The sequence below is a fragment of the Molothrus aeneus genome, chromosome 28 (genome assembly GCF_037042795.1).
Source record: "Molothrus aeneus isolate 106 chromosome 28, BPBGC_Maene_1.0, whole genome shotgun sequence".
Lineage (NCBI taxonomy): Eukaryota > Metazoa > Chordata > Aves > Passeriformes > Icteridae > Molothrus > Molothrus aeneus.
Window position 1 is genome coordinate 5,530,603 of NC_089673.1, and position 271,471 is coordinate 5,802,073.

General features: G+C 58.2%; 13 protein-coding genes, 1 long non-coding RNA gene and 6 other non-coding genes across 31 annotated transcripts; 8 read left to right on the top strand and 12 right to left on the bottom strand.

Annotated features, from left to right (window-relative positions):
• Positions 1-2,664: 2,664 nt before the first annotated feature.
• NPEPPS (aminopeptidase puromycin sensitive) lies at positions 2,665-37,071 on the bottom strand. Its single transcript, XM_066567093.1, has 23 exons — positions 36,934-37,071; positions 28,807-28,891; positions 21,614-21,691; positions 21,164-21,285; positions 20,097-20,204; positions 18,464-18,664; positions 17,162-17,258; positions 17,012-17,045; positions 15,696-15,810; positions 14,980-15,144; positions 14,180-14,284; positions 13,863-13,923; positions 13,081-13,190; positions 12,327-12,390; positions 11,523-11,662; positions 10,393-10,527; positions 9,029-9,248; positions 7,555-7,697; positions 7,187-7,243; positions 6,801-6,908; positions 5,886-6,041; positions 5,720-5,767; positions 2,665-3,295 (listed from the first exon to the last, which is right to left on the bottom strand). Exons 1-23 carry the CDS (start codon positions 37,054-37,056, stop codon positions 3,143-3,145), a joined length of 2,628 nt encoding a protein of 875 aa, XP_066423190.1. The 5' UTR covers positions 37,057-37,071; the 3' UTR covers positions 2,665-3,142.
• A 4,723-nt stretch (positions 37,072-41,794) lies between these two features.
• On the top strand, positions 41,795-47,168 carry MRPL45 (mitochondrial ribosomal protein L45). Its single transcript, XM_066567094.1, has 8 exons — positions 41,795-41,891; positions 42,076-42,271; positions 42,806-42,923; positions 43,506-43,604; positions 44,020-44,068; positions 44,286-44,435; positions 46,225-46,398; positions 46,811-47,168. The coding sequence occupies exons 1-8, from the start codon at positions 41,835-41,837 to the stop codon at positions 46,862-46,864; spliced, it is 897 nt and encodes a 298-aa protein (XP_066423191.1). The 5' UTR covers positions 41,795-41,834; the 3' UTR covers positions 46,865-47,168.
• Positions 47,169-48,370: 1,202 nt separating this feature from the next.
• Positions 48,371-60,456, bottom strand: GPR179 (G protein-coupled receptor 179). Of its 2 annotated transcripts, XM_066566887.1 has the most exons (12): positions 59,627-60,456; positions 59,113-59,221; positions 58,174-58,276; positions 57,370-57,566; positions 57,192-57,260; positions 56,748-56,857; positions 55,898-56,136; positions 55,273-55,411; positions 54,949-55,054; positions 54,313-54,459; positions 50,151-54,035; positions 48,371-49,886 (listed from the first exon to the last, which is right to left on the bottom strand). In XM_066566887.1, the coding sequence occupies exons 1-12, from the start codon at positions 60,454-60,456 to the stop codon at positions 49,215-49,217; spliced, it is 6,606 nt and encodes a 2,201-aa protein (XP_066422984.1). In that variant the 3' UTR covers positions 48,371-49,214. The 2 variants fall into 2 exon arrangements, with proteins under 2 accessions (XP_066422984.1, XP_066422983.1); XM_066566886.1 differs by having other exon boundaries at positions 48,371-54,035.
• Positions 60,457-61,833: 1,377 nt separating this feature from the next.
• SOCS7 (suppressor of cytokine signaling 7) lies at positions 61,834-75,226 on the top strand. The gene is made up of 10 exons (XM_066566687.1): positions 61,834-62,654; positions 67,070-67,134; positions 67,717-67,821; positions 68,087-68,188; positions 68,752-68,882; positions 69,855-70,023; positions 71,205-71,333; positions 71,485-71,620; positions 72,173-72,321; positions 72,807-75,226. The coding sequence occupies exons 1-9, from the start codon at positions 61,834-61,836 to the stop codon at positions 72,291-72,293; spliced, it is 1,779 nt and encodes a 592-aa protein (XP_066422784.1). The 3' UTR covers positions 72,294-72,321; positions 72,807-75,226.
• A 9,274-nt stretch (positions 75,227-84,500) lies between these two features.
• ARHGAP23 (Rho GTPase activating protein 23) lies at positions 84,501-113,201 on the top strand. Its single transcript, XM_066566923.1, has 24 exons — positions 84,501-84,599; positions 97,246-97,425; positions 99,749-99,773; positions 100,403-100,495; positions 100,836-100,914; positions 101,148-101,202; positions 101,965-103,393; positions 104,040-104,195; positions 104,314-104,425; positions 104,505-104,562; positions 104,665-104,802; positions 104,888-105,187; positions 106,775-106,836; positions 107,147-107,274; positions 107,407-107,525; positions 107,606-107,761; positions 108,342-108,420; positions 108,691-108,764; positions 108,863-108,952; positions 109,048-109,173; positions 109,265-109,306; positions 109,419-109,512; positions 110,782-110,813; positions 110,928-113,201. The coding sequence occupies exons 1-24, from the start codon at positions 84,549-84,551 to the stop codon at positions 111,924-111,926; spliced, it is 4,677 nt and encodes a 1,558-aa protein (XP_066423020.1). The 5' UTR covers positions 84,501-84,548; the 3' UTR covers positions 111,927-113,201.
• Positions 113,202-113,486: 285 nt separating this feature from the next.
• LOC136567394 (uncharacterized) lies at positions 113,487-116,928 on the bottom strand. 2 transcript variants are annotated; one of them, XR_010785119.1, is made up of 3 exons: positions 115,301-116,918; positions 115,226-115,262; positions 113,487-115,188 (listed from the first exon to the last, which is right to left on the bottom strand). It is a non-coding gene; the product is annotated as an uncharacterized lncRNA (long non-coding RNA). The 2 variants fall into 2 exon arrangements; XR_010785118.1 differs by having other exon boundaries at positions 115,226-116,928.
• A 99-nt stretch (positions 116,929-117,027) lies between these two features.
• SRCIN1 (SRC kinase signaling inhibitor 1) lies at positions 117,028-175,460 on the bottom strand. Of its 5 annotated transcripts, XM_066566833.1 has the most exons (21): positions 175,249-175,460; positions 169,849-169,911; positions 151,723-152,006; positions 142,082-142,105; positions 133,218-133,410; positions 132,549-132,747; positions 132,111-132,204; positions 130,806-131,614; positions 130,136-130,228; positions 129,982-130,025; positions 129,134-129,312; positions 128,410-128,585; positions 127,810-127,940; positions 127,212-127,359; positions 125,989-126,283; positions 125,120-125,369; positions 124,832-124,986; positions 124,508-124,660; positions 123,630-123,743; positions 119,972-120,109; positions 117,028-117,402 (listed from the first exon to the last, which is right to left on the bottom strand). In XM_066566833.1, the coding sequence occupies exons 3-21, from the start codon at positions 151,981-151,983 to the stop codon at positions 117,028-117,030; spliced, it is 3,831 nt and encodes a 1,276-aa protein (XP_066422930.1). In that variant the 5' UTR covers positions 151,984-152,006; positions 169,849-169,911; positions 175,249-175,460. The 5 variants fall into 5 exon arrangements, with proteins under 5 accessions (XP_066422930.1, XP_066422929.1, XP_066422931.1 ...); XM_066566832.1 differs by lacking the exon at positions 169,849-169,911 and having other exon boundaries at positions 175,290-175,460; XM_066566834.1 differs by lacking the exons at positions 117,028-117,402; positions 169,849-169,911 and adding an exon at positions 117,713-117,955 and having other exon boundaries at positions 175,290-175,460.
• Positions 175,461-186,443: 10,983 nt separating this feature from the next.
• Positions 186,444-191,784, top strand: EPOP (elongin BC and polycomb repressive complex 2 associated protein). Its single transcript, XM_066566688.1, has 2 exons — positions 186,444-186,603; positions 186,952-191,784. The coding sequence occupies exon 2, from the start codon at positions 187,239-187,241 to the stop codon at positions 189,234-189,236; it is 1,998 nt and encodes a 665-aa protein (XP_066422785.1). The 5' UTR covers positions 186,444-186,603; positions 186,952-187,238; the 3' UTR covers positions 189,237-191,784.
• A 5,806-nt stretch (positions 191,785-197,590) lies between these two features.
• On the top strand, positions 197,591-217,440 carry MLLT6 (MLLT6, PHD finger containing). The gene is made up of 20 exons (XM_066566932.1): positions 197,591-197,717; positions 200,283-200,362; positions 201,190-201,244; positions 201,413-201,522; positions 202,201-202,304; positions 202,703-202,796; positions 203,344-203,448; positions 203,814-203,912; positions 205,328-205,502; positions 205,917-206,507; positions 206,916-207,097; positions 207,407-207,524; positions 209,865-209,931; positions 210,236-210,378; positions 210,641-210,829; positions 210,988-211,076; positions 211,422-211,759; positions 212,190-212,298; positions 213,644-213,961; positions 214,262-217,440. The coding sequence occupies exons 1-20, from the start codon at positions 197,609-197,611 to the stop codon at positions 214,304-214,306; spliced, it is 3,120 nt and encodes a 1,039-aa protein (XP_066423029.1). The 5' UTR covers positions 197,591-197,608; the 3' UTR covers positions 214,307-217,440.
• Positions 217,441-218,551: 1,111 nt separating this feature from the next.
• CISD3 (CDGSH iron sulfur domain 3) lies at positions 218,552-221,320 on the top strand. The gene is made up of 2 exons (XM_066566892.1): positions 218,552-218,829; positions 219,145-221,320. Exons 1-2 carry the CDS (start codon positions 218,617-218,619, stop codon positions 219,322-219,324), a joined length of 393 nt encoding a protein of 130 aa, XP_066422989.1. The 5' UTR covers positions 218,552-218,616; the 3' UTR covers positions 219,325-221,320.
• Positions 220,134-228,591, bottom strand: PCGF2 (polycomb group ring finger 2). Of its 3 annotated transcripts, none has more exons than XM_066566890.1 (10): positions 228,412-228,591; positions 225,706-225,880; positions 225,404-225,500; positions 224,328-224,383; positions 223,823-223,873; positions 223,539-223,647; positions 223,273-223,321; positions 223,050-223,166; positions 222,423-222,503; positions 220,134-222,118 (listed from the first exon to the last, which is right to left on the bottom strand). In XM_066566890.1, exons 2-10 carry the CDS (start codon positions 225,815-225,817, stop codon positions 221,792-221,794), a joined length of 999 nt encoding a protein of 332 aa, XP_066422987.1. In that variant the 5' UTR covers positions 225,818-225,880; positions 228,412-228,591; the 3' UTR covers positions 220,134-221,791. The 3 variants fall into 3 exon arrangements, with proteins under 3 accessions (XP_066422987.1, XP_066422986.1, XP_066422988.1); XM_066566889.1 differs by lacking the exon at positions 228,412-228,591 and adding an exon at positions 226,069-226,907; XM_066566891.1 differs by lacking the exon at positions 228,412-228,591 and adding an exon at positions 225,977-226,042.
• A 1,817-nt stretch (positions 228,592-230,408) lies between these two features.
• TRNAN-GUU (transfer RNA asparagine (anticodon GUU)) lies at positions 230,409-230,482 on the top strand. Its single transcript has one exon. It is a non-coding gene; the product is annotated as a tRNA-Asn (tRNA).
• Positions 230,483-231,741: 1,259 nt separating this feature from the next.
• On the top strand, positions 231,742-235,046 carry PSMB3 (proteasome 20S subunit beta 3). The gene is made up of 6 exons (XM_066567082.1): positions 231,742-231,901; positions 232,160-232,344; positions 232,899-233,006; positions 233,760-233,937; positions 234,251-234,345; positions 234,941-235,046. The coding sequence occupies exons 1-6, from the start codon at positions 231,899-231,901 to the stop codon at positions 234,987-234,989; spliced, it is 618 nt and encodes a 205-aa protein (XP_066423179.1). The 5' UTR covers positions 231,742-231,898; the 3' UTR covers positions 234,990-235,046.
• A 500-nt stretch (positions 235,047-235,546) lies between these two features.
• PIP4K2B (phosphatidylinositol-5-phosphate 4-kinase type 2 beta) lies at positions 235,547-257,046 on the bottom strand. The gene is made up of 10 exons (XM_066567081.1): positions 256,850-257,046; positions 249,116-249,213; positions 247,821-247,917; positions 245,281-245,433; positions 244,327-244,473; positions 243,922-243,960; positions 242,642-242,755; positions 241,619-241,877; positions 241,026-241,129; positions 235,547-240,225 (listed from the first exon to the last, which is right to left on the bottom strand). The coding sequence occupies exons 1-10, from the start codon at positions 257,027-257,029 to the stop codon at positions 240,145-240,147; spliced, it is 1,272 nt and encodes a 423-aa protein (XP_066423178.1). The 5' UTR covers positions 257,030-257,046; the 3' UTR covers positions 235,547-240,144.
• An 810-nt stretch (positions 257,047-257,856) lies between these two features.
• On the bottom strand, positions 257,857-265,123 carry CWC25 (CWC25 spliceosome associated protein homolog). 4 transcript variants are annotated; one of them, XM_066566859.1, is made up of 10 exons: positions 265,068-265,123; positions 264,230-264,402; positions 263,172-263,402; positions 262,513-262,582; positions 261,883-262,010; positions 261,607-261,676; positions 261,023-261,180; positions 260,185-260,271; positions 258,952-259,113; positions 257,857-258,593 (listed from the first exon to the last, which is right to left on the bottom strand). In XM_066566859.1, exons 1-10 carry the CDS (start codon positions 265,083-265,085, stop codon positions 258,287-258,289), a joined length of 1,404 nt encoding a protein of 467 aa, XP_066422956.1. In that variant the 5' UTR covers positions 265,086-265,123; the 3' UTR covers positions 257,857-258,286. The 4 variants fall into 4 exon arrangements, with proteins under 4 accessions (XP_066422956.1, XP_066422957.1, XP_066422959.1 ...); XM_066566861.1 differs by having other exon boundaries at positions 258,313-258,553; XM_066566860.1 differs by lacking the exon at positions 260,185-260,271.
• Positions 265,124-266,418: 1,295 nt separating this feature from the next.
• Positions 266,419-266,490, bottom strand: TRNAC-GCA (transfer RNA cysteine (anticodon GCA)). The gene has a single exon. It is a non-coding gene; the product is annotated as a tRNA-Cys (tRNA).
• Positions 266,491-266,886: 396 nt separating this feature from the next.
• On the bottom strand, positions 266,887-266,958 carry TRNAC-GCA (transfer RNA cysteine (anticodon GCA)). The gene has a single exon. It is a non-coding gene; the product is annotated as a tRNA-Cys (tRNA).
• Positions 266,959-267,401: 443 nt separating this feature from the next.
• Positions 267,402-267,473, bottom strand: TRNAC-GCA (transfer RNA cysteine (anticodon GCA)). Its single transcript has one exon. It is a non-coding gene; the product is annotated as a tRNA-Cys (tRNA).
• Positions 267,474-268,361: 888 nt separating this feature from the next.
• Positions 268,362-268,433, bottom strand: TRNAC-GCA (transfer RNA cysteine (anticodon GCA)). Its single transcript has one exon. It is a non-coding gene; the product is annotated as a tRNA-Cys (tRNA).
• A 386-nt stretch (positions 268,434-268,819) lies between these two features.
• Positions 268,820-268,891, bottom strand: TRNAC-GCA (transfer RNA cysteine (anticodon GCA)). Its single transcript has one exon. It is a non-coding gene; the product is annotated as a tRNA-Cys (tRNA).
• Positions 268,892-271,471: the final 2,580 nt, after the last annotated feature.

The following is a 271,471-nucleotide window of genomic DNA, read 5'->3' on the forward strand; positions in this document are numbered from 1 at the left end:
GCGCGCAGCGGGAAGCGGAGCCGGCGCGGGTGTCCCGGGGCCGGGGGTGTGTCCGGGTGTCCTGCCCGGCCCTGCAGAGTCGCTCCGGGACGGGGTCCCGCAGGAACCGGGATGTCCCTCGGGCCGTGATGGAAGCGCTCCCCGGGGAGACAGCCCCGCCAGAACCCGCCCCGCCCCGGCTCCGGTGTCCCCCGAGTGCCCCCGGGACGGGCACCGCGGTCCCTCCGCAGCCCGGTGTGTCCCCAAACCGGGTGACACCGGCACAGCCGAGGGATGCGGGAACGGGAAGGAAAAGGGAAAACGGGACAGGTGGAGAGCGGCGGGTGATAATTAACGGGCTGTAACGGCGAGTGGCAATTAGTGACACACAAACCGCAAACACCGCGGGGACAAGCGACAATTACCGGGACACAGCCCCGGCCCCTCCCGCGGCTGGGAGGCACCCGGAAGGGCCGGGAGAGGCGAGCGCCGCCCCGGGCGGGGGAGCGCCGGGCTCGGCCCTGGCATCGTCCCTCGCTCCCGGAGGATTCCGGGATCCCGGGAAAGGGACGCGCTCCAGAAACGGGATCCGAGGGAATTCGGGGAAAAGGAGGCGCCCGGCGGGGAGAGGGCAGGGTCGGACAGGGTTTGGGGAAGGAATTCCGGCTTGGGAGGGAGTGATCGGGCACTGGGACAGCTCTCCATGGAACGGTGGTGATCCGAAACCTCCCGGAGCTCCAGGAGTTCTGGGTTGGATCCGTGGGTCCCTCCTTGGATCCCTCAGGTGTCCCTGGTGGGGACGCTCCCAAATCCCGTGGGCAAAATCACGGCATGGTTCGGGGGGGAAGGAGGTTAAAGCTCATGCAGTGCCACCCTGCCACGGGCAGGGACAGGTCCCGCTGTCCCCGGCGCTCCAGGGCTGTGGCAGCCACGATTCCCTCCTTAATTACCACAATCCCCTCGTTAATCACGCCCTGAGCCCCATCTCAGCCCTTTCCTCACCGCAAAACTCCTCTGCCCTTGTCCTGCCCCTCTCCCCAGCATTACTTTGTCACCCACGATAAACATTAAGGTTTCCTATGGAAAGGAGTGATCCCGAAGTTCCTTTAACGGGGATTCAGCCCAGCCCGGCCCCGTTTGCTGCTGCGGTTGCTGTTTCTGTGCCGGTCCCACGCGGATGCCCCGGCCCCGCTCGCTCGGGGTTGTTTTCACTTTGTCCGTGTGCAGGCAGCAGAAGGGAAAGCGGCTTAGCCTGGGGCAGGGCTGGTGCTGACAGCAGCGAAATTCCCGAACCGGGCTCGTTCCCAGCCCGGCCTGGGCAGTGCAACCGGCCAAGAGCTCAGAGCCTCAACATTCACAATTCTGGGGCGTTTCCCCACCCTGGAAGCGCCTCCACGGCGTTATTCCGTCAACTTTGCGCTCTTCAATACATTATTTTTATTCACAGCTTTTTTCTTTCCTTTCTCTGCTAAGTCGTGGGCAGTTCTGGAGTGCCTGAGGGTGGTTTTTGTTCACATGGCACAAACTCTACCCCAGTGGCACAGGACGGGTCCTGTAAAGCGGCACCTTGGCCTCTGCTGTCCCCTCACAGCTTTGGGTCACTTCAGGCTCCAAATAAACCCAGCTTTGGGTCCATTTCAGCCTTCAAACAGAACACAAGGTGAGGACGTGAATTTCACATTGACATTTTTATTAACGCCAACTCTTTTAAATCTTTTTTTTTTCTTTATTTTGTACTCTTTTTTTGCTTGTTTTTTTTTTATTTTTTGTGGGTTTTTTTGTAATCTTTTTTTTTTAAACAATAGCACAAAAATGTCTCGAGGGGAAGCAGTCTGACAAGTTAAATCTGATGACCTTCTGAAAAAATTAACAGTTAAGCCACACCAAATACGAATTCCTGTTAAAGAAAATAAGGAAAAAGGGAGGAAAAACCAAAAATAAAAAGCTGGAACTCCAACCTTTGTGTATTAGAGGGTGGCTGGTTAGTAGGACCACGTTGCTTTGGGAGGGGATGATGGCACAGCTTCATCATCATCATCATCATCGTCATCACTGATTTAAGGCTTCAGAATCCAAATTTCCAGGGCAATGATGGAGAGGGAGGAGCAGGAGCAGCTGGATCCTCTGGAGGGGAGCAGGGCAGCCCTGCCCCAGCAGCAGCAGCAGCAGCCCCGTCCCCCTGCGCGGGGAGAAGGGGCCAGGAGAAACGGAAATGAAATCAAACTGCACGAACCTTTCTGCTTTAATGTGGCTCTGAGAGGAGTTTCCTTTACAATCCCGAGCTCTCCTCGAAGGACATCAGCGACAGGGGTGGGGGCACCCAGGAGAAACAGAACAGGGGGGTTGGGGGGTTTTGGGGGGGTTTTGGGGTTTTTTGGGTTTTTTTTGTTGCTGAGAGGTAACACAAAAGGGAAAGGGGAACCCTACTATCCTTGGGGTGGGGAGGGTTCAGGGACATCTCCCCAAAACCTTGCACAGGTTCTGTCCAACCACACCTGCCTGGCCCCGGGACCTGTTCCACACAAGGCTGAGGCCCCACTCCTGCCTCAGGCTCTGCACTGACCTAAAAACCCCTGGTTTCCTTTTTTTGGGGGGAGGGAGGGTGTAAAAAACAGAACATCTGTCAATAAGTGTCAGGAAAGGGGAGGGGGGTGTTAAATATTTTAACCACTGACAAGGCTTGAGGAAGTTTCACAGTTTTGTTATGCTCTATTTTATTACTATCATATTTACAGATTTTTCTCTCTCTTTTTTTTGTATTTTTGTATTTTTTTTCTCTCTCTCTCTTTCTGCAGAATCGCTGATAGATTTTTTTTGTTGTTGTTGTTGCTGTTGTTGTTTGTTTTTTTTTCCGAACAGAATTTTCCCAAATTCTTGGAGTGTGTGAGCAGGAACCGATTAAACTCTACATTCACGGTCCAATCCCCACGGGCTTGAGGAGGAGGAGGAGGAGAAGGAGGAAGAGGAAATAAACGAAAAAAAAGAAAAAAGGAAAAGAAACCAAAATAAAAAAAAGGGGGGAAAAAAAAGGAAAAAAAAAAACAACAAAAAGAAGGGGAAACAAACCAAAACCAAAACTCCCAAATTCTTGGCATGTGGGTCATCGGTGGGGGCTCCTCCCGGTGCCCGGGGCTGCGCTGGGGCCGCTGCGGGCGCGGGGGGCTCACACGGGGGCGGGCGGCGCCCGGCGCTGCTGCAGGAAGTGCTGGATGCTGTCGGCGTCGCGCCGCAGCCACGCCGCGTTCAGCAGGATGTTCTCGCAGCACTGCTGCACCGTGCGCTCCGCCGACGGCGCCGGGTGGCTCTCGAAGAACGCCTGCGGGGACAGCGACAGCTGCGGACACGGCCGGGGACCCCTCAGAGCGAGCGGGGCCTTGGGGCGGGGCCGATGGAAAATCAGCCAGGATGGGGAAACGCCTACAGGGGTGGGGAAACACCAGGAGGAATGGGGAAATGCTTCCAGGGACGGGGAAACACCAGGAGGAATGGGGGAGCTCTTCCAGGGATGGGGAAACACCAGGAGGAATGGGGGAGCTCTTCCAGAGGTGGGGAAACACCAGGAGGAATGGGGGAACACTTCCAGGGACGGGGAAACACCAGGAGGAATGGGGGAGCTCTTCCAGGGATGGGGAAACAGCTGCAGGGATGGGGAAACTCTTCCAGGGATAAGGAAACACCTGCAGGGATGGGGGCTCAGTCCAGCTCCTGCCCTGCACAGGATGATGATCCCCACAGTGCCAGCCTGTCCCTGAGGGAATTGCCCCTACAGCCCTGAGGGAACTGCCCCTACACCCCTGAGGGAACTGCCCCTACATCCCTGAGGGAATTGCCCCAACAGCCCAACAGCCCTGAGGAAATTGCCCCTACAGCCCTGAGGGAATTGCCCCTACAGCCCTGAGGGAATTGCCCCAACAGCCCTGAGGAAATTGCCCCTACACCCCTGAGGAAATTGCCCCTACAGCCCTGGAGCTCACAGGGAGCATCAATTCAACCCCTGGTCCTGCTCAGACACCCCAAACCCCACCCTGGCCCCATCTGGACAATGCTCCAACAGCTTCAGATCAGCCCTGGCACCCAAAACTGCCCCGAGGTGAAGCCACTCTGGAAGGTTTCAGGGTGATCCTGAGTTTCCAGTTTGGATGGACAGTGCCCCCAGGCCCAGGGCAGTGCCCCCAGGGGCTGGACAGTGCCCCCAGGCCCTTTCTGGCCAGTTCAGGCCCCCAGGCCCAGTTCAGGCCCCCAGGCCCCGTTCAGTGCCCCCAGGCCCCGTTCAGTGCCCCCAGGCCCCGTTCAGGCCCCCAGGCCCCGTTCAGTGCCCTCAGGCCCCATTCAGTGCCCCCAGGCCCCGTTCAGTGCCCCCAGGCCCCATTCAGGCCCCCAGGCCCCATTCAGTGCCCTCAGGCCCCGTTCAGGCCCCCAGGCCCAGTTCAGTGCCCCCAGGCCCCATTCAGGCCCCCAGGCCCAGTTCAGGCCCCCAGGCCCCGTTCAGGCCCCATTCAGTGCCCTCAGGCCCCGTTCAGGCCCCATTCAGTGCCCTCAGGCCCCGTTCAGTGCCCTCAGGCCCAGTTCAGTTCCCCCAGGCCCCATTCAGGCCCCCAGGCCCCGTTCAGTGCCCTCAGGCCCCATTCAGTGCCCTCAGGCCCCATTCAGTGCCCCCAGGCCCCGTTCAGTGCCCCCAGGCCCCGTTCAGGCCCCCAGGCCCCGTTCAGTGCCCTCAGGCCCCATTCAGTGCCCCCACGCCCCGTTCAGGCCCCCAGGCCCCATTCAGTGCCCTCAGGCCCCGTTCTGGCCCCGTTCAGTTCCCCCAGGCCCCGTTCAGTTCCCCCAGGCCCCGTTCAGGCCCCGTTCAGTTCCCCCAGGCCCCGTTCAGTTCCCCCAGGCCCCGTTCAGGCCCCCAGGCCCATCTGGCCAGGGCAGTCCCGGTTTCCCCCGGCAGGAGCAGCTCCCAGGGCTGCTGTGACTCTGCATTTTCCAGGGCCGGGGAGCCCGAGCTGTCCCTGCCTCCCTCCAAGCAGCTTTCCCCAGCACTTGGCAGAGCACCTCACACCCTGCAAGGTGACACTGGGGCTCACAAGTGGGAAATTCCCCCTCAAAGGTCAGGAATTCTCTTGGAAATGAGCTGGGAGTTAATTAGGGGTGGGTTTCCTGCTCAGTGTTTTGCAAACAAATAAAATAAAATAAATTCTAGTGCAAAACTTCTCTGTATTTTCTACTATTAAATCTTTACTAAGAAAAGTCACTAAATGATAAAAAGCACAGAGCCAGTTCAGGGCTCAGCTGATCTTTGGAATTACAATTCCTCCTCAGTGTTTTCCTAATAGGACAGTGCTAATTAACAGATTAACAGCTCTATTTTAAAGTTTCTTCTTCCAAGATGTTCTTGGAAAAATGGGGGGAAAGAATAAATCATGAAATCTACACCCACTCTCAGAGCTCTACCAATGATGGAGGTTGGGATAATTCTGAATATTTAAAAGTTTTCTTTTTTGGGGAGGCTCAAAGCTGCTGCCAAACTCTGCTGGATTTTGTCAAAGTTGAAGTCAATGAAGAATAAATCAGTGGAAATTCCAGATTACTTCCAAAATGCTGATTTAAGGCATTTCAATCATATTTTATCCAACCTAAAGAGGGGCAGTTTGGGCACAGAACAACAAAATCCACCAGGATTTGATTCTTCCAGCCAGAGCACCCCAAGTTTATCAGTGACTAATTAGTCAATTCTTTAATTAAAGTTTCTTACCTTCACTTCTGCAGCCATTTTATCATTTGCAAATCCATCCACTGTGAGCTGAAGGGGGGGAAAAAAACCAACAAGAAATTATTAATTAATTATTAGATTAAAGGTGAGATTCACCATTTCCAGTGAAAGATGGGAGGGAAGGGCTTTTCCTCAGGGCCCCACGTACCTTTATTAATCTGGATATTAAGAATCCACCTTGGTATCGATTATAAAGCTCCTCCCAGTTGTCCCTTACGAATTTCCAAGCAGCTTTCCTGCCCTGTTTGCTGCCTCCAGCCACTCCTCCAATCACTGACACCGTGTCCTGGGGACGTACCTCTTCCTGGGGAGGGAAATATTCTCAATATTCCACATTTTCCCAACAATTCCAGCACCTTGGCTTGAGGTTTTAGGTATTTCTACAGCCAATCTGTCAATTTAGGCAAATTTTTTACCCCAAAATTTAATGTGCAATTCAAAGAGTGAAGGAGAAGCAAATCCCTGAGTTATTCCCAGGTTACACCCGCCAAAAAAAAAAAAAAATCTTATTTTAACTGAAGAAAGGAAAGATGTAGAGAGATTATTCTGGCTCTTTGGTAAATTGAGAGGCCACACTGCATTCTGGCTTCCTGGGAATTGGTGCTGGAAGCAGAGCAGCACCAGGAAAATTGGGATTAATTCCCACAGCACCAGGGAATCAACTGCTCTGAACACACAGAATCCCCACAGCAGCTGCCTCCAAACAGAGCAATCAGAGTTTTCTTAATTTGAAATCAGCTCATTCAGAGGTTTTTTTAATTTGGAACCACCTTACTCAGATTTTTTGTTAATTTGGAACCAACTCTCTCAGATTTTTGCTAATCTGGATCCAGCTCTCTCAAAATTTTGTTAATTTGAACCAAGGCTCTCGGATTTGTGTTACTCTGAACCAACTCTCAGATTTTTCTTAATTTGGACCCAGCTTGCTGAGATTTTTCTTAATTTGGAATTTCCCCAAAACTCTGAAGGCCCAGCTGCAAGCCTGACCCGGGAGGAGACTCCTGCAGGTTCAGGCCATGCCCAGGGCGCTCCCCAGGGAACAGCCCAGGGGAAGGGAACTCACTGAAAGTGCAAAGGTGAGAACTTTTTGGATCAGCTCTGGCTGGGAGATGGCCCCGAGGACGCGCTCGATCCGGTTCTTCTCCTCCTGCATGTCAGCCTGCTTGTGCAGCTGCAGGGAAACACATCCAAATATTCATTCATCATTAATCCCACGCCTAATGAGCCCTCTGTGGGTGCCAGAGCTGCTAATTACTCAGCAAACCTAATCAGGGACAAATTGGCCTGGCTGGTGGCGCTGTTAATTCCAAGGAACAAAGTGATTTCCACCGGTTTGCATAAAGGTCAAGCAGCACAGGGAGAAATTCCCAAGGGAATTGGGTGTGGATAAACCCCAGCCCAGAGGGATTTTTAGGGGGAAATGTGGGGTTTTGGAGAGTGAGCACCCACCTTTAGCATGGTGTCCAGGGTGGAGCTGTCCCCGTGCTTCAGCACAGTCACATAGACCTGGGAGAAAATCGGAAATAAAACCATCACACTCTTGGAAAAGCAGCAATTTGTATGGAATTGGGCTGGAATTCCCACATCTGGAAGCACCAGGGCTTCAACTCTGCATTGGAGAGATGGAGTTCAACTCTTGGATGTTTTCCTCCGTTCCAGGAGAATTTTGGCAATTCCAAAAGCGGAAAGGCCAGGATGACACAAGGAGGGACGCTCCCATCTCCCAGCCTGCTCCCCTCTCGTTCCCCACCCTCTGGAATCCACCTGCCAGGGGGAGGGGACAGCCTGAGGGGACCCCCAAGCCCCCCAGGACCTACAGGACTCCTCAGGTCAGCAGACAGGACGTGCTTCCCCTCCACGTGCTCCTTGAAGCGGCGCCGCGCCTCCTCCAGCGTCGCCTTGTGCCCGGCTTTCCCCAGCTTGCCCAAAACCAGCCCCCTCAGCAGGGCATCCAGGTGCCCTAGGAGAGAGAGAACACGAAAATGGCATTGTTTGGGAGCTTTCCCCAGCTTGCCCAAAACCAGCCCCCTCAGCAGGGCATCCAGGTGCCCTAGGAGAGAGAGAGAACACAAAAATGGCATTGTTTGGGAGCTTTTCCCAGTCTTCCTAAGGCCAGACCCCTCAGGAGGGTCTAGGAGAGAGAAAGAACACAAAAATGGGATTATCTGGAGCTTTTCCTAATTTTCCCAAAACCAGACCCCTCGGGAGGGTCTAGGAGTGAGGAAGAAGAGAAAAATGGGAAAATTTGGGAGACAAAGCTCAGCATTGAAGCTTTATTGCAGCTGTGTGAGAATCCCTGAGGACATGCAGAGAATCCAGGGGTGGTCCAATGCCTCTTTCAGCCTCACTTTCCTCCCTTCTCTCCCCCAAATCCCTGATAATTTATTGACACAAGATTCCCAACTCCATAACTGAATTTCCCAGAAATTTTCCCCCAAATCCCTGATGATTCATTAATACACAAGATTCCCAAACACAAAACTGAATTTCCCATCATTTCCTCCCAAACCCCTGATGATTTTTTACTCAATCCCAAGCTGGATTTCCCATCATTTCCTCCCAAACCCCTGATGATTTTTACTCAATCCTAAGCCGAATTTCCCATCCTTTGCCCCAAATCCCTGATGATTTTTACTCAATCCCAAGCTGGATTTCCCATCCTTTGCCCCAAATCCCTGATGATTTTTACTCAATCCCAAGCTGGATTTCCCATCCTTTGCCCCAAACCCTGATGATTTTTACTCAATCCCAAGCTGGATTTCCCATAATTTCCCCCAAACCCTGATGATTTTTACTCAATCCCAACCTGGATTTCCCATAATTTCCCCCAAACCCTGATGATTTTTACTCAATCCCAAGCCGAATTTCCCATCCTTTGCCCCAAACCCTGATGATTTTTACTCAATCCCAAGCTGGATTTCCCATCCTTTGCCCCAAACCCTGATGATTTTTACTCAATCCCAAGCTGGATTTCCCATAATTTCCCCCAAACCCTGATGATTTTTACTCAATCCCAACCTGGATTTCCCATCATTTCCCCCAAACCCTGATGGTTTTTACTCAATCCCAAGCTGCATTTCCCATCATTTCCCCCAAACCCTGATGATTTTTATTCAATCCTAAGCCGAATTTCCCATCCTTTGCCCCAAACCCTGATGATTTTTACTCAATCCCAGCTGAGTTTCCCATCCTTTGCCCCAAACCCTGATGATTTTCCCCCAGCCCCAGCTGAGTTTCCCCTCTCTGATCCCCCCAGCCCCAGCAGGTTGCAGCCCCAGCAGACTCTCCTACCCTCTCCAGGTTTGGGGTCCCAGCCCAGCCTCTCCCCGATGGGGGAGAAGACGTCTCTGACGAACACCTGGATGTCCTCGTAGAAGTCTGTGTGGGACAGGAGCGTGCCCAGGATGCCCAGGTTGCAGCTCAGGTCGCTCCACACGGTGTAGTTGGGCTCGTTCACAAACGCTTCCATCACTTTCAGCACCTCCACGGTGCTGATGATTCCAGCTCGGGCCTGGGGAGGAGACAAAAAATGAGATTAATCCCATTTTTATTAGCTCAGCACATTATTTTATTGATTATTAAGGAAAAAAGGGATTAATCTGATTTTTTATTTGATCATCAATTTATTTTGCTCCATTCCCTGAGGATTTTCTCAATCCCAAAGCATTTTCTCTATACAAGAGGATTTTGCCCCAATCCCAGAGGATCTGGCCCCAGTCCCAATGGATTTTTTCCCCAGTCCCAAAAGATTTTCTCCATCCCAGAGGTTTTCCTCCAATCCCAGATGATTTTGCCCCATTCCCTGATGATTTTTTCTGCCGTTTCCAGATGATTCTTCCCCATTCCCAGGGGATTCTGCCCCAGTCTCAGGTGATTTCCCCCCTCATTCCCAGATGATTCCCCCCCCGTTCCCAGAGGATTCTGCCCCACTCTCAGGTGATTTCGCCCCGTTCCCAGAGGATTCTGCCCCACTCTCAGGTGATTCCCCCCCGTTCCCGGACTATTCTGCCCCAATCTCAGATGATTCCCCCCCCGTTCCCAGAGGATTCTGCCCCACTCTCAGGTGATTCCCCCCCGTTCCCAGAGGATTCTGCCCCACTCTCAGGTGATTCCCCCCCGTTCCCGGACTATTCTGCCCCAATCTCAGATGATTCCCCCCCGTTCCCAGAGGATTCTGCCCCACTCTCAGGTGATTCCCCCCCGTTCCCAGAGGATTCTGCCCCACTCTCAGGTGATTCCCCCCCGTTCCCAGAGGATTCTGCCCCACTCTCAGGTGATTCCCCCCCGTTCCCAGACTATTCTGCCCCAATCTCAGATGATTCCCCCCCGTTCCCAGAGGATTCTGCCCCACTCTCAGGTGATTTCGCCCCGTTCCCAGAGGATTCTGCCCCACTCTCAGGTGATTCCCCCCCGTTCCCAGAGGATTCTGCCCCACTCTCAGGTGATTCCCCCCCGTTCCCGGACTATTCTGCCCCAATCTCAGATGGTTCCCCCCATTCCCAGAGGATTCTGCCCCAATCTCAGATGATTCCCCCCCGTTCCCAGAGGATTCTGCCCCACTCTCAGGTGATTTCGCCCCGTTCCCAGAGGATTCTGCCCCACTCTCAGGTGATTCCCCCCCGTTCCCAGCTGTTTTTCCCCGTCCCAGGGCTCACCAGGGAGAAGAGGTCGTTCTGCAGCCCCAGCCTGTCCACGGGGGGCAGGGACAGGTCCTTGATGGCCGGGATGAGGCTCTCGAGCATGGCCGGGCTGTACTGGGTGCGGTAGAACCCCACCGTGCCCAGGTTCAGCTAAAGCACAAACACCCAGGGGCTCAGCAGCAAGCAATCACACAGTTCATAGCTGTTTGTGGCTAAAGTAGGGTCTGTGCTGGTGTAGATTTCAATAAAATTTGGTTTATGTCTGTATAATAAAATGTCATTTATTGTTACGTGTGATTTTATAAAGTGTGATTTATATTAATATATAGTTGTGTGTATGTGTCTAAAATGTCTTTGTATCAATTTATATCTATATAAAATATGTATTTGTATTTATACTTATCTATCTAAACTTTCTATTTATAGGCATTTATTTTAAAAAATCTTTGTATCCATATATATTTATCTAAAATATCTTTATATTGTTATATATTTAAAATATGCCTTTGTATTTATGCATATTTATCTAAAATACATCTTCATATTTATCTAAAATACCTATGTCCATATATGTGTTTTATATATGAAAAGCATATGTAGGAAAACTATATACAGAAAACCAATATATTAAATTATGCATTTATATATATATATCTATATATGCATATACAAATGATAATTTTTTAAAATAGAAATATATTGTAGATCTTTATATTCATTAAAATAATATAATGCATAGACTTACATATATAGTTAAGAATTTAAATATAAATTTATTATAGTAAGAGAATATATTTAATACATGGCATAAAGTATATAATGATTGTAATAATAATAATTATTATGGTAATGAGACAATAATACCATAACCATAATAACAATAATTACAACAATAATGATAACAATGACTAAAAAAGCCACAACACCTCAACTCAAATCCTGCCTTTAATTTCACTTTTTTTTCCAGGTTTGAATTCTCAAAAAACTGCAGTTATGTTGTCGGAAAATGGGAAAGAAAGGGGAGGAATGGGAACCAAAACTACACAGCAGCACAGGGAAGAAAAGGAGGTTTTCCAGAGGAAAACCAAAATTCCAAGGCGGAAGGGAAATAAAAGGAGGAGGAAAATGAAAATTTGAGGCCTCACCTTGACCCACTGCTCTGGCTTGGTGTCCTTCAGCACCACGGTGAGCTCGGGTTTGTCCATCAAAATCTGCATTTTGGCACAGCTGGGGTCCTCGCTCGTGCAAATACTGATGGGCACCATCCACATGGGGAAATCCTCCCCTGCAACGGAGGAAAACAAGGGGGAAATTGGGTGCAAAACACTGAGAAACAGCTCAAAACCAGCCCAGGCTCAGCACTGAACGTGAAATTGGAAAAATAAGGTCCAAATCTGAAACGTCCGTTTTTAAAAATCTGAGGGACAATGACAGTTTTAATCTGGAGTAAAATGTCAGTTTTAGAGTTGAAAATATGAGGTAAGTTACAGTTTTAGAGCTAAAAGCCCCAAAATCTTTAAATCGACTTTCAAGCCAAATATTTTAATTTGGATAAGCACGAAAGGGGAGTGGAATCAGCACTGAAATCAGTGGTTGTGCCCACCTGAGGTGTTTTTATTTCATTTATTTCAGCACCACCACAAACCAGCTGCTCCCCAGCCCCTCAGAGGGCCCCGGCCCTAAAATTGACATTTTTGAAGGAATTTTGAGACAAGGAATTCTGCTCTCCATGCCAGGATATATGGAAACCACAAGTGGGAAAGGCCCAAACTTGGATTTCCTCAGATTTCCCCACCTGGATCCAGGCAGAGCACAGGCCTGGGGCTGTTTCAGCTCCCAAAATTGCTGATTTTGGATGAAAAACAACGAAAAACCAACAATATCCCTTCAAAATTGGGATATTTTGTGGTTTTGTGCCCACCCATTCCTGCTCCCAGCCCTCCTCTTACCAGTATATGGTCCACTGGCACAGAATTTCTTCTGGACCAACTTCAACACTTTGTCATCTTCTTGCTGAGGGGAAAAAAAAAATCAAAAAAGAAAAAAAGGCAAGAAAATGAGAAAAGGGGGCGATTAGCACGTTTCATTTCAGTCCCTGTGTGTCACTGCCCTCTGCTTCATGGAATAATTTGGTTTTTCCCACCAGAAAAGGCTCGAGCAGGCGCGGCCTGGATCTGCGGCCTGAGGGCAGCGCCGGCCCCGATCCTCCCTCGCCCTGCCAGCCTGGGCAAGGAGCAGAACTGCAGGGGAATTATTCCCTCCCTGCACAAACGGTTCCCAAAGGCAGCAAACCCCAGGGAGCCAGGGAGTTTTGGGATGAATCCGCAGGGATTCGGCACCTCCCGCCCGTCAGAACCAGAGCTGAGCCCACGTGGAGCCGCCCCTGACCCGAGGGAGTGCCCAGAATCTGGGAATATGGTAAAATCTGATCTGAAATTAAGGCACAAATTCAATTTTTACCACCCCTAATCCAAGGAAGTGCTCTAAATCAGGGAATATTGCTAAATCTGATCCAAAATTAAGGCACAATTCCATTTTCACCACCCCTGATCCAAGGGAATACCCAAAATCAGGGAATATTGCTAAATCTGATCCAAAATTAAGGCACGATTCCATTTTCACCACCCCTGATCCAAGGGAATACCCAAAATCAGGGACTATTGTTAAATCTGATCCAAAATTAAAGCACGATTCCATTCTCACCTGTTCAGCCTCCACGTAAATGAGTGGAAATCCCATTTGTTTGGTCCATGTGTTCATCACAGCAGCAATGGGTTTGCCACTGGCTTTTTCCAGGCTTTCCCAGAGATCCTCTGCAGGAGAAAAGGATTTGAATTAGGTTTTATTAGGGTTAGCATAGGGAAAGTTGGGTTCTTACTTCACCTTTTCCACTTTTGTGTTTTGTTGAAATTTAACAGACGACAGGCAAAAAAAAAAATGGAAATAGTTTAAACCTCCTCAGGAAGGAGAGGGGGGAAAAGCAGCTTCTTTACTGCTAAAAAAACCCAATCAATACACGTTGTGATACAAAAATTAACATTAAATATTAAAAGAGAACAACATTTCCCTTTAGGTTTTTTATGTATTATGTCAAAAATCGCTGACCAAACACCACAGATTGGATTTGGCTGATGGAGCTTTGATGTCCCCACTTCCACATTTGTGCCTGATCCACAAAAATAGAAGGTTTAAAAGCAAAAATATCAGACTTTGACCTGTTTAATCACAAGATCAATACTGCAGAAGGCTCTCTCGGCAAACCAAAGAATATTTGTAAGATATTTTTCAGTCGTAACTGAAAAAGATCTTACAAATGTTGGAGATCACCTCAGCCACACACTCCAGGGACAGAAACTCCCCAGGCACGCAGGGCATGAAGCTGGGAGCAAGCCAGGAGTTTCCAGGAATTTCAATTATTTCAGGTGCAAAACCAGCAGTTTTGAGTCCAAAAATAACTTTTGTGCCCATCCCAGTGACCCAGTTACCTGTGGCAGCATTCCTCTGCTGGAACTTGGTCAGGTACAGGTTCATTCCTTTCCGGAAATCCTGGGAATGCACAAGTGCAGATGTCACAGGGATTTCCCATCCTCCCACTCTGCATTTATCCCCAAGAATCAGGCAAGGAATCTTTAATATCACCAATTCCTTCTGTATTTCCCATCGTTATTTTTTCCCAGATAAGTTCAAACAGAGCTTGAAGTGGAGAAATTTTCAAAACACAGAACAACTTCATTTTTTTTAAACCCCAGTAATTTTAGCTGTTAAAAATGCCCTGAAAAATCTCCAGTTCCCATCCCTGTACCTCATCCCCAATGTAGTCGTGCAGCATCCGGATCACCGAGGCTCCCTTGCTGTAGGAAATGGCATCAAATATTTCATCCACCTCGGAGGGATGGCCCACACTGACCTGTGGGAAGCACCACAACCCACAGTGAGAAGGATCTGGGCTGCCAAAAAATTGCATTTTGCTCGTGGCAAAGTTTTAGAGTTGAAAATCTGAGGGAAAATGTCGGTTTTAGAGGTGAAAAAGTGAGGGAAAATCAGTTTTAGGGGCGAAAATCTGAGGGATTCTTTCCTCTCCCACTGCTGGATTTGCCTGAGAGCAAACTCTGCCCCCAGACAATGAAAATGCCCCAGATATGGCTGGGTCAGGGCTGGTTTGCAAGTTAAACATGGTTTAAGTTATGTTTTGGTGCTGGATCAGATAAATTTGGGGATCTTCCTTCAGTCCTTGGCTTCCCAAAAGCAGCAAATCTTTTGTTAGATTAAGATTAGGATTATTAAATCCAGGAATAGCGGGCAAGGCACGCTCAGGGAGTAAATCGCTCTAAAACGCCCTGCTGGACAAGGTTAATGCCCAAAATTTATTTCACCAAATATTTTGTAAAACATTAGAATCCACAGGAATTAGGTCTCTAGGAATTAGATCTTTAAGATTTAGAATTCCTAGCAATTCCAAGGGAGCTTTTTGGGGCAGAGGGAGAGCAGAACCCACAGAGCGCAGCCCCAGCTGCGGATTCCGCTCGGCTCAGCGGCCACCACGAAATTCCCTTTTTAATCACAGGGAAAAAGGGGGGGAAAGGCCGGGAAATGAGGCCTGACCTCGATGGGGTGGCTGTTGTCTAAGGCATCGAGCTCCTGGGCCCGGGTGTAGTCAGCAGACACGAACTGGGTCCAGATGTCGTACTCGGGGAAGCAGTGATCCACGCACAGGTACTCGATCCACGAGGCAAAGCCCTCGTTCAGCCACAGGTGGGTCCACCACTCCTGCAGGGGCACAGAAACCACGCATAGAGGGCAAAATCCACTGGGAGCACTGAATTAGTTATTTTAACACGGCGTGCTGCTGTTTAGGGGCACACAAACACATGTTCTGGGCGGGATACGAAGGAAATTTAAATTAAATAAGGGGATTTTGGAGGTACCATAAACCACCATTTAAATATTAAATTTTGTTGTCACAGTGTGCTGCTATGGAGGGGCACCCAAACACAGATTTTGGGCAGGATACGAAGCAAATTTAAATTAAATAAGGGGATTTTGGAGGTACCATAAACCACCACTTAAATATTAAATTATGTTATCACAGCATGCTGCTGCTTAACAGCATCTAAACTCAGATTCTGGACAGGATAGGAAGCAGATTATTTAAATAAAAAATGAGATTTTGAAGGGTCAACTACCATATACCTCCATTCCAATATTAAATTAACTATTTTAACACGACGTGCTGCTGTTTAGGGGCATGCAAACCCTGATTTTGGGCAGGATAGGAGGCGGAGTGGAACAAAAAGTGGGATTCTGGGGGGCTGAGGTACCATGGTGACGAGGTTTCCAAACCACTGGTGAGCCAGCTCGTGCCCCACCACCAGAGCCACCCACTGGCGGGACGAGGAGCAGGAATTCTTGGGGTCGATGAGCAAAGCAGTCTCCCTGTGGTGGAGGAGAGAAATCAGAGCTCAGCACGGCGGGGACAGCCCCAGGAGGAGAAAATACCACAACCCAAAGGAGGTGAAATTACCTAAGAGAGGAGAAAACCCCCCCAAAAAACCGACCCGAAATTTCTCTCAGTGTAGCCACGGAATTGTCAGGGTGAGTTCCACAGCTGCTGCAATGCTTTGGAGCAGGAATTATTTTAGGGCGTGCAAGAAGTGGAAGGAAAAAAAAAAACCCCAGGCAGAAGGAGGGAAATGTAGTTTTTATTTCTCAAAATGCTCCCCTAGGTAATTATTGGAAGCTCAGCTCCCTCTGTGCTCAGATCCTGTTCCCCTCAGTGCTCCCAAAGGAATCCTGGCTCTTCCAGGAGGTGCCAACAGCGATTTCCCCTCTGTGGCACCTCCAGCCCTGCTCAGGGACCTCTGGAATGCTGAAATTCCAGGGAAGAACCTCCCCAAGGATGGGGCCTGCAGGTCCCCAAATGGGGCAGAGCAAACTCAGCACAAAGGGGCAAAAATTCACAGCTCCATCCCAAAAATTCTCCTCATCCAGGATAAATACATTTAAATTGTTTTCCCCACAAGGAATAAAATATCGGATTTCATCAGAACCGCAATAAGCAGGGAAAAGTTTAAAACTTGGGCTCAAATTTGTTTTGGTTTTTTTTTAAAGCCAAATTCAAAGCTGAGCAGAAGAAATCCCAAATTATTTCAGGGTTTAAAGTCCAAAGCTTACAAGTTGTTCAAAATTCAGGGAAATCCTCCTGACCACCAGCACAGAAAACGAATTAATATCAAGCAAAAGTGCAAAAGCTTGATCAGAAGAAGGAAAAAAAAAATCAAACTGCAAAGGAAGGAGAGTTAATATTTTTGATTTTCCCACTTCCACACCTTTACTCTGTGGCTGCCAAATTTACCTACGAGGTAAAATAAACTCTCCCAGCTGTGTCAGGAGATTTTATGGGAGAAAAAAGGGGCCAAGAAGGTTTTTTCAATTTCAAACCCTCAGCCAGTGGCTGATTTTTGCCTTCCTAAGCTGTAACACCACCGTAAATCATCCAAACCAAACTAAAAATTGAAAGGATTGATTCTGTCTGATTTGGGATGACACCCAGCAATTAGAGCTGCCTCAAAGGAATCCAATTAACTCCAAGAATTAATGAACAGAGAGGGGGAAAGACAGTATTTTAACATCATACCTATAAGTAACAAGGCCCCAGTTCTCCATGGCACCTTTATAAAATAAATACAAAGGTTTATTGATATTGATCCACACCTCTTCCTAAAGGTTTTTTAATAAAAAAAAAATCAAATAAATACAATTTCAGCAATAAAGTGAGTTACTTTACCAGCAGCAAAGTCTGCAATAGCTATGAGATCAATTTTAGGAAGAGGGTAAGGAACATTGAAGTAGTCCTTATAAAAAGGCAGAGTTTTAGCAGCAACCTGTAAGAAACGAGAGGAGAAATGTTCTGTTAACCTGAAACTGGGCAACACTTGGGAAATTGTGACTGGAACTAGGGAATTATGACTGAAACTAAGAATTTATGGTTGAAATTAGGAAATTACAAATGAAACTAAGGAATTATGACTGAAACTAGGAAAAGAAACCCCAAAACTTCCAGATTTCAGTGAATGACCAGACCCCAAACCCCCAAACCCGACTCGGATTTACCTCCAGGGCGAACTTGCCCTTCTGGGCAAAAAAGCCCCAAGAACCAGGAATACAACCAACAAAAAACCAAGAAAAAACCCAAAACTTGCTGATTTCAGTGAGTGACCAGACCCCAGAGCTGTCTCAGGTTTACCCTCAGGGGGAACTGGCCCCGCTCGGCCTTGCCCACGGGCATGCAGACCCGGGCCAGGACGCAATGTGCAACCCACAAAAAACCCCAAAAATGCATAAAAAACCCCAAAACTCTGAGATTTACATGAGTGACCAGACCCCAAACCTGTCTCAGATTCACCTCCAGGGCCAACTTTCCCTGCTCTCCCTTTCTCTCCCACGGGCGTGCAGGTGCGAACCAAGACTCCGCATGTGACCACAACCCACCAAAAACCATGAAAAAACCCATGAAAAAACCCCAAAACTCGCTGATTTCAGTGGGTGACCAAACCCCAAACCCCAAACCCGTCTGGGATTTACCTCCAGGGCGAACTTGCCCTGCTCGGCCTTGCCCACGGGCGTGTAGACGCGCACCAGCACGGTGTGTGCATCTACAACCCACCAAAAACCCATGAAAAGACCCCAAAATGGCTGATTTCAGTGGGTGACCAGATCCCAAACCCCCCAAACCCCAAACCTTTACCTCCAGGGCGAACTTGCCCTGCTCGGCCTTGCCCACGGGTGCACCAGCACGGTGTGTGCATCTACAACCCACCAAAAACCCGAAAAAAACCCCAAAATGGCTGATTTCAGTGGGTGACCAGATCCCAAACCCCAAAGATGTCTCAGATTTACCTCCAGGGCGAACTTGCCCTGCTCGGCGTTGCCCACGGGCGTGTAGACGCGCACCAGCACGGTGTGTGCATCTACAACCCACCAAAAACCCATGAAAAGACCCCAAAATGGCTGATTTCAGTGGGTGACCAAACCCCAAACCCCCCAAACCCCCCAAACCCCCCAAACCCCAAAGATGTCTCAGATTTACCTCCAGGGCGAACTTGCCCTGCTCGGCCTTGCCCACGGGCGTGTAGACGCGCACCAGCACGCCGTCCTGCGAGCGCGCCTCCACGAAGTCGTACTCGCCCACCACGAAGGCCACCAGGTACGTGGACATGACCGGGGAGCGCGCGAACTTCACCTCCACCAGGCTCTCGTCGTCGGGGTACGGCCGCCGCTCCACCACGTTCTGGGGCAGCACAGGGAGTTCGGGGGTTGGCGCGCACGGAAATGGGGCCTGCGGCTCCGAAACCGCACAACGCTTTACCCCAGCGGCGCTGGGGCTTTTTATGGCGCAAAGAGGTTCAGAAAGAGAGACTTGAAAATGAGAGGAAAAACCCCCGAAAATGGAAAATTTTTAAACGGGATTTCTTTGTGCTGCCTCCTCACACATTTCTTCAATTTCAAACTGAAACTTCAATTTCAAACTGAAATTTCAATTTCAAATCAAAAACCTTGAATTGAAACTCCAGGAGAACTTCAAATCTCAGTTTGAAAAATTGAGAAAAATCTCTCAACCCCAAATCCAGAGCAGCGCAGCTTTGGGGCTCCAAAAGGGGAATTTTTTTACCCAAATGCTGCTTCTTTACAATGCAAGGAACCTCACAAGCTGTGGGATATTTGGATTCCAGCAGCTCTTTGCATTAGGAAGAGGAAGGTCAGGTCTAATTAGCAGAGAAAGCCCAGATTTTAGCAAAAGATTCCAGGTCTTCAGCACTGAAATCCCAAAAGGGAAACCCACAAAAAGCAAGGAAACAAGAAAGAAAAAGCCAAGGGAAAAAAAAACTAAAAACAAAACAAAAAACCACAAAAAACACCAAATTCAAGGGATTTGGTGTTTTCAAGGAGTTCTCTCGTGGCTGAAGCGCCCCATCCCAGCTGGAGGTGTGATTTTATTACAATAAAACATTAATAAATAATATGAATTATAATGTAATTATAGTGTAATTATAAATATTACACTATTGCATATAATTATAATTATTATGTAGAATACATATAATATATAATATATATTATATATAATTTTAATATTATATTTATATTGATAATATTAGCATATTATTGATATGATAATAAATTTTTGTTCATATTTCAGTTATATCCCATTAGGAACTAAACAGCATCAATGCCATCCCAGCAAGGCACCCCCCTAAATCCAGACACAAACACCCTGTGGCAGGGCCAGGCTAGGCTTTATTTATTGATAAATAAATTTATTTATTATTTATTTATTATTTATTTATAATAATAAAAATAAAGCATATTAAAATAAAGCATATTTTAAAACCTATTCTCCAGCAACATCACCTATAAACACGTGCAGGCAGCAAATAAAAAATGCTCATTTTTCTTTGTTTGTGTTTCCTCTGTTTCCACATTTTGTTCCAGGTCTGGACAGAAACCCAGACAGGAAAACTCACAAAGGATTTTTTCCCAGTCCCTCTTAATCAAGCAGCATATAAAATTAATTTTAATTTATTTTTTAAAACTACCAGGTTTGTCCTGACATCAGATTTTGTGTTTCTCTCTCCATTTATTGCCGATTTTATTCCCAGCTGTTATCAAGGCAAAATTTTAATTATCAAGGGCATATTTAATTAAAATATTTAGAAACTTACCATATTTGACAAAGCTACTCTGTCTTTGGGAACCACCAAAGAAATATCAAAGGTTGCTTTGATTGCAGGCTCATCCCAGCAAGGAAAAGCCCTGCGAGCATCAGTGGCCTGGAATAAAGAGAATTAAAGAAATAAATCCCAGCAGATTGTGGTAAAAACCACAGAAATTCAATTGATTTCCAGCAAAAAAAGGAGAATCATGGTTTGCTCTCCCCACTGACCTCTGAATCAGGTTTTTATTCTTCTTTCACTCCTGATTTTAAGTAAAAAATGACCCAAATTGAGCAGAGGCACAGCAGGAGGGGAAGCACTGAGGGCACCCAGATGTGCACAAACCACCCCAAATTTGTCCAAAAGAGCCCCAAAAATGCTCTGTTTGTGCTGGGGGAGTGCCCTGGGCAGCACCAGCCCAGCCCTGAGCTCTTTGTAAGGAGGGACAAGGATGAAAAATAATGTGAATTTTTGATATTCATCCAGAAGGGATGGGTGAAGATAAGAAAATGCATCTTTGCCTGTTGTAAGTATAAATCCTGGTTAGAAATGAAAATGAAAATAAAAATGAAAATGAAAATAAAAATAAAATGGAAATAAAAATGAAAATAAAAATAAAATTAAACTTAAAAATAAATTAAAACTAAAATAAAAATAATTTTAAATTAATTTAAATTTAAAAATAAAAATTAAAATAAATTTTAATTAAAATTTTGAAATAAAATAAAAATGAAAATAAAAAAGAAAATGAAAATACAAACGAAAATAAAAATGAAAGTGAACATGAAAATAAAAATGAAAAGAAAATAAAAATGAAAATAAAAATGAAAATAAAAATGAAAGTGAACATGAAAATAAAAATTAAAATTAAAATTAAATAAAAAAATAAAATAAAAATAAAAATAAAATGAAAATAAAATAAAATAAAAATAAAATAAAAATAAAATAAAATAAAATAAAAATAAAATAAAAATAAAAATAAAATGGAAATAAAAATAAAATAAAAATAAAAATAAAATAAAAATAAAATAAAATAAAAATAAAATAAAAATAAATGAAAATGATCAGAGGCTTACCTCGAACTGGGTGACGGCGGCGTAGCGCGTGTCCCCGCTGGGTGTGCTGTACTTGCTCCGGTAGAACCCTTTCATTTTGTCATTCAGCTCCCCTACAAAGTCTATCTTGAGCGTCCCTGTCCCTGCAACACAAGCACACAGACCTGGGCAGGTGCCACAACACCGGCTTTGCTCTGGGGCTGCTCCCTGACTAAATAAACCCACAGTTCCCCACAGGATTCTTGGATCTTTTTGAACAGAGCAGCGACCAAGAGGGACCTCAAAAGTTCCATCTTCCAGTGAAACTGGGAGCAAAGTCTGCAGAGTCTGGGATTTAAGGAACTGTGGCAAATCAGTCGTGGATTTGGGCAGAAATCAGCCCAAATCCGCAGTTGCAGGGGCTCGGGGCAGGGTGGGGAACGCCCGGGAAGGAGCTGCTCCAAAGCCCCCGCGGGCAGCGAGGGCTCCTACCTTTCTGCAGGGTGCTGGGGAAGGACAGCGTGACCTTCTCATCCTCGTTTTGGTAGTTGAACCCCGTGGCGTGAACCTCTGCAAAGGGGAGAGCAGCACCAGGGTCAGAACCACCCTGGCAAGGGCTTTGGGCTCAGAACTCTGCAAGTTCACCCCAAGCAGCTGAGCTCGACAGCTCAGAATGAACTCTGAGCCATTCTGTGTGAGGAGCTACAGGAACAACCTCGTGACGGGGATTCCAGGAGTGGAAGTTGGGCTGAAAAACCCCAAACCTGCGGGAAAAATGGGATCTGTATCCCAGGAGTGGTGAAATACAGCCCCAAATCCCCCCCTTGCTGTTAAATGCTCCCATCAGGGCAGCAGGATTCCCATTAATTATCCCAAACAGGATGCTTAGGATTTATTGACCTAATTTGTGGCTCTCACTATGAAAATCCCATTAATCTCCACAGCAATGGGGAGGGGGGGTTTGCTTGGACTCAACCACAAAATAAATGTTGATTTTATTTCAGAAATGCCTTCAGAAGCAGGGCCCTGCTTTGGGGTTCCCGCCCTGCTCAGGCAGAGGGTCCCAAAGGCACCCAAAAAAGAGGAAATTTGGCATTTACACAGCACAGGAACTATTTGTGGATGCAAAAATCCCAACCGTGAGGCCAGGCTGGGGATCTGCAGGGAGATGAACCAGTCCTGGAGCACCTGGAGCTGCTCCTCCCTTCCTAATTCATCACACCCTCCAAGGGGATGTGGATGTGTCCTCCTTCAGCTAAAAAAACCTGGAACAGCCCCACAGAACCTCACTCTGCAGGTGCTGCTCCCTCCGTGCTCAGCCACTGCTGCAACCTGTAAGAAATTATCCTCATTTAGGAACTTTCAACCTGCTCCAAACCAGCGTCTCCAGCTGCCAAAGTCGGCAAGCCCGGACCCAGCCAGGCACTTCTCATCCCCAAACAAAACCCTCAAACAAAGCCCCACGATCGGATGACAAAAGCCGGCCTGAAATGACAATTTTAGCCACAAAAGGACTCGTTTTGCTGCTCAGGTGTCGCTCCCAGCGTTGGGTTTCAGCCCCGGCGCCCTGCAGGAGGCTGCAGCGCCAAAGGGACCTGGAACCGTGCTTGTTTGATCCTGGTGAAATTTCCGGGGCTGTTTATGCTGCAGCACTGTGATCTCAGCCTTAATTCCAACCTCTGCTCACTGCAGGAGCTGCAGGAATGGGTTAGGTTTAAGTACAGGTTTCACAGAGCTCTGCTCAGGGTTTAACCTGAGTTACCACCGTGCTGGGGCGCAGAGAACACTGAGAGGCTCCAAAAAACCAGCAAAAACACGAGGCTGGAATAAATTACAAAAATAAACCCCTTTACAGGATCACTTTTAGGCTCAATTTTAGGCTCTCCTGATCCATGCTGAGGAGTTCCAAGATTTTACAAATCACCTGAGTCGAGCATTGAAGAAGAATCCACCCAAGGACGCCCAACTGCCAGCAAATATCAGGAAACCAAAAATAAAGTTTGGGTTTTCTTCCTCAAACTGGGGATACTGAGGCAGAAAATGGTCCAGGGAGGAGGAAACGAGGCAGGAGAGGGAGATTGGAAGGAGAACAACCCTGCTGGATGGGGCTGGGCTCCAGCAGAGAGGAGCTGGGTGCTGGCTTTGATCCTGGTTATTTCCAGAGCCCATCAGGGCAGTGAGGGCGACCCTGGCCACAGAGGGGCTGCACATCTGCTGGGATTTGTCAATAAATAAATCACTGATTTGTCAATAAATAAATCATCACAAATTGATCAACTGAGGAATCCTGCTGCTGGAGCCCAGAGGGTCCCTGATCAGCCCAGGAACGCAGCAACGCTCCCCACCTGCATTTTGGGGCATTTTCTGTGGATTTTCAAACACCACCACAGCAAAGCCACAATATAAAAACATGTTTGGGTTTTTTTACAGCTTCTAAAGGCAAGGATCTGATCCGGCAGGCTCCTGGGACTCGGGAACACACAGGAATTCCTCACGTGGAGCTTCTGCCAAAGGCTGACAGTGGACATCGAGCTGCCCCCTCCTCTCCCAACTGGAGTTCTCAATTTGGGGTTGAATTTGGGGGATTTCTGCTGCTCTGGAAGTTTTAACTTGTCCCAAAAACCCAGAGGTGAGCACCACCAAGGCTGGAAGATGAAACACTGAAACCTTCAGGGTTTGCTAAATCTCCAGGCAGCTCCTTCCAAACCAAACCCCAAAGCAACAGGACATGAACCAACGATTCCAGATTACATTTTCTCTTTTTTTTTTTTTTTGCTTGTTTCCTTTTTGAGTTTTGTGGGGTTTTTTTGGTTGTTGTTGTTTTTTGTGGTATGTTTTGGGGTTTTTCTGGTTTTATTTTTTTCTGTTGTTTTTTTGTTTGGTTGGCTGGTTTTTGGGGTGTTTTATTTTGTTTGGTTATTTGTTTTGTTTTAGGGTTGTTTGGTTTGCCTTTTTTTTTTTTTCTGTTTAAACTGCTCATTCAACGCCAATAATTTAATCCAGAGCAGCAGGAGCGTGGCAAACACTGGACAATGCTCTTTGCTGGGGTGGAAGGGAGCTGCAGCTCCCAATCCGTGAGCGCAGCAGAGCCTGGCTCCGTTCCTGGGCTGGAGAACAAAAGCTCCTGGAGGGACCAGCCCAGCTCCTTGGCACCGCAAGGTTGCAAGTTAATCACTTGCACATTACAGCACAGCCCGGGCTGGGAAAGGAAAAAGCTGCTGCTGCAGCTGGAGGAAGAAAAAGGGATTTTTTTTTTTAATTTTTTTTTTTTTAATTTTTAAATTTTTTTGTCATGGAGAAAAGGAAAATAAGAAATGAGAAAATGAAAATAAAGGGAGGAAGCAGCCAGGAGTGAGACGTGTTACCACTTCAATCAGAACAAATACACAGAATAGAGAGGGGCTGCTGCAGGTCTGAGAGGCTGAAGTGGGAGCACCTCAAATGCTCCAGCAGCATTTGGAATAAATCACATTTCCTGCAAAGGGATCCAGCCATGGACAATCCCAAACCCTGCTGAGCCCGCAGAGCTGCTTCCCAACAGGGCCTGGACCCCAAGCAGGACAAAGCTCAGAGCAAACCATGGAAATTTTCCAAAATGCAATTTTTTCAAAATGCAGTTTTTCCAAAACGCAATTTTTTCAAAATGCAATTTTTTCAAGGATCCCTTCTGTGCTGTGGAGAAGTCACAGGTAATTAAGGCTTGGGTTTGATTTTTTTTGTTGGTTTGGGTTTTTTGGTCGATTTGGTTTGGGGTTTTTTTTTTGGTTGATTTGGTTTGGGGTTTTTTTTTTGGCTGATTTGGTTTTTTGGTCGGTTTGGTTTGGGGTTTTTTTTTTGGTTGGTTTGGGTTTTTTGGTCGGTTTGGGGTTTTTTTTTTGGTTGGTTTGGGTTTTTTGGTCGATTTGGTTTGGGGTTTTTTTTTTTGGTTGATTTGGTTTTTTGGTCGGTTTGGTTTGGGGTTTTTTTTTTTGGTTGATTTGGTTTTTTGGTCGGTTTGATTTGGGGTTTTTTTTTGGTTGGTTTGGTTTGGGGTTTTTTTTTTGGTTGATTTGGTTTTTTGGTCGGTTTGGGGTGGTTTTTTTTGGTTGATTTGGTTTTTTGGTCGGTTTGGTTTTAGGGGGTTTTTTTGGTTGATTTGGTTTTTTGGTCGGTTTGGTTTTAGGGGGTTTTTTTGGTTGATTTGGTTTTTTGGTCGGTTTGGTTTTGGGGGTTTCTTTTTGGCTGATTTGGTTTGGGTTTCAGGTTTTTCGATTGGTTTCTTTTGGTTTTTTGGGGTTTTGTTTGTTCGTTCTATTTTAACCACCACCCAAATCTCTGCTGTAACATCCAGGCCCATCCCCACCACACAGAGGAGGAAAAACCCAAAAGAACGAATTCTGCCCTCAAAAACCTCCTCGGTGTGAGCCCAGCCCAAATCTCCCTGCCGCACAAACAGCCCCAGAGCCGCTGGGCCTCCCAGGGACGCTGCCAGCCCTGCAGGAATCCCAGAAACTCCTTTGGATCTGAGGGGATTCCAGGCAAATCCCCCGGTTCCAGCACGGTTTCACAGCTGGGAGAGGATTCACAGGAAGCTCCAAACTCCTTCACACGCCCCGAGGATGAAACCCAACCCCTTCAAAAAACTGACATTTTTGTGAAACTCCAGCTGAGCCAAGGCGTCCATCTGGACACGCGCACACCTTGGTGCTAAAGTTCCACTGGAAATGTTTAAAAAAAAAATAAAAAAGAAAAAAATAACAGCTCTGGGGAGAAAATAAATATAAAAATATCCAACCAGTTTGAATTCAGCCGTGGAAAACTCTGGAGTTCTGAGCAGCTTTGTTCCATTACAGCATTGCTGGCACGGAGGGAACCCAGAGCCCTCCCTGGCAATCTCAGTTTTGGGCTGAAACTGAGGAATTTCTGCTCCCCAGTGCTCAATCTCTGCTGGTTTTGTTACTCAGTTCTTGCTGCTCCTTTGTGGATTACACAGCAAAAATTCCTCACTTTGACTGTAAAGCTGTGGGGATCCTCCCTCAGCTTCCTGTCAAATATTGGGCAATGATCTGCTCTCCCTGCAAATCCGCACTCAGATCCCAAAGTCCTGCCCTCAGCTGTGCCCACCAGCGCCAGGGGCACGAGGAGCTGCGGCCAGAATCTGCCGGGCACTGACAAGGATGGGGGAAAACCAAATTATTCTGCACTAAAGTCACCAGGTCAGCTCCTTAAACAGGGAACGAACGGGGATCTGCTAAATCAAATCTCATTCCCACAGCTGCTTTTCAGGCCTGGAAAGGAGACAAGTTCCCAATTATTTCTTGTTTCTGGTGAGGATGAGACAAATGCCTGCCCACAGAACAAAGGGTGACAACTCTTTATAACCACCATGAACTTCTCTCTTTGCACACCTCCAGGAGGGAGCGCCCAGGCCGCTCTTGGCAGGGCTCGTTCTGTTCCCATCCCCAGGCCGAGCACAGAGCGGCCGCAGGGTCTGCATCAACAGGTGCCAATCCCATGCCATCTTCCTTCCAAAGCCATTCTGCTCCTGGGCACCTTCCCAAATCCCACTGATCTGTTTTTAACCCTGGGGAGCCTGGGTGGGATGATGGCAATCCATTATTTTTTAAATATTTTTTAAAATTTATAAATATTTTTAATTTTAAGCTATTTTAATTGTAATTTCAACTATTTATTTTAATTATAATTTTGAATTATTATATTTTAATTTTAATTAGATTAATTTTAACTTTATTATTTTTATTATTTTCATTCTATTATTTTCTTTTTTCATTTTATTACTTTTAATATACTTGAGTATTTTCATTTTATTATTTCCATTTTATTAATTTCCATTTTATTCCTTTTAACATTTTAAATTCTATTATTTTCCTTTTATCATTTTCATTCTATTTTAAATACCTTAATTAGAATGAAGGTATTTATTTTTTCATTTTCATTCTATTATTTTCTTTTTTCATTTTATTAATTTTAATATACTTGAGTATTTTCATTTTATTATTTCCATTTTATTATTTCCATTTTATTAATTTCCATTTTATTCCTTTAACATTTTAAATTCTATTATTTTCCTTTTAGCGTTTTCATTCTACTTTAAATACCTTAATTTTAATTTGAAATTAATTCTATTTTTAACATGAATTGCAACCAAGTTGTACCTGGCGTGTTTATGATGCAGCAGTTTGTGAGGGCCAGAGTGTCATTCTCTCTTAATAAGAGAAATAACTCCCAATTAATAAATGCTGAGCAACCCCCCACAGTGGCAGGGCCAGCCCTGAGGTGCCAGGGGACAGCCCCGAGCACTTGGGGACACTTTGCCCAGCCCTGTGGCCCCGTTCCAGGATCCTGCCCGGCCCTTCCTGAGCTGAGCTCTGCTTTTCCACACACGCCCTCCTCCTCCCAGAGCAGCTTCCTCACGCCCAAAAACCCCTGAAAATCGAGAAAGAAACCAAAGCTGCTGGAAGGCAGAGCTGGGTGGGCATGCTCTGCTTGGGATCCTGAACTGCAGAACCTTTTGGGATGGGAGGGACCCCAAAGCCCCCAGTGCCGCCCCTGCCAGGGCAGGGACCCCTCCCCTGTCCCAGTGCTCCAGGGACACTGCCAGGGATGCTCTGGGCACCTGTGCCAGGCTCTGAGCAACCCACAGGGAGGAATTCCTTCCCAAAATCCCCTCCTGAGTGCATTTCTCCCCCTGTAAAAGTGGAGCAATGCTACGAGGACCTGGAAGGTGGCACCATGGAATGGTTTGGGTGGGAAGGGACCCCAGATCCCACCCAGTGCCACCCGTGCCATGGCAGGCACACCTCCACTGTCCCTGGGTGCTGCCAGCCCTGGCACAAACCCCTGGGATAGCAGAGCTGGAGTCAGCCCCACTGCAAAACCCACGGCACAAATTCACATCCCTCCTCTTCCTCAGGTCCCCAAACCCTCCACCCCTGCCCAGCCCCTGCACAAAGAACAAAGCTTCCATCTACCCAAAGAACAGGGATCCCTCACCAAGGTCACCCCATTAATCCCTAACCATGGCTCTAACCAACCCTTTTGTGGAATTTTCCATATGGAAAGGGGCATTTCCCTGGTGGGAAGGGGAGCCCTGCAGCATTTTTTGTTCCCTGAAGGGCTCCAGGAGCAGCTGGACTCCTCCTCACAATCACCCTTTTCCACGTTACCCAACACTCAGAAAATCCTGCTGAATGCCAATGAAGCGTTTTCTGTGCTCTCCAAACCATTTCCTACTGCAGGCTCTTACTGGTGCATTCCCTGTCAATATTTCATTTTGTCAATATTCCCAAATCCATAGGCACAGGTGATGTCCTTAGAGGTTCACACAACATCCAGATATAAAAATAATATCAAAGCATCCTCTGCCTTCACCCCTCAGGAGAGGTGGAGGAGACCGAAGGAATTTTTTACCCCAACAAAACTGAAGGAATTCCTTTCCCACAACACAAATGAAGGAATTCCTCTATCATAACACAACTGAAGGAATTCCTTCACCACAACTGAAGGAATTCCTGCACCATAACAGCAGCGGCAGCCACGAGAGCCGGCACGAATCAAGATAAGGAATTCCATGCTTCCAGGGGCAGGGCTGAGCTTATCAAAGCATGACATCATTTTGTTATCAGAGCTGCTGGGCTGCTGGCAGCAGCTGCAGGGGCAGAACCGAAAGCAGGCAGGGCTCCCACCTTCGTCTCCTTCCGGGGCGTAGGACGCGGTGATGATGTCGATGTCGGCACAGTTCATCACGATCTGGTTGGTTGCATTTTTCACCTGCAAGAGAAACTCCATCAGCACCAGGAAGAAATGGGAACTCTCAGCTCTCATCCATCTAAAAAGCAGCTCCAGCTGTTTGAAGGGGAGTTGGGTGTCTGGGATGGAGAAGGAGGTGCCGCAGAGCAGGAGCTGTGCTCAGCCACTCACCTCCACTGGGAATTATTTCATGCTGGGTAAAAAACAGGGCTGAAAACTTCACAATGGGGCCCTTGTGCAGGCCTGGGAATCCAAAGCCAATAGAAACAGATCCTGAGCCCGTCAGCCTCCTTTGGGGATGGCCTAAGGGACAGCAGAGTGAGAACCTCTCTTGGAGATATCTCCAGCACAACCTCTGTGCGTGCTCCAGGCTCTCAGAGCTCCTCAGCTCAAAAACATCTGCCAGGAGATTCTCCTTCTCCTCCTTCCCTGGGAGCTCCCCTTGTGCCAGCTCTTGGCTCCACGCTCTCTGCTTTATTTACCCAGTGCCAGCTCCCAGCGTAGGAATAAACCGTGGGGCTGTGCCAGTTCTCTGTTTGAATGCGACAGCCTGAATACAGAGGAATTCAAATTAAATAAAAATTAATTACAAAGGGGTAAAATATTTGGGAGTTAAACCAGGGAGTTATTCAGACATTTATGGCTGGAACCACCAGAATGATCAGGCTGGATCAAGCTGGGAATCCCGCTTGTCCAGGATAGGATTTCTAGCTGGAGGCACCAGCAGTTTCTTAAATAAAGGAGTAAAGATTTCTGTAATGACCAACCAGATTTAACACAGGCACAGAGAAACTGCTTCCTACCCCAGAATCAGCTCACCAAAGCCTAAGAGACTCCATCCCTGTTTTGTTTTCCCCACTATTATAACCTTAAAATGCCCTGTGAACACCTGGGGCCATCATTCCAGGTGCCCACATCTGAGCTGGCAGCCAGGAACCTGCTGGAGCTGCCTCCAGCTCTGGGCTCTGGGCAGGGAGAGCCCAGAGGAGCTGATCAGAGGGATGGAGCAGCTCTGCTGGGAGGAAAAGCTGGGAAAAGGGGGATTGTTCAGCCCAGAGCAGAGCAGGTTTAGGGCTGAGCTGGGTTGAGGCTCCCTGAAAGGAGGCAGGAAGGAAAACGAATGAGTTTCCAAGAGAAAAGGGGGAATGGGGTAAAGCGCCAGAGGACAGGGGTGGTGGGATGCTGAGATGGATCCTGCCCTGGAGGGGCTGGGGTGGGCTTCCCAGAGAAGCTCCGGCTGCCCTCACCCCGGCACTGTGCCCTCTGCCCATGCAGGGTGGCCCTGGCTGGGATTTAGGGTCCCTTCCAGCCCCAGTTCCACAGCCCCGAGGCCCTGGGCGTGCTCAGGCCAGCTCACCCACGGGCAGCACACAAACTGTGATTTCATTTGCTTTGCAAAGCCACAAGAAAAGGCTCAGGTGTCCCCCAGTGCTCCCTGGGCCAGAGGAGGAGCTGGGAATAAACCAGGAATGTTCCTCGGGATTGTCCCTCAGGAATGTCCCTCAGGATTGTCCCTCAGGATTGTTCCTCGTCCATCTGGGACAGAAACCCCGAATCTGAGCCATTCCATGGAGAAGGGAGGAGCGAGGAATTCAAATTTGGGATTTCAGAGGTGCAGGATGGTCCATCCCTGAGGCACCAGTGGTGCAGGGAGGACCAGCCCCACACACCCCAACCCAGCCAGGAGTCTCCCCTTGACCCCTCTGACCTGACCAATACCCCTGGCTTGTCCCCAATTAGGGAATTGTTTAATTAACAAATGTCACGCAAAGAAATGTGATGCATTTACACCTTTTGAGCAGGGGCTGTTGGTGCCAGCTCCCTGCAGCGGTGTCACACCGAGAGGTGCAGCACTCAGGCTGCCTTCACCTCTTGATGGAATTAAAATCAAATTCATTCCAATTAATAAACCCAACCTGCCCGTGGAAGCAATGTTTGTGTCAAGCACTGAGAGCGAGTCTAGCAGCCGAGGTGACGCAGGGTCAGCTTGGTTTTCCCAGGAAAGATTTACAACCTGAAATCCATTGGGTTTTTTTAAATTCTGAGTGCATGAAACTGAAAAATTACAAAGCTCGCCCCAAACCCAAAACTCAAATCTCAACAGTTTGTACCACAATACTGGAGCTTGGGGGGCTTTTACAAGGTTTTTCTAAAACACAGAAAAATCAGGATGAGAAAAGCTTTTTATAAGTGTCTGGAGACCTTTATTCAATCTATAAACCCAAATCTCTCTGGATTCAGAGCTGTCCAAATTGCAGACAATGTGAGTTTAACAATGGGCTTGATCTTTAAAAAACAACTTTTTCCAGGACACAACTTTCAGTGCAGCACTGAGCCTGCAGAATAAGAAACTTTAGGTTTAAGCAGAGAAAATCCAGAGGCTCCTTAAACAGGCAATTATCTATTTTTAGATATTTTTCCTCCCTTCCTACCAATATCAAGCCAGTTTTATGAGAGGGCAGCATAGAAGGAAATACCTAAAATGAGCCAGGAGGGTAATTAGTTCAGTTCTCCAACTATCCAAAGAAAGGGGTGAGATTCACCATACAGGCAGAAATTCTGCCTGCAGAGCTCAGCGTTTTCTGAGACTCCTGAGAATTTAATTCCGAGGGGAAAATGAATTTTTCCTGCAGCAGGGGCCTCCTCCCTGCTCCACGGAGGTGCAGCCACACCTGTGAGAACAAAAACAAAACGGGAGCAGAACCTGCCCCAGCACGGGGCACTCATGAGCAGGAACAGCTCAAAAAGGAACTCGTTTAAAAAAATGCATTTTTATCCCTCCGAAATGCCACGCTCTGGAAGGCAGATTTTCTGTAAATGCAGTGATTTTTATGTATTAAAGGCCAAAAAAAAGCAGATTACTGCATAAGGTAGAAGCAGTCAGCAATGTGTGGGGTTGTCACCCTGCTTCACCTTGCTCTGGAATATGAGAGATATGTCAGAAATATGTAAGAAATATATTTTACAGCAAGGAAAATGAATTAATTTAATTAAATTAATTGAGAGAAGAGCAGTTCTGCACTGCTCAGAAATCAGGTGGGCCAAGAGGAATCTCTGCAGGGAAGGGATGGTTCAGGATTGGAAACTCCTGGCTCTTGATGAATTCAATTGAATACTGAATTAACCAGAATTCAAACGCTGTTTTGAGGTCAGACTCAGGCACCATGAGCAGGGAAGGGGAAATTCATCCAGCAGGAGAAAACAGCTGAAATCCCCCCCAATAGTTTAAAATTTGATGGAAGAAAGTTAAAAATGTCAATTATTTAGCTCTGCCAAACGAGACCTAAAGGTGCTGTAAAGCCTTTGGTGGTCAAAGTGGGAAAGGATTTGATGGAAAATATTTTCCCAATTTTTTGGGATATCAGGAACAGGGATTTGAACTGCAGCCTACCTGAAGTACAGGCTGAGGTGCATCCAAAGGGATCTCCTGGAGCCAAAATTAATTCCAGATAATTCCAATCTTGTCACACGGCTCCAGAGCCCTTTTCCAAAAGCAGCACTACAACAACTGCGTGTGTTTTTAGCAATTTTCTCTCTAAAAATAGACACCTAAATTTACTCTGGATTTGAGTTCCAGGGCGTGTCTTTTGTAAGAATTCAAAGCCTCAATGAGGAGAGCAATAAAGAGATTTATTAACCTGCATCTCCAGCAAATTCCAGTGGCCGAGGAGTAAAATTAACAACGCCAGGACCAATTGGCCCACTGGAAAAATTCCCTTGGTTCCAAAGCACATCCAGCTCCAGGGCTGTGGGATTCACAGGGGTGAGTGAGTGAATCCCTTTTGTGATTGCTGCAAATCCACCCCAATCTTGGAAATTATGGGGCTCAAGGAGCCTTTGGGGGCAGGGGGCAAAAAAAGGTTAAAAACCCCAGTTTTGGAGCTGATGGCGTGAGGAGAGCCCTGAGGGGCTGCCAGCCCTTTAACCCTCCAGTGCAGGTTTAGTTTCATGTGCTGGAAATGCAAATTCCAAGGCTGGAGAGCAGAGGATTTATCCTGGACCAGCTCCCCAGGAGCACAAATACTACACCCAGCGAGCTGCATTTGGCCAGGACTCCACACCACAGTGTCAGCATTAATCTTTAACCAGCTCCATACGTTCCCCAGGCCAGCAGATATTGCATAATGAACCTATAAAAAGCAGCAGACAAGCAGTTAAATATTGCTAAATCTGCCAGAGGTGCATTAAACGCTGCAGCAGGGGTTTGAGAGAGCCCGGGCTGTAAATTCCTCCCAGATAAGTTGTTCCACGCTCAAGGAACACCTCGGTGGAGTTTCCAGGCAGGGGAGTGACCCAGCTCCCAGGAAGGGAATTTATGGGCAGGGAAACACCAGGAAGCGGGGAGGCAGCCCTGCCCCTCGCAGGTGATCCTCTCAGCATTCAACAATTCCATTTCAAAGCCCGAGAGCTGCAGGCAGCTTTGCTTCTGCTGCTGGACAACACCAGGGCCACACATCCCTTCTTTGTTCCAACCCTCCCAAGAGCCAAAAAAGCAGGGGAAAAAAAAAAAAAAAGAAAAAAATAAAGTTTGACCCAGACACTGAGTAATGCAAGTGCCCTGTGCTGATAACCAGGCCCTGAGAGCCAAGGCTGGCGTAATTAAAGCTCCAGCCAACAGAGGAATAATGAAAACGAACCATTTCCACCCCACAATCTTAATTGTGCTGGTGGAGAGGCATCCCCACGCCCTCAACAAATCAAGTTTCAATGCTGGGAGATGACATAAGTGGCAGAACAATCACAGGAGTGTGAGCAGGAGACTCCGTTCCAGCTCCAGCTCTCCCACAGCCACGCTCTGTCCCAGCTGGGAGCAGGGCTCCTTGGGAAACAGTTCATTTAAGGATTTTTTGGGGTTTTCAGCTGTGATAAATGGGAATTATGTACTGTCAGTTTATGTAATTGTTACACAACTGCACGGACTTCAAAAGTGTTCGTGTGGCCACAAATTATATTATTTAAAAATCTGGAAGAACCGGTCAAAACTGTAATAGCTGGGTTACCAGAGCCTCCAGAAGCACAGCTCCAAAACAAGGGCTGTGAAATTCAACTTGCCAAGGCTTCAGGATCATTCCCTTCTCCAGGGGGGACAATTCCCCGAGCTGGACACGGGAACAAACCACGAGCAGGTCCCCGCTCCTCCTTCCAGGCTTTGGAATCTGCTGCCCCCTCTTATCTTTTGCATCACCAGAGGTTTTATCCCCTGAAGATTATCTGGAGCTGCCATGCAAGGGGCAACGTTTATTATTGAGGCACAAAGTGCTTCAGGTTATTTATAGGTCCTAAAGCCAACACAAGTGTCCTGCCCCACAGCCAAGGCTGGGACGTTTTGGCTTTTTTTAGGGTTTGAAAGCCCCGAATTCTCCACAGAGGGCTGCAAATCCTATTAGTGGAGTGAGTAAGATTGATCAAGTGTTTACTTGTAATACCTTGACTAAACAGCCTGCACTAATTCCACTCTGCTCCTAAAGATGCCACATAGCAAAGCAAACAAAGCACTTTGCAGGCTCTGGGAACTTTTTTCCTGCTTTTGGGGGGTTTTTATTTTCTGGTGTCAGAGCCTCAGAAAGCATCACGGTGTGGATTATTGCCATTACCCAGCTGGGATGGAGCAGAGGAGCTGGCAATTATTACTGACTGGGATTAAAGAAACAACTTCAGGACCTTCAAGAGGAGGCAGCACGTGTATTTTCCCCACCCAAAAATAAAAAAAATTTGTGTTTTAACATAAAGCCACTTTTGCCTCGATGAGTTTACAGAGACTCCAAAGCTCTCAGGTGGTGCTGGAAACAGAACATCTCTGCTGGGCGCAGGTTCAGGTAGAAAAGGTCCTAAATTGAAGTAATTTGCCCCCAAAAGTCTTCTTTTCTAGACCATCCTGACAGAAATATGCCGACAGTTATTAATTTTTGTCTGTCAAGCCCTGCACAGAGAACACCCTGTGATGAGCTGGTTGTTCCTCTCCCCATCAAGGTGCAGAGCAGTTCCCCTCTAATTTCCTGGGATTTCCCTGTGCTTTGGGCTCTCGGCAGCCCCAGGAAGCCTGCCCAGATTCCCAGCCCTGCTCGGGCAGGTGAACTCACCCCTGATCCACTTCCCTGCCCTCACTCCCAGGCAGCTGGGAGGTGCCTCCTCCTGGCTTCACCGCGCTAAAAGTTATCCAAAATAAAGATACATTCTTTAGATCTGTTTCAAAACCCTCCTCCTCCTCTGGGGTTTTCTTGGTGGTTTTTTCCCCCTCCTCTCTGCTGTGGGATCCCCAGAGCAGCTCTCCAGGACGTGAGAAGGATTTGTTTTTGCAGCCTGGAACCTGTGGGGTCACAGCTTTTCCCTCAGCACAGGGCGCTGCCGGGGAAGTGCAGCATTCCCCATCTCCGAGGTGGAACCCTCTGCTCCAGGAACCCCCTGGACACAGCCGGGACGCTCCGAACGCTCCCCGGGAATCAAACACGGCAACCCAGCCCGCCCTGCCGGCAGGAACCCCCGGGCAATCCCTGCGGCGGCCCAGAGAAGCTCCCAGGGCTGCTCCCGCCGCTCCTCTCCTCAGCTCCGGCTTCAAAAGCCACTGCTCCCCTCCCCCCGAGTGTTATTTTTAACCGGGATGATTTCAGTGATCCCATTTACAGCCCCACAGCTGTAACAGGGCTGGGGTGTGAGGACAGGAATAGGTGCCTGGGATTAGAGTGGAAGAAAACGGGAATTTCTCAAACCGAAACAGCCCAAGAGGCAGCAGCGGCCCCGAGGCTGGAACCAAACCCCTGAGCCAGGATCAAATCCGCGAGGAGATTTAGGTTTTCAATATTTCTGTCACATGACACAAAGTTACTCATGTCTGCTTGGGTTCCTGCAGCTCCCAAAAGTCACAAGATCCCCCATCATCCCCAGCCTCGGGCCTTCCCCAGGGAAGAACTCTCGCCTTCTTCTCTACCTGTGCTTCACATCCTGCAGCTTTTATTGCCTCCTTGCATTTACTATCTATTTAAAACCAGGTTTAACCATCCCTTCAGCACAGCAAGGCTTTGATCTGCTCACATCTCAAGACTTAAAGCCTCCCTCAAATACTTTTTTAAGCTCTCTGTGCGACCATCTGATTTTCAGGAAAAAAAAAAAAACCAAAACCCCAAAAAATACAGTTGTGCTAATATAATTCTGTACTTCTCTCAAATGGCAAGGAAAAAAAAAAAAAAAAAAAAAAAAAAAAAGACGTGAAAGCAAATTCGGGAAATCTTGGCAGAGCAGCCAATGAGAATGACTGGGAGAGACTTGAAGGATTTCACAGAACTGGTTCCGGCTCTGAAGCACGAGCACGGCGAGGAGGATTTTTCTCGCCTTGCAGAAGAACGCGGCGTTTCGGCTCCGCAAACCTTCCCCGGCTCTCATCCCCAGGCTCTCCCCGCAGCTCTCTCTCCATGACACCGAGGCCTACCCTCCCCGGGAGCCGCACGGGGGGACTTCTCCTTTCACGGCTTATTTGGCTTTTCCAGCAAAATCCCCATCCATCCCCAGGCCCGCTCGGAGCGCGGCACGGGGGGGTCCCCGGGGGGCTGCGGGCACCGGGGATCCCGGCCGGGCTCACCCCGGAGCTGCCGCGGCTCTCCCGCATCCCGGCGCGGGCCGGCCCAGCCCGGGAGGAGCCGCCCGGGGGGACCCGCGGGGGCCGCAGCGGGGCTGGGCGGGGCTCCCCCCGAGCCGGGCCGGGCTCGGGGGGTCCCGGAGGGCTCTTGCGGGGTTTGGAGGGGGTTTGACCGCCCATCGTGAATGGAAACGCGAAGGAGAGGCGGGGGGAGCCCCGAGGGGCCTCCCTGCACCTGCCCGGCCGGGCCCGGGGGAGCGCAGGGGAACGGGGGGATCGGGGCCGGGGGTCCCTCAGGGCACGGCCGGGAGGGGGCGAGGGGCCCTGAGGGGGAGCGGGGTCCCTGAGGGCGGGGGGAAACAGCCCCGGGGGTGAGGAGGGGATCGAGGAGGGGATTGAGGGGTCCCCTCGGGGGGCGCGGGCCGGCGGGACCCCTCGGGGGCGGGGCGGGAGGAGGAGGACGAGGATGAGGAGGAAGAAGGGGGGGCCCTACCTGCACGGCGGCCTCCAGCTTGCCCTCGAAGGTGAAGTCGATGAGGTCCGGCTTGAGGCAGAGCCCATAGTTGAGGGGGGACACGTCGGCGGGCAGCCGCTCGAACGGCCGCTTCTCCGGCATGGCGGGAGCGCGGGGGGTGCGGGGCTGCGCCCCCCCCGGCGGGGCGGCGGCGGCGGCGGCGGGGGGGGGCGGGGGGGGCGGGGGGCGGCGGGGGGGGCGCGGGAAGGGCGACGAGGCGGCTCCGCACGGACGCACCGAGAGGGAGCAGCGGCGGGAGCGGAGGATGAGGAGGAGGATGAGGAGGAGGATGAGGAGGAGGAGGAGGATGAGGAAGATGAGGAGGAGGAGGAGGAGGAGGAGGAGGAGGGAGGGGCGGGGGCGCGCGCGCGCTCCCGGCTCGAGGCGGCCCCGGTGGGGGAGTGCGGGGAGCGGAGCGGGAGGGGGGGAGGGAGAGAGGGAGGGAGGCACGCGGGCGGCGCGTGCGCGTGCGCGCGGCGGCGCCACGCGGCCGCGCACGTAGCGCGCGCGGGGGGCGGGGAGGGGAGGGGGTGGGGGGGGAAGGCGGCGGGAGGAGTTGCGTAAGCGCTGGCGGGGAGTGCGCCTGCGCAAAGACAAGCCCCGCGCGGACACGCCCCTTCACGGCGCGCCTGGCCACGCCCCTTCCCAGTTCTGAGGGACGGGGCAGCCCCGGGAATGGGGATCCCGGGAATGGGGATCCCGGGAATGGGGATCCGGGTGAGCCCCGGTAATAGGGATCCCGGGAACGGGAATCCCGGTGTGTCTGTAATGGCTATCCCAGTAATGGGGATCTCGGTAACGGGGATCTCGGTGTGTCCGCTCCGAGTGGGCCTGGCACAGTGCACCCCATTAACTGAGGCTCCCGGTGCGCCCGGTTTGGGCAGATGCTGGCACCCCGTTAACTGTGGGCACTCAGGTCAGCTGGCCTGGGTGGGGATTGGCACAGTGCACCCAGGGGCTCCTGGTTTTGGGGTGACACTGGCACCCCGTTAGCGGGGCTCCCAGTACTCCCAGTTCAGGGGGATGACAGCTCCTGGGTCTCCCAGTGCACTCAGACGGGGGCAGAGCTGGAGTGGTGCCCCCATATTGGGACACCCCGGTTTCCCTCTTTGCTCTCTGTATTTCAGTTTATTTCTCACTATTCCTTCCCCAACGAGATTTATTTTTGTTAAAAGTGATACTTTGCTGTTTAAAAAATATAAGTTAGTGCTGAGCAGGGGAGAGATCGATCAGGGAGTGGAGAGAGCGAGCAGGGATCTGGGGAGGAGAGCTGGATTTGAGGAGGGATTGGGGATTTGGGAAAGAAAAGGGATTTGAGGAGGGAAAAGGGATTTGAAGAGGGAAAAGGGATTTGAGGAGGGGAGATTCCAGGCAGGAGGGAGCAGGGATTTGAGGGAAGGAGCAGGAATTCAGGAGAGGGAGATGGGATTTGGGGAGGGGAATAGGATTTGAGGTAGAGAGAAGGGGTTCGAGGGAGGGAACAGGGATTTCAGGGAGGGAGCGGGGATTCACTGAGACCTGGAGGAGCCGGCGGCACGAACTGGGGCAGGGAGAAAGTACAGACGGCTCTCAGCAGATGGTTACAAAAACCCAGCGCTGCCGAGCCCGGGTTCATCCGGGGCTGCCGAGGGGCCGCATTGTGCTGCAGAGCCCCGGGGAGGGAAAGGGAGACAAGGGAACAGCTGGAAACAGCTGGAAACAGCTGGAAACAGCTGGAAACAGCGCGGGGGCTGGGCAGCTGCCGCCCTGCTCCGTCCTGCCAGCTCGCAGCGCCGCGGCGGGGCGCGGAGCCCCGCGGGACACGGGGGGACATCGGCGCTGCGAGCGGGGCCAGGGAATGTTTTGGGGTTTTATGGAATCCTGGCGGGGTTCTGGGCGGAAAGCCCCGTCTGCCCTGCAGCGAGGGAAGGGCTGCACCCCACGGCTCGGCGAGGAGGCTCCGTGTGCAGCCCGGTTTGCAGCCGGCGTGGACGGAATTGGACTCAGCCCGGCCGTGCCACGCTGGGGACACCCCGAGGCCACGGCAGCAGGAGAAGCCCAGCTGTGCCCCGGCCGTGCTGGGCGACTTTGCCAGGGCAAAAGTCCCGTCCCCTCCCGCCTGGCCTCGGTGCTGGCAGCGCGTGTGGCCGCGGGTGACTGTCCCTGGCAGAGCCACGGGAAGGTCAGGGCCAGGATAAAACTATTCCTGGAGCGGAGCTGCTGCGCTCCGCGGGAGGGGAGCGGAGGGGATTGTCTCCTCTCAGCTTTAATTCCCATCCCGGATGGCCGCGGGGTCACCGGGTGCCCTCCCGGCCCGCCGGGGGGGAGATCGGTGGCCGCGGTGGCCGCGGGGCTTGTGCTTGGCAAAGGGCTCCGGGCGCTTCCCGCGGGTGCTGCCCCGCACGGGAGATGCTGGGAGGTGACAGATGCTGCTGTCAGCAAGAATCCGGGAGAGGGAAAAAAAAAAAAAAAAAAAAGAAGAAGGAAGAAAGAGAGAAAAAGAGCGAGGCTCCGCGGAGAAAGCCGGGGGGACGCCGCCTCCTCCGCCGTGTCCCGACCAAACCGGGTTCTCCTGTAGTGCGAGACTGCGGAGAGCCCGGGGACAAACGGACGGGGTGGAAGCCAGGAGCTGTAATTAGCCCAGAGCCACCAACCGCTGTCAGTGCTCCTTTCTAATTAGGAAAAACAAGGGGGAAAAAAATTTAAAAAGGGGGAAGAAAGAAAAAAAAATAAATTCCCAGGAGAGGCTTTTCTTTTCTTCTCTGTCTTTCGCCGGAGTTTTCGCCGTTGCTGCCGGGAGCGGGAGCAGCCGGAGGGCACCGGCTAATCCTGCCCCGCAGGTCTGGGCCGCCGGCTTAGGGCTGGAATCTCTGGTATTCGGGAGCGCGGGGACAGCAGCGCTCCGAGCTGCGGGGCCTCCTGCTCCGCGGGTCATTCCCGGGGGCTTGGGAGGCGTTTTTCCCTGGATTTCCCCCTCTCCGCGTGTGCGTGCGGCTCTGCCCGTCCCCTCCCGCCTCACCGCCGGGCACCTGGGACAGGTTGCACAAGGATGGAGGCAAACGTGGCCCAGCCCCTGCCTGGAGCTGGCGGGGACAGTTCGGGGCGGGTGCCGAGACCTGATCCCAGCCCTGATCCCGCTCTCACACGGGACAAATCCCCACGTGGTGGTTTTGCGAGGAGAAGAGCGCAGGTGGGCTGGGGACATCATCCGGTGCCATCTCCTCGGCCCCATCCCAAATTTCCTCAGGGATGCTCACAGGCTGAGCCCCCCACGGGCAAGGACGTGGCTCCAGAGGGGTTCCAGAGCGCCCCAGCGCTGCCCACGGAGGTGAAACCGGCCGGGATGGCATCCGGGCCATCCGGGAGAGCCAGCTGGGCTGGGAAAATCCAGCCCCACGAGTCGGGAGCCGTGGGAAAGCGCCGGGGCCGCGGGCTCTGGGGCCGGTGACTCAGCCCCGGCTGCTCCAGGATCGGCTCCGGAGCCCCGGGGCTTCATCCCAGTTTTCCAGAGGGCTCCACTTTTCCTACCGGGGGCGCTGCGGGAAGCGCTCTCTGCTGGTTTTGCCCCCCGCCCACCCCAGTGAGCATCACACCGAATTTTGGGGGGTGCTGGCGGGCAGCAGACGCGATCCCCCCAGGCAGGGGGGCCCGGCTGCCCCCGCGCCCCCGGCCCGGCCCCGCACGGCCGCTCCCGGCTCGTCCCGGCCCAGATAAGAGCGCGGGCCGGGATCAACGGTCTCGGGCACAGCGGAGCCGTCACTACACATTAACCAGCTGTCCGATGGAGCAACGCGTCCTCGGAGCCAAGATCAACAGTCCCCAAAGCAAACTGGGAGCGGGGCCAGGCGCAGTGAGCGCGGCCAGAGCCTCGCGGCGAGCCCCCCGCCCCCGAGGGCCCCCCCGGGCTTCGCACCCCCGGGCCGGGCTCGCCTTTGGCTCCGCGGGCCTCGCCCCGCGGGCGTGGGCGGGTGACGAGCATCCCCAGGGTGTCCCGGCGGCTCCCAGCGATGGGGTTTCGAGGGAAGAGGGTTTGGGATGAGCCGGTTTGTGTTCTAGGACGCGGGTGCCTCATCCTGGATTGTCCCCGGGATATTCGGAGGGACCCCCGAGCCCCCCCGCGCTGCGGGCAGCATCCCGGGGGTGCCGCATCCTGGGCTGTGCCAGGAACATCTGGAGGGACCCCTGCCCTCGATATCCCCCCCTCCCCGCCAGCGTCAGGAGCTGCTGCGAAGGCAAATCCCAAAAGCATCGCACAAACCCCAAAACCCCACGGAGCTGCTGGGGGTAAAGGAACCTGGGGGGGTTCTGTGGATCCGGGGGGCTCTGGAAATCCGGGGAGGGGGTCCTGCGTGCCCGAGGGAGGGGCTATGCAGATCTGGGGGGGCCCTGCGGGTCTGGGGGGGCAAATCTGGCGGTCCGGGGGTGGCTCTGCAGGTCCAGGGGGAGCTGTGCGTGTCCGGGAGTGCCCCGCGGGTTACGGGGGGGGTCTCCGCAGGTCCACGGGGGGTCACTACAGATCCGGGGGGGTCTCTGCAGGTCTGGGGGGCTCCGACACCCGCAGCATCCCCCGCATGGGGCAGGGTGGGGGTCCCGCGCGTCGCACGTGACCCGTGTGGGGGGTGGGGGATGGGGGCAGTGCCATCCCCCCCGCCCCCCGCACTGCACCACGCACGGGGGTCCCCCCTCCGCGCGCTCGGGGGGTGGGCGGAGCCTCCCGCGCTGGCCCCGCCCCCCCGGCCTCCGCAGCCGATGGAATTTTCCACTCGCGGGCGCGGCGCGGGCTCCCGCCGGCCACGCCCCTTCCCGCGCGCGCGCGACCCGCGCGGCCCCGCCCACACCTTCCCCCCCCTCCGCGCGGTCCCGCCCTCCCCGTTCCCGCCATCCCCCGCGGCAGGGCAAAGATGGCGGCCGCCATGGCGGCGGGGTTGGGCCGCAGGGCCCCGCGGCTCTGCTGGAAGGTGCGGCCGGGCAAGCGGCCTGAGGGGCGCCGGGGAGCGGCCGTGGGGCCGCGGGATGAGCGGGGCGGGCGCTGAGGGTGAGGGAGAGCGCGGGGGGCCGTGGCGCGTGCGAGGCGTAAGGGGAAATCAATTCAGGCTTGGTGGTGCTGGTCTCACTCCGGGCTCTGCCTTTGCCTCCCCGCAGGCCGCCGAGTCCTTGCTCCGTCCCGGGGCGCTGCCGCCCTGTGTGGTTGTGCCGGTGCGGAGCAGGAGGAAGGGGCCGCGGCTGCCCGAGTGGGCCCGGGAGCTGAGCCCTGAGGAGAGGGAGAGGCGGCTCCGGTCCGCGGCGCCGATATTCCCGGACGAGCGCATGGAGCGCACCTTCTTCTTGGCGTGCACGGGTACGGCAGCACGGCGCACTCAGCCTGGCCCGGGTGATGTGACAGAGAGAGGATCAGGCTGAATTCCTTCCCCACTGTTCCTTCTGGCCGGGGGAGAGGCCTCCCTGCCTGATCTCCAAAGCTGTTGGTGCCTTTTACTTGAATCCTGGAATCTCAGAGGGGTTTGGCTTGGGAAAGCCTCTCCAGTGCCACCCCTGCCATGGGCAGGGACACCTTCCCCAATGCCAGGGGGCTCCGAGCCCTGTCCAGCCTGGCCTGGGACAGTTCCAGGGACCCCGGGGCAGCCACAGCTGCCCTGGGAATTCCATCCCAACCCTTTCCCACCCTCTCAGGGAGGAATTCCTTCCCAAAATCCCCTCTAATCTTCATTTTGAAGTCATTTTCCCCTCTTCCGTGCATTGTGAGGGAACAGCAGAGCTCAGCACCTGTGTATGAGCTTATCCCAGGAGTTGTGTCTCTCAGAAATTCTCCCATTTCCCCTGTTCATCCCCTGGGCTCTGAGCCTCCCCCTGAGCTGCTTTTCCCCCACCCCAGCTGAGATCATGGATCCCTACGTCCCTCCCGAGGGCGATGCCCGCCTGACCTCGCTGTCCAAGGACGGCGTGACGCAGCAGATGCAGAAGCTGAGGCAAACAGCGGCCTCCCAGCTGGCGTACGTACCCCTCGTTAGCTAATTAGCGTAATTAACCTGCTGCTTGGCCTGTCCTGGGTCTGTCCATGGGAGACACTCCTCCCCCAGTTCCCCTCCAGGCCACCCCAAATCCCCTCAAAACTCCCACAAACGCCCCAGGACCCCAATGTGACCCCCCTTGTGTTCCCTCCAGTCACCTCCAGGCCACCCGGGACCCCCCAAATCCCCTCCAGGACCCCCCTGTGTTGACCCCCAAACCCCCCACACCCTCTCAACCTCCACCAAACCCCCTCTGTGAGGGGGCTGAGGGATCTCTGGGTGATTTTTAGGATTAAGGGGCTGTTTCCTCCCTGTTTTTCCCATTTTTGTTGTTGTTGCCCCTTCCCCTGGAGTTCCCACCTCTCCTGCTGGGAGCAGCCACGCTGTGCACTCCCAATTCTTTTAGGATTCTTTGGATTTGGCTCTTTTATGATCACCTGAAGGTTTTGTCTTAGTGGGGGATCTCAAATTCTCAGCTGATAAAAGCTGGGATTGAATCCTGTAGGATCCAAACGTCCAGGACAGCTCGAATTCTGTTCTTTCCTTAATTCCTTTCTTTCCCAGCCTTCGGAAGATCAAGGATCACGACCCGGATTTCAGCACCAAAACCTTCCCTGAGAAAGCCCAGGAGATATTTATTGAGGCCCACAACTCCCTGGCAAAGTAAGGCCCTTCCCTGACCCATGGGGAGCTGGGATTTGTGGGGGAAAAGTGGAATTTGTGTGGGGAGAAAAGCAGGAATTTGTGGGGGTGAAAAGCGGGAATTTATGTGGGGAGAAAAGCGGGAATTTGTGTGGGGAGAAAAGAGGGAATTTGTGTGGGGGAAAGTGGAATTTGTGTGGGGGAAAGCAGGAATTTGTGTGGGAGGAAAGGTGGAACTTGTGGGGGCGGAAAGGTGGAATTTGTGTGGGGAGAAAAGCGGGAATTTGTGGAGAATGCAGGAATTTTAGGGGAAAGCAGGAATTTGTGTGGGAGAAAAGGTGGGATTTGTGAGGAAAGCAGGAATTTGAGGGGAAAGCAGGAGTTTTTGAGGAACCTCTTTTCCTGTGCTGAGGTGACCGGGGCGTTTCCTCTGCAGCTTTAACAAGCAGAAGCTTCACTCCCTGGTGACCGAGCGCTGCTACCCCGTAAGTGCCTGGAATTCTGGGGAATTTTGGGGTGTCTCAGCTGGATGGAAAGGACCCCCAGGGATCAGCACAATCCCAACAATCCCTCCCAGGTCTGGGCTCGTGGCTGTTCCAGTGCCCAGAAAGCACCAGCAGAGTCTGAGCTGTTTTTCGCTGGGAGGAGCGAACAAATCATTAATGATAATTTAATTAATTCCGAGCTGATCTCTGCTGGCAGGAGATGGTGCGTGGGAACAGGTACAGAACCATCCGCTGGAGGTTCCTGGAGTCCCTGGAGCCCCCCAGGGTGGTGCACGTGCGCTGTGAGAGCATCCTGAACCGGGGCAACCTCTACGGGCAGGTGACAGTGAGGATGCACAGCCGCCAGGTGAGCCTGGGCTGGAGGGCAGCGACTGCAGCCCCGTGCAGGCCGTGGGCAGGGACACCTCCCGCTGCCCCCGGCACCCAGCAGCCTGCTCCAGGGTGAACAGTCCCCATTTCCCAGCCTTTCCTGGAATGTCACACTTGGATCACCCAGCAGTCTGCTCCAGGGTGAACAGTCCCCATTTCCCAGCCTTTCCTGGAATGTCACACTTGGATCACCCAGCAGCCTGCTCCAGGGTGAACAGTCCCCATTTCCCAGCCTTTCCTGGAATGTCACACTTGGATCACCCAGCAGTCTGCTCCAGGGTGATCAATCCCAATGTTCCCAGCCTTTCCTGGAATGTCACACTTGGATCACCCAGCAGCCTGCTCCAGGGTGAACAGTCCCCATTTCCCAGCCTTTCCTGGAATGTCACACTTGGATCACCCAGCAGTCTGCTCCAGGGTGATCAATCCCAATGTTCCCAGCCTTTCCTGGAAGGTCACAGTTGGATCTCCCAGGAACCTGCTCCAGGGTGAACAGTCCCCATTTCCCAGCCTTTCCTGGAATGTCACACTTGGATCACCCAGCAGCCTGCTCCAGGGTGATCAATCCCAATGTTCCCAGCCTTTTCTTGGAGGTCACAGTTGGATCATCCTGAAGAAGGCTCCTGGATGTTCAATCCCAATGTTCCCAGCCTTTCCTGGAAGGTCACACTTGGATCACCCAGCAGCCTGCTCCAGGGTGAACAGTCCCCATTTCCCAGCCTTTCCTGGAAGGTCACAGTTGGATCACCCAGCAGTCTGCTCCAGGGTGATCAATCCCAATTTTCCAGCCTTTCCTGGAATGTCACACTTGGATCACCCAGCAGCCTGCTCCAGGGTGAACAGTCCCCATTTTCCAGCCTTTCCTGGAAGGTCACAGTTGGATCACCCAGCAGCCTGCTCCAGGGTGAACAGTCCTAAATTTCCCAGCCTTTCCTGGGAGGTCACCTGGATCATTCAGGAACCTGCTCCAGGGTGAACAGTCCCCATTTTCCAGCCTTTCCTGGGAGGTCACACTTGGATCACCCAGCAGTCTGCTCCAGGGTGATCAATCCCAATTTTCCCAGCCTTTTCTTGGAGGTCACAGTTGGATCATCCTGAAGAAGGCTCCTGGATGTTCAATCCCAATGTTCCCAGCCTTTCCTGGGAGGTCACACTTGGATCACCCAGCAGCCTGCTCCAGGGTGAACAGTCCTAAGTTTCCCAGTTTTTCCTGAGAGGTCACTTGGATCATCCAGGAACCTTCTCCAGGATGAACAATCCCCATTTTCCCAGCCTTTTCTGGGAGGTCACAGTTGGATCACCCAGGAGAAGGCTCCTGGATGATCAATCCCAATTTTCCCAGCCTTTCCTCCTAGAAAAATCCATCCCTTCATCTTCCCTCACCTCGGTGATACCAATCCCAAAATTCTGCCTGCCCAGCGCAGAGATCCCAGCCTTTTTTGGGGTTGGAAAGCCCCCAGATCCCATCCCACTCCACCCCTGCCCTGGGCAGGGGCACCTCCCACTGTCCCAGGTCACAGTTGGATCACCCAGGAGCCTTCTCCAGGGTGACCAATCCCAATTTTCCCAGCCTTTCTTTCTAGGAAAATCCCTCTCTCCATCTTCCCTCACCAACCCCAACGTGCTGCCAGCCCAGCACAGAGAATCCCAGCTTTTTTGGGGTTGGAATCCCTTAAATCCCATCCCGTGGGCAGCGACACCTCTCACTATCCCAGGTCGCTCCAAACCCCATCCATCCTGGGGCCGTTTTTTGGATCTTTTGACAGATTTTGGCCATCTATGACCGCTTTGGGCGGCTCATGTACGGCGGGGAGGAGATTCCCAAGGATGTTCTGGAGTATGTTGTGTTTGAGAGGTACCTGGTGAACCCCTATGGAACCTGGAGGATGCACGGCAAGATCGTCCCAGAGTGGGCCCCGCCCAAGGATCCCATCATTAAGGTGGGAGAAGGCTGGAAGATGCAAATCCCTGGGGGAAGATGCAAATCCCTGGGGATCATCCTGGACAAAGCTGAGCTGCCTGGGAGGGGAAGGTGGGGGGTTCATCCATGGGCAGAGCTGTTTGGAATGTCCATGGAATTGTTCCCTGGCAGGCTGAGGGTCGGGAATGGCTGAGGGCAAGTCTGGGATAATTTTGGGAATTATTTCCCCCTCTGCCTGACCTCCATACTTGTCTCTGCCTCCCTGTGTTACTAAAAACAGATCGTGGAGAAGAAGGAGGGGAGAACTCCAGTGTAATTCGAGGCTTCCCATCCCATTCCCTTCTCCTGCCTCCCTCTGATCCCCCTTTTTTCCCTTTCCAGAACCTTCTGCTCCCCTTTTTCCTGCTGATTTTTGTCCCTTGCTTTTGCAGACCGTGATGATTCCAGCCCCGGATCCCTCACAGGAGCATGAAACAGTGAAGTAGAAGGTTCTGGAACGTGGACCAGGACAACAAACAGGGAATGGGCTCCAGCCACTCCGGATTTGCCCTTCCAGGAGCTGGGAGCGGGACGTGGATGAGCTGTGGGAAGAGCTCGGCTCTGTCCCACACTCCGTGTGCTGCAGCCTCCCCCTCGCTGGGTTTCCCTGAGGATGAGGAGCCCTGGGAGCATCCACAGCCGCCCTCTGTCCTGGAATTCCTTGGGAGAGCCCCTGGAACATTTGTCACCTCCCTGGGAGGGGTCACAGAGCTGCTGCCCAGCCATTAAAACTTCACCAGTGTTCTCCCATCTCTCTTTCTCTGCTGATTCACAAATTCCTATTTTTTTAACAGAAACCAGGAAAATTTAATTCAAGTTCTGTGGTGAGGGGAGTGCTCCCTTTGGGGCTGCCCAGAGGAGCTGCAGCACAGCTGATAATTGGATTTAATTTCAGTTTTGTTTCCTCACAAGGGCTGGTGTTGGTGGCAGAGCTGGTGCTGTCACTGAGGGAGTGGCACCATCCTGTGGACACGGGGACATTTGCAGCTGTCCCTGCTTTGCCTGGGCTGGGAAAACGCTTTTTCCTCCCCTGTGAGTCTCCTCCTCTACTCCTGCTCTGCTCAGCCAGTTCTCCTCACTCACAGAGAAGAATCCTCCCTGCTCACCCAAGAACAAACCCTTCTCTCCTTCTTGTCCTGCTTTTTAACTCGGCCACTTCCAGAGCGTGGGAGAGTTCAGGGAATTTTTATTTCTTCCTTGAGAGAGACTTTGCAGAGCTGTTGAAAGAGGAGCCGTGGCTCCTTTTTGCTCCTCAGTGTTCCTTTTGGGAGGGCAGGGCCTCCTCTTTGTGCTGTGCTGGGAGAGGAGCCAGCAGTGCAATCCCTGCCATGTCCTTTGGGATGTCACTGGGGTGTCACAATCCCTCTGTTCCTAAAAAAAATCTTGTCCATGGAGCCTCTGCCTCGCTCAGGAGCAGAGTGTGGGAGCTCAGACCCCTCCATGGATCTCGGGGCAGGAGGGGATGGAATTCCTGAACCCAGAGCGGGGAGAGGATTGGGATTGTTCAGGAAAAGGGGATTTTTTTGGGGTGGCTTCATTGAGGATTCCCTGAAGAAGCCCTGAGGATGGACAGAGGGATGAAGGGACACAGGGAATGGGCTCCAGAGGGCAGGAGAGATGGAACATTGGGAAGGAATTCCTCCCTGGGTGGGGAGGGATGGAATCCCCAGAGCAGCCGTGGCTGCCCTGGATCCCTGGCAGTGCCCAAGGCCAGTGGGAGGCGTCCCTGGGTGGGATTTAAGGTCCCTTCCCTCCAAACCTGGGGTTCTGTGGGTTCCCCAGCCCTGACTCTGAATTTAAAGGCGTTTTCTGGGAGAATGGCCTTTCCTTCCAGTCAGCCCCTTCCAGTCAGCCCCCTCTGCCACTCAACCCCTGCACTGCTGGATTTCCTCTCCAGCCCCTTCCCAGCTCTTCCCACCTCTCAGTGAGCCTCTCTCTGAGCACACGCCGTAGATAATTAATTCCGTTTATTTCCTGCATTTACACAAAATTGCACAACCAGGACCTTCAGCCCCACACCCCCCAGTCCAGCTCTGGGGCTGGGCAGGGGGGATCAGGATGGATCGAGGGGTGGATCCATGGATGGAGGGAAAGGACAGAGGGATGGATCCATGGATGATGGATGGATGGATGGATGGATGGATGGATGGATGGATGGATGGATGGATGGATGGATGGATGGATGGAGGGAAAGGACAGAGGGATGGATCCATGGATGATGGATGGATGGATCCATGGATGGATGGATGCATGGAGGGAAAGGACAGAGGGATGGATCCATGGATGATGGATGGATGGATCCATGGATGGATGGATGCATGGAGGGAAAGGACAGAGGGATGGATCCATGGATGATGGATGGATGGATCCATGGATGGATGGATGCATGGAGGGAAAGGACAGAGGGATGGATCCATGGATGATGGATGGATGGATGGATGGATGGATGGAGGGAAAGGACAGAGGGATGGATCCATGGATGATGGATGGATGGATCCATGGATGGATGGATGCATGGAGGGAAAGGACAGAGGGATGGATCCATGGATGATGGATGGATCCATGGATGGATGGATGGATCCATGGATGGATGGATGGAAAGGACAAAGGGATGGATCCATGGATGGATGGATGAGTGGAGGGATGGATCCATGGATGGATGGATGGATGGATGGAGGGAAAGGACAGAGGGATGGATCCATGGATGATGGATGGATCCATGGATGGATGGATGGATGGATCCATGGATGCATGGATGGATGCATGGATGGATGAGCCCCTGGTGCTGGGCTCCCCTCACTCCCCATCCCCATCCCGGGCTCTGCCCTGCCCGGGGCGGGTCTGCGAGGGCTCCGTGCTCTCCTCCTCCCACACCTCAGAGCTTTTCCTCATGCCCAGCCTGGGCCTGGCAGGTGCTGCTGGAGCCTCTCCAGCTTCCCAAGGACAAACCTCAGCCAGGCCGGCGCCGGGGCTGGAGCTGCTGCCCAGCCCTGGGTGCTGCATGCTGGGCAGGAGCCGGCACAGGGGCTTGTGCTCGGCTTCCCCCTGGGATCTGCCCCTGGATTTTTCCACAAGTGTTGGAGACACAGCGCTGGCTCCCGGCTGTCCCATCCCTGCAGGGGAACCTCTTTGGGCTCCCTGTGGCTGCACACCTGCCTGGGACATTTCCTCCTCCAACCCAATGGGCTCTGCTGCTTCCCAGGGGCAAATTGCAGATTTCCTGCTCTCCATGCTGCCGGATTTCTTGGATGGCTCCTTCCCCGCTGCAGATTTCAGGGACAGCTCCTCTGTGTCCAGGCTCTCCCATGGACAGACGGACTCTCGGGCTCTGCTCCCCTTCTCCAGAGCTTTGGAGGCTTCTTTCGGTGGCAGTTTCTCCTTACCTGGGGCTGTTCCCTTCTCCAGCTGAGGCTCAGCCACCTCCCAGGGACAGATTTCAGCTTTGTCACTGCATTGAGAGCCCTGAGACTCCCAGGGACAGATTTCAGCTTTGCTGCTGGATTCAGTCTCCCAAGGGCAGATCTCTGATTTTTCTGAGCTCTGGGATTTCCTTGGAGCTGCTTTGGGCAGTGCTGAGCTCCCACTTTGGGGTTTGGCCTGGGGCTGCTCCACATCTTGGCTTTCCCAAGGACAGATGGACTCTCTTCCCTTCTCCAGAGCTTTGGAGGCTTCTCTTGGTGGGAGTTTCTCCTTACCTGGGGCTGTTCCCTTCTCCAGCTGAGGCTCAGCCACCTCCCAGGGACAGATTTCAGCTTTGTCACTGCATTTAGAGCCCTGAGACTCCCAGGGACAGATTTCAGCTTTGTCACTGCATTGAGAGCCCTGAGACTCCCAGGGACAGATTTCAGCTTTGTCACTGCATTTAGAGCCCTGAGACTCCCAGGGACAGATCTCTGCCTTCTCTGAGCTCTGGGATTTCCCTGCAGGGGCCCTGGGCAGTGCTGAGCTCCCGGCGTGGGGTTTGGCCGGAGGCTGTGCTGTGTCCAGGCTCTCCCCAGGACAGACGGACGCTCTGTCTCTGCTGTCCCGGGGCCTCTCGGGGCTGGCCAGCGCCGCCTGGCGCCTGATGCGCTTGGGGCCCCCAGCAGGGACCTGCTGTGCCTTTGGCTGCTGGCAGGGAGGCTCGGCCGCTTCCCAGGGACAGATCCCGGCTTTGCCGCTGGATTCAACCTCCCAGGGACAGATCTCTGCCTTCTCTGAGCTCTGGGATTTCCCCGGAGCTGCTTTGGGCAGTGCTGAGCCCTCAGTCTGGGGTTTGGCCAGAGGCTGCTCCATGTCTGGGCTCTCCCAAGGACAGATCGATTCCCTCTCTCTGCTCCCCTTCTCCAGAGCTTTGCTTTCCTTTTTTCTTGGGAGTTTCTCCTTACCTGGGCCAGTTCCTTTTTCCATCTGAGGTGCAGCCACCTCCCAGGGACAGATTTCAGCTTTGTCACTGGATTCAACGTCCTGACTCTCCCAGGGACAGATTTCAGCTTTGTCACTGGATTCAACGTCCTGACTCTCCCAGGGACAGATTTCAGCTTTGCCAGTGGATTTGAGGTCCTGACTCTCCCAGGGACAGATTTCAGCTTTGCCAGTGGATTTGAGGTCCTGACTCTCCCAGGGACAGATCTCTGAGCTCGGGGATTTCCCTGGAGCTGCTCTGGGCAGTGCTGAGCTCCCGGTGTGGGGTTTGGCTGGGGGCTGCTCCGTGTCCAGGCTCTCCCAAGGACAGATGGACTCTCGGTCCTTCTTTCCCACTTCCTTCAGGAGTCCTTGACTTGTGGAAGCGCTTTTGCTCACCCTGGGTGGATCCTCTTTGTCCTGTCTGGGTTTCTCTTTACCCAAGGGTTGTTCAGCCACCTCCCAGGGACAGATTTCAGCTTTGCTGCTGGATTCAACGTCCTGAGACTCCCAGGGACAGATCTCTGCCTTCTCTGAGCTCTGGGATTTCCCTGGAGCTGCTCTGGGCAGTGCTGAGCTCCCTGTGTGGGGTTTGGCCGGGGGCTGCTCCGTGTCCAGGCTCTCCCAAGGACAGATGGACACTCGGTCTTGGCTCCCCTTCTCCATCTGAGGTTCAGCCACCTCCCAGGGACAGATTTCAGCTTTGTCACTGCATTTAGAGCCCTGAGACTCCCAGGGACAGATCTCTGCCTTCTCTGAGCTCTGGGATTTCCCTGGAGCTGCTTTGGGCAGGGGTTTGGCTGGGGGCTGCTTTCCTTTTTCTGGTGCTCCGGATCCCACTTTTTCTTCCCCTTTGGGGGTGCCACGCGTGTCCTGCCTCAATCTCTCCTTCCCCGACGGAGCCGCAGCCTCTTCCCAGGGGCAGATCTCTGGCTTTGGGCGCGGCTCATCCTCCACCTCCCAGGGACAGATGTTTGCCTTTTCTCTCTCCGTGGTTCCAGCCCGCTGGGATGAGGGTTTGGGCAGAGCTGGGGGTTTCCCCGCGAGCCCCATCCCAGGCTGCTCCGCACCTTCTCCAGATCGGGGGGATCCCTGCTCCGGCAGAGCCCCCTCTGTGTCCCAGGGGCAGATTTCTGCTCGGACACTCCTTCCCTGTTCCCGGCTCTCCCACGGGCAAACCTCAGCCCTCCTGCCCTCCGCTTGCTCCGAGGCCACTTTCAGCGGCCCTGCTGGTTTTTCCATGCCCGGAGAGCGCTGAGAATCCCCCTCACTGCCGCCCTTCCCGGGGCAGATTCCTGCTTTGGAGCTGGGATCTCCGCGCGTTCCCCCAGCACTGAGCTCGCCCTGCGCGCTCCCGGCCCCGCTCCCGCTCCTTCCGGGGCCCCGCTCGGGCTCGGCCTGGCTGCTCCCCTCTTCCAGCGCCTTCTCCGGGCTCTCTGGGGTCCCTCCATCCTCCCGGGGAGCGATCGCGGCCTGGCGCAGCAAGGCTCCCCTTCCTGCCGGCGTTCCGGGCCAGCCGGGCGGCCTCGCCCCCCGCACGCTGCTCGGGCTGGGCTTCGCAGGCGGCTGCTCCTCCCGGGGCTCCTCCCGGGGCTGGCAGGACCCGCTGGTCCCCTCGAGCTCCCCAAGTGCCCCTTCCTCCGCTGCGACCCCAGGAACGTCCTCCCGCAGATCCGCTGCCGGAGCCTGGTCCCCTTCCCGGGGCTGTACTCGTGCCACCTCCGGGGGACATTCAGCCCCTTGGTGGCCCGCGCTGGGTGGCTCCAGAGCGGTACCCGCGTTCGCTCGGGCAGCGCGGGGCTCCTCGGCCGCTTTGTCCCCACCGCCTGTCGCCGCGGCCGGGCTGCCCCGTTGTCCTCCTGTCCCGCTGTCGCCCCAGCCCGCGGCTTCCCCGGGGGTGGCGGCGTTGTTGTTGTGCTGGAGGGCGGGGACCTCGAGGCTCTGCCCGCTCCCCTCGGGGCTGCCCCCCCCGAGGGACACGGCCGAGGCCTCTCCCAGGCCGGACTTCTCCCTCCTGCTGCTCCCCCTCTTCCTGAGGCTCCCCTCGCTTTTCCCTTTCAGGACGCTCTTCCCCCTGGAGCGGTTGAGGGCTTTGATGGCGAGTCCCAGGCTCCGGAAACTCTTCGTGGGGGGCGGCTTGGGGCCGGGGGTGGCGGCCGCTGCGTCACCGGGGGTCCCCGACTCGGCCGCCTCGGCCGCTTTTTGTTTCCTGCCCAGGATCTCGTCCTGCACCAGCTCCCAGGGACAGACGTGTGCCGAGCTGGCGCTCGGGGCCAGCAGCCTGCCCGTCCCTGCCGGGGGGGACGCGCGCTCCGGGTCGGGCCCTGCTGTCCCCTGCGCCTCTCCCGCCCGTGCCGGGGGGCCCGGCGGTGGCTCCGGGCCGTCCCCGAGCGTCCCCGAGCGCTGCAGGCTCTGGTAGCGGACGGGGGGCGCAGGGGGCGTTTTCTTCACGGTCACCCGCACCTTCCTGGCCGGGTGGGCGCTGTCAACGCTGACGCTCTTGATGGGCGCGTAGGTGACATGCTTGTGTCCCTTGGCGTCGCCCGGCGGGGCCGCGTCCTCCTGCGGGCCCCTCTCGGCGGGGCTCGGCGGTGTTGCGGTGCCGCTGCCGACCCCGGGGGCCGGCGCGGAGAGGTGGCGGCCGCCGTGCCGCTGCTCGCGGTGGGCCCTGCGGGCGGCCAGCAGCGCCGCTTCCCGCGCCCCGGTGACCACGCTGTGCGACTTCTGCAGCGGCGGGGCGCGGCCCGGGGGTCGCTGCCAGTGCCCCGCCAGGTTTTGGGCGCTGGCCGATTTGCACAGGAGCGGGGCGGCGTCCAGCGAGTCGCTGTCGGACTGCTCCGGGTCCGCCGCGGCCGCCGGCGGAGGCTCCTCGGGCGGGCTGGGGCTGCGCGACCCTCGGCGGGGCTCCCGCGGGGGCCCCTCGGAGCTGCGGGACTTGCGCAGGGCCGAGGAGCGGCGCCGGGAGCTCTCGTCCCGCATCCTCGGGCCGGTCCCGGCGGCATCCACGAGCCGCTTGGCCGAGGAGCTGCGGCGGGACGGGGTCCCCGCCCGGTCCCGGTCCCCGGCGCTGCTGCGGCGGGACGCGCTCTCGGCCAGCTCGGCGCCGCTGCGGCGCAGGATGGAGCGGGCGAGGCTGCGGCGGGAGCTGCGCTTCTTGGCCAGGTGCGGGTTGTTGGTCGCCATCCGCCACGTCTTGTGCACCTCTAGCTGCCGGTAAAGCTTCTTCAGCTCCTCCTGCGCCGCGGGCGGGGGGACGCGGCAGAGAGAAGGGAGAGAGGAGAGCGCCTACAGCGGGGGCTGCGGCCGGGACCGCCCCGCCGAGCCCCGGGTTCTCCCGATGCCCCCGAAGCCCCCGCGCCGCCCCGAGGACGCAGCGGGTTTGCCCACCCGGCTGCGCTCACCCTGCACCCCCTCGTCCCCTCCCTCTGCTTTGCATCAGGAAAAGATTGCGAAAGGCACCTCTTACTCTGCACAGCTAGCGTCAAAAGAAGGTCCTGAGTGTGCCACCCACCCGAATGTCATCGGGGTCGAGACTGTGCTCGCTCCAGGCGGACGCGATGCTGCTGTTCATGCAGGAGCCCGAGCGCCGCATGTCCAGCTCGTCCTCGTACACCTCGGCCGTGATCTCCTCCCGCAGCGGCGAGCCCGTGTGCAGGAACTGCGCGGGGACACGGGGGAGTCACTCGGGGGGTCCTGTCCCCGCTCCCCGAGCCTCTGGGATGAGTGTTAGCGATGGGACCGTGGAATTGTGCGGGCTGGAAAAGCTCTCCGAGGACAGCGAGTCCAGCTGTTCCCCCGGCGCTGACAAAGCCACCGCTTACCCACGTCCCCAGTGCCACAGCCACACCTTCTCGAGCACTTCCAGGGGTGGGGACTCCGCTGGTTCCAGTGCCTGATCACCCTCTCCATGAGAAATTTCCCCAGTATCCAACCCAAACCTCCCCTGGCCCAGCCTGAGGCCGTTCCCTCTCCTCCTGTCCCCATTCCCTGGGAGCAGAGCCCAACCCTCCCCAGGTCCTGTCAGGGACTTGTGGAGAGCCAGAGGGTCCCTCTGAGCTTCCTCTTCTCCCAGCTGAGCCCCCCCAGCTTCCTGAGCCTCTTGTGGTGCTCCAGCCCCTTCCCCAGCTCCGTTCCTTCCCTGGAATACCTTGGGAATGAAGAGCAGGGCCAGGGTCATGGTGATGGTGCCGTGGGTGTGAGCAAAGAAGAGCAGCAGAGTCCAGTCCGGGTGCAGTGAGGGGACAATCAGGAACCTGGAAGGGACCAGGAGGGCAGTGCCAGCTGCCACCACAGCCCCTCCCCACCTCCAGACCTCACAGCCCCCCTGCCCGGCCACCCAAACCCTTCCACTGCGGGAGGACCGAGCACCCAGACCCCCTTTCCTTTGGAGATCCAGGGCACCCAAACCCTCCTCACCGTGGCACGGTTCCTGAGCATCCCCAGGGATGGGAACCTCGGTTCCTGGCCCTACCTGACCACGTGGAAGGTGGCAGAGACCATGAGCTCGTTGTGGAGGGCGATGCCCATGTAGCGGGGCTCGTGGAAGGCCGAGGGCACGGCACGTGTGGCGTAGCACAGGAAGCTGCCCCACAGCAGGAACAGCATCTCGGCTGTGGGGCAGAGCAGGACACACCCTGAGCGGCCACACCCAGCCCCAGCAGCTTTTGGGGTGCTCAGCTGCTGTCCACCACCCTCACCCTGGAATGTGCCAGGTCTGGAGCAAACCCCAGCACGGCCTTCCCAAAGTTTGGGACTCAACCCCAGGGGATGCTCGGGGGGAGGGGGGAAGGCAGCTGGGGGACCCCAACCCTCCTTGAAACCTCCAGGATTAAAGGGACAAGGAAATGAAAGCCCCAAATTATGGGATGGGGTCCCAGGGCTGTGGGAATCCCAGGTCCTTGCAGCCTCCAGGAGGATTAAATAGACAAAGGAATGAAAGGTCTACAGTCATGGGATGGGGTTGTGGGGCTGTGGGCACTCCCAGGTCCTTGCAGCTTTGAGGAAGATTAAACGGATAAGAGAATGAAAGCCCCGCAGTCCCGGGGTGGGGTCCGGGGGCCGTGGGGCCCCCCAGCCGTGCCGGGGGCCGGTCTCACCGATGACCATCATGTAATCCCAGCAGTCGTGGCCGCAGAGGGAGAAGTGCAGGCCGCGGCTGGTCTGGGCGCGGACGACCAGCGGGATGTTCTTGCGGGCGTTCTCCAGCATGCCGATGGTCCAGGCCGCCAGGAACCACAGCACCAGCAGCAGGATGGGCGCCAGCATGCGCAGCACGCGCCCGCTCGACACGTAGGGAGCGCGCTGCGCCGTGCGCGACAGGAACACCTTCAGCACCCTGCCGGGGCAGGAGGGTGAGACCCCTGCCTGTGCCAGTGGGACCCCTGCCCGTCCCAGTGAGACCCCTGCCCGTCCCAGTGAGACCCCTGCCTGTGCCAGTGAGACCCCTGCCTGTCCCAGTGAGACCCCAATCCATCCCAGCGAGACCCCTGCCTGTCCCAGTGAGACCCCAATCCATCCCAGCGAGACCCCAATCCATCCCAGTGAAACCCCTGCCTGTGCCAGTGAGACCCCTGCCTGTGCCAGTGAAACCCCTGCCTGTCCCAGTGAGACCCCAACCCATCCCAGTGAAACCCCTGCCTGTCCCAGTGAAACCCCTGCCTGTCCCAGTGAGACCCTAACCCATCCCACTGAGACCCCAACCCATCCTATTTTGGGGGTCCCAAGCCCTCCCCACTCTGGGGGTCCTGAGTACCCAAACCTTTCCCACTCTGGGGGCCCTGAGCCCCCGGTCCTCCCCATTGTGGGGGTCCCAAGCCTCCCAGCCTCCCCAAGCCCTCCCTGCCATGGGTGTCCTTAGCGCCCAAACCCTTCCTGCTGTGAGGGTCCTGAGCCCCAAACCCTTCGTGCTGTGGGGGTCCCGAGCCCCCAGCCCCCCATCCCAGCTACCTGTAGAGCTTGAGGGTGATGGTGCCGTAGACGATGGCGAAGCCGAGCATCCGCACCCAGCGCAGGACGATGCAGCGGAAGATGCTCGGCTTGAAGTACAGGATGAACACCTGGAGCGTGGGAGAGAGGGACCCGGGCTGGATCCCACCTGCCCCAGCCTCGGGAGCCACCTGCTTTTCAGGCCAGCCCCGTGCCACCCTCCCCCATGACCCCGCAGCTCCCGCTGCACTCGTGCGGGAGGGGAGAGGGGATTTGGGCAGGGATTAATTCCCGCAGGCAGCGGGAGAAAAGGGATTTGGTTTTCTGAGAAGGTTTATACGGCAGCCCCCAGGGACCGTGCCAGCAAAATTAACAATTAGATGGAGCCATGCCCTGCGTGGGGCAGCTCCATCCTGGAAACCCCATCCTGGAGCTTCCCAGCCCTGGGGGCAGCTGGGTACTCACGGGGAAGTAGAGGAGGAGGGACCCGAAGAGGATGGTCTCCAGCAGGATGATTCCTGATGTCCGGATCCTCTGCAGGGATACCAGCGTGAGGGTGCAGCCTTGGAGGGGACAGGGCCAGGGCAGGGGCCCTGCAGGGTTTGGAGGGACAGCGGAGCAGGGGCACACGGGGACAGCTTGCCTTGCTCCGTCGGAAGTGGTAGGACACGAGCATGCTGAGGAAGATGGCCAGCATGCAGCAGGCCTGGCACGACAGCACCGCTGCCCGCAGCACCTGGTCCTCCTGGATCAGGCAGGGCGTGTCGTCCTCACAGGTGGCACAGCCCGGGCGGCACGGGCGGCACCCCAGCCGGGACCCCCCGTCTGTCCCTGCCACACCTGGGGACAGAGCGATGGCCAGGGGGGAACACGGCACTGGGGCAGGATCAGCACACCCCAGGTGGGATCAGCACTTCCCAGGTGGGATCAGCACACCCCAGATGGGATCAGCACACCCCAGGTGGGATCAGCACACCCCAGGTGAGATCAGCACACCCCAGGTGGGATCAGCACACCCCAGATGGGATCAGCACACCCCAGGTGGGATCAGCACACCCCAGGTGGGATCAGCACACCCCAGGTGGGATCAGCACTTCCCAGGTGGGATCAGCACACCCCAGGTGGGAACACGGCACTGGGGCAGGATCAGCACACCCCAGGTGGGATCAGCACACCCCAGGTGGGATCAGCACATCCCAGGTGGGATCAGCACATCCCAGGTGGGATCAGCACTTCCCAGGTGGGATCAGCACACCCCAGGTGGGATCAGCACTTCCCAGGTGGGATCAGCACACCCCAGGTGGGATCAGCACACCCCAGGGCCTGGTGGCGCCCCCCACACCAGGGCACGTGTTCTGTGTCCCCAAAGCCCCCCAGCCCTGGTCCCCACTGCTCTGTCCGTGTGCCACTGGGGACAGCAGGGACCCCGGGGCCTGGTGGCACCCACCTGCCCAGGCACTGCTGGCCACTCCATCAGTCCCATAAAAACCCGGCTTGCACCTGCACAGGTACCTCCCGAGGACGAAACCGCGGCTCTCCTGGGGGACACACTGAAGGAGACACCCTGAGACACATCCCCCAGCCCCTGTGTCCCCTCTGTCCCCAAATCCCCCGCCCCAGGGGCTCCAGCAGCCCCCGGCTCACGGGTACCTGACCCCACGCCATCCTCCCCCGGAGCCATGAGGAATCAGTGGTTAAACATTTCAGAATTAAAACCCAGAGCTTGGCCCCAAATCCCTCCCTAAAACCTAAATGGACACCTAATGCAGCCGAGCGCCCTAATCCTGCCCAGCCGTGACGGCAGCCTCGGCCCGGGCCCTGCTCCCTAATCCCCCCCGGCCGCATCCCGCCCCGGGCGGCCGCGCTGGCGGCTCCCTGGGCATTGTTGTTTTCTGGAGGGATGCCCGGCCCCGGGCCCGGCCCTCTGGAAGGCATCGCTGGTAGGAAACAGGAGCTGGCGACGCCTTTCCCGCCTGGGCCCAGCTCCGGATGGACCCCGAGGCTGGGGGGCTGCGGGGTTCGCCCCGCCTGGTTGTGCCGAGCCCCGAAACGCTCGGGCACCGCTCGGGCTCTGCTGCAGGCGCCGCGGTGATGCTGCCAGCGGCTGCCAGGCCCCGTCCCCACCGTCCCCGCGGTGCCCGGACAGGGAGCAGCCGGATCACACGGCGCGGCTGGCGGTGGGGAGGGAAGATTTGCACAATAAACCTCTCCCCGCGGTGCGAGAGCAGCTGAGCGAAGCAGATGGATCGCCCGGGAGAGGATAAAGCTCAGCCCGGAGGGAGGGACGCGGAGCACGGGCAGCGCGGCCGGGGTGCGGGGCTGGGGGGTGCGGGGTACCCCGCTCCTGGCGGGGGAGGGGATGGGGTGCGGGTGCCGGGTGCGGTACCTGGGTGCTGTTGGGGTCACAGCGATGCGTGTCCGAGAACCAGCCCGGCCCGCTGGAGCACTGGTCGATGGCCACGTCCCGCAGCTCCACGTCCACCCGCACGACCCCCCTGTGGCCAGGGACGGGGTCAGCCCAGGGGGCGGGAATGGGGCCGTGGGCTCTGGGACTGATCCCAGCGGAGCCTTCCCTCCCCACCGCCTCCCTCTGCGGCTCCCGTGCCGTGGGGTGCAGCAGGGACCCCCCAGTCCCGGCTCACCCACCCCAGCGCAGCAGTGACAGGGGCTGGCAGCGCCAGGTGGGCAGCACGGGGGACACCGAGGGCGGACAGGGAGTCACCGCCGTGCCCGGGGATGTGAACAAACCCCTGCGCACCTGCAGGCACACCCAGAGGGACACGGGCAGAGCACTGGGGACGCCCCGGGGTGGGTGACACATCCAGCTGCACCCCCGGCACACACACGGGGCACCCCCCACCCCTTCCGACACCCCCCGAACCCCTCCGGGCTCCACTTACTTGAACTCGGGGCTGAGGTCGGGCTTGAGCCCGTAGAAGGCGGAGGAGAGCGTGACGGCCCAGGTGGGCAGGAAGCGGCCCTCGCGGCACTCCAGGAACGGCGGGGACCAGCGCACATGGCCCGGGTCCCCCACGTAGCTGTCCCCCCGCTGCCACTTGGGGGTCTCCAGGCTGCGCAGGTCATTGCTGAGCACCCGCTTGCGGAGCGCCGGCACCCGCTGCGACTTGAGGGCGTTGAACCACTCGTTGTCCCAGCTGAGGTTGCCCAGGCTGGGAGCGGCGCTGGACACGTCCTGCAGCAGGATCTGCCCGTCCCCCCTGGTGGCCTGCAGCATCAGCCGCGGCTTGGGGGCCAGCGGGTGGGCGTCGAGGGCCAGCACCGCCCTGCGCACCCACGGGTGCCCCTCGGCCAGGCTGCGGACCAGCGCCTGGTACCACTCCACGTCCTCGGCCACGCTGGCCTCGCGGATGTCGTTGGTCTGGAAGAGCATGTTGAGGAAGTTGGCGGCGTGGGCCAGCGCCTCGGGGGCGGCTCGCAGGGCTGCCCGCAGCGCCGGGGGGGGCCCGGGCCCGGGGGCCCCCGCCGCGACACCCCCGCTGCAGTTGGCCCGGGCCAGGCGCTCGGCATCGCCCGTGCGCAGGAACGCCAGCGCTGCCGCCGAGCCCTCGCCGTCCCCCGGCGCTCCCGGCTCCGCGGTGGGCGCCCACGACGATGAGGGGGCCGGGGACCATCCCGCCGGGCGCGGGGGTCTCTCCTGCGGGCGCTGCCCCGCCGTGAGCACCAGCACGGCGTGCAAGCCCCAGAGCAGCGGCCACCGGCACGGCCCCATGGCTGGGGCTCAGTGGAGCCCCCCGGCCCCCGGCGGCCCCCCCGGCCGGCGCGGGGGGCGCATGGCGGGCAGAGCCCCCGATCTGCCCGGAGCCGGCCCCGCGCTCTGCCGCCCGTTCTTCTCCCTCGGCGATGCCGGAGCAGACGTCACCGGGTCCAAACCGTGTTCAGCGGCTGGCGCTGCCCGGAGCCCCCCCGCCCGCCCCCGCGCTCCCGCTCGGGCGGCCGCGCTGCCCGGAGCCCCCCGGTCTGAGCCCCGTGGGCACCGCGCACCGAGGGGACCCCGCGTCCCGGCCCCTCAGGCTGGCCGTGATGCAAGCGCATCCTGATGGGAAGCCATGGCAACGGCAGCCGGAATTTTCCTGCCCGTATCCCCCTCCCTGCGGCCCCTCGGCAGTCGGGGGGAACGGGGCGCCCGCGGAGCCCCCATACGGTTCTGGGATCCAATCCCGCAGTGCCCGGCGCCCCCCGGGCCATGGGGTGGGAATGGGGGGGGTGTCCCCCACTCGGGGTGTCCCTGTGGGGCTGGGGGCGCTGGGCGCGGGCAAGAGCGGGATCTGAAGCCCCCTCCCAAGTGCGGGGGGATGTCCCGCGTAGCAGAGCCGGGGTGCAGGGGGGAAACTGAGGCACAGAAGGGCGCTCGGTTTCCTTGCTCCAGCCTCAAGCAACGATGACCTTCCCCAGCCCCAGCCCGCGGAGAGGTGTGGGGAGAGCTGGTCCCCGTCCCCTCTGCTCCGCTTGGGACGCGCTGCCCGCCAGAACCGGGCAAGAGCCCCGCAGGGCTCGCGGTACGGAGCCTCGCGTGCATGTGCCTCAGTTTCCCCCATCGCATGCCCCAGTCCCGGAGCGGGGGATGAGTCCGATGGGTCACGGCTGGAGCTGCGCGTCCGGGAGCCCTCGCTGCCCCCCGGCCCCACCATCCGTGACCCCCCCCGTGCCCGTGGATGCCGGGACCGAGCTGGGGCCGGGGTTCGGAACCGCTGCCGCCCGCGGGTCTGGGCGCTCGGAGCGGCTCCGGGGCTCGGAGCGGGTCCCTCCGTGGGTGCCGGAGCCACCCTCGGGTGCCGGTGCCGGCGGTGGGTGCGCGGCTCGAGCGGCTCCCTGCGCCCGGTGCGTGTCCCGAGGGCGTCCCCGCGGGTCCCCGCGGCCCCTCCACGCGCGCTCGGGGGGCTCGGGGGCGCGGCCTCCACACCGGGGAGGGACCGCAGCCACCGGGAGAGGCGGGACCGGCACCGGGGGGCGCGGCCAGCGGCGGAAGCGCGGGGGCGGGGCGGCGGCGGCGGCGAGGGGGGGGCGCCGCGGCCGTGCGAGGGCGGCGGCGGCGGCCGCCGGTGCCGGTGCGGTCCCGGTCCCCGCGGGCCATGCGGCGGCCGTAGCCATGCAGCGCGACGGGGATGCGGCGGCGGCCGCCGCGGCCTCGTACCGGGTGCTCAGCCGGCTGCTGGGCTATGGCACCGGGCCGGAGGCGGGCGCGGCGGGCGGCGCCGGTACCGGTGCCGGCGCGGCGGGCGCGGGGCCCGGCGGCGGGGGGCGGCTGCCGGGGGCCGGGCCGGCGCTGCGCAGCCCGCGGCCGCAGCTGATGGTTTTCCGCAACGCGGCGGCCGAGGGCCGGCCCGGCGAGGACTGCGGCCCGGCGGCGGCGGCGGCGGCGGCGGCGGGCAGGGGGGTCCCGGGGGGCGGCGGGGCCGAGCTGTGCCCGCGGCACCGCTGCGCGCTGGAGCCCAAAGCGGCGGCGGGCTGGGGAGCGGCGGCGCAGAGCGGGCTGGAGCTGCAGCTGGCGGCGCTGGGGCTGCGCCCGCCGGGGCTGGGGGCGAAGGGGGCGGCGGGCGCGGCGGGCACCCCCTGCCCGTGCCTCGGGCCGCCCGCCGGCGAGGAGACCAGCGATGCGCTGCTGGTGCTCGAGGCGCTGGAGCCCGACGAGGCCGGCAGCGGCTCCGAGGACGAGCCGGGGTCCCCCGGGCGCGGGGCCGCCCGTGCCGCCGGCAGAGCGGCAGCCCCGGGCCCTGCACAGCCGCCCGCGGGCACCGGCACCGGCCCCGGCGGCAGGAAGGGCTCGCTCCGCATCCGCCTCAGCCGCCTCTTCCGCACCAAGAGCTGCAGCGGCGGCTCGGCCACCGGGGACGCCGCCAGCGCCGCCGCCTCGGCCGGGAGCCTCACGGATGTGTGCGGGGCCCGCGGCCGGGAGCAGGAGCCGGGCAGGTACGGGGGCACCGGGCTGTGATGGGGGGGATGCCGCCCCCGGGGGGGCAGCGCGGGGTGTCCCGGGGTTGTCCCGGGGGTGTCCCGGGGCCGCGCTGTGATGCTCTCCCGGAGGGGGATGCGGGGCTCCGGGGCCATCCCGCCCCACAGGGCCGGGTTGGGATCGAGCTCTCGGAGCGGCTGCCGAGGCCTCGTCGCTCACTCGGGAGCGCTGGGGCCCGGGAGAGGCCGGCCGAGCAGGGTCGCGCTGATCCAGGCCTGCATCCCTGATGGGGATGGCGGAAAAACCTCAGGGAGCGGCACCGGGAGCGGGGCCCGGAGCATCAGTCCCGCGAGGAGCGGCTGCTGTGGGGGCTCAGCTGTTCCTCCCTCCCTGCAGGAGGAATCATTGCCAGCCCCAGCTTGGCTGGGATGGGGGCACAAATCCCGGGATTTCTTGGGGTGAGACCTCACAGATCCCTCCTGTCTCTCACCCCTGTTCCAGAAGGGCAGGAGCTGCTCGGTCCCGGCTGTGCCCAGTCCAGGGCTGCTCCTTCACTGCTTCCAGAGCTGCTCCATCCCTGCTCCCCAGGGCAGCTGAGGGGGTGCTGAGGGGTTACTGAGGTGGTGCTGAGGTGGTGCTGAGTGAGGGGGTGCTGAGCCGGTGCGGAGGTGGTGCTGAGCGGGTGCTGAGCGGGTGCTGAGGGGGTGCTGAGGTGGTGGTGAGTGAGGGGGTGCTGAGCCGGTGCTGAGCGGGTTGTGAGTGGTGCTGAGCCGGTGCTGAGGGGGTGCTGAGCGGGCGGCAGCGCCGGGCGAGGCGGTGTCCGAGGGGGGATCGGGGTGTACCGGGGATGTACCGGGTGTGTACCGGGGATGTACCGGGTGTGTACCGGGGCTCGGGGTGTACCGGGGCTCGGTGAGTACCGGGGATGTACCGGGGCCCGGTGTGTACCGGGGCTCGGCGTGAAATAAACAGGGCAGGAGACTTTCTCTCCTTCTAATGCCTCTATTAAAAGTGCTCAGCTCAAGATTGGGAAGCCCGACGGGTCTGCAGTCTCCACCCTCTTTCCCAGGGTGACTCGGAGGATGTGCGCAGCTTTGTCCACTAGGGGCTGATCTGGGGGTTCTGTTCTTGCGGGATCAGGAGAGCGTGACCCCGACCTCGACTCTTTGCTCCCTCCCGGCTCGTGGTCTTGGTTTCAGATGATGTCTTTGCTCAGGGTGAGGGGCAGCAAAAGTTCTCAGCATCTCTGCAGGCTCAGCGCTCTGTTCCTCACGTCCAGACATCACTCTAATTTCTTAATTCTGTATTGTCTCGTTGTTTTTGGGGTCTTTTCGGTAAGTTTGACACTTCCCATGGCATGGTGGTCCCGAAGTTATTTTGCACTTTCTGATGCCCCCGTCCCTTCCCCGCGCTGTGCGGGGAGAAGAGCCATTAACTTAGCCCTAGCCAGGGCCTGTACTCTTACAAAAGGAGCCATTAACTACAATGACTTGTGATGATAATAACAAACAGGTAGAACTTCACTTTGCCAGCAACTCGTCGGACTCGTTTCGCAACTCTTTTTTTCACAAAAAAACTGGCAGATTTTTGTTCATAACCGCTGTGCTCAGGGTGCGCACCGAGGCTCGCTGTGTACCGGGATTTCCCGGGGCTCGCTGTGTACCGGGTGCGCACCGCGGCCGCCGCAGGCCGGGGCGGGCCCGGAGGTCTCTCCGCAGCGCCTCCTGCCGGCCGGGGCGGCGGCGGCGGCTGAGGGGCCTGAGGGAACAGAGATGTGATCCTGAGTGGTGCTGAGCCGGGTTAGGAGTGGTACTGAGTCCGGCCCTGAGTGGTGCTGAGCCGGTGCATGGTGGTGCTGAGCCCGGTCCTGAGTGGTGCTGAGCCAGGTTACGAGTGGTGCTGAGCCGGTGCATGGTGGTGCTGAGCCCGGTCCTGAGTGGTGCTGAGCCGGGTTAGGAGTGGTGCTGAGTCCGGTCATGAGTGGTGCTGAGCCGATGCATGGTGGTGCTGAGCCGGCTCCTGGGTGGTGCTGAGCCGGTGCATGGTGGTGCTGAGCCGATGCATGGTGGTGCTGAGCCGGGTCCTTAGTGGTGCTGAGCCCGGTCCTGGGTGGTGCTGAGCCCGGTCCTGAGTGGTGCTGAGCCAGTGCATGGTGGTGCTGAGCCGGTGTATGGTGGTGCTGAGCCCGCTCCTGAGTGGTGCTGAGCCCGGTCCTGAGTGGTGCTGAGCCGATGCATGGTGGTGCTGAGCCGGGTCCTTAGTGGTGCTGAGCCCGGTCCTGGGTGGTGCTGAGCCCGGTCCTGAGTGGTGCTGAGCCGATGCATGGTGGTGCTGAGCCGGGTCCTTAGTGGTGCTGAGCCCGGTCCTGGGTGGTGCTGAGCCCGGTCCTGAGTGGTGCTGAGCCAGTGCATGGTGGTGCTGAGCCGGTGTATGGTGGTGCTGAGCCCGCTCCTGAGTGGTGCTGAGCCGATGCATGGTGGTGCTGAGCCGGCTCCTGGGTGGTGCTGAGTCCGGTCATGAGTGGTGCTGAGCCGATGCATGGTGGTGCTGAGCCGGGTCCTTAGTGGTGCTGAGCCAGGTTACGAGTGGTGCTGGGCCCGGTCCTGGGTGGTGCTGAGCCGGGTTACGAGTGGTGCTGAGTCCGGTCATGAGTGGTGCTGAGCCCGGTCCTGAGTGGTGCTGAGCCGATGCATGGTGGTGCTGAGCCCGGTCCTGAGTGGTGCTGAGCCAGGTTACGGGTGGTGCTGAGTCCGGTCATGAGTGGTGCTGAGCCGATGCATGGTGGTGCTGAGCCGGGTTAGGAGTGGTGCTGAGCCGGTGCATGGTGGTGCTGAGCCCGGTCCTGAGTGGTGCTGAGCCCGGTCCTGAGTGGTGCTGAGCCGATGCATGGTGGTGCTGAGCCGGGTTAGGAGTGGTGCTGAGCCGGTGCATGGTGGTGCTGAGCCCGGTCCTGAGTGGTGCTGAGCCAGGTTACGGGTGGTGCTGAGTCCGGTCATGAGTGGTGCTGAGCCGGTGCATGGTGGTGCTGAGCCGGGTTACGAGTGGTGCTGAGTCCGGTCATGAGTGGTGCTGAGCCGATGCATGGTGGTGCTGAGCCGGGTTAGGAGTGGTGCTGAGCCGGTGCATGGTGGTGCTGAGCCCGGTCCTGAGTGGTGCTGAGCCCGGTCCTGAGTGGTGCTGAGCCGATGCATGGTGGTGCTGAGCCGGGTTAGGAGTGGTGCTGAGCCGGTGCATGGTGGTGCTGAGCCCGGTCCTGAGTGGTGCTGAGCCAGGTTACGGGTGGTGCTGAGTCCGGTCATGAGTGGTGCTGAGCCGGTGCATGGTGGTGCTGAGCCGGGTTACGAGTGGTGCTGAGCCGGTGCATGGTGGTGCTGAGCCCGGTCCTGAGTGGTGCTGAGCCAGGTTACGGGTGGTGCTGAGTCCGGTCATGAGTGGTGCTGAGCCCGGTCCTGAGTGGTGCTGAGCCGATGCATGGTGGTGCTGAGCCCGGTCATGAGTGGTGCTGAGCCAGGTTACGAGTGGTGCTGAGTCCGGTCATGAGTGGTGCTGAGCCGGTGTATGGTGGTGCTGAGCCCGGTCCTGAGTGGTGCTGAGCCCGGTCCTGAGTGGTGCTGAGCCGGGTTAGGAGTGGTGCTGAGCCCGGTCATGAGTGGTGCTGAGCCGATGCATGGTGGTGCTGAGCCCGGTCATGAGTGGTGCTGAGCCAGGTTACGAGTGGTGCTGAGTCCGGTCATGAGTGGTGCTGAGCCCGGTCCTGAGTGGTGCTGAGCCGATGCATGGTGGTGCTGAGCCCGGTCCTGAGTGGTGCTGAGCCAGGTTACGGGTGGTGCTGAGTCCGGTCATGAGTGGTGCTGAGCCGATGCATGGTGGTGCTGAGCCGGGTTAGGAGTGGTGCTGAGCCGATGCATGGTGGTGCTGAGCCGGGTCCTGAGTGGTGCTGAGCCGGGTTAGGAGTGGTGCTGAGCCCGGTCCTGGGTGGTGCTGAGCCCGGTCATGAGTGGTGCTGAGCCGGTGCATGGTGGTGCTGAGCCGGCTCCTGAGTGGTGCTGAGCCGGGTTAGGAGTGGTGCTGAGTCCGGTCATGAGTGGTGCTGAGCCGATGCATGGTGGTGCTGAGCCGGGTCCTTAGTGGTGCTGAGCCAGGTTACGAGTGGTGCTGAGCCCGGTCCTGAGTGGCGCTGAGCCCGGTCCTGGGTGGTGCTGAGTCCGGTCCTGAGTGGTGCTGAGCCGGGTCCTGAGTGGTGCTGAGCCCGGTCCTGAGTGGCGCTGAGACGGGCCAGGATGGGTCCTTAGGTGGTTTCTCCTGGTGAATGAAGTTTCTCCTGGTGGGAAAGCTTCTCCTGTTTTTCCGCCTGGAATTCTGCTTCTTCCCTTTGGGAATTCCGAGTCCCCTCATCTCTCCTCAGCCCATTTTCCGCTGTTTTCCCGCACAGGAAACACAGACTGACAAGAACCCAAAGTGCCTTTTCCCCGGTTGTGTTCAGCCCCCTCTTCACAGGTGAGGATTTTGGGGGGGGTTTGTGCGAGTTTGGGGTTTTTTGTTTTGCTGTGGGATGAGCCGGGAATGGGGAATTTCGCTTCTGTGGGACCCCATACTGGGATCTCTGGTGTCCCTTGGTGCTGCTGGCCTCAGACCCTAAAGGAGACCCCAAGGAGAGGATCTGAGCCCAAGGCCCCCAGGAAAGGAGCTGCTTTTCCTCAAAGGAATCTGCAGAGCAAAATCTGGAGATGCCAAATTTTTACTTTAATTTGGGAGGTTGATTTCATTATTTATTGGTTTATCTGATTATTTTTAAAATTACTTTAAAAATTTAAATATTTTTTTTAAAATGGTCGTGTCCCTGGTGCCACACATGGATCAGCTCTGCTCTGTCTGGAAATTCCACGCTGGGAAAAATCCTATGGAGCCTCCTCATCCCATCCAGCTGCTAGGCTTGGGGCAAATTCACTCAAGGCGTCTTCAAAGACGGACAAATTTATTTTGGGAGCAGCAAACGGGAAAAACCTCCCAAACCCTGTGGAATTCCTTTCCCCGTGCTCATCCTGGTTCCTCACTGGGCTTTTCCCTCTCCTCTCCCAGGTGAGACGGTGTCACTGGTGGACGTGGACATTTCCCAGCGAGGGCTCAGCTCCCCTCAGCCTCCGACCCCTCCGCCGCCGCCCCGCCGGAGCCTCAGCCTGCTGGGTACTGCCCTGGGATGGGCCCTGGAAACCTGGGCATGGTCCCTGGGGCCCTGGGGTTCATCCCTGGAGCCCTGGGAATTCCAGTGCTGAGAAAGGGATCCCGGTAGAACCCAAACCAGAGAGGAGGTGCTGCTTGGAATCCACAAATTCCCTTTTCCAGGGTCTGGGGCTCCATGGGGAATCCCCAAATTCCCTTTTCCAGGCTGTTTCCCAGGCTCTGGGGCTGCTCTCTCTCTGTTTCCTGACCTGTCTCTGCTCTCTCCTAGATGACATCAGTGGGACGCTGCCTCCGGCTGTGCTTGTGGGGCCCATGGGCTCTTCCCTGCAATCCTTCCCTCTGCCTCCGCCTCCTCCGCCCCACGCCCCAGGTCAGCTCAGCTTGGCCAGCCCTGCCTCTGCCCTCCTGGAATTCTGCTTTTTCCCCTTCCTGGAATTCTGCTTTTTCCCCTTCCTGGAATTCTGCTTTTTCCCCCTCCTGGAATTCTGCTTTTTCCCCTTCTTGGAATTCTGCTTTTTCCCCTTCCTGGAATTCTGCTTTTTCCCTTTGGGAATCTCCACCTTTTCCCCTCCTGGAGTCCCCACTTTTTCCCTCCTGCAATCTCCAGGTGCTTCTGGGTGACAGTGACAATGATAATGACCCCGGCTGTGTCTGGGTGACAATGGCAGTGACCGTGACCCTGGGCTGTCTCTGTGTGACAGTGACAGTGACCCTGGCTGTCTCTAGGTGACAATGACAGTGACCCTGGCTGTCTCTGGATGACAGCGACAATGACAGTAACCCTGGGCTGTCTCTGTGTGACAGTGACAGTGACCCCAGCTGTCTGTAGGTGACAATGACACTGACAGTGGCAATGGCCGTGACCCTGGCTGTGTCTGAGTGACAATGACAGTGACAATGACAGTGACCCTGTCTGTCCGTCTGTCCCTGCAGACGCCTTTCCCCGGATCGTGCCCCTGCGTCCCCCCGAGGCCCCGGGCCAGCCGCCCCCCCCGCACCTGCAGTGTCCCCTGGCCCGGCCTGACCCCAGCAGCTTCGCCGCCAGCCTGAGGGAGCTGGAGAAGGTACCAGGGACAGGGGGAGAATCCGAGCCCTCGGGGACTGGGACTGGGAATGCGGCCCCTCAGAGTGTGGGATTTGGGAATGCGGCCCCTCAGAGACTGGGATTTGGGAATGCGGCCCCTCAGAGTGTGGGATTTGGGAATGCGGCCCCTCAGAGACTGGGATTTGGGAATGCGGCCCCTCAGAGTGTGGGATTTGGGAATGCGGCCCCTCAGAGACTGGGATTTGGGAATGCGGCCCCTCAGAGTGTGGGATTTGGGAATGCGGCCCCTCAGAGACTGGGATTTGGGAATGCGGCCCCTCAGAGTGTGGGATTTGGGATTCTGACCCCTCAGGGACTGGGATTTGGGAATGCAGCCCCTCAGAGTGTGGGATTTGGGATTCTGACCCCTCAGGGACTGGGATTTGGGAATGCGGCCCCTCAGAGTGTGGGATTTGGGATTCTGACCCCTCAGGGACTGGGATTTGGGAATGCGGCCCCTCAGAGTGTGGGATTTGGGATTCTGACCCCTCAGGGACTGGGATTTGGGAATGCGGCCCCTCAGAGTGTGAGATTTGGGATTCTGACCCCTCAGGGACTGGGATTTGGGAATACAGCCCCTCAGAGTGTGGGATTTGGGATTCTGACCCCTCAGGGACTGGGATTTGGGATTCTGACCCCTCAGAGTGTGGGATTTGGGAATGCGGCCCCTCAGAGTGTGGGATTTGGGAATGCGGCCCCTCAGGGATTGGGTTTTAGGAATCCGGCCCCTCAGGGTTTGGGATTTGAGAATCCATTACTTTGGGCTCCAGGAAAACCTTTTCTGAGTGTGGAAGGGGGGTCTGGATCCCCTCTGTCCCCTCAGGGCCTGGCGTCCCCGCGTCCCTCAGTCCCTCAATCCCGGCCGCCCACACCGGGTGCAATTCCCATGGGGATCGGCTCCTGGGAGCTTTCCCGAGGCGATCCCTGTGCAGCCGCCGCTCTCTGTTCCCAGTGCGGGTGGTACTGGGGCCCCATGAACTGGGAGGACGCCGAGATGAAGCTGAAGGGGAAACCGGACGGGTCCTTCCTGGTGCGGGACAGCTCCGACCCCCGCTACATCCTGAGCCTGAGCTTCCGCTCGCAGGGCATCACGCACCACACCCGCATGGAGCACTACCGAGGTGAGACATTCCCGGGATCCCTGGGATCCCTGGGCTGCCATTCCCAGCTCCAGGGGATCCAGGGGGTTATAAACAACCACACACCACACCCGCATGGAGCACTACCGAGGTGAGTGATTCCCGGGATCCCTGGGATCCCTGGGCTGCCATTCCCAGCTCCAGGGGGTTATAAATCACCCACACACCACACCCGCATGGAGCACTACCGAGGTGAGTGATTCCCGGGATCACAGAATCCTTGGGATAGCATTCCCAGCTCCAGGTGCCATTCCCAGCTCCAGGGGGTTATAAATAACTCGCACACCACATCCACATGGAGCACTTACCGAGGTGAGCCATTCCCAGAATCCCAAATCCCTGGGGTGCCATTCACCAGCTTCAGGAGGTTATAAATCACCCACCACACCTGCATGGAGCACTACTGAGGAATAAAGAGCTGGCGGTGCCCTGGAAAAGTGGATTAAAAGGAAATTCTGACAAATGGAGATTTTAGGGAGAATTTATTCCTGGGAAGTGTGGTCAGGCGTTGGATCAGGCTTTTGGACCCTGGAAGTGTCCAAGCCTCACATGCATGTGGCACCTGGGGACACGGTGACACCGCTGTCCAGGGGACAGCTGGGATCTTTCCCAGCCTGCAGAATTCCCGGATTTTGGTGGGAGGAGGGGGTGTCCAGACCCACTGGGAGCTCTGATGTCCCCAGCTCCAGTTTCATCCTGGGCCACCTGGCAGGTCAGGTGACAGCACGGGGACAAAGGGTGACCCAGGGCCTAATTAACAATCCCCTTAATCAAGGAGCGGGAACATGAAACTGCTCCCATGGAAAATGATCCCAGGCTGGGAAATGGGGACAGCAGCACCTGGAGCTCCAAGGTCACCTTCCCTTGGGAATGTTGGGATGGAGAAGGGACATTCCAGACTATGAGAATATTTAATTTCCTAAATATAATAATATTAAATTCACTAAATATAAGAATATTTAATTGATTAAATATAAGAATATTGAAAAGTTATATTCTCCCCCTGTTGATTCTGTGGTGGTGCTGGGGAAGCTGCTTTCCCAAAAATTCCTTGGAATAACTCCCCTGTGCTTTCCCAAAAATTCCTTGGAATAACAGGAATAATTCCCCTGTGCTTTCCCAAAATTCCCCTGGAATAATGGGAATTCTTTCTCTCGTGGAAGGGACCTTCAGCCTGTGGTGCCACCCCAAGTTCGAGGACCGCTGCCAGTCCGTGGTGGAGTTCATCAAGAGGGCGATCATGCACTCCAAAAATGGGAAATTCCTCTACTTCCTGCGCTCCCGGGTCCCAGGTGAGCATGGGAATGGGATGGGCCAGGTGAGCCCGGGAATGGGATGGGCCAGGTGAGCCTGGGAATGGGATTGGCCAGGGATCCAGGTGAGCCTGGGAGCCTAATCCTGCCTAATCCCGATCTCCAAAATCTCCTTTTTTTCCCCCAAAAGGTCTCCCTCCGACGCCCGTCCAGCTCCTGTACCCCGTCTCCAGGTTCAGCAACGTCAAATCCCTGCAGCACCTTTGCCGCTTCCGGATCCGGCAGCTGGTCCGGATCGACCACATTCCCGAGCTCCCGCTGCCCAAGTGAGTGCTGGGATTCCCCCGTGGATCATCCCTGGAATTCCCTCCCTCCCTCCCAGGCAGCGGGAAGGGATCTGTGAGCTCAGATCCGGGAGGGAATCGTTGGCTTTTCCAGCTTTGGGGTGGCGGGATCGATGGCCTGTGGGTGCAGTGGGAATTCTGAGCAGCTTGGGAATGAGGAATTCCCTGCTGTGCCAGAGCTTTGGGAGGCAGCTCCTGTTTCTTTGGAGGTGCTGGGAATGTCAGAGGGGCTGTGCTCTGGGAATTTTGGAGGGGTTGTGGCTCAGGGATCCAGCTCTTCCCATCGTTTTTCCAGGGAAGAGGCTCTGGGTGTGTTTTGGGAATGTTTCAGAGGGGCTGTGGCTCAGGGATCCTGCTGATCCCGGTGTTTCTCCAGGGAAGAGGCTCTGGATGTGTTCTGGGAATTTCAGAGGGGCTGTGGCTCAGGGACGCGGTTGTTCCCAGTACTTTTCCAGGGAAGAGGCTCTGGATGTGTTTTGGGAATTTCAGGGGGGCTGTGGCTCAGGGATGCGGTTGTTCCCGGTGTTTTTCCAGGCCCCTGATCTCCTACATCCGCAAGTTCTACTACTACGACCCGCAGGAGGAGCAGTACCTGTCCCTCAAGGAGGCGCAGCTCATCTCCCGACAGAAGCAGGAGCCCGAATCCTCCACGTAGCGGAGCCGGAGCCGCCCCGGCACTGACGGTGCGGGAATGGCCCAGGAATGGTCTGGGAGTGGTTCAGGAATTTTCTGGGGGTGGTCTGGGATTGGTCCTGGAATGGTCTGGGATTGGTTTCGGAATGGTTCAGTAATGATCTGGGGGTGGTTCAGGAGTGGTCGGGAATGGTCCATGGATGGTTTGGAATGGTCTGGGAATGCCCCAGGAATGGCTGGGAATGGTGCCTCATCCCAGGATCCAACCCTGTTCCCTCAGAACCCCCCTGGAGAAGCCGTGGCTGCTCCCTCGGGTGTCTTTTACCATTCCCAAACTTTTTCTGGAGAGGAGAACAAGGTTTCATGGTCTTCTAGCATTCCCAGCTTTCCTTGGGAAGGGGAACAAGGCTTCCTGGCCTTTGACCATTCCCATCTTTCCTCCTGCTCCTCCCTTGTTCCCATTCCCTCTCTGCCCCCGCGGTGGGATCCCTCCCAGTCCCATCTGATCCCAGTTCCCGGTGTTTTGTCCCGGCAGGGATTTGGATGTTGCCCTCCTGCCATGGTGGGGAGGAGGCTGAGCTGCTGCTGCTGCTGCTCCTGCTCTTTTCCTGGAGGAGAGGGCCCAGCATTCCCAGGAAACCCAGCAGAGCAGGATCTGGAGCCCCGGCTCCTGGGAGAAGGAATCCCGGGGGGACCCAGCCGGGCCCCGCGGGGTCCCCGCGGAACAAAGAATGTCACGGCACTATTCCCGAGTTTTCCTGGAAGCTTTCAGTTTGGACGTCTCCGGATTTTTATTTTTTGGTTTTGGATTTTCAGCGTGAGGAAAAACTGAGTTTTTCTGATCCAGCCGGATTTTCGGATCCCACCTCAGGAATTTCCAGGTGGGGGAGAGTGAGGGAAAAAGGGGGAATTCTCTGGGAAGATCCATCTGCTCCCAGGCATCGTGGCAAGGCTTTGATCCTCTCTGGAGAGCTGCAAACGGAGCCAGGGGGATGGAAGAACCCCTGGGAATAAACAAAGTGCGGAGTTCTGAGCAGCTCCACAGCTCCCCCACTTCCCAGGATTTGGGAAAAGAGATCCAAACCCTCCAGGAGTGGCAGGAGCGTCCTGGGAAAAGCTTGGAGCCGTGGAAGAAGGAAGGAAGGAAGGAGGAGCGTGGGCTGTGGTGGTTCCCCTGGAGCCCTGGGAAGGTGGAGGAGCTGCTGCTGGAATTGCTGGAGCTGCCCCTGGATCCTGCAGGGACCCCAGACCTGGGATGGGCGCTCCCCGCCTGTCCCTGGTGGGTTCCAGAGGCTGGGAATGGAGTGATTCCCCCTGGAGGATCCTCCTGGAGCAGCTCCCTCCTCTCCCTGGGACACCAGGAGCAGCCAGTCCAGGAGAGGTTTGGCTCTTTCCCTGATTCTGGGCACAAATTCCCTCCCTCACCCCTTGGGATCCCGGGCTGCTGCTCCACCCCCCGAGCAGGAATTCCACGGGGAGAATTCTTCCCTGCTGTGTTTCGAGGAGCAGCATTCCTGGGAGTGCTCTGAATCCAAGGAATTGCCCCATCTTGCTGGATCTGAGGATTCCCCGGAGCCCTGGGAGCTGCCAGGACGATCCCAGTCCTGGAATTCCTGTGGATTTCAATGGAAAAAATTCCAAGCTGCTTTGCCATAAAAGGTGCTACAAATCCTACCCTGCCTGCCTCCTCCAGCTGGGATTTGGAGGGGAAAAAAACCCACAATCCTTAAAAAAAATTCCAGGTTTCTGGGTGAAACTGAGCCTGAACATCCATGGAAATACCTCATGGGACTGTGTGATGGAAAACCTTCCCAAGAACCAGGCCTGCTCCAGCTTTTCTTCCCCAAAAAAAAAAGAAAAAATATAAAAGAGACCTTGGGAAAAAATAAAAAAAAAAGGAAAAATGGATCAGGGATGGATAATGGGATGCAGGGAATTGGGAAGGTGAGAGTCAATCCAGGGAAAATCCAGGGAAATTCCTGTTCTCTCCATGGAGTGGTGGTGACAGCATTCCCACTCTTCTTTGGGAATGGGAGAGGTTTGGGAAGGGGAGCAGCAGATCAGGGAAAAGCAGAGCTGGGGCTTTTTTGGGGCTTTTTTTTGCCATCCTGGGGAGCTCCCAGTGTCCCAAAATCCACCTGGGCAAATCCCAGTCCTTAAAAATCCAGCCTGGGGTGCTCCCAGTGCTCCCAGTGCAGGGCTTCACCCCAAATCCCAGGAATTTCACGGGATCCAGCCTCACCTTTGGAGGAGGAATGAGCAGATTCCAGCAGCTCCCAGGGCAGGAGATTCCCAGGATTTTGGGAATCACCCTTTGGAATTTAAAAAAATAAAAATGCAGCTTTTGCTTAATTTTATTTTTATTTTTATCCCCCCCCTTTTTTTTTTAATTTTTAATTTTAATTTTTAATCTTATTTTTTTTTTTGTGTGTGCTTAATTTATTCAAATAGTGGCTGTATAATTTATTTTCATAAATATATGAGAAAAGTTACTAAATGGTTAAAAAAAAATAATAATAAAAAAACCAAACGGACTTTGCAGGCCAATCTTTCAGATTTAATGAAAAAAAATAATTAATAATAATAATATTAATAATGATGGGTTTTGATATGAACCACAAATGCACTTTTGGGTGTGTTTGGTTATTTTTTGGGGTGGGGAGCTGTGGGGTTTGTGTGTAAATATTGTATTTATAGGCATGTTTGGCCTCTTGTGGGGGATTTTAGGAACTGCTGGCGTGGAATTCCTGGATTTTGGGGGTTTGGGGATTTTTTGGGGTGGTTTTTTTTTTCCTACAGGGTCAGCCAGGAAGAGCTGACTTGGTGTTTGTAAAACTCATTTTTAGCGTCGATTTTTGCGGGTTTTTTTGGGGTTGTTTGGGGTTTTATTTTTTTGCTGTGGGAGGGGCGGGAAGGGAAGAGAGAAAGGGTTTGAAATAAAAACCTTGGAAATTGTTGGATGTTTCTTGTGGTGAATTCCGAGTCCCTGACCCCCTCCAGGCCCCTTTTGCCTCTTTTTTGGGGCATCCTGGCACCCCAAAACCCATCAGGGATCTTGGGATGCCCCCATGGCTGCTCCCAAAACCCAAAAATAAATTTGGGGGATTTCTGGGTGCCCCCCCCGGCTGCTCCCAGTACCCCAAAACCCATCAGGAAGCTCCGACTGCTGCCCTTGGCTTCTCCTGGCACCCCAAAACCCATCAGGGAGCCCTGGGTGCTCCTGGCACCCCAAAACCCATCAGGGAGCCCTGGGTGCTCCTGGCACCCCAAAACCCATTCGGGGGGAGCCCTGGGTGCTCCTGGCACCCCAAAACCCATTCGGGGGGAGCCCTGGGTGCCCCTGGGTGCTCCTGGCACCCCAAAACCCATCAGGGAGCTCTGGGTGCCCCTGGGTGCTCCTGGCACCCCAAAACCCATTCGGGGGGAGCCCTGGGTGCCCCCTGGGTGCTCCTGGCACCCCAAAACCCATTCGGGGGGAGCCCTGGGTGCTCCTGGCACCCCAAAACCCATTCGGGGGGAGCCCTGGGTGCCCCCTGGGTGCTCCTGGCACCCCAAAACCCATTCGGGGGGAGCCCTGGGTGCCCCTGGGTGCTCCTGGCACCCCAAAACCCATCAGGGAGCTCTGGGTGCCCCTGGGTGCTCCTGGCACCCCAAAACCCATTCGGGGGGAGCCCTGGGTGCCCCCTGGTGCCCCCAGTTCCCCCACGGATACTGGGATGCTCCTGGTGCTCCCAGTTCCCGCATCCCTGTGGGGTGGGCTGAGACCCCAAGGGCTGGAGAAGCCCAAATTCCCCTCCTGCCCCCCCAAACCCCCTCCCCAGCCCCTTCCCCATTCCCGTCCCCCCAAATCCCCCTCGGGCCATGCAGACCAAAGGCGGTGGAGCGACACAATTGGGAATGGGGTGGGTTTGGGCTCTCAGGGATGGGGGCGAGGCCAATTTGGGGTCCCTTTGGAGGTTTAGGGTCCCCGGGATAGGGAATGAGGCGGATTTGGGATCCCCGGGATTGAGAATGGCGCAGATTTGGGGTGCCCAGAATGGGGAATGCGGCAAATTTGGGGTCCCCGGGATGGGGCAGATTAGGAGTGCCTGGGATAGGGAATGGGGCAGATTTGGGGTCTCAGGGATGGGGGGCGAGGCCGATTTGGGATCCCCAGGATTGGGAATGAGGCGGATTTGGGGTGCCCACAGCCCGAGGAAGCTTTGGGGCCGTGCTGAATGCGGGACCCCGGGAATGCTCCAGGAATTCGGGGCCCCGGGACGCGCCCACGGCCCGGAGGAGCCCGTGGGGACCCGGGGCACCCCCTCGCTGCCCCCGGGCCCCCCAGAAAAAGCCGCTTTTGTGCGGCCGCCCCCGAGCGGGCCTGGACAGCGCCCAGCAGGGCCGGGGTTTTATTTTTACCTCCTGATTAGCATCAGAAAGCGGCGCGGCCCCCGCGGGCGGCGCGGCCCCGGACAAAGGGCGCTTTCTTCCCGCTCCGCCCGCCCCCGACCCCAGCCCCAGTCCCGCGGGTGCTGCTTCCCCCGGGACCCCCGAGAGCAGCCCCGGCCCCCGCGGGGTCAGCGAGAGGGGCGGCTGCTGGGGGTGCCCACCCTGTGGAAAAAATCCCGTTGGGTGGCGGGGTGTTGCTCCCCGTCCTAAAATCCCACCCCAAATCCCACCCCAAATCCCACCCCAAAATTCTGTCCCTCAATCCCATCCCCACATCCCACCCTTGGCCAGCTCTGCCCCAGCCACGGGGGTGGGTTTGGGGTGTCCAAACCCCCAGTTTGGGGCTGGGTCCTGTGCGGGGTGGGGGCGCTGCCCCTCCTCGGCCCAATGTGCTGAGGGGAGTGTGGGAACGAGGGAAACTGAGGCACGGGGGGGGATCAGTCCAAAGGAAACTGAGGCACGGGGTGGGATCAATCCAAAGGAAACTGAGGCACGGGGTGGGGAGGGAATGAGGGAAACTGAGGCACAGCACGGGATCAATCCAAGGGACACTGAGGCACGGCCCGGGCCAATGCAGCCGGGGCCATGCTGGGGATGGGTGGGCATGGTGCCCACTGTCCCTGCTGTCCCTGCTGTCCCCGGCCGGGCGCTGGCAGTGCCCCAGGGTCAGCGCTGGCACCGGCGCTGCTCCGAGCTAACATTTACCCAGCCCCGAGGGCTTGGCTGCCACCCCGGGAAAGGACAGGCCAGGGGCCACCAACCCAGCCTGGGGGCACAGACAGTGCCACTGCCACTGCCACCGTGCCAGCCCGGCGCTGGCACTGCCAGGGAGAGCCACGGGCCCTGGGAAATGGGGACAGGGAGGGAGGGATTGGGGATGGATGGATGGATGGATGGATGGATGGATGGATGGATGGATGGATGGATGGATGGATGGAATCGAGGGATGGATGGATGGATGGATGGATGGATGGATGGATGGATGGATGGATGGATGGACGGACAGATGGATGGATGGATGATGGATGGATGGATGGATGGATGGATGGATGGAATCGAGGGATGGATGGATGGATGGATGGATGGATGGATGGATGGATGGATGGATGGATGGACGGACAGATGGATGGATGGATGATGGATGGATGGATGGATGGATGGATGGATGGATGGATGGATGGATGGATGGAATCGAGGGATGGATGGATGGATGGATGGATGGATGGATGGATGGATGGATGGATGGATGGATGGATGGATGGATGGAATCGAGGGATGGATGGATGGATGGATGGATGGATGATGGATGGATGGATGGAATCGAGGGATGGATGGATGGATGGATGGATGGATGGATGGATGGATGGATGGATGGATGGATTGATGGATGATGGATGGGTGATGGATGGAATCGAGGGATGGACAGATGGATGGATGGATGGATGGACAGATGGATGGAATCGAGGGATGGATGGATGATGGATGGAGGAGGGAAGCAGCGGGATGGGGCTGCCGGGGTCCCGGGGGGGCCATGCGGAGGGGCGGGAGGGGAGGGCGGCGGCGGGGTCCGGGTGGGGCCGGGGCCCCCTCCCGTCGCCGCTCACATGACGCCGCTCCCGGGATGCGCCGGGCGGCGCCGGGCGTGGGCGGCGGCGGCGGCGAGAGGCGGCGGCAGCGGGACCGCACCGGGGCGCGCCGGCTCCGCCACCGGCACCGCCACCGGCACCGCCACCGGCGCCGACACCAGCACCGGCAGCGGGACCGGCACATGGCCCGCGGCCGGACCGCCGCGCCCGCCCCCTGAGCGGCCCCATGGAGCAGGTAGGAGCGGGACCGGGATAAGGAGCGGGACCGGGAGCGGGAGCGGAGCCGCCGCGGCGGGGCCGGGCGGGTCCAGCACCCACAGGCGCGGCGCCGTTCCGGGGGTCCGGCACCCCCGGGGACCCCGCCTGCCGGCGGAGGGACCCCACCGCTCCCCACCTGCGGCCGCTGCGCTCCCCACCTGCTGCTTTCTGCCCCACCCACCTTCCCCCGGCATCCCCGCCGCCCGCCTGCTGCCCCAGCAGCACCTGAGCCCCGCCGCAGCATCGCCCACCCGGGACCCTCGGTATCACCGCCCTGAGAGCCCCGCGCCCCCCGTGCGCCTCACCCAGCCCAGGTGTGCCGCGGGACCCTGTCCCTGTCCCTGCCCTGCCACCGCCTCCTGCCACAGCCCGGGGCGGGTCCCGCCCGCGATTTGGGGAGGGGGTTTCTGCTGGAAAGGGGCTGGAGCCGCCGTGGGGTGTGGAAAAACCCCGGGGGGGTCCTTTGCTCTGTGTCCCCATCCCGTTATTCAGCGGCCGCCGCCTCCAGCCCCCGTCCCGCTCCGGCCGGGCTGTGCTGCCCCTCCTCGCCGCCCACTCGGGGCTGGGGGGTCTCTCGGACCCCCGTGCCGTGGCTCTGCGTGGACAGGAGGGTCCCTGGGGCGGGGGTCACCCCCTCCCGGCCATCCCTCCCCAATTCCGGGGTCCATCTCCCTCCCCGCAGCCCCCGGGACTCTGCCTCGTGTTCCCCCCGCCTCGCCCATCGCTCCGGCTCAGCGCAGATCCCAGCGCAGGATTTGATGCCTCGTGGGTGCCCCGCACGCCCCGAGCCTCCGGAGGGGCTGGGGCAGCGCTGGGGCCCCGCGCGGAGGCGCCGCTGCGGGCACGGCACGTCCCCAGCTCTGCCCGCACGTTGGGGACCGCGTGCTGCAAAATCCACCCCCCTCCCCGAGCCGCGGCGGGGGGGGAGCCGGGGCGCCCCAGCGCGGCCGCGTCACCCACCCGCCACCACCGCCCCCACCCCCAGCCCGGACCCCCGGCACGGCCCCGCGCCCCCGGCAAAGCCAGCGCGGGGAGCAGCATCCCCCGGGGGCTGCGAGCGCCCGGGCCCCGCTGCCGGCTGCGATCTCCCCGCTGGAAAAATCCCTTCCTCTCTTCCCACATCCAGCTGCAATGCAGAGGAGCTCCCGAGCCGCCCGCACGCCTTCCCCGCCGCCCTGATTGGCGGCGACGCCTCTGGAAGGGGCCGTGGTAATTTTAGGCCGTGAGCGGCAGCAGGTTGGCATGTGCCCGCCGGCACCGGGCACGGCCGGGAGGCTCCTCCGGCAGCGCTGCCCGGCCGCCCTCCCTGCTCCCGGGACCGGCCCGCGGCACCGGGGATGCTGCGCAGCGCCCGGGGCTCCCCGAATCCCGGCAGGATCGCGGCCCCTCCCTGATGTGGGATGAGCACGTAAGTCCTCGGCGCCCCCCCGCCGCCCCGCCCGGCTCGGCGCTGCCCCGCTGCCGGCGTTCCCGGCTCGGCGCTGCCGGCCCCGAGCCCCCCTGGCCTCGCTGTTGTTTATCCCGACGGCCCCGCTGGCGGGCAGGGAAGGAGGGGCCGGGGCCGTAACCCTTTGGTCTGGCCGCCCGCTCAAAATGGCTTCGTGCTGCCGCCGCCGCCAGGGAACGGGAGCTGCCGGCTGGAAGCGCCTGCCTGGAGCCGGGAGGGCGCTGGGGGGGACACCCGGCGAGACCCCCCCAGCTGGGCGCCCGCGGGGTCACTCTGCGCGCCCCGCCCCATCCCGCCGCCCCCCCGGCTCCTCCCCGCGCCCCGCTTTTGCTTTTCTTCATTTTAATTCCCGGGATTAGGTTAAAACCCATCTTCCATCCAGGCTGGATTCCCCTCTCGCTGCCTTTGTCTGCGGCGCGGAAGCGGCTCCGCAGGGAGCGGCGGGCGGGGGGCTCCTGCTCCACCCCTGCTCCCCCAGACCCGCTTCTGCTCCCCCAAATCCTCTCCTGCTCCCCCGGACCCGCTTCTGCTCCCCCAAATCCTCTCCTGCTCCCCCAGATCCGCTCCTGCTCTCTCGGATCCCCTCCTGCTCCCCCAGACCCGCTCCTGCCCCCCCAAATCCTCTCCTGCCCCCCCAAATCCTCTCCTGTTCCCCCAAATCCCCTCCTGCTCCCCCGGACCCGCTCCTGCGGCCGCCGGGATTTGGGGTGGGGGGCTCGAGCAGCGATGGCTGTGCCCCCCAAGGGCCGCGGGAGGGAGGCAGGGCGGTGATTTTCGGGTGGATGGTCACGGAATGGGGCGTGGGGGAGCCCTGGCGGGCGTGAGCCGCGGTCCCGCCCCGCCCGTGGGGACCCAGGGGCGCGGTGTCCCCGGGGGGCTGCGGGGTGCGGCTCGGGAGACAAAGAACGGGGATTCCTTGGAGCGGGGAGGGAGCATCTGGGGCACGGCGGCACCCGCGCCCTGGGGACACCTGTGGGGAAGGTGCCCGGGGGCAGGGATGGGGCTGGGGGCTCTCCTGGAGCCCCCCTGGCTGTGCACCCCAGGATGGGGCTCAGCCCTCGCTGTGTCCCTGTCCCTGACCCTGGGGTCAGTCCCTGTCCCTGCAGGGCCAGCTCAGGTTGTGTCACCTCCTGGGTGGCACTGGGGACACCAGGAGGGCACTCAGGGTGCTGGGATCCACAGCTGGGTCCTGCCGGGGCTGTCGGGGCTGGACGTGGCTGTGTCCCCTCGCGGGGGACACAGCAGGAGGGACCCCAGGAGTGGCGCTGCCGCAGAGGGGATGGGAGCGGGTGGCACGGCTGGAGGAGGCCTCTGCTCGTCCCACAGCCTGTCCTCTGGGCAGGGACAGACGGACGGACGTTGGTCAGGTTGGCCCGCGGTGCCAACCCCAGCCCGAGGGGACATTTCCTGGAAAGTCCCTCTGGAGAGTGGCCAGCGGGATGGAGCAGCTGGGATGGGCAGTGCTGCGTGGCCGGGCAGGCAGAGGGCAGCCGCTGGCACACCCCAGGGAGGGGACAGCGGACAGGGACGTGTCCCATGCAGGGTCTGGGGACATTGTGCACCCCCTGTGGGTCCTGGGGGTGCCACACTTGGGGGCTGAGGGGGCCTGGCTGTGCCCTGTGGGGAGCAAATTCCCATCACTCCCATGCCACTGTTTGTCCCCTCCTGCTCCCAAGGACAACAGGGGACAGCAGTGGTGGCAGTGACCCTGTGGGACCCCTCAGTGCTGGCACCCACATTTCCAGAGGGAAACCCCCCCCATCCCACCCCTGGGTGCTGTGGGTGCCACCATCCCTGGGTGACCCCTGTCCCCCCCTGTTTCCTGGATGTCCTTGGCGGTCCCATCCCTGCTCCTGTCCCTGGTGTCCCCTGCCCGTCCTGGCTGGAGTGACACAAGTGGGAGCTGCCACCCCGTGAGCGGGTCCAGCCCCCATGGCCTCGCTCCAGCCCCGAATTCCGGCGGCTCGGGCGTTTATTTGTTCTGGGGGGGCCGCGCCTGCCCCGGAGCCCGCAGGAAGTTGTTGTTGACACGGGATTTTCTTAATGGTGTCACGGAAAACTCGTGCTTGGCAGCCACGGTGTCACGAGCTGGCATTCCCGGGATCACGGGGTGGCACAGGCTGGCATTCCCGGGATCATGGAGTGGTATGGGCTGGCATTCCCAGGAATGTGGGGTGGCACGGGCTGGCATTCCCAGGAATGCTGTGTGGCACGGGCTGGCATTCCCAGGAATGTGGGGTGGCACAGGCTGGCATTCCCAGGAATGCTGCTTGGCACGGGCTGGCGTTCCCAGGAATGCTGTGTGGCACGGGCTGGCATTCCCAGGAATGCTGCTTGGCATGGGCTGGCGTTCCCAGGAATGCTGTGTGGCACAGGCTGGCATTCCCGGGATCACGGTGTGGTATGGGCTGGCGTTCCCAGGAATGCTGTGTGGCACGGGCTGGCGTTCCCAGGAATGCTGCTTGGCATGGTCTGGCGTTCCCAGGAATGCTGTGTGGCACAGGCTGGCGTTCCCAGGAATGCTGTGTGGCACGGGCTGGCATTCCCAGGAATGCTGTGTGGCACAGGCTGGCGTTCCCAGGAATGCTGTGTGGCACGGGCTGGCATCCCTGAGGGCAAACCTGGGATCAGGCAGGGGAACGCCCGCTCGCTCGGGACTCGGGGAGCGGCTTGGGGCTGGCAGTGACGCGGGGACATCGCCTGGAGGTGCTGGAGCCCTTGGCACCTGCAGGATTTGGGATGCTGCGTCCTCCTGGAATTCTGGGGTGCTCTGGGGGTTTGTTCCAAGCCCCACCTTTGTCCCACACGTGGAGCTGTGTCCCTGTTGGGGACAGAGGGGGGACAATGACACCTGCCAGCAGCGGAGGAGCCATCTCGGGGCGCTGTGGGGGGAAAATGGGAGACGATCCCGCTGTGCCCTGCCCTGAGCCCCTCCCTGGGCTCATCTGCCCCGGATGGGCCCTGCTGGCTCCTGCCCTGTCCCTGTGGTGGCTCTGTCCCCTCCTGCCCTGTCCCTGTGTCCCCAGGGGTTGTGGCCGTCATTCCTCACGGTTTTCTTCCCCTCCTCCCACTTTCCTGTCACACGTGGCTTCATTTCCCTCCCAGAATTGTCCCTCACACCATCCCAGGGCTGGTGCTGAGTCCTGGCTGTGCCACAGGTGACTCAGGTGACTCAGGGCTCGTGTCATGGCATTGATGTCACCTCCTGCCACCGCAGAGCCTTTCAGGTGCCATTTGCACCCCGGAATTCGGCTGTGGGATTTGTTTCCTCAGCAGTTTCTCCACACTGGTTTTGGGATGCTCTGCTGTGTCCAGGTGGCCTGAGCCAGGCCAGGCCCTGCTGGCTGTCCCCATGCTGGCTGCCCCCATCCGTCTGTCTGCCAGGCCAGGCTCTGTCCGTCCGTCTGTCCAGCTGTTTCCCACCCTTGCTGTTTCCTTTCCCCGCAGCTCTGTGTCAGCCTTTGTCCGTCAGTCAGCCCCGACCCAGCTGTTTCCGTCCCCCTGTCTGCCTGTGCCAGTCCCCGTCACTGCTGTCCCTCTGTCCTGGTGTTTCCTGTCCGTGTGTCCGGCAGTGCCCGGCCTTGGCCTCGCCCTGCTGCTGCCTGTCCGGCTTCCCCTGCCCTGCCTCTCCTGGTGTCCCTGTGCCAGCTGCCCTGTGCCTGCCCTGCTCAGCTCACGGTCCCTGTCCCTCTGTCCTGGCTGCTCCTGGCCTGGGTGTCCCCTGCCCATGGCTGGGTGACACATCCCTGTCCCCATCCGCATCCCACTCCATGCCTGGCCTGGTTTCTGGGTGTCCCTTGTGTGGCCCTGGTCCCCAGGAATGTCCCCTGTCCATCCCTGGCTGTCCCATTCCTGTCCCTGTGTGTCCCACTCCTGTCCCGGTCCCCGTGTGCCCTGTCCTGGTCCCTGGATGTCCCTCCCTGTTCCTGGGGGGTCCCTTGCCCATCCTGGTCCCATCCCTGGTGCCCGCTCTGGTGCCCATCCCAGTGCCAGCTCGGTACTGGTTCCTGCTCTCCTGGTGTTGGTGTTGGTACCCGTTCCCACCCCACTGTCCCGGCGCCGGTTCCCGTTCCCATCCCGGTGCCGGTTCCAGCTATCCTGCTTCTGGTTCTGCTGCCCGGTGCCGGTTCCCGTTCCCGGTGCCAGTTCCGCTGCCCCAGCGCCGGTTCTGCTGTCCCGGTGCCGGTTCCCGGTCCCTCCCCGGTGCCAGTTCCGCTGCCCCGGTGCCGGTCCCGCTGTCCCGGTGCCGGTGCCCGTTCCCACCCCGCCATCCCGGTGCCGGTCCCTCCCGCCGGGCGGGCCGTACCGAGCCGCCCCGCGCCCCGCCCGCCGCCGCGGGCGCCCGGAGGAGGCGGAGCCGCGACCGGGGCCGGGGCCGCCGCCGGCCCAGCCCGAGCGGAGCCGAGCCCGAGCCGAGCCGAGCCGAGCCGGACCGCGCCGTGCGGGGCCGCGCCGGGCCGAACCCAGCGGGAGCGCGCGGGCAGCGCCGTGCGGGGCCGTGCCGAGCCGAGCCGTGCGCAGCCGGGCCGGGCCGAGCCGAGCCCGCCGCGCCCCGATGAATGGGATCGCCTTCTGCCTGGTCGGGATCCCGCCGTCCGCCCCCGCGGTGAGCGACACCGGCGGCACCGGGGAGGCGGCAGCGGGGACCGGGAGCGGCGCTGGGGGGAACTGGGCGGACTGGGGGGGTGTGGGCTCGGCGGAGCGGGGTCTGCGAGGAACTGGGGGATACTGGGCGGACTGGGGAGGGATAGGCTCGGGGAAATGGGGTCTGGGAGGAAATGGAGATAACGCTGAGCTGTAGGTCTGGGGGAATGGGGACCGGGGGAACTGGGAGGTACTGGGAGAGTGCGGGGCCGGGACTGGGAGTGCTGGGATGGCGCCGAGGTCTGGCAGCGCGGCCGGGTGTTGGGTGATGCCCCTCGGGGACCGGACCGGGACCGAGCCGGTTCTGCGGGGCTGGACTGTGGGTCAGGGCCGGCGGGACCGGGGGTGTCCGGCCACCCACGCCACGCCACAGGCGCTGCTGGCCGCGGTGGCCTGTCCGCAGCCACAGCGGCGTCGTGGCAGGGCGGAGGGGCTGCGGCGCCTGGATCCGGCCCCGGAGCCGAGGGGGAGACCCCGGGAAGGAGCTGCCCCTTCCCGGGACGGGCCCACGGACACCCACGCACTTCCTCCGAAACTCCCGGCCGGGCTGGCTCCGTGCGGCTCCGGCGGGTCCATCCCCGACAGCGCTCGCCTCTGGGCAGGCAGCAGCCCCCGGCGTGCCCAGGAGCTCCTGGAGGTCAAATCCAACCCCCCCGGCCCCGAGCAGCCCCCCAGGATCTGCTGACCCGCGGGTGGGCATCGGCATCGCCCGGCGCCGCTGCCCCGGAGGGCGATTCCCGTCTCCCGGCGGTGGTGCCAAGGAAGGCCAGCCCAGCCCTGGCTAAATCCCCATTTCCTGCCCGTTTTATGCCAGATCCCGGCGAAACCTTGGCGTGGGGATGAGGACAGCGCTGGGGGACCTGGGGCGGGGGTCTGGTGGCCGTGGGGACCCCGCGGTGTGGGACTGGCACATCCTGGCCCCAGAGCTGCATTTGTCCCTCAGTTCCTGGTTGTTTGAGCTCGGCTTCCTCGGCCCCGGCCATGGGGGAATTAACCGGCCTGAAAGGGTTAATTGGGGTGTGCGGAGTGGCCCGGGGATGAGGAGCTGCTGAGCATTAATCATGGTTCCTCCTGGACCCGTCCCTGCTTACCCCGTACCGCTGAGTGCCGGCGCTCGGAATTTTGGGATGGGTGTGTGTGTGTGTGTGTGTGTCTGAATCTTGGAATCGGCTTTTCTGCTGCGTTTTGGGGTGAAATGTGCCCTCCTGGGGAGCGGCACCTGGGGCAGGGCTCGAGTTGCTGATTTGGGGTGATTTGGGTTGCTGGGGGATTTGGGGCGCCGGGGGATTTGGGGCGCTGGGGCATTTGGGGTGACTTTGGAGGGGTTCATTACTCACCACGTGTGGGGATGAAGGCTCTTTGCCATCCTCCCGTGAGGATTTAGTGCTGTGCCAGCAGAAATCCTGCCCGGCAGCCGCCCCTAGGGCTGCGTGTCAGGGACGGTGTCCCACCGTCCCCAAGGCCCTCACCCCTTCATGGCTCCTGCCCCCGAACCCTTTCTGCTGTCTCTGCTTTACAAATTGAATTTCTTCCCCCCTTTCCCCCCCCCCTCCACCCCCTTTCTCTCTGAACCCTGAACTTGAAATACAGGAAAAGCCTGTGCTCGGGGCTGCTGCTGCAATCCCGCCTCGCCAGCGCGAAACCTGGCACGGGCACCGGGCTGGGCCACGCGGTGCCACCCCGGGGTCCCGCCGGTCACCCTGGGCTTGTGGCAGCCAGGGCTCTGAGCTCCGCGCTTTAACCCTGGCGTGTCCCGTGCCACCGCTGGCAGGGGGACGGGGGGAGATGGGTGATCCCAAACCCCCCGGGGCTGGCAGCCCAGCCCGCTGCCATCACCCAGGGTCAGCTGCCAGGCTGGGCCTTATGTGGGGCTTGGGGACGGTGGGTTTGGGGAGTTTGGGTTTGGGGACTGTGGGTTTGGGGGCTTTGGGTTTGGGGACTTTGGGTTTGGGAATTTGGGTTTGGGGAGTTTGGGTTTGGGGACTGTGGGTTTGGGGACTTTGGCATGGGGGGGAACAGCTTGTGGGGGATGCTGAGTGTGGGACCAGCTCCAAACTGGAGTTTGGAGCCTCTCCCCAGTTCACGTGGAGCCACTCACTGGGAGAAAGCACACGGGGATGAGGGGGGCTGTCCTGGGAAGCTGCCGAGCCCTGGGATGGCCTTTTATTCTCATTAAAAGGGAAAAAAACAGGATTAGGTTTCAAGTCGGTGCCGTCCCATTAATAAACCAAGTTTGTCTTCGGCAAGGCAGCAAGACCTGATTTAAAAAGGAATGGAGATAGATGACCTATTTTAAGCTCTCAAGTTGGAAAATATCGACCTGGCTGCCTCCAGCCTGCCAGCGGCGGGGCTGGCTGTGCCAGCTGGGCCACAACGTGCTCCCAAAACCTGCCTGGATATCCCTAAACCTGCCTGGCTCCCCCAAAACCCTCCTGGATATCCCTAAACCCTCCTGGAAATCCCTAAGCCTGCTTAGTTATCCCAAAACCCGCCTGGATATCCCTAAACCTGCCTGGCTCCCCAAAACCCTCCTGGATATCCCTAAACCCTCCTGGATATCCCTAAACCCTCCTGGAAATCCCTAAGCCTGCTTAGTTATCCCAAAACCTGCTGGATATCCCTAAACCTGCCTGGTTCTCCCAAAACCCTCCTGGATATCCCTAAACCTGTTTGGTTATCCCAAAACCCTCTTGGACCTCCCAAAACCCACCCGGCTATCCCAAAACCTGCCTGGTTATCCCAAAACACTCCCAGTTCTCTCAAAACCCACCTGGCTCTCCCAAAACCCTCCTGGCTCTCTCAACACCCTCCTGGCCATCCCAAAACCTGCCCAGCTCTCCCCAAACCTGCCCGGCTATCCCAAAACCCGCCCAGCTCAGGATGCCCCAGGTGGTTCCTTCAAAGGCGCCACCGACTTCCTGCCTGGAGCTCCTGGAGCGGTCGCTCCTTTCTCCCCAGGAGTTCATTAAGGCCTCGCCAGCTGCCAGCCCGGCACTCCTTGGCGTGGCGCAAGAGCCGCGGCGGCGCGGTCCCAGCTCGGTGCCACCGCGGCCGCGTCAGGATCGGCCGCATTCCCCATGGCTTCGGTGTCACCAGGGCTGGGGAGAGGTTTTTGGGGTGGTTTTAAGGGTGGGGGGTGTTGGGGTGTGGGGTCGGCCCCGATCTTTGGGGGGTGAAGCTGGAGCTGGGCTGGCCTTGGGGAAGAGGGGGTGAGTTGTCCCAAAGTGACCAAAATGAGGTAGTGGTGACCATGGGGATGGCCCTGGTGACCATGGGGATGGGGCCTGGTGACCATGGGGATGGAGACTGGTGGCTGTGGGGATGGAGCCTGGTGGCCGTGGGGATGGAGCCTGGTGACCATGGGGATGGCCCTGGTGACCATGGGGATGGGGCCTGGTGACCATGGGGATGGAGACTGGTGGCTGTGGGGATGGAGCCTGGTGGCCGTGGGGATGGAGCCTGGTGACCATGGGGATGGAGCCTGGTGGCCATGGGGATGGCCCTGGTGGCCGTGGGGATGGCTCTGGTGACCATGGGGATGGAGCCTGGTGGCCATGGGGATGGAGCCTGGTGACCATGGGGATGGCCCTGGTGACCATGGGGATGGAGCCTGGTGGCCATGGGGATGGCTCTGGTGACCATGGGGATGGAGACTGGTGGCCATGGGGATGGAGCCTGGTGGCCGTGGGGATGGCTCTGGTGACCATGGGAATGGCTCTGGTGACCGTGGGGATGGCTCTGGTGACAGTGGGGATGGAGCCTGGTGACCATGGAGATGGCCCTGGTGGCCGTGGGGATGGAGCCTGGTGGCCATGGGGATGGCCCTGGTGGCCGTGGGGATGGAGCCTGGTGGCCATGGAGATGGCCCTGGTGGCCATGGGGATGGCCCTGGTGGCCGTGGGGTGGCTCTGATGATGACGGGGATGGCCCTGGTGACCGTGAGGATGGACCCTGCTCTTGCCCAGTAGAATCTGTTTCCCAAACACAGCAGGAAGGATTTGGGATTCTGGGAACCGTCCCAGGCTAGGGAACAGGTTCCTGCCATAGCCCTGAGCCCCAGGCTCGTGTCCCCTTCAGTGACCAGCCATGTCCCCATCGCCCCTCTGGTCACCCACCACCGGTGGCACCCCCCGACCTGTCACCGCACACCCCGGGGTGCCCACGGTGACCGTCCCCCCCCCGCCATCCCCCGAGGGCCACAGAGGGTCCCTTGATGGGGCCGAGCGCGTGGGGCAGCCCTGGGGCGGGTGGGACGGAGCGCGGTGGCTTGGGGGACAATCGGGCCATTGTCGCACATCGTTGTGGCACATAGTGGCTCTTTCTGTGCGCGCCGGGCGGGGGCCGGGCTGCGGTGCCAGCGCTTTCAGGGCCAAGCGTGGTCCCCAGCGGGGCTGGCGGTGACTGGTGTGGCAGCAGGGGCAGGACATCGATGTCCCCGGCCGGGGAGGGGACACGGACTGGACGTTCGGCCATGGACGCGTGTGGGATGAGGAAAAATGTTGGGCTGCTCTGAATCCCAGGGAAACGCTGCTGGGGTGCTGCTGGAGCTCGGTGTCCCCAAAGCCGTGTCCCCAAAGCCGCCTCCTGTCCACGCTGTGGCCGGGGGAAGCTCAGGGCCCCTTTTGGCTCCTTATTTCCACCATCCAGTGAGGGCTGTGGGGTTTGTGCTCCCTCCCAAGCCCTCAGGTGTCACCCCACGGGTGTCCCTCACATCTCTGGGGGGTTCATGGGGGTTCCCCACCCCAGGCCCCCCATCCTTGAAGGGGGCAGGGGCTGGAAGGAGCTGCAGCCTCCCCCTGACCTCCGTGGGCTGGGTTTTCCACGCAAGGTGCCTCTGGAGCCGCCGGAGGAAATGGCTCATTGTTAGCCCGGCTGAAAAAAACAGAGACCCGAAAAACGGCCCTAATGAGGCCAGCTTCTATTTGAGGGTTTGCATGGGAAAAACAGGAAACAGAATCCTGTTACTTTTCTAGGGCCCACTGCCGATAACGCCGTTTGTAGGATGGGGCTGAGGAGGAGGAGGAGGAGGAGCTGGCGATGAAGGCAGCCCCAGCACGGCCTTGGTGGTCCTGCTCCCTCCTGGGCTGGGGGATGAAAATTCCTCCTTGGAGTGGCTCTGGCTCCGTGGTTCCCGTCTTTGTGCTGACTCTGGTGTGTCCCCAGCCTTGTCCCTGCCTCGGGGCTGCTGGCACTGGGTGTGGGGACAATCCAGGAGGGGTGAGGAGCTGGGAGGGCTGGGATGTGGGGATGGACAGAGCACGGCGCTGGGGAGAGGGGGTGGCTGCCTAAAGTGTCCCCAGAACTGGCCCTGGCTGTCCTGGGATGTGTCCTGTGGGTCTGTCCCCTGTCCCCACCACCCGTGGGACTCGGGAGGGCTGGGATGGAGCCAGGGCCTGCCCTGGAGTTGTGACGGGGAGGAGCCGCGTGGATGCTGTCACTTCAGCGCGGTGACATCGGCTGGTGACACCTGCGGGGCTGTTCACAGGGACAATCCAACAACCGCAGCCCAGGAATGCCACCAGGGATGCCAGCAGCCATGGGGACCTGCAGGGACAGTGCCACGTGGCCAGAGAGCCACAACGGGCACCAGGAGAGGCCGGGAAAGGGAATGGGGCTCTGGGATTCCCAGATTTCTCTGGATATGGCAGCAGGGACCCCCTGTCCGGGTGAACAGGAGCTGCTGCTTCCAGATGTGTGAGGAACGGGATTCCTGTGGGTCCAGGGATGGCATCTCGGGGTGACAGTGCCAGGAGGGAGCTGGGTTTGGTTTGGTGACAGGATGGAGCCACCAGGGATGGGCCAGGGAGGGGACGCAGTCCAGGGAAAAATCGGTGTGGGAAGGAAAGGAAGGAAAGGAAGGAAAGGAAGGAAAGGAAGGAAAGGAAGGAAAGGAAGGAAAGGAAGGAAAGGAAGGAAAGGAAGGAAAGGAAGGAAAGGAAGGAAAGGAAGGAAGGAAGGAAGGAAGGAAGGAAGGAAGGAAGGAAGGAAGGAAGGAAGGAAGGAAGGAAGGAAGGAAGGAAGGAAGGAAGGAAGGAAGGAAGGAAAGGATTTCCTTGCCTGTGTTAACACCCAGGAATGTCACAGGGACGGTTGGTGGCTTCTCCTCGGCTCCGGTGTCACCCGGGCAGTGTCACCACCCCATTCCCGGCTGCTCTGGGGGTGATGAGGATGTGGATGTGGGTGCTTGGCTGGTGTGGGGTGGATTTGGGGGCAGGACAGTGCCCATCCACCCTCAGTGCTGGGTCTCCTGTGGAATCCCCGTCCTGGGCTGTCCTCAGAGGTGGCAGTGAGGACAAGGACACCCAGCCCTGGGCCCCGGTGGCTTTTCCATGTCCCCCATGATGTCTGAGAGGTTTTTGGGGTCCCAGTGGTGCCGTGAGGGGCTCGGGGGGTGCTGTTGACAGCCAGGCCGTGGGAAAAGAGGCTGTTGGGAATCTCCATGGATGCCTGGAGCCAACCCCAGCACTCCCACCCTCCCAGGGCTGGTGCATCCATCCTGAGGGATCCTCCCCGGGCTGGCACCTGGCACAGGGAGGCACCTGGGGCGTTTCTCTCTGTGACTGAGGTGGTTTTTTCTCCTTTTCCCTCCTTTTTCCTCCTTTCCCCGGTGCTGCTGCTCCTGCCTGGGATGTGCCTCCCGCTCCCAGGGCTCCCACCCTGCTTTCCCCCCAGTCCCAGTGGGATCCAGCTGTGTGGAATTGGGGTGGGGGCGTTCCAGGGGCCCGGAGCGTCCCGGGGGGCGCTGCAGCGGGGCCAGCACCCCCCCAAAGTCCCCGCTGAGCTGCAAAGCTCCTCAGCCCCGGTTCGAGTTAAAGAGAATTAAAATGCTTTCTCCCGCCGATCCCTAATCCCCGCGGCTGCGGCAGGGCCGGCAGGGGTGCCCGGATGCTCCCGGCGTGGTCACCTGTCCCCAGCCCCGTTCTGCTGTCACTTCACCCCCCCTCCCCAGGGCAGGCCCGGCTGCCGGAGCATCCCCGCCCTGCCCGGCTCCTGCCGGCAGGGGAGCATCGATCTGGGCTCTTCTTGGGGGTGCAGCCCCGCCCAGACGCTGCCTGGAGCCCGGGGAGGGCGTGTGGGACCCCCGACCCCCTTCCCCACCGCAGCTTTGCCATAAAAGGGCTGGAAGTGGGTTATTGTCTCAGCAGGGCTTTCTCCTCCTCCCAAATCCTATTAAAACCTCATTTTTCTGACCCTAATCTCAGCTGGCCCTTCTGGGGGGGGCGGATTAGTGGTCGTGTCCCCCCCGCCGCGGCCGCGCTGGGTCCGTGCGGGAGAAGCGCGGCCGGAGGGGGGCGGCTCTGTGGCCGCGGTGGTGGCAGCGCTGTCGCTGTCGCTGTCGCTGTCGCTGTCGCTGTCGCTGCCCAAAGGGTGACGTTATCCCCGCCGCGTGCCAGGGCGATGGCGCCGCTGGCAGGGACAGCTGGTGACATGTCCCCAGCTGGGAGCAGCGGCTGCAGCCCCGCGATGTCACCGCGCTCCGGGCGGCGTGGGGCGGCAGGGGTGGGACAGGGGGGTGGCATCGGGGTCAAATGTGGGCATCCCTCAATACAGGGAGCAGGGCCCTGTGTCCCCCTGGCCGTGTGTCCCTGTCCATGTGTCCCCCATGGGCGTGTGTCCCTGTCCATGTGTCCCCCATCCATGTCCCTCTATCTGTGTGTCCCTGTCTGTGTGTCCCTCCATTCATGTGTCCCCTGTCCGTGTCCCCGTCCATGTCCCCTGTCTGTGTCCCCTGTCCGTGTGTCCCCCTGGCCACGTCCCCTGTCCATGTGCCCTGGCCGTGTCCCTGTGCATGCCGGGAGCTCCCTTTGCAGCGTATTTAGGACACTCCTGTGCAAACGGAACGTTCTGGAAGGCGTCCAGGCCGCTCGCATTCCTCGGGGTGGAATCTGCCCCCGCCAGCGCCGCCTGACCTTTCCCGCTTTGGGCTGCGGGAACAATCCCAGGGACCGTCCCCTCCCTGTCCCCCCACCAGGGCTCGGGGACCCCTCCCCAGCCCCCTCCGGGCGGCCGGGGCAGCTCAGCACCACCGTGAGGGGCAGGGGGCAGTGCCGGGGTGGCACCCATTGTCCCCAGCTGTCCCGGGTGGGTCCAGCCCCCCGTTCCCGGCTGGATTTCCCCACCGAGCCAGGAGGCGAAGCCCCCCCAGGGCTGTTTGCACTCTCAGCCTGGTCCGGCTGCTCCAGCCGGGCAGCTCTGTGAGCTGGGACAAGCCAGCGCCTGTCCCTGGGCTGCGGTGAGGCCGCTGAGCTGGCTCAGGGACAGACCCCGGGCACAGGCCCCAGGTGACACCGGGATGGCCCCGGGCTGGCTCAGGGACAGACCCTGGTGACACCGGGATGGCCCCGGGCTGGCTCAGGGACAGACCCCGGGCACAGGCCCCGGGTGACACCGGGATGGCCCTGGGCTGGCTCAGGGACAGACCCCGGGCACAGGCCCCGGGTGACACAGTGGTGGCCCTGGGGGTGCTGCTGGCAGCGTTTGGCTCCCTCGTGTCCCCATCCCGGTTTGTGGCGGCTGTGCAGCTTTGGAGGCACCGAGATGGTGCCCCGGGAGCGCAGAGGGGTGCCTGGGGACACCTTGGGTCCTTGGGGACACGGCTGCCACCAGGCCACGCCACCCAGCCGGCCTCAGGGTGGGTGCTGGAGCTGTTTTGGGGCAGATCCGCGTCACCTGGGGGGGAGACACTGGGGACATTCTGGCCACGGCAGTGTGTCCCCATGTACCCGCATTCCATGTCCCCGTGTCCCCGCATTCCATGTCCCCTCCATGTCCCCGTGTCCCTGCATTCCGTGTCCCCGTGTCCCCGCATTCCGTGTCCCCGTGTCCCTGCATTCCATGTCCCCTCCATGTCCCCGTGTCCCTGCATTCCGTGTCCCTGTGTCCCTGCATTCCGTGTCCCCTCGCTGGTGCCCACCTGGGGGTGTGGGGCATCCCCCTGGCGGGGCGGGGACAGCCGGGGGTGCCCGGCCCGGGCCCGCGGGGCTGCAATGCCAGCAATGCCCGGCATTTCCCGGCGTGGCCTCCAGCACGGCAGGAATGCGGCCGGGACCCCCTCGAGCGGGGCCGGGGACGGGCAGGGCGGGAGGGGACAGCGCAGGGGACGCTGCCAGCCCCAAGCCGAGCTGTGCCGGGCTCCCCGAGGTGCCGCTCTTTTCCTGATCCCTCCCAGATTTTGTCTGCCGCGGGGGGCGGTGGTGTCGCTGTGCCTGGGGGACGACAGGGGACCCGCCACCCCTGGGTATCCCCCAAAACGAGAGGTGGGGTTGGGGGTGCTCTCGGTTTAATTCCAGCTGGGAATTGTCCTTGGAGCATTTTTTTTAAATTTTAAAATTGGTTTTATTTTTTTTTTCAATTTAAAATTATTTTAATTTTTTTAATATATCTTTTAAAATTTTTTTTGTCTCCTTTTTGCCCACAGGCACTGAGAGGGCCGTGAGGGGCTGTGTGTGTCTCTGGGGGGATATTTACATTTTTGGCCTCCACGGGGCTGTTTTGGTCTCCCGGGGGGATTTTGATCCTCGGGGTGCAGCACATGTGTCCCCCTCACCCCCCACTGCCGGGGGGGGACAGGGAGGGGACCTGGGGTGTCCCGCAGCCCCCCCAGCTCTCCGCGGTGGTGACAGAGGGTGACAACTCTCTTCGTGTCCCCGGCATCGCCCGGTGCCCTGCGGAAAGGAAGGAAGGAAGGGGCCGGGAGGAGGGAGAGGAGGAAGCGGGGAGGGTGGGATGCTGCCCGGGGTGATGGAGGAAGAAGGGGGCGGATTGAAAAAAAAAAGGGAAAAAAATGAAACGGAAAAAAATAAGGGAAAAAAAGAAAGAAGAAGAAAAAAGGGAAGATCCTGGCAAAGTGACACCGGGGGCGGCGGGCGGGGGCGCTGGGTGCGGGGGTCTGGCTGGGGGCGGTGGGCTGGGCACTGATCCCTGCCAGCAGCTGGGGCTGTGGCTGCCCGCCCTCCCTGCGTCCATCCTTCCCTCCCTCTTTCCCTCCCTCCGCCCGGGGCCGGGGGTGGCTGTGCCTGGGTGGGGGCTGTGTCGCTCGGGGGGGCTGAGCCAGCGAGCGAGCGCCGATGCGGGCGTGAGGCGGCTCCTCCGGCCCGCCAGCTCCGGCTGCCACCCCCATGGGGGTCCCGAGCCCGGCCTGAGAGCCCCGAGCGCCGCTGGGATGGTGCAGGAGAGCGCGGCCGGGGCGGCGCGGGGGTCGCGGCGGGCGCTGCGGGGTCGCTGCCGGCCCCCGCCGGCCCCCAGCCCCAAGCGGCTGTGGAGCGTGGAGCGCTGCGGGAGGGGCTGGCGCCTGGAGCGGCCGGTCGGGGTGGATTGCAGCTCCCCGGAGCCCCGCTGCATCTGGCTGAGTAGCCTGCGCCGCCACGCCGCCGGGCCCGGGCCGAGAACCGAGCGGTGCCGCCGGGTGAGAGCCGCGGAGGGGGCGAGGATCCGGGAGGGTGCGGAGGGGTCTCAGGAGGGGGGGGGGTGTCTGTCACAGCCCCCGGTGGCCGTGTCTCCCCTTGGTCCCCTCCTGCGCCCGAGCAGGGTCCGGCTCCCGGGTCCTGCTCCTCCTGCGCCGTGTCCGGGGTGGGGACAAATGCCGAGCCCCGGGGCGGGGGGACACTGGCAGGACGGGGGGGACACTGGCAGGAGGGACCTGTCCCCACGGTGTCCCCACGGGGGGGGCTCGGTGCCGTGGGGGACAGGGGCTTGGTGACACCTGTGCTGGGGGTGGAGGGGCTCACAGGGATTGGGGTGACCCAGCTGGGGGGTCTGGATGATCAAGGGGCTGCCCCATCCCTGCAGCGCTGATGGGAGGGGGATTTGGGGCTGCTGGGGTGAGGATGCAGCTGGGGGAGTGCAGCAGGAGCCACCGGGGCGAGGCCAGAATCGAGCCAGAAATTTGGGAGGAGGGACAGGGCTCTGAGGACAAACGGCTGAGGTGACAAACTGTCTGGCGGAGCTGGAGCATCTCAGCCAGCACTGGGTGGCTGCCCGAGGCCACAACCGCACGCTTCAAAACCCAAAACCTCCAAATCCAGGTGGTGGAGAGGGAAACTGAGGCAGAGCAGCCAGGCGGGACGGTCACCTCACACCTGGGGACGCGTCCCTGATCTGGAGCCGCCCGCACGGCCGCGACACGGGGACACGTCCCTGTCCCCGCGGGCCGTTGGTGTCGGCAGCCCTCGCTGCTGCCGGGCCTGTCCGTGCCGGTTACCATCAGCAGGGCACATTCAGCTGTCAGCTTAAAAATAATCCGGCGAGCCGGGGCCGGCACAAAGGAGGGCGCAGATGGGGCCGGGCGCCGCCGGGATGCTGCCGGCCCCGGGGCCGCGGGATGGGGTCCCCCGGGAGCGGGGGGCGCCTGTTGCCAGCTGGGTTGGCGTCATCCCCTGGGATTCGGCGGGGCGGGGAGGGGTTGTGGTGCTGGCAGAGGGGTCTTGTGGCTTTCCCATGGTGGTTCTGTGTGGTTTGGGGGGCAGCCGGTGTTTGGAGAGGGTCAGGGCGGTGGCAGAGGTGTGTGCTCAGCACAGGGACCCCGTTCTCAGGGGGACGAGACCCCCGTGGCCACCCCGGGCTCCGTGCAGGACGTGCTGGACCAGGGGCACAGCCCGGCCCTGCTGTCTGATCTCCCCACCGGCAGCAAAAAGGCCCACTCAGCACAGGCACACACAAAGGCTTTTTGTGCCTTGTCCCTTTGTGTCCCTTGTCCCCGTCCCCTCCCATCCATCGCTTCCACCCAGACAGCCCCTGAATTTTAACACCCTCATGTGAGTACGGACTGACTCCGGCAGCAGGGAAGGAGCCAGGGCTTGGGCAGGGTCCCTGTGGATCCCTGCCTGGATCCCTGCCTGTCCCTCCGACTCCCACATTCCCAATTTCCCTGGATTTGGCAGAGCTGGGTGGTGCCAGGACATCAGGCAGCGCCCTCTGCTCCCCACGGCCCTGGAGCTGCTCCCACCCCAGCCAGATGTGCTGCCAGATGTGCAGCCACAGGGAGCAGCCTCGGCCCTCACCGGGGCTGTGCTGAGCCCTCCCAAGCCCATCCCATCGAACTCCAAGCTCCTGGAATTTGGAACCCAGGAGTTCATCCCAGGTGTTGGCACTCTGGCTGCTCCTCGGTGCCAGGAGAGGTGCCCGTGGCTGCTCCGGCTGTGTCACTGCCCCATTCCCTGTCCCAGCACTGGCACTGGGAGCTGTGGGATGGAGCCACATCCCCTTGGCACTGCTCTGGGCAGTGTCCCCTGCCAGGGCCCTGCCCCGTTTTGGGAAGCCTCACTCATCCCACCACCTCCCAGGAAGCTCTTTCCGCCTTTGCCCGAGGTTATTGCTGTGGCATCGGGGACCCTTTGTCCCCAAGTGCCACATCCCATCCCCTCATCTCCCCTCCTGGGTCCCATCCAGACCCCCAGGCACAGCTCATTTATTTTGATTTCCTTTCCATTCATCTCCTTCCCAAAGGCCCCACAGGAGGAGTCGGGGAGGGGGGGCTGGAATTCACTGGTGGGGGGCTGGGATTAGGGATGGGGGGGGGTTTAGGAACGGGGCAGCTTTTGGGGCAGAGCTCAGCCCCATCCCGGGGCTCGGGAGCACATGGGGGTGACACCTTGTCCTTGTCCCTGCAGCCGACGCCGGGCCGGAGAGATGGGGCGTCCCCGAACGCCAACGCGCCCCCGGAGGGGGGGTCCTTCCCCTGGGTGGGGCCCAGGACGGTGGCGCTGCGCAAGAGCCCCCAGGGCGGCTTCGGCTTCACCCTGCGCCACTTCATCGTGTACCCTCCGGAGTCAGCCGTGCACTCGGCCAAGGTAGGGCCGGGATCCGTCCTGGAATGCGGCCCTGGAAGCGCTGGGTGCGGGATGAGGGCTGGGGGTGGGCAGGGCGGTGAGGAGTGCAGCATCCATTGCCTGCTCTGTTGGGATTCCTGGTGATCACCCCCCTGTGGGGATCTCACCCTGGGATGGAGGAGCCCGTGGGGCTGCTGGAGCTGCTGGAAGACGAGCTCTGGGCAAGCAGCACCTCTGGAGACATCCCAGAGCCTTTTGGGATATGGGATTGTTTGTGGGAATGGAGAGGATCCATCAGCTCCCACCAAAAGCTTTGGCATCATGGGAACGGCAGGAAAAGGCACCTCGGAGCCCCTAGGGCCAACCAGGGCTGGCAGATTTTTAGTTCTCACTTTCCTGACTGTTGGTGGGGATTTTCCAACTGGATCTGCCCAGGGATCTGTGTTTTGGTCACCCCTCCGGGTGACGTTTTTTGGGAGGACACGACCCTGGCTTGGCACGTCTGAGCCCTGATCTGGGCAGTGCCTTTCCCCTCGAGGATGGAGAGATCCCATGGAGCCTCCCAGCAGCAGCTTCCAGCATGGATGGAGAGCCCTCCACACCCCGAGGCATGAACCAGCTCCAAACTCCTGGAATTCTGGAATTCGGAACCCCCTTCTCTCCCCATTTTCTGTGGATGACAAGAGAGGATAATCTGGGATCTGTGTGATCCCACACACCTCTTTCCCTGCTCCAGGCCGGGCCGATCCCTGGATCATCCCATCACCCCTGGAGCTCCACAGCTGCCCCACGGCCCCGGCTGCCCCACGGCCGGGCGCTGGCAGACAGGGAAGTGCCGTGGGAAGTGAGTCACAGGGTGGGGAGAGCCGACTCGCCGGAATCCCCGCTCGCCATCCTCCGGCACCTCCGGCATTTCCCAGGCTCCTCACTCTGCCTCTCCAACCCCTTCCTGCCTTCCTGCGCCCGGAGCGCGGCCCCGTCCCCGCCAGCGTGACTCTGCCGGCGAGAGATTTGTCATGGGAACGGCCTCAAGCTCCTCCAAACCCGCTCCCACATCTCCTCTGCCTTCCGAAAGATTGCTCCTGCCCCTCTGGGCACCGGGCTGAGCCCTGCCCGGGCGGCAGCACCCGGGGCCGCGTGGGATGGAGCCGGATCAGCGCCGGGAGCTGGAGATGCTCTTGGAAAGAGGCTGGGAATAGCTGCCGGCCGCGGTGCCGGCGGGGCAGGGCGCGGTGGGGCTGGCGCAGCAGCAGCAGCAGCAGCCGCGGGGGCCGGCACCCCGCCAGCTCCGGGGGCTGAGTTTCGGTGGCTTGACTCAGCAGGGAGGGGACCGGGAGCCGCGCTCGCCAGCGCTCGCCGGGCTCATCGCCCTGGCAGCGGGGCTGCTGCGGTGCCCCCGGGGCCGGGAAGGGCTCTGGGGTGCCCCCGGGGCCGGGAAGGGCTCTGGGGTGCCCCCGGGGCCGGGAAGGGCTCTGGGGTGCCCCCGGGGCCGGGAAGGGCTCTGGGGCGCCGCGGGGCGAGGACGGGCAGGGAGGGGCTGAGCCCATGCCCGCAGGGGCTCTCGCTGTGGCCGTGGAATGTGGCTGTTCCTTGGGCACCTGCTGCTCCTTGTGCCGGCAGTGTCGCACACTGGTGCCCTCCCGGCACCCTGGGGGGACCTGGCACCTTGGGGACATCAGGGCTGCGTCCCCACCGGCTGGGGGCTGTGGCCAGGCCTGTGCTGCCAGCCGGGCACGGAAAATGAGAATTCCCTTCCAGGTGCCCAGACCCCTCCTTGGGGGAATGTGAGACCCGCCCTGTGCCCCACCCCAGCCCGGCACCCCCCGCCCGGGCAGCGCGGCTCTGCTGAGGCTCCCCGCAGGGAGTTTGGGTTAAAAGGGCAGGGATTTGGCGCAATTCCCACCCCACGGCACAGACCAGTGCCCACTGCAGCCCTGGCAGCCCCCGCCGCGCACCGGGAGGCTGCAGGGATGGACAGGGATGCGGATTCATCCAGGATGGGATGGATCCCTCGCCTGGAACCCCACGGCAGGGCTTGGGCTCTCCGGGCCAGGCTCGGCGGCCCGGTGGGAAGGGTCAGATGCCACCCTGGGGCTGCCAGGCCCCTTCCTGCTCCCCTGCCCCAAACCCGGCCCCACACCGGCAGCTGGGTGCGGGGGGCTGCGCGGGTCCCGTGGGCGGGATCCGGTGTCGGGCGGTAATTTTAGTCGGGGGCAGCCGAGGGCAGGGGGACGCGCCGGTCCCGCAGGGGCTTCACGGGGCCGCCACCCCCTCGGTCCCCTCCCGGTCCCCTCGTCACGGCCCCGCCACCAAATCAATGCTTTTCTCTTTCTGTTTTTGGCAGGAGGAGGAGAATGGGAACCGAGCAGGTGAGCACCGGCACGGGGACCCTGGGGACAGCGGCACAGGGTGGCACAGGGTAGCACAGCGGAGAGGGGGGTGACGCGGCTGTCACAGCTCGCAGTGGGTGTTGCTGTTGTTGTCACCGCAGCCCTGAATATCAGCTGGCGGTGAAGCCACGCGGGGCTTTGGTGGCAGCTTGGTGGCCCTTGGCGCCGGCCATGGGCTCGGTGTCCCCAATCCCCCCGGGATGTCACACCCGGAGGGGCTGCGGCGTGGCCAGCACCGGCCCCGGGCGAGCGCGGGGTCTCTGGGGACAGGGGCGCGGTGTCGCTGTCCCCTCCCGGAGGCTCAGGGTGACGCGAGCGAATGTGAAGGTGTCAGAACGGATCGGCGCTGGCGCGGTGACACGGCGCCGGGGCCGTGCTGCCCGGGCAGCCGCTGCCACGCCGGGCACCCGGTACCCAGCCGGGCTGGGGGCCCCGACCTCGCTCCAGGGGGGGTTTGGGATCCCCGGTGGGCACCGCGCCCTCCTGGCGGCTTCGGCTCTCGGGGTTGGTGGGGCCGGCGATCTGCGGGAGGACGGGAGGGGCTCCCCCGCCACGGGGCGGTGCTGGCTGCGGCGGCAGCTCCCTGACACGCTGTGCCCGCCGAGCAGGCCCCCCCCGGAGCCGCCTGGAGCCCATGGACACGATCTTCGTGAAGAACGTGCGGGAGGACGGGCCGGCGCACCAGGCGGGGCTGCGCACGGGTGAGCGGGGACGCGGAGCCGGGGGCGGCTCCCGGCTGCTCGCGGGATCCCGGGAATGCTCCGCCTCCTCTGCCGGGGAATTTCTTGCTTATTCTGCTCTTTTTCTGGCGTTCCTGCTCCTTTCTGACCCTTCTCTCTGGTTCTGAGAGCGCTCTGCTCTCTCTCGTCTTGGGGTGCTCAGAGCAGCCTTGGGGTCCCCGGGGGTTCTCTGGGTCTGGGGTCCCCCTTTGCTCCCTTTGCCAGGCGGGGTCCGGCTCACACCCTGCCCTGGATGACCGTGGGGACATCCAGGTGCCACCAGTCCCTCGTGGTGACACTGTCCCCTTCCCGGGCTCTGCAGGTGACCGGCTGGTCAAGGTGAACGGGGAGAGCATCATCGGGAAAACCTACTCCCAGGTGATCGCCCTGATCCAGAACAGGTGAGCGCCCTTCCTGGGAGGGGAGGTGACAGCATGGGGACATGTCACAGCAGGCTCTGTCCCTCTGGGTGTCACTGGGATGACAGGGGCCCTGAGGCGCTTGGGTGACCAGGGACAGGCAGCAAGGTGCTGTCACCATCGCGTGGGGACAGGGACGTTCATCTCGTGGGGGATCCAGCCAGGTGTGAGCCTGGGGACAGGTGGGACTGACGCCTCTGTCCCCTGTCCCGCAGCGATGATGTGCTGGAGCTCTCCATCATGCCCAAGGATGAGGACATCCTCCAGCTGGTGAGTTTGCTGGGCAGGTGCCTGGAGGACACCGGGGGACACCTGGGGACACTTGGGGACAGGGCTCCACCAGCATCCATGGAGGAGCAATGGGTGCAGAACTGGGGGTACGGGGGAAGGAATGGGGGGATGGGCCCTGAGGTTTTTGGGGGAGCACTCTCAGGCACAGCTGGCGGATGAATTGTCCCAGGTTTTGGGGTCTGGTTTGTCCTTGGACTCCCTCAAGTGGCTCTGCCATGGGTGGGCCAGGATCTGGGGTGACAGGGGCCCTGGCAGGGTGGCCTGAGCTGAGGGCTGTGCTTGGGGCTCCTCTTGGTGCCCCTCCCATCCCAGCTTGGATATTCGGTGGCTTTTGGGGTCCGCCACTGCCTGTGCCCAGCCTGGGGGCCCCTTCCCATATGGCTGGCGGGTTTTACAGGAGGGTCCCATTCTGTGCCTCTCCGGTCTCTGGGAATCCCCCAGCGTGGAGTCAGGGGCACGTGAAAAATGAGCCGGGATGGCCGTGAGCCGGGACGGCCGTGCCGGGGTATTTTAGGAAGGAGGGGAGGGGACAGCGGAAGGGCTGCGGCTGCTGCCAGCGCTGCTCAGAGCCGGGGGGGCCCCGTGGGAAAGTAGGATGGGTGTGGGGGGCTGCATCCAGCCCAGCTGACCCCACTGGAGGTTTGCTGAGGAGTTGGGGGATGCGGAGAGCATCCCTGCGGTGGGCGTGTGGAGGATTGTGACCCTGTCCCCCCTCCCTGACCCGCTGTCCCCTGTCCCCAGGCCTATTCCCAGGACGCCTACCTGAAGGGCAACGAGCCGTACTCCGGGGGGGCTCAGAGCATCCCCGAGCCCCCTCCCATCTGCTACCCACGGAAAACGTACCCCTTCCAGGCCCGGGGTGCCGAGCCCGCCCCGGGCCAGCCGCCGGACCCCCGCGCCCCCCGCTCGGCCACCACCGGTCCCTCGTCCCCGCTCGGCGCCCGCAGCAGCGACACCGGCGGCAGCCCCGCGCACCGCCCCGAGGAGCCGCAGCCCGGGGGTCCCCCCCCGCGCCCCGCCGCACCCCACGGGCACCCCGGCTCCTTCTCCCGCCCCGCCTGCCCCGCCAGCGTCCCATCCTCCGTGCCCGACCGCTACGGGATGTCCCCCGCCACCGCCTCCTGCTACGGCGTCCCCAAGCACCTCCCGGAGCACCGGACTCACTGCGGCTTCAAGGAGGGCACCGGGCGGCCGCCCCGGGACGTGTCGGGAGCCCAGCGTGCGCCCGGCCGCCAGGAGTGCCAGCAGGCGCTGTCGCGCTGGTTCTGCAGCCAGGAGCCGCGGCGCAGCGCCTCGGAGGAGCGGCGGCACGCCATGCCCCGCTACCGCAGCGTGTCCCACGACCGCCTGGGCGGCTCCGGGCCCGCGGCCCCACAGCGGGGCTGGCCCCACAGCGCCTCGCACGACACCCTGCTGCAGCCCAGCCGCGAGGGCTGGGCCCCCCGCGCCCGCTCCGACCACTACCTGGGCAGGTACGGGCGCTCCATGGAGGCGCTGGAGCCCGGCGCGCTGCTCGCGTCGCACCTCGACCGCTCCGCGTGGCCGCCCGAGAGGCTCTGCCGGGCCGCTGTCGCTGCCACCGCGACCGCCGGGCCGCCCGTCCCGCCCGGTTCCTTCGCCGCTTCCTCCTCCTCCTCCTCCTCATCGCGGGAGCCGGTGCAGAAGCACCCGTCGCAGCCCAACCTGCCGAGCGCGGATGACTCGGGCTACATCGGCTACCGCAGCTACAGCCCGTCCTTCCAGCGCCGCACTGGGCTGCTGCACGCCCTGTCCTGCCGCGACCCTGCCTTCGGGGGGCTGCCCACCTTCAGCATCGCGCAGCGGGCCGTGGCCCCGCTCAGGGACAGTGCGGTCAGCCCCGCCAGCCCCCCCGCGGCCGCCCCGGCCGTGCCCAGCGCGCCCCGGGAGCCGCGGCCGGAGGGCGGCCGCGGGTCCGAGCAGCCGGAGGAGCGCCGGGAGGAGGTGGTGCTGCGGCAGAAGCCGCCCACGGGCCGCAAGATGCCCGCGCCGCTGCGGCAGATGAACTTTGTGTTCCCCGAGGGGGTGAAGGAGACGGACATTTGTGACCCCGCCGCGGGCAGAGGGGACAGGCCGGGGAGCGAGCGGTCGGGCCGGCGAGTGGCTCCCCTGGCGGCCCCCGAGGACTCGCTGGCATCCATCCCCTTCATCGGTGAGTGCAGGGGGGCCTGCTGGTCACCTCCAGGAAGGGATTTAGGGGGTCCTGTGGGCACGTTTGGGGGTCAGGAGTCCGGAGCACCCATCTGTGGCCAGCGTGGAGATGGGAAGGGCCGGCAGCGCCTTCAATGCCTGGCACCCCACAGTGCCCCACACCCCACGGTGTCCTGTGCCCCTCTGGATCTTCTGTCCCCAGGCAGGCCCGGGGTTGGTGATGTGGTGCCACAGTTTGGGTTTGAGCACCCTCACCCCTCCCTCTTGCCCTGCACCCCCTGCCCAGCTGCTGGTGCCCCTTACTGGTGTGAACTGGAGCCCTGCACGTTCCTGCCCCACTCAGAGGTGGGGACAGGGCTGTCCCTGTTCCTGTCTCACCTGGGAGCTCCCTGCCCTGACCCAGCTGGGTTTAGGAAGCCACGGCTCTGCCCTGCCACTGGATGGGATGGGGAGGGGATGGAGTGGGGATGGGGGTCTCAGGGTTGCTGTGGGTGAGGGTCCAGGTGCCCCATCAGCTCCTGGGGGTGCCAGTGTGTCCCCAGCCCAGCCCTGACACCAAACCCACCACCCTCAGAAGCGCTGGGGGGTCCCAGCAGGGCCTTTCCCTGCCCCAACCCCCCCTCCAACACTGCCCACCCCCGTCACAGACGAACCCACCAGCCCCAGCATCGACCTGAAGGCCAAGCACGTCCCAGCCTCCTCGGTGGTGTCCAGCGCCATGAACTCGGCGCCCGCCGTGGCCACCAGCCCCGCGTCGCCCACCTTCGCCTTTGCCCTGTCCCGGCACTACTCCCAGGACTGCAGTAAGTTCTGGGGAGGGGGAACCACCCTGGGAGCCTCGGAGGGGAGCAGCCCCCGCCCCAGAGCCCTGCCTGGCACCCCCGGGCTGAGCAGGGTGGGTTTGCCCCCTCCCCACCGCAGGTAGCATCAAGGCCGGCCGCCGCTCCTCCTACCTGCTGGCCATCACCACCGAGCGCTCCAAGTCCTGCGACGATGGCCTGAACGCATTTCGGGACGAGGGGAAGATCCTAAGGTAGGGCTGGAGCCCCCTCCCGGTCCCACCGCCCCCCAGCTCCCGCCCCCTCGCGCTGACAGGGGCTCTCTCCCCCCAGGAGGATGCCCAGCCGGGTCCCCAGCCTCCGCATGCTGAGGAGCTTCTTCACCGATGGGGTGAGTGCCGCGCTGGGGCTGCCCTAAAACAACGGGGGGGTTCCCTGGTGGAGCAGGGGTGCCCATGGCCTCACCCCAACGCCTCCCTCCGGCCCCTCGCAGTCTCTGGACAGCCTGGGCACGTCGGAAGACGCCCGTTCCAAAAGACACTCAACCTCCGACCTCTCGGACGTGCCGTTCAGCGCCGTGAGGAAGGAGGGCTGGCTCCACTGCAAGCAGATCCTCACCAAAAAGGGGAAGGTAGGCGGGGTCTGCCCCCAGCCCGGAGCCCCGTGGCCCCGCGGGCCGCTCCCTGAGGCCGGCGCTCCATCCCTTCTCCCCGCAGAAGGTCGGGGGAGGCATCCGGCAGTGGAAGCGCGTCTTCGCCGTGCTGCGCACCCACTCGCTGTACCTGTGCAAGGACAGGCGGGAGGCGGTGACCTGCGCCCCGGCCCCAGGTGAGGAGGAGCCGCCGATCAGCATCCAAGCGTGCCTGGTGGACATCTCCTACAGCGAGACCAAGAGGAAGCACGTCTTCCGCCTGACGACCGCTGACTTCTGTGAATATCTCTTTCAGGCAGAGGATCGGGAAGACATGCTGGCCTGGATCAAAGTCATCAGGGAGAACAGCAAGGCTGAGGGCGAGGTGAGAGCCACATGGGGCTCCCGGCTGCCTCTGGCTCTCCCGGCACTAACCGCCTCGGCTCTCTCCGGCTCTTTGCCTTGTGCTGCTTCCCCAGGCCACGGCCAGGCCCGTGCCGTGCTCCCAGGGGTGCGCGGGGGCTCGTGGCTCCCAAGAAGAGCGTGGCCCCGTGGCCTCAGGCGGGGCAGGGTGCGCGGGACGCTCGGCAGAGGGGCTGTGGCTCTGCAGGCGGGGCTGGCACCAGATCTGCTGTGTCAGTGTTTGGTTGTGCGGTGGCAGAGGAGCCTGTGTGGCTCTGCCAGGGTGCGTCCTGGCTTTGGTGAGGTGCGACGTGGCTGTGCCATGGTGTGATGTGTTCCCACCATGGTGTGATGTGATATGGTTGTGCCATGGTGTGATGTGTTCCCACCATGGCGTGATGTGGCTGTGCCGTGGGTTGACATGTCCCTGCTGTGGTCTGACATGGCCGTGCCATGGTGTGGCCTGTCCCTGCCATGGTGCAGTGTGGCTCTGCTGTGGTTTGATGTGGTTCTGCCTGGTCTGACATGGCTCTGTTCATGGAGAGAGGAGCACGGTGCCCGTGTGGTGCTGCCGAGGCTGAGCCCTCCCTGGGCAGCCGTGGCTGTGCGAGGTCACTCGGGTGTGAGATGGGCAGAGCTGCTCTGGGGCTGCTCTGGATTGCAGCCGTGGATCTGTGGGATGGCCAGCGCTGGGCTGGCTGCAGTGTCACGGTGTCGCGGTGTCGCGGTGTCGTGGTGTCACTGTGTCACAGTGGCTCAATGGCTCAGTTTGGTGGCCGTGGTCATGCTGGGCTTGTGGCAGGCTCTGGCATTGAGCTCGGAGTGGTCTCTGGCTGTCTGTGGCACAGGGGGCTCGGTGGGGACGGTGCTGCCAGGTCAGAACGGGACGGTGATGCTGAGTTGGATGCTGCTCCAAGGCTGGAACTGGCCAGTGCTGCTGGTTAGAACCAGACTGTGCTGCTGGGTCAGAACCGAATGGTGCTGTTGGGCTGGAACTGGATGGTGCTGCTGCTGGGTTGGACCCAGATGGTGCTCCAGGTATTGGACCTGGATGGTGCTGCCTGGTTGGAACTGGATGGTGCTTCCAGGTTGGAACTGGACGGTGCTGCTGGGTCAGAACCGGTGCTCTAAGGCTGGAACATCCGGAGTTGTTTGGGCAAACACGGCACTGTGGTGCTGTGGGGAGCATCCTGCAGGGATGGTTCTGTGCCCATGGAGGCTGAACTGTGGGAGCATCCTGCAGGGATGGTTCTGTGCCCGTGGAGGCTGAACTGGGGGAGCATCCTGCTGGGATGGTTCTGTGCCCGTGGAGGCTGTGCAGCGCAGGCAGAGGTGTGCGTGGTCGGCGCAGGTCAGCAGAGGTGTGCGTGCCGTGGAAGGACACACCTGTGTCCAGCTCAGACCCTGCTCTGTGGCCTGGAGCGATGGACAGCAGCAGGGCTGTCCCGGGGCAGCGGGGACCTGGTGCTGCCCTTGCCTGGTGCCACCCGGTCCCGCCCGACTTGCCCGGGGGTGTCCGGTGGACACGCTGCTCAATCTCTCCCTTCCCCTCTTCTCTCTGCCTCCCCAGGACCCCGGTTTTGCCAGCCAAGCCCTTATCAGCAAGAAGTTAAACGACTACCGGAAAGTGAGGTACGGACCGGGGTGGTGGGCACCGAGACCCCCGGGGCGTTGGTCACCCTGGTGTGACGGTGACGGAGCAAAGCCGGCGGCTCCTGGATGGGGCAGTGATGGAAGAGCCGCCTGCACGTGGCGTGGCCTGGGGTCAGCCAGAGTGTCACCTGGCACTTGTAACGAGGGTGGAGCAGCCCGGTGCTGCCCAGGCTCTCTGTGGGATGCTGGGGAGCCTGGGAGTGGTGCTGGCAACGCTCACTGGGAGGTTTTGTGCCGGGCTGGTGCCCCTGGCCGTGCCCCACCTGAGCCCTCCCCGCTGTCCCTGCAGCCCTGCGGGCACCAAGCCCGACTCGTCGCCCAAGGGCCCTCGTGGGCTGGGGATCCGAGCCGAGTTCCTGAAGCAGACGGGAACCAGTGCGCCCCGGTCCCCCCGGCAGGACGCGGCTGTCACGAAAGGTACGTGGGACACCCCAGAAGGACAAACCCGGGGTGCTTTGTGCCCCCCACGGCTGCTGTGGTGCTTATCCCCGCAGGGCTGCTCTTCCCACTTACCCCAAGTGATCCTGTGGGTTTTTCCCCCCACCCCAGATGAAAGCAGCTCCCAGAAAGCCCCGTGGGGCATCAACATCATGAAGAAGAACAAGAAATCTGCCCCGCGCGCCTTCGGCGTGAGGCTGGAGGATTGTCAGCCTGCCCCGGACAACAAGGTAGGGCTGTGCCACCACTGCCAGCCCTCGGGGACTCTGCCCAGGCCTGGCACGCCCTGAGCCCATCCCTGTCCCTGCAGAACGTGCCCCTGATCGTGGAAGCGTGCTGCAAGGTGGTGGAGGACCGGGGCCTGGAGTACATGGGCATCTACCGCGTGCCCGGCAACAACGCGGTGGTGTCCAGCCTGCAGGAGCAGCTCAACAAGGGAGCCACCGAGATCAACCTGCAGGACGAGGTGAGGGCAGGGCAGGTGACCATCCCCATGGCTGGCCTCATCCTGCTCCCCATCCCTATCATGCCTCTGGAATGCTCTCCCGGTCTGTGTCATCATCCCTGTCCCCGTCATCATCCCTGTCCTTGTTATCATCCATGTTCCTGTCATCTCCCCTGTCCCCATCAACATCCTTGTCCCCGTCATCATCCTGTCCCATCATCCCTGTCTCTGGCATCATCCTTATCCCCATTATTATCATTCTTTCTGTCATCATCCTTGTCCCCATTATCCCAGTCCTGTCAGTGCCATCCCTGTCCCCATCATCATCCCTGTCCCATTGTCCCTGTCCCATTGTCCCTGTCCCCACCATCCCTGTCCCATTGTCCCTGTCCCATTGTCCCTGTCCCATTGTCCCTGTCCCCTCCATCCCCGTTTCCATCCCCTGGAGTGGTGGTGCCGCCTGGCGGTCGCTGCCAGCACTGCCGGTGACATCCTGGGGACGCTTCTGTTGCCGGGGCTGTGCCTGGTTTGGGGACCTCATCCCGCTGTCCCCTCGGTGTCCCTGGCTGTCCCTCTGAGCAGCCTCTTCTGTCCCCCGCAGCGGTGGCAGGACCTGAACGTCATCAGCAGCCTCCTGAAATCCTTCTTCCGAAAGCTGCCTGAGCCCCTCTTCACCGACGGTGAGTCCCTGTCCCCCGGAGCCACCAGAGCCCCAGACCCCATCCCCTGTGCTGGGGACCTGTCCCCAGACCCAGTGACACAACCACCCATGGCGGGGGACAATCTGTCACCAAGGCCACTTGTCCTTGTCCCTCCTTGCCCTGCAGTAGGACCAGCCCTGAGACCCTTCCCCTGTATCTCCAGCGGGTTCATCCGGGGGTCTCTGACTCTGGGGAGGTGGTGGCCTGTCCCCTCCACCCTGCTGTGACACCCTCATGTGCCACTTTCAGATAAATACAATGACTTCATCGAAGCCAACCGAATTGAAGATGCCAGCGAGAGGATGAGGACGCTGCGGAAGCTGGTAGGGACAAGGGACAGGGGCTGGGGTGAGGACACTGCCCTGGAGCCCCCCCTGGGTGGGGACAGCGGGCAGAGAGGTGACCCAATGCATCCCCACAGATCCGGGACCTGCCAGGCCACTACTACGAGACCCTCAAATTCCTGGTGGGTCACCTGAAGACCATCGCTGACCACTCGGAGAAGAACAAGGTACGAACCCCCCCCTCCTCCCTGGGAATCTCCGGCCCCACCTGGAGCCCCCCTGCCCGGGCTGGGCTGCAGCTCTGAGCCGGCTCTGGGTGCAGATGGAGCCCCGGAACCTGGCGCTGGTGTTCGGTCCCACGCTGGTGCGAACGTCCGAGGACAACATGACCGACATGGTGACGCACATGCCCGACCGCTACAAGATCGTGGAGACCCTCATCCAGCACGTGAGTGGCACCCCTGGGTGGGCAGGGGGACGGGACCCATCCCCCAAAAAGGGGGACGGAGCTCCTGACCCCTGTCCTGTCTCCCCCACAGTCAGACTGGTTCTTCAGTGACAAGGAGGACAAGGGTGAGAAGGTGAGTCCTGTCCCCACTCAGGGGGTCCCGCTGTGGCTCAGGGGGGTGCAGACCCTCAGCTGGGAGCTGGGGGGCTCTGGGCAGTGCCCTGATCCCTGTTTTTTCCCCACAGACCCCCGTGGATGAGAAGGAGGCTCAGTCTGTGCCCAACATCGAGTACCTGCTGCCCAACATTGGCAGGACGGCAGCGCCCGGCGATGCCGCAGGTGAGGGGTGGCACCTGTGACATTGTGCCCCGCACTCCTGGCACCCCAGAGTGCCCCTCCCGACTCTCTGTGCCCCCCTGCCCACATCCATGGGCACGGCCACGGCCAGCCTGTGATTGCTGGATGGGACATCCCATCTCCCTCCTCTCCAAAACTGGGAGCAGCCCTGGGGATGCTCAAGGAGCCCCTGCCCTCCCTGTCCCACCCCCCTTCTCTCCGGTGGCCACTCCTTGTCCCTCAGGGCAGCGCCCACCCTGCGGGACCCCCGCCCCTGCCCACGCTGCCACACCTGGAGACCGGGAGCCTTTGACGTTGGACTGATTTCTTACGTTCTTTCCTTGAACTTCTCTGTGCTGTCCTCTTCCTCCTCCTCCTCCTCTTCCTCCTCCAGCGGATCTCCTCGAGAGCTAGAGCGGGTACAGTCTGATCCCGGGTGCATTGCTCACGCACTAACCCTCGGGGGGACACGAGAGAGGGGGAGCAGGGGGACACCGGGAGGGGAGGGGACACTGTCCTGCCTGGCGCTGTCCCCAGTGTCCCCAACACTGGCAGAGGAGCCCCAAATCCTTCTCACTCTGCTTGGCCAGTCCCTGTGAGGGCACCCCGCTGCAGGGATGGGTGTGGGGTGTCCCAGAGCCCTCAGATTCTGGGGTGTGGGGTTCCCAAAGCCCTGGGGAGGGTCAGCACCCCCTTTCTGCCTCCCCCTCTCTCGTTGTCAGCACTGCTAACCCCATCCCGGGCATGCGGGGCGGGAGAGGGGTCTGTGTCCTGTCCTTGTCCTTCACATGGCGGCAGCAGGGCCAGGGCTGCCTGTCCTCTCTGTGTCCCCTCTGTGTCCCCTCCTTAGCCTGTAACCCCGGCCTATCCCAGCCCCCTCTCTGAGGCTGGCTGTGGCACGGAGCCACCTCCCCGCCCTCTCTCCCGGTGACGCGGCGGTGGCAGCGCCCTGTCCCTGTCCCCTCTGCGCCCCGTGGCTGTGGGAGGGTTGGGGTCCCACCGCGGGGGTCCCGACTGTGTGTCCCGGCTGCGTGTGCCTGCGTGTGCCCCCCTTGTCCCCATTCCTCACCCTGGGTGAGGTGAGCAATGCCAGGGACTCCCCCATGACCACCGGAGCCCCTCCTGGCACGTCCAGCCGGTGTGACAGCCCCAGCATGTCCCTGTCCTGGTTTGGGGGCATGGAGCAGCGTCCCCAAAGAGACCCCAGACCCCTCCCCTGCACATTCCCCCCGCCAGGACCCCTCTAACCCCCCTCTCCCCTCTGCTTTCCAGGCTCCACCCGCAGCGGCTCTGCCAAACCGAAGGTGAGCGGGATCCCGGGCTGGGGCCGGCAGGGTGGGCACGCGGGGCTGGGGACACCCAGCCTGTCCCCGTCCGTGTCACCGCCGCCCCTGACCCCGCTGTCCCCGCATCCCCAGGGCACGTGGCCGTCGCGCAAAGCGCCGCCGCACCGGGAGCTCCTCGCCATCCCCTTCGTCTCGGCCGCCGCCCGCAAGAGGAAGAAAAGGAGAGAGGCCGAAGGCGTTGGGAGCAGCACCGATGACGACGCGGAGCGCAGGGACGGCCCGGGCTGGCAGCAGGAGCAGGAGGGCCCCGCGGTGACACCCGGCAAAGCGCCCCGCGGCACCAGCACCGAGCCGGCCGGGACGCAGCGGGAATGCTCCGCCGAGACCGCGGGCAGCGGCTCCGAGCCGGCCCCGGACGCCCGCTCCATCGTGTCCGGCTACTCCACGCTGTCCACCATGGACCGCAGCCTGTGCTCCGAGGTGCACTCGGTGGCCGGGAGCCGCGGGGAGGAGGCGGATGACGAGCGCAGCGAGCTCAGCCACATGGAGACGGACACGGAGAGCCGCGAGGGAGCGCGGCCGCGGCCGGGCCAGGCCGGGCTGGGGACGGGCGACGAGGACAAGTCACCCCCGGGCCGCCCCTCCTTCAACTCGCACCGCCTGATCCAGTGCGACACGCTGGCCCGCAGGAGGCTGGGGAGACCGCGGGACACGGCGGCGGCGGCCGGCGGTGACGAGCAGGACTGGGTGGCCCCCGGGCGAGCGTCGCTGCGGGAGCAGCTCCGGCAGCACCTGCGGGGCTCCGCCGATGACATGGGGGTGCGGCTGCGCCGGGCACACTCCCCCGAGACGCGCCGCAAGAAGAGCAGCTGGCGCCGGCACACGGTGGTGGTGCCCGGCGGCCTCAAGGACCTCAACTTCAACGAGTGGAAGGAGCCGCGGGGACTCGAGGGGACCCCGGGACCCTGCCGTGACAAGGACTCGGGGCTCAGCAGCCTGGAGTCCACCAAAGCCCGGCCCGCGGCTCCCGCCCCGGCACCCCCTGGCACCGCTGGCCCGGGCGCGGCCGCCCGGAGCCCCCCGGGCAGCCCCGGCCCCCCGGCACCCCTGCGCTTCCCACAGTGTCTGTGACCCCCCCGGGCGTGTTTAATTTAAGGACTGTCCCTTGTCCCCGTATTTAATTGCCCTCCAGACGAGCCGCTGGTGTTATTTAACAGGTCCCGGTGGCCCTGTGCCATGGGGGGACAAAGCCACCTCGTCCCCCCGCTTTGGGGACCAGCGGCGGTGCCACCGCACGGTGCCCCAGCCCCCAGGCAGTGCCAGGAGGGGCGTGGGGGCTCTGGGGGCTCTGGGGACTGTCCCCAGTGGTGGCACTGCTGTCCCCAGCCGCGGCGGAGCGAAGTGCGGGCACTTCCCTGGGCGCTGCGGCTGCTCCGGCCGGGACCTGCCCAGGATGGGGACCCTGGGGACACTGGGGACCTCGGTGTCACAGACCCCTGTGTTGAGGGACCCTGGGGACCTGGTCAGAAACCTGCTGGGGACCCTGGGGATCTTGGTGTCGCAGACACTTGCTCTGGGGGACCTTGGGGACATCAGGGTCAGAGACCCCTGCCCTGGTGACCTCCATGACAGACCCCTGCCCTGGGGACCCTGAGGACTCTCCATGCCCTGAGGACCTTGGGGGTCCCATCCCAGAGACCCCCCCCCGTGTGCTGGGGTCACCTGGGGACCTCAGCGCTGTCACCCTCACCTGGGGGGGCTCTGGTGAGAGGGGGGAGCCGGGGAGGGGGTGGCACTGAGGGGGACACCGGCGGCGGGGGGGACACTGCCACCCTTCACCCCCCACGAGCCGCGTGTGGCACATCCTGGGATGTCCCTGTCCCCTCCCGTCGCTGTCCCCTTCCTGCCCCCCAGGCCAGAAGCACTTTAGGAAGGGAGTTTGGGGACCCCCGGCCTGGCCACGCGGGGACACAAGTGCCACCACCTCGGTGGCCTGGTGTCACGCCCCGTCACCGTCTCTCCGTGTCGTTCTCATACGTTATGCAAATATTTGCTGTAAAGTCATTGGTTTTTCTTTTCGATTTTGTTTTTTGGTTTTTGTTGTTCATTTTCCCCTGTAAATACCGGCCCTGCCCGTGTAACATATCCCAAAGGATTTATAAGGATTTTTTAAGAAGTTTTGCTCAGCGGAAAGGCCAGCCCCAAGCAGGGGACGTGCTGGACCAGTGGTGACTTTTTAAAACCCTCCTGCATGTCCCACCCAAACCCCTTCCCACCCCCATTCCCAGCCCTGTCGGGATCTGCAAAACTGCAAAAAAAACCCCAAACCAACCCAAAAAATCCCCCCTGCTTTGGCCCCCCCACCTCCAGTCTATATATTGGAAATAAACTGGTTATTCAAGGTTTTGTCGGTATTAATTCCCTTTTTTTTTTTTGGTGGGCAGGAACTTCAAATTCCTGGTGCTGGGAATTTTTATTCCTGGGTTTATCCATGTGAGGATAAATCTCATTTTTCTCTGAGCCTGTGGGGAAGAAATAACAGAATTGGGGAGGCCCCATTCCCATTAAAATTCTCAATTTTCAATTTCTCAAATTTGTCGATTTCTCAATTTTCAATGTCTCAAAATTCGGGGAGAGGGGGTAAAAATGAGGGGGAAAATCGCCAGAAAAAGACAGAAAAAGAAACAAAAAAAAAAAAAAAGAGTAATTTTATTAAAGCCAGACACTCTGATAGAAAAGAAAAATTATAAAGGGAAAAAGGAAAATAATAAAAAGCAACCCTTTTGTCACGGGAATTACAACGGTCACACACAACTACCCATGGCATCCACGGTGACACAGGGGACACAGCGGGGGGGTGGCACAGGGTGGGGGCGGCCCCTCCCTCCCCTCCCCCGCTTTTCCCCTGTGCGAGGCTTTTTTTTTTTTTTTACATTTTTCTTCATTTTTTTTCCTTTTTTTTCCTCCGTTTTCTACTCTTTTTTGTACTTTTTGTTCCTTTTATTTCCTTTTTAAAACAGTTCACGAGAAAATTCATGCGGAAGAGAGAGAGAGAGAGAGAGAGACACACGACGGCGTAGAAACCCCAAAACAGCCTCTAAGGAGAACCAGAAATTCCTTGTTTTTCCTTTTTTTTTTTTTTTGGCGTTTTTCGCTTTTTCTTCTCAGTTTGTCCTTTTTTTTTTTTTTTGTCCTTTTCAGAGTCGTAGCCTTTTTTTTTTTTGTTTGTTTTGAAACAACATCCAGACGAGTAAAGCGGGGAGCGCATGCAGCGGGCGCCTCCGACACATGCATGATGCAGGCAGCGCTTGCGTTTGGGCTTTTTTTTGTCATTTTTACACATTTTCCTCTTTTTTTTAAATCATTTTTAAAATATGTTTTTCCTGGTCTGAACCAGAATTGAGTTGTTTCGTTGTTAATTTTGATTTTTTCGTTGTTGTTTTTTGTTGTTGTCTTCTTGCTTCAGTGAGAGATTTGCACGATGCCATGAAGGGGACGGACGCACACGCACACGGGGACACCACGCTCACAGGGACACCAGCCGGGAAAAGGGGACCCTGGGGGGGTTTGGGGACAGCCTGGGAGCTGCCACCCCCTCACCTGGCGCTGTCACCCCCTGGTTTGTCACTGTCACCCTCCTGCTCTGAGCCAGTGACACCGACCTGGGAGGGGTGGCCTGGGGACAACCCCAGTGGGGTGGGAAAAGGGACAACCCCCCCAAAATCCGTGACAGCTTGGGGACACTAAGGTGGGGACACCAAGGTGGGGACACTGAGGACAGCCCCCTCCCGTGTCATTTTTGGGGGTGTCCCCATGGAGGGTGGCAATTGTCACCTCCTCACGTGGGTGTCCCAATGGAGGTGGCACTTGTCACCGTCCCGTGACATTTCTGGGGGTGTCCACAAGGGGGCGGCACTTGTCACCTCCTCATGTCATTTCTCTGTGTGTCGCCACAAGGGTGGCAATTGTCACCTCCATGACATTTTTGAGGGTGTCATAAAGGAGGGTGGCATTGTCACCTCCATGTGGGTGTCCCCAAGGGGGTGGCATTGTCACCTCCATGAGGGTGTCATAAAGGAGGGTGGCATTGTCACCCCCATGTGGGTGTCCCCAAGGGGGTGGCATTGTCACCTCCATGAGGGTGTCATAAAGGAGGGTGGCATTGTCACCTCCATGTGGGTGTCCCCAAGGGGGTGGCATTGTCACCTCCATGTGGGTGTCCCCAAGGGGGAGGCATTGTCACCCCCATGTGGGTGTCCCCAAGGGGGTGGCATTGTCACCTCCATGAGGGTGTCATAAAGGAGGGTGGCATTGTCACCCCCATGTGGGTGTCCCCAAGGGGGTGGCATTGTCACCTCCATGAGGGTGTCATAAAGGAGGGTGGCATTGTCACCTCCATGAGGGTGTCCCCAAGGGGGTGGCATTGTCACCCCCATGTGGGTGTCCCCAAGGGGGTGGCATTGTCACCTCCATGAGGGTGTCATAAAGGAGGGTGGCATTGTCACCCCCATGTGGGTGTCCCCAAGGGGGTGGCATTGTCACCTCCATGAGGGTGTCATAAAGGAGGGTGGCATTGTCACCCCCATGTGGGTGTCCCCAAGGGGGTGGCATTGTCACCTCCATGAGGGTGTCATAAAGGAGGGTGGCATTGTCACCTCCATGAGGGTGTCCCCAAGGGGGTGGCATTGTCACCCCCATGTGGGTGTCCCCAAGGGGGTGGCATTGTCACCTCCATGTGGGTGTCCCCAAGGGGGTGGCATTGTCACCCCCATGTGGGTGTCCCCAAGGGGGTGGCATTGTCACCTCCAGCCAGCAGAGCTCGGGCGCTGTCACCGCGCCCCCCCTGGGGTGACACAAGGTGACAGGAGGTGACAGCGCGGGGGTGACCGGGGGCAGGGGAGGGGACAGCGCCAGGTGCCACCACCCGCCCGGCCCCGGGAGCTGCGGCTTTGCTACAGAGAATTCACTTTGGTACCGAGAACAGAAATTAATTAAAAACGAAATTAATTCCAAACGCGTCAGTGACTGCTATTGCTGCTGGCACTGGGGGCGGGCGGGGGTCTCCAGGGCCACCAGGGGACACCTGGGGACACCTGGGGACAAGGAGAGAGGGCGGGGACTCAGCGCGAGGGCGACGAAGCCGCTCTGGGAACCACGAGGAGCTCTAAACCTAAGAAGGGATTTTAAATCCACCCCCTAAATAATACCGGACGTGATTTATTTATTTCTCTTCTTTTTCCTTTTTTTTTTTAGGTTTTTTTTTTAGTTTTTTCCCCTCTTTAAATATTTATATATAGATTTATATTACGTATATTATATATATATAATATGTAAATATATTTTTTAAAACAATATAAAATGTTAAGACACTTCACTTAAATGTAAAGAGTTGCTTTTTTTGCAATCCAAAGAAATTGCATCATGATTTTTTTTTAAATTTTTTTCCTTTCTTTTTTTGGTCTTTTTTTTTGGTTTTTGTTCTTTTTTGTGTGTGTTTTCTCTTTGTTATTCAAAAAAAGGCTCTCATTTCTTCTGTACAAAAATGATTGAGATACAAAAAACAAAAAACAAAACAAAACAAAAAACCAGAGGAGGGGGGAAAAGGAAGAAAAAAGGAATTGAAATTTAAAAAAACCCGAAAATAATCAACCCAAGGACGAAACAGAGAACAGAAGGAGTGATTGGATCTTGTGCTGCACACACAGAGCACACGCACACACACACCTGGGCACACCTGGGTGCACCTGGGCACACCTGGATACACCTGGGGCACACCTGGGCACACCTGGGTACACCTGGGAGCACCTGGGCACAGCCCAGTGCACCTGGCACCACCTGTGGAGCACCTGGGGCCCACCTGGAGCACATCTGGCCACAGCTGGCTGCACCTGGAGCCCACCTGGGCACAGGTGGGTACAGCTAGGGCACACCTGGGGCACACCTGGAGTGTACCTGAGCACACCTGGGGCATACCTGGGCTGTGCCTGGGCACACCCGGAGCCCACCTGGACACACCTGGGCACACCTGGGCACACCTGGCCCAGCCACGCTGCAGGGGGGTGGCCACGGGCCCCCCGCCCGCTCCCCCCCGGGCCGGGCAGGGCCGGGGCTGCTCCGCCGGGGCTCCGGGGCCCCGTCCCGCCCGCCCGTCCCCGCCGGGAGGGGACAGAGCCGCGGCCGGGTGCCCCCCCGGCATCACCGCGCCCCGCTCGATCCCGGACCCCTCCCCGGTTCACACCCGCGCCCTGCGGCCCCTCCGGCACTCCCGGGGACCCCCCGGCCCCCCTGGAGGGGACGCGGTGGTGGCGGCGGCGCTGACAGCGGCGCGGGGCCCGAGGTGTCCCCGGGCTGTCCCCGCGCCCTCGGCCCCGCCGGCCGCGCCCCGGCGAGCCCGGGCCGGAGCTGCGCTCTCCTCCTGCGGGGGCACCGCCGCCGCTCCCGGGGCGCTCGGGGGCCGCTCCGGGGGCCGCTCCGGGGCTCGCTCCGGGGGTCGCTCCGGGGGTCGCTCCGGGGGTGTCCTCGGCCGCCGCTGCTTCCCGGTTTTCCGCCCGGTGGGAGCTGGAGGCTGCTCCTGGCTGGACGCTGGTGGGGGGAAGCTCTGAGAGCTCTTAAATAAACAGAAAAAAAAACCCAAAAAAAAAACCAAAAAAGGAGGGGAGGGGAAAGGGGAAAAAAGAGGAGGGGGGGGGGGACCAAACCAACAGCGATCCAAAGGGGAGGGAAAAAAAGGAGAAAAGGAGGGAAAAAAAAAGAGAGAGAGAGAGAAACAGAAAGTGGCTGGTTGGCCATGGCGGAGCGGGAGGGGACACAGAGGTCGGGCCGAGGCGCGGCACAGGCGAGACAACAAAAGTTCGTTTGGCGGAGCGGAGGCGACAAAAACACGGATCAAACAGAAAGAGGAGGGGACACAGGTGGCGGATTCCCTCCAGAGCGCCTCAAGGAGAAGCCAAGTCCCAGGGAGGAAGAGGAGCCCGAGGAAGAGAGGAGGAGCCCCCCGGAGCAGGAGAGCGGCCGGGCGGAGCTGGCCGGGGCGCTCAGAATGAGATGGAGGAGTTCCTGGCCCCAAAAGAAGTCAATACGGGGATGGATGTTCTGCCAGCTGCGGGTTTTTCTGAGACCGTGGGGGAGGTCTCACTGGCCTCTTTAGATGGTCTAGTGGCCTGGAAAGAAAAGCAAGATTCAAGGAGGACGAGGAGGAGGAGAAAGGGGTGGAAAGTCCAAAGAAAAATAAAGAAAAAGCTTAAAAAAAAAAAAAAGACGAAAGAAAGGAATAAAAAAAAAAGAGGAAAAAAACCAACAAAAACGAGGACAGGAAAAACCCAAAAACAACCGAGAAGCAAAGGGAGTTCGTTCAGAAGCAGCACTGAGTCAGGCCTGAGGTCAAGCAGCTGGAAAAGGGCCACCACAAAGAGCGCGACAAGAGCGGGTCCCACGTGTCACTGCACGGGCAGGGGACGGCCCCGAGAGGAAAGGACGGACGGACGGACAGACGGGCACGCGGACACACAGGCACACACAGCCGGGGGGGCACAGGGGACACGGGGGAGGCACAGGGGGGACAAGAAGGGCAGCGTTAGAGCGGGCACAGCCCCCGGGGCAGCGCCCGAGGGCGGCCGTGCCCACCCTGTCCCTGTCCCTGTCCCCGCCGTGCGGGCACGGCCTGACCCGGCTCGGGAGTGATGCTGAGAATCCCCCAGGGATGGGGAGCGGGATCTGGGGTCCCCCAGCCCCACCTTGCCCCCAGTGAGGGGCTGGGCTGCGGGGGGAGAGGGGGACACCCCCAAATCCTGCACGGGGACAGAAGTGACACCGAAAAGTCCTGAGGAGACCACGCCAGCAGGGCCACGGGGACTGTCACCCAGGCGGTGACACCGAACAGGCAGGGCTGTGCTGCTGGGTGGCCTCCAGGGGAGGGGACCTGGTGGCCTCACGGGGTCAGGAGACGCTTCCCGACCCCTCAGGGTTTGCCCGGGGTCCAGTGCAGGGGGAATCCAGAAGGAGCCCCCTGCCCCTCCCTGATTCCATGGGGTGGGACAACCCCGCACGCCAGAGGGGACACTGAGGGACACCCTGAGCTCGAGGACCTCAAAAAACCCCAGAAAACCTCCAAAAACCTCCAAAAAACCCTCAAAAAACCCTCAAAAAACTCCTCCCTGGGGATGGTTTTCCACTGGGAAGGGAGCAGCCAAGGTGGGGTTTGACCCTGTTTGCCTACAGGTGCCCGTTTTGCTCATTCCACATTTTCCCCCCAAACCCTGCTGCGAGGAGCTGGGAAATCCTTCGGTTTGTCCGGCAGGGCTGCGGGATGCACGAGGATGAGCAGAATTGGGTTTATTGCGCGGTTTGGGGGCGGGAAAGGGCTCAAGACACAGAGCGGGGGCAGAGCAGAGCTCAGGGCGAACCCGCCCGCGGCGCTGCTGCCCAGCCAGGGGGAAAGGGGCGCTGGGAGGGGGGACAGGCAGCAGGGAGGGAGGGAGGCCACCCAAGTGTCCGTGATGCCCGGGCCTGTGGGAATGCACGGCCAGCACTGGGGTGACAGCAGGGACGGGGGGGGGAGCCCCGGGGCTGCCCCCGGGGTGGGTGGGGAGGGGTCCGTGCTGGCCGCTGGGGACGCTCCATGGCACCCCAAAACGCTTCTCTTCCAGCTGCTGTGCCCGCTCACCGTCCCCACCCCGCCTGGGATACCCCAAGCTCCTTCTGTGGGGCCACGGGGACGGTCCCGGCTCCCCAAAACCTCCCCAGGCCGGGAATCCCCACCCCCGCGTGGCTCTGCCACGTTCATCAGCACAGCCGAGGAGGTGGCACTGTCCCCTGGGGTGAGGGGACAGCGCCGGGGCTCAGCCACCCCTCAGGGTGACACCCAGCGCTGGGGACAAACCCTTCAGCCTCACCCCACAGCGAGGATGAGTTCGTGACTCTCTCGCGTCCCTGTCTCCAGCCACGGGGCGGGCACAGAGTGTGACAAGAGCCCCTCCCGCACCGCCACCACCGCGTCCCTTTGTCCCCAGCCCCGCCGGGCTCAGCCGACGCCAAGAAGGCACCAAGGAAGGGAGAATGCGGTCCCAGAACTCATCCCCGGCTCGGGTGTGCCCGGCTCGGGTGCGCCCGGCTCGGGCCGTGCCCTGGGCGGTGCCAGGGCGGCGGGCAGCCCCGGGGCGGCTCTAGGGGTGGAGTACCTGCTGCTGGCCCTGGATCCGCATGTACTCCATGCGCTGCTTGATGTGCTTGCCCTTGTCGGGGCTGCCCTGCTGGCCCTGCTTCAGCCGCGACGCCGGATTCACCATCTTCATGGCCGGGATGGAGACGCCGCCGCTCTGCCGGGACACAAAATCCAGGGGGAAAGGGTTAAAATCGGCCGGTGGAGCCCTGGCCGGCACCGCTGGGTGCCCGGAGCTGCGCCACCCCTGCCAGCGCTGCCCGAGGGGACAAGGCCGGGCCAGGACCGGGTCACCGGCTCGCCCTGAGCTCCGAACCCCGCCGGGACTTACCGGGAGGCACCCGGGAGGGAGTTTAGGGAGACACGGCAAACACCGGGACACCGAGGGCGGGACGGGACAGCCCGCGGGGCCAAGAGAGAGGGAAAGAGGCGGCGGCAGGCAGAAGCAGATTCCAGGTGGGAGCGGCGGCAGTGGGAGTACAGAGGAGTTTATTCACTGTGCACAGGTGAGGATACACAGGCGGCAGTGCCACACCCCCCCGGGTCCCCTCCCGTGCCAGGGGCCCCTGTCCTGTTCCAGCCCGGGCTGGGGAATCCATGGCTCAGGTGAAGCCCTGGGATCCTCCCGGGGGGAACGCGGGGAATTCCCGCACCCTGCAGCACGAGGAACTCATCAAAGGATGGAATGTCCTCAGCTGGAAGGGACCCATGAGGATCAGAGTCCGAACCCCAGCCCTGGAGAGCCCCACAAGTGCCTGTGCCGCACCATCCCCGGCATTCCAGCGCTGGGAATCTTCCCTGGAATGTGACACCAGCCCCGCCCTGCCCTGCCCTGCTTTAGGACCGACCCATCACAGCCTCTACCATCCCAGCCTAACCCTGAGCCTGGCTTTGCCCCAGCCCCAGCCATAAATCCATCCCGCAGCTCCACTTCCCGTTTCCGGGAAAAAAAAATGGGAAAAATTGCAGCTCCAGCCCCCGAGGAGGGAGAGAACGGCTCCAAATGGAAAAGGAGATTTATTCCCCAGCGCTGGCTGTTAATAAAGGAGCAGGTTGTCGTCACAGAGGAGCTCAGGGCATTTTTCCCCTCCCTGTTTTTCCTCAGATATTCAGCTGGATTCCAGCAGAAAGCAATTTGGGATGGCTTCAGGGAGCTCGTGCTGTGCTTTAATTAGGAGAAACATCTGCCAGGCTCCGGCTGCTGCTTGTTAGGAGAGGGATTTTATGGAAAATGGTGAAACTGAGAGCAGTGCTTCTGCACCAGCCCTGGCTGACCCCGTGGGATGCTCTTGGACCCCGTGGGATGCCCATGGACCCTGCGGGACACTTGTGGATCCCGTGGGATTCTCATAGATCCCATGGGATGCCCATCCTGGACCTGGTGCTCCCAAATCCTGCCAGGGCAGAAGAATCCCCCTCATCCAGGGTCTAATTCCAGGACGGGATCAGCCAGCACCACTTGGCACCATCTCCCTTCCAGCTCCTGCCTCGCTCCTGCCCTTCCCAAACCCCTCCGAGTGTCAGGGAGAAGAGGAAGATTCGTTCTCCAGCTCGGCTCTGCCTGGAGGTGGAGTCACAGAGAGGGAGCAGGCAGAGGAAGAGACATCAGAGCGAATCCAGGGCAGAGCAGGGCACGGGGGAGAAGAGAAAATGAACCTGGGGAGTGCCGGGGGGCAGCTGCGGCTTGGGGAGCAGCGCTGGCTTGGTCCTGCTCGGAAAGGGACTCGTGGCAGCGCCGTCCTTGGCCTGGCTGAGGTCCAGCGCGGTGTCACCGTCGCCGCCTCCGTGCCCGAGGTCCCCCAGGCTCCTCCCGGCCTCCTCGGGTCCCGGCGCGTCCTTGGGGAACGCAAATTCCACGGCGGGGTGGCTGCTGATCTCGCTGATGGTCATTTCCAGCTCGCGGATGGTTTCCTCCAGGCTGTCCAGTCTCTGGTAGGTGTCCTCGTAAATCTCCTTCTTGCCCGGGGCCGCGGGGTTCAAGTGGCCTCTGCAGAGCCCCTCTGCCGCTTTCCCCGCCGCTCGGGGGCCGCCCCCGGCAGCCGGAGCCCCTCGGTCCCATCCCGGCGGTGCCGCGGCGGGGCCGGAGTGGGCCGGGATCCGCTCCAGGGGCGGCTGCTCCGCCCGGGAAGGTCCCGCTGCCCTCGGGGCTGGGTCCCTGCCCGCGGGAACCCCGGGCTGTGTCCCCGGGCGGGCCGGAGGGCTCTCCTCCCTCCATGCAGCTTTGGGAGCCCCAGCTGGGTGTCCGGGAGCGAGCCTGGCTCCTCTTTGGGAGTCCCCAAGGCCAGCGGGAATTTGGGGAACGATCCCGGCACCCGCGGAGGGGAGCGCGGCCTCCGCAGCTCCGGCGCCTTCCCCGCGGCTCCGAGGAGGCTGCGCAGCCTCGGGACTCGGGGGACAAGCCCTGCCACCGCCTCCTGGCCTGCCGGCAGCGTCCGGAGCCGCGTCCCCTCTTTGTCCCCCCATTTTATCCCTCGGGAAAGGCGGGGCTGCCAAGGGAAGCGCCCGGGATGCGCTGCCGGGGGGCTGCGGGGCTGGCGGGGGTTCCTGTGCCAGCGGGGACTTTGGGGAGCTGCCGGGAGCCGCCACACGGCCTCTCTTTGTCCCCTCGGGTGGCAGCTGCCCTGCTGGTGCTGCGCTGCCCGGCGCCGCCCACAGCTCCGGCTCGGCTTCGGGGGACGGCGGCTCCGACACCCACTCGGTGAGCACGATCTGGGGCAGGGAGAACGCCCGGCCGGCCGGGGCTGCCGGCGCCAGCGGCTCCTAGGTAGAGAATTCAGACAGGTTAGGGGCCAGGCGGCAGCGGGGTTTGCCTGGGGAGGCACCACGGGGCGCCACAAATTATTGGGGTCCTCCCACAGCGGCGCCTCCGGGCATGGCAGAGCTCCAGGCGGGAGTCTGGGGAGGGAGGGAGGCTCAGCTCCCTCCGGCCCATCCCACATATCCCAGCGGGATTCACGGCATGGTCAGGGGCTGGAGGGGATTGCTCAGCTCCCTCCTCCAGCCCTGACATCCCACAGGGACCCACAGCATGGACAGGGGCTGGAAAAGGATGTTCAGTTCCCTCCTGTCCAGCCCTACATCCCACTGGACCGTGGACAGAGAGAGAGATGAGCATCCCTGTCCAGCCCTGACACCCCACAGGGACCCAGAGCATGGACAGGGAATGGAAGGAGATGTTCAGCTCCCTTCTCCAGCCCTGACGTCCCAGCGGGACCCACAGTATGGACACGAGCTGGAAAGGGATGTAGAAATCCCACACATCCACCAGGACCCACAGCACAGACAGGGAATGGAGGGGAAGCTCAGTTCCCTCCTGTCCAGCCCTGACATCCCACTGGAGCAAAAAACTTCAAATCAGAACCCAACCACCCGGCTCTGCTCCAGCCCTTCCCTTCCCATGCACTCGGGGCGGGGTCTCCCCCGCACCGCCCGCCCCCGGTGCCGTGAGAGCTGCGGGCGCCGCCCGTGCCGTGCCCGGTGCGGTGCGGGGGCGGCCCGGGAGCCTCCCGGGAGCCGCGGCCGTGGGTTAGTGCAGGCTCCGGTGCCGCGTCAGTGCCGGGAGCGAGGCGGTGAGGACAGAAGGTGGTGATTAGTCGGTTAAATCAGAGAAAAGCAGCAGAAGTGAGCCGAGAGGAGGCAGAGGAGGAAGGTGAGAGCACAGCCCGTGGAGCCGTTACCTTCCATCCTTCGGCTCCGAGGGGCCACGGCTCGGAGTGGCCTGGGGACACGGCCTCGAGGGGGTCACAGCGGGGCACGGGGAGGAAAGGGGAGGCTGAGCTCCGCTGAAACACCTGGGGAGTCAAACACGGCCGTTGGAGCGAGGGAGGGGTGACCTGGGCCTGCAGCGGGGCCACGGCCTGAGTGGGGCTCACAGCAGCTGGGCTGGTGGCGGCTGGCAGGGACAGAGCAGCATTGTCCCCTGTGCTGCTGGCAGGGCCGCCTGTCCCCTGGCCAGCTGTGCCATCAGAGCCAGAGCCAGCAGAGCCGCCCGTCCCCGGCCATCAGTATCACTGCTCCTCCGGCCAGGAGGGTCACTGCTCCAGCCTGGCAGCATCACTGGTCCAGTTCCCCTGCCTGCAGCATTTTCACCTGTCCCACACCTGCAGCATCACCTGTCCCACACCTGCAGCATGCCCAGTTCTCCTCCCTCCTGGAGGAAAACCATCCAAGGAAAACCATCCAAGGAAAAAACATCCAAGAAAACCCATCCAAGGAAAAACCATCCATGAAAGAACTCCCCCGTCCCCACTGGAGCACCTGAGCCGTGCTCAAACCCAGGTGAGTCTGGCTTAAATCCCAGAGTGGGAGGGAAGCGCAGAAGGAAGTGCAGATGTACATCACCCAGCTCTGTGTCACCCAGGTGTAGCACACCTGTCCCCAGCAGTGCCACCACTCTATCTCCGTGGCCCTGCGCAGAGCAGGGACCCCGGGGCGGTGCCGGTGCCGGGGATGTCACACCCCGAACCCCCCCCGAGCAGAAGGGCAGGGCGGTGTCACCTGCGGGCCGGTGTCACCTGCGGGCGGGGTCCCGGGCTCCCGCCCCTCTCGCGCTCACCTCCAGCTCGGCGATGATCCGGTCCTCGTCGTCGTCGTCCTTGACGGCCGAGGCGATGATGGGCGGGGTGGAGGCGGGCCGGACCACCTCGGACACCGCCCGCCTCAGCTTCACCTGCGGCTTCGGCGTCTCCAGCTCCTCCGACTCTGCCTTCTGCCGGGGGGAGCGCGCCGTGAGGGCCGGGGCACCGGGGGGCACCGCGGGGATACCGGGGGGCACCGAGAGCCACCGAGAGGCACCGAGAGGCACCGGGGGACACGGAGGGACACGGAGGGACACCGGGAGGGGTCGCGCTGCCCATCCCAGCCCAGCCACCATCCTCACCTTCATAAAGCCGGGCTCCTTCTTGCTGGTGACGATGACCTCTCCGCTGCGGGTCGTGGTCAGCCCGTGCGACGAGGGGAAGCTGCGGCGGGGCGGGGGAGGCGGCGGCGACTTGGAGGGTTTCTCGGTGCGGTACCGCGGCACCGTCAGCTCGTCTGGGCACAAAGGGGGCTCTGAGGGCACCGCGCCCGGCCGTGTCCCTCCCATCCACCCCCCCCGCCTCGGGGACAGCACCGCGCACCCCCGGCCTCGCCTCTGGAGGCGACCCCGTCCCTGCCCACCCCGTACCTGAGCCCCGGCGGCCGTTGGGGTCCCCTTTGCCCCCCGATTTGGGGGTGTGCTGTGGCTTGGAGGGTTTGTGCTCGGGCGTGGAGGCGGCGCTGCCGCTGCCCGGGGTTTGTTTGTGCTTGGCTGCGAATTCCAGGTCGGGGATGGCCTTCATGAGCTCGGCCTGCGTCTCCTCCAGGAGCCGGTTGATGTCCTTGGCGCTGTACTGGGTGAGCGCCGCCCGCTTCTCCTCCCAGTCCCGCTCGGCCGCCTGCGGACACAGCGCCGGCTCCAGCCCCGTCCCTGGCGGGCAGGACGTGACCCCAGAGCCCCCTGACACCCCCGGACCCGCTGCGAGGAGCTGGGGGGCGGATTTTTGCTCCCATCCCCAAATTTCACACAATTACCGGCTGGAAGAGATGTTCAAGATCATCGAGTCCAACCCAGCCCCAACACCTCAACTCAACCCTGGCACCCAGTGCCACATCCAGGCTTTGTTAAACACACCCAGGGATGGTGACTCCACCACAGAACATTCCAGAACTTTATCATCTTTCTGTAAAAAACTTTTTCCTAATATCCAACCCAAATTTCCCTTGGCGCAGCTTGAGGCTGTGTCCTCTGGTTCTGTCAGTTCCTGGAGACAGAGCCCAGCCCCAGCTGAGCACAGGCCCCTTTCAGGAGCTGTGCAGAGTGAAGGGGGCACCCCTGAGTCTCCTTTCCTCCAGGTGAGCACGCCCAGCTCTCATCCAGCCCCCGGCAGCAGAGGCGCTGCCAGGGCTCCTCCACCGAGGAGCAGCAGGGTGGGCACTGCTCCCATCCCCATTTGCGCCTTCCCAGACCCTCTGGGGGAGCCCCCCCGAGCTGACCCCCCCAGGCCGGGCTCTCACCTCCACAGACACTGCTTTGTCCGCGCTCTTCTTGCTGGGGGTCTCGGGCCCCGTCTGAGTCTTGGCGGGCACCATCTCGGGGGCTCGTGAGGGGTTATTGCTCTTGCCAGGGTGGCTCTGGGGCTGGGCGGGGAAGCCCAGGGGCTCGGGGGTGCCCGTCAGGTGGTGCAGGCTCACGGGAGGGCTGGTGGGCATCTCCAGCTCCAGCCCTTTGCTGAAATCTGTCTCCGGGGCCACCTTCTTGGGCGACTGGCTCAGGCTGCTGGGCGAGCTCCACACGCCCTCGTCCACTTGTCTAGGGCAGAGCGGAGGCACTGAGGGTCTGAGGGGCACGGGGAAGGCACAAAATCCTCATTTCCTCAAGGCTGAGGTGCTCTGGGCTGGGCTTGGTGCTGGTTTGGGGGGCCTGTCCACTCTCATGAGCCCGGCGGGAAATGGGATCCCTCCAAACCCTTCCCCTGCTCCAGATCCCGCTGGGGCCGCCCTTGGGATTGAGGATTTATTTGGGATGAGGGCACTGCGGGATTCTACAGGCTCCTTTCCCTGGGAAACCGGGCTAGAGCAGAGCCCGGGGCCATCCCGGGGGGCAGCCAGGAGCCATCACTAATGGGATCCTAATGGGATCCTAATGGGATCCTAATGGGATCAGGCAGGTGAAATCCACCCCGCAGCGGCTCTGGGAGAGGACTTTTCTCTGGCTGAGCATTTTTCCACCACAGAACAGCTCCCTGATCCCTGGGAAAGAGATTTCTGCTCACGCCAAGGGCGGTGTGTCTGTCCTGATGTAAAATCCTGCTTTATTCACAAGGCAAAATGAGGTTTGTATCAAAAGAGAGGGTCCCATGCACACCTGGAAAGGACTGAGGGTGTTTTTGGGGTCCTTCAGCAGAAAAATGAGGCTTTTACCAAACAGGGTTCCCACTCACTCCTGGAGAGGACCGTGAGGGTGTTTTTGGGGTGCTTTAGCAGAAAAAGGAGGATTTTAACAAAAGAGGGGGGCCTGGAAAGGACTAAGGGTATTTTTGGGGTCCTTTTTTTTGGGGTCCTTTTTTTTGGGGTCCTTCAGCAGAAAAATGGTCATTTCGTGCACACCCCTCGGACCCGCTCCCGCCCTGAGAGTTTGGGATGCGCAGAGAGGAGGTGGCACAAAGGGCACAGAGGTGGCACAGTGGGGACAAAGGGACACCGAGGGGTGGCTGTGCCCTCGGGGGCTCGGCGCTCACCTGCGGATCTGGGCCAGGGTGTCGGTGACGGTCTTGCAGCGCTTGAGGAGCCCGTCCAGGCGGTTGGGCTCCTCCTTGAGGAACTTGACGGCCTCCACCTCCACCCGCAGCACCACCCGCATCTTGCTCTGCAGGCTGGGGAACTGGGCTGCCAGGGGACACTGCTGTCACCCCCGTGTCCCTCCCAGCGCCCAGCTGGCACCGCCAGGGCCGCCAGGACCCTGTGCTGTGGGCAGGGTGGATCCAGGGAAAGTCTGGATTGATGGATCCATGCCGATTTTAGGGTGGAGGTGTCCCCTCCATGGCTGTGGGCACAGGGTGTGGCACTGATGGGCACCTGGGAGGGCAGGGGACCCCCCTGGCAGGGGCAAACCCACAGATCCAGGGCAGGGAGCACCTGGAGAATCCCAGGGGAAAACACAAATCCATGAAAACCTGGAGAATCTCAGGTGCAAGCACCCAAATCCCGGGGGGCAAGGAAAACCTGGAATATCCCAGGTGCAAACACCAACCCAGGAGATCCTGGAGCATCCCCAGGCAGGGATGGTGCAGGCAAATGCCAGAAGGTTCTGTTTGCACCTCCCCAGCCCCTCCTCACCCTTCAGGTCCGTCAGGGTCTCCCCCAGCTGCTTGAGCACCACGGCCTTTTCCTCCAGCTCCTGCGCCGGGATCAGCCGGTGGTTGTGCGCCAGATCCTTCTGGATCTTCTCCACGGACTTTTCCAGGTCACTGGGAGGGCAGGGGGAGGGCAGGGGGTCACTGGGGGGGTCACTGCTGGCTCAGGAGGGTGGAGAGCCCTGAGGGTGGTAGCAGGAGAGGGGAGCACTGGGATGGGGACCCCTCCTCACTTGGGGATGTGGTCACCGGGCTGGGGACCCCTCCTCACTCAGGGGTGTGGTCACTGAGCTGGGACCCCTCCTCAGGCTGGGCTGGGGACCCCTCCTCATGTAGGGACGTGGTCACTGTGTGGGGCCCCCTCATCTGGGGACATGGTCACTGCCTGGGGACTCCCTGATTTGGGGACATGGTCACTGCATGGGGACCCCTCCTCACTCAGGGACATGGTCACTGCATGGGGACCCCCTGATTTGGGGACATGGTCACTGCATAGGGACCCCCCGATTTGGTGCCGTGCCCTGGGCAGTGCAGAGCTGCTCTGTGCCCCCTCTCTCTCCCAGGGCCCCCTGGCCAGGCTCACTTGAGCTGCTGGGTGATGAGCTCCTCCTCGTTGAGGTAGCGCAGCCGCTCCTCCTCCACCAAGCTGCGCTGGCGCTGCAGAGGGTCCTCGTGCTTGCGCATCGTGTCCGTCACCCTCACGCTCAGCTCCGTCTCCGTCCGCCGCAGCAGCGACTTCACCGTCTCCTGGTTCTGCAGCTGTGGGGAGGAGGAGGAGGAGGAGGAGGAGGAGGAGGAGGAGGAGGAGGGGTCAGGCTGGGAGAGGCCCCTCAAGATGGGAAACAGGTCCTGGTGAGGGAGCAGCCCTGAGATGGGCGAGGGGAGGGATCCCTGAGCCTGAATTTGGGAAAGATCCCTGGGCTGGGCATGGGGAGGGATCCCTGGGGTTGGATCCCTGGGATTGGAGTGGGGAAGGGTCCCTGGGGTTGGATTTGGAAAAGATGCCTGGGGTTGGATTCAGGAAGGATCCCTGGGCTTGGAATGGGAGGGTATTCCTGAGCTCAGATTTGGGAGGGATCCTCAAGCTTGGATTCAGGCAGGATCCCCGAGTTTGGATTCAGGCAAGATCCCCGAGTTTGGATTCAGGCAGGATCCCCGAGTTTGGATTCGGAGAGGATCCCCAAGCTCAGCTCCAGGACAGATCCCTGAGCCCCCCCACACCAACCCCAGTGCACAAAGGGGATTTCCCCATCCCAACCCAGTAAGAGCTGGCTCAGATTCGGGGTCCCCTCTGCCCAGGTGCCCACCTGCAGCTTCTTGAGCTGCTGCAGCTGGTTGCGGAGGTCGCTGGCGTTCTGCTGCAGGTCGTGCAGGTGCAGCTGCATGTGCAGGCGGGTAATGGCCGTGGGCTGCCCCGCCGGGGTGCTGGTGGCCGAGGGCGGTGGCGGCGCGGGCACTGGGGTGCCCATGCCACTGCGGCTGGTGGCTGGGGGGGAAAGCGGAGGCTGCTGAGGGGTTTTGGTGCCCGTTTCTTTTCTTTCCCCACCCGATCCTACAGCTCTGGTGGTCTCCAAAGTCCCCCATCCATGCTGAGTCCTCCCTGCCTCCTCTGAGGCCCCCCCAGAGCAGCATGGGGGGATCCCACTGCTTGCCAGTGATGCCTCAGGACTTTAGCTTTTATATTTTTCAAATCCTGTACTGCTTTAGGGAATAATTCTGAAACTCCATGGTCTGTCAGCTGCTGCTCTCCAGGCCTGTAACTCAAGGACACCTCACTACCTCAGGCCCCAAAAAATATTAAAAAAGGTGAATTGGGGGGGAAACAAACTGGAAGTAAATGTCTTCATTACCTGAATCTGTAATTGGAGGATTAACCCAAATTACATCAATTAATATCAATTAATTGATACATAAGTGGACAAACTTATAATTGTCTGAAAAACTCATGACCATCATCCATTTTGGGTGTAGCCCCTTAGGGAGGCTTCATCTGACCTTAATGTAGCTGGAGGCCCCTCATTAAGTAGATCCACCCGTATTCTCTTAATTCTGGTTTTAGGTAAGCCTGAGAAAGGCATCACCAGCACATGAGGGGGGGCTGCAGAGCCCACCCTGGGACACCCATGGGCGTCCTGCAGGGCCGGGGGGCACTCACACGCTGATGGGGGGGTCCCGCCGTTGGTGGCCTCTGTCTTCTCACTGAAACCAAAGAGAGGAGGGGGCTGAGTGTGGGCGGGGTTGGTGCCCCCTGGGAGGGGGACAAACCCCCAGGAGGGACAGAGCCCCCGGGGTCCCAGAGCTGCCCTCACCTGGGGGTCTCAGCCTCGGAGCCGCGGAGCAGCGCGCTCTGCACCAGCCCCGTCAGGCTGGCGATCTGCTTCTCCATGGCCTCCATCCGCTCCCTGCGCCGGCACAGGGACAGGGACGGGTCATGGGCTGCGTCTGCCACCGCGGCCACCCCCGGCCGCTCCTGGCCCCGCTCACAGCCCAGCCCTGCCAGCCCGGGAGCTGGGGACACGGCTGTCACCAGCTGCAGCTCCTCATTCCCTGTCTGTGCTCGCATCTAGCCCTCACCCGGCGCCCAATTCCCCACCCCAGCACTGCAGTGGCGACGGGGCAGCACCTTCCTCTGCTCCTCCTCCTCCTCCCAATCCACTCCTCCTCCCCCTCCGGTCCATGCAAAATCCCCTTTTAGCAAAGCTCAAACCCACCGGGGATCCCAAATCCAAAGGCAACAGAAAACCTGGAACATCCCAGGAACAAACACAAATCCAGGACAACCTGGAGCACCCCAGGTACAAACACAAATCCAGGATAACCTGGAGCACCCCAGGTACAAACACAACCTGGAGCACCCCTGGTACAAACACAACCTGGAGCACCCCAGGTACAAACACAAATCCAGGACAACCTGGAGCACCCCAGGTACAAACACAACCTGGAGCACCCCTGGTGCAAGCACACCACGCCTCCTCTCACCTGGTCTCCGTGTCCTTGGCCGGTCCGGGCGATCCGAAGCCCGAGAGTGGCCGCTCTGCGGGGCCGGGGAACAGCTCGGGGGGCCCGGACGAGCTGGGGTTGCGCGTTTTGCCCGCGGGGCCGTCCATGAAGACAGAGGAGCAGGAATCCTTGCGGAAGGACTGACGGACGGGCGAGGAGCGGCTGGGCGGGCCCGAGTAGGGGCTGTGCGGGCTCTGCCCGGGCTCCACCATCTTCTGCGGGGACGAGGGCGGCATGCGGAAGCCCAGCCCGGGGCCGTACGTGTCGCTGTAGATGGGCGCGTTGGGCTTGTACAAACTGTCCTCCAGCTCCGTCTGCAGCGCGGCCGCGGAGTAGGTGCTGAGTGACCGCACCGAGCCCCGCTTGTAGAGCCCCCCAGAGTAGCCAAAGGGGTCCCCCATGCCCGCCAGCGACTGCGTGGAGGTGATGCTGAGCCGGCCCTCGTGCACCATCCCGTAGGGATCCGCGTAGAGCCCCTCGTTCTTCACCAGCACCACGTTCTTGCCCGCCAGGTCCTCGTCGGGTTTGACATCGCGGCGCTCCAGGATGGCGCTGGGGCTGGGGGACACGCCCTGCGCCGGGGGCAGGCTGGACAGGCGCTCGCCGTGGTGCACGGGGCTGCCGGCGTAGGAGGGCGGGCGGCCGCCGCTGTAGGACATGCGGGAGCGCGACGGCGATGAGGACTGCAGCACGGGCGGCGGGGAGCCCGAGGCCAGGTGCGAGGCTGGGGAGATGTTGTTGAGCCGGCGGGTGGGAGAGGATTCCCGGGAGGTGTAGACCATGTCCCGCTGTGGGAATGGGGCGGGGGGATCAGCACTGAGTGAGCCCCACGCTGCTGGGCCCTCTGCCCCACCAAGGACTGGCGATTCTGTGATTCTGTGATTCTGTGATTCTATGATTCTGTGATTGTATGATTCTGTGATTCTGTGATTCTGTGATTCTGTGATTGTATGATTCTGTGATTCTGTGATTCTGTGATTCTGTGATTCTATGATTCTCTAATTCTGTGATTCTCTAATTCTGTGATTCCCAGCCAGCAGCAGGCTGATTTATCCTGATGATTTATCCTGATGATTTATCCTAATGAATTATCCCCAGGATTTAATTCCCTACAAACCATATTTACGACCCCGCTGTCAGGTCCCACCCAGCGCTGGCAGCAGGCAGGATGGATCCCAGCCACACACAGTTCCCAATTCCCAATCTCTGCCACTTTCTCTTCCTACTGCTCCCACTCCACCAGGCCCCGCCACCCCCCTGGGCTGTGCCCGTGTCCCCTCTCACCCTCAGGTCGCCGTTGGTGATGTGTGAGGCTGGGAACGAGGCGTAGAGCGGCTCTTTCCGGTAGATTTTAATGATGCTTCGGTCCTGGATATCTCTGGAAGCAGAGGCAGAGCCTGAACACCCGGGACAGACCCCACAAAACACCAGCACTGCACCCACCACCTCCTTTTTTCCTTCATCCCTGTCCTGGGTTGTAGGATATGAGTGTGTTCTATTATCTGTTAGAGGTGGGGCAGCTTGCCTGAGAACAATTTAATTTTAAAATTATAACAACCTGGAGGGAGGGGGTTTACATTTTCCATTTTAAGGGAAACTCCTGCCTTCCTTAGCGGACACCTGACTTTTCAAACCAGGACAGTCCCGCAGATTTCCCATCTTGTGACGGATTTAAAGGACTGGAAACCAGCCTCGGGTGGGATTTGATCCCTCCCTGCTCACCGGACATCCTCCAGCTCGTAGAAGACGTTCCGGGACTCGTCCTTGATGAGGATGGCAGTGTTGGGGGACTTGAGCATGCCCATGGTGAGCTTCTGGGGGAACATGTGCACGATGAGGGCGTGCAGGGTGTCCATGCTGCTGATCTCGTGCGTGATGTGCACCCGCCTGGTCTCGTCCCCAAACTGCAGGAACAGCACCCCTGGGAGCACAGGAGGCGCGCCGGAGTCAGCTCTGACCCTGCCCCTTCTCCATGGGGGTGACAGGGTCTGCCCAGCCAAAAGAAGGGGTTGGGGAGCTCTGGCCACCCCACAGTGCCCTGGTGAAGGTGGAAGGCTCTGGGGCATCCAAAAAAAGGGGTTGGGGAACTAATGGCCACCCAATCTCACCCTGCTGAAGGTGCAAGGCTTGGGAGCACCCACAAAAAGGATTTGGACACCCAACAGTGCCCTGGTGAAGGTGGAAGTGTCCAGGGCAACCAAAAAAAGGGGCTAGGGAATGTTTGGCCACCCAGCCTCGCCCTGGTGAGGGGATGTGTTCCCTGAGAGCTCTGGGGCACCCAAAAAAATGGGATGAGGAACTTCTGGCCAAGCGCAGCTTGGTCTGGAATTTTGGGCAGGTGGAGACCAACCCCACCCTCCACCAGGGAGGTTTTGGGGCCTCCAGGGGTACCTGGGGAGCGCAGCTTGGTCTGGCTGGCCGAGCGGGACAGGGGGAGGCTCTGCCGGAACCGGTTCATCCTGTTGAAGGCCAGCGGCAGCTCCGCCTCCGACATGGTCTCCAGGGACTCGGCCGAGGCGAAGGAGAGCTTGGCTTGGTCGGCCAGGCCAGGCTGGGAGCCCTGGGAGTGCCGGGAGCTCCTGGTCTGCAATGGGACGGGGAACAGGGACAGGTCAGGGGGTGCAGGGATGGGCGACCCAGCAGCCCTGGGTGAGGCTGGTCCCGCTTCTCCTCAGGAATGTGGCCGGGATGGAGAGGCTGGTGAGGGGGGTGGGAGCGTGGAATGCCTGGGATGGGAGGGAGACACAAAGGTTGGTGAGTGCAACCCCTGGGACACCCCCAAAAATCCCTCCCTGTGCCTGAGGGTGGGGCTGGGCCGCATCCAGGGGGCTCCATCCCAAACCCAGGGAGTTCCATCCCAAACCCAGGGGGCCCCATCCCAAACCCAGGGGGCTCCATCCCAAACCCAGGGGGCTCCATCCCACATCTAAGGATCCCCCATCCTTCATTCAGGGATGCCCCATCCTTGTCCATGGATGCTCCATCCTCATCCAGGGATGCTCCATCCCATATCCAGGGATCTCCCATCCCACATCCAAGGTAACTCCATCCTCATCCAGGGATGTTCCACGCCACGTTCCCGCCCCAGCTCAGGCTCTGACGTGCTTCACCCCCCACTCCATGCCTGCTCCACCTCCTGCTCCCAGCACAGACCCCATTCCCAATCCCACCCTGCTCCAGGATAAACCTTCCCAGCTCCATCCCGGTGCCTTGGGCTCCCACACTGGCAAACCCCTGGAATTTAACCCTGCAGGAAGGAGCCAAGGCTGCCAGAGCCGAGCACTGGAATGACCTTGGCTGCTCCCGGAGGTTACACATCCATTACTCCACTCCCGGGAATCCTAAACGCCCGGATCCTTCTGGAAGCAAAGCACTGGGAAGGTTTATGGCTCTGGGAGCCGGGAGGATTTCATTTTCCAGGATCCCCTTTTCACAGGAGCCTGCTGCCAGAAAGTTTGCACCACAGACATGGAAAATGTGGATTTTCCAATATCCCAAATATCCCCAAATATCCCCAATATCTCCAAATATCCACAAATATCCACAAATATCCACAATATCCAAAAATATCCCCAAATATCCCCAAATTTGTGGCCATTCCCTGAACTGCTGCCTGTTAATAACCCCAAAAACCCAAGCCTGGATTTTCCAGGCACTTGTTGAAGGTTGGCAAACCCAACAGAGGGAACAAACAGCTCCCAGGGTGTGGAAAAGGCGGCGCTGTGGAAAGGGACAACAGCTCTATTTTAAGACAGGGGAAAAAAAGGAAAAAAAAGAAAGAAATCAATATGAAATGATAACAGCCATCATCGCCATTTAAATGAGACATTAATTGGAAGATTTAATTAATCCTGTGAGGCGGGGTTTGAGAGGACTTGAAATGTTCTCGCTGTAGTTAATTGCTGGAAAATTGACTGCTGGGCTGGGTTGTTGCTGTTGGAGCACAAAGAGCCCTGGCAGAGCCTCACATCAGGAAGGGATGCAGGGATGGAGGGAAACTTTCCTTGCTCCCATCCCTGGGGCCGTGGGACACAGCTCCGACCCCTCGTGGGGGTGGTTTTGGGGTGGAAAAGGTGGATTTTGGTGCTCCCCGCCCTCAAGGCTGTGGTTTTTGGGTACCCTGCTCCGGGTTTGGGGCGATGCTCACCCAGATCCCAGCCCGGGATGGATCCTTAGGGAAGCACAGGGATGGGGCCGGCAGCTCCTGGAGGGGATGTGAGCCAGGGCTGCAGCTCTGCCTGGCTCTGCCTTCCTGGATCCTTCCCCTGCCTTGTTCCTGTTCTCTGGGATCTCGCCCTGCCCCAAATCCATCCCTGCATCCGTGCCTGCATCCATCCATCCATCCCTGCATCCCTGCATCCATCCATCATCCATCCATCATCCATCCATCCATCCATCCATCCATCCATCCATCCATCCATCCATCCATCCATCATCCATCCATCCCTGCATCCATCCCTGCATCCATCCATCCATCCATCCATCCATCCATCCATCCCTGCATCCATCCCTGCATCCATCCCTGCACCCATCCATCCATCCATCCCTGCATCCATCCCTGCATCCATCCCTGCATCCATCCATCCATCCATCCATCCATCCATCCATCCATCCATCCATCCATCCATCCATCCATCCATCCATCCATCCATCCCTGCATCCATCCCTGCACCCATCCATCCATCCATCCCTCCATCCATCCATCCATCCATCCCTCCATCCATCCATCCATCCATCCATCATCCATCCATCCATCCATCCATCCATCCATCCATCCATCATCCATCCATCATCCATCCATCCATCCATCCATCCATCCATCCATCCATCCATCCATCCATCCATCCATCCATCATCCATCCATCCATCCCTGCATCCATCCATCCATCCATCCCTGCATCCATCCATCCATCCCTGCATCCATCCCTGCATCCATCCATCATCCATCCATCCATCCATCCATCATCCATCCATCCATCCATCCCTGCATCCATCCCTTCCACACCCCACCCCAAATCCCCCCCATTTCCACCCCTCATGGGTGACAGGGACACCTTCCCTGCCCCAGGTGAGCCCAACACCCCCTGTCCCTGTCCTGTTCCCATTCTCTGGGATCTCGCCCTGCCCCAAATCCGTCCCTGCATCCATCCCTGAATCCCTTTTACTCCCCACCACAAATCCCCCCCATCCCCACCCCCGGGGGTGACAGGGGCACCTTCCCTGCCCCAGGTGAGCCCAGCCCCCTCCTGGCCCTGCAGCCGCCCTCGGGCTCCGAAGCTCCCGCTGTGGATAATTTATGGAATCAGTCAAACCACAAAAAACCCCGACCAAGCCAGGCGAGATGAGCGTTAATGGGTTTTCAGCCCGGGAGGGACCGTTCTGCCCTGATGCTCTGCGCAATGTGCTGTCCCCAACCCCCGAAACTGTCACCGGCACCAGGGCAGAGCCACCCCAGCCTCCCTTCCCTAAACTCAGGGCAGCCCTTGGGGCTCGGGATCCTCCCAGATGGGCAAAAACCCCCCCAGATGAGCACAGGACCCCCCGCCCCAGGGGGGACCTGGCCATGGTGACCCCAAGAGTGGCACCTCGGTGCAGCTTTGCCCATCCCTCTGGAATTGCAGGTGTTCTGAGCGCTCCTGACCCTGCCCTCAGGGTGCCAGGAGTGCCAGTTTGGATGTCCCCTGCCACCCCTGCCCCACCAGGGCATGCAGGGGCCATCTCCCTGCTGGGAAAGGCTCAGGATAAACTCCAAACCCCATCCTAAAAAACCCCAGCGTGGCCATAAAAACCTCGTGCCCCCCCATTTTTCCGTCCTGCCCCCCAGGTGACCCTTTCATCCACACCCAGACCCCTCCCCGGGGGCTTCTGCAGCCCCAAATTCCCCTTGGGCACCGAGAAAATTCCCTGCGGGACCCGAGGTGGTGGCAGGGAAGGGAGGGAGGGGACATCGCCGCCCTGCGCCTGTCCCCAGCTGGGAAATGACCCATTTCCTGCCGAGCCAGCCCCAGAGCGGCAATCCCGGAGCTGGGTCCTGGAATTCCCGGCTGGTGCCCGTGGGGATCCCAGCGGGGAACGCTCGGGACGGGAGCGAGGGAGAGCAGCCACAACAAAAGCCGCTCAAGGCCACGGGGAGGCCGCGCCGGGAAAAATCTGGAATTGCGAGGCAGAGGGGGCTGGGCAAAGGCCATCGAGCTCGGGATGCCCACAGCGTCCCCCCGGGATTAAACCTGCTCGGATGAAGCCCCCTGGGAGCCTCCCGAGCCGAGGGAATCCCGCTGGAGCAAAGCTTGGACCCCCGGCAGTGCCCCCGTGGTGAGGGTCCTGGGGAAAACCCGACCCCAAAAATCCCCAATTCCAGCAGGGCCAGGAGCACCCCCAGAGCCTCTGGAGGAGGAATTGGGAAAAATCCCCAATTCCAGCAGGGCCAGGAGCACCCCCAGAGCCTCTGGAAGAGGAACTGGGGAAAATCCCCAATTCCAGCAGGGCCAGGAGCACCCCCAGAGCCTCTGGAGGAGGAATTGGGAAAAATCCCCAATTCCAGCAGGGCCAGGAGCACCCCCAGAGCCTCTGGAGGAGGAATTGGGAAAAATCCCCAATTCCAGCAGGGCCAGGAACGTCCCCATCCCCTCCCCCGTCCCCGGGAGTTTTATATAAAAACGATGGGATGGGGAATGGAGGGAGTTTTTTTAATGTCGAATTTATTTTTTCCTTTTGTCTCCCCAGAGCTAAAAAAAGCCACAATTAAGGGATTCTTTGAGCTCCTAAAAAGCCCCGACCATCCCCTGCGGAAGCAGCTCCATTATCTCTGCCTGGAGATAAGGATGCTCCTCATTCCTGCCTCATCCTCATCCTCATCCTCCACACCCCTCTCCCACATTCCCCGGCCCAGCTGGGAGGGCGGAATGCTCGGAGAGGAGCAGGGAAGGATCAAAGGACCCGGCAGATTTTTGGGAATCCGTGAAAGGAGCGGGGTCACCCCTCTGGATGGGGAAAAGCGGTGGAGCCGCTTGGATGGAGAGGGGGAGAGGGGTCAGGAGAGGGACAGAGGTGACAGGAGCAGCCCTGGACCTCCCACAGGTCACTTCAAAGCAGACAGGAGGGAAAAAAAACAAGGGAAAAATGCGTGGGGAAGGAATCCTGCCCCGGGATGGAGCAGCTGCTCCCAACAGCACCCGGAGCCACCCCACAGCTGCAGATTTCCACCCTGCGGCCCCGCCAGGGGCCTCGGGAGGGGACACGGGGTCTGTCCCAGCCCCACAGGCTCCCAGGGCCCTGCCCGAGCCCTCCCGAGCGGAAAACGGGTCCTGCCCGACCCCCCGTCCATTCCACACCTGAGGGGCTTCCAGGCCATGACAGGTGACAGGAACGGCAGGAGGAGAAGCGGCTCCGTCCCCCTCTGACCGCCCCGGGACACTCAGAGCTCCAATTCCCACCCCCACCCCGAGCTCCGCACCCCCTCGCACCCCAAAACCGCCGAGACCAGCCCGAGACCAGCCCCAAAAGCCCCGAGACCAGCCCCAAAACAGACCTGGGATGGACAAACCCTCGCTGTGCCAGTGCCGCCGGCGGCGCCTGGCCCCGAGCTCAGCCTCCCCTCCCCTCCCGTCACCGGGAGGAGCCTCCCGGGCTGGGCTGGGCAGCTCCGGGGCGGGGGCCGCGCCCTCCAGGAGCCCCCAGAGCCCCCAGAATCGCGCCCCATGGGCACCGAGGGTGCTCCGGAGCGCGGCCGGGCATGGCCCTGGCGGGGCCTGGCGGGGCCTGGCGGGTTCTGGCGGGTCCTGGCAGCTCCTGGCAGCTCTTGCCCTCCGCTGCCCGTCTGCAGCTCCTCCGCAGGATGGGGATAAAGGCGAGGGAGCCCTGAAATCCCTGGAAAACAGCTGGCACGGCTGGCACCGCCCCGGGCACGGTTATTTACCGAGGCTCCGGCCCCGGGCTGGACACGCATCGGGATTAATCCCTGCTGATCCCCCTCTCATCGCTTAATCCCGGGGTCCCGCCCAGACTCCATCTGGTGCTGAGCCCTGGGATGGGTCCGTGGGGTGGGATGGGATCCATGGGGCGGGGTCCATGGGGTGGGGTCCACGGGATGGGCATTCCCAATTGGAATAGAACATCCCTGAGCAGAAACCAGCGTCCCTGATGAGAAACCATAATTCCCAATTCAAATAGAGCATTCTTGACCAGAACCCAGCATTCCCAACATTGCTGACCCAGGATCCCTGACAAGAATTCCCAACTGGAATAGAACATTCCTGACCAGAACCCAGCTTTCCCAACTGGGATGCAGTGTCCTCAAACAGACACTGGCATCCCTGAACAGAAACCAGCATTCCCAGCTGGAATAGAACATCCCTGACCGGAAACCAGCATCCCTGATGAGAAACTGTAATTCCCAATTCGAATACACCAGCCCTGAGCAGAACCCAGCATTCCCAAGGGGAATTCAGCATCCCGAGCCTGGCTGCTCTGCCCCAGGTCCCGGCTCTGGTGCCGCCCCGCTCGGACACCTGATCCCGGCCGGCGAAACCCAACCCCTCTGCTCCGCCCTTTCCCTCAGCTGCACCAGCCAGGAGCGATGGATTCCACTCGGGAAGGAATTCCAACATCCCAGCTCCTGCCGCTGGAGGCGAGGAGCCGGGGGATACCCATCTGGGAAGAAAAATGGGGAAAACTGGAGGGAATTTGGGGCAGAAGTGGAGGAAATGAGAGGCCCGGGGTGGTCTGAGAGGCACCCAAAGGGTTTTTCCAGGAGTGTCCCCCATCGAAGGGGTTGTGGCCTTTCCAACGCCGCCCTCCCAGCCCTCTCCCCTCTCCCCCCGCCCCCAAATTAAAATCGTTGCCGCTGCCGGCAGCAATAACTCATCCCACGTCTAATGCTGAACATTTTGTCAGGATTATCCCGATTAAGGCAGAATTAATCCCGATCTCAATGTTAACAGGATTAGCGTTCAAATCGGATTAGGGTTTTTAAACCGGACCCCTTGACTGAAGGAAGGGGCCGCCCCTCCGGAGTGAGCGGGACTCCCCGCCTTGGGATGGGCTCCGGGATGGGCCATTCCCAACCCCTGATCCCGATCCCAGAAACTCCCGACACTCTGCAGGTGACAGCACCTGGATGTCCCTGAGGTAAAGGCACCTCTCTGTCCCTGGAGACGGAGAGGGGAAAAGGAAAAGGGGAAAAGGGAAAAGGGAAAAGGGAAAAGGGAAAAGGGAAAAGGGAAAAGGGGAAAGGAAGGAAAAAGGGGGACTTCTCATCCCCTCTCCCCGATTTTCCTGCTGGCAGCAGAAGCTCCGCGTGCTGATGAATATTTAAAAGCCTGGATCCTCTGCAGCCTCATGAATATTGACGCTGCTGCTCGCCCCACACCTTCCCCAACCCTGTCCATTCCCGCCGTGCCTCAGTTTCCCCGTTCCTGCGCTGAGGATGCCTCTTCCATTCCCAGCACCCGGATGGGGTGGGCGCCATCCCCGCCAGGGGCAGGGGGGTGGGATCAGGTGGGATCAGGAGACCTTTAATCGCTTTTCCCACATAACCCATCCATAAATATCGACAGCCCCGCGATCGATGGACAACAACGAGCATCATCTCCCGGCCATGCCGCAAAACCAGCGAGGACCCCAAAAACCACAGCGAGGCGGTTGGAGCAGCCTCTCCCCACTGTTTACCCACCCTAAATCCCCCTTCCCACCGGGATCAACCCCCGGGATCAACGCGCCCGCGGCCCTCGGCGGGGCCGGCGGGAGGCGGCAGCGGGAGCAGCGGGATTACAGCAGCCCAGGGCTCGCCGCCTCCTATTTGCTCATCTCCTGCGAGTAAACTCTCATCTCCTGCTCTCACTGCGGCTGGCCGAGCGCCGCCGAGGGGGAAATGGCTTCCCGCGAGGAGACGCGGGGCTCCCGGGCAGCCGCAGCCGCGGGCCCGAGGCCGGAGCGGGAGCGCGGTGCGGATGAAGCTGCTCCTGACGCTCGTTTTTAAGACAAGCGCGTCCTTTGTGCGTCCCCCGCCGGTTTTGCCCTTCTGGATCTTTTACTCGGCTGCCTTTGATGTTCCTTTAAAGTCCCGGCTCCAAAGGAGCTCTGCCGAGCCTTTGGATCTCCTCGTTCCTCCGGGAATCCAAATTCCACCCCACCCCTCGCATCAGCGCGGCGGGAGCCCCCGGCCCTCTCCACTGAACTTCCCCGCGGGATTTTCCCCCCTTGGATGTGACCCTGGATGTCCCAAAAACACCGCGAGCCTTTGGGATGGCCCCGGCCGGGATTTTCGGGCAGGGAGGGCAGGAATGAGGGGATGGAAAAGTGCGGGGAGGATTGGGATGTATTGGAGACAGACCGGGATGTCCTAGAGACAGACCGGGGTGTCCTGGAGGATCGGGAATCTGCCTGGAGCCTGGGCTGGCAGCAGCGTGACGATGGAACAGAGGTGACAGTGGCACGGGGGTGGCAGATCGATGCCATGCCCCGGGGGAAGGGCACAAAAAATCGGGAAAATATTTTAAAGCTGAGGATTTTTTGCCTTCCCTCCCCTCAAAGCGCCAGGAAGGTCCTAAAGTTCAGCCCTGTTTTATTTCTTAGTCGCAAAAAAATCGGAAGAAAAGATGAAAAATCCGAGAAAAAGATAAAAAAGTGAGGATTTCGCGCCTTCCCTCCCCTGGCAGTGCCGGAAATGCCCTTTGGGAGCCGGGGCCAGCTGAACCTCCCGGAGCCGCGGCTCCACCCCCGTTCCACTCCGGGCATGAAAACTCGGGACAAATTTTCGTATCCCGCATTTCCCGGCCCCACATTCCCTGGGTTCTTTGGGTTTATTTTTTTCCACGGGAAGAGCGAATGCACGGGGGACAAGGCGCCAAGGTCACCCGGCAAGGCGGCGACCTTGAAGGGCAGCCAGGGAGTCACCGGGCAAGGAGGAGGAGGAGGAGGAGGAAGAGGAGGCTGGAAACCAGAGTACCCCTGCTTGAGCATCCACTCCGAGCTTCCAGCCCCATCCTGAACCAACCTTTTCCCATCCTTTTCCCAGAATTCTGTCTCAGAAATAACCCAGAGCAGCAGGATTTGGCCGTGGGGTGGGTGCTCAGAACGAGGCCTCACAGAACCACTCACGGCTCACCCCAAACCCCAAAATTCCCTCTCACCACCTTCAGCTTCAGCTCAGGAATCCTCATCCAAAAAAATCCCACCCTGGGCTCCCACCCCCCTCGAGAGCCACAGCCGAGCACATGCATTTCAGAGAGAAAGCAGGAAAAATCCAAAATACTGACCTTAAAGCTCCAGTAGTTGGGTTGCTAACAACAAAGAAAAGATAAAACAGAAGAGAACACACACACACACACACAAACAAAAAAATACCATTAAGATTCTTGGTTTGACTTTTGGTTTTTTCCCTTTGAGAATCTCTGAGCTCGGATTCAAACCTGCTCTGGTTCCTGCCCCTCCCAAAGGGTCGCTGGAGTTTCGGGGAGCGAGCAAGGGGTGAGGATTGAAGCAAATTGGGGTGAAAAAGGAGGGAAGAGGGGTTGGCACAGCAGCCCGGCATGGCTACTGGAGTCACTGGTGCGCCCAGCCCCTCCTGGCACTGCCGCGGCGCTGGAAGTCACAACAATGTTCATTTTCCACGGGATTTTCCAGCCCTGCCCGGCTGTGCCCGCCCCCTCCCCGCGCGCTGGTGTCGCCGCTGTCACTGCGATGTGGCACCGCCGGTGACAGGAGCTGGCACCGCTCCCGAGCTGCCCTTCCCGGGCTGGGATGGGCTGGGATGGGCTGGGATGGGCTGGGATGGGATGGGCTGGGATGGGAGGGGAGGGGATGGGATGGGATGGGATGGGATGGGATGGGATGGGATGGGAGGGGATGGGATGGGATGGGATGGGATGGGAGGGGATGGGATGGGAGCCTGGGGTCCCAGAGGGAGTCTTGGGGCCTTGCAGAGTTCTGGAAGAGTTCAGGTGGGAAGGGATTTAAAGGCGTTTTTATTCCAGGGGGATCCCGATATTCCAGGCTGTTCCCAGCCCCATCCGACCCCCTGCAGGAGGGAAGGTGGGTCCAGGGGTGAGGAGTGGGACTGGGGGACAAGGAATGGGATCCAGGGACAAGGAGTGGGATCCAATGACAAGGAGTGGGATCCAGGGACAAGGAGTGGGATTTAGGGACAAGGAGAGGGATCCAGGGACAAGAAATGGGATCCAAGGACAAGGAGAGGGATCCAATGACAAGGAGAGGGATCCAGGGACAGGGAGTGGGATCCACCTGGCTGGAAGGAGAAATCACCAGGATAATGATGTGTATCCTGACTTTTCCCTTCCCCAGCTTTTCCCTTCCCCAGTTTTTCCCTCCCCAACTTTTCCCTCCCTCTCTCTCCTCACTTCTCTCTCTCTTGGACCCTCAGTAATTTTCCCTCCCCTGATATTGCTGATCCTATCTGCTGCCAGCGCCGGCTGTGAGTTTTATTTATTATTTTGGGATGACAGTGTGGATTTTATTTATTATTTCGGGATGACTGGACAAGCTCCTCACTGAGCCCATAAATCACAGCCAAATCCAGAATGTTCTGGCACCATTTGTGGTGAGCACTGTGACCTGTGGGCACAGGATGGCACAGCAGCCATCCCTACCCCAGCTCAGCAGATCCAACTAGGAAAAACAAGGTTTTAACCCCATTTTTAACCCTATTGTAACAATTTAAAAGTTTAATAAGGGGCAATAGGAGATAAAGACAATAAAGCAAAGGCTGGTGGTGTTCAGCCAAGAGCACATTTGCTATTTTGGAAACACTTTTAATATATTTATATTTTACATAAATATATTAAAAGTATATAACACTTTTTATATATTTATTTCTATTGTATTAGCTTGTTGCATATTTATTATACTAAATATTTATAATATATATTTTATTTATAAAATATCATTTTATAAATAATATACATTTATGAAACATATATTTATATATTTATAGTATTTTATATTTTAAAATATTTTAAAATTATTTTAAATATTTTTTAAATGTTTAATATTTTAAAATATTTTAGTATTTGCAAAAAGCCAGTATTATAACACGCACTGTATCACAATATGTATAATATTATAATATGTATCTCTACCTTTCGCTGGCAGCCCTGGGGATGTGGCACCGCCCGTGGGGACGGGGACGCGCTGCCCGTCCCCTGCAGGGCTCCGGGACCATCCAGGGCTGACAATCTGGCGCGGGTGGCAGCGCCAGGCGGGCCGTGGCCAGCACCACGTGGTGGCACTTTGTGGCTCCATCTGTCCCTGCTGGCGCTGCTGCCGCCCCAGCGCCCGCCCTGCCCGTCCTCTGCCCACCCCAAATGCCCCAAAACCACAGAGGGTGCAGCCCTGGCGGGGGGGTCAGGCACAGCCACGGCCCTCGGGTTTCAGTTTTTATATTTTTTGGATTTTGCGCTGCTTTAGCGTGGAGTTCTGAGCTTCCTATTCTGGGATGGTGAGCTCTGCACAGAGCAGGGAGACAAAACAATTCCTGCTCCCGCTGGGCACCAAGGACAAATGGTCCAAATCTCAGCCCAAGAGCACAAACACCGTGGGCTGGAGAGAGAAAAACAAGGATGGGACTGGATGGGCTGAAGCTGGAACTGACAATAAACTCCAAGATGCAAATGGAGCAGAACTTAAAAAGGTGAGAGACCCTGTGACCATTTGGGTTCATTTTGTGACCATTTGGGGTCATCTTGGGTGCAGCCCTGGCTGGGCACTTGTGAACTTGTGAACTTGTGAACTTTGGGCACTGTCTGGGGGTGAGGCCTTGTGAAGGCTGAGCTGGAACTGAGGCCAGAATTACAGAATAAAGCAGGGATCTGTTTAAAGGATCTCTTCAATGGATCTACCCTGGGCAGCACAAGAGCGCAGCCAGGGCTGCACCCAAGATGAGCCAAAATGGTCCCAAAATGAACCCAAAAGAAAACAGAATGGACCCAAAAGATCACAAAATGAACCCAAAATGAACCAAAATGGTCCCAAAATGCACGACCGGGCACGGGGTCTCTCACTTTTACAAGTCCTGCTCCATTTGCATCTTGCAGTTCATTGTCCCATTCCAGCTTTAGCCCCTGCAGTCCCATCCTTGTTTTTCTCTCTCCAGCCCACGGCGTTTGTGCTCCTGGGCTGAGATTTGGATCATTTGTCCTTGGTCCCAGCTGGAGCAGGAATTGTTTTGTGTCCCTGCTCTGTGCACAGAGCTCACCATCCCCTGATGTGGAGCCCAGACCCACACACTAAAGCAGCACAGAACCCGAAAAAATACAAAACCTAAACCTGAGGCATCACCTGCCAGCCCCTTCCAGGCTGGATTTGCCCAGAGAGAGGGGGAGAGGAGAGGACCGAGCTGGAATTAACATTTCGCTGGCTCTTCAAAAGCATCAAAGGGAGATAATGGGCCGGGAGAGGATTGGAAGCGACAGCCGCGTTCCGAGCCATAAAGCAGGCGGCTCCTTGCAGCAGCAACCCTGCAAAAGGTGCGGGGAATTACAGAGGCTGAGATTTATAATTACAATGAGAGTCATGTCCGCGGTGCTGCCAAACGAGGGAATAACGAGGAGCTCAGGGTCCCCAAAGCGCGGGGAGGAGGGCGGAGATGCTGCCGGGAGCCCTCGGAGGGATGGACACACAGACGAGGCAGGAAAGCAGGGCTGGAGTGATGTAATCAGGAATATTTTGGGACTTAAGTTTGAAAAAATAAAATACATTAAATGGCTGTGGTTGTCCCAGGAGGAGACGGGAGGTAAATGAAATGAAATCCAAGTGAGTCAGCGCCTTGACCGAGGGGGACTTCCCCTGAATGGCAATTAAATCACAAATCTGTTGGTGATTAACGAGGCACGGCCGTGTCCCTCTCGAAAGGGCAGCAGCGGCAGCCGCCGCCCCGGCACGCTGCACTCCCAGGGAGGACAGAGGCAGCTTCATCGGCTTTTTAATTAACTCATTTCCAGGAGTTCCAGCTTCCGATCGAGTCCCCCACCCTCAGGCACCGCGTCTTGACAAACAAAAATCTCCTTGAAAAATAACAGCCAAGTGAATTTAATCTGTTTCTGCTTATTAAAGTTTTTTGGTTGTTGGTTTTTTTTTGTTGTTGTTTTGTTTCGGTTTTGGGTTTTTTTAAATGCTTTTCAGCGCCAGCGAAAGTGAATTAAAGTGGAAATAGCAGCGTGACAAGACAGGGAGAAGAATGCAAACAGTGACCAGACAGAGCGGGGGCTGCAGATTTTGTCACCTGAAGTGCCACAATTATTGCAGGCACCTCTCAAACGTGACCGGGGGGGGGGACAGCGGGACAGGAAGGGATGCAGGAGGGCTGGGGCTCGTCCCTGTCACACCTGGGCTCCTCAGGAGGCTCCCAGAGCCCACCACGAGCTTCTGCTGCTCCTCTTTCAGGCAGAGCCCTGGGCTCTGCTGCCCCTCCACCCAGAGCGGGCTCTGACGGCCATCGAGGCGACATCAGAGACGCCACCGCCGCCTGTCGCGAAGACTCAACATCAGGACTCCCCCACAGACCCCCCAGCTCCAGCTTTCCCCTCCAGGCCCCTCCAGCTGCCCCCGCACCCCCTCCTCCCCGAGCCCATCAGCGCAAATCACAGCCCTGGCCTCCTCCGCGGTCCCTGGGGACACCGCAGGTGACACCGGAGCCCCGGGGGCACCTTTCCCCCCCGGCCCCGGCTCCAGCCCCCTCCTCTCCCGGAGCGAGGCGGCGAATGCGCAGCGCCGGCTCGGAGCAGTGCATCAGGACGTGCTGTGCCGAGGAGCAGCCATGCTGGGGCTCCGAAATCTCCCTCCTGCAGCAGCCCCGGCCAAGGTCAGCCCCGTCCCCGCCGCAGGTGCCGCGGGGGCCGCATTCCGCGCTCAGCGCGCCCTCCCCAGCGCAGGGGGGGCTCGGATCCATCGCTGCCGGACGCGGGAGCGCCCCGGAGCCCCGCAGCGGGGTCAGGGCGCCCCTGATGAGGTTTTGGGGCACGGACAGGGCAGGGGGAGCTGGCAGGAGCTGGGCAGATCAGATGGCACGGTGGCCATGGCAACGGCACGGCGTAGGTGGACCAAACACAATAGGGACGCGCGAGGTAAAGCGGCTCCGCTCCCCCCGCGCTCGGCACCGCGTCCGACCCCGGCAGCTCCGGGGGGACCCCCCGGCGCATCCGGCACCCCCAATCCCGGCAAAGAGGGATAAATCTTTGAGAAACGCCAAGGACAAGGAACGGGATCCCCTCGGAGGGGGTCACGGCAGCGCGGGAGGGGGGCGCTGAGCACCCCTGTTCCCGGCAGAGATGGGGGTGAGGAAGACTCCGGCACGCAGCCGCCGCCGGAGCCCGCCCTGCCCTTCCTCCGTCCCTTCGCAGCCGGGGCTGGCGGAGCCGCAGGGACAGCGGAGCCGCCGCTCCGGCTGCTGCAGGGCTGGGGCGGCCCCTCCCCGAAAAGCCACCCCCGACACGGCGGGCAGCGGCTCGGCACCGGCCCCGGGGTCACGGGGAAAAGGAGAGAAATTCGGGCTGGGAACGGCGGGAAACTTCAGGGGAGGGAGGGAGGGAGGGAAAGATGGATGGTGGATGGATGGACAGATGGACAGACAGACGGATGGAGGGACGGATGGACACATTCACCCTGCCCCTGTGTGCCAGGGAGAGCAGGGACGCTCTCAGCCCTGCCAGGGGGAGCGCTGGTAGCCCAGCTGTGCCAAGGGGAGCGTCCCCCCTCCAGTTCCTGCTGGGCACCTCCTGGGCACCTCCCTGCCCCACTCCCACGAACCCATTCTGCCCCCGGGGCTGTCATCGCTGTCCCCAGCCGGGTTTTTACCCACTTCCCGGGTAAAAAGACCCCTTCCATAAAAACCCCCAAACAAGGGGAAGCGGGGTGCCCCGCGAGTTCCGCCTGACTCCAGAGCCCCCGTTCCCAGCCAGCCCTGCTGGAACGAGCCGGGAATCGCTGGCGGGGGGGCAATGAGGGAATCGATAGGGCCGGCTCCGGCTGCAGTCCCAGGGACACGCACACAGCGCTCGTGTTACTCCCGGCAGCCGCGCTCCTCCATTTCAGCGCTTCCCAGCGCCTCCCGTCACTCTCCACCTCTGGAGACCAAGATGACACCGCGGGGAGAGCCCCGAGGGACCCCGCGTCCCCTCTGCCACTGCGCTGCCGCCTCCCGCGCCGCCTCAGCCGGCGCTCCCCGTCGCCACCGAGCGCCCCGATGCCCCCAAACCCACCCGTGCCCAAACCCAGCCCAGCGGGCACCCCGAGGTGCCAGGACCGTGTGCCGCCTCTCGGAGGGGTTTGGAGGTGAGGGCAAACCTTTCCTGCCACCGCAGGGCTCAGCTGTGGGCGCAGCCCGCGGGAAGGACGCTGGGCTAGGTGAGCTGCAGGCGACAGGAGAGCCCGCAGGGCGCAGGGACGGTGCCCGCCCCGGCCGCCATCGGCCCGAGGGGGGCACAGGGAACCGGTGTCCCCGCCCGGGGCTCGGGTGACAACGCGGAGCGGCCCTGGGACAGCGGGGGGTGCGCAGGGGGGTGGCACGGGCAGCGCCAGGGCTTTGCAGGAACCCCCCGTGCACCCCCGAGGGGACAAGGGGAGCCCCCCCGACTGCGGCACCGAAGGGCAGCGCACAAAGTGCCACCCCCTCCCCGCCGCGACACCGGGAACGGGGGGGACCCCCGGGAATGGGGGAGAGGGGGAGGCTAAAGGAAAGGGGACGGTGGAGGGGCTGTCCCCGGTCTGGGGCCGGGGTACGGACACCCCCGGCTGCCGCCGGGATCCGGGAGCTCGGGGTGGGGATTTTGGGGAGGGGGACACTGCGGTGGGCAGGAGCGACAGCAGGACAGCTGGGGCAGGGGAGATCGGCGGGGGAGCCGCAGCAGCGGGTGGCGGACACCGGCTCCGTCACCGCCCGGAGGGATGCGCCCCGCTCCATCCCGCTCCATCCCGCGCGTTCCCGCCCGGTACCTGCGGCAGGTGAGGGCTGCGGGCCGGGATCCGCAGCGCCGCTCGGCCCCGCTCGGCCCCGCTCGGCCGCTCTCGGCTCGGCTCGGCCCCGCTCGGCTCCCGCCGCCCCTCCCGCCGCCGGGCCCGCCCCGCCCCGCCCGCGGCGCCGTCACCATGGCAACCGCGGCTGCACCCCGCCCCCCCGCGCCGCCGGCAGGGGGCGCTGAGAGCGCGGAGGGGCGGGGCCTGCGGGGGGGGCACGTGAGGGAATAACGGGGGAATAACGGGGGAATAACGGGGGAATAACGGAGATGGGGACGGGGACGGGGACAGGGACGGGGACAACGCAGGGACGGGGACAGGGACGGGGACAACGCAGGGACGGGGACAGGGACCGGGATAACACAGGGATGGGGACAGGGATGGAGACAGGGAAATACAGGGATAGGGAAACGGATAGGGACCGGGATAACACAGGGGAATAGAGGGATAGGGGCAGGAATGGGGACAGGGATATGGGCATGGATATGGGTGTGGAAATACAGGGATGTGGATATGGATATGGATAGGGAAATACTGGGATATCGATATGGATGTGGACATGGCAATGCAGGGATATGGACAGGGATAACACAGGGACACACTCCTGGAAACACACGCAGGCACGCGCAGGGATGTGCACACTTGGATGTGCACATGGCTGCACACGGGGACTCGCGCACAGCTGGATTCACAGCTGCATTCACACCTGGGTTCCCACACTCCATCACCCCCCAGCACAGACCCAGACCTGCGCCCGGGCTCTGCAGGAGCCCCCTGCGGGACCCAGTGCCACCTGTGCCCGCTGCCACCTGTGCCCAGCGCCCCCCGTGTCCCCTGCACGGCCCTCGCAGCCCAGAGCCAATGGCGCCATCAGGAAAGGGAGAGGATTCCCGGGAGCAACGGATTTTTGCCAGGCTGGAGGGAAGGTTGACATTTATGGAACGTCCCTTTTCACCTCTGGTGTTCCAAACTCCCTCAAATGTCTTTTTTTTTTTTTTTCCTTTTCTTCCTTTTAATTTTTTTTTAAATTTTTTTTCTTTCTCTCTCTCTCTCTTTTTTTTTTCTTTTAATCCCAATAAAACAGTAAAGCCTGAGATTCTGAAATCCCTTCCAGGCTCCTCTGGAATATCAAAGTGATTTTCAAACGTTCCAGGCAGGCCTGGATCCCAATGTCATTTAAAGGTTGGCACCTGAGCTTCCCAGGATTTCTAGATTCCTGTTATTATTTATTGCCTGCCAGAGAAATGAAGGAAAAGAAGGGAGGAAAAGGAAAAAAAAAAAAACAGATTTTGGTAGGCTTTTAGGGTGTTTGGGTGGAGAATGAGCTGCAGCCAAGCCCAAAAATCCAGGTTGGGTTTGGGAATAAAGGAGATAATTCCCAAATCCAGATAATTCCTTCACCTATAAAAATCCTTAGCAGTTTATCAGACCTGAGCCAACCCCAGCTGGATTTTTCCCTTTTTTTTTTTTTTTCTTTTTAGAGCTGCTGCTTATTTAAAAAGAGGAAAGTCTTTAAATCCCTGTAATAATAGGGGAAAAAAATCCCATTTATTTACCAGGAAGCAGCGCTCTGTGCCTGGACATGCCCCAAATATGGATTGTGACAGCAAAGCCACCATCAATTATTGTCCCCTCCCCAAAATTTGGGTGTTTGGAGGCATTTGGGGGGGCAGCAGCTCCGATGGCCCCGGTTTTCCTGGCAAAGCTGGATTCCCTTCCAGCAGGCCAGTTCTGGGAGTTTTGGGAATTTTTGAATTTGGGGAATTTTGGGACCTTTGTCCCCTGGGGATTTTTGGGATGATTCGAGGTTTCCTGTCAAGCGTGCTCCAGGTTCTGCTGCCCAGGGGGAGGTGGGCATTTATTGCTGCCAAATTGGTGTCACCGAGGTGTCACCAGAGCCAAATCAGGGGGTTTGGAGTCCCCAGTGCACCCCAAAACAGGATAGGAACAAGGGGACACACAGCCAAAGGACAGCATGGCGAACATGGCACCAACCCCAAGGGATTTGGGGTCCCCAGAACACCCAAAACAGGGTCAGGACCCCCCTCCCGAACAGTCCATCCCCAGGGCTCTGCTCTGCTCAGCAAAGGCCACCAGATGCTGGGGGGCTCCGCTCCCCACACCTGGGGGTTCTGCTCCCCACACCTGGGGGTTCTGCTCCCCACACCTGGGGGGCTCCGCTCCCCACACCTGGGGGGTTCTGCTCCCCACACCTGGGGGGCTCCGCTCCCCACACCTGGGGGGTTCTGCTCCCCACACCTGGGGATTCTGCTCCCCACACCTGGGGGCTCCGCTCCCCACACCTGGGGGGTTCTGCTCCCCACACCTGGGGGCTCCGCTCCCCACACCTGGGGGGTTCTGCTCCCCACACCTGGGGGTTCTGCTCCCCACACCTGGGGGATTCTGCTCCCCACACCTGGGGATTCTGCTCCCCACACCTGGGGGGTTCTGCTCCCCACACCTGGGGGTTCTGCTCCCCACACCTGGGGGCTCCGCTCCCCACACCTGGGGGGTTCTGCTCCCCACACCTGGGGGTTCTGCTCCCCACACACAGTGCTCTCTGTCACACCTGGGGGATTCTTCCCTCAGGGCTGGGGAATTCTCTCCCTCACCCCTGAAATATTCTCTTCCTCACCCCCGGAATATTCTCTTTCTCACCCCTGGAATATTCGCCTTCTTACACCTGGAATATTCTCTCCCTCACGCCTGGAGAATCCTCTCCCGCACACCTGTAGGATTCCCCTCCTCACCCCTGCAATATTCGCTCTCTCACCGCAGGAACATTCCCTTCCTCACCCCCGGAGGATGCTCCCCCATCACTGCCGCGCCCACCCCCCTTTTCACACATACCCACCGCCCCCTCGCTCCCCTTCCCCTCCATCCCGCCCCTCCCAGCACTCCCACCCCCCCAGTTCTGGGCCATCGCCCTCACCTGGTCCCGCAGGCGCTCCTGCTGCCCGCGCAGCGCCAGGGCATGCTGCGGGTATTTGCTCTTCAGGTGGTCCATGAAGGCATCCCGCTTGCGCTCCATCTCCGTCTTCTGGAGGCCGGTGAGCGCCTCCAGGCTCTGGGCGGCGATCACCGTGTGCCGGCGCTCCGAGGTGTGCACCAGCCCCACGTTGGAGAAGCGCCGGGTGCCGTTGCCCAGGGTGCGGTACTCGCGCGGGTACTCGGCATCGTCCGCGGAGATCATGTGCGAGCTCGTCCTGTCGGGATCTGTGCGGGTCCGGGAGAGCACAGCGGGGTCAGGGCACAGTCCCTGGCCATGGGGCAGGAGGGGGGGGACGGTCCCAGCCGTGGGGCAGGGATAGGGGCAGTCCCAGCCATGGGGCAGAGGTTGAAGGTTGGGATTTGGGGTTGGGGAGGGGGATTTCAGCAAGGAAAGATGGCAGAGCCTTGCTGGGAACGGGATCATCCCTCAAAGGGGTGCAGACAGTGGGATCATCCCTCAGAGGGGTGTGGACAGTGGGATCACCCCTCAGTGGGGTGCACACAGTGGGATCGGCCCTCAGTGGGGTGCACACAGTGGGATCACCCCTCAGAGGGGTGCACACAGTGGGATCACCCCTCAGAGGGGTGCACACAGTGGGATCATCCCTCAGTGGGGTGTGGACAGTGGGATCATCCCTCAGAGGGGTGCACACAGTGGGATCACCCCTCAGTGGGGTGCACACAGTGGGATCATCCCTCAGAGGGGTGCACACAGTGGGATCGCCCCTCAGTGGGGTGCACACAGTGGGATCATCCCTCAGAGGGGTGCACACAGTGGGATCATCCCTCAGTGGGGTGTGGACAGTGGGATCATCCCTCAGAGGGGTGCACACAGTGGGACCGGCCCTCAGTGGGGTGCAGACAGTGGGATCGCCCCTCAGAGGGGTGCAGGGGAAGGAGGTGGGTGCCGGGCTCGTCCCCCTGCGGTGGCAGCGCTGTCCCCGCTCCCGGACACGTGGCAGGAGATGAGGGGACAGCGGGGATGGAGGGGCCGGGGGGTGCAGGGGCTGGGATTCCACCAAAGCCGCGATAATCGGAGCGAAACGGGAATGAAACAGCGCTGGGCGACTGAAAACAGCACAGACGGGACACGGGAGAGGGACACGGGGACACGGGGGACACAGGGAAACACGGGGGACAGGGGGACACGGGGACACGGACACGGCTCCGGAGCACAGACACACGGGGGCACACGGACACAGGACAGAGCGAAAAGAAAATGAAACCAGGCAGGGTGGGGGGAAGGTGGAGCGTGCAGGCACCGGGGAGGGGGGACAGGACCCCCATGGCCCCCCAGAGACCCCGGCGGGGGCTCAGTGCCCATCCCGCAGCCATCGCTCACAGCGGCCAGCCCGGCCCGCGGGCACCAAGCCCGGGATTGTTGGGATGCTTTGCCCCATCCCAGCCCTTCCCGGGGCTCAGCACAAACCCTGTGCTCCAAACATCTCTGCGATGCTCTGCGCCATCCCAAACCCTTCCTGGGGCTCAGCGCAGCCCTGTGCTCCAAACATCTCTGCGATGCTCTGCTCCATCCCAAACCCTTCCCGGAGCTCAGCCCAGCCCTGTGCTCCAAACCCGGGATCTCCGGGATGCTTTGCCTCATCCCAGCCCTTCCCGGGGCTCAGCGCAGCCCTGTGCACCAACCCCGGCATCCCTGGGATGCTCTGCCCCATCCCAAACCCTTCCCGGGGCTCAGCCCAGCCCAGGCAGGCAGGAGAGGGCACAGACAGAGGGTCCCAGGCGCAGAGAGGTGACAGGGACTCGTCCTTTCGCTAATAACTCATTCCGAGCACGCTGGGATCTGACTTCCAGGGAAGCTGCAGAGCCGATGGATGCCTGGAAGTCCCCGCACGCTGCCAGCGCCTGGCACCGCCTCGGTGCCCGCAGCTCGAGGCCACCCCGCAGCCCCCGGCCCCTGCCCAGCCCCGTGCCCGCTGCGGGGCGGCTCCAGGACCCCAAAAAGCCACTTTGGGGGTCTCACACCATCCGGGAGCCGCTGTCCCCAGTCCTTGGAGCGGTGCCAGCCTGGCCCGAGGCCAGGGCCTGGCTTTGCCACCACTGGTGAATCTCGCAGCTCGTTCTGCGGGGCTCAGCCTCCTCCTCCTGCTCCCCTTTTAACCTTGATCCATAATTCATCTAATTCTTCTCCCGCTTTTGCCTGTGCCTTCCCTCCTCGGCTCCCGGCAAACAAATCACAGCGAGGTTTTTTCCCCTTTTCCCTTATTTTTTTCCCCTCCTCAATTATTCATGAGCCCGGCAGATCAGTTTGATATCAAACTGATAAGAAAGCGTTATCAGCGGGGTCACGGCCGCGATTCCTCCACTCAAGGTCGCACGAGCGGCTTTGTCACCAGCCCAGCGGGGACATCACGTGCTCACAAACGCCACGGGGACATCCCAAAGCCTTCCCTCCTCCAAAATCCACCGGTGCAGCTCCGTGCCTCCCAGCTCTGCCACCAAATGTCACCTTGGCCGGGTTGTCCCCCCCTTTTCCCAGAAAACGGAGCTGGAATGTGGCAAGAGCTGAAGATCCCGTCCCTCCCTCGCTCTGCCGGGTCCCCGTGGCATCGGGGAGGTCACAGTGACACCAGGGAGGTCAAGGTGGCACCGGGGAGGACAAGGTGGCACCAGGGAGGTCAAGGTGACACCAGGGAGATCACAGTGGCACTGGGGAGGTCAAGGTGGCACCGGGGAGGACAAGGTGACACCAGGGAGGTCACGGTGGCACCGGGGAGGACAAGGTGGCACCAGGGAGGTCAAGGTGACACCAGGGAGATCATAGTGGCACCGGGGAGGTTACAGTGGCACTGGGGAGGTCAGAGTGGCACCAGGGAGGACAAGGTGGCGCCGGGAAGGTCATGGTGGCACCAGGGAGGACAAGGTGGCACCAGGGAGGTCAAGGTGGCACCGAGGAGGTTACAGTGGCACCTCCACCATGCCAAACACCCCCGGGTCCCCTCTGCCATCAGGGGACCCTGCTGGCCGAGGGGACACGGGCAGGGCATCGCCCCGGGCTCCCAGCGGCTGCCGAATTCCAGCCCTGACGGGGAGTCCCGCTGGAGCAGCTCGTCCTGAACCCCCGGGACCCCCAGGAGCCGCCTGCCCCTCTCCCCGCTCCCGTCACAGCCCCACAACGTGCGGTCCTCACTGGGAAATGCAAATCCAAACTGGAAAACTCCTCCCCTGCCTCGGCCGCTCTCCCCAGCACCGGCTCCGCGACCCCAGAGCAGAAATTTGGGCAGGAGCTGCACCCAGCACCCGACACCCCGCACAGCCACAGCCTCGGAGCCCTTGGAAAGATCCGGAGCACCCTCGGAGCCTGCTCGGGGTGGGGGATCGGACCCGGGGCCAGCCCCGCTGTGCTCCGGGGCCACCAAAACCATCCCTGGGGCGCCGCAGAACTCCCGGATTCCTCCCGTCCCACGGGAATTCTGCGGCCGGGGATGGGGATGAAGGCGAGCCCCGCCAGCCGCAGCCGCAGCAGAAGGAGCTGCAGCGCGTCTCCCTCCCGGAGCCGAGCCAGGACGGGGATTTTTGGGGTGACAGAGGGGGTTTGCTCCCCCCCACCACCTCCCGGTGCCCGCCCCAGCCCCGCTGCAGCAGCGCGGGGCTGAGGCCGCGTTCGCAGCTCCTTCCCGGCCCCTCCCGCTCCGCCATCAGCATGCAGCTCCCCGCTCCCTAATTACACGCTCCGGGAGCGGAACGCGCCAGCTCCGCTCGCCCGCTCCCAGGGATGATCTGAACAGGGGCAGGGAGGAGCTGGACCCCCTCAGGGGCGCTTCCAGCCCGCGCTGCGCCGCATCCGCTGCGCGATCCATCCCCGGGACACGGGGCCGGCGAGGATGAGGCGGCCCCGACCCCGCAGCATCGCAAATGTTCTGATCCAGGGGAGGTAAAGTCGCCACAGCCACGTGCGCTGGCCTCGTGTCAGCGCTCCGGAGATGCCACCAGAGATCCCATCCAGAGCGGGTCCCACCCGCAGTGGGCAGGGATGGTCCCGCAAGGAAACAGCCTGGGGGGCTCGTCTGGGGAAATGAACCTGAAAACCCTCAGGGCCAGGCTGGAGGAAAGGCTGTTAACCCTTCCCTCCCGGCGATAATTCCACCTCAAATCCCCCACAAAGTTTTTTTCTCCTCCTCCTGCAGCAGTTCAGGAATGCAGCGGTTCCCACACGGCCGCAGCAGATCCCTGGAAAGTGCTTCCCGAGGCTGCTTCCAAGTAGGTCACTGGGGTGGCAGAGCCTGCCCGGAGCCTGCCCGCGCTGCCCAGCCCAGCCCGGCCCACGGGGACACCCTGCGGGCCGCGTCCCCCGCTCCGGGACCGTCCCCTCGCTTACCCGCGGGCGCAGCGCGGCTCCCACGGCGGCCGGGCAGCGGCTCCGGGGGCACGGAGGGGGCAGCGCTCCGCTCGGCGGGGGCTGCGGGCGGCTCCTTGGCCGGGCGCAGGGCTCCCACCACGGCCAGGATGCCGCGGTAGATCCGGGCCAGCCCCTCTCCGAGCAGAGGGAGGTTGAGGGAACGCGGTTCTCTTTGCCGATTCATCCACCCATCGTCCCCACCTGCCAGCAGAGGTGTCACCCGTGCCGGGGCCGGAGCCCCGGGCTGCTAGCAGGGCACGGCCATCGCGTCCTTCCCGGGAAAACAGCGAGACCGGAGAGACCGGTTTGGGTGGAAATCTTCAGGAACGGCGCTGGCAGGAGCTCCTGAGAGACAGGGCAGGGAAAGGCCCCCAAAAACCGGAGCGGCTGCGGGATCCGGCTGGGATCCCCCCGTTAGCAGCGGCTCGGCGGGGTTTTATCATCCGGAGGAACGTCTCAAACCCAGTTTATTACTGCAGTCCCATAAATCTTCATGAGGCAGCGAAACCTCGCGCGGGTCGCGGCGAGCGATCAGCGGAGCGTGCAAAATCGCCCGAGAAAGCGCTCGCACAAAAAGGGGCGAGGGGAGGGGAGGCGGGGAGTGCATTTGGGGAGAGAGGCAGCCGGGAGGGCGGCAGCCCCTCGGAGCGATGCGGCTCCCCCGCGCCCGGCCATTAGCGCGGCCGGAAGAGCGGGATGCTCCCGCTTCCTCCCGGAGGCTGCACTGCCGCACTGCCCGGCGCCCAGCGAGCCCGCCCGGCTCCCGGAGCCCTGCCCGGTGCTAACCCCTTCCGTGCCGCGCTGCCGGGGGCGGGAGGAGGCGTGGGGAGAGCGGGGGGAGCTCCTGCGCCGCGCGGTTTAACTCGTGTGGTGCTGCAGAGACGGCCCTGGGAATGCGCGCACTGCCAGAGTCGGGCCTGTGGGAAATCAGGGAATGATGGAGTGGTTTGAGGTGGGAAAACCAGCCAGATCCCAGCCCTGCCGTGGGCAGGGAGATCCCACCACGCCAGATGGCTCAGAGTCACCGGCCGAACCATTGCTGTCCCTGTCCCTGGCTCGGCCACCGTCGTGTCCACTCATTTTGGGATGGTCAAGCTCCTTACAGGACCTGCCCTCACACCGAAAAAGTGCTGGGAGCTGCCCAGATGCTCAAGTTATCCCAGCAAACGCAAGCCCAGGAGCATGGACAAGGCAGGTGACACCGGGGGGACACCGGTGTCCCCTCTCCTGCCACCGCCACGTCCCCGATAGGGCCAACCCTGGCCGGATCTGGCCACTTAAAGCGAATTCCCAGGGAATTCCAGCCTTGGGGCTGCGGGATTGCCGGGAGCGGGGCGGACCCAGGGTCCATCCCAGGGCATGTGAAAGTGAGGGGACTTCAGGGTGTCCTTGTCCCTCTCACAGCGACGCAGGAGCGAAAGCTGCCGGCGACCGGGGTGAGAATCCCCCACCCTCCCCTCGCTGCCGGGCTCGTGGAGCGGCCGCCAAATCCCCTGGGAAGAGCCAGGCGACGCCAAGGCCACTCGCAGGGGACCGAGAGCACCCAGCAGGGGACAAACCTCTCCGGGATGTCCCCCGGGATGCGGGAATTGTTCTCCCGCCTCATCCCCCCCTTCCCAAGGATCCCTGCCGGTGCTCAGCGGGCTCCCCGCCGCGCCTTTCACTCCCAAATTCCAGTGGAACAGCGGAAAATTAAACATCCCCCTGCTCCACAAACACACAGCTCCATTGGGAGCTTCCCAGACGGGACCCCACAGATCCCGCTTGGCTTTGGGCAGGGGCACCGTGCCCGCTCACGGTGCCAGTCCGGATTCTCCGCGTGAAATCCTGGGATCCTGCCCGTTCCCAGCCCCGGGCGCCGCCTTCTCCCGCCCGCATCCCGCAAATTCCCGCCCCGGAGCTGCTCCGGGACGCGGAGCTCGGCGCGAGGCTGCAGCTTGGAGGAGCTCAGCTGGCATCGCCCCGTGGCACTGCCCTGCCAGGCGGCTCCTTCCCGCGGATAAATCTTGCATGTCACTTGTCACAACCGGAGCGAGGGGAGAAATCCCATCTGGCCGACCCTGGAAAAAGCAGCCGCCACTTTTTCCCACCTCGCCGGGTGTGATCGCGCCCACGCGCCCACATGGAGACGGGAGACGAGTCCACCTCCCAAAATCCCGGGGATCCAGTGCCAAGGGAAGGGCCGGCACACCTGGATGCTCGCCTGGGGCCGTGCAGCAAGGAGGAAGCCAAGGGAAAATGAGGCGCAGAGGGTGGGAAGGGCAAATTCCAGCTGGGAGAGCTGGGACAATCTTCCCAGTGCCCTCGGAAAGCCAAGGAAAGATGAGGGGCAGAGGGAATGAGGGAAGGAGAAAATCCAGCTGGGAGAGCAGGGAAAATCTTCCCGCTGATCTCGGCTCCGTGTCCGGCCGCTGGCCAGAGGCTGAGCCGGGGCATTCCTGGAGCGTGGAAAACTTCCCTGCCCGGGGCAGAGCCAGGAGGAGGAGGAGGAGGACGGAGCCCTGCGTGCCCTGGCAAGGGCGACATCCTCGGCTGGCAGGGCTGGGGACGTGCCAGCAGCCCGGGGATGCGGGATAAAAATAAAGGCGAGGCGAGGCTGGCCAGCTCCTGGCGGCTCCCACAGAAGGAGCTTTGTGGTCTCGTCCCCACCCCCGCGGCACAGCCAGGACCTGGCAGCTGCCATGGGAATGGCCCGGGGACCTCCCTTGGCACAGGGAAACTGAGGCACGGAAGGGAGTGACACGGGTCTGGCTGCTGAGAGGGGAGGGGGTCAAACCCAGAATGGTCGGAATTGAAAGGATTTTCCCAGGATTTTGGGTCCTGGCAGGCTCTGTGTGGTGCAAGTGAGGATGTGGGGCCGTGACTCAGCCGTGGGGCCGTGACTCAGCCGTGTCAGTTTGGTTGGAGAAGCAGAACCAACTGCCCCTGCCCCAGGCTGCTCCTGGGACACTCCCAGGGATCCAGGGCAGCCACAGCTTCTCTGGGAATCCCAGCCCAGCCCCTCCCCACCCTCTCAGGCAGGAATTCCTTCCCAAAATCCCATCCAGACTTCCATGACAGGAGGAACGGGAAGGAGCAGCAGAAGGAACTGAGACCTTCCAGCCTGGCCTGTGGCCACCAGCAGCTGCCAGGGCAAAGCCCAGAGCCGGGCACGGGGCCTTTGGCATCCCAAATCCCACTCCATGAGGGATGAATCCTCGCAGGGAAGCCACGAGGGGAGGGATCCAAGCCAGGCCCACCCTTTGCCCCACCAGGCTGGATCTCCAGAGGGCTCAATTCCACGAGGGAGCCCTCGGGGAGGGGATTTTTCCTGGCTCAGAGGGTTTGGGACCATGGCAATCCTACAGCCATCTCCATCCTTGGCACAGGAGACCCAGCTGGCCCAAATCTTGGCTCTGCCACCCCCAGGATGGGCTCGGAGCCCACCCCGGCACTCAGCAGCTCCATCCACAGCACCGAGCTGTGATCCCGCACCCTCCAGGCAGGATTTGGGTGGCACTGCCCCTTCGGATGACTCCTGCTGGCAGCTGGGCCCTGCCAGGCGTGGGAGAGGCTGGGAAAGGCTGGGTGGGTGTCCCGTGGGGGGGCCGGGAATGCTCCCGGCGGGGGTGTGGAGAGCAGCCCCTATTTCTGGGCGCACAGGTAGCACGTTGGTGCTTGGTCACCGCCTGCCGTGCCAGCCCGGTTAGTCACAGCTCGTTAAAAATCAGAAAAGCTGGGAGAAAAATATCTCAGAGCCTCGGCAGGAAAACGTGCTCAGGGATGGAAAACACGGGGTGAAATCCTGCAAGGATTCGCTGTCAGCCTGAGCAGCCACGGGACACGGACGCTGCGGGGACATGTGACACATCCCCCTGGCCGCAGGGCACGGCGACACCGAGCCGGTCCCTCGCAGGGTGGTGGCACCTCCCACCTCGAGACAATGCGGGTGACACGAGGACAAGGCCGAGCGCCCTGCCACCCCCCGGCCCGCTGAGTGCGCCCTGCTGTCCCCTCCTGCCCCATCCTGCCCTGCCGGGCACATCGGGGGCGCAGCCACGTCCCCCCCGCCCGCCGCCTCCCACCAGCGGCAGCCAGAGCGGGGTTTAGTCAAGCAAAAGGAGGGCAGCAGCAGCTGCCTGCAGCCCTCTGCCTCCTCCTCCTCCTTCTCCCTTCAGAGCCGGGCACGACACAGCCCACGCCATCTGTGCCCACCTGTGAGGGGCTGGGACCACCCCCAGGCCACCCTAGAGGTCGCCTGTGAGGGGCTGGGGCATCCCCCGGCCCACAGCATCCATCAGCTGCTGGGCAGAGCCCACCTGTGTGGGACTGGGACCCTCAGGCCACCCAGAGCCCACCTGTGAGGGGCTGGGACTGTCCCCAGGCTGGGCCTTCTGTCCCTTCCTGGGGCAGGACCCTTCTGTGAGGGGCTGGCACCACCATCCATCACTTCCCCGGGCACTGTCCACCTGTGAGGGTCTGGGACCACCCCCAGGCCACTCCAGAGCCCCCTGTGAGGGTCTGGGACCACCCCATCCCAGCCCATCCATCACTCCCAGGGCACGGCTCATCCCCGGAGCCTGCGGACCCTGCGCCCCCCATCCCCGCGTCCCCCCGGTCCATACCCACGAGCAGCGCTGGCAGCCGGTAGTCCCCGGGCTCGCTGGCTCTGCCCGGCTCCCGCAGCCTGGCCGCGGCTCGGGGGGAAGCTCCAGGGGGCTGCTTTGCCCAGCGGGGCAGCATCGCGGGGGCAGCGGCAGGCGGCTCGGCTCGGAGCGCGGCTCGCCGATCTGCGCGACAAACACACGCAGCTCATCGCATCTGCTTAACCCGGGCCGGGCACGGGCTCGATGAGCATTTCGGCATTTAAAGCCGCACTCCGGGCCCGGCAGGGTCGGCTCCGAGCAGCCGGATCGGGCGGCGCTGGCTGCCGGTGCTAATTAAACGCGGGGTGGGCTCGTTACCGAGCGAGGGGAGGGTGGCACCGACCTGATCGCGCAGCTCTGACCTCGCAGGCGTGCGGCGGCTGTCACCTCGCATCCAGCGCCGCCACCGTCACCTCAAACCCAGCGCCGCCGCCGCCACCTCAAAACCAGCGCCGCCGCCGCCACCTCAAAACCAGCGCCGAGTCCTCCGCGCCGGGGAGCGGAGCCGCAGCGAGGCCGCGCTGCTGCCGAGCGCTCCCCGCTCCTCTCCCCGCGCTACCGAGGGGCTCCCAGGGCCGTCTCCACGGCCGGCATTCCCCGCTCCCGCCGCTCCGCCAGCTCCCATCGCTTCCCCTCACATCCTGGCCCTGCCCTGGCAACTTTCCCCCCGGTTTGTCCCTCCGCTCGCTCCGCTGGGCGCGGACGGTTCTCGCTCTGTTTTCCGCCGTTCCGGAGCTCCCTGCGGGTCCCCCGGGGATTTTTTCCCCCCCTCCTTCCCCTGGAAATGTCAGCGTGCCCCCTCAAACGCATCACATGGGCCGGGCAGTGCCAGCAGCCGGGCAGAGCCATCAGCGCCCGGATTGTCGCGCTGCCCTCCCCGTGTCCCCGCCGGTGACACCGCGGGGCTCTGCCCGAGCTGCCACCAGCCCCGGAGCCAGCCCCGAGGGTCCCGTGAGCCAGGATGTCCCTGATGGCACCGAGCTGCCAACCCCTGGGCACTGACACCCCGAAATGTCCCCGCTGTGAGCCCGCGGCCGATCCCCCCGGGGAGCTCGGGAAGGAATTCCAGAGGTTTTCCGGGTTTGCCCCCAGAGGTTTTCTGGGTTTGTCCCCAGTGGTTTTCTGGGTTTGTCCCCAGAGGTTTTTTGGGTTTGTCCCCAGAGGTTTTCCCGGTTTGTCCCCAGAGGTTTTCCGGGTTTGTCCCCAGTGGTTTTCTGGGTTTGTCCCCAGTGGTTTTCTGGGTTTGTCCCCAGGACACAGCGCTGGTCACTGCGGGCAGGGTCAGGCCACAACCTCCACGGATGGAATTGACCATTCCCAAAATTCCCAGGGTGAGGGGATGATTCCGAAGGAAGGAGGAGCGGCGAACACCCGAGGGGCGCAGCCCGCTCCTCCCAAACCCATAACACCATCCCTGCCCCCACATTTTGGGGGGTTTTCACACGGTGCCATCCCCAGGGTTCCGGAGAGACGCTGCCCCAGCCAAAGGAACCACAAATCCAACCTCGCCCCACCCCACAGGGCTGTGACCCTCCAGGGTTATTTCAGTCCAAATGCTGATGCCACGGGATTAAAAATTCTGGAATCTTGGGATCAATAAGGCTGGAAAAGCCTTCCAAGCATTCCCCCAGTGCTGATGTGTCACCGTGTCCCCAAGTGCCACCTCCAGGTGACCTTTAACCCCCTGCGGGGACGGTGACCCCACACCTCCCCGGGCAGCTCAGGTGGCTCCAGGTGGGAAGAGCTGGGAATCCAGGAATGCTCACACCCCCTTGGATTTTCCCGATTTTTGACACTGGAGAAACTGAGGCACGGACGGAGCAGGGCCAGGTGCTCTCCCCATTCCCAGCCCAGGGCAAGAAGGGAGAAACTCCAGAGCCCTGAGCTCCTCTTGGAGCCTCTCCAGGCTCCCCAGCAGCCGCAGCCGTGAGTCACAGCTGGCACAGGCGGCACTCACGACACCAGGAACCTTCCCAAAAAATTCCTTCTCCTCGCAGCTGAGCGCTCTGGGCCGGTTCCCGCACCCCACACGCACCGCGGGGGATTTTCCCCCCCTCCTCTCCCTCACTTTGGGGCCGGCGGAATCTTTCCCTGTTAATATCCAATATTATCCACGCGAGGTTGATTCCTGCCTGGAGGAGAGGCGGGAATTGCTCCAAAAATAAAGGAGACAGAAAGGTTGGATGCACAAATGGCGAGGAGAGGTGACCAAGGACACGCAGCAGGGCAGGGACAGGGACAGGGACAGGGACAGGGACAGGGACAGGGACAGGGACAGGGACAGGGACAGGGACAGGGACAGGGACAGGGCCGGGAGGTTTCTCAGGGCCTGCAGCTCCAGGGAAGACGCTCCCTATCCCTGGAAAATCTCGGAAAGAGCGGAGATTTTCTCGGGAAAATGCTGTCAGATAAACGCGACGAGGATTAATTGTCCTTCCCTGAAAACCCGGCTGGGAGGATGCGGTGACCTTTTAATTGCGATTGCGCTGCTGATGAGGGGTTAATGAGCTGCCACCTCGCTGTCACCCATTGTCCCCGCGGGCCCCCATTCCACAGGTCCTGGAGGTGCCACGCTCCAATCAAAACAAGATTACAAAACAAGAGTACAAGATCCATTTCCTCTTATTAACACGTGGACAGAAATATAAAAAATGTAAATAATGTATTATATAAATGCCACGGGATGGGGGAAGGAGCCGAGGGCAGCTCCAGCACCCAGGTTTATCCCGGGATAAATCTCAGCCAGCATCACCCGTGCCTGGCACTGCTGTGCCAGCGCAGGGACAGTCCCCAGCAGGGTCCAGCTGTCCCCAGGGGAAGTGGCACCATTCCCTGCACCCTGAAACCCCCCGGAAAGGAGGCAAACGCCTGGATTTAAATCCAAACCCCGTTTTCCCCCCACTTTGGGTTCTCCCAAGGTGGTGACTTCCCTGCGGCACAACCCTGAGCTGTCAGGGTGGTGACAAAGGTGTCACCCACTGCTGGTGACACCGCTGGAGCCGCAGCGTGTCCAGGAGGCAGTTCCCCGGAAAAAGCTGCTAAAAGCAGCTCCGACACTCGGGGTGAGACATCCGCATTCACACCTGCGCTCCAGGACACGATTTCGCTCTCAGCAGCTCCCGGGGAGCCGCGGGGTGCTCCGTCCATTCCATTCCCGCTCCATTCCCGCTCCGTTCCCGCTCCCGGCCCATCCCTCGGTGAATCCCGGAGCTCCTCACGATGCTCTAAGTTTTAGTTTATATATTTTTCAGATTCTGTGCTGTTTTGCTCAGTGGGACAGTCAGGGATCGGGGTTGGGATGGGAACAGTGGGACAGTCATGGATCATGGATCGGGGTTGGGTCGGGAACAGTGGGACAGTCACGGATCAGGAATGCAGGCCCCCTCCCAGAGCTGGCACAGACAGCGGGGCTTTGTGCCCTCACCCAGTCTATAGAGCAATATTCACACAGGCGGTGCCCTCACAGCGGCACAGAGGGGCCTTTGTGTCACCAGCACGGCCACCAGAGATGGGGACAAACAGCGCTGGAGGGGGAGGAGCGGGGATGGCACAGAGGGGTTACCCAGGAGGGCAGGGACGCTGGGACGCCAACAAAGCTCGGCCTCGCATCAGCCTGTGCCCAGCATGGCTTAGGGCGGGCTGGGGGCACCAGGTGGGGATGGATGTGCCCATGGGTGGTGCCAGGTGGGGGTGGATGGGCCCCATTCCCTTGGGCTGTGCCAGGTGGGGGTGGATGTGCCCCATTCCCTTGGGCAGTGCCATGTCAGAGCCCGATCAGGAAGTGCTTCCCCAAATTCCCAAATTCCCGAATTCCTGAATTCCCACTCCTCGCGCCGCCGCCCCCATCCCTGAGCTGTGCCCCCAGGCAGAGGTGGCAGCACTGGAGGCCGCAGGGACAGAGGGACAGGCAGGACACCCAGACCCAGCCCCAGCCCTCGGGGGGTCTCGAATGAGCAAAAACCCCTCTCCAGGTGGACAGAAAAACCTTTTCCACTTGGAAAGAAGGCTGTGAGTGCCGGTGAGGTATCGAATCGGGAGGAAACTGAGTTAAGCAGTGAAAAAACCCTTAAAAACCTCTTGGCACCGCGCAGCTCCGAGCCTTTCACAGCTGAAGGGCCCGGAAATGCGGCTCCTGATCAAACCCAGCCAAGTGACGGCTGCTGAGTTCTCAAATCACACCAAAAACTCCTCAAAGCCCGAGCAGAAGCAGCCGGAGGTGTGGCGGGGATGGCTCAGCCTGCTCGGATCCGCGGGCAACATCTGCCGAGCCTGGCATCGCCCTCGGCGCTGGCAGTGCCCGGCGCCGCTCCCAGGCGGGAGCTGCCAAGCGGTGCCAGGTGGAGCCGAGGGAATTTTGGCACCCGCAGGTCCCCTCCAGCCTCCCACGGCCCTCTCATCCCAAGCTGTTCCCGCAGCACCCTCTGGATCAGCCCGTGGATTTGGGGTTTTGCTCCCCAGCTGGTGGCAGAACCCAGCCCCTCCTGGGGAAGCGAGGATTTGTTCCCCGGAGCCGAGCGGAGCCTGGCACAGCCTCCCGGGGCTGCAGCAACACCTTCGGGGCCCGGCTGGCGCCCGGCGCGCCCGGCACCCACCGCCTGCACCCGGCGCCCTGGCACGGCCCCAAACCCGCTGCTCCAGAACCTTTTCCCCGTTTCCTTTGCTCACTTCGCTCAGAGCGGCCGCAGCATCGGGAGATGTCTGCCCGGTTCTGCCTTAAAATATCCCAAAATCCACCTGTGGGAGGGGGAAGGGGAAGGGACGAGCACCAGGAGCGGCTGCGGCAGCGCTGGGAGCAGGGTCCGGGCCAGGAGGGTCCAGATTTGGGGAGAGGGGAGAGGGAAAAGCCTCAGCAGGGGCAGCGCTGGGGTTTGGGGGCACAAATTCTCTCCTCACGGAGCTCTGGGGTCGTTGGAAGGATCCCAGGAGGGTTTGGGATGGAGGCAACCCTAAGGTTCACCCCCTGCCATGGTTGGGGACATCTCCCACTGCCCCAGGCTGCTCCAACCTGGCCTTGGACACTTCCAGGGATGAGGCAGCCGCAGATTTTCTCCCCTTTTCGTGCAGGAAGATCTCAAAATGCCACAGCAGAGGTGTCAAACCTCCTGGCTGAACCACTGCCAGGCTGTCCCTGCTCCCAGGGGACAATGGGCAGGATGGGATAAATCCAGGGGGTCACTCCGAGCCCCGGGACCATCCCGCTCCCGGGATGCTGCTGGAGAGCCAAACCTCACCTGCCTTGAAAAATTCCATTTATTTCCTCTGGATTTAACCCTTTCCAAACCCCCAGCGATGCCGAGGCTTTTCCAGGGATGTTGGGGCTTTGGAAATGCTTAAATCCAGAGGAAATAAATGGAGTTTTTCAAGACAGGTGAGGTTTGGATCTCCAGCTCCATCCCCTGGGGACGCCCCAGCAGCTCCCACCTCAGCTGGGGACCTCTGCTCTTCCTCCCAAGGCAGCCCCGGGATTTCAGTCACGCCCGGAGCTGCTGCCGGTGCCAAAACCAGCCGTTAAATCAGCATTTCCCGACCTCTCCGTTTATATCCCCGCGCTCTTTACCCGTTTGGAAGCGGCAGGAGGGAGCGGTTTAAAGGCATCCGAGAGCAATTCTTAAATTAACGATTTGCAAATGGCTTAATTGAGGTCCTGGTCTGGCTCTTTGCAGCGGAGAGGTTCTGAATCATTGCTATTTGTTGGGTTTTATTGTGAATTTCAGGCCCTGGGCTCCGATAAAAGCTTTAAAACCTCGCCTAGGGGTGGGAGTTGTGGCTTGAACTGGGCTGGGAGTTGTGGTTTAAACTGGGCACGGGCAGATGGGGGTGAGGAAACGGGAATTGGGAGAAAAATAGGACAGGGAAGAAGGAAATGGGGGAGTTGGGGGATGCTCACAGCCCTCCTGGGGATTTCTGTGGCTTTGTGTAAGGATTTTGCTCTGATAAAAGTAAAATTTGGGGTGTCTGGAGGGAGGGAAGCTCAGCCCTGTGGTTGGGGATGAGGGATCCCTGCTGAGAGTGGGGATTTGGGGTTTTAGGGGTGAAACAGGAGTTTGGACAGGGCTTGGAGCACCTGGGATGGTGGGAGGTGTCGGTGCCTGGTGGGATTGAAGGTCCTTCCATCCCAAACCATTCCCTGATCCCATAAAGATCCCATAAAGATCTCATCCCCCACCAACACCACAGATCCCGGGTACAGGGTTTGGTTTTGCACCTTTCCCAAAATTCATCTCCCGGCAGGGCAGGAGAGGTGGAGGCACCTGGAGGGGACGGAAGGGACAGGGAGGGGATGGAAGGGACTGGGAAATGCTGGAAGGAACTGGAAAGAGGCACCAGGAGGGGCTGGAGAGCATCGGGAAGGGATGGAAGAGAACGGGAAGGGCTGGAAGGAACCGGGAAGGGATGGGAGAAACCGGAGGGGTTGGATGGAACCAGGAACAGCTGGAAGGCTCCGGGAGAGGATGGAAAGCACCATGAAGGGCTGGAAGGCTCCGGGAAGGGCTGGAAGGCTCCGGGAGAGGATGGAAAGCACCACGAAGGGCTGGAAGGCTCCGGGAAGGGCTGGAAGGCTCCGGGAAGGCTGGAAGGCTCCGGGAGAGGATGGAAGGAACTGGGAACGGCTGGAAGGCTCCAGTAAGGGCTGGAAGCCCTCTCAGGCAGCCAAGGCCGCTCCTGTCTGCTCCAACTCCTCTGCCGGCGGGGGCTCTAATTGCAGCACATCAGACGGTAATTATAGGTGCAGTAATTATAGGTACAGCTCTGACGACGCTGCAGCCGTCAGGCGGCTCTGGCAGGAGCAGCCGCGGGGAGCCGGGGCCGCATCCTCTCCCCCCGCTCCCGGCTCTATTTTGGGGAGCTTTCGGCGCTGCCCCGGCCCCCGGACACCTGCTCATCCCTCCGGGCCAGCGCCGGCCCCAGCCCGCTCTCCGGGATGGAAAAGCGGCTCCAGGCCGCGGATCCTGGGGAATTTCCACCGGGAATTGTTTCCACAGGGGAATTTTTACCGGGGAATTGGTTTCACTGCACCCCGAGCTTCTCCCGGGGTCGATCACCTGTGGATGCGCCCGGAATTCCCAGGGGGAAGCGTCTGGAGCTTCTGCAGCGAGGGTGGCCAGGTGGCAACGGGGCCAGGACCCAGAGAGGGAACGGGGAGCTCAGACAGCTCCAGGGAGGAGGAGGAGGAGGAGGAGGAGGATGGGGAGGAGGAGGAGGAAGAGGAGAATGAGGATAAGGAGGATGGTGTGGATAAGGAGGAAGATGAGGAGAATGTGCACGATGAGAATGAGGAGGATGAGGAGAAGGAGGATGAGGACAGGGTGGATGAGGAGGAGGAGGATGAGGAGGATGAAGATGCCACTGGTTGTGCCCCAATTTTACAAGAGGGGGAGGAAAAAGCCCATGGGGGATAAGCAATAATTGGATCATTGTCATTAAAAAGCAAACGGTGGCCTGGAACGGGAGAGGGCAGTGGGGACATTTTTCTGTCCCACTGGGATGGGGACAACCTGTCTCCACGGGATGGGGACACTTTCCCCTCTCCCACGGGTCCCTTCCCTTGTCCCCTGCTCTGGGACACCTTTGGCCACCACCCCTTCCCCTGGGAAGCCACGAGCATTCCCACCATTCCCACACAGAATTCCCGGCTCATCCCATCCCAGCTCCCTCCTGTCACCTTCAGCAGGACTTTGGTGACAAAACCAGGGGACTTTTGGGGACAAAAGCCACCTCCACCCCCTCCCTGGCCGCTCCAGGGTTTTTCCGGGCTGGATGAAAGCGGCGCCGGTTTCCTCCAGGTGTTCACAACCCTCGGGAAGGGTCAGGAGACGCTTTGGGGCCGGGAGACAAAACTCATTAATGTCCCCATTAGCGGTGGCCTCGCTGGCGCTGTCACCTCCGCCAGGACGCGGCGGCGCTTTCATCCCCCCAGACAGAGGCGGAAAAGCAGACGGGAGGCAGGGAAAATGTTCCAAAGGGTCGGGAAAATGTGGTTTTTTTCCATAATTCTCGCTCCTGATCCCACATCAACGTCCTTTGGGATGTCACCCTGGCGCTCGTGACTCGGGAGGCGTCACCAAGGGTTTGTGGGCCCTGGTGTGGGGCTGGCAGGGAAAGAGGGGTCGGGAGGGGCTTTCCTGGTTGGAAAAGATTCCCCAAACCCCACAGATCCTACAAATTCTCTGCTGTGCTTCCTTGTGCTGGGTTTGACACCTCCAGGAGCTGCCTGAGCCATTCAGCCACTGGGTCCCTAAGGATTGCCACTGAATCCCCAAAAAACACCGCCACTGAATCCCAAAGAATCACTGCTGAATCCCAAAAAACCATCGCCACTGAATCCCAAGGAATCACTGCTGAATCCCAAAAAACCATCGCCACTGAATCCCAAAGAATCACCACTGAGTTCCAAAAAAGTCACCACTGAATCCCAAGGAACCATTGGCACCGAATTCCAAGAAAACATCACCATTGAATCCCAAAGACCATCATCACTCCATCCCCCCAAAAATCACGATTGAATCCCCCAAAAAATTACAGTTGAATCCCAAAGAAGCAGCACCACTGAATTCCAAAATAAATCACTGTTGAATCCCAAAAAAAGTAGCCGCTGAATCCCAAAAACCCGTCACCACTGAATCCCAAACACAATCCCAAAAGTAATCCCAAAAATAATGGAAAAAGGCAGAGCACCAAGGATCCCTCCAGAAGCACCAGTAATCCTTTTAGCAACACCAAAAACCTCGTGATGATCACCAAGGATCCTTTCAGGAACACCAAGGATCCTCCAGGACCACAAAACTCCACAAATCCATCCTGTCCTCCACCAAAAGTTTGGGAAGCGACGCCTCGACCACAGGTGCCAACCAAAATCCAGGCAGGAGCCTCCTAAAAACATCCCAAAATCCAGGCACGACCCTCTAATAAAACATCCCAAAAAACAGGTGGGACCCTTTAAACCATCCCAAAATTGGGGCTGCTGGTGCTGCCCTCACCCACCACGGGCCCGGCTCCGGGGAGAGGGGCAGGGAAAGAGTGAAAATCATGGAATTGTGGGAAATCCAGGGAAAAGGGGAGGATGCTGTTGGCCCCCGGTACTGACCTGGAGACTTTAAACAAAGGGAACACAGTCCTGGCTTCTTCCCGCCCGCAATTCCATGGAGCCCTGGGTAGGGACAGGAAAGGAGGAGATTCATGAATTTGGGAAATTCCGGCCGGGAATTTTTTATTATTGTTGTTGTTGTTTGTTTGTTTGTTTGTTTGTTTGTTTTCCCAGGAATTCAGATGGGGGGAAAGAAAGAAATTAATCAGAACAAGCAAAACACAGAGAAAAAGCCTGAAATAAAAGAGTGGTGGGAAAGGACAGTGGGTAACCAGGACAGAGCAAGAGGGGACACAGACTCCACAAAAATCCCTTTTTCTGCCAGGAATAGGGTGGGAAAAGGATCCACAACCTTTCCTACACCCCAAAATCCCCCCAGAGGATAAAAAACCTGACCAAGCCCTTTTATCCCCATTTCCCCTGGATTTTTGGGGCAGTTTCACCCCCAAAAAGAGGGATTTTGGAGGCTCCTGGCGATGGATCTGAAAACTGGGAAGGAATTTCACGGCCGCTGTGAGTAAATCATCTCCGAGGCGTGAGAAAAGCGGGGAAACAAAAAACCAATAAAAACCATGGAATGTGAGTGGAAAATCCTTCGGAAATTCACTTCATTCCTTTGTTTTGATAATTGAGGAGGGGATGAATTATTTATGCCACGTTTTGCAACCTGCCAGGAAAACCTGCGGGAATCTCCTTCCTCTCCCTCGTGACACCTGAGAGGTGAAAATGAGGGAATTTTAGGGGGAAAAGAGAAAGGAGGAGGCCAAAGGTGGCTCCTTTGGTTTTCCAGGGAGAACGGAGCTCTCCAATTCTCTGCTCGGGATTTTGGAGGGAAGGGGAAGGCCGGGGGTGCTCCCAGCTTGGGTTCCCCGCTGGGATCGTGAATTTCCAGCTGGAACCGTGAATTCCCAGCTGGAACCGTGAATTCCCAACTGGGATCATGAATCCCCAACTGGGATCGTGAATCCCCAACTGGGATCGTGAATTCCCAACTGGGATCGTGAATCCCCAACTGGGATTGTGAATTCTCAACTGGGATCATGAATCCCCAACTGGGATCATGAATCCCCAACTGGGATCCTGAATTTCCAGCTGGAATCATGAATTCCTGACTGGAATCATGAGTTCCCAAGCTTTGATCTTGGCCTCACCTGCATGACCTCAGGGCTGGGACCTGCCCTGGGAACACCCAGGTTTCCCAAATTTTGGATGGAAGGGAGATAAAAGCTGGGAAAAGCTCCCAATTTTCACTCTCCTGAGTAATTTTTCCTGGGATGGGGCAGCCATAAATCCCCTCAAATTCCAGGAATGTGACCCCATGGAGAATCCATCCTGCCTGAGCTCCCTGTGAGTGCTGATTCCCGGGATTCTGCAGGGAATTTTATGGGATTTGGAGGGGAGGAGGAGCCCAGCGCCCACCTGAGACCCTCGGGGGTGGGGACGGGAGTGGATCTGGGAGATTCCGGGGGGAAGGAGCGGCCCTTGGCAGGGGGGGAGGAGGAAGAGGAGGAGAAGGCAGGGAAGGCTCCATGGCCGTGTCCTTGAGAGTCCTTTGGAGGCTCTCGCGGCTCGGGAAGGGCTGAAAATCCCCGAGTGCTCCTGGATTTGATGGCCGGGACCGCGGGGAGGGACGGGGGGAGGGAGCAGGAGCGGGGGAAGGAGGGGACAGCGCCACAGCGTCCCCTGACAGGACCTGGGCACCTTTGGAGGGGACAGCGCCACACCCTGACAGGACCTGGGGACAGCGCCACACCCTGACAGGACCAGTTTGCAGCGGGAATTCAGCTCCCACATTTCCCGTTTTGGGGCTGGAATTCAGCTCCTACATTTCCCAGTTCACAGCTGGAATTGAGCTCCCACATTTCCCAGTTTGGGGCTGGGATGCAGCTCCCACATTTCCCATTTTGGGGCTGGAATTCAGCTCCCACATTTCCCAGTTTGGGGCTGGGATGCAGCTCCCACATTTCCCAGCTTTTCGCTGTTCCCGGATCACTGAACTGCTCCTCTGCCTCCGCAATCAGAACATTTCAGCAGCGAGAGAACAACACAAACAACCCCGAAGTGTTTTTGTCCCCCTCCTTTCCCTTCTCTTCCTTTTCCTCCCACCCTCTCCATCATCTGCTGGAGATGAATCTCCAAAAAAAAAAAATCTTTAAAAAATTGAGAAAAAAAACCAAACCCCATCATTTGCATGGATTCTGAAAGTGGAAAGCGAGCGGGGGGAGGGATAAAATAAAAATAAAATAAAACCAGCTGACAGCAAAGTTTCATTGTCCCTGAGCTGTGATCGGGGAGGGCTCAGCCTGAAGAGCCCTCGAGTCCTGCAGCACCTGCAGCTGGCACGGGGAGGGCGGGGAGGGCGGGGAGGGAGGGGAAGGAGGGGAAGGGAGGGGAAGGGAGGGGTCTCAGAGCGCTGAGAATCCTCCTGGGGACAGATTTGGGATGTCCCCAAAGCCTGGAGGGGATGGGGGTGCTGGCTTGGGGGTGAGAGCCCCGATTTGGGGGTTTGGAATGGGAGAATCCCACAGAGTTTGGGGAAAGGGCCTCAGCTCTTTATCCTGGGGAGCTCGAGTTTTGTGGGATCATGGAATTTCATGGGGTCACAGAATGATTAGCGCTGCAAGGACCTGGAGGATCCTCTTATCCCAGCCCTGTGGGATCCTCTCATCCCAGCTGTGGCCATTCCCTCTCCTCCTGTCCCTTGGGATCACAGCCCAGCCCCTCTGGCTGTCCCCTCCTATCAGGGACCTCAGAAGGTGCCTCCTGATCCCCCTTTTCTCCAGGACCAACATCCCCAGCTCCCTCAGGGGCTCGAAACCTTTCCCTGTCCCTTGGGACCAGATCCTGATGTCCCCTCCTGTCCCCTCCTGTCAGGACCCTCCGAAGGTCCCTCCTGATCCCTTTTTTCTCCAGGATGAACATTCCCACTCCCTCAGGAGCTCCCGCCCCTTCCCAGGATCACTCCCACATCCTGTCACAGGGACAGGGACAGGGACGGTGCCAGCCCGGCCCTGTCCCCTCCCCGCCAGCCCCGGGCCCTCGCTGCCAAGGGACGCGGCTGCCACGTGTGGCCGCTGTCCCCAGGGTGCGAGGATCGATGGCGACAATCGATGGCTCTGATTAAACCCTGCCCTGATGGCGCTGCCCCGCCGAGGTGGCCCCTGGGGACCGCGGGTGACACTCCGGGGCCAAGGGCACCCCGCTGCCATGGGAAGGGTGGGAATGGGGGGATTTTGGGGAAATTTTGGGGGAATTTTGGGGAATTTGGGGGAAATTTGGAGAGGGGAAGGGAAGGGAAGGGAAGGGAAGGGAAGGGAAGGGAAGGGAAGGGAAGGGAAGGGAAGGGAAGGGAAGGGAAGGGAAGGGAAGGGAAGGGAAGGGACAGTGTGAGGGGACAGAGGTGCCACCATCACAAGGATGTCACGCCACCATGGATGGGGCCCCAGGCTCACCCCCAGCCCGGCAGGGAGGCACCTTTATCCCCCTTTTCCTAAAGGGAAAACCACATTTTGGGGGGAAATATGCGTTTTTCCTGAGTGGGGGGCAGAGCTGAGCCTGGCACCGACACCCACACCCCACCAGTGCCCCACAGCTCCCAGTCAGTGCCAGTCCCCAGCCAGGGCTGTCCCCACCCTCCCCTGTCCCAGGACGGGCCCCAGCACCCCCAGACCGTGACCAGGACATTCCATAAAAACCGACACTTCCAAAAAAAAAAGGGTGGGCATCCGTCCCTGCCCATCCCACCCTGCTGGGAGGGGACAAAGCCCGCAGCTCCTTCTGCACAAAGCCACCCAAACCCGCTGCGACCGCCCTGCCATGGCCGGGGACCCCTCAATGCCCCCCCGAGGGGGTCCCAGTCCCGCCCAGCAGCTCCCAGTGGGGAGGGGGCTCCTGCCGGGGGCACCGAGCCTTTCCCAGGGGCGGCTGAGCGTTGCCGGGGGCAGCCTGGTGGGAGATAATTAACGCGTTGGAAATGAATTCCTCATTAAAACCCGGCAGCAGCCGCCGCTGGGGCTGGAACAGCCCCGGGGATGCACTGCCCTGAACCCCGCGTGGGTTTGGGGGGGACAGGAGAGGCCTTGAACGGCCCCCCCCGCCCCTTTTACCAGCGCTGGGAAATCCGTTGGGCATTCAGAGGGGCTGGGGAGCACCTGCACCCGCAGGATGGGGCTTGGGAAGCACCTGCACCCCAAAGATGGGGACAGGGAAGCACCTGAACCCTCGGGATGGTGCCTGCACCCCCAAAAGGGGTGGCTGGGGAGCACCTGCACCCCCAGGATGGGGGGCTGGGGAGCACCGGCACCCCCGGAACGCGGGGCTGGGGCGTTGGGGTCCCCGGGAAGGGCTGAACGCCCCTCCCGGTGCGGGACCCCTCCCCTGAGGTGTGACCCCCGTGTCACCCCTGGGGGGCCGGGAAGGGGCGCAGCTCCCGGGGGCGCCGCCGCCCGTCCAGGCCGTGCTCGCTCCCGGCTCCCAGCCCAGCTTCCCGGGGAGCTCGGTGCCCGCCGGGGGTGCCAGGCTGGGTGGGCACGGCGGCATCGCCGCTCGCCAGCCCCGGTGCCACGGCGAGAACAAAGAGAGCGGAGGGAGCGCGGAGCTGCCCGCGGCCAGCGCAGACAAAGGGACCCCCGCCCGTGTCGCTGTCACCTCCGCGGGGCTGGCGCGGGGCAGGGCGGCACCCGGACCCCGCGGAGGCTCCGCCAGCTCAGGACTGGCCACCTCCGGAGTTATTTTAAGTTTCCCTCCGCGCCTCCTCCCCCCACGCCCCAGCCCAGCCCGGGATGAGCCAGATTTATTTATTTATATATATTTTTTAATGATTTTTTTTTCCTCCCGTGCTGCGAGGATGCTGAAAATGTCGCCCCAGGGGCCACTCGGTGGCTCGCGCTGGCCTTTGTGTCTCGGCAGAGGCAGCGAGGAGAAAAAGCGAACGCAGCAGGTGAGGGCGAGCCCGCGGCTCCCTCCGCGCCCAGCTGGGCACAGATCCCGAGCCCGGCCTCTCCCAGCAGGGCTCGGCCACCAAAACATCCCGGTTAAATCCCGGCCAGGGCGGCTGGAGCGGCCATCGGCACGAACCCGCCCCCTCCGAGCGCCCCCAGAGCCCGCAGCGCTCCCATCTCCGGTGGGGCAACAACGCCCCCCAAAAAGCGACCCCGCCGCCAGCACCGACCCCACAACCGCGGCCCTGCCGTCCCCAGAGGGGCGGGGGGGTCACCGCGTCCCGGCGCTTGTCACACGCCCCTCCGGAGCGCCACAGCCCCGCCACAGCTGGGCGGCCACCAAAACTCCGGCAGCGTTTTGTGCCCCCCTCACCCCACCCCGAGCATCACCGAGAAAAGCAGGGCTGGGGAGGAGGGAGGAAAGGGAGGCAAAAAAACCACACAAATAAAAAAAAAATACCTGCTACTTAAGAATGGATGCACATAGTGAGAGTGACATGCCTTGAGAGGGTGTATTCCCCATTGCTGCTCGCCGAGGCTGTTGCTGCGCTTTTGGGGGTTTTGGGGTGGCTTTTCCTCTATTTTTATTTTTCCTCCTCTCCTTTCCTGCGGGGAGAAGGGGCTGCAGGCCCGGCCGAGCTCGGCAGGAGCGGCGGCGGCGGCGGCGGCGGCGGGGAGTGGGCGCGGGGAGCGCGCCGGGAGCGCGCCCGGCTGCGCGTGGGAGAGCGCGCGGCCCCGCGAGGTACAAAAGGGAGCGAGCGAACGAACGAACGAACGGCAAAAACACATTAGCTCATGATGGATCCGCGCGGGGAGGGGGGCACGGCTGCCCCCGGCCCCGCGCTGCCTCTTAAAGGCCTCTCCCTCCCTCTTAAAAGGTTTTTGGTTTTTTTTCCTGGTGTTGCTGTTTTGGGTTTTTTTCCCCTTCTCCGCTGATTTGCCGGCAGCGCTGGCACGCGCGCGTCGCTGTCGCCGGGTGACAGCGGGGACCCGCGGGAGCGCGCACGGGGAGGGAGGGAGGGAGGGAGGGAGGGAGGAGCCGTCCCCGGAGGTTTGGGGTCGCCGGGGGGTGAGGGGGGGACGGGGATGTTGTTGGTGGGGTCACCTGGGCTGGCGTGGGGACAGCGCTTGGGCATGTCCCCAATGAGGGAGGGGTGGCTTTTTGGGGGAAAAGAGGGGATTTGTGGTGTGAGCGCACCTGGGCAGGTGGGAGGGGCAGCGCGCGGCTGGGGATGGGCGACGGTGGCACCGGGGACAGCGGGTGCCAGCCGGGACAGCGGTGACCGAGTGCAGTGGGGACACCGTGATGGGCGCTCGGGCTCTGCCCGGCAGCGCCCATTGCCTTGGGGACGCACCCAGTGTCACCCACACGGCAGGGACACACCCAGTGTCACCCAGTGTCACCCAGTGTCACCCACACGGCGGGGACACACCCAGTGTCACCCAGTGTCACCCACACGGCGGGGACACACCCAGTGTCACCCAGCGTCACCCAGTGTCACCCACACGGCGGGGACACACCCAGTGTCACCCAGCGTCACCCAGCGTCACCCACCACGGCAGGGACACACCCAGTGTCACCCAGTGTCACCCACCACGGCGGGGACACAGCCACGGGGGGCTCGGCCCTTGATGCCACCAAGGCGGGCACACGGTGACAGGGGCTCAGCCTCTGCCTGGCAGTGCCCATTGCCTTGGGGACACACCCAGTGCCGCCCACCCAGTGGGGCCCCAGCCCTGGGGGCTCAGGGAGCCCAGGGGGTGTTGAGAGGGGTGGGGAGGGGTCACAGAGGAGCCGGGGGGGAGGGGCGGGGTCAGGGCAGGGTCAGGAGCCCCCCCCGCAGCCCCCCCGCCCCCATGGCTGCATTAACGGCAGAGCCGCCCCCGGGGCTCCATTATGGGATCGTGCAGGGACCGGGGCCTTTTCCGGCCCAGCGCGTCCCCATGGAGCCACAGCCAGCCGGGGGGGACACGGGGGGGACACGGGGGGGGCCCAGGGCTGGCACGGGAACAGCACCCGCTGCAATGTGTCCCCATGTCCTTGCCCTGCGATGGGCACGGGCGGCTCCTCCTGTGATCCTGGGTGACCCCACAACCTCCCAGTGCCACCCCACAGCCTCCCAGTGCCACCCCACAACCTCCCAGTGCCACCCCACAGCCTCCCAGTGCTGCTCCTGTCCTGGTGTGGAGATAAAATTCCACCCCCGGCATTAAAAACCCCTCATCAACCCCAGATCCTGCTCTCCTGGAGCTGCCACTGGGGAATTTGGGGCCTCCTGGTGCCAGGGGCCATCCCTAATCCCACATCCCATCCCACCCCCCACAGATCCATCCCACGCCCCACGGATCCATCCTCCATCCCATGGATCCACCCCACATCTCAAATCCCATATCCCAAATCCCACATCCCACCCCCCATGGGTCCATCCCATATCCCACACCCTCCATCTCCCACCCCTCCCCGGCTCAGGGCTGTCCCAGGGCTGATCCTGGATCTCTCCCTGGATCCAGTGGGATTCCATCCCTGTGGAGGCAGCACTGGCCTGGAATCCCAAAACCAGGGGCACCAAATGCTGCCAAGGAGCAGATTTGGGGCGATTTTGGTATTTTTGGGGTGCACACAGGGCTGGGAAGTGCCACTCCAACAGCGCTGGGACATTCCCAGTGCCACCAGTGCCACTGAGAGCCCATCCACTGGGATTCCCGGGAATTTAGGGCTGCAATCCTGTCCATCCCACCCCAAACCCACAACTAGGAGAGGATTTCTGCTCCCCAGGCTCAGCCCTCCTCTCCCTCCTCGCCCTCCCTCTCCCGGGAGGAGTTCCCCAGCCAATCCCGATCCTCTCCCGAGCTGTTCTCGCTGGGATTTTTGCCGCAGCTCCTCACGGATCCCTCCCACCGCCATCTGTCCCTCGGCAGCGGCTCCGTGTCCCCGCCGGGCCCGGCCCCGCGCCCCCGCTCCCGTTTTTACCGCTCCCAGTCACGCTCCGGCCCTCGCAGCCCATCCCGAAATTCGCCTTTTCCAACCCCAAACCCGCCTGGAATTCTGCAGGAATGTTGGGAATATTCCCTTCCCAATCCCCTCAATCTGTGGGGTCACCCCCCAGCCCTGCTCCTGTGGGGTCCTGCCTGCGATGCTGGATTGGGAATGAGCCTTTTCCATCCTCATATTCCCAAAATTCCTCATGTTCCTCAGCAGTATCTCCAAAATTCCTCCTAGTCCTTGCTCATATTCCCAAAATCCACCTGGAATCCTGGGAAAAGCAAGGACATTTCCCTCGCAATCCCCTAAATTTCTGGTGTCACCACCCAACCCCGCTCCTGGGAATCTCTGGGGTGCTGTGGTGGTGGCAGGGCCCCGATGGTGGCAGTGCCCCGATGGTGGCAGTGCCCTGGTAGTGGCAGTGCCCTGGCAGTGGCAGAGTTGTGGTAGTGACAGTGGTGGCAGTGTCCTGGTGGTGCCTCAGTGGTGTCACTGTCCTGATGGTGGCAGCACCCTGATGGTGGCAGTGCCCCTGTGGTGGCAGTGCCCTGATGGTGGCAGTGCCTTGATGGTGGCAGCTCTGTGGTGGTGACAGTGTCCTGGTGGTAGCAGGTCTGCGGTGGTGGCAGTGCCCTGATGGTGGCAGTGCCCCTGTGGTGACAGTGCCCTGATGGTGGCAGTGCCCTGATGGTGGCAGTGCCTTGATGGTGGCAGCTCTGTGGTGGTGACAGTGTCCTGGTGGTGGCAGCTCTGCGGTGGTGGCAGTGCCCTGATGGTGGCAGTGCCCTGGTGGTGACAGTGTCCTGGTGGTGGCAGCTCTGCGGTGGTGGCAGTGCCCCTGTGGTGACAGTGTCGTGGTGGTGACAGTGTCCTGGTGGTGGCAGTGCCCTGATGGTGGCAGTGCCCTGATGGTGACAGTGTCCTGGTGGTGACAGTGTGCTGGTGGTGACAGTGTCCTGGTGGTGGCAGCTCTGCAGTGGTGGCAGTGCTCCGCAGTGTCCCCTCCCTGTCCCCTCCCTGTCCCCGCCGCTCCTGCTGCTTCCCTGCGGGCACCGGGAAGAGGGAAAATCTCCATGGCAACCGGGGACAGCCGGGACAGGGACCGGGAACCACCGGAGCCGCAGCTTTGGGTCCCCTGAGCCGGGCGCTGCCGTCCCTCGGGGGGTGGCCTTGGCCTCGAATTCCCAAATTTCCTGGGAAATGGGGAATTTTTATGGCTTTTAACCCCCCTGAGGAGGAGGATGGGATGGGAGTGGTCCCAGATTTCCAGGTCACATTCCTGGGCTGGGATAAGGGGGAGGAATTATCCCTCAGCAGCAAAAATGTGGGATTTTCATCCCAAAATGTGGTGTGGGCAAGGAATTATTGGAGCATGAGGGAGGAGGAAGAGGATGGACAGGAAAGGGATGGAAAAGGGGAACAGGAGAGGGGTGGAAAAGGGGTCAGGAGGATCAAATGTCCCTTTCCACCTCAGATTTGTCACCTCTCTGTGCTCCCTGTGACACTTTGATCCCTAAATCCCCACAGAATTCCATTATTTCCCTCTGCTCCACGGGGTTTTGGCCACTCCAGGGGTGGCCCCCAGAGTCTGAGAATTAATGGGGACAGATCCTGACCAGAAATGGAGACAGAACTGGCCCTAAATAGGGACAGGTCCTGGCCCTAAATGGGGACAAATCCTGGCCATTAATGGGGACAGAGCCAGGAAGGGACCCCAGCTGCTTCCCAGGGCTTTGGGATTCCTCCCGGCGGCCCTAAGAGGATTTTCCCGGGCGAAGGAGCAGCTTTGGGGGGATGACCGAGATTTCCATGATCCCACATAAAATCCTGCCCTGACCCCAAACTGGGGCTGGCCACGCTGGGCTCAATCGCTCCTTTCCTCTGCTTCCCAGGATTCCCCCAGTAACAGGCGGGAATTGTGGGATCATCCATGGAACAGATCCCCCCAAAAACCCTGAAATGCCTCGGGACATTTGGGAAAGGCCAAAATGTTGAAAAGTGCACCTGGGACACCCCTGTGACAGCAGGGACAGCGACAAGGACACGGCAGGGACACGGGAATGGCTTCAATTCAGGGGTCACCCCCATTCCCAGGGGTTTGGGGAGCAGAAATTCCTGGAAGATTCCAGGGGCTTCTCCAGATGCTCAGGAGGAAGAGTTTTATGGGAATAAAAGAGAATTTATCAGAAATTTATGGGAATTTAATGGGAATTGTATGGGAATAAAATTTCCCTGCTGTGGGAATTGTTGGTGCATGATATAGGAGGAAGAGGATGGACAGGAATGGGGTCAGCAGGGTCAAATGTCCCTTTCCACCCCGAATTTGTCACCTTTTTGTGCTCCGTGTGACACTTTGATCCCTAAATCCCCTCAGAATTCCATGATTTCCTGGGCACGGCTCCATGGGACCTCTGGCCACTGCAGGGGTTGTCCCAGGAGGGATGAGGGGGGTGACAGCTCCTGGGGACAGGGAAAGAGGGGAAAACACCGCAGGTTTGTGGGGTTTGTGCTGGGAGAAGGAGGAGGAAGGGCAGCAGAGAGGGGGAAAAGTGTCCCGGGAAGACCCACAATCCCAGAGTGGGGACAAACCAGCGGGAACAGGGACAGGGATGGGATAGGGACAGGGACAGGGATGGGACAGAGACAGGGACAGGGATGGGACAGGGACAGGGACAGGGGTGGGACAGGGACAGGGATGGGACAGGGACAGGGACAGGGACAGGGACAGGGATGGGACAGGGACAGGGACAGGGTGGGACAGGGATGGGACAGGGACAGGGACAGGGACAGGGACAGGGACAGGGATAGGGATGGGACAGGGACAGGGATGGGACAGGGATGGGACAGGGACAGGGATGGGACAGGGACAGGGACAGGGACAGGGACAGGGATGGGACAGGGATGGGACAGGGACAGGGATGGGACAGGGACAGGGACAGGGACAGGGACAGGGATGGGACAGGGATGGGACAGGGACAGGGATGGGACAGGGACAGGGACAGGGACAGGGACAGGGACAGGGATGGGACAGGGGTGGGACAGGGACAGGGATGGGACAGGGACAGGGACAGGGATGGGACAGGGATGGGACAGGGACAGGGACAGGGACAGGGACAGGGACAGGGGTGGGACAGGGACAGGGATGGGACAGGGACAGGGACAGGGATAGGGACAGGGATGGGACAGGGATGGGACAGGGATGGGACAGGGATGGGACAGGGACAGGGATGGGACAGGGCCAGCTCTGGAACTGGGGGCGACGGGAGCTGGATGGGGAAGTGAGAAGGGTTTGGGGGATTTTCCGTGCCCAGCCGAGGCGGGGATGTGCAGCTCAAGCCGCGCCAGGAGGAGGGAGCTGAGTCACGGCTCACACCTCGCTGCCGGAAAAAGGGGAAAAAGGGAAAAAAATGGAAAAAAGAGGAGGATGGAGCGCTAGGGCCGGGATGAAGTGTTCCTCGCCGCGGCTGAGGGCCCGGGCTGACGCCGGGACACGGCGCTGAGGCCACCCCGGGTCGCCCTGGGGACAGCGACAGAGCGGGACCCGCCACAGCCGCGCCTCGGAGCCCTACCGGCCCTGGGATCCCTCCTAAATTTTGTGGGATTGGGGTTTTTAAGGCACATTTGGGTTCCAGCTGCAGCCGGGAGCGGAGCAGAGCCCGGGGTGGGCTGAGGGTCCTTCCTGGAGCTCCCCGAAATTCCATCCTGGGAAGGAACCAGCTCCAGGCAGGATTTGGGAGAGCGCTGAGGACAAACAGAGGGCGCTGATCCCTCTGCCCGCGCTGAGTCACCAAGGCAAATTTCAGAAGGGTAAAAGGGGGATGAAAAAACGGGGAAAAAAGGACGGAAGAGGAGAGATGAAGGCGGGGAGAGCCGGCCCCAGCCCCAGGAGAGCGGCGGAGCCGCGGCATCGCCCGGCGTTGCCATGGAGACGCAATTTGGAGCTCTGGCGCTCTTCGCGATCCTCGCTCCCCCTCTCGCTTGAATTCCCGGGTTTTATTCCTGGTTTTTATTCTCGGTTTTTATTCCTGGATTTTATTCCTGGTTTTTATTCCTGGATTTTATTCCTGGTTTTTATTCCTCGTTTTTATTCCTCGTTTTTATTCCGTGTTTGCAGCCCAAGGGACCGATCCAAGTTTGGGGTCCGGGATGGGTTTGGGGCGATCGGGATCCCCCTCTGGATCGGCCACCCTGGAGGGGCAGTGTGGGGCCTGGATGAGGATTTTCCAGGATTCTCCAGGATTTTCCCCTCTGTATTCTGTGCCCGAGGGTCCCTCTGGGTCCAGCTCCCGGCTCCTTCCAAGGGGATCCAGCGGCAAATTCTGGGATTGGGAACGGGGCGGGAGAGACCCCCAGGGTCACCCCCTTTCACTTCCGGGGTGAAAGACTCCATGGATTCCCGAAATCCTGGAATTATTCCCTTGGAAAAGTCCCCCAAGACCCCCGAGCCCGACCCTTTCCTGGTCCCGTGTCCCCAAGTGCCACATCCTGAACATTCCCAGGAATTCTCCCTCCCCCGCGGCCTTTCCAGCGCCCTCCAGGGGAGGAATTATTCCTAAAATCCGACCTGAAGCTCCTCCAAGGAAAAATTCCCAAAGTTTTTTGGGAATTCCTGGAGCAGCCGGGCTGACATTGCCACCGTGTGGGGACAGGGCGGCAGCGCCGGGGAGCGGGAAAGTCCCAAATTCGGATTATTTTAGGATAAACATAACCCCGGGATGATCCCTGGGATGGGATGGGATTTTATGGGTTTTTATGTCCCTTTCAACAAGAACAGATGGACTTTTCCACAGGATTCCCATATTTTTCCCCCAAAAGAGTGACTTTTCCACAGGATTGCCATATTTCCCTTAAAATGAGAGGCCTTTCCATAGGATTTCAGGTTTTTCCCCAAAAGGAAGAGAATTTCCACTGAATTCCCTGGTTTCTCCCCAAAAAGAGGGACATTTCCACAGCATTCCCATATTTTCCCCCTAAAGTGAGACACCTTTTCCCAGGATCCCCATCTTCCCCCCCCAAAAAGAGGGATCTTCCCACAGGATTCTCCTGTGTCACCCCAAAAGGAAAATGGGGAATTCAGGCAAGTCCAGGAATTTTGGGATGAATCTCCACTCCCCGAGCATTCTCCCTTTTTTTTTTTGTCCCCAATCCATCGATTTTTGGGATCAAAACCTTTCCAAGGCTTCCCATCCCAAGGGAATTCATGACCCTTTTAGGGCCGAGTCTCTCCAAATGTGATTTTCCCTTTTTTATCCCCAAAACCCCCATTTTGGACAACAAAACCCCTCCCCTCTCCCTTCCCACTCTTCCTGCTCTTCCCAAATTCCCGAAAACTCCAACTTTGCATTTCTGAGCACTCCGGGGTGGGGCCGGGGTCGCTTTGGGGTCAGCGGGGTCGCCGCGGGTCACGGAGCAGCTGCTCCGCTCTCAATCCCCTGGAAAATCCCGGGAATTCGGGAGGATCCATTCACATCCCGAATAAACTCCTCAATCACTGGAAATACTTGGGAAAAGGTAAAAAAGAAAACCCTAAAAAATGGGATTTTTTTCCACCCTTTTAGGGTTTGGTAACACCAAACTCGCTGTGGTTTCAAAATGTTCCAAGGGGCTTTTAAAATTATTTTTAAATTTATCCCAAATCTATCTGTTGTATCCCAAACTTTTCTATTTTACCCCAAATTGTTTTAGGAATAATTTTTTGCTTCCCACAAGGAAAGGGAGTGGATAAAACCATTCCCTGTAACGGGAATAATTCATTTGGGATGGGACTAATTAATTTCTAATCCCATTTTTGGGGGTTTTCCTGGCAAATCCGTGTACCCTCCAGGATCTCCCCCCCTTTTTTATCCCAAATCTCCCATTCTCCCCTCGGGGGTGGGAAAGAAGTCTGGCACCCCCGATTTGGGGCAATTTCTATGAACTTCCTCTTTCCTGGGATCCAATGGCCGAGGGGGGAATTTCCCAGGTGAGGATTGTCCCAGGAATCCTCCGGGTGTTTTCCTGCGGCCTGGAAGGGTTGGGAATTCCCCCCTGGGGAGCAGGGATTGGGCTGGGATGGGAATGCGTGAATACAGAAATGCATAATTATGTAAAAAAAGAAATACATATAAAAATAAATAATGTATAAAAGCATAAGTGTATATTTAAAATAAATTACATATAAATATTAAAATTTAAAAGAAATAAAAATTATTTATATACAAATATATAAACTTATATATAAATATAGAAACAAATATACAAATACAGAAGTGCACAAATGCCCAGATGCGCACACCAATAAATACCCAATTAAATGCATTAATAAACACAAATACTTGGATATTCCAATGTTTGGACATTGGAATATTCCAATATTCAGATATTCAAACATTTGGATATTCAGATATTCAGATATTTGGACATTCAGATATTCCGATATTCAGATATTCCACTATTTGGATATTCCCATATTCAGATATTGGGATATTCCAATACAGACACTTCCAGTTTTTCTGGCTGAGCTCATTCCCCAAAAAAATCCACCCCAGGGATCCCTCGGTGGGACCCTGGAAGATCCCAATCCTTGGCTGTTCCCATCTCCAGGCCTAAAAAAACCCTAAAAGAGTAAAAAACCCAAAAGAGCAAAAAACCCCAGCCAAGAGTGAGCCGTGCATTGATAACGGGAGGGGCAGGGGACACGGAGGGGACCTGGGGCAGCAACGCCAGGAATTTGAGATAAAATGAATTTATTTGATATTAAAATGAGTTTATTTGGGATAAAAACCAGTTTATTTGGGATAAAAACCAGTTTATTTGGGATTAAAATGAGTTTATTTGGGATAAAAATGAGTTTATTCGGGAAGCACCTCCCGCCTGTGCTCTGCCCACTGCAATATAAACAGAATACATGAATTAAAAATAAATATATTTATAAATAGAAAGCATTTCCATGTCTCAAACCGCGTCCCTACAGACACACCCCACGTGGAATCCCGAGTGGAATTTCACCCTTTTCCCAAAAAATCCCCTCCTGGCGCTCCCAGATTTCCTGGGAAATGACGTCTCCACGCATCCCCCAGCCCCCTTCCGCTCGGGGGGCTCCGGCTGCTCCCCCAGATCCCCCCTCGGGATTTTGGGGAAACTTCCTGGGATTTGGGGTTTTCCCAGAGCCTTTCGGGATCCCCTGGGAGGGGCAGAATTCCTGAAATTTCCTCCCCGCTCCGCCCCTCCCTCCCGGCCGAGCTCAGCCCAAAGGTAAAATGGCTCTGGCTCCGTGTGGAAAAGGGAATTTAACCCCAGGATTCCCAGAAAAGCTCCAGCGCCGCTGAAAATTTTGGGAATTTTTCATTTTGGTGGCCCCCAAACCCCTTTTCCCGAACAAAGAGGGATTTGGGGGATTTTTGTTGGAAAATTCCCTTCAGGAAATTCTCTCCTGTGCGAAACCGGGGGGGGGGAAATGTGGGGGATTGGGGTGGAAAATTGGGATTTTTTTGGTGCAGGGGAGCACCCATGGGTGCTGGAAAAAGGGGGAGATCCCACAGGGATCCCTTTGGGATCAGCGGGAAAAGCGATCAGGTGATCCCCGCATGCGGATTGGAGTTATTTTAAATTTTTTTTTAAATTTTCTTTTTTTACACGCTCGCTCAGGAATGCGCTTCCTCCTCCTCTTTTCCTCCTCCTCCTCTTTTCCTCCTCCTCCTCCTCCTCCTCTGGGATCGTTGCTAATTTGGGATCTCTCGTGCTCCAACAAATCATTATCATCAAATTTCAGATTAAAAATTAAAAAAAACCCAAACAACCCCCCAAAAAAAACCCAGAAGGAGAAGAACAAACCCAACTTTTCATGCGGGAGACAAAAAAGGGGCTGGGGAGGGAGCGGAGCCGCCGCTTCCCTGCCCCCGGGAAGGTTTCCCTGGGAACAGTTTCCCCAAAATTCGCCTCCTGAGCAGGAGCTCAGACCCCGCTCCAGCGGCCTCAGGTTCGGAGGGACCCGCCACAATGGAGCCCAGCGCATAAAATCGGAATTTTTAAATTATTTTTTCCCATTTCTCCCCCTTTTGCAAAGAGGAATCTGCAGCCTGGGGTTTTTGTAGGGTTTTTTGTTTGGGTTTCTTTTCTTTTCGGGATTTTTTGTGGGGTTTTTTTTTGGTTTTTTTTTTTTTTTTGGAAAGCACCGCGGGACAGTTGCTAAACGCCAAAGGAACCTTGGGATTTAAAGTTGGAAATAAAGTTTAGCAGCTCCGAGGTGTGAGAGAGAATTCCCTTTTTATCCCTCTATTATTTCCCATTTTAAAAATTTATTTTCCCCTCCCTAATTTTATTTTTCTTCTTTTTTTTCCTTTTTTGGGGTATTTTTTCCAAATTTTTATTTTCCTTTTCTTTTCTTTTTTTTTTCTTTTTTTTTTTTTCTCCTGTTTTTTTTTTTTTTCTTTTTACCTTTTTTTTCCCTTTTAACAAAGAATTCGAATGGAAAAAAAAAAAGACACGAAGTGAATAAAGACGATGTGCGAGTAAAAAAAAAAAAGGAAAAAAAAGAAGAATACAACTCTCTCCTAACTCTCTTTTTCTCCACCGCTGTTACTGTGGACGCCAGCTAATAAATACAATTAATTAGCAATTAATTAATAAGCTGCAGGATGAATTGTGGCCGAGGCGATGACTTCGAACAAGCCGCCTAGAAGGAACATTTTTCACGCTTTATTAAAAATATTCCTCCACACACCCATCCCAGAGGAATCCACATTTGGGAAGGCGCAGCGACCTCTTCAACCAACCCAAAAAACCATCGAAAAATCCATTTAAACCGCGGAAACAAAGCGGAGGCGCCCGCGCTGCCGCCACCTCGGAACCACGGTGATTTGGGGTTTTTATTTGGGGCTTTTCGAGGGGGGAACAGCGGTGCGGGGGGGTCCCCATTGTGTGCGCGGGGTTTGGGGAGGGGGCGCGGGGGAAATTTGGGGTTCGGGGACACCCGATGGAGCCGGGGGCGTTCCCGGGGGTGTCCCCGGAGGGGACGCGGCCCCCCCCGCGCCCCCCGAGCTTTGTCCGCTCCAGCTCTCGGTTGATTTACACCGACCCCCCCCCCCCCCCCCCCCCAAAAAAGGGATTATTTGGGAGGCGGAGGTGGGTGCGGGGCCGGCCCGGGCGATGAGAGATGTTTGACTTCTTAATTTTTTTCTCTTTTTTTTCCTCGCCGGGGAGGGGGCAGACGAGGAGCCGAGCCCCGGAGCAGGAATTGGGTGTTCGGGAGATGTTGCCAATCCTCAACCGGAGCGTTTGAAAGAGAGATCGGATTTTTGGGGTTTTTTTTGGGTTTTTTTCCCCTCTTTTCCTTGTTTTTTTTCACCTCCCCTCCCCCTCTGGCCCCTCTCCGGAGGGATGTGTGTGATCAGCGAGTGGAAACACAAATGTCCTGATTTTCCTGATTTTCCCTGCCCCTCTTTGAAAGGGACAAAGTGAAAAAAACAGCAAAAAACAACCTCGGAAAAATGTTCCTGACCTGCGAGGGGACCTTGGGGATCGCTCCGGCCACCATGGACTACAACGTGCAAGCCCGGCCGGGCCATTTCCACGCTGGCTACCAACAGATCGAAGGCATCAACTTGGGCTACTTACAGATCAACGGCACCCAGATGTTCGCGCTGGCCCAGGTGCTCAGCGACCTGTTCAAGGACATCCCCAGGACCACCATCAGCAAGAAGATGGAAACCTTAAAGATCAAGAGCCGTCGCTGCGACCTGGCCGAGCTGCGGACCCTCAAGGCCATCAACTCGGTGCCCACGCGCGCCGTGAAGTGCTCGCTCATCTCCAAGGCGGACCTGGAGGCTCTCTGCACCTCCTGCAAGAGCCTCCGCCGGAGGAAAAGGAGGAGGAAGAGCAGGAGAAGGGAGCAGCTGCTGCTGCCGGGCCCCGGGGAGTTCTTCCCCTGCCCGCGGCCCCCGCCCTGCAGAGCCGGCGGCTGCTGCGGTGCCCCCGGCCGGGCCATGCCGCCCCCCGGCCCGCAGCAGCTCCAGCCCGCCCGGGGGGGGCTCTTTGGGGGGGTCCTGGCCGGCTGCCCCCGAGAGCTGGCGCTGCTGGGCCCCGCGGCCGCGCAGCCCTGCGCGCTCCCAGGGCCCGCGGGCCGGCACCGGCGGGCCCCGGGCTGCCCCCGGGGGCTCCTCCCGCTCGGAGCGGGGCCCGCGGCCGCCAGGAAGGGCCGGTGCCGCGGCTTCCCCGCCTCCAAGCGCCAGGGCACGTCCGCCGGCTACTCCAGCGACTCGGACTCCAGCCTGGACCTCGCCGCGTCCAGCCCCGCCACCTCCAGCGACTCCTCGGAGGAGGAGGAGGAGGAGGAGGAGGAAGAGGAGGAGGAAGAGGAGGAAGGGGACAGCTCGTGCAGCAGCGAGGAGGGCAGCTCCTCGGAGTCGGAGAGCAGCTCGCTGTGCAGCGGGGACTCGGTGCAGAGCACGCGGTACCGGCAGGCGGCCCTGCCCCGCTTCCAGGCCCCCCGGGAGCCGCTCGGGGAGGAGCGGCCGGCGGAGCCCCCGCCGAGCAAAGCGCTGCGCCCCGACCCCGAGCTCCTCTTCCTCTCGCAGCACCTCTGGGCCCGCACCCTGCGAGCGTCAACTTTGGAAAGTTTGAGCGCGGCCGCAGCGCCGGGGGCTCAGCCGGGGCTGTACGCGAGGCACGAGGCCTCCCCTGCCTCCTCCTCCTCCTCCTCTTCCTCTTCCTCCTCTTCCTCCTCCTCCTCCTCCTCCTCCTCCTCGCCCCCTCCCTCCCCGAGCAGCAGTATCCCCGGGGGCGCCCCGCCACAAAAGGAGCGCGGCTTTGGGGACGCCGGAGGGAAGGATTTGCACAAAGACGCCTCGAACAAAAGCTCCTCGTTAGAGCGGCCCAGCGGAGCCTCCCCGGGGCCGGCGCCTTCCCCCGAACCGGCCCCGGAGCTGCGGGCGAGCCCCGCTGCCCTCGGCGAGCCCCGGCCGGAGCATTTCGACCGCTTGATCCGCCAGTCCAAGCTGTGGTGCTACGCCAAGGGATTCAACGTGGACGGGAAAGGTTTGCGGCACGGCCGGGGCAGCCCGGAGCCCTGGAGGGGAGCGGAGCTGCGGTTCCAACCCCGCGGAGGAACCGGGAGCCCCGCGGCGCTGCGGAGCCGCCAGGACGGCAACGCCAAACGGCGGCGCCTGGCCAGGGTCACCGAGAGGCAGCGCGGCCCCTCCAAAGCCAGGCCGCCAAAAACTCCCCGGAGGAATTCCAGGAAGGGAAACGCTCCCTGCAAGGCCAGCCCGCCTCGGAATTCCTTCAGCCTGATGGGCAACTTCCCCTGCACGCCCTCGCTGGTGGTGGGCGAGGACGGGGACCTGTGCCCGGCCTCGTCGCTGGGCGGCAAAAACTCCTGGGCGCTGTCCAAGACGCACCCGCTGTGGCGGTGGCACCTGGGGGGCAGCGCCATCCCCGTGCCCCCCAGCCTCAAATTCCGCGGCTGCGCCAGCCTGGAGGATCCCTGAGCAGCGCAGGACAAATCCCAGGAGCGCGGGAGGTGCCCGGGATGGGAGCGGGGTCACCCCAGCCCCGCGTGGGGAAGGGGCTGCCCGGAGGAGCCGCGCGGCGATTTGGGGCTGATTTGGGGCGATTTGGAGCTGATTTTGGCTCTATTTGGGGCGGATTTGGGGCCTATTTGGAGCTGATTTGGGTCCGATTTGGAGCTGATATGGGGCTGGTTTGGGTCCGACTTGGGGCTCATTTGGGGCTGATTTTGGCCTGATTTCGGGACGACTTGGGTCCGATTTGAGGCTAATTTGGAGCTGGTTTGGGTCGATTTGGGGCCGCGGGCGCTGCGGGATGTTGGGTTTGGGAGGAGTTTTAGGGTGAGGTTAAAGCGCGCGAAGAAACACAAATAATTTCCCAAAAACTCCGCGCGCCGCTGGAAACGAGGGAGGTGATTCCCAGGAAAGGGATTTAGGGATGAGGCGGCTGCTGGGAGAACTGGGAATGAGCTGGGAAGGAGCTGGGAATGAAGGAGCTCCCGCCGCCCTGACCTCCCGACCCTACTCCAAAAAAACAAACAAGTCCCAAACCCCAGACCTCGTTTCTCCTTTTTCCTCCATAAAAATTGGATTAAAACAATAAAAATCCCACGCAGGAAAGGGAAAATTCCCGTTCCTTTCAGGGCCGAGTGGATCCCGGGGAAAATGTGGAAAATCCGGAAAATCCCGGTTTTCCAGCGGGGTGTTCTTGGTGGAGGGGCAGGGAGGAAACGCCAACTTAAAAAAAATCGGGAATTTCAGGAGGTTGGGAGAGAGCACGAGAGGTGGAGAGGGAGTGACTTGAAGCTGCTCCATGGAAATCTAAAGAATCTTTTTAAAAGTGGTGGAAAAGGGGAAAAAAGTGAGGAATTTGTGGGATAATCATCCCTGGAAAAGGTTTGAATCCCGGGAAGAAAATCCGGGAAAATCGGGAATTAAAGGATTTGATCCTCGCTGGAATTTCCCTCCCTCCCCTGCTTGAACTTTTCCAAACCTTTGGAAATTCCCGATGGGATTTCCAGCCCATCAAGGCCCCCAAATCTCGGCTTTGGGAACTTAAAAAACCCAAAAAATCAAAGCTATTTTGGGGTTCTTTGTGTTGTTGTTTTTTTTTTTCCCTGAGCTAATTTTTTTTTTCCAGGAGAAAAAAAAATTCCCGGCTCTCTCCGGGGGTCCCGCTTGGAAAATTCTTACTTTTCTCTGCAAAATTTAGGCCCGAAAACAAAAAAACAAAACAAAACAAAAAATTTCAAAATTAAAAATCGCTGCGCGGGAAAAGGGAAGGATTGAAAGGAATATCTTCACACGCGGCCTGCTGGATTTATTCCTATTTTTAATTTCATTTTTAAATTCCATCAGCGCCCTAAAAAATAAGGAAAATAAGGGGGAAAGGGCCGGGGGGAGGGAAAGGGATTTTAAAGGCCGGGAATGTTTGGGATCTGCTGGGCGCCGTTTTCTCTGGAAGTGGCGAATTGGTGCTAAAAGCGGTGTTTGTTTAATTTGGGGTTTTAGCGGTTTTTCTTTTGTTAAATCGGCTTTTTTTGGTTGTTTATTTCGCCCCCTCCCGCTGAGCAGAGTAGCGGAAAATTCCCTCGGCAAAATATTGGGATTTTCGAGCAGTTATTCCCAAAAAAAATCCCCCAAACAACCCGAAAACGTGGCGAGAAAAGCGGATTTTAGGGGAGGTTTTCCATGGAATTCCCATGGAATTTCGGGTGGGGTTAAAAATGTATTCTCTATTAAAAAAAAAAAAAAGGAATTTAAAATAATTTGAGGGTGGGGTTGGAAAAAAAATCCCGGGATGCACGCTGGGAATGAATATTTATATTTATATTTATAATCCTATAAAAATAATAGAAATATATATTACAAATCATATAAATATATTAAGAATCCTATATGAGTATAAATATAAATATATAAATATAAATATTTAAATCCAGCAACCTCCAGGCCCCTCAGCTCCCCCCCAAAAAAAACTCAGGAATATTTTTCCAAGGGATAAAAAAACCTCGGGAATTGCGGGGGGAGTGGCCCAGATTTTTATCCCGGTGTAAATACGGCTAAAAATCACTTTTTCTATTAAAAATTCACATTTTGGGCAGAGATTTTGTTCATTTCTCTGCTCGTGCGTGGGGTTGGGATGTAAATAATTGTGATCATTTGTAAATATTCTGTAAATCTCAATAAATTCTCTGTAAATGTTCTGTAAATATTTGGGGGGCTGAGAAAAAAATTCAAAATACCTCAAAATTTTCATTAAAAAGGCACCTGGAGCAGCAGAATTGCCCAACAATAATCATGAAAATAAGAATTATCATCCTGATGTTAATTATGATAATTCTTGCTTTGGTTTTGAGGTGTTTAAGGGAATTTAAGCTACCAAAGAAAAAAAAAAAAACCCCACCAACGTTAAATAAGAGATAGAGTGAGGGGGATGGAGTGGCAGTGGAAATAAACATAATAAAAGAAATATAAATTTAAAAATAAAAGAAAATACAATTTTTGGCCTGGAATCGCTTGGTTTGGGGTGAAAATCAGCAAATCTGGGGTGGTTTGGGGGTAAAATTTCACTTCCAGGAGAGCCAAAGGGAGGGGAATTTTCATTAAGTGGGAGAAAGGAGCAAAATATTGGATTTTTTTGGTCATAAAGTCCATTCTTGTGTTCGTTTTTGGTTGGGGTCGGAGGAAAGCAAAACAAAGATGGGAAAAATAATGGAAAACCCCAACTTTGCTCCTCTGGAGTGGAAATTCCCATTCCTTTGGGGTAAAAAAATCTCATTCCTTTGGATTAAAAATTCCCATTTCTTTGAGTTTAAAATTCCCATGTTTGAATTAAAAATTCCCATTGCTCAGTTTTGTTTTTTTTTTAAATTAAAAATTCCCCTTTTTTCGAGGGAATTCCCAGCTCCAGTCTGGGATGCAGGGAGGGATCGGGATGAGCTGTGGGAATGGGGATCCTGGATGAGCTGTGGAATGATGATCCCAAAGGGATGAGGTGCAGGGATGAGGTGCAGGGAGTGATGATCCTCATGGGATGAGCTGCAGGATGGGAATGCCATTGGGATGAGGTGGGGAATGGGAATCCGAGATGAGCTGTGGGAATGATGATCCCAAAGGGATGAACGGCAGGGTCCCAGTGGGATCAGCTGTAGGAGCAGGATCCCAGTGGGATCAGCTGTAGGACCAGGATCCCAGTGGGATCAGCTCTAGGACCAGGATCCCAGTGGGATGAGCTCCAGGACCAGGGTCCCAGTGGGATGAGCTCCAGGACCAGGGTCCCAGTGGGATCAGCTCTAGGACCAGGGTCCCAGTGGGATGAGCTCCAGGACCAGGGTCCCAGTGGGATCAGCTCTAGGACCAGGGTCCCAGTGGGATGAGCTCCAGGACCAGGGTCCCAGTGGGATGAGCTCCAGGACCAGGGTCCCAGTGGGATCAGCTGTAGGACCAGGATCCCAGTGGGATCAGCTGTAGGACCAGGGTCCCAGTGGGATCAGCTGTAGGACCAGGATCCCAGTGGGATGAGCTCTAGGAGCAGGGTCCCAGTGGGATCAGCTGTAGGAGCAGGATCCCAGTGGGATCAGCTGTAGGACCAGGATCCCAGTGGGATGAGCTCTAGGAGCAGGGTCCCAGTGGGATGAGCTCCAGGACCAGGATCCCAGTGGGATGAGCTCCAGGACCAGGATCCCAGTGGGATGAGCTCCAGGACCAGGGTCCCAGTGGGATCAGCTCCAGGACCAGGATCCCAGTGGGATGAGCTCCAGGACCAGGGTCCCAGTGGGATCAGCTCCAGGACCAGGATCCCAGTGGGATCAGCTCCAGGATGAGCGTCCCGCTGGGATGAGCTGTAGGGGCAGCTCGGTCTCCCGGGTTATTCCCAGGTCTGGGAGGTTCCTCCCTTCCCCTGCAGACCCGGGGACCGGACGCTCTCCCGGCGCCCCGGGGGCTGTGGGCACACCCGAGCTGCTGCCGCCCTCCGCAGGGCGCCCTCCCACCGCCTGCCCAGACGCGATTTTGGGGGAAAAAAGGGCATTTTTAAGCTTTTCCCAGCAGAGGTCCCCAGCTGCCTGCCCAGCGGCGCTCCCTGGATTCCGGGGGAATCCTCCGGCCCGAAGGGCTGGAATGGAATTCCCGGGGGAATTTCTAATTCCCGATAAATTAGAATTTATCCTCAAAATTTGTTCCCAAGAAAAAGAGGAATGCGGGCAGGAAACTGCTCCTGGGTTTTGTTCTGGGTCCAAGGCAGGGGAGTTTCCTGGGATATCCCAAGGGTGACACAGATTTTGGGATCTGCAGGTGCAATCCCAAAGAAAAATTTTCCCAATATTTCAGAATTATTCCACTTCACTCATTCCCTGAAGGTGTAACCCCACAAATAAATATTCAAAATATTTCAGGATAATTTCTCTCTACTCCTTCCCTGTAGGTGCAGCCCCATAAATAAACATTCCCTGTCCCAGGATTCAGGGATATGCCACTTCACATCCTTTATTTGGGAAGGAAATGAAATAAATAAATTTATTTGTTTTAAAATTTGGCGAAGACACCTGAGGTTATTGAAGTGACAGAACCCTTGCAGGGGGAAACGCCCCCACCCCAACACCACAACCCAGCAGCAGAAAAGGAGAAAATGCCCCCCAAACCCCCAAATCCATCCCGGCAGAGCGGACCCTTGACAGATCCCTTTAAGCCGAGCTTTGGTGCTGCTAATCTCGGTTTCAGTTTCAGGTCCCGCCGCTATTTTGGTGTCACCGCTGCCACCAAGGCAGGGCGGAGCGGAGGAAGGGGAGAGGGGGGAGGGTTTGTCTAAATTAGGAAATCACCCCAAAAATCTGCAGAGCAGGGCCACAACTGCTCCACACCCTGCTCGGGACCGATGGTTTCAATTTATCCACTCATTAAATTAATGTGAAGCTTAATTAGAGCTGGTTTTAGCTCCTCTGGGGAATCCTCAAACCCATCCCAAACCCCTTCACACCCATTTTGGGCAGTTTCATCAAAATTTCCCATTCCTGGGACTTGCAAAGCTCCAAAATATATTTCAGCCTCGGGACAGATGTGAGTCAGGGCTGAGCTGATTGGTGTCACTCATTAATTACTCATTAATGACTCATTAGTTTGTTCTGATCCATGCTGGAGCAGTGCCGGTGACTTCTTCCACATAATTTTGGGGGGAAACCTCAAAGGTGCCAGAATTTGGCTGCTTTTTGTCTGCCAAGGGCCTAGTTGTGATTAATTAATTAATTAAATAATCAATTAATCACTCAGCAGTGATTAATTCCCGGGTCACAGGCCCAAAACTCCTAATGAGCAACTGGGGGGGGTGGGAAATTCCAACTCATCGGAAACCTGTCCCACCTTGTCCCCAGCCTGTCCCCTCCTGCTGGTCCCTCAGGGCTTTCGGCAGGCTCCGAGTTGAGAATTTTCTGGATCTGAGGAACTGAAGGATCCTGGATGGTTTGGGTGGGATTGGGACCTGAAATTCCCTCCAGTGCCACCCCCGCCACGGCAGGGCCACCTCCCCATGCCCCAGGATGGCCCAAACCCTGTCACACCTGGCCGGGGACACATCCAGGGATGGAGCAGCCACAGCTGCTTTGGGAATTCCATCCCAGCCAGGAATTCCTGCCCAAAATCCTGTCCATCTCTGCCCTGCCCCAGTGGAAGCCATTCCCTGTGTCCTGTCCCTCCATCCCTGTCTCCTGTCCCCTCTCCAGCTCTCCTGGAGCCCCTTGAGGCCCTGGAAAGGCTCCGGGGTGTCCCTGGAGCTTCTCCTTGCCAGGCTGGAGAATCCCGAATCTCCAGCTTGTCCTGAGAGAGGAGGGATGGAATCCATGGATGGACGGACGGATGATGGACGGATGGAGGGATGGATGGGTGAGGGTCCAGATGTGCCCCTTGGAGGTTCCCCTGTGTCCCTCCACTGCCCGGGGCCGCTCCTCTCTCCCCTCTCCCCCCCGTCCTCCCTCCCCCACTCCCCCCTCTCCCCGTTCCCCTTCCCGTTTCCTGCGCCCCCGCAGCCCCGGGCCGGATGCGGCTCCGAGCCCGAGGGGCCGCGGGCGCTTCCTGCCCGCCCCCGCCGCCGCCCCGGGCCCGCCCCGTGCACAGCAGGCACCGGGCACCGGGAAACGGGCACCGGGCACAGGGCAATGGGCACAGGGCACCGGGAAACGGGCACAGGGCAATGGGCACCGGGCACCGGGAAACGGGCACCGGGCAGTGGGCACAGGGCAATGGGCACAGGCCAGTGGACACAGGGCGCCGGGCACCGGGAAACGGGCACAGGGCACAGGGCAATGGGCACAGGGCACCGGGCACCGGGAAACGGGCACAGGGCACAGGGCAATGGGCACGGGGCACCGGGCACAGGGCAATGGGTACAGGGCAATGGGCACCGGGAAACGGGCATAGGGCAATGGGCACAGGGCACCGGGAAACGGGCACAGGGCACAGGGCAATGGGCACCGGGCACCGGGAAACGGGCACCAGGCACAGGGCAATAGGCACAGGGCAGTGGACACAGGGCGCCGGGCAGTGGGCAATGGGCACAGGGCAGTGGGGACTGGACACCAGGCAGGAGGGGTTGGGCACCAGGTACTGGGTACTGGCCACAGCACAGTGGGCAGAGTGGTCACTGGGCATTGGGCACAGGGCAAGAGGCAGCAGACATGGGAATTTAATGGGAATTTAATCCTTTCAAAGTTCAAGTCCGAGGATCTCCATGGGCAAGGGAAGGGAGGAAATCCCGAATCTGATCCCGAGACAATTCCAGGTCTCCAGGATACAAAGGCCAGAATTCCTTAAACACAAAAGATAAAAGGAAAAGGGGGAAAAAAAGGGGGGGAAATACAGGGAGAATCCTTGGAAAAAAGGGAGTTCAGGCTGAGTGAATTCCCGCCCCTGCAGGGATTTTCAGGGATTGGGATAAAGGGAAAATCGTGGGTGGAATGCTTGAGGGGTTCTCAAAAAGGGTAAAAAAACCCCAGAATTTTGGGGTTTGGGTTGAAAGAAATCCCAGGATGGGCCAGGCCAAGATTCCAGAGGTTTTTGGGATGAGGAAAAGGAGGCTCAGGATGTTATTTAGGTTGAAAATGGTAACATTATGGAATATTCAGAGCAGGAAGGATGATCAGAATGGTGGGAAAACCCTAAAAATCCTCAGGAATTGTGGTTGATTTGGGATTGGAGTGTTTGGGTGGAATGTTGTGCCAGGAAATCCATCCCAAAACTCTCCAGGAGTACAAGGGGTGGGGGGAATAAAAGAGCCCAGAAAAGAAATATTCCAAATATTTAGGATCTTTTCACTCATTCCCAGCAGGTGTAATCCCCTAAATAAATATTCCAAATATTTCAGGATATTTTTTCTCTACTCCTTTCATACAGGTGCAATCCCATAAATAAATATTCCAAATATTTCAAGATCCTTTCTCTTCACATTTCCTGCTCATACAATCCCATAAATAAATATTCCCGATATTCCAGGATCATTTCCCTGTTTTCCCGCTGATTCCCACCACTCTTCCTGCCGCGCGCAAACCCCCGAGGAGGGAAGGAACATTTATCCTCTTTCCCAAGGTGCCAAGGGGTTAAATCCCTTTTCCAGAGGAGTCTCGGGCCAGGACAGCCGGTGGCGCTGGCGGAGCCGGGATCCGGGAATTTCGGGATAATGGGATTTACGGAGCGCTGTCGGCTCATCTCTGCGGAGCGCTCCATCGGGAACGAACCCGCAGCGCGATGCCAGCCGGGCACAGGGGGCTGGAGGGGGAAAAACCCCAAAATCCTCATCCCAAAGCGTTGGGGAAGGGTCAAAAAACCCCCAAAAAGCCAAAATATCACCCGCGCGCAAACCCGCCCGCCCGGCCGCGCCGAGATCCGTGAACCGCAAATTTTACCGGAGCGTGCGGGCGGCGCCGCCATGATTGTACCGGGAGGGGGGGACGGGGACACGGGGACAAACTGGGGGGGACTGGGACAAACTGGGAGGGATGGGGACGAACCGGGGGGGACGGGGACAAGCGGGGGGACCGGGATAAACGGGGGGGACGGGAATAAACGGGGGGGACGAGCAGAAAGGGGGGGAGACAGATAGAAAGGGGGGGGGGACCTGCGTGGCGCGGAGCCACATCCGCCAACCCCCGCTGTCCCCGCGCTGTCCCCGCGCTGTCCCCCGGTCCCTTCATCAGCGCCTCGCCCCGCCCGCTCTTGTGGCTTCTCGCTGTCCCCACTGTCTCCCCCGGCGGTCCCCCCGGGAGAGGCGGGGAGGGGGCAGCACGGAGGAGGAGGAGGAGGAGGAGGAGGAGGAGGAGGAGGAGCGCGCAGAGGGAGGCGGGGGGGCAGGAAACCCTCCTGGAAGTATGAAGGAGATGGTGGGAGGCTGCTGTGTGTGTTCCGACGAGCGCGGCTGGGCGGAGAACCCGCTCGTCTACTGCGACGGCCACGGCTGCAATGTGGCCGTGCACCAAGGTGAGCCGGGCACGGCCCCCCCGAGCCCCTCCCCGAGCCCCCCGAAACCCCCCGGGGACGGGGCGGGGTGAGGATGGGGGCGGCGGCGGCGGCGGGGGGGGCGCGCTTTGTTTTAGCGCTATTGTTCCAAATAACGGTGTCGCCGCCGAGGTGGCGCGGCCGCGGAGGGGGGGACACGGCGGGGGTCGAGTTGGGGCAGCCGCGGAGCCCCCCGGGGGTGGCGAGCGGGGGGATTTCTCCGGTGCCCCCCGGTTTAGCGGGGAGGGGAAGGGAGGGAGGAGGCGCTGCCGCCCCCGGCCCGGCCCGGGGGTGTCGGGGGGGCCGCGGGGAAGCTCCGGAGGGGTCGCGGGGCCCGGAGCTGCCTCCTGCGAGGGTAGGGAGGGAGGAAGGCAGCCCTCCTCCTCCTCCTCCTCCTCCTCCTCCTCCTCCTCCTCCGCCCGCTGCTCCCGGTGACACGGGCGATTTGCATTTTAAATGACTCCGAGCCCGCCCCCAGCTCACGGTAGCGGGCCAGGAAAGTTTGTCCTCGGCCCGGTGAACAAAACAAATCCGGATTAAAATCGGTATTCGAGGCAGCGGAGGAGTGGCGATCCCTGCTCGGTTTGATTGGAATGCGCCCAGGATTCCGGGCTGCTGGGGCCGCACTGTTTTCCCGCTGATGTTATCCCGTTTCTGTCCCGGTTGTTGTTTTAGCCTGTCAGTTTCCCAGTTATTCTTTTATCCCATCAATTTCCCGGTTGTTGTTTGCCCATCCCTGTCCCGCTTGTTGTTTTTATCCCATTCCTGTCCCGGTGCATCTCCAGCTCCTCCTGCTCGCTCTCGTCCGTTCCCTGTGCTTGCTTCTGGTTCTGGGTGTCTGTGGGTCCAGCCCTGTCCCTGTGTCCAGCCCTGTCTGTGATCCTGTGTCCAGAACAGCTCCAGAGGGTCAGGAACAGTTTTTAAGGGTCAGGAACAGTTTGAGAGAGGCAAGAGCTGTTCCAGAGTCTCAGGAAGAGTTTTGGATTTTCCAAACCAGATCCAGAGGGGCAGGAACAGGTTCAGATTTTCAGTAACAGTTCCAGAGCATCAGGAACAGTTTTGGATTCTCAGGAAGAGTTTTAGAACCACAGGAGAAGTTCCAGAGGGTCAGGAACAATTTTTAAGGGTCAGGAGCAGTTTCAGATTTTCAAGAATTGTTCTAGAGCATTAGGAAGAGTTTTGGATTTTTCAAAACCAGATCAAGACGGTCAAGAAGAGTTTTGGGTTTTCAAGAAGAGTTTCAGAAGTGCAGGAGCAGCTCCAGAGGATCAGGAACAGTTTCAGATTTTCCAGAAGATTTCCAGAGGCACAGGAGGAATTTCAGGGGGTCAGGAACAGTTTTTAGGGATCAGGAGCAGTTCCAGAGGGTTGGGTTGAGTTCCAAATATTCAATAACAGCTTTTAAAGGTCAGGAACAGTATCAGATTTTCAAAAACAGTTTCAGAACATCAGGAAGAGTTTCAGATTTTCAAGAAGTGTTTCAGAAGTGCAGGAGCAGCTCCAGAGGGTCAGGAAAAGTCTCCGAGCCTGGTTTGAGCCTCGGTCTGTGCCTGTGGGAAGCTCAAGGAGTTTATTTGGGGTTTTTGGGGGCCCTGCAGGATGTGGTGATTCCCCTTTTGGAGCTCGGCCCAGCCCCTGTGGCTTTGGGGAGGTTTTTACTCCCCAAATAACTCAAACCCCAAAAAGGAACCCTGGAGGCTCATCCTGCATGGACCAAAAAAAAAAAAAAAAAAAGGAAATAAACAGGGAAAGCAGGGAGAAAAATAGGGAGAAATAAAGGAAAATCCCAGGGAAAACAGGGAAAAAAACCCAGGAAGTAAACAGGAAAACACAGAGAAAAACAGGGAAGAAAACAGGAAATAAACAGGGAGAAAAAAGAGGAGAAAACGGAAAAAACAGGGGAAAATGGGGAAAAACAGGGAAAAATGGTAAAAAACAGGGGGAAAGCAGGGGAAAATGGGGCAAACCAGGGTAAAAAAGTGGGAAGTAAACAGGCAGAGTGAAATTCCCAGGAAGCCCCGGGTCCATCTTTAGCCCGGGCTGAGCGCCAAGAACGAGCTCAGCTGGAGCCAGTGGGGGCTGCCAGGGGAAAACAGGGAAAAACAAGGAAAAAATGCAGAATATGAGCTGAAAATAGAAATTATTAATGGCCTTAACTCCTTTATAGAGCTCTTGTTTCCCATCAGATAGTTCTGTGAATATCCTGAATTTTTAATGAAAAATTGTGTCCCAAAGAGGAGAAAACCCCCAAAACAAGGGGAAAAAAGTAAAAAATTAGCAGAAAATACAATTTATAAATGCTCTTAACTCTTTTTGGAGGCCTCCATTTACCACTCATGGTTTCCTCCATATTTTACATTTTTATTTTATTTTATTTAGTTTAGTTTACTTTTTTTTTCATGATTTCTTGGTGCTGATCCTGTTTTTCTCCCTGATTTTCCTCCTGTTTATTTCCAGCCTGCTCCAAACATTTTTAAACCCCTGAGAAATCAGAAATAAATGGATTTTAAAGGGTTTTATTTGGGTTTTTTTTGCCTTTTTTCCCAGCTTGTTATGGAATTGTCCAGGTTCCCACTGGCCCCTGGTTCTGCCGGAAATGTGAATCCCAGGAAAGAGCCGCCCGGGTGGTGAGTGGGGAAAAATCATGGATGGAGTTCTCCAAGATTTTTGGGGTTTTCCAAGATTTTTGGGTTTGGGGCCTTTTTAAAAATTCAAAAACCCCCAAAAAGAAATCACAGGGGAGATTTTCCTACACCAGATTTTGGGGCACCCCAAAAACAACCGCACACCCTCTCAGCCTGGATTTGGGGTGACACCAAACCCAACCACGACCATACAACCAAAACTTCTCCCTAAAACTGGAGGAAAAAAACCTCGCGAGAGGCGGAAGTAAGGAGCAGAGAGAGATAAAAACTCAATTTCTTTTTTACTCTGAGTCACCGCTTTCGGTTTTACTCCTCAACCACAGCCCCTAAAACCAGCCCTAAAAAAGCCCCAAAAGCAAAACTTTGCCCCAGGCATTTAAATCCATTTTTAGGGCTTTTTTGAGGCATTTTTTCCCCAAAACCTCCTCAGTTCTCATTCCCACAGCCCTGTTCTGGCAGCAGCTCCTTTTTGGGGCAGAAATGGGAATTTTTCTGGTCCTAAACCTGGAATTAAATGGATGAAATTTGAATTTTATTGATTAATTTTTATTAAATTTGAATTTTATTGATTTTGGCATGAAATTCAAATTTTCTTGATTAAGTTTCAATTTTATCCATGAAATTTGAATTTTATTGATGAAATTTCAATGTCATCAATTAAACTTAATTAAAGCTGACGGAATCTGAATTTTATAGCTGAAATCTGACAAATTTTATGTATTAAATTTAAATTTTATCAATTACAGCTGATGAAATTTGAATTTTATCACTGAAATTGGGTGAATTGTGGTGTTTTTTCTCCCTTCCAGAGGTGCGAGCTGTGTCCCCACAAGGATGGAGCCCTAAAGCGCACGGACAATGGGGGTGAGCCATGGAATTCCCACCTGGAAAATCCCAAAATCCACCCTCCTCCTTTTGCCCGCAAAATGGGCCTGGGGTTTTTGGGGACAGAAGATTTTTTTGGCATGGAAATTTTTTTTTTTTTCGGGGGGGTTTCCTGGACTGAATTCCCATTTTCCCTTCCTTTTCCAGGCTGGGCCCACGTGGTGTGTGCCCTGTACATCCCCGAGGTGCAGTTTGCCAACGTGCTCACCATGGAGCCCATCGTGCTCCAGTACGTCCCCCACGACCGCTTCAACAAGGTAAAATCCGGGATTTCGGGGTCATCCCATCTCCCCATGGCTCCTTCCCGGATTATCCTGACCCCGCAGCTGCTTGGATTCTGTTAAAAACCAAGGAAATCCCTGGATTTGCCAAGAAATTTTTGGTCTTCCCCATCTATCTTCCCCAAATCAATGCAATTTGAGGAATTTCTTTGTGGAACGATGAGAAGCAGTTGGATCCATGGAATTCTCTGTCGGATCCTCCATATTTTTGGGGAGAAAATGGGAATTTCAGGAATTTATTGGTGGGACAACTTGAGGCAACTGAATCTATGGAATTCTGTGTTGGATCCTCCATATTTGGATGGGTTTTGGGGGAGAAAATGGGAATTTGAGGAATTTCATGGTGGAACAACTGGAACCAAAGGAATCCATGGAATTCCATGTTGGTTCCGATGGGACAGTTGGGATTTTGGGGAAAAAGGAGAAGTTTTGTGTATCCCACCGGGGAGTATCCTGGAATTTTCATAGAAATCCCTCAAAATTTCCTCGATGCCCCAGAAATTCCTTCACAGGAGCGGAAGGTGGGAAAGGCTGGAACTCACCAAGCTCCAAAACCCCTCCTGACCCAACACATCCCATGAGATTTGGGAATCCCTGGAGGCTTTTCCTCTTGGAAAATGTGGTATTTTTCCCGTTTTTTCCCCCCCTTCCCAGACCTGCTACATCTGCGAGGAGCAAGGGCGGGAGAGCAAGGCGGCCTCGGGGGCCTGCATGGCCTGCAACCGGCACGGCTGCCGCCAGGCCTTCCACGTCACCTGGTGAGATTCCCGGGAATTCGCCTCTGGAACGTGCCCCCAGCTGCTCCCTCCCTGCCCTGGCTCTGGGGCTCGGTCCCTGAGGGCTCTGGGGTTTGGCGTTGATCCCCCCCATGGGGTTATTTAGGACTGGAATTGCCCCTTCCTCCTCCTCACCCAGGAGGTTTTTCCAGGTTTTTCCGGGAAGTTCCCAAAGTTCGGGAATTCTTTTGGAACCTGTGGAATCTGATGGATTTTCCTGGGGTGTTTTTTTTTGTTTGTTTTCCTGCTGATTTTTCATTTTTCTCCTCCATTTTCCTGCTGATTTTCTCGGGTTTCCCCTGTTTTCCTACCAATTTTGCCATTTTTTCCCTGCTTTCCTGCCGATTTTCCTGGATTTTCCCTGTTTTTCCTGGGATCAGTGCACAGATGGCTGGGCTCCTGTGCGAGGAGGAGGTGCTGGAGGTCGACAATGTCAAATACTGCGGCTACTGCAAATACCACTTCAACAAAATGGTGAGATCCAGGAATTCCAAGGATTCTGGGACTTCCCAATTATTTAGAGAACTTTTATTTATTCAGGGAATTTCATTTCTTTCGGGAATTTCATTTCTTGAGGGCATTTTAAATTTATTTAGAGAATTTTTTATTTATTTTGGAAATTTTCGTGTATTTCAGGAATTTTTATTTTATTTGGTGGTTTTGATTTATTTAGGGAATTTGATTTATTTAGGGAGCTTTCATTTACTTAGGAAATTTTAATTTATTTTTCTTGCCCTTTTCTCTCTTCTCCTTTTTCCATCTTTTTTCATCCTTTTCCATCTTCTTCCCCCTTTTCCTTCTTTTTTCCCCCTTTCCCTCTTTTCTTCCCCCTTTTCCCCTCTTTTTTCCCTTTTTCCATCTTTTCTTTCCCCTTTTCCCTCTTTCTTCCCTTTTTCCTCATTTTCCTCCTTTTCCCTCTGTTTTTTTTTCCTTTTCCCCTCTTTCCTTTCCCCTTTTCCCTCTGTTTTTTTTCCTGTTTTCCCCCCTTTTTCCCCATTTCCCTCCTGTTTTCCCCCAGAAGACCTCGCGCCATTCCGGGAGCAGCTCCTTCCTCCCGGGCAGGAGGAGCCGCTCGGCATCCCCGGCCCAGGAAAAGCACCTGTCCCACCACGAGAGGCCAAAAAAGGTGAGAAAATCCCCAAAACTCCCAGAATCCCCCAAATTCCCCAAATTCACAGGATTTGTTTATGGGATCAGGTGCTGGAAAACAATGGGATTCCTTTATGGGATCTGCCACTGCAAAACAATGGGAATATGGATTTATTTGGACTTCCTTGTGGGATCTGCCACTGGAGTACTGTGGGAATTTATTTGGATTTTTTTAATGGGATCTGTGCTGGAAAACAATGGGAATAGGGATTTGTTTATGGGATCTGCTCCTGGAAAACTGCTGGAATGGGGATTTATTAAAATTTCTTTATGGGATCTGGTGCTGCCCTTCCCAGTGTTGGGAATTCCAGCATTCCAGAGGTTCCTGGTTTTTTTTTCCAGAGCCGCAAGGACAAGGAGAGGCCAAAGCAGAAGCACAAAAAGCGGCCGGAGTCCCCCAGCAGCCTCCCCCCAGCGCCCGTGGCCGTGGCTGCCGAGAAGGTACTGGGGAAAATCCACCAGAAAACTGGGAAAAGGGGCAGGAAAATCCACCCAGAAAACAGGGGAAAGGGCAGGAAAATCCACCCAGAAAGTCCAGCCAAAAAACTGGGAAAAGGAGCAAGAAAATCCACCCAGGAAATCCAGCCAAAAAAACAGGGGAAAGGAACTGGAAAATCCATATAGGAAAATAGGGAAGGCCAGGAAAATGCACCCAAAAACCCAGGGAAAAGGGGCAGGGAAGTCCACCTAGAAAACTGGGAAAAGGGCAGGAAAATCCACCCAGAAAACTGGGAAAAGGGCATTCTCACCAGGCCATTCCCACCCCCAGGCCCCTCTCCCCTCCCCTTCCCGAGGAAAAAATCAGGACGATTTCTCCTGCTGAGCTCATAAATCCAGGAGGGTTTAATTCCCACATCTGGGGCTGGCAGGAGAAAATCCCAATTCTCTCTCCCCGGAATTCCCCCGTTCCCATCCCTTCAAATTCCAGGTACATCTGGCGCCTGCAGCTGTCGAGGGATTAAATCCAGGGATGGACTTGGATCCCAGGATTTATCCCAAAGAGGGCTCGGTCAGGGTCAGGGATGTCAGGAAGGTCCCACATTTTGGGCCATCCCATAATTACAGGAATATTTTTAATTTTGGTTGTAATGTTACCTAAAATGGGTGAATTTGGAGCCCTTGGCTCTGGATTTGAAGGGAATTGGGATTTGAGGGATCTGGGTTTGGGTTCATCCCTCTTTCCCCCTGGCTGAATTCCCATAATTCTCCCTCTCATCCCAAAATTCTGGATTTCCTGGCATCTGCCCACGTTCTTCACCCTCCTGTCTCCCCTGGCTCCTGCAGCTCAGCTGGAATTTGGGAACATCTGGTGTTGCTCCAACCCCTGGGAATATTCCCAGCTGGAGCTTTGGGACGGCTGCAGGGATCCCAGGGAATCTCCTGTCCCATCCCGAGGATGAGGAAATTCCCTCAGGGAATCTCTGATCCCACCCCATTCCCAAGGAAATCCCCCAGGTGGGATGGGAGTGGTGCAAGCAGCACACCTGAGGCAGGAATCTGAAATCCTGGATGGAACTGGGAGGTTTCCAAAATCCAGAGGTTTTTGGAGCTGGAGATTCCGCTCCCTTCCCCCTTTAATCCCCTGCGGTTCCCTGGGATGAGCCCAATCCCTGGGGTGGAATTCCCAGTGCCACCGAGCAGCAGGAGATGTCCCAAAGTCCCTCTTGTGCCAGGAGTGATCCGAGCTGAGCAGCCCTGGGTGGGCAGAGAGGGCAATTCCCACTGCAGAGGGAGGAAACTGTGAAAATCGGGAAATTCAGGAAAAACAGGAAAATCAGGAAAATGGGGAAAAAAAAGAGCCCCAGCTGCAGCCAGCTCTGGTCCCTGGGGTCACCTCAGTGTCTGTCCCCTCCCAGGGCTCCAGTGGCCACCACGAGGCCACCAAGGAGAGCTCAGAGGTGGCCAGGGCAGAGGCCAAGGGCAGGAAATCCTCGAGCCACGGCAGCAGCCACAAGGGGAAGAAGACAGGAAGTGGGAAAAGCTCCGGAGGCTTCGGATCTGCCCCAGCCGGGGGAACCTTCCAGACGGCCGGTGAGGGGCAGGAGGAGGAGGAGAGGGAGGGAGAGGAGAAGGAGGAGGGAGAGGAAGGAGAAGAAAGGAGAGAGAGGGGAGGGAGGAAGAGGGGAGGGATGAAGGACAAAGGGAGAAGGATGGAGGAGGAAAAGGAGAGGGATGAAGGAGAAGAGGGGAAGGATGAATATGGAGGAAAAGGAGAAGAAGGAGGGAGAGGGAAAAGGTGGGAGAGGAGAGATGGGAGAGGAGAGGAAGGAAGAGGGGAGGGATGGAGAAAAGGAGAGGGGTGGAGGAGGAAGAAGAAGGGAGTGATGAAGTAGAGGAGGCAAGGGATGAAGGAGAAAAGCAGAGGGATGAGGGAGGAGGAGGAGGAGAGCGATGAAGCACCAGGACCCCTCCCCTGCCCCTCGTGCTGACCCCACCTGTCCCCAGGCTCCTCCTGCGGCCTGCCTGGCTCCCAGGACTTCGCGCCCTTCCCCAAGCTGGAGCAGGAGGATGAGAAGTTCCGCAAGGCCGCCAGCTCCAGCTCCTCCTCGCACTGCTCACCGCTCTCCGAGGGCCCCAAGGCTGACGTCTTTGAGCAGAAGGTCATCTTCTCCGGCTTCGGCTCCATCATGCGCTTCTCCACCTCGGCTGTGGGCCAGCCGCGAGCCCGCGACGCCTCCCCCGTGGACTACAAAGCCTCCAGCACCCTTGGTGGCCCCGCGGGTGGCACGGCTGGCACGGCTGGCGCCGCCGGGAGCGGCCACAAGCGGATGCCGTCGCTGGGCGCCGAGGAGGGAGAGGTGCTCAAGGAGAAGAAGCACAAGGGCAGCAAGAAGAACAAGCACGGCCCCGGCAGGCCCAAGGCGGGCAAAGGCAAAGAGGTTTTGGGGGCCCAGCTGGCTGGGTCCACCTCCACCTCCTCCTCTCCCTTCTCCGGGGGATCCCTTGTCAGCTCCAGCGTTGGGAATTCTTCCCGGAGCTTCAGCCACCCTGGGAGTCTGCCCAGCCTCAGCCTGGAGTCGCCGCTGCTGGGCTCAGGTGGGTCCCCCCTTGAGGGATTCAGGTGTGCTCAGATCCCTTTTCCAGCCTCTTCCAGAATTTTCCAGCACATTTAGCCATGTCCAGACCTGGCTGCACAGGGTTCTGTCTCCTGAATCCATAAAAATCCACATCCCCTTCCTTCACCCTGGAATCTCCCCTGGATCAACTTCCCAAAAGTTGAGGAATCTCCTCTCCCTTGGTAGTGGTGGGATAAATTGGAATCTCTTCTCCCTTGGGAGAGGCCGTATCAAAAGGAATCTCTTCTTGGGAGAGGCAGGATCAGAAGGAATCTCTCCCTGGGAAGAAGCAGGATCAGAAGGAATCTCCTCTCCCTCGGGAGAAGCAGGATCAGGCAGGATCTCTCCCTGGGGATCAGCGGGATAAATTGGAATCTCTGTCCCGCAGGGATCTACACGAGCAACAAGGACCCGATCCCGCTGGGCGCGGCGCTGCGGGCGGTGTGCAGCACGCCGCTGCCCTCGGGGCTGCTCCCGCACCAGGGCGGCGCCGCTCTGCCGCAGCTCAGCCGCTCGCCCTTCGCCAGCTCCCTCCCCGCCTCCTCCTCCTCCGCCGGATCCACCACGCAGGTGAGGCCCGGGACAGGCTGGGGCTCGGGACTGGCGGCACGCGGGAATGGGGACAGTCGGGACAGGGAATAATTGGGAATGGGGACAGTCAGGACAGGGAACACATGGGAATGAGGACAATTGGAATACTCAGGATTGGGAACACTTCCACTGGGAAGAGCAATTGGATCCACACCATTCCCAGGGCTCCTGGCTCCCAGCCAGCTCTGGGAATGTGCCAAGCCTCTCACCAGACTTCCAGGAGATATTTTTAATGTGGGAGCTGGGAAGAGCTGCAATAACGAGGATATTTCCCTGCTTCCCGGGCAGGTGTTTTCCCTGGCGGGTTCCACCTTCAGCCTCCCTTCCTCGCACATTTTCGGGAGCCCTCTGACGTCCGGGCTGTCCCTGAACCCCCTCCTGAGCCAGCCGGAGAGCAGCCGGGCAGGTACGTGAGCTCCCAGGTATGTCCGGGTTGGCATTCCTCCCACCAGGACAGGACAGGACAGGTGGCCACCACTGCATTCCTGGCTTTTCCAGCTGCTGTCCCTCGGGGTGACAGCCAGGGCTACCACAGGGGGACAGGGATGGTGTCTTTGCCAGCAGCACCTCGGGAGTGTCCCTGGAGAATGGGTGTCCCTGGATGATAACAGCTGTCCCAGGACAATTGGATGTCCCTGGATAATGAGTGGCCCTGGATAATGATGGGTGGCCCTGGAGAATTGGGTGGCCCTGGATAATGAGTGTCCCTAGATGATGATGCGTGTCCCAGGATAACTGGGTGGCCCAGGAGAATGGATATCCCTGGATAACTGGGTGTTCCAGGAGAATGAAGATCCCTGGATAACGAGTGACCCTGGAAAATGAATGTCCCGGGAGAATTGGGTGTTCCTGGGGAATGGGTGCCCGTGGTTTGGGTTGGAAGGGACCTTAAAGATGGGCAGGGACACCTCCCATTACCCCAGGGTGCTCCAAGCTGTCCTGGGACACTTCCAGGGATGGATCAGCCACAGTTTCTCTGGGAATTCCGTCCCAGCCCCTCCCCATCCTCACCGGGAGGAATTCCTTCCCAAAACCCCATCTATCCCTGCCCTATCCCAGTTTAAACCCATTCCCTATGTCTTGTCCGTCCCTCCCTTGTCCCAAACCCCTCTCCAGCTCTCCTGGAGCCAATTCCAGCACTGGAAGCTGCTCCAGGATCTTGCACTGGGAGATTCCGGCCACATCCAGGAATTATGGATATAACATGGGTTATTCCTGCCTGGAAGAGTGTCCCAGTAGGACATTCCCAAGGGGATGAGGGAACCAGGATCCCCTGGCCCTGTCTGGAGGAGCTGCCCAGCCCCAGCTGGGTTTGCTCATTCCGAGCAGCAGCAGGAAATCCCTGTTCTGGGCATCCCGCTGGGAATCCTGGCATTCCCTGCAGGAGATTCCCAGGATTCCTGCACATGGGAATGTGTGGGGAAGGAGAGGAGGGGCAGGGAGACAGCTGAGGCTGGAGCCACCACATCTGACAGGGCCCAGGGTGAAGGGAGTGAGCGTTCCAGGGATGGGAAGATAAATATGGGATTTATCCTGGATTACCCTTGGAATGGCAGATATCCTGCACATGTGCACAGCAGCCCCATCCCAGATTTCCTGAGGCACAGGGATGGCTCTGGAGGAAGGTTCTGGATGCCAAAGCTGAGCTGGGCATTGCTGAGGGCACAGCTCAGATCCTGGGGGCAGTTTTGGGATCCTCCCAAAAAGGACATGGAGGGACTGGAGCGTGGCCAGGGAAGGGTTTGGAGTGCCAGGAGTGGCTGAGTGAGCTGGGAATGTTTATCCTGGAGAAAAGAAGGATCAGGAGAGACCTGCTGGATCTCCACAAGTCCCTGACAGGAGGAGACAGCCAGGGGGGTTGGGCTCTGCTCCCAGGGAATGGGGACAGGAGGAGAGGGAATGGCCTCAGGCTGGGCCAGGGGAGGTTTGGGTTGGATATTGGGGAAACTTCCTCATGGAAAGGGGGGTCAGGCACTGGAACGAGTCCCCATCCCTGGAAGTGTTCCAAACCGCGTGGATGTGGCACTTGGGCACAGGCTGAGTGGGGATAGGGCTGGGCTGGGTTAATGATTGCCCTCCTGACCTTGGAGGGCTTTTCCAACCCGAACCATTCCATGATTCCCTTGAAGCTCCTCAGGGAGCACCTGGAAATCGACAGGAACCCGGGCCGGCTCTGGGGGAAGGATCCTCAATCCCGGCTGACCTTAAAGCTCTGCTCCAACCTGATTCTGTCACTCCCTGGAGAGTGACAGCCGATCCCCCGGGATTACCGGATCCAGCCGGGGCCGAGGGGCCGGGGACAGGGTCTGGCACGGGATTTGTCCCTCCCTCCCTGCGGCCCCATCCTCCGGCGGCTTCGGCAAAACCGGCTCCAGGCTTTGCAAAGCTCCGCCTGCCCGGGCGCAGAGCGGGGCCGGGGTGACCTTGCCGGGGCGACCGCCCCGACCGTGCCGAGGTGCCAGGCGGTGCCAGCGGCTCCTCCCCGGGGGAGGCGCCGGCGGGGCCGCCTTGCGCAGCGCGGGGCCGGCGCTGCTCGGTGCGGTGCTGCCCGGGGCTGCTCGGTGAGGCTTGGTACCGGTGCTGCTCGGTGCGGTTCGGTGCGGTTCGGTGCAGTTCGGTACTTCCCGGGACTGCTGGGTTCTGGTGCCGCTCGGTACCACCCGGTGCCCCCCAGCGGGCGCTGACCGGGCACACACCGGGCACACACCGAGCATTCACCGGGCCCTCTGTCCCTGTCCCCGCGCAGAGCCCGACCTGGAAGATTGCGGCTTCGGCTGCCGAGGGACGTCCCCGCAGGAGAGCCTGTCCTCCATGTGAGTGTCCCTGGGGACAGCGGGGACAGGGCACAGCCTGGGGGGGACTGAAACAGCTCCTGCCGCACTCCTTGGGGTGTGTGATGGGATGGGATGGGATGGGATGGGATGGGATGGGATGGGATGGGATGGAATGGGATGCGATGCGATGGGAGGGCCCGGGGGGCTGCTGCCACTCGGGGCCAGGCAGAGGAGCCATGGGAGCAGGGAATGGAACGGGAATGGAGCGGAAATACAATAGGAATGGAGCAGGGATGGAGCCGGGAGTGGAGCAGGGTCCCCCTGACGCCCCCGCCCCCCCCAGGTCCCCCATCAGCAGCCTGCCGACCCTCTTCGACCAGACCGTGTCGTGCAGCAGCAGCGGGCAGCTGGACAATGTCCCACAGGCCACCCCCAACATCGAGCAGCTCCTGGAGAAGCAGGGCAACGGCGAGGCCGGGGTGAACAGTGAGTGCGGCCGGGGGGCGGCGGGGCAGCTCCCGGGGCTCTCGGGGTGGGAGCCGCTGGGATTTTGGGATTGTGCCCGCAGGCAGCGGAGCTGGGCGGCGACAAAGCCCCAGTGTGTGCCGGGGAGAGGAGCGGGGGCAGCGCTGTGGGGACGGTCCCTCTCGCTCTGGGGTTTGATTGTGAATCCTGTGATCCCCTTTCCTCTTTCCTCCCTTTACCCCCCGCCATTTTTTCCTGCCCCCCCCCCCCGGTCCTCCTGCAGTTGTGGAGATGCTGAAGGCGCTGCACTCGCTGCAGAAGGAGAACCAGCGGCTGCAGGAGCAGATCATGACACTGACGGCCAAGAAGGAGAGGCTGCAGCTGCTCAATGTCCAGCTGTCAGTCCCCTTCCCCGTGGTCACCAGCAGCAACGGCCCAGGCAGCCAGGCCCAGTACATCCTGCCTGCCAATGGTGAGGGCACCGGGGCTGAGGGAACCGGAGCTGAGGGCATCCAGGGACGTGTCCCTGTGCCCTGGGGGTGGCTGAAGGGTCACAGCGGACAGGATCTGTCCCACGGCCACCTCAGGGTCCAGCCCTGACTCTGCTGCCTCGCCCCTCTTCCCTCGCAGTCTGCAGCAGTGACTCGCTGAGCATCAGCAAGAGCCCCCCGTGCAAGAACAGCTTCGGCATCGAGAACTCGCTGTCCACGTCCTCCGAGGTACAGTGGCCCCTGCGGCCACCGGCGGCCGGGCAGGGCCTCGGGCAGGGGCAGTGCAGCAGCCCCAGGGCTCGGTAGCCAGCTGGTAAATCCTGCTAGCCCAGGCTCAGAGATCAGGCTCTCCCTGCAGCGCCCAGGGCTGGGTAGAGTAGCTGAGAGCTGGAGCGCCAGGTGGGAGTGCCTCCAGGTGATGCTGGACATCCAGCAGGGCTGGACCTGAGCTCTGGGACCTCCCTGAGTTCTGGGACCCTTCACACTTGAGCCACCGGAGCTCCCCCCTTCCCACCCCGAGCTGCCCCCAGGCAGCCGCCCCAGCCCGATGCTCTGTGTCCGTTTCTCCCCCAGGACCCTCACTCGGGCTGTCCCAGCAGGAGCAGCTCCTCCCTGTCCTTCCACAGCACCCCCCCGCCCCTGCCCATGCTGCAGCCCAGCCCCGCCTCGCTGCCCCTGCCCGGGGCGCAGCAGGTGAACGGCCTGGCCAGGGCGGCGGGCGGGGGGCTGGCCGGAGCCTCGGGGGGCAGCCACGGCCTCTCGGCGGTGCCCATGGTGGACGGCCTGCTGGGCAGCCTGGCCGGAGCCCAGCAGATGCCGCTCAACGGGATCCTGGGGAGCCTGAACGGAGCGCAGCCCGCCCCGCCTCCGAGCGCGGCCCCGGCCCTGCAGCTCTCCACCAGCCTGAGCAGGTGAGGATGGGCTGCGCTGCCCTCTGCAGCCCAGCTCAGCTCCGGGGAGTGAGGGAGGGAGCGGTTCTGGCCACACTGACTGCTCTGGAGAGCTGTCCCCAAGCCTGGCTTGGGGGAGCCTGGCTTAGTGTGCCCAGTGTTCCCAGGTGATCCCAGGCATTGTGTCCACAGGGAGGGGACCAGCAGGAATTTTAGCAGCCACTAAATTGGACCCCTGGTCCTTCACAAGCTGTGGAATTATCCGTGTATCCCTGGTGAATTTACCTGCAGCGTGTTCCCGCAGAGAGCTGGAGAGCTCAGCCAAGGCGCTTCCCACCTCCTGCCAAATGTGCTTCTCACAAATACGTTCCTCCCTCACTCCTGCACCTGGGATGCTGCTGGGCATGGAAGGAAATCTTTTCAGCTGCTGTGTCTCTCTGTGTTCCCACAGCGTGGCCAGCCTGAGCCCCCTGACGGAGCAGCAGCGGCACGTCCTGCAGCAGCACGAGCAGCAGCTGCAGCAGCTGCAGCAGCTCCTGACTTCCCAGCCGCTTAACCCGGTAAGGGACAGAGGGGAGGGGAAGCTGCTGGTGCTCGGAAAAGCTCAGAGCAGAGAGGAAAATCTGAAATTAAAACAGGAGGTTCCCTCCTGTCCCCGAATCCTCTGAGCCTTTTGAGTCTGAAACCACTGTGGGCTGGGTGAGGGAATTCAGAGCTGGTTTTGGAATTTGGGATGAGGGAGCATCCCAAATCCCGAGGATCAAAGCTCCAGGCAGGGTGTGGCAGCTCCCAGGGAGGGGAGGTGGGATTTGGACTCTTTTTGTACCAAAGGAAAGAAGTTTAATTGAGTTTAGTCTGAGTTTGCCACATCCTGAGGGGGTGAGAAGGCGGGAGCTCCGGGAAGTCGGGAAGGGGGAATTGGGAGAGCCGTTCCCTCCTGGAGTCATCCCAGGATGCAAATCCTGCTGGATCCCAGACTGGCCCCGGTGTCCTGGTGTCCCAGGTGTCCTGGGCCCACAGGAGAGGCAGAATGTGCCAAGGACCCTGCTGGGGGTTAGAGAGAGATAAAACCTGAGTTGTTTCAATCCTAGGCAGCTCAGCCGCATCTGGGCACGTCCACACAGAGAGCTGGAGGTGCCCAGGGGGCTCCGCAGCTGGCTCAGGGTTTTGGGATCACCGAAAGGCCTCCAAAAGGTGGCTGCTCTGGGGTTCTTGGCTCCCTGCCTGCACCCCCTGTCCCAGGAATGGGGATGGAGGGGTGGCAACAGGCCCCTGAAGTGGCAAACAGGTCCTGAGGCGGTAAACAAGTCCCTGAGGTGGCAATCAGGTCCCTGAGGTGACAAACCCCAGCCCCTGGCCTTGCAGAGACCTCGGCGCTGTCCCCACCCTGCCTGGGGGGACACAGGAGTGCCACCAGCGCTGTCACCAGGGCTGAGCTGTGCCCGTTCCAACCAGGAGCCCAGCCCGCTGCTCTGGATGCATTTCTGGGTCAGGCTATTTTTAAATCCCGGAAAAAGCCAATTTCCGAGGGCAGCTGATGTCACCGTGTCACCCGCGGGGACAGGACAATAGCAGCTCCGGCTGCCGCGAGGGTCGGTGGTTGCCATAGCGATTCCTTCGGTTTTCCCGGATTTCAGGGAGGTTTTCCTGGATTCCAGGGCGTACCTTGGGATGCAGGTGAGCCCTGAGCCTGCTTTGCTTCCCCCGGGGCCTGTTCACCTGGAATTCAGAGCCAGTTTGGGATTTCAGGATGGTGAATTTCACAGATTTGAAATTGCTGCATTGATGGGTTGGAACTGTGGGGGATTTGTGCCAGAGTGCTCTGTCCCCACTTTATCCCCGCTCTGTCCCCGCTCTATCCCCACTCTGTCCCCACTCTGAGCTGTGTCTCGGCCATTCCTGCAGGAGCAGCAGGCACTGGTGTTCCAGATGATGCAGCAGATCCAGCAGAAGCGGGAGCTGCAGCGGCTGCAGATGTCGGGCTCGTCCCAGCTGTCCCTGCTGGCCGCCACCTCGGCCCCACTGCACCCCAGCCCCAGCGCGCTGCTGACCTCGGCTGCGCCCAGCGGGGGCTCCCTGCTGGCCTCACTGTCCCCGCAGCAGCTGAACCCCGGCGGGGCCCTGCTGGCCCCCCAGGCCACCCCCCCGCTGGGCTCGGGGCCGGCCATGGCCCCCAACCCCTTCCTAAGCCTGCAGCCCGACGGCAGCACCCCAAAAGGAACGGTGGGTACGGGGTCGGCACGGGCCGGGGCTGGGGACAGGCTGGGACAGGGCGGGGACAGGGCAGGGACAGCGTGGGGATAGTCTGGGGACAGTCCCGGGGACAGCCTGGGAACAGCTGGGGAAAGATGCAATTCCTTCCTCCTCCAGTCCCTGACCCTCAACCCCTGTCCCTCAATCCCTGTCCCCCGATCCCTGTCCCCTTGCCCTGATCCCTGTCCCTGCGATTCCTTCCTCCCCCAATCCCCGTCCCTCCAGACCGTGTCCCCCCTGATCCAGCCGTGTCCCCGTTTGTCCCCACAGCCCCTGGGTGACAAGGGCGCTCCCCTGGCGCAGGACAAGGGCTAGGAGCCCCCCGGCCCCGAGCCCGCAGCCAATCCTCTCCCAGGGACCGCGGCTTCCCCGCGGCACCGGCGGAGCCTGGCGCTCCCAGGAGCGGCCCAGGAGGAGCCTCGGGAGCCACGGTGGCTGTCACCGCTCTGGTGCCACCAGGAGTGAAGGTGGGGTCACCTGTCCCCTGCTCCATGTGCCGGAGGGAGCTCCAGCGGAGCGTGGGGAGCCCCCGTGGCACCAGAGACCCCCCAAATCTTTGGGGAAGGACGTGGTGGCACCTGGAGGTGTCCAAGGACGTGACTCTCAATGTGGCACTGCTGGAGAAAGGACATGGTGGCACCTGGCAGTGTCCCAAGAGCCAGCACTGGATGTGGCACTGCTGGGCAAGGATGTGATGTCACCTGGCGGTGTCCAAGGATGTGACCCTGGATGTGGCACTGCCAGGGGAGGATGTGGTGGCTGTGCCCAGGTGGGGACATCCAGAAGAATTCCCAAGCTGAGGTTTCCCTGCTTTTCCCACTGGGCTTTGCTCTATCTGGAGGCTGATCCAGCCTGGAAGGACAGATGGATGAGGATGGATGGAGGTGGGCAGGAGGTGGCACCACCTGGGAGGACGTTGTCACCTGTGCCAGCTGCCAGAGGGGCAGGACTGTCCTTCCCTCCTGGAATTCCCAAAGGCCAACGTCTCAGCTGGGGCCACAGCCAGAATTGTCCAAGGTCAGGAGCTCCTGGACCTGGGAGAGGATTCCTGGACCAGAGTTTGGAGATGAAAATCTTTGCAGGAAGGAGAATCCTAAATGTGGTCCCTGCGTTTTCCCGCCCACCACAAATCATTCCCACAAAACCACGTTCTTCCACTGGTCCTGGAAAGAGGGATCTCCAAGGAATGGGACAGTGACTTCAGTCCTGAGCCTGGGATGGCAGAACTTCTGTTGTTCTCCACCTTTTGACCTCGATTCCATCTCCAGGCTGGAATATCCACCGGGAATTGGCTTCCTCTGAACTGGGAAGGCAGGAAGGCAGGAAGGCAGGAAGGCAGGAAGGCAGGAAGGCAGGAAGGCAGGAAGGAAGGAAGGAAGGAAGGAAGGAAGGAAGGAAGGAAGGAAGGAAGGAAGGAAGGAAGGAAGGAAGGAAGGAAGGAAGGAAGGAAGGAAGGAAGGAAGGAAGGAAGGAAGGACAGTCAGAGCAGCTCTGGGAAGGGGAACACCAACACCAAACGCACCAATGCCCCTCCTTCTCTCATCCCTGGGTAAATCCAGAGCTCCTGGGAATACTCCAGCTGACGGAAACTCCTTTGGGAGAGCCCCAAATCCCGAACTTTGGGACCTTTGTGCACGTTCAGCACATCCCCACTGCCCTTCCTGCTTTGCACTATTCCCGCTATCAGCAGTGGGGCTGCGCTGATCGTGCTGGCAAAGCTCGGCCCAGGCGAAATCCTCTGCTGAATTTCCTTTTTTAATTGTTTATTTTTTTTTTTTTTCCCCTAAGATTCACACTACAAGGTTTGTCTTAAAAACAAAACAAAACAAACAAAAAACAGAGAAAAAAATAATACCAAACCCTTTCTGCTCCCAGCTTGGAGCTCTGAACTGGACAGAGCCACTGGCTGCTCAGAAATAGAAATATATATTAAATATATAATGGGATTTATCTATCCAGAGGTTATAATGAGCTTAAGAAGCTGTTGGGGAGCCCCATCCTTTGGGATCCCCGTCCCCAAACCCGCTCCAGCACAATTCCCTTCTTGCACTTTGAAATTCCTTTGGATTTTTCTCTTTTCCCCCCCACCCCAAGCTGGGTCATTCCCCCTCCCTGGCCCCCCTGGAGGTGCCACCCAAAATCCTCCTGGCATGGGGACCCCCTGGCAAGGGGACACCCCTGGCACGGGGACCCCATGTCCCCCCCACCTCCCTCCTGAAGAGCCTCGGGCTTGGCAGTGATGGTGAAAGCAAATTTAGTCTCAAACTGGGGCTAAAATGTGGAATTTTGGGGCTGTCTCCCAGCCTGTTATGGTGTGAGGTGGCTATGCCTGCCATCCCGCAGATCCTCGGGATTTGGGAACAGCCAAATCTCAGCTTTGGGCCAGCAGGAGGATGGGCAGGGGGCTCTGCCAGCTGGGTGTGGCCAGGAGTGGGGGTTTATTTTATTTTATTTTATTTTATTTTATTTTTTGCTTTTTATCACAAATCCCAAATCCCCACATTGCTCTGGGATCCCAAATCCCTGCAGTGCTGCCTGTGGCCTCCAGCCCCATTTACAACCCCAAAAACCCCAAAGTTGTGCCCAAATGTCCCAATTCTTCCAAAATCCAACCCTGGGGGATCCGGAAGATGTGAGGAGCAGGGAGGGAGGGCTGGGAAGGGAATTGATCCCCCAGGACACCCAAAATCTGAGTTGGGATCGCCCCCAATTTGGGGTCCATGCCCAAATCGCCAGACAAGCCCAGGGCACCAAAGGGGTCAGCGAGAGGCACTTAGGGGTGAATCCAGAGGCTGGAAATGCTGGAATTGGCTCCTGCGGGAATGCTGGGTTTGGAAGAGGAAGGAAATCCGGGAATTTGGGGTTTTTTAGGCAGGATCACAACCAGGGGAACCTGATCCCTTTGGTTCTCCAGGAATTCCCAGAGCTGGATCCAGGAATTCCCAGAGCTGGATCCCTCTGGCTCCCCGGAATTCCGAGATTTGGGGATCAGAGACAGAAAGCACTTACACCTCTCCCTGTGACCAACCTTCCAAAGGCTCCCAAACCCCAGTAGTTGTCACCTCCAGCCACCCCAAATGTCCCTTGGGCAGAGGAAGGAGGGGGAGCTGGGAAATTCCAGGTGAATCCCTGTGGAAAAAGAAAAACAAAAACGGGAGAGCAGGGGGAAGGGAAAGGACAAAAGGAAAAGCTAAAGATGATCTGTGTTTCAGTTGCACTGGGGTACATTTCTTTACCCATTTTGATGCTCTCATTTAGGATTGTTGCATGTGTCCTTTTGTGTTTTTTCTTTATTTTATTCATTTTTAGGTTGGTTGTTTGTTTGTTTTTAATATTAAATGAAAGAGAAAAATGTGTATATTTTTGGCAATTTAAGGTAATGTAGCTAAGATATATTTTTTTCACGCTGCTTGACTGGTCTTTATTATAATAAATAATATTAATATTAATTGCGAGTTGGTTTTTAATAAGGATAAAGGGGGCAAATTTAAATTGGAATGGGAATTCCCTGCCTGGTGCTGGGAATGTGTGAAGGAATCCCAAGCCAGGGATAGTCCCCAGGTAGGAATGAGTGGGAAAAAGGGGAGTTTTCCCAAAAAACCCTCAATGATGGCCCCCATTAAATCCAAATCCTCTTGCTGTGCTGGTGAGCAGCTCCTGAATCCTCCTTTTTTCCAAGCATTTATTCCTTGGAAGCCCCAAATCCACAGGCTCATGCTGCCCCTGCTTTGGCCCCTTTCCTGCCAAAATCGGGTCTGGAGCGTGGGATAAGACACTCCCATGTCAGGATTCTGGGAATTTCCACTGGAAAAGCCACTCTCATCCAGAATTCTGGGAATTCCCATTGAAAAAGCCCTCCCACCCAGGATTCCTGGAATTCCCACTGCAAAAGCCCTTCCAGCCAGGATTCCGGGAATTCCCAGGGCCGAGGCTGAAGGCCCGGGGGGCACCGGGGGGCAAACTGAGGCACAGAGAGGGAGGGATGTGCTCCTGAGCCAGGTGTTCTGCCTGGGAAAGGGAGCGGCACCGGGATCAGGACAGATTGGGATGTGGGGCAGTGGGAGTGGGCACCGGGAATGGGAACTGGGACCCTGCACTGGGATCGAGACCTGGACCGGGACTGGGGCCCTGGAGTGGGTAACAGGATCGGGCACGGGGACCGGGCACCCGGACCGTGCAGTGGGATCGGGAATCGTGACTGGGACCGGGATCGGGAACCGGGATCGGCACTGGGATGGAGCACCGGGACCGGGACCAGTGCTGGGAACGGGAACCAGGATCGCTGACTGGGAGCGAGTACCGGAGTGGGATGGGGCACCGTGACTGAGAGCGGCAACCGGGACCGGCACTGGGAACCGCGACCGGCACTGGGACCTGGCACTGAGATGGAGCAGCGGCACCGGCACCGGCACCGGAGGCGGGTGACGGCGGCGGCGGCGGTACCGAGCCCCGGGACCACTCGCCAGGAGCGGCAGTGGATCCTGTCCCGGCTCGGAACGGCCCCGCACGGCGCAGCCGCGCTCCCGCCGAGCCCGCCCGGCTCTTCCGGCGGCGCCGGGAGGAGGAGGAGGAGGAGCCGCGCGGGGAAGGTCACCGGGAGCGACACCGGGACCGGCACCGGGACCATGCTGCGGCCCAGAGCGGCCGCGCTCGTTTCGCTGATGAGGGCGGCGGGGGACGGCCGCCGGTACCGGGACGTCTCGGGGGGGGCACGGGTCCCGTCGCTCTGCTCTGCGCCCCCTCCGCAGCCGGTGATCGCCGCCAAGGAGCCGTTCCCGGTGGAGCTGCAGGAGGGGAAAACCTACGGCTGGTGCGCCTGCGGGCACAGCAAGCGCCAGGTCGGGCCGGGGGGCCCGGGAGAACCGGGGCGTTCGGGAGAACCGGGGTGGGGGGCGGGAGAACCGGGATCCCGGGAGGTTCCGGGGCTTCCCGGGTCGGGGACTCCGCGGTGGCTCCCAGGGGGCTCCGGGGAATCTGGGACTGGGAATCCCCGGGGGGCACTGGAGGGTCCGGGGGCTCCGGGGATGGGATGGGATGGGATGGGATGGGATGGGATGGGATGGGATGGGATGGGATGGATGCTCACGGTAGCCCCGGGGGAGCATCCGGCCACCCCCAAACCCCTCCTTGACGCCGTCCCCGTTTGTCCGCAGCCCTTCTGTGACGGTTCCCACAAGAAGGAGGCCCCGGGGCTGTCCTCGCTGCGCTTCACCCCCACCCGAACCGGCCCCGCGCTGCTCTGCGGCTGCAAACGCACCCGGAGCCCCCCGTACTGCGACGGCTCCCACCGGGAGGACGCGGTGCAGGCGGCGCCGCTGCATCCCCGCGCCTGAGCGGGGCTCGGCAGCACCGGCAGCACCGGCAGCACCGGGATCCCCATCCCGACCCCGGCACGGCCGCACGGGGGGAGGAGAGGCTCCAAACTCCAATGAAATCCTAATTCTGGAGCGCCGGGAGCTGCCCCGGCTGCAGGGATTCGCCTCCCGACCCCAAATCAGCCTCTGGACAATGGGATTGGAGGGAGGGACCCCAAATCAGCCTCTGGACAATGGGATTGGAGGGAGGGACCCTAAATCAGCCTTTGGACAGTGGGATTGGCAGGAGGAACCTGGAGGTGTGAGAGCCCTGGGGTGGGGCACCTGTGCGGTTTGGAATGGGGGAACCTGTGGGATTTGGGATGCAGAGGCCAATGGGATTTGGGCAGGAGGGGTCTGTGGGGTTTGAGATGAAGGGACCTGCAGGATGTGGGGTTTGGCAGGAGGCTCTGTGGGATTTGGAATGGAGACACCAATGGGATTTGGTGGGAGGCTCTGTGGAATTTGGCAGGAGACTCTGTGGGCTCTGTGGGATCTCTCAGGAGGCTCTGGGCAGCTGCCCCTCTGGTGTTTGTTCATTTCCAAAGCCGGACCCGAGGTTTGCAAAGGTTGAACCGAGGACAAGCCCTGGAGAACGGGATTATTCCCAGGGACTGGGATCATTCCCAGAAATTGGGATCATTCCCAGGACAATAAATGTGATCTGAACACACTGAACAGTCTGGGATGTACTGAGAGGGAAACCCAACACTAAAACGCCCCCAAACCCAAATCATGGCCCTGCCCAGCCCGGGCAGTGTCCCAGGCCAGGCAGTGCAATGGCTGAATTCCACACAGGAATTGTTTAATTTCACAGAAGAATTCTGAATTCCATGCAAGAATTATTGGATTCCACAGAGGAATTGTTGAATTCCCTGCAGGAATTGTTGAACTAGACACAGGAATTGTTGAATTCCGTGGAGAAATTGTTTAATTCCATGCAGGAATTGCTTCATTCCCTGCAGGAATTTGCTCCCTTCCCACGCTTGCTTCTCTCCGGAGCCTCCTGGCCAAAGGCGCCAAAATCTGATTTTAATTTTTATTTTCTTTTATTACAAATGCACCATGAGGGCAGGAGGAGAGGCTGGGAAGGGTGATACACAAAAACAAAACAAAACAAAACAAAAAAAAAAAAAATTGGGATCATGGGAAACGGGGAGCAGCAGCAGCTCCATCCCCAACCTTTGGGTGCCCCCAAATTTTCCTGGAGCTGTCAGGACTTTGGGAAGAGAAAATAATCCAGGGGATTTGTGCTGCCACCTCCAAGCTGGAGGAAAATACCCCCAAAATCCCCGAATTTACTGTGCAGAAGGGCAGAGCCCACAGGGAAAGCAAAGAAATCCCCCAAAAATGCTCAGGATGGGATCTGGGAAGAGCTGGAGCTGCTGGAGCTGGCAGCTATGAGGTGGAGTGTGAAACCCCGGAAAAAAACACAAAAAACCACAAAAAACCCCCCAAAAATGGGAAATAGAATCCTGCAGCAGAGCCCGGGGAGGCTGGGGGGGTGGTTGGGAGTTTTGGGGCTTTTGGGGTTTTGGGTTCTGTGCTTGGCCCTCACCTGTGCAACCACGGCCCGGCGAGGAGGAGGAGGAGGAGGAGGAGGAGGAGGAGGAGGAGGAGGAGACTTGAAGACTTCCGGGAAAAGCGGGAATGTGGGAATGGAGGAAAATGGGAATGTGGGGATTTGGGAATGCGGGTATTTGGAAACATGGGAATGTTGGAAATGCGGGTATTTGGGAACATGGGAATGTTGGAATTTGGGAATGTGGGAATTTAGGAATTTGGGAATGTGGGAATTTGGGGGTGTGGCAGCTCCCAGCTCCGGGGGTGGGATGAGGATGAGGGAGGGGCCTGCATCTTCCACAAGTCAAACTCAAACCTCAAAGCCCCCCAAAAAAACCACAAAACCAAACAAAAAGCAAACAAAAAAACAAACAAAACCAACCCAAAGCACATTTAAAAATATCCGCCGCCATTTCTGCATCTTCTCCGCGTTTTTAAATTAGAAAATAATTCCGTAGAACTCTGCTCTGTCCCTATGTACACACCCACTTTTATAGAGGTCTGCAGGGGGTTTCAGGAATCCCTGGAGGGGTTTTAGGAATCCCAGGAGGATTTTTAGGAATCCCTGGGGGTTCTTAGCAGTCCCTGGAGGGTCTGCAGGAGTTCCAGGAGGATTTTTAGCAGTTCCAGGAGGATTTTTAGCAGCCCCTGCAGGGTTTTTTGGAGTCCCTGGAGGGGTTGGAGTCCCTGGAGGATGTCCAGAGTCCAGGAGGGTTTTCAGACTCTCAGAAAGATTTTCTGGAGTCCCAGGAGGATTTTTCGGAATCCCAGGAGGATTTTTTGGAGTCTCAGGAGGATTTTTTGGAGTCCCAGGAGGGGTTTCTGGAGTCCCAGGAGAATTTTTCGGAGTCCCAGGAGGGTTTCCAGCAGCCCCCGGAGGTTTTTAGCTCAGGGCCGAGCCCACGCTGCCGTTCAGGGCGGTTTTGCGGCCGCGGGCGGGTGGCACCGGGTGGCAGCTGGGTGGCAGCGGGTGACAGTTCGAGGCGGAGCCGTTCAGGGCATGCCCGGGGGGGCCGTGCCCGGGGCCGGGCAGAGCGGGGGGCGATGCCAGCCCTGGCGGCGGTGCCAGCCCGGGGCTCTGCGCTTTGTCGCTGCCTGACTCACACTCAGAGGCGCCGCTGGTGTTGGTACCCTCGGATGGCAGCGCCGGGCACAGCTTGAGCCGCTTGCAGGAGGGCTGGACGCGGTACTTGAGTGCCAGGGGACCGCTCTGGGGACACGGGGCATGGCTGGCAGTGCGCAGGGACACCGCGGGGACACCGGCACTGCCACACCCCTCACCCCCCCACCAATCCCCCGCTCTGGGATTTGTTATGGGAAAAGCTCCCCCATGACCAATTTTCCCACTTTTCCCCAAGGACAGATTTTTTCCAGGACTGATTCCCTGTTTTATCCCCCCAAACCATATTTTTCCAGTTTTCCCAGTCTAGATATTCCCAGTTTCCCCAGTACAGGTTTTCCCAGTATTCCCAGCACAGCTTTTCCCGGTTTTCCCAGTTTCCCCATTTCCTCACCCTCCTCCAGGGGTAGATGTAGGCAATGTCCATCAGGGTGTAATATTCCTTCAGGGGCTCATCCTCGTAGAGCACCTCCACCTGGAGAAGGGAAAGGATGGATCGAAACCCCAGGAAAAACTCCAAGTAAGGATGGATCCAGACCCCGGGAAAGGAGGGATCCAAACCCCCAGAAATTAGGGATCCAAACCAAGGGAAAGGAAAGATCCAGACTCGGGGAAAGGATGGATCCAGCCATGGGAAAAAGAAGGCTCTAGCCCCAGGGAAGGGACAGCCCAGAAGGAATATTTGGGACAAGCAGGGATCAGCAGTGGATGCAACACTGAGGGGACAAAACGGCCCCTCCGAGCTGAGCTGAGCGTGGCAGAATCCCGGCAGTGCTCCCCGAGCATTCCCGAGCACTCCAAAGCATTCCCGAGCATTCCCAAACATTCCCAAACATTCAGAAGCACTCCCAAACATTCCTGACCATTCCTGAATGTTCCTGACCATTCCCAAACATTCTGGAATGTTCCCGACTATTCCCGACCATTCCCAAACAGACGGTCCAGAACGTTCCTGAGCATTCCCAAGCATTCCCAACTATTCCAGAAGGTTCCCAACTATTCCAGAAGCCCAGCTGCTTACCCGGTACTTGCTGGGCACGTCCATCTTGTTGCGCAGGAACTTTGCCAGGTGCAGCACGGTCATGGCCGCGGGGCAGCGCAGGAACCGCAGCCCGGGGCTGGGTGGGCACGGCGGTGCCTGGGGAAGGACAGCTCTGGGGGACCGGGTCTGGGGGGACCCAGGCAGCTGGGCACTGAGGACTCTGTGCCACCACGGTGCCACCACTGTGCCACCCCTTGCTCACCTTGTCCTTGTCCAGGTCCCCGTTCTCCACAGCACCTTTCTGGTCCTCCCTGGGGAGGGACACGGGACAGGGATTGGGGAAAGGTGGATCAGGGATGGCACTGCTGTGATCTGGGATCACACTGGGATCAGGGATGGCACTGCTGGGGTTCCAGATGGGGACAGGGAGCTGTAGGTGGTTCCAGGGCCCCAGGCAGTACCGGGAGCCCAGGTGGTACCGGAGCCCAGCCATATCGGAGCCCTGGGTGGTACCGGAGCCGGCCGTACCTGCAGTCCCGGTGGAACTCGATGGACAGACTGACGATCTCGTCCTCGGGCCCCGTGCCCTGGTCCTGCTCAGCCACCTCGCCACGGTCCTCCTGTGAGCCCAGGGGAACTGCGGGACAGGGACACGGGCTGGGATACTGGGACACTGCAGCACTGGGACACTGACAGTGTGACACTGACCCTGTAACACTGACACTGACACTGTGACACTGACACTGACATTGTGAGATTGACGCTCACACTTGTCATTGTGACATTGAGACCCTGTGACATGTGACACTCACCCTCGGCCACTGGGTACGCAGAGTAGAAGTCGCGTCTCCTCTTCATCTCATCTGTGGGAACAGGGACAGGGATGGGGACAGTGACAGGGACAGGGACAGGGATGGGGACAGGGACATGAGTGGGGACAGCACCACAGCTGGGGCGGGGTTAACAACAAGGGGCACAGGGGACATCCCAGAATGCCCAGGGAATTCCCGTGGGAGCTCCAGCAGGAGCCATCCCATAAACCCCAGAGTGGCACCCAATCCTGAGGGATTTTGGGTCCCCACACCCCAAATCCTGAACTTTTCCCCATTCCTGAGGCACTCAGAGCAAATCCACAGCTCCTGCTCCCAGACTGTCCCAAAGTTTGGGATGGGTGCCGTGTGCATGTGTCCTGCTGTCCCTGTGGGAATGGGAAATCCCTGGGAAGATCCTGGGAATTCAGGGGGATGGGAGTGAGTTTCAAACACCCCAAATTCCCAAATTCCTAAATTCCCAAATTCTCCCCATCCTTGGCTGTACCTTTGAAAAGCCCTGGGACCAGCTTGTACACGATGTCCTGGAGGGTTTTGTCCGACCTGGAGGGGGGGAAACAGGAAAAGTGGGAGAAATCAGTGGGATTCAAGAGCAGTTTGTGCCCTGCACCTCCAGGCACAAACTTCCCCCAGCTCCCCTCTGGGTTTCCCATCCCAAACCCCAAATACTCAATTCCCCATCCCAAATCCCTCAAACCCCCAGTTCCCCATCCCAAAGCCTCAGATCTCCAATCCTCCATCCCAAAACCCCCAAACCCCAGTTCCCCATCCCAAATCCCCACTTCCTTATCCCAAGGCCTCAAATCTCCAAGTTTTTCCAGGTTTTCCCCAGTTTTCCCCCATGGTTTTCCCAGTTTTCCCTCTTTTTCCCAGTTTTCCCCAATTTTTCCCACATTTTTCCCCACCTTGGCACCACATGGAGGTGCCACCACCCCCCAGGGCTTGGGGACAGTGGCGGCTCCGTCCCTGCAGGCAGAGACAGAGACTCTGGAGGAGTCATGGGAGTGTAAATATTATAGCAAGCCAGAAAAAATGGGGAAAAAAGGGAAGAAAGGGATGGATGGATGGATGGATGGATGGATGGATGGATGGATGGATGGATGGATGGATGGATGGATGGACGGACCGATGGGGTCCAGGATCTGCGGGAAAGGACACAGGGCACCCATCCCGCCATCTTTCTGCTGCCACACACATGTCACCAAGTGCTCTTCCCTCCGTGGTGGCATCTCCCCCTGTCCCTACTCCCCTCCCACCTGGAGAGCTCCTCAAATCCCCTCTGCTGCAGGATTTAGGGTCAGGAACAGAGCTGGGCAATGCAGGGGTGGGGACAGCAGTGGGACTGGGATGGAGGTGCCACAGGGATGGGGACACCAGTGGGACCAGGATTGAGCTGCTCCTGGGCTGGCAGCAGAGCCCCAGGGTCCCCCTGCTCCAGGTGCTTGGGGCTGTCCCCTGGAGCAGGGACAGGGCGTGAGGGGCCCTGCGAGCCCTCTGAGTCCCCTGAGCCCCCCGAGCCTCCTGAGCTCCCCAAGCCCCCCCAGAGGAGCCCCCCGCGCTCACCGGATGCTGAGCAGGGGCCGCGTTTTGTGCACCTGCACGTCGCACATGGGGCAGTACTTGTTGGTCTCCAGGTAACGAACAATGCAGGTTTTACAGACTGTGGGGACAGAGGGGCCCTCTGTGAGCAGGGGGACAAGGGGACAGAGCCCCTGGGACCCCCACACCAGCGTGGGGACAGGATCCCTGCCCAGTGCAGCCCCCCGCAGCTCCACGGGGCCTGGCACAGGGTGGGCACTGTGGGACGGGTCACTGCGGGGTTTCGGGGCACCCAGGGGACCCTTGGGGACACGCGGGACACTCACAGGAGTGCAGGCACTCCACGATGGTGGTGGCGTCGATGAAGTAGCCGCCGCAGAGGGCGCACATCAGGTGCGGGTTCAGCTCCGTGATCTTTATCCGGGTGGTCCTGTGCATCTTGGAGCAGCCCCAGGGCGGATCCTCCGTGCGGGAAACCCCCGCGGTCCCTTCGGGTGGGTCCTGCAGGGACCGCGGGAGGGGACACGGTGTCACTTGTCATTCCCAGCACTGCAGCCACCCCCGGCTCCAGGAGCTGCCGAGCCCCCTCTTCCTCACCCCTGGCTGTCCCTGGGTGTCCTCAAGTGGGTCCCCAACACGCTGGGACACCTCCGAGCAGTGACAAATCCTCTCTGTCAGCAAACCCTCACCTGTGGCTGTGCGCACACACCCCCCCAAAAAAGTGCATTTTGGGTTGGCTCCATGGAAAAGGCATTTCCAGCAAAAATTCCGTGGGTTTTCCTACAGAAAATCCCCAAGCCCGGTGTCGGGCACCTCCCCCGGGCAAGGACACCCAGCGGTGCCCGGTGGGCGCCGGTGACACCGGGAGCTGCCGGCGCTTCCCCCGGTTCCAGCGGGAGCCGCCGGAGCGCGGGATCGCCGCAGTTTCGGTGTTTCCATGGCAACCCCGACACTTGGAGAGCAGCCGGGATATTGTCACTGCCACCCGAGGCCAGGCGACAGGCGGCGAGGAGATGAGCGGGGCACGGCGGCGGCAGGGCCGGGGCACCGGCGGTGGCACCGCACGGCTGCAGGGACAGGCGTGTGACACACAGGGACACAGAGAGGGACACACGGTGACACACATGTGACACACAGGGACATGCGTGTGACACACAGGGACACACAGAGGGACACACAGGGACACACATGTGACACGCAGGGACACGTATGGGCTACAGTACACATGCATTAGGACACCAGCACCAGGGATGGGGACACTGCTGGGATTGGGATGGGGGTGCCACAGGGATGGGGACACTGTTGGGATATTTCAGGGACAGGATGTCACTGGGACTGGGATTGGGGTCCCACAGGGAGGGCACACCATTGGCACTGGGATGGAGGTGTTGCAGGAGTGGGGACACCACAGGGACACCATTGGGACTGGGATGGAGGTGCCACAGGGAGGGGGACACCATTGGGACTGGGATGGGGACACCACAGGGATGGGGACACTGCTGGGACTGGGATGCTGCAGAGATGGGGACACCACTGGGACCGGGATGGGGACACTACCGTGCTGGAGGGGCAGCAGCCAAGGGGGGTTCAGGAACCCCGGGGAGGTTGGGAGGCCCCAGAACCCCCTCCCAGCCCAGCCCTCCTCCCCCGGGTCTGCCCCCAGCCCCAGGGGATGGAGGGGGACCCGACCAGCCCCTCCCCGTGTCGGGGGTCCCGCGGTGCCCTGTCCCCGTCACCCCCGCACGGGACCGCGCAGCCCCGCCAGACACTGGAGAGCCACGGCTGCATTTTGGGGGGGATTTCGCCGCTTTCGGTGCTCGCAGCCGTCAATGGCGGCCCCGGGGCTCGGCGGGAGGGGGGAGCCCGAGCCACCGGCGCGAACCGGTTCTAATAACCCGGGCGATAACGGCCGCGCTTTCCCGTGCTGGGGAGAGGGGGAACAAAGCCCCGGCCGCAGTGCCCGGGACCGTCCCGTCCCGCCGGTGGCTCCCGCACCCCCGGCCGCGACTTTCGGGCTCTTTTGTCTCCGTGGGTGGTGGCCCGGCGCGGTGTTCCCCCCTCCCCGAAGCCCCCGGGCCGGGCACGGGCGGGGAAGGGCGTTTCAAAGTCACCGCCAACTCGGGCCCCCACCCCCGGGACCCCCGGCGGCGGCGGCGGCGGCGGGCGTGGGGCTCGGGAAATGCCTCGGGACGGCTCGCCGGGCACGGCCCGGGCCTCGCACGTCGCCCACGGGGCCCGGAGCGCCGGGAACGCTAGGGGACAGCCCCGGGAACGCGAGGGGACAGCCCCGGAGCGCGGCCCCGCCACCCCCGGCAGCGCCCGCCGGGACCCCCCCACCATTCCCGGCGTGCGGGACGCGGCACCGGAGCTGCGGGAATGGGGAGGAAGCCCCGCTGGACACGAGTGACCACAGAGCGTGTGGGGACAAGGACACGCTACACGGCACCGGGAGCGGCGGCGGGACGGGACCGCGGGGCGTGACACCCGGGGGACACGGACACCGGGCGGGACATGGACACCGGGGGGACACGGACACCGGGGGGGACACGGATACCCGGGGGTGGGCACTGACAGACGGGGGACACGGAGACACGGGGTGGCCTCGGCCACGCGTGCCCCGCGCTGTGCCCGGGGGGTGCCCGGCCGCGCCCCCGGCAGCTCCCGCCGCCTCCGGGGCCGCACGGCCCGGTGGGGCCGGGGGTGGGGCGGCCCCGGTGGCCCCGGGGCGTCCCCTTTGTACTCGGGGCCGGCTGTCAGCGCGGCCCGGCCCCTCCGCCCGCCCCGGGGGGCTCCCGCCGCGCCCCCCCGGCCCCGGAGAGGTCCCGGCGCGCCGGGCGCGGTGCGGGGGCGGCGCGCCCCCCCCCCCCCCCCCCCCGGGGCTGTCGGGGCTCCGCAGCCGCCGCCGGTGCGGCCGGGGGGGTCCCGGGGCACAAAGCGGGGGCGGCGGCGGCCATCGCCATCTTTGGGGCCGGCGGGGCGGGGGGACCGCGGCAGGGCCCGGGCCGGAGGGGGGCACCGGGGCCGGTCCCTACCTGGTGGCGGCGGCAGCGGCGGCCCCGCGGCCGCCCCTCCGCTCCCGCGACTCGGCTCGGCTCGGCACGGGCGGCGCTGCGGCCGCGGCCCTTTTATATTTTTTTTTCCCTCCACTCTCCCTCTCCTTTTCTTTTTTTTTTTCCTTCTTTTTTTTTTTTTTTCCTCCTTCCTCCTCCTTTTTTAAAATATTTTCCTCTTTTTTTTAATTTTTTTTATTTTTTCCCACCTCCAGCCGCCGCCAGGCCCCGCCCGCCTCACGTGACCTCATTCCTTTGGGGGGCTGCGGAGGAGGGAGCGAGGGGCCGAGATTGGGGGGACCCCCCCGGAACCCCCCAGCCCCAGTGATGGCGGAGATCCCCGGGGGGGAAACGAGAAAGCCCCCAAAACAGCTGGAACGGCCCCAAAACGCGGTGCCCGGTGGAAGCTCCGGGCGCGGTGTCCCCCCACCGGGGACACCGTTTTGGCCACAAATTGTGACTCGGGACGAGCGGGATCCTCTGCGGGACCCTCGGGGGAAGGAAAGGGAAGAGGGGAAAAAAGAAAGAAAAAAAATACAGAAATAAAAGGAATTTCAAGAGGGAAAATGGAAAATTGGAGGAGTGGGACGGAAAAAAAAGGGGAAAAAATAGGAAAAAAATAGGGGGCAAATGAAAGAAAGAAAAGGAAATGGGAAAATGAGAGGGGGGAAAGGGAGGAAATAAAAGAAAAGAAAGAAAAATAGAGGGAAATTAGAGAAAAGGAAAAAAATGGAAAAGAAGGAAGGAAAAAGAAGAAAAACAGGGAAATTAGAAAAAAGGGGGAGATGGACAAGAAGAGGGGAAAGAGAGGTGAAAAAACTAAGGAAAATAAAAATTAGGGAAAGAAAGGGAGAACGGGAAAATCGGGGAGAAAGGAATGGAAAAAGGGAAGGTAAGAAAAAATGGAGGGAAATTAGAGAAAGATGGAAAACGATAGGGAGAAGGAAGGGAAGAAAACCGGGAAAATGAGAGGGGGGAAAAAAAGGGAAAAGGAAGAAAAAAGAACAGGAGAAAAGGAAAGGAGAAAAGAGCGAAGAACAGTAAGGAGGGAGAGAAAAAAGGCAGGAAAAGAGAAGAGTGAAAAAAAAAATAGAAAAGCCGGGAAGGAAATAAAGGAGGGGAAAGAGGCAGGAGGAGGAGCGGGAGGCGCTGAGCGAACGCGGCTCTCACATGCCCGGGATTACCGGCGGCTCCCCGCCCTGCCCGCTGCCGGCGCTCGCAGCCCGGCCCCGTCCCGGTGGCCCCGTGCCCGGGGGTTCCCAGTGAGCCTCTGTCCGTGCCGCTGTCTCGGTTCCCGGGATCGCGGGGTCGGTGCCTGCTGGAGCTGTTACGAGTGCCGGTCTCAGTGCTCGGTTGCCCCGGTTCCGGCGTCCCGGTGCTGGTTCCAGTAGGGCCGTGGCCGGTGTCGAGTGTCCTGTGCTTGGGGCCAGTGTCTGGTGTCCTGTTCCCGGTGTCCGTTGCCGGTGCCTGTCCCCGTTCCCCATTCCCACTGTCCTGTTCCCGGTATCCTGTCCCCGTATCCCGTTCCCGGTGTCCCGATTCCATTACCGGTGTCCCGTTCCCGTTCCCAATGTCCCATTCCCGGTATCTCGTTCCCAATCCCGGTATCCCGTTCCCGCTCCCGTTCTCGGTGTCCCGGTCCCATTCCCGGTGTTCTGGTATTCCGGGTGTCTCGTTCCCTTTGCCGGTGTCCCGTTCCTTGTGTCCCGGTATTCCCGCTGTCCCGTTCTCGTCCCCGGTATTCCGTTTCCATTCCCGCTGTCCCGTTCCTTGTGTCCCATTCCCGGTGTCCCGTTCCCCGTGTCCCGTTTCCATTCCCGGTGTCCCGTGTCCCGTTTCTATTCCCGGTATCCCGTCCCCGTTCCCGGTATCTCGTTTCCATTCCCGGTGTCCCGGTATTCCCAGTATTCCGTTTTTATTCCCGGTTTTTGTTCCAGTTTCTGCAGTGAGAGCCATGTGCGCAAGCAGCTGCCAGCGCGGTCTCTGTGGCGCAATCGGTTAGCGCGTTCGGCTGTTAACCGAAAGGTTGGTGGTTCGAGCCCACCCAGGGACGGGCCGTTCCTTTTCCCGGGAGGGACGGAACCGGACACGGAGAGCGTTCCCTTGCCGGGCATCCGCTCGCAGTGGTCCCTCCGACGTGGAGAAGCGGCTCCCGGTGCCCCCAAAGCATCCCCGCTGTGCTCCCACGAGGACGTTTTGGGACATTAAAATCGCACCTGTTCCTGTTTCCATCCAAATCCCGTATTTTGCCTCAAAATTAAACTGAAGGGACTCCCAAGGGTGCCAGACCGAGCTTACCCTCTCTGAAAACTCCAGTAAATTCCATTTCTCTGCCCTGAGACGATGGAATTCCAGAACTGCCGGAATTCCTGTTCAACCCCGGGCACGAGGCCACGCTGGGATCGATTCCGGGGATTCTCCCCTGGCTCTGGCCGGGGCTGCTCCCACAGCCGGAACGCGGGCTCCGGCTCCCGCCAGGTACTTTTTGTGACGGAAAACCCCTCAAAAACCCCGCACTTTAAAAATAGGATTTAAAAATAAGATTTAAAAATGGGATTTAAAACCGCAGCGGGTACGGGCCGGGCTCTGCCTGCCCATCGGGGCCGGGATGTGCCGTGACCCCAGAGTGACCCCAACCCCCCCACCCCGTGCCGGCGCTTCCCGAGGAGATTTTTGGGAGAATCCCCTTTGGATCGGCGAGCTCGGGGCTGTGTCCCCACCCTTGGAGATGCGGCTGTTCTCCTGATGGATCCAGCTGTGCCCCGATTATCCAGCTGTTCCCCAATCCAGCTGTGCACCCATTGATCCATTTGCTCCCCATTGCTCCAGCTGTTCCCCCACTGATCCAGATGTGCCTTCATTTATTCAGCCCTGCCCCGATCCATCTGTTTCCCCATTTTTCCAGCTGTTCCCATTTATCCAGACATTCCCATTTTTTCCAGTTTTCCCCCATTTTTCCAGCTGTTTCCCCGTTTTCCAACTGTTTCTCCCTTTTTCCAGATGACATCCCTCCCGCACTCCCGTCATGCCTCGCGCGCTCACTGTGACTCGTCACTTTCCCGCCCCGCCCACCCTCCCCTGCCTCAGCCAATCACCTGCGCGCGCCCCAGCCGCTCCCGCCAATCCCCAGCAGCCTCCGGCTCCAGGCGGCGGCGGCGGCCAATGGCGAGCGTGGAAGGCGAAACCACTGGCGGCGGCCACCAATGGAAAGCGTTGGCGTGAGAGCGGCGGTGGCAGTGACCAATGGAAAGCGGTGAGGGCGGGACCAGCGGGGCCGGCAGCCAATGGGAAGTGGTGAGGGCGGGAGCGGCGGCGGCGCGGCTGGGCCGGAGCGGGGCCTGGGCAGAGACCGAGCCGGGAGCGGAGCGGAGCGGAGCGGAGCGGGGGCGGTGCAGGGACACGGCGGTGACACAGCAGTGATAGAGCGGTGACAGAACGGTGACCGAGGGGTGATTGAACAGCCGCAGCCATGGTGAGACCCGGCACGGCACCTCCGGGGCCCGGCACAGTGCGGGGGAGGCCGCTCCGTGAGGGGAGGCCCGTGGGCAGCGGGGCAAGGAGCGGCCGGGGCTGAACCCCAGCTCAGAGTGGCAGTACCGGGGGGGCCGCGGGGGCCGCTTCGTGAGGGGAGGCCCGGCAAGGAGCGGCGGGGGCTGAACCCCAGCTCGGGGTGGCGGTACCGGGACACCCCGGAGGCCGCTCCGGTGCCCTGAGCCACCGCTCCGTGCAGTCGATCATGTCGTACAACGGCGGGGCCGTGATGGCCATGCGGGGCCGGGGCTGCGTGGCCATCGCCGCGGACCGGCGCTTCGGCGTGCAGGCGCAGACCGTGACCACCGACTTCCAGAAGATTTTCCCCATGGGCCAGAGGCTCTACATCGGCCTGGCCGGGCTGGCCACGGACGTGCAGACCGTGTAAGTGAGGGCCCGGCAGGGCTGGGGATTTGGGTTAATGGGAATTAACGGTGCCGATGCTGCTGTGCCTGGTTCTGCTGCTGGGAGAGGTTTGGAAATAAAGCAGCCTGATTGGGATCACATCGCTGCTGGAGTTGGGATCACATCACTGCTGGACCTGGGATTTCACTGGTGGAGTGGGGATTTCACTGCTAGAGTTGGGACTTCACTGCTGGAGTTGGGATTTCACTGCTAAAGTTCAACTTGCACCGCCAATATTGAACTTTTACTGCTAAAACAGAACCTTCACTACTAAAATTTAACTTTAACTCCTAAAATTCACCTTTCACTGCTAAAATTAAATTTTAACTCCTAAAGTTGAACTCTCACTGCTAAAATTCCACTTTCACCCCTGAAATTCATCTTTTCCTCTCGCAGTTCCAGCTCAGCTGCAGCAGCAGCTGTGTGTGCAGCCCTCGGTGCTGGTGTCTGTCAGCAGCAGAAGCAGCCAGGCCTGGCTGAGGGGAAGCAGCAGGACCCTGCTTTGCTTTAAGCCCAGGTCTGATCTCTTGCAGGGCCCAGAGGCTGAAGTTTAGGCTGAACCTCTATGAGCTGAAGGAAGGGAGGCAGATCAAGCCCCAGACCTTCATGAGCATGGTGTCCAACCTGCTCTACGAGAGGAGGTAAAACTGAAAAGCTGCAATTTCTGTGTGGTGCCAGAGAGGGCTGAGGGTGCTGGAGTGGCCAAAGGAGCCTCGATCATTTCCTGCTGCCACCACCGCCTCCCTGAGCAGGTTTTTGTTCTCTTGGGGTGACATTTCCTCCCCAAATTCAAACAGAATCAGTTGTCAAAGCAGAACGAACTCCTTCTGCTTCAGGATGGTCTGCTATGCCAAAACCATGGCAGGGCTCTCCCTGAAAGCAGCTGTGGGATGGTTTCTGTGCCAGGAAAACATTTCTGAGGATGTGGGACTGCACCAGGGCTTGGAATGGGGACAGCTCTGGGCACTGGAGGGAATGGCTGGGTTGGAAATTCAGGGAAGGGAGGGTGAGCTCTGTGAATGGGGATCCTGAAGCTGCCAGAGCTCCAGGAGCGTTCGGACACTGCTGCTGGGCACAGGTTGGGATTCTGGGAATTATCCTGTGCTGAGATGATCCCTGTGGTCCCAGAAGAGCAGGGTGATCCTTGTGGTCCCTCCTGGCTGTCCCTGTCCCTAGGGCTGTCCTGAGCCCAGCTGGGCTGGGAATGGTCATGATCCCAAAGCTGCCAGAACTCCAGGAGCATTCAGACACCGCTCCTGGGCAAGGCTGGGATTTTGGGGAATTGTCCCATGCCAACATGATCCTTGTGGTCTCAGAAGAGCAGGGTGATTCCTGAGGTCCCTCCGGGACTGTCCCTGTGCCCAGGGCTGTCCTGAGCCCAGCTGTGTCCCCAGGTTTGGTCCCTACTACACGGAGCCGGTGATCGCGGGGCTGGACCCGCTCAGCCACGAACCCTTCATCTGCTCTCTGGACCTCATCGGCTGCCCCATGGTCACTGACGACTTCGTCGTCAGCGGCACCTGCTCCGAGCAGATGTACGGGATGTGCGAGTCCCTGTGGGAACCCGACATGGTCAGTGGGGCTGGGGTCATCTGGGATAGCCTGGGGTCACCTGGGATAGTCTGGGGTCACCTAGGGTCCCCTACCTGGCATCTCCTGGGATCACGTGGGATAGCCTGCAGTCACCTGGGATCTCCTGTGGTCTGTGGATTCAGGAGTTCTCCCTTCTGTGCTCACTGGAGACGCTGAGCTGGGGAGAGGCTTCATTCCAAGTGTGCCTTGTGCAGCCTGAGAGAGAAAGCTTGCAGGGTTTTGGGGGGTTTGGGTGAAATTTCTGGGAGGATGTGCAGCCCAGGTGAAGCCCTGTGCTCCCTCTGTACCCCAGGAGCCCGAGCACCTCTTCGAGACCATCTCGCAGGCCATGCTCAACGCTGTGGACAGAGATGCCATCTCCGGGATGGGCGTGGTGGTGCACGTCATGTGAGTGCTGGGGCTCCCGGGGACTGGGCAGTGCCTTCACTTCCCTTCCTTCCCTCAGGGATCCCCAAATCCAGGGGCTGCGCACTGCCTTCCCCTCCCTCAGCGATCCCCAAACCCTTCCCTTCCCTCAAGGATCCCCCAAATCCTGCCCCTCCTCAGCCAGGCTCTGTTCCTTCCCAGGGTTTGATTTTGCTGGTGCAGTTCCTTGCTGGAGCCAAGAAATGACTCATGGAGTTTGAGTCCCTCTGCTCAATTCCCTGTCTGCATTCCCATGGGATTGAGGATGGAATCCTGGAATTTTGAGTCCTGCTGCTCAGGGATTCCGTGGTTGCATTCCCATGGGAATGAGGAGCTCTGCCCCTCATGGATGCAGCATTAACTCTCACCTCTGTCACCATCTGCCTTTGGAAAATCCCATTTTGCCCCTGCAGCACCCCAACCCTGGGAACTCCCCACAATGAAGGATTTATTGATTGTTGTCACAACCACCTGAGCTCCTGCCTGTGCACCTGGGACTTGCCAAGGCAGAACAAGCTCTAGGAAGGGTTTAAACCTGTGTTTAGCAGTAAATAATCTCATCTTTTTCCCTTTCCAGAGAGAAAGACAAGATCACCACCAGGACCCTGAAAGCTCGCATGGATTAGTCCAGCCCAGCTGCTCTGTGTCACTCGGGACTTTTTAAAATAAAACTCTGCCCTGAACTTCCCTTTTGGTGCCTTTGAGCAGGGTCAGGATGTCACCCTGGTTGCCAGGACACAGGAGTGACCCCAGGGGTGTCATCCTGGCTGCCAGGACACAGGAGTGACTCCAGAGGTGTCACCCTGGCTGCCAGGACACAGAGGTGGCTCCAGGAGTGTCACCCTTCATCCAGTCCATCCCTTCAGCACCTCCCAGATTGGGATGGAAATACAAATTATCCTAAGCAAGCAGAGGGAAAACCTAACCCTGTCCAGTGACAGGGACACCTTGACTGTCCCAGGGGGCTCCAGCCTGGCCTGGGACATTTCCAGAGATGGATCAGCCACAGCTGCTGTGGGAATTCCATCCCAGCCCCTCCCAGGAGGGGAATTCCTTCCTAAAATCCCATTTAAACCCCGCCCCTCTCCCAGTTTTCCCCCATCCTGTCCCCCCCAGGACTCCCCATGCTGGAGGAGCAGCTGAGGGTGACCCCGCAAAGAGCACAGCAGGGAGGATCCAGATGTACACAAAGTTTTAATTTTATTTCTTTTTTTTTTTCTCTGGTTGGAGACTCATCTTGTAACATGCATGCATTTCAAAACAGTAACAGTGTCTCAAACTGCTCCTAGCAAACAGACAAGCACAGAGGACTTCAAATTCCTATTTAAAAAACAGCAGTGAAAAAACCTAGAATGTTCTTTTTTTTTACTTTTTAATTTTTTTTTAGTTTTTTTAGGTTTTTATTTTGTTTAGTTTTTAGATTAAACTTAATTTATTCACATTTTTTTTCTTTTCAATTCAGTTGCACTGATTAGCCCTGCCCACCCTCATGACCTGTGTGTGGAATCTGCTCTCTCCACTCCCGTCCAGCTGCTTGGGCAGCCCCAGAGCAGCAGAAATTTTGAGTGGTTTCCACTAAAAACGATGTGTCCACAGCTCTGCCATCCCAGTTATCCATGGGATCCATACCACAGAGCCAGGACAAGGGGCAGGGGCTGAGGGGGACACTGGGAGTGGCTCTGCAGGAAGGGGACATTTGGGAATTCGGGGCTGTGGCCATGCTGGGGACACCCCCCTGGTTTTGGGGGAAAATCCTTCAGCTGGGGGTGAAATTCCAGGTGCAGCTGGAAGGGAGGCCTGGGAAAGGACTGCATAGTAGTCATGGATTGGGAATATCCACCACCACAACCTCCTCACCTCCCTGAGCCTGACCTGGCTGGGAAAGCAGGGATTTCCACCCAAAATACCAATACCAATAACAAAAAACAAACAAAAACCCATCCAAACAAACAAAAAACTCAAAAAAACCCCCCAAAACAACCCAAACAAACAAACAAACCCCCAAAAAACAAAAAAAAGGAAATAAGACTCAAAAGTGGTTCCGATTTCCTTGCTGATTGTGCTGATCCAGATTCCAAGCTGGGACTGTGGGAGTGTGGCCTCCCCCTGCTGCCCCACGGGGTGAACTCTGTCCTCAGTGGGGTGAATTCCATGCCCATGGGATAAATTCCATCCCAGCAGGATGAATTCCACCCCCATAGGATGAATTCTTTCCCCATGGGATAAATTCCATCCCCACAGAAGGAATTCCAACCACACATGGTGAATTCTGTCCCCATGGGGGTAAATTTTGTCCCCACAGGATGAACTCCATCCCCATGGAATTCACTCCCTGTGAATTCCCAATTAATTCCATGGGATAAATTCCCCATTGAGTCCATGATTGTGGCTCAGGATGGAGCCTGGGCCAGGCAGGGGTGAGGAGGGACCAAGGGAAGGCTCCCACGGCTCCTGGGGCTGTTCCCCAAATCCCAGCCCTGGGGAACCCCCAGTTCCCAGCCCAGTTCCCACCCCAGCAGCTCTGCAGTGCATTTATTGCACTCCTGGAGCACAGCTGGCTCTGCCTCCCCTCTCCCACCTGATTTCGGGGCTGTCCCAACAGGGAAGGTGGGAATTCCCAGCTCAAAGCAGATTTTGGGGGTTTTAAATCCCTCAGGAATGTGGGTCCTGCAGCTCCTCCTGTCTCAGGCACTGCAGAGGGGGAGATGCTGCTCACTGATTATTTGGAGCTCCACTGGACCAAATTTTGCTTTTTTTTTGGCCAAAAAAAAAAATCCTGAATTCTGCTGCAAATTCTGTCAGTTAAATGTGTTCTGCACGGTTCATGCTAAGGACAGGGATATCTACATTCAGCAAAAGCTAGAATTAAATCCACACCAAAACCAGACAACAAACTAGCACAAGCAGTTGTAAAACCAGAATTGAAAGGGCTGGGTTTTCCTTTTTTTTTTTGTTTTTTAAATACTTAAGTTAAAAAGTGACCTAAAACAAGATTTAAAAGAAAAAGAAAAACCCTACAAAACAAAACAAAGCAAAGCAAAAAGAAAAGAAAACAAACAGAAAGAAAAAGTCCCTTTTAAAAACAAATCAAAATATTTGCAGCTTCACTTCATGTTCTGATAATAAAAAATACTGTCTAGAAACAAAATTTAGCATTTTTAAGGTAATGCTACTTCTGCAAATGTAAACAATATACAAAAATGCTTCTGTTAAACAAAGTTACATACCTGGGTAATACATCATTAGGTGAGAAAATTGCATTTAATCACTTTAATACACAATATGGCAACTGGACAGAAGGGGCAGAATCTTTGTGGGACCTCCCCAGATTCACCTGGAACAGCCAAATTTAATCCCAGCAGGAGTTTGGAATAAGAAAATATTTCCTGTTCTCAATTTTTGTCAGAACTCTGTAAGGATTTCTGCAGGAATTCCCTGGTTTTTGATTGGATTCCTTATTCATTATTCTGGAATTCAATAAAGGAGATTTTTTTGCCATCTTCACTCCCCTTTCTCTGGGTTTGCTCTATGGTGTTCACCCACCTCCTGCTCTCTTCCTCTTCCCTTTTTCTCCTCTTTATTTATTTATGTTTGGTTTTTTTTTAATAGATGATTTAAAGATAAAACAACTTCCAAGCTACTTTCCCCAAAAGGAGAAGGGTAAACTTACCAGGTCAAAGTTGCAGATTCAATGCAATTTTTTGGTTTTTTAACTGTCAGGAATAAAAAGTGATTGGTGTTTAATTCCTAATTAGCAGTAAACTTAAGTGCTTACTAAGAGAGAAGCAACCAATATAATGCCCACAAAATGAAGCTGATGATGCCCTCTAAATCCTCCCTTTTTTTTTTTTTCTTTTAAAGTATTTTTTAGCTGCATTTGGGTCGTGGCTTTTCCAGCTCCACAACTTAAAATCCCTCCAGCCTCCCACACCAAAGGAGCAGCAGAAATTTGTGCCACGCCAAAGGGAAGGACCAAAAATCCTCAAATCCCATCAGGACCCCTAATTTTTAATTTCTCCAAAATTCTATTTACAGTGCACCCTCAGGGGCTTCAATTTCAGCCCCTGCCAAGGTGAGACCTGTGGGGGGGGATTCACATCAGGGAGGGGAAATGGGGAGGGGGTGAAGAGGAAATAAAACCAAAAAAATCCCCCAAACCCCACATTCAGAATCCAGCCAGAGGCAGGGTTAATTTAGGAGAATTACTAGGGTGTGATGAGCACCAGTTATGTCTCAAAAAGGACCAAAATTCCACACAGCAAGAACTGCTACAGCACAGGACAGACACTCCCAACAGCTTATTCCCCAAACAAAGGCATGTGTGAAAAACAGTTCCAAGGCAGATTAAGCAACATGTTTCAACTGCAAAGAGGTTTGTTCAAGACTCTGAATCCTGCTTAAAAAGAGAAAGGAAATTAAAATAAAAAAAAAACAAACAACAAATCCCAAAACAAAGAACCAAAAGTTCTGTTGTGCAGCAGAGCTTACGAAACCCACAGCAAGGCTGCCGAGCTTGGCTGTGAAAGGGTTAAAGGAGACAAAACAGGACGATTTCAGTCACTCCAATCAGTCCCAAAATCCTTCAGGGGGGGCTGCAAAAGAAATCTGGTGTGAGAGTTCAACCATTTCCACTCCTGGAGGGTCGCTCAGGGGGTTGGGAGCAGGATGAGCCCAGCTCCCAGCACTCCCCCCTGGCAGCCAGGCCAATTCCTTCTGTGCAAGTCACATTTTTTAAAAATAAAACACAAAAAAACCAACCCAGCAACCTCTGTCAGGACACAGATTCAAGTACCTGTTGCAGGTGAGGTGGGGAAGGAAGACTGAATAATTAATTAGCTAATTAACACTGGCAGGATTATGATGGTGACCTCAGAGCCATTCCTGGCTGAGGAAGTGGCCCAAAATCTTAGCCTGGATCTACAGGCACAAAAATGCCTTTTTAAAAATCTTTTTTTTTTTTTTCTCTTCTTTTAAGGAAATCTTCAGAGCTGGCCAATTAAAATCGCCCCAGGTCCAAGCACATAATGAGCTGAGGTTGGTCAATGCCTCTCTCAGTTCTCTGCTTGTTTTTAGCTTTTAGGAGTTACGCCTTTTTTTTTTTTTCAGACATCATCTTTGGTAGATGTTCATTTCCCTCATCTTTCTTGTAAATCAAGTGCAGTTACAAAAAAGTGGTTTGTTTTTTTTTTTCCTTTTCTTTTTCGTTACTTAAATTAACCGAAAAAATATAAAGTGTCCCAGTCTGAATTTACCTAAAGTTCAGCGACTCCTCCTTTTTATCAGAGTTATATTTTCCATCCTTGAAATGGTGAGCTATTTTCCTTCCAATTCCTACCGAGAGGGAAATAAAGTTTTTTTTTTTTTTTTTTTTTCTTTTTCTGGCCAAGCCAGTCCAATAAAACAACAACAACAACAACACAAAAAACAAGGAGTGGTTTGTGAGTCAGGCACTGCTGAATGTGACCCCTCGGGGACAGTGCCACACATGCCCCAGCCCCTCAGCAGAGAGGAGAAAATGTCACTGGGCAGAAAGAGCAGTGCTGGAACAATGCACTTGGCTTGTTTGGAAAAGCCCTCAAATCTGAGATCTGGGCACTTCTGGAACGCCAAACCCAGAGGTGCAGCAGGCGCAGCGAGGATGAGGATGGGTTTTGTCACACGGTGCCACACGTGCCCCACACGGTGCCACAGGTGTGCTCCGGTGCTGCTGCATGTCTGTGCTGTCCCAGGCTGCAGGAGCAGCCCCCAGGCCTGCCTGCAGCCCTGCAGCAGGATGTGCCCCTATGTCAGGATGCTGGAGATGAACTCATTGAAGCGCTTCGAGTACTGCTCGGGGTTCACCGTGGAGATCTCAGCCCCGGCCTGTGGAGAGACAGCGGGTCAGGGGGCAGGGAGGGGGGTCAAGGAGGGGTCAGGAAAGGGTCAGAGGGGCAGGGAGGGAGCAGGGGCACAGCCCCTCTGTTGGGGAGGATCCACGGCTAAGGGAAAACCCAGCAGGTCTGGAGAGATCCCCAAGGAAAATGACTTCAACTCCAGCTGCATGTCCAGTCAGGGCACTGTGAACCTTCATGCCTCACAGATTTAGGAGCACAAGAGCTCCCAGAGCTGAGTCAGGGAGGGTGAGGATGGATTTCAGGGAAAGGTTTTTCAGACAGAGGGAGTCTGAGCACTGGAACAGCTCCCCAGGGAATGGTTAGGCCCCAGGGCTGCCAGGGTGGGATTTGGGGTCTGTGATGGGTCCCCTCCACGCCAGCATATCCCAGGATTCCACACAAACTCCCCGAGGTGCTGGCTGCACTGGGCTCCACCCTAAAGGTAATTCCAACCTCAGCAATGCCCTGATTCCATGTCCTGCTAGGCTGGGCTTTCCCAAGCCCTGCTGGGAGCTCAGGGGGACTGCCAGGACACAGAGGTGACCCAGGGGTGTCACCCTTCATGCAGTCCATCCCTCCAGCACCTCCTAAATTGGAATGAAAATACAAATTACCCCAAGCAAGCAGAGGGAAAACCTAACCCTGAGGTGACATGGAGGGAAGTGCTGAGCACAGGAGCTGGAGAATTCCCACCCTGGCAGGAAGATCAGTGCTGGGGACACCTTCCACCCCAGGAGATGCTGTAGAGCAGAAGCCCCAGACCCAAGAGCCCCCCTGGGCCAGGCTCACCCCATGTTTCACTGTCTTGGCAGCGTGTGCAGCTTTCTTCTTGGTGTCGTAGGGTGTGAGGATGTCGATGATGGCCATGAAATAAACCTCCTTCCTGGGGGCACCTGGGGGCATGGCAGGGGCTCAGTCCCCTGGGAACAGCCAACTGCACCCCCTCCTCCAAAAAAAACCCCTGGGCACACCCAGCTTCATCCCTCTCCTCCAAAGACACCCCCTTCCAGCCAACACAAGGGACTGCCCAGCAAAGCAGGGACAGCCCTCCTGTCTCCTGGACTCCACCTTAAAGGTCTTTTCCAACCTCAGCAATGAGCTGATTCCTTGTCCTGCTAGGCTGGGCTTTTCCCAAGCCCGGCTGGAAAGCTCAGGGTGGCTGCCAGGACACAGGAATGGCCTCAGGGGTGTCACCCTGGCTGCCAGGACTGAACCACCTTACTGAGCCTGGACACCTCCCCTTTCCCTGCCCTCCATCCTTCCTCCACAGTTCCCTCACACCCTCCCTGCCCTCCATCCTTCCTCCACAGTTCACTCACACCCCCTCTACCCTCCACAGCTCCCTCACACCTTCCCTGTCCTCCCCAGCTCCCCACACTCACTGTCGTGGCTCTTCATGGCATACACATCCACGGAGGGGTCGAACTCCCCGGGCCCGAAGAACCGGGGGTAGTTGAGGAGGTTGCCGGGGCTGTCAGGGGGGGTCCCGTAGGAGGAGATGGGGTTCCCCCCCAGCCCATCATTCTCACACTCCTCATCCTCTGCCCGCTCCTCCACCTCCATCTCCTCCTGCTCGGCCCGGTCCACGTCGTGGATGCCCACCAGCAGGCTGTAATCCATGATCTTCAGCTGGGCTAAAAACTGGGAGAGAGGCAGCAGTGAGAGCTGGCACCCATACGGGGTGGGGGAGGCTCAGCCCTACCCTGCAGTGCCTCCCTAGGTCTGGCATTGAGAGCTAAACCCTCCTGAGACGCCAGAGGAGCTGCACAGGCCCCCTGCCCTCAGCAGGACACAGCTGGTGCAGGAGGAGTTGTTCTGCAGCCCTGAGCCAGCAGTGAGGATGCATGTGGCAGCAGCTCTCTGGCCACAGAGAGCAACAGACAACTTTCCCAGGCCTTTCTGGGGAAAGGCTGTGAGAAGATTAGAGAAAAGAATGGTAAATAATTCTTATCTTCACTTGTTCACCTGTTGTTGTGTACTGTCGGCTGGGGGTCTGTACAAATCACAAATGGGATGGAACTGCTGTGGAACACCTCTCAAACTCTCAGCATCAGTCTCATTACATGGTTATGAAAATGGGAATATGCCAGCAGCTCACATTTTTGGTAGTAGACAAAAAACTCAATGTAACAACTTACTTTAAAAATTTTTTGACCAATCACACAAAGCAAAAGCATATTGACAGTAGTTCCATCCAACCACTATAAGCACACGTACCTTTGGTTAAATAATGCCTGCTTATTTTGAACACAATACCTGCTTGTAAGCCTTCAAACACAATGCACAGAGCTCCATTATTAAACTCAGAACTTCCTAACATCTTGCTAGATAGACTTTTCTGTAGCTCAGGGAGTGAGGGGATGCAGTGAGGGGAGACAGAGCAGAGCTGTCCCCCAGGAAATTACCTCCACATCCCGCTTCAGCTTCTCAAGGAAGTTCTTTTTACTCTCTTCTCCAACATGCAGCTTCTGACCCTCATTCAAGAAGTCATTGTCCTTGAAGGTTGGGAGATCCTTGGCCTGCAACAAAAAGCCTGAGGTGAAATTCCCCAGCCTGCTGCCAGGGGAGGGCTGGCACATGGGTGTGGCTGCAAAAGCCCCTGCTCAGTCTGGGCTTTTGGGGTGCTCAAAGTCCACTGAGGATGGAAAGGGCATCAGGCAGAGCACAGAAAGTGTCAGGGAATCTGTGGGCTCAGCTGGACCTACAGGGAAGCTCGAGGGAGACGTGGAGCAAGTCAGCTTTAAAAACTGCACAACTGGGCCAGGGATGCTCCAAGCAACTCCCAGAATTGAAATGAAATTAATAAAAGAAATTAATTTTCTTGGTTTCTGACTGCAGGGGGGAAAGGGGTGAAGGCTTGGGGAAAAAACAAACAAACAAACAAATCTTCTCTTCCTAAAGATTTGAGGAAAACATTCAAGCCATGGCTTTTTGAGGGATCTGCCTGCAGCAGGCCCTGAGGATTCTGGGTATGTGGGAGAACTTGGAGCCCCTTTGTGCTTCAGGGTTTCAATTCTTTAGTGACACAGGAGGGTGGGGTGGCTCTGTGAGCTCACATGAACCACCCAGCTGCACGGGCCAAGGAGTTATCAGGGGATTCAGGGCAAATGGGAGTTCCTTGGCTGCTGGCTGGGATCTTTTAGGGCAGGGTGGAGCAGACTCCAACCCTGAAAATCCTATGTGCAGAACATGGACCAGCACGAGGCACTGCTGGGATTTCCACAGGGATTTCAAAGCAGCAGCACAGAAGTCCTGCAGGGGAAGGAAGCTCAGCCCTAAATTCCCCCACTCAAGCCAGTTTTAGGAATGTGCCAAGGATCTGGTTTATAAATCTTCTGGTGGAATATCTACCCCTGACCTGCCTGGGGTTGGTAGCTAGGGTGCTGTGAGGAAACCCTTCCTTAGGGACAGCACTGCCCTCAGGTGGGGTTTGGTTCTGCTGGGACTGTCCTCCAGCCCTGGCAGTGCCACCACAACACAGCAGGGCAGGCAGAGTCAGCTCCCTCCCAGCCTGAAAGGGGAGACAGAGAAAGGGGGAACTCAGGGCCTGTGGAACCTCCCCTTCTCAAAACTCCGGTGAAAAAGGGAATGGAAAGGAAAAGAAAATGGAAAAGGGAACTCAGTTGGATCTGTCTGCTTCCAAGCACCAGGAGAAAGGAAAGGCTGACCAGGGATGGCTCCATACCTTCTCTTTGTCACTTGCTTCCCTGGATACTGTTGAGCCCTAATAAAGAAAAAAAAAAAAAAGAAAATATAACTACTGCACTCTGGGTCACACTCCCAATGGACCAACATTGAACCTCCATGCACAGCCCCCTAAAACCTGATCCCCTGAGCAAATCCCAAAGCCCAGAACCCTGCCAAGGGGGGTTCCAGGTCCAACCCCCAGAGTTATGATGCCTTTTAGTTTTTGTATTTTTCAGATTCTGTTATGCTCTAGTGTGTGGGTCTGTGCTCCATATTATGGGATGGTAAGCTCACTTCACAGAGCAAGGAGACAAAAGAATTCCTTCTCCATTCTGTAATTCTGCCTGGCCTCTGCTCTAGGTCAGGCTGGATAAGGCCTCACGCCAGCCCCCCAGGGCCTCACCTTCAGGTCGTACTTCCTGTGCACGGTCAGCCTGTGGCTGAAGACATTTCTGGTGACCACCATGTAGGTCTCCACGCCGTCCACGGTGAGCCGGTACATGCCCAGGAACTGGGGCAGGAGCGTGTTCCCATGGCACTCCACGATGAACTGGGGGACAGCAGGGAGGGACAGAGCTCTGTCACACAAACCCCAGCTCTGACAGGACACAAACTGTGCTGCAGCCAAGGCACCCATGGGAAAGGAAAGGAGGATTGGAACAGCTCCTGGAGTCTCCAGGAAAGGAGTGAGGATGTGAGAATCCCATTCCCTGAGCAAGCTGGTCCAGGGAGTGCCAGCCTGCCCATGGCAGGGAGCTGGGACATCTCCAAGGTTCTTCTCAATCCTGGGATTCTGTGACTCTGTGTATGGAGCAGGAAGATCTCCAAGGCTCCTCCCAATCCTGGGATCCTGTGACCCTGTGTGTGTCCAGCCTGCTGTGACAGGCCAGGTGTGCACTGGCACTGCCCAGCTTCACTTCTCGTGGTTACCTTGCTGTGCCTGGAACTGAGGGCCTGCTAAACACCCCCTGCCCAGAACCCCTGCAGAGCAGATGGGCTGGAACCAGCACCTGGACCAGGACATTTCCAGCTGTCCCCCTATGACCCCACTTCCCATCTTCCCTCCAGCCCCTCTGGAAGGTCTGAGGCAACAAATGAGGAGCCTGTCTGCAGCTCTGATCTACCAGGGATCCATAATTTATCGACACAAGGGCCAGGATGAGCTGGGAAGAGGCTCAGCACCACAAACAGCTGCTGGGTTGTCCCTCAGACATTCGTCCCTCAGATTTTTGTCCCTCAGATTCTAAAGACCATTTCTCCCACAAAACCTGCGTTCAAGCTCTGCCAGCTGTGAATCCAAGCTCCAGACCCCCAGCAGATCCCCAGGTGTGCATGGGGGGCTCCAGACTCACCATACCTGGTGGTACTTCTTGAGGATGTTGTGCATCTCTGCCACGTCCTCGCTGGACACGGCCTTGATGACGAACCTCCTGTCGTAGGTGGTGAGGAAGCGCGCGCCGCAGCGGCCCTGGCTGTCGCTGTTCACCGGGGCACTGCGTGTCACCGAGTTCTGGGGGACAGACACGGTGTGGGGATGGTGCCAGGAGCTGTCAGCTCCCTCAGCAGCAGGGTCAGCCCTACAGGAACCCCTGAGCAGCTCTGGGAAGCAGGGCCAGCCCCACAGGACCAGCTCAACCACCCACTCTGGCTGTGAACTCCAGATTTGGTGCTGCTGAGGGTAAAATCCAATTGTTTAAAAGTCTGGACGTGTTTTTAGGGCTTCCAGCTGGCCCCATGATTTGGCGGCAGGTTTTACTCCAACACCTGGGGTGTGTTTTTGGAAGATGTTTTTTACTGAAGGTTTTTTACAGGTGTAGGATACACAGGCCAAGAGCTCTCAGCATTTCCTCTCAGGGATTTAAGAACAGTTAGGACATTCCTAAGGCTTAAGGAAAACCAGACCAAAACAAATTGAAATTCCCCTCAAAAAGCAGTTTAGTCTGGTCAAAACATCAGTGTTTGGGGATTCTTCACAGGTCATCCTGCACCAAAAGCCACCCTCAGGCTCTGCTATTCTTACTCCTGGACGTACAAGATGAGTATAAATAGCTTGGTTGTTCTTCTGACAACCAGCAGCATCTGCCTTTAGATCCCTGTCTCCACCCTTAGCAACCAGACAGTGCAGCAGGGCTGGAAAATCCCAGGAAAACTGCAGAGCAGGGATCAATTCCCAGAGCCACAACACCAGCTCTTTGTTCTGCTGCCTCTCCCCAGGTAGCAGGGCCTGCTGCGAGCTCCTCCCTCAGCCCCAGTCACTGCTGCTCACACCTCAAGCTGTCACCTGTCCCCTGTCTGTCCCCTCCACCTGCCCACAAGTAATTTTATCAACCAGCAACCTCTCACCAGCATTTCCTGGTGGGGAGTGCTATGAAACACAGCAGCACCAAGAGTGGTCCTTAAGTTTTCCAGCATTTCTGGGCTGGACATTGTGTTTCAGGCTGGATTATTTGGTTTTTTTAGGTGGCAGTGGCACTGCTGTGTCCCCCTCGCTCAGCTCTGGCAGCAGAGGGAGACTGCAGCAGAGCCTGCTCTGAGAGAGAGATTTACCACGTCATGCTGCAAGTAAGCCCAGAGGTTTCCTTTCAGAATGAAGCATTTAAAGTTTTTAAAACTTTAATGAAGCAGGGGAAAAACTCTGCTGCTGCCAACGGCTTTAGAGAGCGTCAGGAAAATAAAGGCAAAGAGAAAATTCCCCTTTGCTGCTCGCTGACATTTGCAAAGGGGTCTGTGCCAGGCAGTTTAATCAGCCCTCACCTCAAAACCACAGAGCTTTTCTTCTGGAGCTGGGAAGCAGAAATCGTGACCACACAGAGCATTACCAAACTCACAGCCCTCAGCTCCCTTCCTGTCACTCCCACCTCTCCCACAGTTGGGGTGTTAAATTCAGCCTCCTGGCTCCGTTCCCACTCGAGCCATCACACTTTACCCACCTGAATTTAGCTCAATTAATGTTTTCTGTTCCAGCTGAACAGAAAACACTTTTAAAAAAGCCAAAGCAGCCCGGAGATGGGGGAAGCAATCCCTCAGAACAGGAGGGGGAGAGTAAATGATGAACTACAGAGAGTGTGGGTCACACCTGGGGAGGGTGTCATCACAAAGGGCTATGCCACGGGCATAGGGGGAGGCAGTGTGGGACCAGCCCTGCTCCAGCTGCTCTCCCCACCAGGCAGGGAGCACGTGGAGGGAACAGGGAGGCTGCAGCACTCCCCCACGTGCCTCTGCAGTCAGAGTATTCCAGGAGATGCCCCTGGCACTGTGCCCGCTCTGTCACCACGTGCTGGGGACACTCCAGCTCCCTGACATCCGGTGTGCTCTGCCCCGCTGGCCCTGCTCCGTGTGATCTCCCAGCCCTGAGCTGCCTCTGCTCAGCTCCTTGTGCTCAGGGCTCGGAGCCGGCTGAGGAAGGGTGGCCCTGCTGCAGCAGCTGGAGCTGTGACATCTCCCTGTCCCCAGAGCTGAGCCCAGCAGTGTTAACAGCAGACTCCTCTCCAAGAAAATCAGCCCCTCTGGCATTAGGGGATGGATCCCAAAGCAGGAGCCACCTTGATACACCCAATTCAAAAACACACACTTGACTGAGAGCAGCAGATTCACCTGAATCTGTACAAACACCACAAACTCATTTTCCTTGCAGATATTCCATGCCGAATCATTGCTATCCTCCAGCTCCTGCCTGTCCACAGCCACCTGTGCCCCAGTTTCCTGCCTTGGGAGCAGGGGTCACCTTCTCCTCCTACTGTCCTGTGCTTGGCACAGCAAGATCCACTGCACTGCTGTGGTTCTGGTGGAACCACTCAAATACCAATTATAAACCCAGAAAAGCTGCTGGCAGCAACGTTTGCAGCATGGTTTCTCTGCCAGGATGGCTGCTCTGTCCTAGAAGAGAAGAAAGGGTACCTGGTAGTCCTGGTCATCGATCCCAAATCTCTCCCGGAGGTTCCGGAACACCAGGGGACAATACTCCTTGAATTTGAAGCGGCTGGGCAGGTTCTCCCTAGGGCAGGGCAGAGATGTCAGCAGTGCCACCCAATGCCACGCTGGCTCCCCCTCCCTGCCAGCCCCCCAGGACACCCCAGCCCTGCTGTGCCCTTGGCAGGGCAGCTCCTTGCTTGGGATGCCCACAAAACCCATCTCTCCCAGGGAACTCTGCAGGATCCTGGCTAACAGGGATGGGATGGGAGCGTGGAGCTTGTGTGGCTGCCAGGGCAACCCTGCCACAGGCCACTCTGAGGGAGCCATCCTGCTTGTGCCCTCCTCGGTGGCTTTGGCACACTGGCACACAACTGTCCCCCCACATGCAGCCACACAGCTGTCCCTGCACACACTGTCACCACTGTCACCACACACACTGTCCCTGCACACCAGGCAGAGCTGCAGGAGCAGAGGGCTGGGCTCTGGCTTCAGCTCCCATCACAGCACCAGAAGGGTCAAGGCCCCACAGACCAGCTCAGCCACAGCACCCAGAGAGGGGGGATCAGCTCCAGCCTGGCTCTGCTGCCCCCAGGCACAGGACAGGGGACAATGACAGCATTCCCTGTCACTGAGGGAGCTGCATCTGCTCTTCCCACAGCCCTGAACCTGCCCAGGGAGAGAAGCAGAGGTTGGTCCTGCTTGGACACAGTGCGAGAATTTGGCAGCTCCTTCTCAATGAGAAATCCAGGCAGTGACAGGTGGGGAGCTCAGATCTTTGGAGGAGAAGGGGGAGAGCAGATCCTGCATGTTGGACGTGCCAGGAGAGACAAACTTCCCAATCACCTCCCACTCTGCAAAGCTGATCCCTGTGAAGCTTGGGGAAAACAAAGGATTAATCAGGGAGCACTGCAGCCCTGCAGAGCCGGATGGAGAACACAGCTCTGAGCACCAGCCATAACCATGACTTCAAAACAGCTTCCAAAAGTGGATTTTTTGGGAAAAGGAGACAGGGGCAACTCCAGAGAGACTCCATGAGCACAGCACAGCTGCAGAGCTGCCTCCTGTGAACAGTTTAATCCCTCAAAGGATGGAAACCAACCACCACAGAGTATCTCAGTGACAGACTGACCACACCATGGCCTGTCCAGGGTCTGTGCTGGGCACAGGGCATGGATCCTCCTGGCAGTACAGCTGGGAACAACCCAGAAGACCTCCCCCAGGCCAGTTTGCCTCACAGCACAGAGCCCTGACCACAGAGAGGTTGGGAAGCTCCTACTTACTTGTTGAATAGATGATTGTCCACCTTAATCTTACTGTAGGCTTTAAAGTCATCGGGCATTAACATGACGGGGACGGGAACATTGCTGAGCTCATTGATCTGCAAGAGAGAGGAAAGGGAGACTCAAACCCAGGTCCCACTGCCCTGGGGACCTGCAGGGATGTCCAACACCTCAGGGGATGGGTTTGGGGCACCGTGACCCATCAGACAGAAGCAGCTGGGGAACACTGTGGTGACAGGCCACAGAAGCACCTCGTTCCACAATGTGGTCAATCCTCCTGAGACAACCTTTCCCCCTCCACTGACCATTCAAGACGCAGCTGAGAACCCAGACAAACCCACAGGCCAAGAACCAGCAGATTTTATGTTTTAACTTAACCACCTCACTGAGAAAATGTTCCAATGTTAATTATTCCTGCTACAAACCAGGATGACCAAAGCCTTTGCTGCAGCCCAGCACAGCTCCCCGTGGATGCTGTTTCCATGCTGGCTGTCTCCTGTTGCTCCCATCCCACCTTCTCTGGAGGGATGAGTCACTCACTAGATTGTTTTTGCTCCTTAGTCATGTGTGGCAGCCACGGGAACACGGGGAAGCAGAAGAATGAATGTTCAGCTACTATTGTACAGGCGGGCTCATGCTGCAGCACCCAGTAGTGCCAGCATTAATAATAATAACAACATAATAATAATAAAGATCCACCTCTGAACTGTGTCTGGCTGCCCTGCTCCAGTCACTGACAAGACTATGCCAGAATCAATAAGTTTCTGAGCTGCCTTTTCTGAGGACAGCCCTAGTGCCATCCCCCCCAGGTACTCCCCACCAGCCCCATCTCACTGAACTCCTGTTAACAGCCTGGATTCAGGAAGCAATTCCATTCCAGCTCTGTTCCCATGACTGCTGTGCCAAGCAAGTAGTGCAGGACAGGGAGGCAGACAACGCTGGCACTAGCGGGGGTTGGCTCCAAGTCAGCTCTGGGGGCTGTTCCCAGCACCAAAGCCTCCAGCAGGTCAAGTGACTCCCAGCACACTGGGAAAGCTGCTGGAAAACTTCCCTGCTGGCTGGGAGCAAGGGCGAGGCTCAGGAAAGGGATCTAGCTCTGGGATTCCCCGTTCCCTGCGTGCAGCAGGACACACAGCACTGCCCGCATCCCTGCTGGGCTCCCCAGGGTTCAGCCCCGGGGACGTGTCATGAGCCAATTCCATGCAGCCCATGTTTATCCCACCCTTTCTCCATCGTTACCACAAAAATCCAGACCAGATTTAACACACGTCAGACTGGGAAGAAAGACACATCCCAGTGCCAGGAGGGAAGGTGGCTATTTTCAGAGCCAGCCATCCCACACAACAGACAGAAGCGGGAAGCGAAGCGGCTGCGGCTCCTGGAGGGAGCGGAGCTGCAGCTCTGCAAAGCCCTGCTCTGCAAAGCCCTGCTCTGTAGCACCCAGCTGATGACTTAAGCTTTAGCTTTTGTATTTTTCAGATCCTGTGCTGGATTAGGGTATAACTCTGAACTCCATACAGAGTGTTTGTAAGCCCTCATCACAGTTTGATCAGACAAAACAATCCTTCCAGGCCTGAGAACCAAAGTCACCATCACAGCCTCACGCCTGAAAAGTATGAGCAAAAATTAACGGGGGAGAGCAAACTTGGGGACTGTGACTTCATTACCTGAAGCTGTAATTGGACAATTAACCCCTGATATCCCGAAAAACTCGTGACTGTCATCCATCTCAGGTGTAGCCTCTGCACTGCCCAAGGTGTATCTGTTAAAGCCTTTAATAAATACCTACTTTATTCTCCAACTCTGTCTAGCCTCTGTTCTAGGTATCCAGCCCAAGGCATCACAGCGCTGCCACAAACCCTGTGGGATGTATGGAAAACGCTGCACAGATGAATGAATGATGAATGAATATATAATGGCACACATTCCCCACCAGCAGCATCCCCGAGCAAGGAGAGGCCGATGCCCCCCCCGGGTTTGGCTCCATCCCGCACGGAGCCAACCCCTGAGCCAGAGGGCAGGGAAAAGGGAACAGACTCCAGGTGAGGAAGGGATCTCCCAGCTCGCAGCCACTGCAGGGAGCTGCATCAGAGTCCCACGCAGAGATTTCCCCTCGGAGAGAGGAGAAAACAACTCATTCTGCACCGAGACAGAGGCGCTGCCTCCAGCCACTAATTATTGCTGTCTGCCAGGAGGGGAAGCCTGACAGCTCCTGCCACACGCCTGCTCCCATCCCAGCCTGCTCCCAGCCCTCTTCCCGCCGTGGGGAAGGCACAAACAAGCCATTATCAGCTCCTTGCCGAGCGGAGGAAGGGTGCTGACGGCTGAGAGGGAACAGCGATTCGGAGGCTGTCTCCTCGCTGGCAGCAATTCAGACACAAATCGCTGGGTGCCCTCGTTTCTGCCACGGCACAAACCTCAAAGCGAGTGTGGGACCTGTTGCGAGGCTCCTGAGTGGCAGAAATGGTGCACCAGGATAGCTCTGGATCGTTTCAGAGGTGCCATCACTCCTCACAAGATAAAAGAGCCAAAAAAATCCTCCCCGTGGAAGCCTTTCCCCCCTTCCAGCAGAGCTGGCTGGATGCTTTGGGATCCGGCTTTGGAGGAGACAGGGAAAAGGAAGGGGGGTGTGCTGGGCACCAGGATGTGGATGAAGGGCTGAATTTGGGATTCAAGCTCTGGAGGAGACAGGGAGAAGGAATGGGGTTGTGCTGGGCCCCAAGATGTGGATGAAGGGCTGGACTGGTCATTTTTAGACCCAGCACTGCCCACCTACCCTCCCCCAAGTTAGCTCTGGGCCAGTGGTCACTGGGCCTCTGCTCCTGTCACCAGTCTGGAAGAAAACACAGATTTATTTAGTTTAGTTTTGTTGCTACGTCAGGTTATTTAAATTTAAATTTTTTGTTGTTTCAGCACCGTGTGCTCCTGCAGCAACACCCATGCCTGACACTTTCCCAAGGGAGAGGACCAAAAAGCCCCCCACACACCTCGGGAAAGGGATATCCCAACCCCTCCCTTCTCACAGCACAAGCCTCAGCATCCAGCCCCCTTCCCAATGATTATCCAGCCAAATCCTGAAACACCAGGAGTCCTTCCCAAAGGAAAGCCTCGCCAGCAGCACCTATCACCTCTCCAGAGGGATCCTCGCCTCAGGCTCATCCTGGGGGAATCTGAGCAGCCTCCTGGAAGGAGCAACGTGACAAACGCCTGGCACATGTTTGCTCTCTCGCCTTCTCCCCGGGGAGAGGCGTGGAGCAGCAAATTAAATATAGCAGTGTGTGTGAGTGTGTGTCCCGGGGTATTTGTGCTCCCAGGAGGCAAGGTCACAGCAAGGTGCAGGGTAGGGAGGTGCTCAGCTCCTGGGGAGCGCATTCCCAGGGATCTGTGCCCAAAAAGAGGAGGAACTCTGCCTGGGGCAAGATCTCTGGGGCTGTGGGTACCAGGGAGATGCTGGGTGTGGTTCTGGAGGAGGCAGGGACAGAGGGCAGAGGTGCAGCAGCACCACAAACACATCTGGACCCTGACGGGCTGTTTTGGGCATCACAGACACTGCAAGGCACAGGAGCAGCAGGCTGTGCCACACCTCTACCACATCAGAGGTCCCCAAAGTGTGGACAGAATGGGTCAGGGATTTGCAGCCGCACCCAGAGCAATGCTGGGTTCCCTTAAGGCTTTTTAGCCCTGATCTGCTCTTAAACCCACTTCACTTTGTGGCCCAGCAGCACCACTCAGGACTCTAGGCTGAAGATTTCTCTTCGCCACCAAAGCCAATTCCTTTCCCAATAAAAGCCACATCAATATTCTGTGTCATTCAGGGACAGCTGTTGGGATGAACGGGCCAGGCATAATTTTGTTTCAAAACCTGACTGTAGCCTCAAAGTGACAATTAGCATTAGTAAATTGATGGGAAAATGCAATTTGTTTACTAACAAGATGCAGCTGATGGAGTGTGTGAGCCCACTCTCAGGGATTCTCAGCAGCAGGAATTTGCTCAGGAAAATAAAGATACTTTGTTCCCCTCAAAGCTTTCCAATCAGGCATCTCGGTAAGTATTAGTTAAACTTTATTATGCACTGGGGAAGGAGGTGAAAGACACATGGGAAAATCACTTTAGCATGGAGACAAACCCACAGCTGTGGCAAAACTTCGCTGCTGCTTAGCACAGAGCAGCAACTGGGTGAGGGTTTGAGGGAAAAACCCTGTTTTCCATGAATGAGAGCATGATTAATCAGTATCCATGCTAACAACCCCCTGTGCAAAGTGAGGGAAGAGCGAATCTTGCAGTCAATAATTCCTCTGGGGACACCAGGATGCTTTAAGATGGAAAAAAAAAAGCATCCCCTGGTGAGAGCAAACCCATGTATTCCTGAAAAAAGTACTTGGAAAGCTGCTGGAGAGGATTCCTGGCTGCATGACAGGGATCAGGCAGTGCCACTCTCCTGTCCCCAGTCCTGTCAGCCTCAGGGTCACTGGGAAGCATCCATGCTCCCAGTCCTCTCACAGGTGGGCAGAGCTGATGCTTCCCTTGGTCCAAAAAAGCTGAGAAATGGGAAAATTCAACAACCAACCCATGGTCATGGCAGTCAGCAGAAATGAGCAGGGAAATGAGCCCTGTTCTCTTCACTGAACCACCCAGGAAAACCCTCCTTTGTCCCCCAAAAAGGAAAAGGGCTCCTGCAATGGGGATTGGAACAGGAAAGGGCTCCTGGATGAGCAGTTGGCAGCAAGGCCCTCGGTCTTTCCAGGGGCTGGTACAGCCCTGGCCATATGCTGCTCTCTCCAGAGGTCAATTAGAGCTGGGCTGGGAAGGGACAGATCCAGGCTGTTCCCACTGTGCCAGGAGCAATTTCTGGGATCTGAGTGTTTGATATGTGGCAGATGCTGCTCTGGCAGCATGGAAGGCAAGGCTGCAGAGCAGGGAGCGCCGTGCTCCATTCCCAGCACTGCTGTTTCCCTGGAATACTAACGAGCTCTGCTCCTGCTGGCAGAGCTCCTGAGGGCCTGGGAGATGGCTGCCGCTCCAGCCAGGAACTGGAGCCTCTGGAGCTGCCTCGAGCAAGATCCATGCAGCCAACAGATCTCCCCGTTCCCACAAGAACGGGATGTTTGTGCCTTTCCCCTGCCAGCTTCCAGAGCCACTGGAATCTTTTCCAGCCGAGGAACTGGCAGCCCTACAGACACAGATCCAAATCACCTCCCTGGGATCCCAGAGCCTTCCATCAGCAGCACCTTACAACCATTTCCATGGTTCCCAGAGCATCACACAACACTCTGTTCATCTCTCTGGCTGGGAGGTGACTGCTCCCTTCCAGAACCGTCCCAACTTTCCCATCCTGTGCACGTGGATCCATCCGGGGCATGGAAAACACACCTGGAGCACCACACACAGACCCTACCCTCGGGAGCTGCAGCTCCTCTCGCAGTGCCATGACAACGGCAGGAGAAGCTTCCCCAGGAACCATCCCCACATCTGCTGGATTAAGGGTCTGACAGAAAACTCAGAAATCGACGCTGAGCCATGGTGGCTCCACTTTTACACAAGTTCTCCCCTCCCCTCCATGGTTTTCTGGTCCAAAATTCAAATTGTTTGAGTCATACCACCCCTGTCTGGCCCTGCTCACAGCAGCCCCACCCCAATCCCAATCCTACCCCTGGCTGGGACCACCAGGACCCGTTACTGAAATGCTCCAAAGTGGTGTTCCTGAAGGCAGCTCCTGCTCTTGGGGTACTCCTGATGCTCTCCAGAGCCAGCACTGCCTGTGCTCAGCAGCCTCTTTAAGGCTGTTCCAGACTGGGAGAAGGGCCCATGGGGATTTCTGCAGCACACTGCACAAAATGGTCGTTTGATTTCTCTGTGAAAAAGTTCACCCCATACCCAAACAATTCTGACAGGATCCTCCTGGCACAGCCCCGGGCTTGTGCTGAGAGCTGTTTTCCACTCCTCCCACTGCAAGGATCCCAGGGCAGAACTCCATGGACACAGCCCAGAGCCTCCTCACTCACCCACCCCTCCTTGTCCAAAGCAGCCAAATATTAAACAAATTAAAGGATTTCCAACAAAGCCTAAAGGTATTCCTGAAAAGGTATTCCAAACCGCTTAGCTGGAGGCACCTAATTCCAATTCCCACCTAAGCAAGGCACTGGAATCATCTCCTATCCACAGCTGCCACCAAACTCTCACCCCAATGTGGCAGAGAGGTGGAGGGATTTACTGGGAAATCCTAAATGCCTTCCCAAAGGTCAGGAGGTCACAGCTGAACTTTTCTCACCCCCTTTCCCAGCCCCTCAGCTCCTTCCTGGCAGCAATTTCTTCCTAATACACATCCGATATAATCTCATTACCAGCTTAGTGTCAGCTTGCCTTCCTCCCTTTGCCCAAATATCTCACAGCCAAGTGCTCCCAAAGTTACTCTGTCCTCATCCAGGGCCTCAAATTCCTGCCAGGCTCCTACTGCCCAGACAGCTACAACGAAGAAAAACACAACTCCCCCCCAAAAAAGCCAACTGCCAGCAAGTAAACTGTCACTATGAGGCCACAAATGAAACTCGGAAAAATCAACAATTTCCATTTCTTCAGGGCTGCTAATGGCACCACTGATCAAAGGCCGATTAAAATCATTAACCTGCTTCCTGGGCAAGGCTGGGAGCACTCGGAACATCCTTTGCCTCAAAACCAGCACGATGCTGAACCACATTTGGAAGCTTTCGCTCCAGCCAGGCAGGCCAGGAGGAATTTATTTTTTTAAATTCTTGATGTGTTATTTGTTTTGGGAAAAAAATGAGCCTGATTCCTTTACACTCTCTAGGAAACATTCACTAATCCACTGGAGAAATAGGTGTGTCTGAGCCCTAAAAGTGGATTAATTGAGGAAGGGATGAGGCTTGGCTTCTTTGGCCAAGAACAGCACCCAGCAGCCACATCCAAGGATCAATCCTCGTGCCTGCAATCATAAACCCGGGAGAAGTTTCCAGAGAAAACACAGGGATGGTCTTAGGAATTCCCAAAGGAGGTGGATCAGAGCTGAGCCATCACAGACATTCCCAAGGGACCCTCTCACAACTCGGCCCCAGAGGAATTGAGGCCAAGAGGACACGCATGGCCCGAGTCCTGCAATGAAAGGGGACAAACCCGGGCGAAACCCCTCATTTTGGGGGATGGAGATGGGAGACACATTGTCCAATGTCCTCTGGGCTGTGACACAGGGGAATCCCTCACTGGGACAGTCCTGGTGGACACCCGGGGGTTGGCACAGGGGACAGGGCTGTGGGTGCCAAATTCCTGTCCCCCCCAGTGCCAGAGGGGAGATTGTGCCACAGCAACATCAGCCAATAAGGTATCAGTCCCCCTGCCCAGTCCGGGAAAATGGGTGTGGAAAAGGTGTCGGGGTGGGGACACAGGGACGTGCCTGGCAGGGACACCCCGACCTGGGGATCCCCAAACCACCTGGGGACACAGAGCCAGCAAAAAGGGACCACAGAGCCTAGGGAGGGCTGGATCAGGGCTGGGATGCAAAGGGAAGGAAGGTTGGGATTCAGAGGGGATGAGGGAAAAAAGCTGCTCTGGAGGGGAAGGAAAAGGCCCAGCCTGAGGGGGAGCGGAGAAGGGTCGGATGTGAGGGAGTCGGGCATTGCTGAGCGGGATGAGGGGGCTGAGGAGACGAGGCCCCGCTCCCGGGGTGCTCTGAGGGGCGGGGGTTTGGGGTGGGCTGGGGGGGCCGCGCCGCCCGCTCTCACCGTGTGGTTCGCCCCCCACATGAGGACGCTGAGCAGCGGCTCCGAAGCCCGGAACAGCTTCACCTTCTGGCACACGAAGTGTTTCTTCTTGGTCTTGGTCTTGCTGGCGCTCAGGGCCGAGCCCACGGCGGCCACAGCTCCCGCCGCCGTCCCCGCGGCCCCCGCGCAGTTCGCGGCCATGGCGGACCCGACCGACCCCCTCCCCGCGCCCCCCCTACCAGCGCCTCCGCATGGTTCCGCCCGGCCCGGCTCGCCCCCCCTCCCGCAGTGGTACCGCCCAGCCCCGTCAGCCCCGGCCCGTTAAGCTTTCCCCTAGCCGGCTCTGCCCCCGCCCCCCCCCCCCCGCCTCTGCCACGGTGGTTCGGTCCTTGCCCCCCCCCCCCCGCCCGCCCCCGCGGTGGTTCGCTCCGCCGTGGCCGGCCGAGCCCGCTCCAGCCCCGCGCCTAGGAGGCGCCAAGATGGCGGCGGGCTGAGGGGGTGGGGAGAGGGAGGTGCCATGTCCCGCCGAGCCGGGGGAACGGCGGGCGCTAGCGGCGAGAGAGCCGCGGCTCGGGCTCCGGCAGGAGCGGGGAGAGCCGCGGCACGCACTGGGCTGTGAGAGGGATCAACGGAGAGGGATAACGGAAGGAGAAGGAGACAGAGGGGAAAAAGCCCTATTCCCTCCTCCTGCTCCCGGAGATGGTCTCGCCCAGTCGGCGTGACGCGCCGGTCAGGGCTACGCCCCTCTGGGAACGGACCAATCAGCAGCGAGGCGGCTGGAATTATGAATGGACTGTTACACACGTCACGCGCCTGCGTTTAAAGGGCCAGCGGCCGCTTGGGGACCCCGCCGGGACCTTCGGGGAGACAACGGGGACACCCCCGGCCCCGGGGTGCGGCCTGCGGGCTGGACACACCCGGGAAGGCGCTGCTGCGGCCTCCCGAACTCTCACCGACCCTTTCCTCCCACAGCCGATCCAGCCCTGCCCCTCCCATCCCCCCCAGACCACAAAGGACATTTAACAAACGACAGTGAAGTTTCTTAATTAAAAAGGTAAAATAAATCTACACTGCTGTACATATAGACATTACTTACATTACAAAATCCCAGAGAAATGTTTGCTGTGTCAGCTACGCTCTGCTCATTCCCTTTTTCCCCCTCAGAAACTGCTTATTTTGGTCAGAGATCAATGAAATAAATCTGTGAGCCACCAAATGCCAGCCACAGACACCCCACTGTGAGGTGTGGGTGCAAAGGGTGACAGTGTGGAACAGGGTTGGTGTAGTTCTGTCAAATTCCATGGGATTACCTCACATGTGCATCGGTTCTGTTCTGGATTTTAAGGATTAACAAAAGTAGATCTTCAGCTCTGGCACAGGAGGAAGCAGAGCTTGGTAATAATGTACAAAAATGACACCAGTCCGGATGGGGAGAGGAGGAGAAGCTCTAGCAATGGGTTAGAAATGGAACACAAAGGCCCCAAATGCAGAGGGCTCCAAGGGCTCAGCTCCGGGATCCTCTGAGGGAGCTGGAATTGTTCCTGGAGAGCTCTCACCTCTGGGAACAAACATCCACTGAGCTCCTGCCCAGGGTAGGGCCAGGACAGGCTTCACCTCTGCATAAAGTTCTTTTCCAGGGCAGCAGGAGTCCTCTGCAGGGAGTGGATGTTGCGCTTGACCCGATCCTCCAGGCTGGAGGTGGAGGCACTCTCCAGCTTCAAACGGCTGCAGGGAACAGGAGCAGAGACAGAAATCACAACCCTGTCTGAAGGAGAGCAGACAATTTCTACATTATTCTTAATAATTTATAAATATAATAATAAATATATTAAAATTAATATAATATAATATAGAATTTATAAAATTATTTCTGAATTATTATCTGCATATAAAAAACTCCCAGAGCGGCAGAACATCAGCAATGCCCAGCTTGGGTCTGACTCCCAGTCAGCAAGAGCCATTTTTTGGCTCTCTTGCAAGAGCACTTTTTGGGCTGAGGGGAAAATTCGGGAACAGCAGCTCTGTCAGCCACAGGGGAGATATGCAATCCCATGATCTGAACACCGAGGGCCATCCCTCAGAAGCTGAATTCCCCTTGGATGAGGAGGGGGTAAAAGACTCACTGGAAGAATTTCCCATCCCTGGAGTCGAGTTTCTCCAGCTCCTTCTCCAGCTCCTCCTCCTTGCGGTGCTTCCTGAGGTTGTTGGCTCTCTCCTCTTCCCTCCACTTGGCATTTTCCATCATTTCCTGACGTTTTCGCTCCAGCTCCTCGGGAGAGATCTTTCTGTTTGGAGAAAGAGAGACACATTCCATGAAAGAGAGACACACTTCATAAAACCATTTTCACAACGACCAGAGTTTGGCGGAGACAGAATTCTGCCAAGCTATAAATTGAAGAAAGGCATCTGCAGGAGTGAGATTAATTAAAAAAGGAAAATCAGGGATTGTTTAGTTAGACTCAGAGGGAACAGAACCATCACATAGAGAATTTCCACCACCCTTGAATATCCTAATGAGAACAGGATTTATTTTGATGCAAATATCAAAATAAAAGTAATTGACAGTAGCCACAAGAGAGGTCAAAGGTTATAGGACATAATCTATACAGGAAAACACTTCTGGAGACATTTTTCTGTGAACCAGCAGCACACCAGGCCCCTCATCTTCCTCACTTTGGGATAGTGGAATTGTTCAGGTTGGAAAAGGCTCAGATCAACCAAAGCTGGTTCACATTCCCCAGATGAGGGGGATTTAACACAGGTTTGTCTTTGGCAGCCAAGCTTGTGAGGACATTTTTAAAATTTCCCTCCTTTTTAAAATATTCCACCTCCCCACATCCCAGCAGGAGGCTCTTTTCTCCCTCTTGAATTTAATCTCCCTCTTTAATTTAATTTTAATCCCTCTTGGATTTAATTGATCTCCTAATTGGTTTTAATTCCAAGATGATGCTGTCAGGATCCTTTTTTCGCCTGATGGAACAGAACCTCCTAATTCCAGAATTCACAGAAACACTGGTTGGAAGAGACCTTCGAGATCATTGAGTCCAACCCACGGCCAACACCTCAGTAAACCCTGGCACATCCAGGCTTTGTTAAACACACCCAGGGATGGTGACTCCACCAATTAACCAATTCCCATTCCTGCCCTGCTAGAGAAGCAGCACCACGAGCATTGCTGTGGGAAGGTGCCACCCACCAGCCAGCAGCACCAGGTGAGCCATGAGGCCCCTGTGTGTGATTTTCTGGGCATTTCACCTGTCCCACTCCAGCCACCAGAGGAAAATCTGGTGCCCAGGTGCCTCCCAGGGGTCTGTCCCCCAGCACAGGGACAGGGGACAGGACAGGGTGCCACTGACCTGGTGTAGCCCGGGGGGTGCTGGCGCCGGAAGCTCTTTTTGGGGGAAGGGCTCCTGGCTCTGCCCTTCTCCTCACGGCTGCTGTGCCTGCAACCCCAGAATCACCCGCATTAACACCAAAATCCACATTTGATTAGATCTTAATCACATTTATAAACATTTATAAACATTCCTGGGGGTTTTAACACATCCTGCGGCTGAGGTGGCTCCCACAGCTGCAGGGCTGTTACCTGGCCACTCCAGGAACAATCCTAAACTGACAGACTCTGACTCCCAAGAGAGCACTGCATTTGACCTGAGGCTGTGAAGGCTTCTAAAACTGATAGATATCACTGGCATTATGGGTGTGGAGTTGGTTAGAAGTGTGTAACATCACAGGGTGAAAAATTAAGAGTCTGGGGTTTTAGAATATATTAATAAATATGAATCAAGATGGTTGTTTTAGGGCAGAAGCAGGTTGTTCTTCACCTTCTTCTTTCTTCCTTCTTTATGGGTTTGGGTGGTATTTTGTAATTGGACAGAAAAGTCCACACTGCGGGCTTCGAGTGACCAGTTATTGGGTTAGAAGTGAAAATAATCTAGGTCTAATTTCTTAATTGGATATTTTGGCCTTAAAAGACCTTGTAACAAGAGATAGTTGGCCATTTTGTGCCTGGTTAATGAGAGACTGCAGAACTCCCTGCTGTGAGACTGTAACACTGATAATAAACAATAAACCCCTGAGTCTGAACGTGAACCATTGTCTCAAGTGCCTTCAATCCCGACTCCGACAGAGACAGAAAAAGGAAGCAGAGACCCCACAGGATTGCAGGGAACTCCCGTGCTTTCACCCACTCACTGTTTGCTGCGCCTGGAGGGGGACGCTGAGCTCCTCTGGGGGTTCCTCCTGCTGGAATGTCTCTGGGGAGAGCAGGACGGGCTCCGGGAGCGCTCCCGGGGGGCCCTGTCCTGGCCCAGGGAGCCCCGGGAGCGCAGCCCCGCCTCGGGGTCCCTCACCTGGAATCCAGAGGGAACACAGGGGTGGGAGCAGCCCCCACACAGGGCACAGGGGGTGAAGCTTGGGGCTGGCACAGCTGAGGGAGGGAATTCCTCCCCGGGGAGGGATTCCCAGACGAGCTGTGGCTGCTCCTGGATGCCTGGAAGTGGCCCGGGACAGGCTGGAGCAGCCTGGGACAGTGGGAACCCATGGGACAGGATGGGTTTTGATGTCCCTTCCCACCCATTCCATGGATAATGAGGAGCATCTGAACAACCTTATCCTGAACTCTTTATCCCAAATTCCAAGCAAAGTCTGGCTGAGCTGGAATAATTTGAATTTCAAGGCTTAGATGGCCCCAAATTGAATTTAAAATTTATTCATTCCTGTTCCAGCTGCTGCAGCTATTATCAAAACTCCTGGTTCTCCCCCCTCCCAGGGTGTACCTGTAAGCCATATCCCGGGATTTTGGAAGGAGCAGCCTTCCAGACGGAATTATCCACCCTCTTCTGAGACCTAGAAAGAAAATAAAGCCCTTTTGAAGCAAGCAAATGGCAAGAATAAATCAATTTTTACCACATGTTAATGATGCAAAACCAATGAAACAACAATTTAATGAAACACTTAATTAAAAGCATTAATTAGAAAGAAAAATCTGAGAGCAGGTGACAAACAAGCAGGAATGGAGACAGTTTTAGGAAAAAAAAAAAAGAAAAACTCACTTAATTCTGGGCCTCTCCTCCTCAGAGCTGGAGCTGGAGCTGCTGGAGCTGCGCCGCCGGTGCTTCTTGTGCTTTTTCTTCTTCTCCTTCTTCCTCTTCCTCTCCTTTTTATCCAAACTGTTCTGCAGCTGCAAAACCAAAAACTCCCTCAGGACCACACGGAAAACACCAGAATTCCACGTGGAAAAGCACAAAACCTGAAGCCAAACAAATCTCTAAAAATTATTTTTTAATTTAAAGACATTTGCATGATTTTTCTATTTAAAGGTGTAAAAATGTCTTTGCAGTGTTCACAAGAGAAATACCTTTATGAAAATGTAGAGATACTTACAAAAATTTACGGCCATTTATAAATTTCAAGCCAGAAAATCTCATTTAATGACATTTATAAATGGGAATTTTTGATTATAAGAAAAGGGGAAACTCATCTTTATAGCCATTTATAAATTGCAATGTACGGATACATAAATCTAAATGTATGGATATGTAAATTCAAATTTATAAGCATATAAATCTTGTTTAATGAGATTTTCTCTCAGAATTGAGCAGTGTAAGGAGCAAACAGAGCTCGGCTCCTTGTCTTGGACAATAAAAATTCTGATTTTTGCACCTCCCCTGCCTCACACCTACCAAGGCTTTGATTTTCTTCATTTTCACCGGATTGTTTAAAACTTCTCTTTTCTTTTCCTCCTCCCTCTTCCTAAAGCAGGAAAAAGAAAATCAGTTTTTTCAATCACATTTGCACAAAAAGGATCCAGCAAGTGCAAGCTCTAAAAACAGAGAAAGCAGGAACAAAGAGAAATGCTGTGTATTTAGCAAAATTGAAGAGGAGTTCCCCCTTTTCTTATAATCAATCAAACTGCTTTTGATATAGGAACATTTCTAATCAATTCAACTGCTACTGATATGGGAAAATACATATATTTATAGGATATATAAGATATATATATATTGGGATATTTATAGGATATATATATTATGGAATATATATTTATAGGATAATATACTTATAATCAATTGAACTGCTTTTGATATAGGATAATATATCTATTTATACGATATATAGGAGATACATATATTAGAACATTTATAGCATATATATATACACTAAAGGATATAGATATACAAGAGATGATATTTCTAATCAATTAAACTGTTTTTGATACAGGATAGTATATATATTTATAGGATATATATATATATACAGGATAATATAATACTTATAATCAATTTAAGTGCTTTTGATACAGGCTAATTTGTAGTTTTTGAGTGCCCTTGTCTCTGCACACCTGATCATGAAGAGCGGGTCCTCACGGATCTTGGTGGCCATGTCCAGCACGGAGCTGGCCCCGGCCCTGGCGAAGATGGAGCCGGGCAGCAGCCCCGTGTCCCCAGTGCTGTCCTTGTCCCCAACCTTGTCCAGGATGAACTTGTCCACGGGGCGCCCCAGCAGGTACTCGTCCCTGTTCACCATCCCCCCGGGGCCCTGGTACATCCACTCCAGCTTCTCCTCACGCTTCCTGTGCCAAAAAACCCTTTAGTCCTCCTGCTGCCTCCAGGGCTTGGCTGGAAGGTGAGCAGGGATGGTTTGGGGTTGGATTGTGGGACATGGCCCCAAGGATGGGATCAGAGGGATGGGATTGTTCAGCCTGGGAAAGTTTTGGGGTTGTTCAGTGCCTGACTGGGGCTCCAGGAGAACTGGAGAAGGATTTGGGACCAGGGGAATGGATTTGAATAATGGATTTGAATTGACAGAGGGCAGGGTGGGATGACATTTTGGGAAGGAATTCCTCCCTGGCAAGGAGGGGAGGGGATGGAACAGAAACCCCAGAGCAGCTGTGGCTGCCCCTGGATTCCTGGCAGTGCCCAAGGCCAGGTTGGACACTGGGGCTTGGAGCACTGGAACACTGGGAGATGTCCCTGCCATGGCAGGGGAGGCACTGGAGGAGCTTTGTTGTCCCTTCCACCCCAACCTCTCCGTTGTCCTCATGCTCTCCCCATGCTGTCCCTGTACTGTCCCCATGCAGTCCCTATGCTGTCCCCTGGCTCACTGCACGGTGCCCGTGTCCCTCCCTGTGCTGTCACACACAGTGCCCGTGTCCCTGTGCCAATGTCCCCGTGTCCCTGCTCACTGCACAGTGCCCGTGTCGCCGTGCCCTCACCACATGGTGGCCATGTCCCCGTGTCCCTGTGCTGTGACACATGGTGCCCATGTCCCTGTGCCTGTGTCCCCATGCTCTCACCACACAGTGCCTCTGTCCCCATGCCCTCACCGCACGGTGCCCCTGTCCCTGCGCCCTCACCGCACGGTGCCCCTGTCCCTGTGCCCATGTCCCTGCGCCCTCACCGCACGGTGCCCATGTCCTCGGCGTAGCGCTGCATCTCCTCCCGCGCCCGCTCCTCCTGTAGCTCCCGCTGCAGCTCCTCGATCTTCCTCCTCTCGGCCTCATGCTTCTGCTCCGCCTTCCACACCTTCTCCACATTGCGCAGCGTCTGCGGGTGCCAGCTCTTCTTCAGGTTCTGCGGAGAGGGGATTGGCACCGGGATTGGTACCAGGACCAGCACTGAGGGACCAGGGAAGCCCAGCAATGCCGGCAGCTGGGCCCGGAGAATGGACCCGCGGCTCCCACTGGCCCCGGGAGTGGCCTCAGTCCCGGGGCAGCCGCACATCCCGGCCCTGCAGCCCCTCCTTAGCCCCCCTCCGAACCACCCACTCTGACCCCTGCCACAGCCCCGGCCCCTTCATCACTCACTGACCCCTCTCAGTCTCCCCCCCTCAGAAGCCCCACGCTCCCCTCCAAACCCCTCTCCCCTCCCCAGCTCCTCTCAGCCCTCCCAGGCCCTCTCCCTCCCGTCACCGCCCCAACCCCCTTCAGGCTCGCCCGCCCGCTCTCACCCCCCCCTCCCCACTTCAGTTCCCCTCAGGCCACCCGAACCCTCTGAGCCTCCCCGGCCCCCCTCAGACTCCTCAGTGCCCTCTCACCGCCCACCCCCTGTCAGCCCCTCGACCCCCTTCACGCTCCCCCGGCCCCTCTGAACCCCCCCGGTTCCCTCATTCCCCCTCACCTCCCCCGGCCCCTCTCAGCCCCCTCGTCTCCCCTCATTTTTCCCTTCTGCCACCCCGGGTTCCGTCCGATCATCCCCGGTTCCCTGATTGCCCTCAGCCCTCCCCCGGTTCCCCTCACCAGGTCTCCCCCCCCCATCGCGCCCGCCGGCCGAACGCGTCCCCCGCCGCTACCGGGACAGGAAATGCGTCACCGCCGCGCGCCGCCGCTCGGGTTTCTGCGCCTCTTCCTCCACTGTGCGTCACGGGTGGAGGAGGAGGAAGAGAAAAGCGGCGGAGATGCCCCTCGGTGCCGAGCCTGGGGGTTGTTTTCGTTCCGTTCATGGAATCCCGAATGGTTTGGGTGGGAAGGGACCCCAAAGCTCTCCATTTCCACCCCTGCCATAGTTAGGGACGGTAGACCTGCCACTGTCCCAGGTTGCCCCGTCCACCTGGCCTTGGACGCTGCCAGGGAATTCAGACAAGATCCGAGCCTGTTTCAAATGAGGCTGGTTACAGCAATACCAAAGAAACGCCTGGAAATGATGAAGTGAGTAATTTCAAAAGCACTCAAAGCCACGGGACGAGACTGTCCGGCTCTGCCCGTCACAGCGACGCGCGGAGCGGGTGGGCAGTGCCTCTGGCTCGGATCTTCAGGGCCGACGCGTTCCGGCCCCGAGTCCAATGACGCACAGCGCGCCCCGGGGCAGAGCCCGGCCTGTGCCGTAAACTCCGGTGGTGCCCGGCTGGGTCAGAACCTGGCATCTCCCAGTCCGTGGTCGGGCGGAAGGAAGGATTTCCTGTGCCGGGGCGAGTCAGAGCTGGCGATTTCCCGGGACAGAGCTGGCGAACCTTTCTAGATAGAGCAAATAATCCCCCAGGATACCGGCAGTAATCTCTCGGGATAACAGCTGTGATCTCCCAGTTTGGAGCTTGTGGTCTTCTGCGACAGAATCGCCATTTACCCTTCTGGTGCCAGGCGGGGTTCGAACCGCTAATCCCAAGGTTACTGGCCCAGAGCGCTGTTCCTGCGCCATCCTCCCGGCGCTCCCCCCGCCACGCCCCCCTCCCCGCGGCCGGGGCGTGGCTCAGGGGCAGCGCCGCCGCCTGTGGGGCTGTGGGTGAGAGGTTCGAGCCCCGAGGCTGCCTAGACGGTGAGCTGCGGCATCGTAGCCACCCAACCGGCCTGGCCTAGAGTTCAGAGCCTGGAGGAAACAGCTCAGCGCGGCTGTGACTGCTAGGAACGCGTTACGCACATCATTCGCTGTGTAAATTAAGGGTAATTACTCCTACAGGAAAAACAGGAGCTGCAGCTGTTGAGTTTGTGTGTTTCCTGCAGAACTCAGGAGAACAGAGTGGAAAAAATGGAAGTTCAGATTTGGCAAAACCTCGCCAAGTGATTTCCAGCACTTCAGAAGGGTAAGAAAAGCTGTCGGTGGTATGTGAATGAGGAATTTGTGGAGGAAAAAAGGGTTAAAAAGCAACAAAAGAGGAGGGGGCACCTGGAGTTGAACCAGGGACCTCTTGATCTGCAGTCAAATGCTCTACCACTGAGCTATACCCCCTGACACACTCTCTGCCCCTGGGAGACTGAAAACATTTCTTGGGAAAGAAAAAATCTTTTGCTGTCCAGGAATTAGATTTCTTTCCTTGACAGCTCCCTGTGCAGCTCAGGGGGTGCCTGGTAAAGCTACAGGGAGTTAAATGTAATAAATGGTGGTAAAAATGAGACATTCAGGCCAATCTGATGCCTGCAGTGAATTTCAAACACAGAAAAGCTCACACAGGCAGGGAGTGGTCCTCACACAGGGCACAACGTCCCTGCACATCCCCCAACACTCTGGCATTGCATTCTGGAGCTCGGAACCAATTCCGAGTGCACAGAGCCAGCTCACAGCTCCTGCTAGAGCTCTCCATGTGTTTTCTGGCAAAGATTTGGGCAAAAGGCAGGTGGAAAGAGGAGGGGGCACCTGGAGTTGAACCAGGGACCTCTTGATCTGCAGTCAAATGCTCTACCACTGAGCTATACCCCCTGGCAGAGCAGCTGTGCCTGGGAGACTGAAAAACATTTCTTGGGAAAGAAAAATCTTTTGTTGCCCATGAATTGGATTTCTTTCCTTGACAGCTCCAGGGAGTGCCTGGTAAAGCTACATGGAGTTAAATGTGATAAATGATAGTAAAAATGAAATTTTACTTACAATTTAATAAATAAAATAAATAATTAAGAAATAAAATAAAATAATTTAATAAATAAGATAAAAGAGAAATTCTGTTGGTGATTACAGAGGATTAAGGACAGAGAAGAGCACACACAGACAGTGAGTGGTTAGAGCAGAACCCCACAACTTTCCCAGCTGAGCCTCTGTTCCTTGGATGCTGGAGCTCAGGACCAACACCCCACACGCTCAGAGCTCTCCATGGATTTTTCCTGTGGCAAATTTTTGGCAAAAGGCAGGTGGAAGGAAGAAAAAAGAAGAGGGGGCACCTGGAGTTGAACCAGGGACCTCTTGATCTGCAGTCAAATGCTCTACCACTGAGCTATACCCCCTGTTCTTTTCCCAGCAATATAAAACATTTCAAGGATGTTTTTTCCCACATCCCTGAGTTTCCTGTGCCTGAGGATTTGGTTCTTGCTGCAGAACCTGTGGGGCAGCAGCAGCCATGGAGTCACTGCACTCCAGCATGGGTCCTTGGTCCAGTTCCTCCCTAGCTCTTTCCCTTCACTTCCTGGGAAAAAAATATAAGAAATAATGAAAATTATAAGTGCAAAAATTATAAGAAGTGGAAAAAAGTGGAAAAATTAAAAGAAAAATGCCTCATAAAATCAGGTCTGCTCTGTTATGTTGTAATTTCTTCTAAAGAAAGCCTGCACCTTGCAGGTTCCCATGTCAAAGCAATCCTCTGTGAGCAGTTGGTTACCATAACAATCTATTCCTGGGTGAAAAAAACCCTACACCTGCATAAACTGTTTTTACACTGTTAGAAAAAAGAAAATTATGTCTCACAAACAACTTTTCCTGCCTGTACCCACTGGGGGTTTAAGTGACCAATCAATACAGAATAATAATTTGATACTAACCAATAATTGGCAAGAGAGCTGCTGACCAATTAGAGTCACACATGAGGTCTGTAAAACTGTATAAAAACAGTATTAAATGTATAAAATTGTATAAAAATGTACAAAATTTATAAAAACATAACTTTATTAGTTACGTGAATAAAGAATGGGCATTTTCCATCATGAAGAAAGTGGAGTCCTGAGTGGTTTATTTCCAGTTCCAGTCTGTCCCCTGAGTGCTCTGAACCTTGGAGTCCCTGACATTTTCCCCCAGCTTTCATCTCTGCCTGCAGCAGGGAAAAGAATGAGCAGGAGAAGATGCTGAGCTGCCATTCCAGTGACCACACTGCCAAAATCCCCAGGGAAAAGCAGCAAAAGAGGGGGCACGTGGAGTTGAACCAGGGACCTCTTGATCTGCAGTCAAATGCTCTACCACTGAGCTATACCCCCTGACACACTCTCTGCACCTGGGAGACTGAAAACATTTCTTGGGAAAGAAAAAATCTTTTGCTGTCCAGGAATCTTTGACACCCCCCTTTGCACTTTAGTGTACTTGTCAAAGGCTGTGCAAGGGGTTAAATGTAATAAATGGTGGTAAAAATGAGACATTCAGGCCAATCTGATGCCTGCAGTGAATTTCAAACACAGAAAAGCTCACACAGGCAGGGAGTGGTCCTCACACAGGGCACAACGTCCCTGCACATCCCCCAACACTCTGGCATTGCATTCTGGAGCTCGGAACCAATTCCGAGTGCACAGAGCCAGCTCACAGCTCCTGCTAGAGCTCTCCATGTGTTTTCTGGCAAAGATTTGGGCAAAAGGCAGGTGGAAAGAGGAGGGGGCACCTGGAGTTGAACCAGGGACCTCTTGATCTGCAGTCAAATGCTCTACCACTGAGCTATACCCCCTGCTATAGGATTTCCCCAGGGAGATTGAAAAACATTTCCTGGGAAAGAGAGAAAGTTTTTCCTTCTGTGGGTTGGATCCCTGTCCTTGACAGCTCCTGTGCAGCCCAACGTCCCTGGTGACAGTACAGGGAGTTAAATGGGATAAAAGTTGGCAAGTGTGTTTCCTTTCATTCCATTTCCCATTCCTGATCCAGTCCAGGATTTCCCCCATTCCATGTCCTGGCTGGATCCAGTTCAGGTTTCCTCCCATTCTGTATACTGGCTATTATCCAGTCCGGGTTTTCCTCCCAACTATATCCCACCCCAATCCAATCCAGGTTTTCACCCATTCCATCTATCGGCTGTAATCCAGTCCAGGTTTTCTCCAAAAATCCATTTTCCAGCCATGATCCAGTGCAGGTTTTCCAGCTCTCTGCCCTGATCCAGTCTGGGTTTTCTTCCATTCCTATCACATCCAAATCCTGTCCAGATGTTCCTCTCTTCCATTTCCTGACCCCGATCCAGTCTGGGTTTTGGGATTTTGCTCCATTCCATATCCTGCCTCTAATCCAGTCCCGGTTATTCTCCATTCTGGATTCCAGCCCAGATCCAGTAGAGTATTTTTAGGGTTTTGGGGGGAATTTTTAGGTTTTTCTAGGATCTTATCAGGGCATTTTAAGGATTTTTGGGGTACTTTTAGAGCTCCTTTAAGACTATTCAGGGTATTTTTAGGAACTTTTTAAAGGTTCTTTGGGGATTTTTCAGGATATTCAGTTTTTTTTTTTAATAGTTCGGGTATTTTTAGTGTATTTTAAGGGTATTCTGAGGCTATTTTTAGGGTCAGGATGAGTTACAGGTAGGGGTTGAACAGTTTTTTAGGTTTCTTTTAGGTTTTTTCAGGGATTTTAAAGGATTTTTTTTTTGGGGGTTTTTTTTTTTTTTTTCCCCCAGGAGTTTTTAGGAATTCTCTGGGAATGTTTAGGATTCCTTTAGGGCTTTTTCAGAAACGTGGTGTATTTATGATCACTTCTCTCACCAGACCTGGTTGCAATCAGCACTGGATCCCAAAACTGAAGGAGAACCCTTGTGTGGACAATTCCTCCTTCAAGGCTCAGCTCCAGTACCATGCTCAAGACCTGGCATGCACATGCATTTGGCAGGGAGTAGCAAATCAAGTGAAAGAACATTTCAGGTTTTTTTTTCAGCTGATTATTTAGGAATTTACTTGGAATAAGCTTCCTCCCCAAGAAGGATTTCAATTCTACACATGCACAAAGAGGAGAAAACATTAATGCAGCATTGAGACAGCTCCTTGCTGAGAGCAGTGGTTTTAAGGTTAAGGCCCTTGTATATCTGGGAGGATGAAACCTCTGTGTTCAACCCTCTGGGATCATCACTTGGGCTTCCTGTGCTTCTCAAGCTCTCAAAGTAAAATTGGCCCACCAAACTCATCTTTGTCTCAATCCTAATCCCTGCATCATCCTCCAGGTGTATTTCCTCACAATGAAATTGGAGTAGAAAATGCTTTAGGAAATGCTTTGCAGCCCCTTCTTCCCCAAAGGCCCAATCTGCTTTAATTTTTAGGAATGCTCTTCAAGCGCAAGGTTTGGATGCAGCCAGTGAGACTCACATTTCAGAAGGACCATCAATGGTCTGATAAAGACACAGCACTTTCAAGCAGGCTGTTGGGACTGAGGAGGATATTTGAAACCTGTTGACATGCAGTTCTAGCAGAAGTGCAAAATATAATGCAATGTAGTAGAACTGGAAAATGAAATGCTGTTAGACAAGGCTGTTCCCCAAAATGGCTCTGCCTGGATCCACCTGCCCTGCAGCACAGCCTTCTCCCTTTCTCCTCACTGCCCTATGCTCAGCACCAACCCAAACCTGGGCTATTTCAATTCATGTCAGACACAGAGCAGCTGATGGGCAGCAAATGCAGCCTTCCCAAAGTGGCTGCCCATGACCTGGCCCGCAAGGCAGAGCTCAGGGAGGAGGTGGCAGCTTCCTCAGTGGCTTTTCATGTCCTCTCTCTGCCATGCAGACACTGGCATGCATGGCACGGCTCTGTTTTGGCAGCCGGTCCCTTGGCAGGGTTGTGTGAGCACAGGGTGAGCACAGGATGAACTCTCTCCTTGCTGTGACACCTGGGCTGGCAGGGCTGACACAGTGACCTCGGCCAGCCGATGCTGCCTGTGCCATCACCTGGCACTGACGTGTTTGATGAAAATAATTTCGCTGGGATTTTTCTCCTGAGAAGCCTCAGAACAGAAATGGAACCAATAACGATCTGCTGGCTGTGGAGTGTGGGCTGGAGATGGTTTAGCAACAGGGGCATCTTGGGTTGGTCTCCTGTGCATTGTTTCTACTTGATGACCAATCATGGTCCAGCTGTGTCAGGGCTGTGAGCAGTCCCAGGTTTTTATTATTCATTCCTTTCCAGCTTTCTGACGTCTCCTTGCCCTTTTAGTATAGTTCTAATATCTAATTTTCTTTTAATATAATAGAGATCATAAAATAATATCTAAATTTTCTTTTAATATAATAGAGATCATAAAAAAATATTTCAGCCTTCTGAAAGGTGGAGTCAAGATTCTCATC

Excerpts from the sequence above, each read along its gene's own strand:
- NPEPPS (XM_066567093.1), bottom strand. The coding sequence starts at position 37,056 with ATGCCGGAGAAGCGGCCGTTCGAGCGGCTGCCCGCCGACGTGTCCCCC. Across the intron at positions 28,892-36,933 it reads AGCTGGAGGCCGCCGTGCAG|GTGAAAAATGCAACCAACCA; the intron begins GTAGGGCCCCCC and ends TTTCTCTTGCAG. Across the intron at positions 3,296-5,719 it reads AAATGGCTGCAGAAGTGAAG|GCGTTCTTCGAGAGCCACCC; the intron begins GTAAGAAACTTT and ends CTGTCCCCGCAG.
- MRPL45 (XM_066567094.1), top strand. The coding sequence starts at position 41,835 with ATGGCGGCCGCCATGGCGGCGGGGTTGGGCCGCAGGGCCCCGCGGCTC. Across the intron at positions 41,892-42,075 it reads CCCCGCGGCTCTGCTGGAAG|GCCGCCGAGTCCTTGCTCCG; the intron begins GTGCGGCCGGGC and ends GCCTCCCCGCAG. Across the intron at positions 46,399-46,810 it reads CCAAGGATCCCATCATTAAG|ACCGTGATGATTCCAGCCCC; the intron begins GTGGGAGAAGGC and ends TTGCTTTTGCAG.
- GPR179 (XM_066566886.1), bottom strand. The coding sequence starts at position 60,456 with ATGGGGCCGTGCCGGTGGCCGCTGCTCTGGGGCTTGCACGCCGTGCTG. Across the intron at positions 57,261-57,369 it reads ACCACTTCCGACGGAGCAAG|AGGATCCGGACATCAGGAAT; the intron begins GCAAGCTGTCCC and ends GTATCCCTGCAG. Across the intron at positions 56,858-57,191 it reads CCCTCCTCCTCTACTTCCCC|GTGTTCATCCTGTACTTCAA; the intron begins GTGAGTACCCAG and ends CCCACGCTCCAG.
- SOCS7 (XM_066566687.1), top strand. The coding sequence starts at position 61,834 with ATGCAGCGCGACGGGGATGCGGCGGCGGCCGCCGCGGCCTCGTACCGG. Across the intron at positions 68,883-69,854 it reads GCCTGAGGGAGCTGGAGAAG|TGCGGGTGGTACTGGGGCCC; the intron begins GTACCAGGGACA and ends CTCTGTTCCCAG. Across the intron at positions 70,024-71,204 it reads CCGCATGGAGCACTACCGAG|GGACCTTCAGCCTGTGGTGC; the intron begins GTGAGACATTCC and ends CTCTCGTGGAAG.
- ARHGAP23 (XM_066566923.1), top strand. The coding sequence starts at position 84,549 with ATGAATGGGATCGCCTTCTGCCTGGTCGGGATCCCGCCGTCCGCCCCC. Across the intron at positions 97,426-99,748 it reads CAGCCGTGCACTCGGCCAAG|GAGGAGGAGAATGGGAACCG; the intron begins GTAGGGCCGGGA and ends TGTTTTTGGCAG. Across the intron at positions 106,837-107,146 it reads AACGACTACCGGAAAGTGAG|CCCTGCGGGCACCAAGCCCG; the intron begins GTACGGACCGGG and ends CTGTCCCTGCAG.
- SRCIN1 (XM_066566832.1), bottom strand. The coding sequence starts at position 175,311 with ATGGGGAATACACCCTCTCAAG. Across the intron at positions 124,987-125,119 it reads CAACGGCCGCCGGGGCTCAG|ACGAGCTGACGGTGCCGCGG; the intron begins GTACGGGGTGGG and ends CTTTGTGCCCAG. Across the intron at positions 123,744-124,507 it reads GGATCATCGCCGAGCTGGAG|GTGTTTCAGCGGAGCTCAGC; the intron begins GTGAGCGCGAGA and ends TTGACTCCCCAG.
- EPOP (XM_066566688.1), top strand. The coding sequence starts at position 187,239 with ATGTTCCTGACCTGCGAGGGGACCTTGGGGATCGCTCCGGCCACCATG.
- MLLT6 (XM_066566932.1), top strand. The coding sequence starts at position 197,609 with ATGAAGGAGATGGTGGGAGGCTGCTGTGTGTGTTCCGACGAGCGCGGC. Across the intron at positions 203,913-205,327 it reads TGGCCGTGGCTGCCGAGAAG|GGCTCCAGTGGCCACCACGA; the intron begins GTACTGGGGAAA and ends GTCCCCTCCCAG. Across the intron at positions 206,508-206,915 it reads GTCGCCGCTGCTGGGCTCAG|GGATCTACACGAGCAACAAG; the intron begins GTGGGTCCCCCC and ends TCTGTCCCGCAG.
- CISD3 (XM_066566892.1), top strand. The coding sequence starts at position 218,617 with ATGCTGCGGCCCAGAGCGGCCGCGCTCGTTTCGCTGATGAGGGCGGCG. Across the intron at positions 218,830-219,144 it reads GCGGGCACAGCAAGCGCCAG|CCCTTCTGTGACGGTTCCCA; the intron begins GTCGGGCCGGGG and ends GTTTGTCCGCAG.
- PCGF2 (XM_066566889.1), bottom strand. The coding sequence starts at position 226,569 with ATGTGTGTCCCTGTGTGTCCCTCTGTGTGTCCCTGTGTGTCACACGCA. Across the intron at positions 225,501-225,705 it reads CGTGGAGTGCCTGCACTCCT|TCTGTAAAACCTGCATTGTT; the intron begins GTGAGTGTCCCG and ends CTGTCCCCACAG. Across the intron at positions 223,874-224,327 it reads GGTCCCAGGGCTTTTCAAAG|ATGAGATGAAGAGGAGACGC; the intron begins GTACAGCCAAGG and ends CTGTTCCCACAG.
- PSMB3 (XM_066567082.1), top strand. Across the intron at positions 232,345-232,898 it reads GCCACGGACGTGCAGACCGT|GGCCCAGAGGCTGAAGTTTA; the intron begins GTAAGTGAGGGC and ends GATCTCTTGCAG. Across the intron at positions 234,346-234,940 it reads GGCGTGGTGGTGCACGTCAT|AGAGAAAGACAAGATCACCA; the intron begins GTGAGTGCTGGG and ends TTCCCTTTCCAG.
- PIP4K2B (XM_066567081.1), bottom strand. The coding sequence starts at position 257,029 with ATGGCCGCGAACTGCGCGGGGGCCGCGGGGACGGCGGCGGGAGCTGTG. Across the intron at positions 244,474-245,280 it reads TCCTCAAGAAGTACCACCAG|TTCATCGTGGAGTGCCATGG; the intron begins GTATGGTGAGTC and ends GCTGTCCCCCAG. Across the intron at positions 241,130-241,618 it reads TGCCATGAAGAGCCACGACA|GTGCCCCCAGGAAGGAGGTT; the intron begins GTGAGTGTGGGG and ends CCATGCCCCCAG.
- CWC25 (XM_066566859.1), bottom strand. Across the intron at positions 261,677-261,882 it reads GAGGAGAGGCCCAGAATTAA|GTCTCAGAAGAGGGTGGATA; the intron begins GTGAGTTTTTCT and ends TTTTCTTTCTAG. Across the intron at positions 258,594-258,951 it reads AGGGATGGGAAATTCTTCCA|ACAGGGTTGTGATTTCTGTC; the intron begins GTGAGTCTTTTA and ends GCTCTCCTTCAG.